Source organism: Liolophura sinensis, chromosome 9 (genome assembly GCF_032854445.1).
Source record: "Liolophura sinensis isolate JHLJ2023 chromosome 9, CUHK_Ljap_v2, whole genome shotgun sequence".
In the NCBI taxonomy this organism is placed as follows: Eukaryota; Metazoa; Mollusca; class Polyplacophora; order Chitonida; family Chitonidae; genus Liolophura; species Liolophura sinensis.
Window position 1 is genome coordinate 15994047 of NC_088303.1, and position 233826 is coordinate 16227872.

Sequence of the window (233826 nt, forward strand, 5' to 3'; positions counted from 1 at the left end):
GCCGCATGCAAACTTCCAATTTTATATGACAAACCGTTTAGAAAAAAATAAGTTCTAAAACAGGACAAAACTGGCCAATAATTTGTTGAAAAAGGAAGAAATGGAACAGAACTAAACAAGACTTACATTTTGTCACAGTGACGCCATGCAGAACATTTGAATATGAAGAACCATTTTGATAATAAATCTTGAAAACTTTTTCTTATCTGGGGAAGGAGAGACAAAATTGCTTAAGTGATTGATATCAAACGTCACATTGTACTAGCAGCACCCACATGATTTGAAATGCACACATGAAGAAAGTAAAAGATTACACTGTGATATGGGTTCAGAGAATCTAATCATCAACAATGAACATACTCAACAGAATCTGATACCTTGGAAACAATGGGCTGTTGAAAAACACAATCACAAGGTTTTGAAGAGCCTAGGTGTAACATACATTTGTCCCTCGTGATAATGACCCTGCTAAACTTTCATACTGTCAAGCTTTTCGCAAAAAAACAAAAAACATACAAGCCCATCAAAAACGATGAATAAAACATTACTTTCACAGCAGATGATAGCTGAAAAACAGCCAAGTTATTTCATTTCTCAGTTTGTCATGAGAGATTTCAGAGGATTCCGTATCAAATGTGATCATATCACACAAGCACATTTATAAAACTCCACACTGAAAATGCTGGATTCCCTGAAAGGTAATTGCTTGGAAATATGCCGATCGAACCAACCATCATTAAATCGCACAAGAACTGTACGCGAGTTATGATCTTGACACAGACTCTCTGATGTATCCGGGCGAGAAAATGAATTTCTGAAAGCCTCAACTAGGCTATTATTTTGTAGGAGTTGGTCTGATATTCACAGGAAATTGATCACAACCCCCGAGAACTATACTGCTGTTTATAGACAGTGTCGGTATTAACCCTGGGATTATTGTCAAAGGGAGGTTTGACAGCCTTCCTGAAAAATCAGCAATAATGGACCATGGGTGACAAGTTTGATCCCTATGAGGCAAACCCTTTTCTTTCTATCTCCTTTACTGGACATGGGGACATACAACCAGTAAAACAAGTCTGACCACCGAACGCTTTGTCCACAATATTCCACCCAAGGCTGTCCACAAGATATCAGAGAAATCAGATTCCATTTCAAAGAGACACAGTTGCCACATCCCACTTAAACAGTCTGAAGTATACAGAAATGAAAAGTATGTTTTTGTGATGTTCCGAAAGCTAATTTTAAGCTTTCATATTGGTTATTTGGAAAATTACGACCAAGCTGTAAATACTACACATACATGTATTCTTCCCTGACAAAGCAGCACAGCTGTCACATTTCAACGTTTTTACTTGAACAAACCTGTAATATCAATTAAGCTAAATTAAATTTCGACCATGATTATACTTTACCCTTTGCGTGTCGAATTTCAAAATGGCAATGTTTAAAAAAATTCAGATCACATTCTGTGCAAAGGTGGAAAATGCTAAAATGATCACAATCCAGACACATGTAACACAAGAGAATTCCAACCTGCTCCTGGTTTTTAGTTTCTTTAATTACAGTTAGCAAGAAAAATAAATTTTTATTATGCATTAGAAGCAATTGCTATATCGAAATCCATTTCAAGCTATTTTTTAGGATGATTTCACCGATTAACTGAGAAGGATCTAACCCATTATGCACATATGTACAATATATCACTTCATCTGAAAAGTTCATATATGTAACTGTCAACCACAGACCATCACAAAGCCCTGGTGAACATTCCTGGCCAAAACCCAAGGTGGATGCCAAGTAAAAGAACCCCATGGACCCAATTTCTACAGACAACAAGCCACAGTACTATCATTGTTGTCTGAAAGCCTGAACATAATCCATCAGTAGTCGGTAAATAGGAAATGCGCAGACATGAGTGTCTGCAGAGCCACCCTCCATGGTAAGTGTATCCCAGGACTCTCCAGAAAGTACAGTTACCAATTTCCAGCACAGAAACAAAAACCATTTAATTCTTACAGGCTCTGCATACGAGAAATCTAGATCACTATGAGCATGTTATAAATGGTGTAAAATTGAATATAGTTCCAATTCCTTTGCTTGGTGTTCTCACACATCCTTGAAATTTTTTTGTTATGTTTAACCCAAACATGTTATCTTTCAGTCTTTGATTTTTTTCCTTTTCTGCTTAATAAGAAATACAGATATTTCAAAGAAACAGACATTCGGAGAAAAATTTTTTAAAATATCAAAATGGCTTTAAAAAGTAATCTTGTTTGAACAGTACATGCCCAAACAAACATATTTTTAACGACAGCCTCAGGTAATTACAATATGACTCACAGGTAAATGGTTCACAGGTAAAGCAAAGATGAAACTGTGTCCGAATCAGCAACACCTGCATCCACTGAAACATGGGAGCCCAATGTTTAAGAAGAAGACGGCTTCCATGAGGACCATAAGATGCGTATAACCACAGGGAACTTTAGTTTTGAATCCCGAAATCTGATTTTTGCCATTTTTTAGATTCACATGTTTTGTTTTAAAGTAAAAAAATACTTTATTTTACATTGTTAAAGGTTTGATGGTTGCATCCCTTAAAACTTTTACATGCACTGAAGCCTTTCAAGCAGATGCTTTAAGGTACTGGATTTGGATTAATTTTAGTGGATTCTCGAAAGTAAATCTAGGGGAATCCTTTTAAATTCTGGTAAAAAATGATGAAAATAAAGACCTGACCCATAATCATGATAATAATTATGCACATAGTACTTCCATAGAGTAAGTTACAAGAAAGTCTACCCTAAAGTCAACGCTGAACTGACTTTAACTGAAGTAATAAAACAGTTACTTTACAAGACAAAAAGATATGGCAATAAAATTAAAATGTAACCACAAAAACCTAATACACCGGAAGCAATGCCTGTCACCGCAAAGTATAATGCCCAAGTTCAGAATGAAGGAACAAATGTTGAAAATTTCATCTGGACCCATCTTACATAAGGTTATCCCACAACGGTCTTGATCCACTATATTTAACCATATGGCGTTCCAAACACAGTATCTTGTAACTAAAACATAATTCCATTCAATGCACAAATCTTTCATTTTCAAGAATCACCTTTTAAAGATTAGAGGAGTGCAAACATATATATAATATATTCTGAACATCCAGGCAATTGACTAATTACTCTAGTGGTGTAAAATAAGATCATCAAGAAACAAAGTTCACTACAAACTTTCTGGAAACAATTAAAGCAGGGTTTCAAACAGGTTACCTGTGATGATTTTCCTCAGTTTGCTTTTTCCTGGGAGACGGAGAAAGGGGAAGGTTTAGTGGGTCACCTTCCTCCATGGTTCTCCAAGAACCCCTTGTGTCTGCGACAAAACTTGACGTAAACAGTTTCCGACAGACAAACGGTTCCTTTATAGGTAATAATGGAAAGTAGTAGATATTTCCAGTTCGGTAAATAGGCAGATATATAGATCTGGGAAATAAACGATGTCCAATAGAAAAGGGTTTTCCAGGAGACTGATCACCTGTAGCAAATTGGTCCGTGGCAAGCCAGCTATGAAGCCTAGCAACAGGACGATGTCAGGGGACAATACACGCCAGACAGTTTCCCTCCTGGAAGTTACTCAACAGTTAACGGCTTACAAAAAGCCCAAAATAGCAGGAGGTAATGAAGAGAGTGGTCACAGAGGTTGTATACGAGTGACAAGAGGTATTTCCTCCGCAGCCCGTCATGCAGCCACCTGCTTCAGACAACAGCCTCACCTTAGCACGACCCACGTCAGCTCTGGCTAACGATCAGCCCAAACTGGACCGCTGACTTTTTTTTTGGGGGGGCTTTTTCAAGGAGTTGCCATTAAAGTCACATGGGTTGAGCATGTGGGAAGGGTAGATCTAGGGTTTCCAGTGTTGTACTGGTCTGTGATGAAAATTGTCCTCTTATACCAACGCTATTACAGACCCTGGCAACCAAGGATACATGTGTATCAGGTCCTCACACAGGACATTTACATGTCAGGAACTACCTCAAGGCTACAACTGGCACAAACAATTTCCAAAAATGCTTCCATTCCATATCATCACACATACACCTCAAATAAGTTCAAAGCATCATTTTCATATTTAAATGACCACTGCACATCTGGGATACCATGTGTACCTCAAAATGTTACTTAGTTCTTTGGTGTTTTCAAATTTGAATTTAACACAAGACTATCCCTTACTCTATTGAAAATTGAAATTTATCCTGTTTACCACTGTATTAAAAATTCCTGCCAACACGGTCAACAAAATCCCCTGCTTTAAACAGATCCCTTTCACAGTCAACATCCATATGGACAAAATGCTTATAAAAAATTCTCCATAAGCTCAACATAATGAGGTGAATTGATAATTTATGGAATAATTCCTAAATAAATTATCATATACACGGTAATTCATCAAATTTTTGGAACACCTTGTCTGCTCGTTTTAGCCAGTGTACATGTAATTATAACATAGTTTCTCTTTTCTTCTGTGGTTAGTACATCTAATGAGCAACAGACTCGACAAAGGATTGTCATTTTTTTCATTCAGCACTATCAATATCTGTCCTAAAAAATTGGAAAAATATGAAGATTTGTTCTTTCTTGGACTGTGTGAATGTCAGCTGCACTCTACGTACAGATGTTAAACTTATGCCAAATCAAGGTCTACCCGTATTGAATGCCGGAGTTCAGAGCTGTAATAATTTACCAATGAGATTGATTTCTATTAAGTACCACCCTATAAGCTATGACCTTATCACAGTAGGTACCGGACAAGGTATTGGAGTATCCCCAAATGTAGACTCTGTCGCCCTGCTTTGCCTACGCACAAACCTGAATCACTGTCCAATAAACTAAACACTCTTTAAGTCGGGCGTAAAATACCAATCCAACAAATAACTGAATAAGCGCTTAAGGAAAGTTTCTTGTCAAGTCAGCACAATTCTTCACTTAACTGACATAACATATCCAGCGTGTATAAGACTGTATCATATACATTTAACAGGATATATTCAGGAAAGGATTCAAAACACAGCCCTTTAACAGAGTTTAACATACTCTGCTATATTTTCTTGTTAGTCTGCCAAATTAGAAACAGCCGTGTGCTTGCATGCTCACTGCGGCAAACTTAAGCACTTCACCTCTATAGGTTACGTCAGAAAAAAAATCAATACCACAGCAGAAAAAAGGCCCTTCCTGTTTTGTAATCTGGAAATAACATATTTTGGCCCACGGTGAAAAATTTGGATCACCAAGGGAGGAAATAGGCGAGATTTGGGGACCTAACCTGTTTTTTCCGGAGACATGAAAAATGAGAAACTGCTGGAGGGCTGGAGTTTGATGTGGAGTTATTACTATGAGAAAGGCCACGTATAGTTGAGATAAAGCGACCAAGATGTCACACGGAGGGCTTAGACTTTCTAATAAATATCTCAAACCTCTGCTGGAAACATGCGATAAGACCTTATAGAACAAGTCAATTACAGAATTACAGTCTGACGGACTGATTTTCCCCTCTCACATCTCGACTCATTTCCAAAAGAACAAATCCAATCTACAACAGAAATTAATGTAGCATGGAGGTCAATATTTCAACCCAATTCGCCTCGGCCTTTCCACCCTGCCTTAATATGGCCGCCCGCTGACCCTGTCCACGAAATGCAAGTTGGCCAATCGAATTATGTAAGCCTTACGCTTATTCAGGCGTAAGCCAAAATTCTGTTCATTACCAGCATCTTGTTATCGAAGCTATACAGGTCCCACTACAACAGGAAATTGCATGTTCATGAAACAGAACCTCTCCTCACCTCAGCTTTTCCTGACAAATCAGACACATAGCTGATGGAACATGTAGCCTAAAACCCTGATCAATCCATCCATCAGACTACATCAGAAATCTGATGGGAATCTGAAATTTATGGAATGCAGGCATTTTTACTAAATTTACATAAGTACCACTTCATGTACTAATTTACCCAAGAACATGCAATTATAGGTTCTCTCTGGGAAATTGTTTATTTCACTGTTGTTTTAGGCCAGTTAGGGATTTCTCTTTGGGAAATTGTTTACCCTGATTCTTCAACCATTTCAACCACCTCTGCAACCAAGACTTTCTGACAGAAGTATGGGGTGTGCAGAAACAATTTGCTCCCTTTTAAGCAACTTATATGTTTAGTGACACAAGTAAATCATTTCAGAGTTATTTTGATAATAATACTGTGCATAATTTCCAGTGAATAAAGTGCTACCCTTCCCCCTGGAAAGTATACTAAAAATGTACGAAAAGTCATTAAATTTTAAATTCTTTACCTAACTGTATTTTCAACAATCCAACCATTTCAAATAGCTTAGTCACAAAAGGCAGTTAAAGCAGGATGTAAAGGCTGATGTACTTTCTTGATTTAAGTCCATTAAACAACAACTTGACATCAGAGTTCCATAAACATACACAAAAAAATGCTGGACTTATAACCACAAATCATCAAAACATTTCTACACATGTACACCTTTCATTATTGTTTTCTTCTTTCTTTCTTTGCCTTTAGGTTATTTCCTTTAATCTGGTTTCCAGTTTTCTTTTTTCCTTTATATTTACTCATCAATTCTTTTATAGACCAATAAAAAATAAGACAGGAAGAAGTTTTCCCTAAACAACTTCCTTCATTTACACACACACAGCAGCATACTTTGAAGGCCTGACATAGAAAACCACATATAAGAACATGTTGACACTGTATGAGGGAGAGAATTTTACATATATCACTGACGGACTACGTATATTTATTAATCATTTGGACACTGTACTAATGGCATCCCCTTTTTTCAAACCAAAGTGCTTGGTGTAAATCCCGGCCCATCACACGGTGCCTAACCAAACAATCAACACCATGTGTTCAAAACAATTGAACACATTTAAGCCGCAGCTTATCAGAAATGCAATTTTAGCGTGTTTGGCTACAGACTGAGGGACTAATTAGCAAAAATCATACTTAAATCAAGGACCCAATGAGGGCACGTATTAAAATTAATGATGCAGGTGCTTGAAAATATATGCATAAGGCATGGTACAGGTGGAACTGTTTAACTTTACCTGTGAAATCGCATAAGTAACTAAAATGTTCAGGTATGATAACAGGGGAGGCTTTAGAGTGAATAGTAATCTCATTGTACAAAAAAGCTTCTGGGTCAACCAGTAGTATGTTTCTTAAAGATATGGTTAAGGGTCAAAACGAAACTCTTACATTTTCACGCTGGTACCCTGTACCAGCATTTGCTCTAAAATGTTTTGTATATACATCACCAAAGGATCAAATACTCCATTTACAAATATGGTCAATTGAAAAAACATTTTGACAGGTAAGGCCACACCTTATTTATTTATTTATCTTATTAGAGTTTTACAGTGTACTCAAGAATACTTCACTTATACAGCGGAGGGAGGATGCAGGGCACAGGCCTGAAAGGAAATCTCACCAATTTCAACTTATAATTATGTTTTACTGCCAGAACGAATCTTTTTTCAATATTCGGTGAAGGCGTAAAAATAAAACTGAAAAATCATCTAATTTATATCAAAATCTGGATCGGAAATTCCTGAAAAACAGTAAAATCTTAAATTCAGGATAAACTAAAAAGCTAGATTTTCGATATTATTTTTATTTAAGTTTTGGATTTTTTTTTTGAGTCGCCCAATCTGTGAAAACCAATATAAAATTGGTGTCACTTAAAAGATGAAAAAATAAATAACTAAAACTGCTGTTAGTCTTTAGGTTTCAGATCATTACGCATCTTGCAAACAAAATTTAATGCATATATTCATATATGTACAACAATAAACAATTATAATTGTGTAAGAGAAAGAGGTCATCACTGATGTCCAGAACTCTTCTTCATTGCATCCCTCCACATATATAATTCAACAGCACACAGCATACTAACCATACTACAAAAAAGATAGACAAGAGTTGTCTCCCATCTTCTGCACAGACAAAAGACTGTCATTACACAGGTAAGTATATTTAACATTGCCTGGAACTTGAAACCTGCAGAAACTGTACTGTCCAACGAAACATTATCCCATCATAATAATATCATAAATACATCTTATTCATCATAATTCGTGACCTTTAACCTGGCCATGTGTAGTGAAGAAAATAATTGATATTGCTAATAAGATATAGTGTGGTGACTTCATGGCCTTATATCTTTTTCATGCCTTTTTTTTTTTTTTTAACTTTTGCATGCTTTCTTAATCAAAATCCCCATCAAATGAAATGGTTCTATCATCCATCACGCTCAGTGTATGGCCACGCGACTAAAATTCTAACAATTTAAATTCAATTCCGTCTAAATGGAAAAATTGTTTCTACATGAAAAATGAACACCACTGATAGTAACTTTTGGCATTCTATTCGACTAAACTTCAATTTGAATCCACATTTTCACATTTTAACGTGATGGCGTAAAGCACTCAAGGATTGCTGGAGTCCCCTATTATCATGTTAGTTTGTCAAGTGCCTTGTCAAGGGCAGAGGTTCTCGTCAGGGTGTGCTCACTTTCCTCCACCATTAAACTTAACTTCACCTGTGCCAGTGAAAATTCTGGAGTGCATTTATTTACACTTATTTAGTTGACCAGCATTTTATGTCACTATAGATTTTTTCTCACTTTTAAGAAGGCATGTCACAGCTGGTTTAAGATTAAACTGGAGAGCTTGATGCAAGCCACCACCCATCGTTAAGTACCTCAAACACCTCCCGACTTCCGCTGATTCCTCAAGCTTTTCTCATCGATTTTGAAGACAAAGCTACACTGGTTGGATTCGCCAGATTCAGGGCTTCACAAAAAGTATAATTTTATCAGTGAACGCAGCATTATGTTTTCAGAATATGCTTGAATAAACACCTTGCAAACTGGCGAACAGGTTGAAGGATTACAGCTGCCAGGCCTGGATATTCCATGAACATACAATCTCACTGGTCATGAGAATGACATAAAAGAGCACCAGTAAATGAGGACAGGTAAATAATGAAATAAAATAATTAACTGGCATGCACTGCCAATGTTCAAAGCTTTTTATGATGCATAAAATCCATCACAAACAGATATACAAAAAACCGTCTCAGGGTTTAAAAACTGTAAAGCAAATCTCAACTACAGGTGCATGTACAGGTAAACTTCATGGCTGTATAATGGGTGGGTCCAGGGTCAGCGGTTTGTAAATGTTCCATTTATACATGAGGTTTTGTTTAATTCATGTTACAGCTGAACCTGTATAATGCACCAAATCACAGTTTGGTTAATTTTCCACTGCAGGTAGTGAAGCTTGAAACTGAGATGTGAGCTTATGACATAAAACACATTCCTGCAAATAATTAAAGAGACATATCTTAATGAGCAATTAATCAATTAGTTAACACACCCAGCCTATTTGTCAGTGCCAGGATAAATCATCAGCTAGTAATATGAATGACAACGCCAAAGAGCTCAGGGTAAACCACCAACCTTTGGCAAGTTACTGACAAGCTTTTCCCGCCCAGCTATGCACATGCACCATGCTGCTGGAAGACAAATAGTCTTCAACTGGTATGACTTCGCTCATGGCCGCATGTGTGTTGTGAACTGGTTACTGACCACCAAATCTCCATTAACAGCTAATGTGAGAGAATGCACCAATTTTTGTATCCATGACCAGGTTTGAATTTGCACCTTGTGTGTTTCGGCAAATGAAAGACAAGCACCTTCACGCACTCAACATTTTTCTATACAATTATCCTGAGAACAATAAATGCTGGTATTAAAAACGTAATCTTGTTCAAAAAAGTAAAGGAACGCGTAAGTTTTTAGAACGAAAGTTATGTGGTAAAGGATACATACATGTACCTTTGGAATCAACTTTTTTTTTTGTCTGTTATATATAGAACACTTAGGACTAATTGCAAATCTGATTTACATACTGCACGTTATTCTCACTATTCATGGAACAATGTAATCATGTTTAAAATTTTATTAGCAAACTCCTCCTGATTAATGTCTAATTAGTAGCCGGCATGAAGTCAAGATAACAGATCAACACCATACTAAAGTGTATGGAAATTCATATTGCTCCAGGTGTGATAATTATATTCTTTTCATGTCATACCTTTTATTTTTTCTTCTGATCTTATTGCCTGATCTCTTCTGAGCACATGAATGCATAATGTAAGAAGAACAATTCGAACAATGTAACATAAATAAGCACAAATTATCCAATGGCTACAACATCCCCGGGAGAGGACTTCACTGGCTACAACATCCCCGGGAGAGGATTTCACTGGCTACAACATCTCCTCGATAGGACTTCATTGGCTACAACATCCCCTGGAGAGGATTTCAGGCTGTGATGGGAATGGCCCATGTTATATGATGCCAAAAAGAGACTAAGCTATGGACAGAAAAACAGACTAAAAGAGCTGCTTAGTTGCAGCTAGACACTCCAGCTGGGAAAAACTGCCCCCCCCCCAAAAGTGCAGGTCCAAGCTGGTAATAAATTAATTAAGACTCCTGCAGGTAATGGGAATTGCATTTGAACACACGACAAGAGATGATAACATATCAAAAGGCCCCCGCAAATAACGGTTGTATGTACATGTACACAACAAGGTTATACACATCTTTTAGCACTATTTAATTTCTATGATGTCTCTCAAGTGTTAATTCTGGACTATATCAGTGAAACAAGTTGCTGGATTCAAATCAGAAGCCTCTTTGATGCAGGCTTGAAGACATGAAGAAGATGACTTTAGACCACTTTGCCAACTGCTGCCCCAGCAATGTTATAATTCCTGGCACATAGTTCAGAGTTCAGAGCTTGAAAAACCTGTATTACCTGTGTGTATATAGATGATATTTTATCTGTCAATATATAACATATAATATTTTCTCTATGCACAGGAATATTATCAACACTACATTTTTCCACAGTGATGCATCCCTTAAGAATTCTTTTTTCATGGCTATGATAACTGTTTAGAATGTTTTTAGCTTGCTTTTTTCTTCTCCAATAAAATATTAAAAACGAAAGGCATCATGGGGAGATCAATTAACTGTTTACTGATTCTTACCCTCCTTACCAAATACTGACATTATCTCCAGCCAATGAAGTCAGAAAGATGGTTTGTATCTTGTATGTATACGCATAATTTACATGTATGAGTACATACATGCATGTTCATTGTTAAATGGACGCTAGAAAAAATCCCTTTTACTCAAAACTTTGATTTTCTCCTATATTGGGCAATTGAAAAGGACGATTTCTAACACAGAGGGAGTATATATTTTATATCCCAATTCCTCAACCTTTTCGCATATGAAAAAGCAACTTTCAGTCCAAAATTGAACACATTTTCAAGTTGATTTTGGAGACAAAACTGCAGTGATTGGCCATAAAATAAGGAAGTACATATAAACATAGTCTACAAATCATTTTAATGGCCCTATACACTGCACATGTACTTCAACATTATTATCATGCATTCATGCCGAGTAACGTGTCAAATCAGATAAGCTACAAAAAATGAATATTTCCGCACAAAACCGCTCTCAAAAGAAAGACAAAAACACAATACATTTCTGAATCACCTGTGTATAACCAGTCCAGGTATGTTGAGCTGGATTCTTTCAGGAAAACAGAGGGATTTTTCACTGCTGGTTTGGGCCACCATGACAGGTGTCATTTACCAGCTATCAATCACCTGGTCAAATAACCGCAGTAAGATTTATCTCTGTAACATGCTCTTTTTTATCATGTGAAAACCACCATTTCACAGACCAAGTAACTTTCCCATTGGTTCACTACTTAAACTATACATGCTTTTCATTGCCTAGACGAAGCTGTTAAGGTCAGCCCAAATGTAACTGCCACTATCAACAACCTAGGACAACAAAGCTTAAAGTCAAGATCAAGTGATTTGAAGAATAAATTAGATCCATGCAATGTACAGGTATTCAAAAATGCCAATTAACAATATACCTTCGGTAATTTAGTTTAATTCTAAAATAACCAGGTAAAAACAGAGTAAGTGCAGATGATTTGGTTTTGATAATTGCATCCTGCTCAACAATACAGACAAAACAAATATAATGGGCAGAAATTAGCAGCTGACAGACAGCATGATAATCAAATCATAAAAAAGCTTGAAACTCAACAAAATGAAAAATAGTGATGCAAAACTTCTTTCATAAAGTTCAATTCTTTCTGACCTCATGTTTTATATGAAAAGGTGAATGGATTTATATCAACACTGTTGTACAAATGACTTAACTGCTGTAAATCTTTGATTTTTAAGACATCTAAAGCACTTATGCATACAATTACAATGAAAATGACTCCAAAATGATTTGTTTGTAAAGATGCAATCTTTGTACAACTGAGCAAATTATTACCGCAACTTAAAGTTCTATCACAATATTTCAAAATATCTTTTGCAAAGGGGGTTGAAAAGGTTGAAGGATTTGGGTGGACCACAATTAGCCATTATATGTGCCTACTTACATACTGAATACATCTACTTACCCCTTATCAAACGCCACCTCCCCACTCTCACTGGTCTGCAATTCCACATAGCGGGGTGGGGACTCAACAAAGTAATATGATTTAGGCATTCTCGACCTTTAAGAGTTTCCTTCACCCACACACAATTTACTCAAATTCCAAGCTCAGCACAGAATTTTTCCAGAAGTCGACTGAGTTCAAAATACATTTCCTGTTGCCCACGAAATTCACTGGTAGCAGCAATTATGACAACATGATCAGCATAAACATTGTCTGTTAAGACTGTTTTTTTTTTTTGCAGAACTACTGTGATTATGGCTTTATGCTTTTGTAACTTCTGACATCACTTTGCTGCCATCACCATGACAACATGCAACGAAATTTAAAGTATTAATGACTGTCACAGGTTTATAGTGACGACAGAAAATAACCAGTTCTTTACTGTGATAACGGTTGTCCTGTCTTCACCAGGTGGTCGGCTCAGCCTTTCACAGATAATTCCATTCGATCAGCAGAACATTCAAATAACCCGTCATTTCATCTTCAACCTCTGTCATTTGGTGAAAAGAAATTCTCAAGGATCATTCCATCTAAGAGTGTCAATCGATTTTCATCTGCAGATCAAAGATTTTTCCTAAGCTCCAAAACACAGCCAGATCAGTTCAAATTGAGAACACAAAATATCCATAATCACTTCAGCGAGAAAATACCATGGCAACCTGATGACAGCCAGCAACAACAACACACTACTGCTTTAATTCACCGCAGTCACTCAAGTTCAACATCATGATCCATGATCAGGTAAAGGCAAGGCTTCACAGAAAATGAAACCTGTGAAAGGTTTGATCTGCTGTAGGCAAGCTAGGGTCTGACTGTTAAGCATATACAGTATCGCACAACAAACCTCGTGTTCTAATTAACCCGGTCAACATCTGCTTTGCCTCAACTTCCCTGTTCCCTTTTGGAACCTGCAATTCCACGATAATTCCACTGCTCTCCAATTTCATCCCGGCAATAATGACAAACATAATCCATTCCACATGCCCTGCCGTTTTCCATAAATTATACAAAATACTTTCACCCTTTTTGTTAGTCTGTACTCCAACCACTCTTGGGACAATAATTAAATAAGTGTAGTTTCATAAAAATTGTAACACAAGGTGCAGTGAGTCATGCAAATGATTAAAACTCCTATGATCTAATGATACACCCTGCCTAATGCCGCCAACTGTATGAACAAAAATAACACCAATTTATCTGAACACAGATGATATAGTTCACACTTTTCTCTAATGTTTATAATCATCACTTCACACAGGACACGTCAGGCAATGAATCTATTACTGCAATTCCTGCCTGTTAGCAAACTTCAAACAGTCCGAGCACCCATGGGTTACAGGTAAATCCAAAAGAATGACATCTAACTTGATCACAGTGAGCAAAAACACCTAGAGCTTGTCTGCAAATGAACATCAGGTAGTCCATGTACACTATCTAGCGAACATGTAAGATTTTGAACAAATGGATTCAGGTGAGTGATTACATATTCACGTCCACAGTCGACTGATGTCACAGACAAGCTCATTGGCATAATTACAGGTAGGTCTGAATGCTCAGGGCTGCCACGCTTAAGCCTTACGATAACATTGGCTGCCGTTCACATAGCTGTACAGGTAAAACAATACATCCTGTCATGCCTGTATTGTCCACAGGTGAGATGACATACCTGACCACAGTAGCCCATAGGCCCTCAAGCTAGTAACATTATTCAAATCGATAGTCACCTGGAGGATGGGGGGGGGGGGAGCTACCCTATAATTAATGACCTAGGTCTCTTGAACTTGAACCTCTTTCTTAAATATGTTTAACATGGTTGCAAATTCATTTGACCAAGCACTGACTATAAAATAAGGTTTGGGAGAGGTGGTACCACAATGCTCATGTGATTTCATTGATATGCAACAATTTTAACAAGGCATCCATGCATGCAGGTCATTCGTTAACATAAAATTCTTCACATCAAAAAATGAAGGTATGCCAAGCCAGCTGTTTCATCACAAGTGTCAACATTATAGCCAATGTACAAAAAAGAATAGTTTTTTTTTTTTGTTTTTTGTTTTTGCAACAAGCAGCTCTATGTGAGTATGGAATTGTTATTATTGTTCTTGTTACTGAGGATGGTTTTCATGCTTTTGTCTGTAGAGTATATTATTTTGTTTTGATCAAGTTTTATCTAATGCGAATTATTTTAAGGGACAACTTTTGTTGGGAAAGTGTCACATTTCACACTAATAATAATGATATAAATGTGATGACATCGGGAGTATTCACTGATAGTTCTGTTTTCTGGCTGAGCATAATTACTTCACAAGTATTATGGCCTGGATTGTTCAGCCACGTTCAATGTGACAAACATTTACCTGTCACCTTTATCATGCTAATTACTGTACACCTGTGGACATTACAGGGCAAACCATTAAACACACCTTACTCACACCATTCAAATACCTGGAACACAGCCACATATAGTGTCATAGAAATGCATGTCTTCATCCTCAATTAAAAATCTTAAAAACATATTACGCATTTTTCACAACATGTTAACCAATAACAAGGCAATTTGAATTAAATAAGGTAACAATGTTTTTGCAATGACCGGCACAGTTTCTTGCCAATTTCCATAAAAGAAAAAAATAGTTGCTTATTTATTTGATTGGTGTTTTACACCATACTGAAGGATATTTCACTTATATGACAACGACCAGCATTATTAACACATATTGTGTTTCACCAACACAACAAACACTGCTCTATAAAATGATCATTTGCTGGCTGGCAGACTCAATACTCAGGAACTAAAATGTCATTTATTACATTATTTATACCATAACAAATCACAAAGGACATGACTTTAGTTGTTTCCTTCTCATTTTTATGGCAACCTGTTGAATAACTTGAGTTGTCTACGCTTTCAAAAACTGTTGAAATATACAGCAGTGTAAACTGTGAGTATAAATAATAGTCGCAAAACTATGTGTTTAACTGCATAGTATTCAACAGTCCTTGGTACATGTAGGCAGATACAGTGTGATATATTCCACTCCCAAAAAGCCTCAAGAAGACTTAATTCACAAATACCACCAAAGAGGTCAAACTGTTCTCAGAACAAAACATATTGTACCTCTAAAGGAAGGTCTCTTAAAAATTTGTTGTCTATATAAATCAATCATAAAGCTTTTAATACCGTACATTTGCATATTTGATTTACTCCTTAATGGCTGCATGCAAGCAGGAGCATCTTAATATTCATTAAGTACTTGAATTTTAGAAAGGTGGAGTGGACAGAATATAATCTGACAACCTGAGGGTATAAAAAAGAGTAAAAGTTGTATTACCAAGAGGGAAATCTGCTCTGAGAATAATACTTTACTTTCTGAGGGAGATGGCCCAGTGATTCAAATTCTTGACTAACTAATAATTGTTAAGTACTTTCAAATACAAGCATAATTCTGAATTCTTCCGCCATAAACTAGCATTACAAGAAGTTCAAACTTTTGTGGAATTGGTCCCCTCATCTTGGCTATCAACATGAACGAAAATATTTCCTATTCCTATGTTGCTGGCAAACCATTCCTTGTACAACCGTTCGAGCTATGAAAAAACAGCAACAAGTAATGTATAAGAAGCAATTTCTCAATTCTGTTCCCAGATATATCTCATCCGTTCACACATAAATGGACTTCTCCCAGAAGCCATTTGAATGCCAGATATGACTATATACAGCTGCATTATCTTTCAGAGTTCTGAACTTCAGAGAATAAAAATTCCTTTCTAGGTGAGGAGTTACAGTATAATATGAGCGATACATAAAACAAGGACTGCAAGTGGAAGATGAGATTCAATGCTGACCAGGTTATCCCTGTACTCTATCTTAAACATGCAAATAAGTGTAAATGGCGATTCTCCAGGTGACATTCACCACATGATGTCCTACAGGAACAGTGCAACAAGCAGTCACAGCCACAGTGATTGGTTGTTACAATCAGCTTTACACAGAACAGCTACAAAATTACCATAAACACTAAAGTTTCTTTTGGAGACAAAAACAACAATGAAATCAGGAAAGGCATAATTTTGCATAAATATATATATATATATATATATATATATATATATATATATATATAAATTCTTCAGCCACATTGTTTGTTCACACAATGTCCATTTTTGTCATAAACAATGTTGTATTTTGTCCACATCAATCATCAAATACACTACACTAAAGATACTGAGCAACAAAATTACATCTGCATGTACAAACATACTATATCATACGTTGTAATAACCACTTACCTGGGGTTCATAACAGTAGACACGTTCAGATTTGGGGAATAATTTTTTCTCGACCCCTGCAACATTTTCTTTTTGAAGCTCGAAACACCGTGGTATTCCTAGCTAAATTGGTGTACGTGGTATGTCCCAATTCTTTGTCGATACTGAGAAGTTGCAATATTAGTGAACAAAATTCTGCTCCCATGAAGCACTATGACAATTACTGCAAGGTGACAATGATAATGTTGTCAAACCAGTGTTGATCAGAATGTCATGAAGGCACAAATTCTACACCTGCTACAATGTTCATTTTCTGTCAGATTCGTTTCCGTAGTTGATATCAACGTGTGGTCCATAAACCATGCAATGAAATTACCCCTTGATTGCACTGACAACATTTATTGCTTTTAGACAATAAGTGGGCCTTATCTTAGACACACGTCCTCTTATACATGTAACCAACAAGGTCAAATCATGGCCGAACAGAGCTATTTTTGAACACCAGAAATGTTGCAATAATAACTTTATTATTTTATTAAATCCAAACTCACTACAAATGGCTTCTATTATGTTTAAAGGCCAAGTCATTAGTACAGCACTTTTGAGGTTTTTACCTCAGTGACATTTGAAAATAAGACTGTTGAATGCTCTACTCAATAACTAACAAGGCATATTGGTTTTTTCAAAAATATATGCAATACTTGTTCGGCATCAAATATTAATATTACAGACTCCATTACTTGTGAATGGCTGAAATACTGTTAAAGCAGAATTCTTGTGCAACAAAAGTTGTAGCTGGAAATAAAGTATATGTGAAATGTTTTACATTGATTTCTTCTAGGTTCATTAAGTACACAACCACCTAGGCTGCTAACACATTTAGGTATTTTCAGTCCCTTTTTCCACCCAGCAAACATGTTTATGGCAGAATTTTGTTAGATTTTATTGTTTATTTTCTGTTTTATTAATACTGTTTCAACAGAGCTCAAACAAGATGAAGTCCTATTAGTCACATGGCTATTCAGTGGAAAAATACAGAAATATATGTTGTCAGTAACTTTCATACTGGGCAAGCCATATGCCAATGAGGGTTACTGACACCATATGTGTCTGTATCCTATCATTGAAAATGATGAAACAAACTTATCCTGCAAAAGACCCATCAATTCAGCGCAGAAGACTATTGTATGTTGACAAATCACTCCAGTGATGGGACCATTGTTATTAACAACCCAACAAAGGGAGATAACCTAGTCAGTAGCCATATATAATGTTGGCTGCAGGATATGGGAATATACACGTCCCCCAGGTGACTGATGCTGTAGAATGAAAAGCAGAGTTTATTGTCTGATGAAGGATAAAACGCAAAACACTGCTTCTCATTCACTTATTATGACCACTGATCAAAAACATTATGTGTGAACAAGGAAACACTTTATTTATGACAGCATCACCATAAAAGCACAAACATGTACATGTAATTCTTCAGCTGCCTTGTTTACATGCTTTAAGTGTGTGCTTACTGATACGTAATTTTCATAAATCAGCCCTGACTAAAATCTGCGCATACAACTGTTCACTTTGCCACTACAACTGGCAACTATAACGTAGTTGTGCCATATTCAATTGCTCATAGCCCTTGTTTGCCTGGCAGTGTAAAAAACAAAATACTAAAACCGGCTAAGCCACTATTGGTAGTCTTTCAAACATGACTTTAACTTGCGATGATCAATCATTATCTAACCTTAATCAATCAATGTCATGTACAGGTAACTTTTTTAGCGAATTTTTTTTATTTGCTGAAAATGGGACCAGCATTTCAAATTAATCTGATTTTGACATAAATCAATTCCGTTGTCAGATAGAAGTTACCCTAAAGTTTAGTGTAATAAACCATGAAACAATTATATACATGCATATTCTCACACAGAACTTCATTCACATAATTACACTATCTTATGCAAAAAATTACTGTCATTCTTAGCAAAATAATGACAGAATACTATATTAATGTAACTTAATATACCTTGAGGAAAGCATGACAGACACACTTCATCTGTATATTAACAGCACCAACATTCCATAAGATAAACGCTCTCTTGTTCACCTAGATGATCAAGTTCAATGATTTCACAATTCTGAAGATGTACTCTTTGCCCTAAGCCATCTATATCACAATACATGTCTGACATATTTCTGGTTACCTATACATGACTATATAGCAGTTCCACAACATAAATTTCTCATTTACTTGTACAATTACCCAATTCATAATTAATCTATTAAAATTATTAATCATGCTGATGTCAAACCAGCAAAGACAAAAAGGCCGGTCGCTACTTACAGGCCTAATGTTCGTTATCATGTTATACAAGTTAGTCAATTTAGGGGAAGTACTGGTATTTATTCACAAGGGTGAAATCATGGGGATAGAAAACGACCCCATCATGCTAAGTCTGGAACAAGAGCAGATCTGTACATATTTGTAGGTATACTAAAGGTAATCAGAAGTCAATTATCATTTAACCTGTGTACATGTAGTTGTTTAGGTAGGTGGAAGAAAACAAATTTGTTTTTCTAAAACTAGTTTACTGGAAATAAAAACTAAAATAGTACACAAACATACATAATCTTTTATCATGAGTGCACAAGAGTTAAAACCTTTTCGTATGTTTGCAACGTGTTTATTTAAGCACATTCTGAAGGCAATACATGTATTCTGAGTAGATTAATAAAATTAGACTTATTGTGAAGCTCGGAGCTGGCCAATCCACCTATTTAGGATTGTCTCCAAAATCATATTATAAATGTGCATAAATTGCTCTGAAAGTTGCTCTTTCAAATGTGAAAGGGTTGAGGAATTAGGGTAGCACTTTTGATTGGGGTAATACAGTAAAACTTAGCACACTATCACCACATACATGTAGCTAAATGGCCTTGTCATCTAATTATACTTAAGGACAATGTGACGATAATGTGACTAGGTCGCATGTGCATGGTTCTGAAGTCAATCCTTTACCAGTTATGACCACATGAAAATCAAGATACTAATTAACATGTCAAATAATTAACACCAGAGGAATTAATTTCACAGATAAACCATACCTAACCCAAATTATTGTTCACGTTGTCTAGATACAAGTTGTCGAGATCTGCCACCTTTATGAAAGATGCCTGAACATAATACATGAATGACAATTCTAGAATTCACAATAAATAATCAAACCTACTGCAGTGTACTGCTCTGTCAACATTGGTGACAGCAATACTGTACATGGATAGCTCACAAATAAATATGTCACTCAAAATTCAGAACACTGGGTAAATAATATACATAACGATGGAGTCACAACTCAGCCAAAACTGTACAAAATAAATAAAACCTGAATCTACAAGGCAAAACCTATGGTGAATGTAAAAACGTTCAATGCATGAAGGTTGGTAAGCTTGCTATGCTACATAATTATGAAGGCTTACTACCCATAATGAGGTGTTAAAGGGTAGGCTGATATTAAGTTACCTGTGTCAAGAATGAACTGCACAGTATATCTATGATAAATGAACTTAGATTTCGCCCGTAACTGCCCCATTTCTTCTCAAATTTGGAACTTTTCCAAAAGGCTGGTAAAAAAATGTAATATTCTACTTTGAACACTACAAATATCTGTCCCAAATTTAAGAATTAGGGTATGCAAGTTGCACACATCTGGCAGTTCTATTGATTTTAGAAAGGTTTTTTTGAGGTTTGCCAGGAAGGCAGGACGATATCCTACTAGAAAATTTAAAATTTCCACACTACAACTAATGACTTATTACATTTATTTGTCTCTAGAAGTGTTATTATGGGGGTAAAGTTTTAGGTCCGTCCCCATAACAATCATCATAATTTTCATGTTTCTAGTGTGCATACTGCATAGATCTACATGTATCTTGTGATATAACCATGAGCAGCATTATAATAGCTGAATAGCATTATACCTGGGCTCCCTCAAGTCATGAATCTGGGTGTGGAATATATGAGCAAGATGTATTAATTGCTATAATATCTACATGTTGTATAATGGGATAAATAAAATAAAACTAACTCTCGCAGCTATTCATAACATAATTTTTGTTGCCGTAATTGTTTGTGGTAGACAAAGCATGACCAAAAAGCAACATATGTGGATAGTAACCAACTTCAAATTAACCTTCAGTTAGACAACTTGTCAATCATTATGTCGGACTGTCAATCATTATCTCATTATGGAGAATGCTGCCCGCCTAAACAAAGTCAGCACCCAGCTGTATATAGCCTCGTTCCCGTATAGCCGACGACCACCCACCTGTATGAGAAGATGCCCACCTGGGATGACTTGCCCAATGAGTATGATTTCTCACCAACATACCACTCAGGCTGCTGGTGAACACCAGTGAAACTTTCCTGATACATACGTATGCGTGTATGCTTGGGGTTTTACATCATACTTAACAGTGTTTCAGTCACCTGACCACAAAGAGTCATTAGGTGTGAGCACATATACTGTGTCTACTTGTGGCAGGGTGAGTCCATGCCACCAAAGTGCTGCCCCCACTGAAGTATCAGGTGCAGACACCTCACCCCACCCGTTCACATTATACTGACACTGGGCCAGTCAGTCTTGTTCTCTACCTTTAACCTCTCAGTGCTGAGCACAAAGCGAGGCAGCAACAAGTACCATTTATCAAGTCTAAGACCCAACCCTAGTTTCAATTCCAAAACTCCGACTTCGAGGCAGATACTCTGACCATTAGCTAGACCAATTTAGTGGTCAAAATTTTCCTGATCACTGCTGGTGAACACAACATTTTGAGAACACTTGAGTCTCATCACAGAAAAAAAAAAGGCCACTGGGCCAAAGGACCTTGCTGATTTTTTTTCTTTTTAAATATATATTTGGCTGCACTTATGTGATTTCAACTTTATTGTCTGCCTTTTATTTTGTTTCATGACTTGTTTAGAACTAATTAACAAGCTCATTTACTCATTATACCTCCTCTTCAGGAATAATTTCCTTTTTTAAAAATTTCTAAGAAAATGTGACAAAGAGAGTCATAAAGATGGCTTAGAGCCTACAGCAAAATCTTTCCCTTTTAACCCCAATACACACATTGCTGAAAATAGTTCAATTTACTACCCATGTAATTAATGCAATCACAGGTTCTTTGTTTTGTTTGTGACTTGGCATATGTCAGTTTTGTAGAGTGAAATAAATCCAAATTGCGGGTAATGTCTTCTGGTACTAGTTACGTCACAATAGCAATAAATTGTAACGGCAACTGCGTTCTGTATATAGACCTCAATCACCAGAGCTAAAACTGCACCATGCTACATGTTTGATATCAATAAAAAGATCTATGCGTTTAAAGCCCAATTCAATGCACCAACATATGTTGCAAAAAAAACTACCTGCCAGAACCTCAGTGATGTTTACTGTATCCATTGAAGTTTATTATATGTTTATTTTATGTTTTCATTAGGTAATCAAAATATGTTTTTCACGTGAAGTTTGGTATGTAAAACTGCACTTTCAGTATCATAAAATGATGTCCACACATAAGTTTTTGTGCTAAGAAATTAATCCAATTTCTCAAAAAAGCTCTTCCATGTAGTTGGTCCTACAAGGTGGATGAACCATTCAAAATCATTCAGAATCAAATAAAATGTGTCACTTGAAAAACACTAAACTTGGGGTGAAATACTCATCAAATTGGCTCCATTTCCAGATGAATTACTCAGGTGTAGAATTAGAAAGTCAAATTTACAAAAAGACTGCAAACTTTTTAGGTGCACTGGCTAAAAGGTGCAGCAATGCACCCTTAATTTTGAGCCCTGTTACTCATATTCCTTCAATAACATATTTGTATCAACTTGAGAAAAACCTGGCATGGGGATTAAATGTTGAGAGTAACTTCTGCATGGAGATCCTCAGAGGTTCTTTCAGAGCTTATAGCCCTTTGTTTACTATCTGACAAGATTACTGTAGAACCGACTGAGACAGAGAAGGGTACTCACGTATAGCACTTGAAGCACTCCGGGTGATAGATGGCGCCCTTGGCCGACACCCTGTCCTGCCCCATGGCAAACCCACACAGAGAACATTTCTCCCCGTGGAAGGTGTGGCGGAAGCGATTCCGGATGCTTTGTCGCAAAAGTTTTGGACTGCTACACAGTTTTGGGCTCCTTTTTGGGCTCTTTGGACTGAGCGGGTTTTTCAAGCTAAGTGGGCTCACTGGGCTTTTGGGACTGACAGGGCTTTGGGCACGTTTATCCAACACCACATCTGCAGGACAGGAGTCTGAGCGCTCCTTGAGCTTGGGCGGTCTCGTTATTGCTTTCCCGTCTTTTCGGGCTGACGGTGCATCTCCTGGAAGGCAAAATTTGAAGCAGACTTATTATTCACATTCAGGAAACATAAAATGCTAATACATTAACAGCAGCCTAACCACTTCACAAAGCCATAGCTGTCTTTTATGTGATTTTAGCACTTATTTTTAAGTTTATCAATATTAAAATTTTGACTACTTCATAAATGAAACCCGTGACCTAAGCACTTTCATTGCAGAGACATCCTACAGAAAAAGGGTCTCCATAAACAAATCGGCATCAAAAATGTAAATGTTCAAAGAAAAAAACGCCCAACCAACTTTTGCTTTGTCAACATGCTATTTCACCCACCTTTGTCTATCAAATTCAAAGATGTTGGTCTTTTCAAATGTCTTTCTTCACAAGATGCCATTTTAAAAATTGTCTAACTGAAAACTGCACCCAGTCATTCAATGTTCTCCTATTGAGTAACAGCATAGACTTGTATGTAAACAGGGTCAACAGGATATTCTGTTACCATGGCTACGGATAAGTGGTTAATTGTTATACAAATTCAAAATTTGAAGACATATCCCAAAAACCGAAGTGACATGATCAAGTTACTGTATTTTTCTCTCAATGTATCCATAAAGCAATAATGCTGAACGAAGGTTAAGGATTTGTTTAAACAATCTAATCCTTTCAATAAACATTTATATCATGTACAGTATATGTGTGTTTAAAATATCTGTTCTGTTAGAGTTAAGGGAAGTACAACAATAAATAGGTTAATTACACTTCAGTTAATATGGTAAAAATTACAGAACTTCATCAACTATTTTGATTATGGCTTTAAATTTCAGCATCACTGATTAGTTTTCAGGCACATAGATATGCATGCAATTCAGAGATTGCAGAGTGAAGAAGCAAATTACATGCATACGCTGGAAGGCGTGTCCCTTAATTCAACAACGACAGGACATCCTGAGTAGCCAGTTTTTTCCTGTCAGGTATCTGCACACAGCTGATAAATATATAACAACGTCAAGTTTACGCAAAGACTGAACAAAGACAGCATATATACATATGTATACTGTATGTATATTTTCTGAGTGTTAACGAAATCAAGACAGTACTTCTGATCAAAATTAAATGTTGAAAATGAACTAGTAGATAGAGGCAGCTGATGCACATCTTAGAGGAAAGAGTCCTGTGGACAAAATCCAGCAGGCAAAAGCTCCATGGGCTAAAACCTCATCCGTTAGAAAGGTTTAATTACCATACAGTGTCAACAGAATTCTTACTTTTACAGAAGTCATGGTGGATGAACTACATGTGAGTGCTTGCAACAGAGAGAACCCCTTCTAACACATAAGCAGAGGCACACACGTTTTTATCAGTTTTAGAAATGACAATTATTCCATGCTGTAATTATTTATACCAAATGCATCATTCAAACTCCATGTTGTCTAACATTTTTTAAGCAGCAATTTGTAAACATGGAGTTTTATGGCCAAGTATGGTTCAAAAGTACAGAAAGATCAATTGCCATTCTTGGCATGTCCAAAAGCTAAAGCAAAACTACACAAGATGTATGGCATATAAAGCAGATATTTCACAGCTTGTGTTAAACTTTCTTTCTTTTGGTTTGCTCTTATTCAAAGAACACATCATTTTCTCAATACTTTGTATCCCCCGAAACATTATAGTTTACATTTGATAACAGCGCAAAAGTAAAATTTGATGCTTCAAGTCCGCCATACTCACAAGTCCCAGCTAATCATAATTGCTTCTGCCTTTAAATACATAGGAAACAGTTAGAATTGTGGTAGACGCTTCAGGGAATGAACTTATATTTGGAATTAGATAACAGTTTGATATCAAACAAAGTCATTTTCTAGTACAGTGTTCAAACTAACTCACTTCCCCATGGAAGTAGTGCTAAATCTGACTGCCAGATTGGGATAGGCTTAAGTTAAACAGCCATGTTTTAGACAGTAGCAAAGTCATACCATGAAATTCCAATGAACAATAATTAAATATCACATTTTATAGGCTGTTTCTGGATACATTCTTCAGGTTAAATAAGAGGAGACAGTTAAATTCCAGCAGAGATAGTGGTCCATCTGGAGTTTTGATCCTGGGGCTTTTGTACATGGAGCTAATCTGTCCTGCCAGGCCGGGTTTACATCTGGCTTGGTTTATGTCCAGCAGGTTTTTTTTGTCCAACAGGGTCTTTTGTCCAGCACATTTGTGGGGATAAAAATTCCAGCCTGTGAAATTCCCCATTAAGTTTTACACAGATTTCAAGGACAATTCAGTTCTTATAGCTTAAAACCGTGGCCATTTTTTATGATTAATAATGGCTACTGAATTTATACCTGAGATGGAGCAAACAGAAACATTTCATCCAACCTTACCAGGATAAGAACAGTTGTAAGCCTTTTTAAGTAGAATTGTATTTTGATGGAATGCTAACAGGTTGGGAAGTAAAGAGATCCTACATAGTGCCTGTTACTGGCGATGGCGAGGATTAATTCAGGACCACCCCATGCATAATTAATGACTATGCTGGCAGAAGTAATGTATCAATCCCAAAATGAGCCATGGCTATCTCTTTTATTATGACTGTTAAAAACAACTGCAGTTCAAAATAACCTATTGCTGGATTGATAATACTAAAAGCTGAAGAGCATAGTTTTACTTGCTAATTTCTACAGTCTATACTCATCTTGAACATTTATCTTTTAATGTAGGGTGCATGATGCCTATTTAACTAGGAAAAAAACAACACAATTAACATTCAGCACACACTTTCACAGTTTTTTTGGAGTCACAAAATTGACATTTATGATAAGCAACAATGCGACTGTATTCAAACAAACAAACATCCTGACATGATGGAGTTAGATCCTATCAGGAACAGGGAAAAAATACTACAGTTTATAGCATATAATCTTGTCTAAATTTTTCAATATACATGTATGTATGTATATGCATAAATGGGGTTTTACATCGTACTTAGCCATTTTTTAGTCATAGGATGATGACGAGTCATTATGTGTGTGTACATAAATTGTCTTCTTGTGGCAGAGGGAGTCCATGACGCTGAAGTGCTGCCGCCACTGAAGTATCATGTCGAAGACACCAGACATGACACCCCACCCCGTCACATTATACAGACACCATGCCAACCAGTCTCATTTCCTTGTTCTAGCATGTCAGTGCTGAGCGCGAAGTGAAGTAAAAAAGTAACATTTTAAAGTCTTTGATATGACCTGTCTGGGTCTCATCCCAGGTCTTTTGACTTCGAGGTGGACGCTTCAGTGGTTTATGGTTCAAGCATTCACCTTGAACCATAAGCCACCGAGGCAGTAATTGTTCAAAAAGGTCTGCAAGTTAACAAATTTAGCCTGTGTACAAAGTCAATACAGGGGAGACTACTCTGGTTCCTATAATCCAAATGTACCTTACCACAACCATATGCATGTCTTGATGATCAATATACACAAACACATGAATGAAAAGCCACAGGAGATAGCAAGTGCTTACTTTCCTTTTCCAACTGTTTTAAAGTTAAAGAAAAGAAAACATAAAGTAAGTGGCATTGAAAAGGTAACTGAAAACTATAACCAAAGCTAGCCTTACTAATGTTTTGAAACACTGTCCAAGGATGAAGTAAAAAAAACATCAATAATTTTGTTTTAAATTGATCAATATACCAATAAATTTGGTTCTCCTTAAAAAACCTCAATTCATGCAGTAACGATAAAAATACCTCTGCCAAGCTTTTGTCATTAAATGTGATGCATGTGCGATAATACATTTTATATTACAGCAGACCCTAAAATTATAGGGCCTGATCGAGTGATCCATCTCACTCTCTACAGCTCATCTAAAACTAGCCTGATAAATTACATGTAAACTGGTCTACAATGTAATTTACATTAAGTAACATATTCTCTGTTAAATTCATGATACTGTCCAAAGGCCCCGTACATGTTCTGTGAGTTGTGCACAACCTCAAAGAATAATTGGGCCGTGAAATCAGGGTAAAAAAAAGCTTCAAATGACTGAACTTGATTAGCTTGTTAAATCTGGTGAATTGGCTGGACATTTCCCTCCCAAGATGTTTGGTGATGTATGTACGAAATCTGAGATTAATGCCACCAATAGTCTGGAATAAAATCACTTGATTTAACACACTTTTAATTCAATTACATTCCTCATTAATGTAATTAACATGCGACATATCCTCTTAATTTAAATTATCCCCCTCAGATGTTCTGCTTGGTGTATACTCAATGATTGGGACAGTGAAATTGGTTAAACTGGGACTTTATAACAAAGCAGAACTAAGTTAACCATGTCTCAAGGAGACACAGGCAAAAGGACTGATTATAAATGTGGTACATTCCCATCGCAAGGTTGAAAGGAAAATACAGCCCACATCAAATTGAGATGTCATCTACATAAAGCTGAGAGTTCCAGATGTCTACTGACACATATTGGAATGGAATGTTCAGTTTTATTCAGGTTTCCCTTCCACCATCAACTCACTCGAATTGCTGTATTTGGAAAGCCTGATTTGTTTTAGTTAGTTACCTCCATTTGTTGTCCAGACGACAGGAGATGTCCATCAAACTTGAAATGTCAGACACAGTATTCATTATGGTCCAATTATGCGGTCTACCATGTAACTCCAGTTCTGCCTTACTGGTCATTTGGAATTACGCTAAACATTATTGATAGAAAGGAAGATCATATTTGGTTTACCAGACTTCTTATTTACTTTCAATCTATTGCATTGTTTACTTATGTGATCCATGAGCCAACACTGAATCATGGGAATCTTTGACAGATTTTCCCTTATAATTCTCTTAACTGACATTTCCAAAAAATACGGGCAGAAAAGGTTTAGATAGGTGTTAAATTCAACTCATTTTTGTATGTAGCTGAACCAACTGAAAAATTTTGAATTTCTTTCAGCAGTATGTCCCTTTTAAAGATATCAAATTTCCAAGCTTTTCTGGGTCCAAAATACACATTTTCCAGGCTACTTAAAATAGATTTGGATACGATTTTCCCCAGATTCCAGCTTGCTTAATTCTGTAGTCTGTTTACAGATCAGGCCCCAGTACATGTGGCAAGCTGGTACTCAATTTCAAGGCTTTTCCAGGCCTGAACAGGAAAAAAAGCTGCTTTTCCAGTCTTTTCAAGGCCTGGATAAAGATGTTATAAATTTGTAGAATTTTCAAGGCGCTCTAAATTGACAACAAGATAAAAGCCTACAAAATGTTGAATTGTCATTACACTGTTGTACATATAATGTTACAAAAAAATAATTTACTTCTCATGCAATTCAGAAATAAAGGCAATTAAATCTAACTACCATTTAAAAGTTACTAGCCTGAGGATGACACTTGATATGACTAACTTTGCCTATATGATAATACCAATAATGCAGTCAATGGCTTGGGTGAAGTTACAGCTGACAAGCTATTAAAATCACTTTGACAGATAATTGCACCTCAAATGCCAGGCAGCACGACTCTGATGCCATTTTATTGCAGATGTTCAACTTTCTTTTCCAGAGTGACAGAACGATGTTGCTGTAGAAAGTTTCACTAGAAACCAATACATTATAACATGGTAGACGTTAAGCTGTAATCAATTTTTGACATAACAATGGATCAGGGTTCTGCTTTACACTAACGCCACCTCAAAGGATTCAAAAATATGGCGCCTTCCCATCAGTACCATTGGCAATCGTTCTTTTCTTACCCACCAAATGGGCTACTAGCTCGTCAAATCATGAATAACATATACATGTGTGTCACACGGAAAGAAACTGACACACAACTGATTTGTGTGTGTGTGTATGTCTACAGCTGAGGAGAATGAAACACAATACTCTGGGCTTGCTTTCGCATCACTGATCACCGTGAATTAACTCCAGCCAATGGTGTAATGAATAGTGCATTATTCAGAACTATTTCACAGAACTTTTAATTATGCAACAGAACCAAGGTTGCTTTAACTACTAAGGTCAAAAAAAGAAGAAAAAAAAGGCCACACCTGTAGAATGCGGCAGAACTCTTGACAACAACGACAACCTGAACTGCCATTGCTCATTCTGTTCCTGTTCCTCAGAGCTGGTTGAAATAAAACACCGAAAAAGTCGCTTCATTCTTCTGATTCCACACTGCGCAGTTTTTGTGATACAAAAAAATAAATCACAGCAGAAAGATTGTTACAGAAATGATCAGATGACAAAATCCAAGACAAAATCCTGTTGCTGGGATCTAAAGACAATGTTCTCAGCAACCACAATAGTCTTTCATCACTATGCACATCATGATAATAGCAATGTGAGGTAAATATTCACTGCAATGTCACCATGTCATTTCCCTGAATTTCTCAGGCCAGTACAGAATGGTGAATTCCTCAGGCCAGTACACGATGGTGAATTCCTCAGGCCTGTACAGAATGGTGAATTCCTCAGGCTGGTACAAAATGGTACTTCAGGATACTGGTCAATTCCCACAAAGAACTTGTAGTTGAATCTTAGACATGTGTACAACAGTTTGATGTATCTGTGGTGGTTGACAGATATGTGATGAGGCTGATACACATGTATATGTGGTGGTATACTACAGGAAATACGCCAATAGATTTTGTAAATGAATTATCACAGTAACTGAATTATCACAGTGCACGTAACATCCAACACATTATTACGTGTAGATATAAACACCCTAGAACTACAGGTTTGCAATCACAAACATCTGCCTGCACATGTGGCAGATTCCTCTTGGGCCTTGGAAGTCAAATGCGCTCTCTGCAGTTCATCTGACATACCCCATTCCCTGACTCGATATCATCTCATCCAATCTGATATGATAAGATAATCCAGGTCCACTGAGACCATGAATTAAGTTCTTCTAAACTGACACATCTTCCAATATCATTTGAATCCGTAATATGTTTGTGTAAAGCCTGAATCAGTGAAATCTTCCAGTGTCTTCATACAGTACATGCAGCTTCAAGAGTAAATCATATATCCTCCAGTGTCTCTATACCGTACAAGGGTAAATCACATATCCTTCAGTGTCTCTATACTGTAGCTTCAAGGGTAAATTATATATCATCCAGCATATCTATACTGTAGCTTCAATAGTAAATCATATATTCTTTAGTGTCTATATACTGTAGCTTCAAGGGTAAATCATATATCCTCCAGGGTCTCTATACTGTAGCTTCAATGGTAAATCATATATATCCTCCAGTGTCTCTATACTGTAGCTTCAATGGTAAATCATACACCCTCCAGCATCTCTATACTGTAGCTTCAATGGTAAATCATATATCCTCTAGGGTCTCTATACTGTAGCTTCAATGGTAAATCATATATATCCTCCAGTGTCTCTATACTGTAGCTTCAATGGTAAATCATATATTCTCCAGCATCTCTATAATGTAGCTTCAATGGTAAACCATATATCCTCCAGGGTCTCTATATTGTAGCTTCAATGGTAAATCACATATCCTCCAGTGTCTCTATACTGTAGCTTCAATGGTAAATCATATGTCCTCTAGCGTCTCTATACTGTAGCTTCAATGGTAAATCATACACCCTCCAGCATCTCTATACTGTAGCTTCAATGGTAAATCATATATCCTCCAGGGTCTCCATACTGTAGCTTCAATGGTAAATCATATATATCCTCCAGTGTCTCTATACTGTAGCTTCAATGGTAAATCATATATTCTCCAGCATCTCTATAATGTAGCTTCAATGGTAAACCATATATCTTCCAGGGTCTCTATATTGTAGCTTCAATGGTAAATCACATATCCTCCAGTGTCTCTATACTGTAGCTTCAATGGTAAATCATATGTCCTCTAGCGTCTCTATACTGTAGCTTCAATGGTAAATCATATATCCTCCAGTGTGTCTATACTGTAGCTTCAATGGTAAATCACATATCCTCCAGGGTCTCCATACTGTAGCTTCAAGGGTAAATCATATATCCTCTAGAACCACTTGAATCAGTTGTGTTCTATCATATCATATCTCACCTACTACCATGAAACACTGATGTTCACTGACACTCTTCAGTAGTGAGTGACAGCTTTCCACATACAAGAGACTCTCTGCATCCTTTAATACGTCATGAATCAATTTCCATCAGATTCACCCAGAGATGATGTCATCCAAAATTTCTTGACCCAGTGTTCTTCTCCAAAACTGAAATAATCACATACAGTGTGAACACGATATATCATCCCTAAATGCATATGTAGTTCAGGCCGTATGTGTGACACTAAAGTGGATATAGCACCTCACTTGTATAGCATGTGTCAATTTCTCCAGAGCAAACTCACTGTGTTATACGGACAGGTAATTCTTCAAGGACCTTTCATTGCCATTCATATAACACCCAGGTATCACTCATCTGTAGACATACACCTGGACACAGGTGGGCAATCACACTACAGGTACATGCGCTTTTATTTCATAGGCTGCTAATACTTCCATTATAGCCATAGGCTTTAATGGGTTAATTAATAATTCCTGTGATTACATAAGTTGCTGATGACATCACATTCCAAATGAACGCTGGGACAAAGGTGTCAATATATACAAAACTATGTGCATGCCATCGAATGATGCAAGTCCAATCGCAGCCAGTTTAAGTCTTGAGCCAATCAAATGCCAATATCCTCCTCCACAGAACATGCATATATATTAATCCGGATACAAGATTTCGCACAGGATTAGTCCAGCTCAAAAGCTGTACTATACCACCTGGTGTGCATAGATGTTATATCCCTGTGCACAACCATTGGTGCATTCGAGTGTCTGCCAGCTTTGATACCTAGCCTTACACACACTCGCATGTTAATCCTCCCTCAACATGCTGTTACAGCAGGTCAGGACAGCCAACTACCAGTACAAGTGTCCATGCAGCACTTGCAGCCGTCATGACATGCACAGCACAATTGGCTGCAGCGTACGTGTTAACTCACTCAATATCGGATATACACGGAATTAAACGATGTTTGGCCCGATTGCCCCATTTGCAAACCACTTGACTATGTTGTGCCTGTCAGGTTTGCCAATAAATCCCCTGATCAGTAATATTTCAGCTGACAAACACTGCTAGTATCATCACAGTTGTTACCGTAGATAGTCCAAAACTTATCAATCATACAATAACTAATGTGACAGAAATGTACGAATCCCAACAACTTGAGCTGTGGCATGGAGGATGACAATGACAGGTTGTTCCATGCAAAGTTCACTTCCTCTACAATTCGATTCCTATGTTCTTTCCACCTAGCAGTTAGTAACAAGCCATGTTTATGGAAATTTTGGGTCACATGACAACATTAGCCAGCTGTTATCTGACCTATAGGCTCATCCTGTAAACCACCTAAAAGTCCCCACCCCCTAGATTTAGTGTACATTGTGCCAGCCAAGTTCACCTGTCGATTTCCCAAACATATTTTATAAAACATGTTCAATTCACTGATGATACACATCACGATTTCATGAGAAAGCCTTCACACTATGTGGCAAGATTTCTAGAACCAAAATTCCAGAAATAATAATAATAATACAATAATATAAACAGAAGCTCAACAGATTCTTAACAGGCCTTTGCAGAATTTATTTTTTTCATCGACACTTAACACTAATAACAGAATTAGCCTTTCAAACAATTAAAAAAAGCGTTAATTATCACCTATATATCCCAGATATGTTTACTGTGACCATGATTAGAGCGACCAATTAAATCCCACTTCAGTAAGACATAACTGATACACTTCACTCTAGGCAGCACTGTTTTTTGTTTCCTTTTAAAGATTACTGTAGCATGCACTGAAGCTACACCCGTATCAACTGACAGATAATGTTAGGTTTTTGAAGAGGTTTTTTGGAGAGTTATTTTATTTTTGTTATTTATTTCAGTGGGATTTTTGGAGGTTCTACAGCAGTTCCAGGGACTATGTTAGCTTAATTGATGAGCAGGGTGGAATCCTCAATAGCTCAAAAGACATCATTAGGAGTGGAGGGCCATTCACATGGGCATGCGTCTTGCCAGCCAAACAAACCCAGGACGGTTAAAGGCTCAAACACATATCAAGCCTCCTCCACCTCAATACCCAACACAATACATATTATGATGTACCTGTATTAATTTCTCTATTTATTACCACACCTGGCATATGATACAAAACAGTACCCAACACATACATGTTATGGTGTACCTGTATTAATTCCTCTATTTATTACCACACCTGGCACATGATACAAAACATACCCAAACACATACATGTTATGATGTACCTGTATTAATTTCTCTATTTATTACCACACTTGGCCACATGATACAAAACATACCCAACACATACATGTTATGATGTACCTGTATTAATTTCTCTATTTATTACCACACTTGGCACATGATACAAAACAGTACCCAACACATACATGTTATAAATGTACCTGTATTAATTTCTCTATTTATTACCACACCTGGCATATGATACAAAACAGTACCCAACACATACATGTTATGGTGTACCTGTATTAATTCCTCTTTTTATTACCACACTTGGCACAGGATACAAAACAGTACCCAACACATACATGTTATAATGTACCTGTATTAATTTCTCTATTTATTACCACACATGGCTTATGATACAAAACATACTCAACAAATACATGTTATGATGTACCTGTATTAATTTCTCTATTTATTACCACACTTGGCACATGATACAAAACATACCCAACACATACATGTTATGATGTACCTGTATTAATTTCTCTATTTATTACCACACTTGGCACATGATACAAAACAGTACCCAACACATACATGTTATAATGTACCTGTATTAATTTCTCTATTTATTACCACACCTGGCATATGATACAAAACAGTACCCAACACATACATGTTATGGTGTACCTGTATTAATTCCTCTTTTTATTACCGCACTTGGCACAGGATACAAAACAGTACCCAACACATACATGTTATGATGTACCTGTATTAATTCCTCTTTTTATTACCACACATGGCTTATGATACAAAACATACCCAACAAATACATGTTATGATGTACCTGTATTAATTTCCTTTTTTATTAGTACACCTGACATACGATATAAAACATCAAATAAACCAGTATTGTTTTGGATCAATAATATCTTAATATCATAACATGTACGGGTTGGGTACTTTACTTGGAAGCATCCAGATACAAATTTTTTTACCCAATTGATATTGTAAATCAAACAGCTATGTTTTATAATTATAGTTCATTTAATTTGCAAGTTCACTTATTGTAACTGCTGTGTTACATGTATTTATGCATATAGTGCTCGATGAGAAAAAAAAAAATCATCCAGACAGTGTGCAGTTCTTCCTAGTTCCCCTTTACAGTTGGAACAGATTAAGTAGAAACCATTAAATAAAAGAAAAACTGAAGTAAAAAAGCACAACCACTGGACCAATCAATTAAAAATATGACCATTGTTCTAAGATATGACCATCATGTAGTGTATACGCCTTTGGACCCCATGAATAATCTATGCCACCTCAAAACAGATCCAGCCCTTCATCAGGTGTTGACATGCTGCAGGTGAGGATCTATATCCATGTATTATCTCCATGCACGCTCTTGGCACACACGGGACTTTTAACAGAGCTGAACTATTAATTCCTCTATTTATTTACCACCCCTGGCATATGATACCAAACAGTACCCAACAAATACATGTTAAGATGTACCTGTGTTAAATTCTCTATTTAAGGCAATGCATGGTTCCACTGTCATATCCAAATATGCCAAAATAAGCACCTTGGTTATTATGATTTGTTATGGGGAAACATGGTGATATATGCTTTCAGTGCAAAAATTGATTTAAAAAAATTGCACTCGCATCACAAATGATCAAAGCTGTAAGCAGTTTTTGTTTTAACTGATGACATGAAATCGAAATTGGTAAATAGTGACATAGCCGTCACAAAACAAGCATAGTTTCTCCATCTGTCCTAAGGTAGTTTTCTAATTACAATACATAAAGTACTTAAAATAAAGTCAATCAAATTAAACAAAAACAAGAAGAATGCACTGAGTGTAAAACCAATTTTCCAACAATACAGGTAGAAAATCATGGCACACAGCACTGTTCTCCAATTGGTTTGAACTATCACACTCACAATTCAAATCATGACACACAGCACTGTTCTCCAATTGGTTTGAACTATCACACTCAGATTTCAAATCATGACACACAGCACTGTTCCCCAATTGGTTTGAACTATCACACTCAGATTTCAAATCATGACACACAGCACTGTTCTCCAATTGGTTTGAACTATCACACTCAGATTTCAAATCATGACACACAGCACTGTTCTCCAATTGGTTTGAACTATCACACTCAGATTTCAAATCATGACACACAGCACTGTTCTCCAATTGGTTTGAACTATCACACTCAGATTTCAAATCATGACACACAGCACTGTTCCCCAATTGGTTTGAACTATCACACTCAGATTTCAAATCATGACACACAGCACTGTTCTCCAATTGGTTTGAACTATCACACTCAGATTTCAAATCATGACCCACAGCACTGTTCTCCAATTGGTTTGAACTATCACACTCAGATTTCAAATCATGACCCACAGCACTGTTCTCCAATTGGTTTGAACTATCACACTCAGATTTCAAATCATGACACACAGCACTGTCCCCCAATTGGTCTGAACTATTACACTCAGAGTTCAACTCACGTAACTGATACATACCAATAAATCCCAGGCTTCATTTGACTTAAGGTTTAGCATTTTTCAGATCAAACATTTTTGCTTGATTCTAATGGAGACATCATCCACCTCATACAGCTACGTACAATTTTATGAAGTCTGATGAATTTCTTATCCAGAAACTTTAAGTGTTTGTCTCAACAGTATCATTTTAAGGATAGCTCCACAAACTGAGGTCTTTGTGCTTCTGGATAGACAACTTTTACTAACGGAACTTTAGATATACAATGTATCAAAATATATATAAAGGGTATCATGAAGAAGATGCAAATCAGTTTATAGCTGAAACATTACCATTTCATGAACTACATAGTCTTAAGTAATAAAGATACACTGCAAGACAACTACCAGATTCAATTAGAAGAGTAGAGATCTTGTTTATCCCTTTAGTTTTCTTTCCAAAAATCAATACAGCACAGGACTGAACACCATGTGATACACCATGCATGAGCGCAAACACGCATCTGACCAACAAACATACAAATGATGTTATTACTGATCAATGTCAGAGTGACCTCTGTTAAGGTCTAATTATAACCATTATTTTACCTTCCTACATCACTCCTGAACTCTCACATTACTAGCTGAGTTATGTCCCTTTATGGTGTGAAGTTACTATTTCATTCATTTATTTATTTATTTTTAATGCCTTTCAGGTATTCAAGAATATTTCACTTGTAGGACAGCAGCCAGCTTTATGGTGAGAGGAAACCGCGCAGTGCTTGGGGAAGCCCTAGGATAACCCATGACCATCTGCAAGTTGCTTCCAGACCTTGAACTCACACCAATCGCACTGGTAATCATTTTTTTCATAATAAATGCCTGACTATCCTTTCATAATTGTCCCATTATAATATCTTAAGTAAACAAAATATTTCATTCAGGAATTTCATAGAATAGTGATTTTTTTTTTTTGGTTCTTTCCTTATTTTCTTATACTTTTTGCTACTGCAAATGTTAAACCATGAATGATACATCATTGTAAATGTAATTGCACAAAATGCTTTTTAAGATGACAATTGGAGGAGCATGCATCCCTTGCTTTGAATACTTTGTGACTGAAATGACAACTAATATTAACATACCAAACTTAATGATTGATTTACGATTACATTGCTAATGCTACTACATAAGTTTTAACAATATTTTATTCCAAATTTTGAAATCATTAATGACACAAGATCGCGAAAAGAAATATTGGGTTGAGATCAGAATAATGGCATGAACCATAATATGCCACCATTAAAACCTGCAGTACCCCTTAAAAACTGCATGAAGGTTTATTCACACTGGCATGTGGTTGAAAACTCAAGCAAATTCACCAAAGATTGGCTTTGTTTGGCACTACATTTTAATTTTTAATGACTTGAAAATTTTAGGCTTTTCAGTAACAAAACAATCTGAACAGTTAAACCTATTTCGTTTATTACCAAGTTGAACCACTGTAATGGGCCCTTCTTTCACATCAGTTTGTGTAGCCTAGTTCATGTAAATTACCCAGATATCATAACCTATTCACACTGTGCTATTTCTATAAAATAAACCCATGTTTTTTTCTCTCCTTGCAAATAACAGGTGAACATTACCTGTAACTAGTGTCCACTGCCAGTGTCCAGGCTAAGTGAAAATCCCCACAACAGTTCACTTCAACACAGGAAATAACTCTAATACTCTTCTGTGTGATGTGTGATATCCGCCATTTATCAGAATATGTGATTTAGCACACATTTCACCCTATGCCATTGGGATGCAGAGATTCCTCATTAAACAAGCCTTCTGTAAATACTGCCTTCACACAACAAATGTCCCCAACCGGTCTGAGCTGTCGCAATAATAGCTATGTCAAACTCCAATTTCATGAAAAAGTCATGTACCACATTTCAATTCAATGTGATGAAAAAGTCCAAAAGTGGACAAAAAGGACAAAATTTTGTCCAAAATGATGGAACAGTCAGACACTCAAACTTGATCAGTAACATTTGGCTAAATCTATGCTGGTCAAGAACCAATAACATTTATGCTTGATGAAACATTATTTTACCACCATCAAATAACAATGCTAACACAATGACCCACAAGCTTAGAAGGTTGAGAGGATGCACAAACATTTACTGACCACAATAACTGAATATGTTTACTTACTGTAATCTCTGAAACTAGTCCTGATATGGCTCTCTGTCCTTGGCATGACATTATCCAGCAGTTGTCTGCCCCTGAGTAGCTCCGGCTTGTTCCAAAAGTACATGGCACCATGACCGCAATCGTACAGACCAGAGTCGAATGAAGAGTCAAGAGTCTCCGGGGCCACAGCTTTAGAGCGGCGTCGTTTCTGGTTGGGCGTGGAGTAGCGAGGATTTGTCCTAGGGAAGGTACCCCCTGTGGATTGGTAGTATGACGCCGGCATCTTCTCAGATCATCCAGCTCTGAAAGGATACAACATGAAAGTAGATAAGAATGATCAGCCATCAGATGCATTATAAACTTTCAACACACGTTTATTTCATACGAACATTTTATTCAATATTGCCATTCCGTATACAAATTGCTTGTGGCGCTTGCTGGCACTGCTATAACTTTGCCCTTCGTCAGGTACATGTACTTATGGAAGGTCAGGCTGTGCCTGGTTTCCCACACACATAAACCTGATCAAAAAAGTAAAAGAAAAATATTACAAAAAATGCTGTAAATGAATTAAACAGACAGGATCATCACAATAACACTTTTCCTCAAGCAGATTTAACAGCCTTCAAATTGTCTGAAAATGCAAAACTTTGCTATCAGCAACAATTATGGCTGACAGAAATGTTTCAAAGACAGCAGGAACTTCCCACAGATAAAATGATACTCAATATAACCCTTAACTGATTTTTGTTTAAGCAAAGCTGTCTTCTTTGCCCATCTATTTTCCACATATTTCTTTCAAAGAAAAATTCATTGCATCCAAAATGGTTGATTATGAACTTTAGAGGACCTTCAAGTTTTCAATACTTTTCAATATTTGTAAGACAAAAGTAAGCTTGTTCCCACAATTCTGTCAAAGTTGAGAAATACCAGACAGTCCCTCTCTAATGATCATGAATTAGTTTCATTAAAAGCTTAAGGAGACACAAATTTCTGCATTTTTTGACAGTTATAATGAGTAGGGAAAAGCACTGCACAAACAATTGTTGCTTTTATTATGAACACGCCAATCCAACCCTGACAATGAAAGCACTCAAAGGCATCCTCAACATACAAAGGCTTAATTACCGACACAAACTAACCAGGCTGGAGTTCTCTAGTGACAGCTGTATGCAAATCAGATTTGGCCTCTGGTTTTAAGAGTGTTAAAAATGTCAAAAGCAAGTAACATGTGGCGCATGCATGGGATACCAGTTCGGATTTATTGTACTGTCTCAAGTTATCCGGCACAGCCAATCAAATTAAAATGCATATTTGTGAACATTCTAAATAATTCAGAAACACTAACAAAGTACTATTATGTGCCTGACTGACTCTGAGTATTGTAAGTGGTCATTCACGGGTTGCCTGTCCTTCACTCTTAATTCACCACCAGGTGGCACCACAATAATGGTCCAGAAAAACTACAAATTGGCCATTAAAAATAAACCTTTATCCTCATTTACCTGTCCCAGTTTCCAAAATTCTTGAGTACAGCGTAAAACATCAATCAAATAAATAAATCAATAAATCATTTACCTGTTGCTTTAAGCCCATCCTCATGAATGTGCACAATGGTGGTCTGTACCACAGAAATATAATCAATCATCTTACTTATTACTTGCACATACTTTTAACCTTAAACTGTTGTCATTCAGACCTCATTCCATAGTACATTTCCTTGTCTTTTGTATTTTTAGACTACAAAGTTAAAAGAACTGGGGGAAATGTGGAGGGGATGGAGTGGGGTAAGGGGGGTCTTGGTGGAATTACAGCATGGGAATTAAAGTCAATACATTCAGATGTTCACAGCAATCAAACAATTTATAACTACTAATACATAGTTGATTATCCATGACATGATGATCAGTGCAACTTTACATTACTACTGCAGTGTTTGAAACAGAAATACTGAAATAACTAGATGTTGACAGCTCATTAAGATCACATTTGTAAAGTCATTTAATTGATAAGTGTTTTACACCATACTCAAGAATATTTCAGTTATCCGCAGGTTGCTCTCAGACCTTCTCAGCATGAGCTGGACTTGAACTCACAGTGACTGCATTGGTGAGAGGCTCCTGGGTCATTACGCCCTGCTGGTGAGCGAACTCCCTCAGCCATGGAAGCCCTTAACTAACATCACAGGCAATCAGACCAGACAACAGAACGTTCACACAAACACATAACACCCTAAAGCTTACTCTCACAGGGTTACAAAGTAACTTTGACTGTTAGCTATTGTGTCAGCTTTTTGCTTTGTGATTTCTTTCACTTCCCATGAGAGAAAGCAACGCAGCTGGTCAAAATAAAGCCTACTGAGACAAACATGAACTGAGAAAAACCTTATGATCTAAATCAACAGTCTGATGACCTACTTTTCGTCATCTGAATAAACATGTAGGTCATGATCAAAGAAGCAGAATGGTATTATTCAGAACTATGAACTCCATTTGCAAAGATTTAATTTACATGATATTTAGTCAGTAGTATATATCCTAAATGACCATAAATTTCATCCATGACAAACTTGCCCATTTTTCCCGATTCTGAGAGTTCTATTGATTTTAGAAAGGTGTCTTACGATTGCTTGGGATATGAAATAATTACTGGAAAATTGTAATTTTCAGCACCAAAAATAATATTTTGTTAAATTTATTGGCCTCTAAGAAAGTAAGCCAAAAACTGCTATATCTTTCATTTCATTAGGCCAGAAAGCGATACTTGTTATCAAACAAATGAGTTTGTCAAATTTCACTGAAGTTCATTGTCTTACAGGTGTGGTGTTATCCAACATGGAATGAACTGTAAAGTGAGCAATGAACATTCTGAAACATTCTCTGTATGTGCCAGAGAAATGGTATTAAACCATACACCCAAGAAACATCCCTGCATAAAATCCTTGTAAATGGACTTGGGCAGGTTCATAGCAGGGAAGGCTTTTCCACAGTGTAGCCCTAACGCACTGGGCAGCGGCTATATGTAGTGCTCTCCAGCTTGAGTGAAGAGGAGTCAAAGATGAGTATATATAAGCTTGTTAGAGCTGTCTGAGTCCCATTCAGCCTGGATTGATGTGTTTACCTGGAGTCTCTAACATCATCTATCCTCATCCACACAACCCCCCCCCCCCCAATCCCTGGGACTGTTTTCATCATCTGTGTCAGCAAACCTTCACTTACAGGACACATGTACATATAAACATGTTTATCACAGGCTGCTCTGCAGGCCAAGAGCTATAAGTTCTATTTAGCATCTTTGAACCTGAAGAGAAATTACTAAGCTGGAAATAAAATGCTGTCCGTAAAATATACTCACTCAATGCTTATACCTACTATAGTTTTCTTATGTAATGTATACTTAAAAATAGAGTGCTCTTTTAAATAATTTTTTTATGAAAGTTTAATCAGCTTTAGCTAAGAACTGGTACCATATGAAATCTGACCCTTAAAATAACCTCTATAAATTACCTTATTAAGTTGTTCAAGTAACTTTATATATTGTATTACTTCACCATATTTGTTCACATATTTCATAATTTATGCATTTTTAATACTGTAGTTCATGTACGTTAACAACAAAAAAAGCACCTAAGCATTTCTAATAAATTTGAGGGCCGGCTGAGCATGCGTACATCAATCTTTCTTTTTTGTACAAGGGCTCTAGGGCTTGGAGCCACTTATCAATTTGGGCACACTAATGAGAATTACATGTAAGTGAATCTGTACATATAAATTTTGTACCCTCTATCGCTATCATGTGCCTGCAATTACAGGTTGCAGATAAATATATGCATATAGCATGCCAGTTACCATTGTACATGTACATAGCCTCAAGTGATCAATGAATGAGCTTTCATGCAGCTTGGAATCATGTTTTCACGAGCACCACAGAACTCCTTATCAACAGTAGTCCAACAGCCTTGCATAGGAACTATACAATCAATGAAGTCCAGTAGCCTAAAATACCCCATAACAAATGCTAGGAGTTAAACATCTAATTAAATAACTAGGAGTTAAGCCGAGAGGATGGATACATTCTCCATTAACATTCATGAGTACCTGCCCTCCATTACAGGTATGAGGAAATTACAGGAAATTTGAAGAATAAAGGAAAATACGTCCTGTAGATACCGAGAATCCATCAGCAAACTCAATTGTTACACATACACTGCAGTTTGAGTTATATTTTGCAAGATTTGTGCAACATTAAAGTACATTTATAATTCTTATTTCAATTCGAAATATGAACAGTCAAAATTCTTACAAGGACAAGTCTTTACAGAACACTACATGGGTGTGTTCAGAATTACTGGCTTGTTTATGCAATGCCTGTTGTTTGGAGAGAAGAGTTTTCACAACGTAAAATAAAAATCTTCTGAAACAGAAAATATCCTACAAAATCATAATTTTTAGGAGAAATTAGGACTGCAGATGGAACAATTGCCCTTTGCAATACTCAGTCTTGCCACAGATATCTCAAAACAAAAACTCTTGACTTTTCATGACCAAATCTGACAATAATTCAAGAATGACAAAATATGAGGACAAATATTTTACTATTAAATGCCTTAACATAGATATGATTCACCTTCCAAATCCACAAATGACAGTTCATGTTATAAAAGTTACAATTTAACACTAACAAAAAAATACGCAGATAAATTCACTGAGAAAAGAACACTCATGTCTTCTTCATGACAGTCTACAATATTATCAACATTAAGGACATTAGTCATGCCTATTCATGTTGTTTTCATCGCTGTGAAAGCCTTTTTCTAATCATAGTTGACACATTTGAGGTAAATGTGAATGTACAGGATAGCAAATTTGTTACAGTCATTGTTTTCAAAAGAATTCATGATTAGATAGATACTACAGTCCTAATGATCATACTTTAAAGGTATTAAAGCTGGATTTGTCCTAACTGGACAGCACTAGTCAAGTACTTTAACCAGATCAAACTGACACAAATCCTGAATTTCCACTGCCTTGCTAACACAATTTAGCAAATTTGCCTTGAATTAATATCTCTGATGATTAACGACCTAGGTGTTAATTTCATGACAGGTAGCTCGTCCGCCTGTCAGTTTCATGACAGGTAATGCAATATTCGTGTAACTTAAGCCGGCCCATCAAATCAGATGGAGACTCCGGCACTTCGAATGAAATAAATTATTAGTTGTCAGGTGATTCGGGTATTACCAACAAATGTTCCACTGGGGCAAAACATTGACCCTTTCGTGTGGAGTCACCGACACTGCCCACTGGAAACCATCTCGGCTCGCTGGCGTCAATTAACCACACAAAGCTGTTTATCTAGAGGCATTCTCATTTACAGCCGACATGCACGCTTTTCACAAATTACAGGTATAATGACAATTATGAAATGTTACAGTTAACTGCAGGTAATAAGTCAACTCAAAAGTTCCAATCATTCAGAATATTTTGTCAGTCACTTCCAGTACTTCTTCCTTAAAGTAAAAGAAAGCTAAAGTATAAAATAAGGTTCATCATACAGACAACTGAAAATTATGCCTAAAAACACTTTCATTTATTTTTCCAGATTTTTTTTTTGGAAATGTTTGAAAGGCATTCAAATATTTGAATGCTATGGTGGGCTGTATGTGCCATACTGATGGTATCTAGGAACTCTGACGTCACATCGCCTTTTTGTCCCGATGTTCACCAGAAGGAAAAAATTTTTGGGAACATTATTTCAGTAATCGTAAAATGAGTTATTCCAACAGTCAGTGTCGTGATTGGAGTTGGGAAAACTTCCTGTGACATCAGAGTTTCTAAACTCTGATAGTATGGTCCGTAAAGCCCACCTTAGAGGTCAAATGTTTGAATGCCTTTAACTCCTTTCATAAAGATCTAAAAAAAAAAAAAAAATGCATGAATGGATATATTTGCACAGTTTTAAGTGGTCTTTTTAGTGATACTTTCTTCAATTTTTAGAGGTCTTTACCTTTGAGCTATAACCAAGGGTAATTTTAATATGTGCATGACCTATTCCACTGAACTCAGCTTTATGTAGCCAAATGAGCTGATATACAAGTCAATCATAACACTTTATTTTAGAAGCCACTGGCTAATCATTAGGCAATTCAGACACAGGTTGTAACCACGTGAACCAAGAACAAGTCCTAAGAACAACAATCCATTCACTGAATGTTGTCAATTAAATAAAAAAACTATTTCGTTGCGTTTATTTTTAACCAAAATTTCTCATCCATTTTCATTAACCCACTATGAAATGAATTAATTTAATCGGTATTATTACAAACAGAGCAAATATGCTGTTTTTATTTTCACTCTTCACCATGTGAAATACGAATCTTGACAGGGATTCATAGACCAGGAATTTATAATTCACATTTAACAGTTGAAGGCAATTTACACGTATACGATTTGGTCAAACTGCCTCAATAGCCAGGAGTTACATCTTGATTTACATTCAGATTTCCTCTTGGGACCTTATAAAACATGTACTATTGTGAGGGGTAATTATTCCAAAGACCAGAGAAAACCACAGTCCCTCAGCAGTTTCCTAACAAACTTCCCAAGGCTGAAACAGTTAGAGCCCAACAGGAACTGAAATCAAACACCCTGTCTGCTTGGCCATTGCATGGCAGGACTTTGAGCCATCTGAACTGATGGGGTTTATGGGTCTACTCTTCCCCTGTCCAAACCTCAATTTCAATTTTATTGTGTATACATCCCGAAATATGATTCATGAGTGTTTGCTGGAGTTATTTACATCAGCGGGAACCATGAATCACTGTAAATACACCTACACGCCTCAAAATAGTACAGGAAATACCACATCACAAGTGTCAGAGTTAGCAGATGAAAACTCCCAGATGGCCTGATAGCATTGGTTATCCACACTATTTGGCACTCTTCACACATGTGGATCATGCCTTTAGACGCTCATATGGCACAGGTACCACAATCCCAGCTGACGCAGCACCAAAAACACCACCCAGAAGATCTGCATTATCTACTAAACCTGGCACATATAAATCTGTCCATTCCAAAAAGCCATTTTATAACTACATGTAATTACAGTAGAGCTTAAAACCCTGGTTAGTTTTGAGTTCCACGATGTGACAGATTTGTCTTTGCATAAATATCACTTATGAAGTAACCATTATTTTAAGCTGTGATATTAAAAAAAATGACAATAGTAACATTTAAAGACATATACTCCACCTGGTTTGTCAAGATGGCCCTAGATACACATGTATATCACACTTACTGCATGTGATCAAAAACAGCAAACCTTAATTTCACAACTTTCCTGTGATGTCTACTGTCAAGATTCTGGATCCAATCTTTCCAGCTGTACATGTAAATGAAGTGGTGTTTAAGATATAACTGTTATATTCCCTTATAATTGGAACATTCAAGGTTTTGAAATAGAAAAATTCAATGTTTCTTATACCCATTAACACAAACCATCTTTCTAAACGAAACATTTATTCAACACCAGTAATCAACATCAAATATTCCAACATGTTCGCATGAACTTAAGTGCTTTCATACCTGATCTAATCTCTTCAGATCACTGAAAATCTACAAGAATTGGCAAGGCTAAAAATTACTTCACAGGTAAATTTAAATATTTTATGAATATATTAAGTTTTTTTTTGTTTTGTTTTCTTTATCTGGTTTCCACAGTAATGTGCGTATGTAGCGATGCCAAATACCTTTAAAATACTGCTTACGCCATTTTCTAGTTAAACGAGTTATATCGTTTAACCACACACACAAAACATGTCAGCTAAGGAAAACTTGCTTAAAGACCTGAAGATACACAAGTGTTACATCCCTGGTAGAACCATCAGAGTGTAGATGATTCTCACAGCTGGAATATCAGTATGTTATCACTTACCACATCACTTTACCATTCCTGTGCCAGCCAACAGTCATCAATTTACTCCTTATCACAACACCTGGAAATTTAACACTGGTTTATACAGACTTACCACAAATAATCAACTCTGTACCCCGAAACTTTGCTTGAACTGGATACATTTTTTAGGCCTTATTATAAGCTTTAAAACAAAGTTTCCTGAAAGCTAAGTGCAGGGATAAGGCCAAGTAGAAATCATACTTATCACTACGTCTTTAATTTATGCCTGACAAATATATGGCTTCACGTTTCTGGTTTTCATTCATTTCTGTAACGGCTTATCACTGAACCGCTCTGGCATTATACAGGAGACCCTGGTTCAAAGAGGACAATTTGTCTTCTCGGCAAACCTGAGTTAGGCCATCTTACTAATCAAACCTGAGTTAAGGTCAACACCCTATCGTCAGCCTACAGGAAATGACCATTTACAGTACTGGATGTCCAGACAATCATCAACATTTAACACAAACTAACGACCTGTGTCGAAAGAGTGATCGAAGTACTATATTTGACCTACATGTAAAATACCAACCACGACACAGTTACACTCACTTTGCTGAATTCTGAGAAATCTATTCACCTTAGATAAATGACTTTCTCATCATTTAGAAAATACAGACAATGGGAAAAATGTTCAGCACCAACAGTATCATGTTATGGTTGTTAGTTGCCTGTAAAGGGCAATTTTCATGCAAGTCTTTAAGGCAAATACGGTATGTGGAGGTGTGAAGAAAACAGCAGCTCTCCTACAAGATGGAGTGGGTTGACCTCATGTCTGGTATGCCTGTACTGCTCGTAAACAATTGTTCGCAGACACTATGTCTTGCCAAACTTTCCACAAAAACAATCATTACTGCTGAACCTACCTAGTAGATGTTATACCATGGCCAAAACCCTCTGTTCCCAGAAAACATCACAAACACAAGCACCATTAGACCTCCAGCAACATGTATAAATAATATACGATACTTTCTGCATAATAATCAAGTTATTTTATTACTGACAAGCATGTATCACAGTTGAATACATTGTACTCAACTGTACGTTATTGAATAACTGCCCTGTTTAATAGTGTATAAGATATTTAGATTATATATGTTACTAAGTATAGTCCCACACAAAGCCTGAATATATTGTCATTTCTCAAAAGAACCATACAACAGATAGGTAAAAAATTACTACTCCATCTTTGAAAGATCACAAAAATATTTTCACCAAATCATATTGATTGTTTTTTGTCAGTAAAATTTTCTTAAATAAAGACAACATTAGTAAAACCTTTATATACCATACATTTACACTGTGTGTGTTTAAATCACGCTGAGGTCAATTAAAATACACCAAATCTCAGTATGCCTAAATCTGGGGCCTGATTTAGCATTTATTTTACAATGTATGTACATGTAACAATAGGCTCTCTACCAAAGGAAAAAAAAGTGTTTCAGAAAAAATTATAAAAACAAAAAATATCTTTTCTGAATAACAACAAATTCTGTCAATTCTGTACATGTACATTTGTACAACTTATCATACAGACATTTAAAACAATTTAACAGTGATAAGAATACACCAATGGCTCCTGTGAGACTCACTTCCAATAATGTGGCTGTCACTATAATGACAACTGAACATACTTGTCACTCCATTGTACACATTTCACAGCTAGAATATGGATGATATCACTTACTGTCAATGATTTTGTCTCCAAAAATATGGATGCCTGGGGGTGAATTATTGTCAATGATTTGCGGAGGAGATACAGTGAGAACCATGACCAGGACGAGTTGCTAGAACAAGAGGCTACATAGATACACAGCTGTAGAAATACATCTGATCAATATCTGCTGATATCTATACCTGATGACTGGACTTGAAGGCTCATTAATACTAAATAGCACCCTGAGAACCTTCAGTATTCCACTTCTATCACTCTTTGCCACTGCTTACCCCAGCATTAACCTGATAATGTCAAATTTATTATCACACATAAAACTGTTTAATACATCGTCCAGAAAATAACTAAAAATATCAAAGGTGTTGAGGTTTTCCATGACATTTATCAGATTATTGGAAGTGTTAAAAAAAATTACTGCTTTCTCTTCCCCTACAAAAAAATAAGTGGGCAAATGAATAAAATGCAAATTTATGAAATGCAGAAAATGCGCATATTAATATTACAAATTTCACAGAAACACTAAGAGAACAAAATGTACTCTAGTACACTAAGAGAACAAAATGTACTCTGGTACATAAAAAGTATAAAACAGAACTAATTCAGGGTGTTCATCATACTGGAAAAGAAATAGCACTAATTTACCCCCCACAAAAGCACTAATTCTACAAAAAAAATCCACCAATGTCAGACACATACAATATGTTACAAAAGTCTTTCCCCTGAATTGGTTTTGTTTTCAATAACTTGTTCAACTACAGGAGGTGAAAATCACATCACATACAGACATCTGTCGTCACATGGAGAAAACATCAGGTTGTAAGTCTTGACTTACCACCATTAAGAATGTCTGGTATTCTAAGAGAAAAAAATGCTATTTGCCAAAAAGTTGTTTTTCTAAGCACCCTGTCCGCACAACAACATGCCTCCAGTTGTATGAAAAGACGTAGCAATCTGCAATGCACCCAGAAAAAAACTTTGTCTTGACTTTAAGCTGCGGGTCAAGTGGAGCACCCTGTCTGAACTCTTAAACAAACTTAAACCAGCAGCCCACGAATGTGATTCTGGTAAAAACATTGGCTGTGTGCATAAACAACAAGTAGCATTAGGGAAGAGTGTGTGCAGACAGCTGGTCATTGTTGTCCCCCAGATGGCAGAGGGAGGATATTTAGAGGGGCAACCTTCAGGCAGATGGAGCACAGACGAGGCTCTACAGGGGCTAGCAAACAAGCCAAGGACTGAAGTAGAGGCACTTTACCAATACCTTGCTCACTATTATCAGCCTACCATAGGATAGGATTATCCAAGTCTGTTATACAGGTAGAAACATAAGAATATAAAATACTAAGTCATTTATTTCATACACAGAATATTTCACTTAAATATGACAGCCAGCGTTATGGTGGGAGGAAAACTGGGATGGCATGTTGCTGGCAGACCTTCCCATGTATAACCAAAGAGGAAGCAAGCATAAGGCGGACTTGAACTCACAGTGATCACACTGGTGAGAGGCTCTTGGGTCATTATGCTGTGCTAGCATGCTAAACGCTAGGCCATAGAGGTCCCCACTAAGTAACTTCATTTCAGACATACATTTATGTCTTTCTAGAATGTACATGTTTATGTATTCATAATCTGATATGTTATGCATTTGTAAGCTCACCACCAGATCTCAGAAAAGAAAATATGTTTGTCAAGTATCAAATTACAAACAATGCGTTCCACATATACAAATGAAGTAGTATGACAAAGAAAAGGCGATAACAGATGCCTATTAAAATTTCTTTGCTGATTTCTTTGCAAAAACAATTTGACTGAACTCAACATACTCTGTTATTTCACCATCCCAGTGAAGATCTTATCACACTTGCTGTGACTGGACAAAAAAGTCAGGTAAACTTGGTGTTGTCATTCAGATGAAATCCTTATCAATTGACCCTGTCAGAATGTCAATCTTTCATTATCAAAAGTACTTATTTCTAAATCAAGAAAAACGGAGTTCTACATAAACAGCAAATCATGTATAAAAGCATACCTATTTTGGATTAAGTGTTAAAGTATAAATATATGCTTTGAAATATAAGTATTTAAAACTTTATCAAATACAAATATGTTGATTTTATTCAGTCACAGTTCATCAAAAGAAGACTGCATAAGGCCACCATTTCTACATGGAGTATCTTTGTAACCTGATATAATTTCACTTTTACAACAAATAATTTCAACACCTCTTACCATAGAAATACAAAAACTGGTTTATGTATGTTTTTTTCTCCTTCCTGTCACATGCCAATACACCTACACAGGTGTGATAACAAGAGGTGTTCTTTAACAGCTTACAACATATCAGGCAGCTGAGACAAAGGATAGCACACCATTCCCGTTGTCATTACTTCATGTGCACGGGTATGTTTATGAACAGATAAAAACATATCACCTGAAGAAAAAGAATATATCACTGGTAACACCTTAACAAAAATAATCAATGGGAAAAATTCAATGAAAAAAAAAAACACTTTCATTCCACTACCAAAAGGTATCCCCCTACATCAACATCTTCGTGCTGACTTTTTAAATTCTTCTATATCTTACTACCTCAAAAAACTAACCTACATATCGCAGGCACCCAGTATCTTATCCACATCATATAGACAGTACATTTGCTTTCATGTCCTTTTTTTTTTCCTTTTCCTTGTCACTGTTTTGACTGAAAAATAAGTTGACTTTGCCAAAAAATCCTTTTAAAAAATGTAAAGTTTATTAGGCGGGACCATCTGTAAGGGATTATCAAACTGGCCAACTGCAAGTGTTGATATACATATTATAATTTCAAACACTAATGTACCCACAGGACTAACAGACAGTTTGTTTACTTTCCTTGGGAGCAGGCACATTACAAATACATGCACTCTAAGGACTCCTCCGTCATCATATATGACTGAAAAATATGCCGTTCAACCATAAGCACTAACTCACTCCTTCGCTCTTTCCTTGGGGTTTAAGGTAGCAAGTTGCTTCAACTATCTGTCCCACAGGCAATCCAGATGTCTAATTACTGCTCACATACACATGCCCTCGCTTTTTTCTGATTGTCGTTCAACATCATGCTCAACACTTTGTCACTCATACATGTATGGGGTGAAAAAAAACCTGGCTGCTCTTTCACACAACTGTTAGTTACCGAAGAACTTTCCTGTGTGTGACAAAAGACTTGCACGCCATATAAATGTATATATAGACTGAGGACAAGTGGTCTTTAACGAACCAAGATTGAGCAACCGGCTCCCCATTTAAAGTCAACGTCTTAGTGTTACCTCAGCCGGAGGAATAGTGAGCGACAGGGTTTTTTTTTTTTTCATTTAGAATAGGAGAAGATCAGAGTTCAACAGTACAGAGTGGGCTAATCTAGAAAATCCTTGTCCAAGGCTGGGATTGAGCCCACACCTTATGTCGCACATCTTACAACACCTGCACTTGGTGCACACATTTCTTTGCTATCAAAAGATCACCTGTCACCATAAATCGCACGTATTTTAACATAAAACACAGAATATATGTGATGGCACTAACATTAATCAAGCACTTCTCCATGCAAAAAAATCTAGTACCTTGCAAGCAAAAAATTAAGTTCTTCTTTTAACCTTTTTGCATGTCTGCACAATGAATAAATCGTCAGTAAAATGTTGAAATATTAAGGCAATTTACAAATAAAAAAGCTTTTATGAGATCGTAAGGTTTGAGTTTTCTAGTGTGCAAAATGGCCGAAAATACTCATAGTAATCTAATAGGGATGCTTTTTCTGGGCAATGGAGACTAGGCTCTGAGCCAGATTGACCTATGTTCTTTTGTGATACCTGATTAATACCTTACCAGTTTGTCCACACATTGTCCTCATTAAGGAACAACATATCAGACAGCTATGGCTCAAAATTCAAAGCCTGAATTGATTGAAAACTGAAAAACAGTCAATTAATGATGAGCAATTTTTATTCCATGCCTTTTTTCGGTCATTTTGATCCTGTCTGAATTCGACAATATTAAAATTCAGACCTAAAATTATGTACTATAATCATGTACTGCACCGAAGTAGTTTACCATGCAAAGCTACAGCTTCATCCATTACTACAAGAGCATTTCTTAAAAGCCACATCAAGGGTATCCATAAGAAAGTTGAGAGGCAGATAAGTACACCCCTAGGGGATACCTTAACACTCACACAGTAGGGTGAGGCATGGGCAATGGGGTAAGGTATGAGCAATGGTGTAACACAGTACCTATAACCAGACCAGAGTCTGGGACTGACCAAGGACATGACTGGCATTACAAGCCTGAAGAAGTGGCTCAACCCTCCCTGATTGGATCACAATGTCCCCTCCCCCCTTCCCCATGGGAGAGGGTCATTAGAGACAATTTTCCAAAGAGTCACAGTAAGTAGAAGGAAGTAGCTAAATTCCACTCTTTTTGTCCCTGAATGGAACATCTCTGGGGACAGGAGTACCTACAGGACAGGTCTAGACTCTAGCTTTGAAATGAGTTAGCTTAATGTCTGATGGAGATTGATGAAGTAAGGGGATTTGGCTCCATTCAAGGGTTTATGAAACCCAAAGGTGAAATAATGATTACAAAAGTTCAGTGTTTAAAATGTTATAAACACACAAATGAATTAAAAAAGGGGCAAATGTGTTATCTTATGTGATGCCAGTGTCATCACATGCATACTTTCAGCCGGTTTAAACATGAATTTCTGAGAGTGAATTGTCTACACCTGTGAGCCCACACGCAGGTTTCTAGTCAATGGAATTAATAACTATATATCCATTACACAATAAATCTATCACAATTAAGACATATCTCACTTTACGGCTGCCTAACCCATCACAGATCTGTATGTATGTAGGCCCTGTATATTACACCTGAATAATTTGAGTGAACATGTTTGACAACTAAAAAGCAATCAAATTATTAACAAAAATACTCACTAATATACATAAATCATACCTGATGTAGTTGAACACAGGGGCTCTACAGCACTGCTGAATGGACAGTCTGAACATTAGAGTTTGGAGAAATACACTGTGATTTTACAGATAGGGGTCTAGACTATGATGTGATGTCAGCATGCATATATATGAATTAGTACAAATAATTGAAGGATGTGTACAAAAGAAAAAAAGTCAAATTGTATCACACCTAAACTCAATATTAGTATATAATATGTACATGTATCACAGAGCACGGCTATAATCACGCAATCACATGTGATGAAGAAATGGTATGATGGATAAAGATGGATATTTACATAACAGATTTATACTAATCATCATAATTGATGAGCACTAATTAGCATTATACACAATGAACGAAATAATTACATGTACATTCATTTCAAAGCCATCATTATCCTGCTGATGTGTTAATTTAACCTGCAGTTCAACCAATACGTGACTGAACCTCCATAGCTTCACGATGACAGTCAACTCAATTTCCTAATCAGCAGTTAGCAAATATTACAAAGTATGTCTCAGACAACATCATTAACCTCAATCAATACATAATCAAGATGGTTAGAGCATCTCAGGCAACTACAATGGCTCACCTGTGCAATATTAATCAGCAGGTCATACAAACCTTAAGTACAGGTAATCCGTAGTGCTCCACCACGACCCTCTGAGCAGGAAATAAGACTGCACACCTGATGAATACCAAATTAATCTATAATCCGTGAAAAAGAGGCTGTAATCACAAACTTCTGGAGAGTGTTCAGTATCAAGTTATACACTTGTGCTTATTACACTGGCTCAAGTGGTATGTGTACAGATCTTTGGCATCCACTCCCTCTCTGAGCAACTCATCCAGCTCCAGCAGTGGCCACTGCACTTCAGAGAAATTACATTCAGTCTGAGAGAAAATATACAAAATCTCAAACTCTTGGGTCAAGGAATTCATAAGGCAAAGAATACAGATCTGTTGGTAGTCCAGTACTGTCAAACTTTCCTTCACATCTGTATGGTCAGCCCAGCTACCGATAAGATATAGGAGAGCTGGCTGCTGTGGGACTAATGAGAGGCCAGGCTGGCTGTTCTATAGGACTATATGAGGGAAGAGAAAAGTGAGGCCCATGCAGCCACTGACTGCCAGGCAGAACCACACAAAGCTGAGGCAGTTAGCTGAGAGAGAGACAAACCACAGAGAGAGCACAGCTGGTAGACAGACCCAGCGCAGACCATTTCCTGGTCTTAACTCAATCCACACACAAACTCACAGATACATATACAAGTAGACATACATTTATACATACAGGACATATACATTTGTCAATGTACAAGGACTAGCCTATCTAAAGTTATCATAAACAGAAATGCAAACACTGATCTATGTTAGAATTTTACACAGGGTATTTAAGGAAAAAGACGCACTAACTTTTTCAAAAGATTAGATAGAGATGTGGAAAGAGATAATCTGTAATGTACATCAACATCAGATAGACTGTATATCATACACACCCTACCCGAACGTATTATTTATAACAATAATCATAGTCTTGATGTATTTGGAGAAATTCACTTCAGACTTTCGTATGTATAACCAGTTTATTAATCACTGACATCTCTCATAAATGTAAATGATTACACAGCTTGTAGAATGTTAATTGAAATAGATGTATATCAAATGTATACTGAGCAGTGAAGACATGGGCTATTCACCTGAATAAGGGAATAAGTGAACTGACATCAACTAAAAAAGATCACATTCAAATGATGAGGGCTTTATAGGCACACTTTAAATAAACACAGCCAGAATCTGGAAGACATTAAGTGATTAATTGATTCAATCAAGTCATCTAACAAGAATTTGGAAAAACTACTTATCGTTAGACAAAAAAAAGCAAGGCACATTATTCAGTATGCTTTGGTCGTGCTTTGATCACAAATTCCCTTTTTGTCTTGAACTTAATCAACATTACAGACTGAACAAATTTAGGCTGTCTTAATATAAGACACAAATGATTTTAGATGTTTTCGGCAAAAAATTATTCCATGTATACAGTGCTTTTCAGCTCTTGCTTTCCCATTCAATTTCAGTCAGTAAGTATTATGTGTGTTAAAGTAATGTTTTCACTTTCATAATTCCTCAACCTTTTCGCATGTGAAAGACCAACTTTCAGTGCAATCTATGCACAATAATCATATGATTTTTTTGGACAAAACTACATGAGTTCGATTGGTCAGTTTCAGGGCTTCACAAAATGTGTAATTTTAACAGTCTATAAAGAAAAATGCCTTAGAAAACACTTACATAAACATTTTACTGGTAAATGTGTGAAAAGGTTGAAGAATTACAGTAACTATTTTCTTATGTCCAAACCAATATGTACATGTAAGAACAGCCAAATATTCTTTTCAGTTATTTTCAATTTTATTCAATATCTTCTCAAATTCAAATCAGCAATTGGTTTGACTTAGTCAAGTCAGAAGGTTTTGTACACTGACCTAGGTTAAAATGGAAGATTGGGAAGGTCTAGACTTGCTATATTATCTATGAAGCAAGAAATTCTTTCAACTTCAAGGACCATATATCCTCCTTTAATCTGTGCAATAAATCCTTGTCTATATGTGTTCTGTGCCTTGTGTACTAGTTGGCACCCAGCCTGATGGGCACAGGGTGTTACACCCAGAGGGAGCCAGGAACCAGACACTCCTGTAAACCTATCAATATTGTCAACACTCAATTACCTAGTTAAGCCAGACTGGATGGCTGCCACACTTCCTAATGAGAAGCATCTGTGATCTGAACGCCCCATTTAATAACATGGACATTCTGGGTCTGGACAAACAAGTCATGATGTAGGTACTACTAGTACTACTCTCCATCTGGATGAACCTGACCTAAAATTATCATCATTATACCTCATGAAGATGCCTTTGATTCCTGCTAATGTTGGAACATGCTACAAGTCTGTGAAATCACCAACTTTGTTTAAAAAATAAACCTCTTCCGCCTGGTCCCAGTTAGTACCACTGTGTATTCAAAACATCAGGCAAATATGCAGGCTTCTGTGCTCTGAATTTTTTTGCTCTAGACAAGTCCCATTTGCTGTGTAGAAATACTAGTTTAAGACTGGGCACAGGTGATTTCACTTCAGACAGCTCTTTGATCTTCATCTACACAGGTAAACAGAAGTAATTTGTCACTAAATCCAATTTTAAGTGCCCAGTTACCCAGCTGTGAGAGACTATCACCCACCCAGCTGTAAGTGAGCACTTGGGAACACCCAAGACCACTTAGATGTACCCCAAGGGCTAGGGGGTAACCCACAGAGGCTCTGTAGGGGTAGGAAATGCCAGATATAATGTGGTACTTGATGTATACAGCTCATAAAAAAGAATTCAGTCATTTTATATATATATATATATATCAGAATTTATATATCCCTCACTAAATATTCACAATTTATGCAAGGATCAGACTGTTTTTCAAACTATGATCTTAGGCTCCAAAATGTGAATCTGCACACAAAATTTTTGAAATTTGAAAAATTATGAAAATTGGACAATATTTAATACAGATATTTGCATGCCACCAAAGCATGACAGAAGGACAAACAGATCTAAATTAACAATGATTCCTGAAGAATGAAATAAAATATTAAGGATATGACAAAAAACATGAAGTAAAGGGGCAAGCTTTAACAACATAACAGAAGCAAGTCCATTTTAAATTGTACCAGAGCTTTATGATATTATGCTTCATTGTTTATAATTGGATTTGGGGGTACCCGCCCTGATAGCTCAGTCAGTATAGGGTTTGCTTTGGGGGCGGTAGATCTAGGGTCAATCCTGGGTCGGGTCATTCCTAAGACCTTAAAAGAGGAAGTTCCTAGTTTAGCGTTCAGCATTAAAGGGATAGTGCTATGACTGGTTGACCCGTATTAGTATAATGCCTCGGGCAGGGCAGATTACTTGCCTTCGGTAAGTCATATCAGTGAAGCAACACTAGATGAAGAGCAGTGGAAATCTGTCCTGCAACAATAAGGGACATTAAATGCACTCTAAGGACTCACTGCGACATTAAAAGCCAAGCACTCATTCACTCACTCAAAATCTGGGCAAACAATTTCAGGGAATACTTACAAACAACTCCACAAAACTAAGTGTAGCTAACTAAGCAAGTAGCTCTCTCAAGTCCTGTTTTCCTTTTGTTTTCTCCTACCATAATCCTGGCCGCCGTCAAATAGGTGAAATATTAGAGTACAGTGTAAAACACCAATCAAATAAATAAATAAATAAATATCTAGGAATATCAGAAATGCTCAATCGTGTTGTTTGTGACATCTGCTTTCAAGTGACTGACAAAAAGTCTATTGGTAAATAAACACACGCAGATGCAAGCTTCACTACGGTCAACAGTTTTGTCTTTTCTTAACACATTAACCATTTGCATAGCCACTTGCCTTATTCAGCACATATATCGCCCATGATTAAGATATCTAATATTGCATATATTGAACTTCGAATTGATTATATTCCCTTAAACTATCCCAACCAATTCTGTTTGATTCAAATTCTGTCAGAAGACACAATCATGGATAATAATCAAGAATACAATAACTCAATACTACCGTAAGTATATTTCCTAAAAAAAGCAAGATAAAGTCTACTTGTTAGCAATTTTCATTGTCACATAGGATGTCCTCTTCAATAAAATTTGCTATCACACAAAAAAAATTTTTAATAAACCTTAGTAAAGATATTTCAAAGCCACTAGTTACAAAACACACAGATTCTACAAATAAATTCACTGTTTCTGTCATGCCCTAATTTAAACCTGATTTGCTGACAGGATATGAGGAAATATTTGAGGAGGAAAAAAAAAAGAACATGACATGTACATGTATAGTACATGACATAAGTCAATGTAATAACCTGTTGTTCTGTTCTCAAAAATTTCTTTTTCAAAGATAAAAAAAACCTGCTTCAAAATGCCTCATGTCAAAGTGAACATGAAGTCGGTCACCATGATATGCATGTAGAAAAAACCTAAGAGTTTTGTAAGCCGAGAAAATGGAATTCAACATTCGGAATATGAAACTGACGTACAATTCTCTGATTAACCATGCTGTAGAAGCTTGTATGGCATGTTCAGCCACTAGAATTGAACGTGTGATATTTTGGCCTGAAGACAAACACTTGTCTGCTCTTAATTGTTAGGGTGGCTTCTTATGGTGGATAAACACAGATTCTTGCAATAAATCAGACTTTAAGGTTATTTCAAATAATAAAGTGAAAATAGTACAATGTTGGGCTGGAGAATGTATTAAGTATAGTCAGAGGTGGGGGGGGGGGGAAGAGAACTGATAATAAAAATGTCTTGGGATAGCCACGGTCTGAGAATAAGACTTTGCTGCATATTTTTTGTTTAGCAAAGCCCTTCTGAGATTTATTAAAGAATTGTCTACCCAACATCGGCTGAAACTCTTCACTGGGACACTGTGAGCGTTTGTTTTTAATTTCGCACAAAATCAAGTCCATTTAATTTTGTAGCTGCATATCATTGCTTGGAGATGTGGCATTAAGCCAGAATTATCCATTCATTCACTGTTTAGAGCTCATGGTACAGGAGAGCTCCTACATGTTCAAACTGATGTATCCAACCTGGATTCCACTGACGCACTTATAAACTGTGTCCACAACAAAACTGTGGAATTCAGCTTTTTAACTCCAGCAAATTGCAGATATCACAAGTGTAAGGGGAATTGTTTATGACTTGATCAGTGAACTTTGCCATTTATGACCTGAAACAAAAAGCTTTAATTTGACCAACACATAGTATTGTCCAGCAAGAAAACAATTTGTCAATGTGGTGTAAAAAAAAATAACAAATACATTAAAAAGCAATGAAGGCAATCTTGGTGAACAGAATTTATGACCTGAGACAATATTCCCTAATTTTTCCCAAAAGGAAAAAGCTTTTTACCAGATTTTTCTCCTTTTTCTAAAATGTCTTTTCACAAGTAGCTGTTAACAGAAATCAATCTGTTGCCAGAATAAAAAGAAAAATTTATAAAAAAGTAACACGGCTCTGACTGTTCGGTTATTTCTTTTTAAGAAAAAACTTGCAAGACACATTAACTTGGATATCTTTTCATCCAAGCCAAATTCTCCAACTTCATGAATCAATAAAAGCTGTACAATAAAATCTCTTGGCACAAAGTTCACTTTCATCAATATCAGGAAGATTCAGCCAAAAGTAGACGGTGCATGATACAATGGCCTGCATGGTGACAATAGTATGATAATAGTAAGAGACACATATATACACATACTCAAGGAAAATCATTGCCCTCTAATCATCCAGTAAGCAGAGATTTCCATATTCATTTTTCTTTAATTCTGTATTTATGTCATTTTTCAATAACTTTAAGGACAAAGGTGAAAGATGGCCTTTGGCTGAAATCATGCTTACCATATGTTTTCTTATCTGGCATTTTGTCAGTTTCCCTCCTCTGATTTTTCACCAGCTCTTAAAAGATTACATCGCCTGAATTTAAAGAGGCTACCCTGGAGATATCAGGTGAAAAATCATTCAATTTTTAATGCAATTCTATAATCATCCAACTAATTACCTTTCACAAAATATGGGTATAATCTGTGCAAGTTTTACCATTCCAATGTTACAATAATTTCCTAAAGTTTATAAACATGGAATACACTATAACTTTTGCAAACTTAAGAACTATTATAACACAATAAATAGTACTGGTGCAAGTCTAATATTTACTGAAAAGCAATAATCTGAAACTACAGAAATACTGAAAATTTGATTTGATCAGCAAATATGGATTTTTGGCGAAACAAAAACTCTGATACAGGCTCTATAAATAGAATACAAACCAATCTGAAGCATTATTGCACTAACCCAGGTCATACGTAACCTAAAACAATATGTTTGCAATACTCTGGTGACAATAAAACAGACTAACATAACTTGCCAGTAGATGTTAACTTCCATATCCACGTAAAAAGCACAATTTAGAGAAACCATTGCAAACCCGTGGAAACCCTACAAAAAAGTTATGCTATCTTGAATTTGGACCCCTGGTTCATTGAATGGTCTAAATATGATAAAGATGTTAAAAATTTGACTGAACAACTGACAGACATATAAACCTACTTGACCTGGCTAAATATACATGTATTAAAACAAGACATTGAGAAAATCCAGGAACAACTACTTGTGCCAAGCACTAATTGAAGGAATTTTCCAATCAGGAAAAAACTAAAACAAATGACAAACCGTTACCATGGCAGCAGCTAAAACACAGTATCTATCTATAGCACTGAATGGCATGCAAGCATGTAAAAACTAAAACAGTTTATTGTCAAATCAATAATGTACATTTAACTTAATGTATTGGTCACAGGTATGGCTAACTACTCGAATTGCCAGAGGACGATTCAACAAAGCCGTTTTTTTTTCAGCTTAGTCAATCTCTAGAATTTCATTACAGTGCTATGTTCATTTCAACAAACTTTCATATTGTGGCAGATTTGTCTTAGCACAATGCCTACTAGGCAGTCACTCATTTTAACAGTAGTACCCTAAATGACCTCAAATTTCGCTCACAATATAGAGGCAAGCAAATGTGACAAAATAATATTTTTGGTGCTGAAACGTACAACTTTCCAGCAGAATATCATTTAATGTTCCAAGTAAACCTCAGAACACCTTTCTAAAATGAATAGAGCTCTCGTAATCAGGAAAAATGGGCATGTTAGTCATGAACAAAATATGTGGTCGTTTAGGGCATATTAATTTCTTGCATGATTTTTAGTATTTACTGCATTATCTAACAAACAATGAAAAAACAACCGCTAACTTTAACAAAACAGGTTCTGTAAAAGAGTTTTACACATCTGAATACTGTTCAATCAATCAACTGCTGTCATCACTTTCATCAAGTCTCAATGCGATCAACAAATCAACAAAACTTTTCTCCTCTCATCATTAATATACATGTAACTTCAACACCAAACTTCAGCTGTCTTTCTTCTTTTAATACTCTGATGATGATTTCTCGGCAATGTAGTTTGCTATCCATCATTTAACTACATGTATGTTAGAAGTCACTGTGCCTGACTTATTGTCTTGTAACCCCCAACCCCTCCCACAAAGCCTTGGGATCAAGGCCCAGTTTCACAAAGTGGCATACGACATTTTTTTTATTGTACATTTGTCCTACGATATTTTACACGTTACTAGTACCTTACTAGTGTCCTATATGTGCGATTATGGTACATGTACAACATCTTTGTGAAACTGGCCCCCGGTTTTCAGAACATAATCACATGAGGTGAGCTAAAAGTGTGAAACATTTTCCCCATTAATCGATACTAATCGCTGAAACTTTACTAATTGATTGGTTTAATCAGCTTAACTGAATATATGTGTCAAACTTCCCGGACCCCAGTGATGAGGTTTTGGTTACTTAGAATATCCTCCTAGAATGACAACACCACAGATGTACAATGGTCTACTGGCCACTGGTCAGGCTGACGATTATCTGCGACATATACATGTGTAATATATGAAGGAGTTTGTTGGAATATAGAATAAAAACTACAACAACAAAAAAGAAGCAAAAGAACAAAACCATCAAACACATGCATGCAACATATATATGTTTTTTGAATCTGTATTTAAAAAGCCTTTAAAAACAATGCACTAACTTAAAACTACTTAAAATATTTTATGGTAGTAACCTGATAAAGGGTCTGTTTTTGTTTATGTGTTTTTTTTTTTGTTTTTTTCTTTAAGCCATCCTCAATGTAGGTACCTTTTGGCTTAAATCCCAAACCAAAACAGCGAGAGCTGCAATCAAACAGAAGCTTATTGCTCTAAGCTCCGACAGTGATTGCACGCCTGTGAGAGTTGCGCTCCAGTGTGACAAGTACATGTTACAATGCCTGAAATCAAATGCAAGACTAATACCCTTAACTATCAACAAAACCAATGGGCTATGAATATTTATAGCTCCATGTGAAATAAGTGAATAAAATGCTAATACACTTTACACAGCCACCATGCTGAAAACCTTTACGCAGTGTAAGAAAATGCGAAGTGTTAACACAAGAGATGTGTGCCCAAAAAGTTGGCAATTTAAAAGTCAGACAAAAAATTTGCATAATCAGATGTAGATTCTAGTCACTGGAACTGTGTCGACAAAAAGGTATCTTCAAGCTCGTTCCACATCACAAGACCTTCTAGTCGCATCTTAACAACACACCAGGCAGTCAACTCAAGTAAAGTAAAATTTGGACTACAACAAATTTATCTTCATAATCACTAATTAGAAACATATGCATCCTCACGTCAGGTCTCTCTACTGATGTACAGAATAAAAATTACACTTTTCTATAACCTCCTCGTCTGATAGGTTAACCTAACAAGACATCTGCTTAATCATTAATATACAAGATATCATTAGCATCTGGTATGTGTTTTTCCCTTCTTCTGATTACCAATTACTTACCATGATATGAGTTTTGGTTTTCATGGCTAAGATATTTTATTTCCAAAAAAATTAAACCAATGAATACAGTGTTAATTACATAAGTATTAAAATAAAAGGTCAACATCATTCCTGACATTCGTCCGAATTTAAAGTGATTAGCCCTGAGCTGAAAACTAACAGGTAGATTTTCAAAAAACAAATCCTCTTTAAAAAAGATGCTGATGCACAGATCAAAAAAGCAAACGAAAAAGAGGGGTATTTGTGATGAAACTAAGCAAATGTAGAGCAAAATCTGCTGATAAGTAAAGGTTAAATAAAAAAACATGTTCAGTTTTTCAGTATTTATTCAGACAAAGCCCCGGAAACATCTCAGGTATTAACCTGCAGGACAACGGTGCACACCTGCTTAACTCTTCTCCGGTGATCCTTTGTGTAGCCTGAAAGTTAAAGCAGGTAAATATATGCTAGGCGACAGAGCCAGAGTTGGATCATCCAATTAAACACAGTCTTACTCTTTCTACACACAGAAGGACGAAACACAGTAACAGACTGGGCGCTATGAGTAACTATAGCAATGATGATGCAGAGTAGGCCTACACCTACATGTAATGTTACAAGTACAGTAACTACAGCAGCCTCCAGAAACATCAGTGACAACACACAGAACACTAAACGTTATGAGTACAATGTCAGACCTACCGCTTCTCAGCACAGGTATATTTTAAGAAAACATCAAATGAATATGTTTTCGAAAAAATTTAAATTGTTCTTTTTTTGGCTAATAAATGAAATGAAAAAGTAGAAAATTAAAGATTACACAGTCCTACTGGCTTCACTTTCTTTTTTTTTCAAATAAAACAGCAACTAAATCCTTGACCAGTACAGCCTTGCTACAGTAGCAGCCTTGGGAAGCACCAGTTCGGTCCATGATACATGTGTACCACAACACACCTATGTAACCACACCAAAACAAACTTAAACATTTCCTACTCACGCAGATCATCTAAAACTTGTGTGACTCTCAAACATCAGCCCATTTTGAAGTGGACAACACACTTACACAAAAGCAACAGACTGTGGAAGATAGCTAACCTTTTCCGCAGCTTAATATTGACACAAAACTTTCAATTAAAAATTCTCATCTAGCACACTGAGTGTCTTACAAACATTGCCAACACAAAAAGCCCATCACATCAATGAGACGGCCAAGCCCACATCATTCCTCACACCATATAACTCCATAAAATTCATGTCTTAATTATAAAGTTGACATGACAACACATGGAGCCTGCGATGTCTATTCCTCTGTTCTCTGATCTATTCAACTCAGAGAATGGAGCGTGAAGCTCCACAAAAACACAAAGCCAGTGTATTATTAGAGTGTTGCCGTATTTCAAAAAATCTGGAAAATTCTGTAAATTTATGCTCTTAATGCAAGTAATCTTTCAAAGCTTGTTCACATTTGTTGATCTGAGAGAAACATTTCCTCTCGTTTGAGTTTCCTAGGCACATGACAAATACAACCTTGTTTGCTCTGAAATTACGTACAAATTCCACAGAGCAGACAAGAAACAGCAGAAGTGTCCTGCAATTTCTGGGATCAGTTGTCAAACAGTGAGCAGTCATACGATCACACAAAAACTATTTCTTCAGAAAAGACTGCTTTTGTTTTCCAAATATGGAATATACAGCTGGGGCATCGATGAAAAGAAAAATTTCATAACAAAAAGGCCTTGGCAGCAACTGTTGACTTTTGTTGCCTAGGAGTTGACTTAGATATACAATATATGGCTCACAACATCATCACAGATTGTGAATTTCATACCTAACAACTGAATATTCCTCACAGACTGACAGATGGAAGCAAACCTATAGTAGTATAGACACACAATCAAATCAACATAAACAATGAAGTTTGCAATCATTTTTCCAGCTATTTCGGATGCTTCTTAATATATATACTGTAGGCCTACACATTTCATCTTTCAACTATTATGCTGGATTCCTCTCCCTTTGTACGTGAGCAGGTCTGCCATCAGCCTACAAATGGTCATGGGTTTCCAGTTTCCTCCCACCATAATGCTAGCCGCTGTCCTATAAGTGAAAGTATCCTTGATTATGTAATAAACACTACTCAAATAAATAAGCAAATAAATCAGCCTTCAGTCAAGAATTACACGTCTTTAGTATAATGATCTAACAAATGAACCGTATAAAAGCAAACTGACAACATTTGAGGTCAAATACACTGGGTGTCTATGTAGACAGAATTCCAGTCTGACAACAGCTCTCTCTGATCTTTGGCTGCCACAAGCATGGACATGATGTTACATTACCCTGGCACCTGTGCTTTGGGAGACTGTAGCATGAACTGATGAGGAGCCGTCAACCAGGTATGCTCGGAAGACAGCCTTAACATAGGCAGGTTAACGACACAGTCACATTAGGCCAGTCCAAGTTAGTTCATTTATTTGATTGGTGTTTTACGGCAAACTCAAGAATTTTTCACTTATAAGATGACGGCCAGCATTACAGGTGGGAGGAAACCCTGTGGAGCCCAGAGTAAATATCCAACCATCTGCAAGTTGCCACCAGACCTTCCCACGAATGGCCAGAGAGGAAGCCAGAATGTTCAAGTTAATTAAATTATCATTTAAATGCAAAGTATAACACCCCAAAAGGATTACTCTCACTTTGTCAAAAATTTGTCAAAAAAGCTAATTTGTGGGCTTTTTTACCACTTTGGATTGATATTGTACTCAGTTTTATTTCATATCACAAAGGTGCCACCTGCAAGTTGATGAAGACACATATCAAGAGCTGTCTTACTGAAACAATATGATGACACTGGACATAGTGACAAACACTTTGTGGTTAATGGACTACCAACAATACGCCGGTGATCACTGGCCTGAACTGGTATGCTGCTTTCGATAATTCCAAGTGACATAAGGTGTGAATTCTTTCAAATTAAACACTCATTTTTACCAAGAAATGTACTTGACTAAAAACAACATAACCATGACATCGCACTTTAGGCAAGTACACAAAAATGCCCACTTAAGGAAAATCAAATGGGTCACCATCCTTTCAGTTTCAACCAATCAAGGGAAAGATATTTCTACCACCTGAGATGGCATCTGTTCCGCTATGACGTCACCCATTCCTAGTTCACCTTTAAATCAGCTGTTTTCCTTCTGATTATGAGACAATTCTGACAAAGATGTACTAATAAATGTATGCTGTCATTATTTGGTGAATTATATACCGTTATGCAATAGACAGATGATGATGATGAATTTCCTTACATGTTCCTTGGTCTGATTCATGTTTAACACTTGACTATGGACAAGTTACACAAGTCATTTTCTTTGCCATGGTGTGCCGCCTACAACACTGTATGGACATGATTGATCACATGATCGGTAATACCTGTAGTCGCTGGTGGAAAGGAAGTGGTTTCCATACATACAGCAATATCATCAATCATGCGCTATATGAGTCTGATACCTTCTGTCCCCATAAGCTTGTATAATACCTCCCTAGGGAACATACTGCGTGTGTGCCCTCAAAGTCAATAAAATAAAAGATGAATCTGCGATAACATGGACACACAACCTTCTTTAATGAATGTAACAGACACAAATGATAAACATAACGAATAATTAATAAATCATGGCCTTTGTCCTCTAAAAAACATCAGCTTTGAACTTGTAAGATATCATTGCTATAGTTACTCACCCTTTTACGCCATGCATCCTTCATCCTAATTTGGCCTCAGGTGTATGTACATAACATGAGAGCTTTCTGATGTAACTTGGCAATTTTTTTTTTTCATCGACTTCAGCGGACAAAAACGGACTTACTCCAAAGATATTTCCGACCAGGCGTAAATAATTCAGTCTACGTCCTGGTTGAGGTCCAGGACTGCTTGGAGCGACTTCAGGATTTGAGGGTAGGATCAATAATGAATGCATAAAATCTGCAGCTGGAACAATTAGACCTGATCAAGGAAACTGTATAAATGCCTACAAAACTATTACCTATAAATTATATGCAGTATATGGAATGGATTGTGTGGAACCACAAGTCAGGGAACCAGAAACATTACCTTCTCATATATAACAAAACAAAGGTGTGGTCTGGTTGATGGGAATATAAAGGGCATAGGTGGGTGAAGGGAGGGTTGGTTGGAGGTGGTGCAGTGTGATAATGAAACAAAACTCTTTAAATTTTAAATACATGTAATCTTAACTCAAAATCTTGTTGCACACAGTCAAAAATACAAAACTGGATAAAAATATTCTGGTTTTATGTCAGTGCTATAATGCTATTAAAAGAAAGACAAGACCAAATATATATGTATTAACAAAGAGTCATACTTAAAGTTCAAAAACAGTCACTTTTTATTTTTAAGATGTAGGATAACCATGACATCGCACTTTAGGAAAGTACACAAAAATGCCCACTTAAGGAAAATCAAATGGGTCACCATCCTTTCAGTTTCAACCAATCAAGGGAAAGATATTTCTACCACCTGAGATGGCATCTGTTCCGCTATGACGTCACCCATTCCTAGTTCACCTTTAAATCAGCTGTTTTCCTTCTGATTATGAGACAATTCTGACAAAGATGTACTTAAAACCCATTTTGAACATAAAGTGTCAGTGGAATACACCTGGCATTGTTCCCCAATGTCTCAACCAGGAGGCCACAATGCGTGGCCTTTGGTAATAATATTCAGGGGGACCGTAATTTGCATGACAAACGAGTGCCTCGCTTCTAATACTAAATAGCATAGGATATAGGTGACACAACATCATTTTTTCCGGTTTGTCAAAAATGGGGCATCCTACGGCCCCATAAGGATTCCAGATTAAAGTGATTTACTGAGTTACCAAGCATGTGATAAAAAATGCCTGTGCCTGTTTAGGTCTGCATGGACCCCTCTGTTTAGGTCTGCATGTACCCCTCTGTTTAGGTCCACATGGACCCCTCTGTTCAGGTCTGCATGGACCCCTCTGTTTGGGTCCTCATGGACATCTCTGTTTAGGTCCACATGGACCCCTCTGTTTAGGTCTGCATGTACCCCTCTCTTTAGGTCTGCAGGGACCCATCTTTTGAAGTAAATTTGGAGATATTTTTTTATAGGCTCAAAATTTCAATATGCAATCAAATACAGACACCCTGTATAATTAAATCTATGGTTATTTAATACCCACTTTGTATCCGAGAGACCCAAGAGATAATTTTGAAAATATTAGTGAAGGAGCCTTATTTGTGCATGTATGTATGTTCAGTGTCAACACATCCAGATGGGGTCAGATTCAATCTTCAAAAGACAAAAATCACAATATACTCTCATTAATATTTAACTACAAAGTAATTAGTATGTCCTATACGATTCAAAACTGATGAATACCGGGTTCGACTTGCAAAGCACACCTGAGCAGATATCTGCATGGCGGTAGTTAGAGGGCATCTAATTAACAAGACAAAAAAAAAAGACCCAACTAAGAAAGAATGATGGCGTATGTGATGTATGTATGAATAATGCAAGAAGAAGTCCATAGCTTGAGGGAGCGCGCTGTGTGCCAAACCTCACATACTTTACTATCTCTTTTAAATGTATAACAAAGAATGCATAGCTTAGATACAAATTAGAAAAATTTGCATCACAGTTCATCAATAATAAACAAAAATGTTCACTATCCTATCTAAGAACACACCAACAATGGCAGATGTAAAAGACCAATTATCACAGATCGCTCAACTTTCAATGATACCATGTTATACACAGGTAGATAATTACATTTATACCCTTAGGAAAACAATATTTGAATTTCTGCATGAATTATATTCTTCATACATCAGCAAAAAAAGTGCTTTCCTGAAACACGCCCTAACGGGCCTTGATGGCCACGCTATTTCATGGGTTATCCCATTATCTTTGACCACCAAGATCATATGTTCAAAGCCTGATCAGTCACATGAAATGACAATGTGTTGTTCTTTTTCTTTGACTGATTGGTGTCGCAAATAAACCTAATCGATCAGCATCATGTAACTGACCACAACATAATTAATAACAGCCTCAAAAGGCTCCAAATGGTTTTCTTTTACCAGTCTAGCATTGTTGGAGTCTTGATGGTTACAATGTTAATTTCGTACTCAAGGAAGGTCCAGGCCGATTTCTTACCGAACAAGTCTCGCGCAAATAAAGACACCAACCTAAAGACCTGCTTTCCCCACCCACTGCATCGCCACCATACATCCCTACTCAATTTAGAATAGATTTATTATAGCTACGAAGGGGGTATACACTCCTGGGCGAATGCCGCCATGTTTAGCAGCCACACACATGTCCTGCTTCACATTGGAGCAGTGGGAAGATGACGGCAGTCACCGAGGAGTGTATGCCGTGGGAGCCTTCATGGCTATAATAAATCTATTCTAAACTGAGTAGGGACGTATGGTGGCGATGCGGTGGGTGCCGAAAGTAGGTCTTTAGGCTGTTGTCTTTTATTTGTGCGAGACTTGTTCGCTAACAAGAGAGAATCGGCCTGGACCTTCGTTGAGTACGAAATTAACATTGTAAGCATCGAGACTCCAACGCTAGGCCAGTATAAGAAAAGGAGTTGGAGTCTTTCGAAGCTAAATTAATAAATGACAAACAGGAAAGATACCTATATCATCTCCATCAGTCAAAAGTCAGTTTTGTGTGTATAGTACCGGTTCTCTTCCAGCTACGTGCATTTTTAATTAACACTGAACACCATTTCTATTAAACTCAGTGTTTTTCTTTGACCACTAGTACACCTTTCAGCTAGAAGCATCTGTAAATTCTTCACTATGTCCTGCTTCACACATTATCCTGTTCTCTCCTCGTTCTTCTTACTTCTTCCTGCTACTGAGTTTTGTTACATGTATACTTGAAGAGTTAAACCTATCTTAATTACCTGGTCAGATTCTCAGCCATTTCTCATTTCCCAGTTGCAATCCACAGAAAGGTTTGAGAGAGCTGTTTTATTTCACTACCTGTCTTAAAGGCTTTTAATCCCAACTGTTGCCCTATCACACCTAGATTCAAATGTTGTGTACAGCTCCCTAATCCAAATGTACACTTAATTCCACTGGCTATTGTCGTTTTATATCGTTTTGTAATATTACATGTACCTGATATATGTACTGTTTTGCTCATACCTACATTCACCTGTGCTACACAGATCATTAACCCACAGGTACGTACACAATATTCCGATATCTCTTCTGCAATATTACTTGATACCATTTCCCACACACATAAAATAGACGTAGGTCTGTATTGTTCATCATGTATACTATGTCTTTATCATTACATGGCACATGTACTCAGGTAATACAGGTATTTAAAGGGTAGGCCAATGTGAGTCAGGCACATGAAACTATTTTATCAGTGGTCACTTCTGTACTTAAGCAGCACAAGATACAATATCAACCTCTACTTTAGGCTTGTAAGCTGAATGAGTTTAGGTACATACTAGAGTAATACCTAAGATATATACCATAATTATGCAGGACAAATTTTTTAAATTTTATTAATAAGGTATAGAGTGTTCACTAGATATTAGTGCTTAAAGCACAAAGCAGTGTTATTACACTCTGCTAGCACTTAGCCAGAAAAGGACATTGGTTTAGTAAACTGTATGTACTATGATTTTCACATTCATCTGTATCATACATTTCTGTAAAAACAGATTACCAGTATTACTTTACAAAGCACATTTTAAATATCTGCTAAACCACAGGTTGTAGAGTAAGTAGACGTTAAAACTGAACAATATTCACACCAGTTTGTCAACGTGAAAAATTTACACAATTTCAAACTTCATATGCCATTGTGATCAGAAATATGCTAATAAAACACTGCATTACATGTGTGTAACATAATAAAAATCAATACACAAATTGACACTCTGAGGTGAACTTAACTTACCTTGGGAGAGCTGTGAAATTGAAGCGATGCTGTTCACTTTATGTAATGTCACTTGTTAGCTGGGACAGGTGAAAACTTTCGAAAAACTCGTTAGCAGGTAAAATCCACCAGTTTCAAGTGCGACCAAAAAGCTGACACTTGTCATGAAATCCACCTGTAAAAGGTGCACAGCAAAACTGCAAGGCCGATGGGCACTTCTTATACAGGCCTTAATTCTCAACCTGAAATGTTACCAGCCAATCAGCTACATGTAGATAGCTACAGTAACACTAACACACATGTACGGGGATAAAGATCTACACAGATATATCAGCTTACAACCTCATCAGCAGCTGAATTCACTGCGGCTCAGTCCAAACTCCTGACACAACCACCTCGTCAGTAAGTCTGCAGGCCAAGGGACACGAGCTCCAGCAAACGTCCGCGGAAACAACGGCTCTGGATTTGACGATCCCAGCAGATGAGGCAAGCCGATAGTCTGCTTCACGCCAGCACGTGGCAAGGCTGATGCCCGGGATAAAAACAGTCATAACAAAAGCCCACTATAAACAATGCCCCAGGGAACTAATGGGGAGCCCTTTTGGATCCCTGCCCTAGGATCGTCTTAGTGAGTGTTGTAGGCAGACAATCACACCTGTGCTTTGCCATCAGTTGATTGCCCACCACACCTGACTGGCCTTAGTACCTCAAGTCAACATTATACACCTGGGATTTACCTAATGAACTCAGCCATCATCAGCCTGAAAGAAACAACAGATTGACAGTCTGTCTAATTTTAGCACACTGGATCTTTTAGACGAGACTGATTTAAATCAGTTTGCTTGCTGGTAAATTTAAGCCAATGGCAAAAAAGCATACAATGAGCTACATAATGATGCATGAAATAAATTATGGTCTGGAGCACTTTTGCACAGGTGTATGTATTCAAATTGTAGATGAAAATGTTTTTGTTTCATTATTGTTAGTTATTCATTGAAAAAAATGAATCACTTGTAGCAATGACATATATTGCTAAGGTGTATTAACTAGCCTAAGCTACGATTTTTCTTTAACAAAATCAAATTTAATGTACCAGATACTGACTGACAGGTAACATAATTGTTTCTTTGTGTTCTAACTCTAATTAATTTCATATAACTAAATTCACCTAAATAATCTTGTTATACACAGGGTCTTTCATTTTGGCTCATGAAAAGCACTCACTGCAAATGAATATAAATTTTTCATTATACCTACAAATTTAGTTCCAATATTTTACTCTCAACATGAGCTGTTCCTGAATAACTGAGATATTGTTGTTTTTCAGACTAAGTTTTGATCTGCCAGATTCTCACTGTATTCTTATAAAAATAGTCTGAGATCATGCTGACTGATGAGATGTCTTATTAATTAATAACAACATCCAATCTTTTTCTGAATCAAATAACTGATCAAATAACATGAAAGAACAAAATTTAAAAAAAGAAAAACCCAGTTATATATTAAATGTCACATGTACAATGTATATACATGTATGTATGTATGTGAACAGTACGATAAAAGTTTACACCTCTTAGTTTATCACGTAAAAAGAATCACCTGCATGCTTGAATACCTTTCCACACTCGCCACGACTAAATGTTTATTATGATTGTTAAGTCAATTTTCATCTGAATACTCACGAGAGGTCAAGTTCAAGAGAACAAGGAAATTAAACTGTTGTCGGTCAGCCAAGCATAAAATATACTTAACCTCACAAAAAAATACCCTGTGTTGCATTCTTTAGAGCACAAATGTTGAGGGTCACTACACTACAGACAGAAGCACAGTTACTGTATGTTAGTTACAAAAGCTCTACGAAATGCTTTCCACTCTTCAGCCTCATTATTCAACAAAAATGTCCAAATAAATCATTAATTTTCAAACTGTTTATATTCATGGTAACTTACATGTGCAAGAGAACTGAGGCTGAGAAAATTTATAATATAAAAGACTTATATCAGTCTTGAATCCCTCCCCGCCCATCCTAGGCCTCATCAGATAAAATTCTCCACCTACAAACTTATAATTACATATATTGCTGACAACAATGGAGACTAAAAACACAGGTGAGGCAGGAAGCATAGTCGAGATGAGAAAGTGAAAGTGGTAAAGTTCACAGGTATATCAGAAACAGAATAAAAATTCATACCTGACTATCACACAATGACATTCCACAAGAAATAGATACATGTAGTTTCACCCTTCTAATTACACGGTATAGTATGTGAGCCCGCCCTCTAGGTATTAGTGTGAGAAGGTACCACAACTCATGTCAATCATTCTTAGGAATCCAACACTTTGCCTACACAGACATTTCTTGAGAAAATAATCTGAAAACAATTTAACCAATGCAGCTGGATGACTGTTAAACGTACAGGTTCATTATTGTTAAAAAAAATTTTTTTTTTTCTGTATCACACTTGTGTTAAGTGAATGGTATATTCTATGGAATTGAAAACCTGGATGTGATGTTTTCAGAGTTCCATGTCTACGTGTGTAGATGTTGAGCTCATCACGCATACCGTTACACAAGCTGACAATGCGTGGGAACATGTTCCAGCTGTCTTCTGGCAGTACAGAAATTATTATTATTATCAATTATTATTAAACTAGCAGGTTTGTATTCATCACTTGGCTTGATACTGGAAGCTTAATACTTTTTAACGCAGAATATTCAGTATAAACGATCAAATCAAATTAGATTGCATGGAATAAGTACTGATTTACTGGGGCCGTGGATGGTGGTATGTTCACAGGTATTTTCACGACTGATTGATTATAATTTTTTTTCTCTCATTAGATGTTTAATTGCCATACTGAAGAATTTTTCACAACATTAAGGTTGCAGGAAACTGTGGTATCAATAGTAAATAACCTACCTTTGCATGTTAGACAGGCAAACTTTTCCACACATGGTAATTTGTACTGCTGGAAGACACGTGGCCTCCAGCAATCTTCCGGAATCAGGTGAATGATGAAAGTACTGTGCAGGAATGGTCCTGAACCCGTCATTCTATGATCTTGTATTTGAAGGTAAGAACTATTATTCGCTACCCTCTCATCAGCGTCAGACACAGGCAAATATCGCTGCATCTGCTCCAATGGTTACTTATGTTTGTACCATCATCGCAAATGTCACCCAGTTCAAAGGTGAAAGTTGACTACCATACCTTTCAGTTTAGCACAGGTGTTGCTACAGCTACACTACACGTTAAGTTAAACACGAATCAACTTCAAATCACATTATGACATGCACCAACGAAAAAAGCAACTTATGCTGGTTGAAACTATAGCCGAATAATATCAGACATAGTATGTAAACACTAACAGAGCTCCCATTTCAAACCACTGGATACTTTCCCATTTGCACACTGAACCTCGTTAGCGTTTCCTCAGGGGTTCACAGAAGTTATTTTTCCACATACCAACCACCACTTTCTGGGCAAAATTAAGTTTTTCGTTCAATTGAAATTAATTTTTGGGGGGGTTTTAACCGACAGTTTGAGATACTAAAACTGAATGCTTTTGAACCTTACCTATCGTTCAATGATTAAAGTAATTATTACTGCCCATATTTGAACTCAAGCTGGCCTTCTAGTTAATACTGCAAACTGTTAATCGGTGGACATTGCAGTCAGTGTTACAAGAATTTCAGAATACCAGCCCATTGAAGTGTGAGTTACCGTCAAGAACCTGAGAAGAGAAGCAGGTGAATCATGAAAGTTCTGCCGCCGGGTATGGTCCTGAACCCATTGTTCTGTAATCTTGCATTTCAAGGTACGAAGCATTATTCGTTACTCTGTCTCATCAGTGGGACGACAGACAGAAACACCTATCGCTGCATCTCCTTCGATGATTACTACTGTTTGTATCATCATCGCAAATGTTAACCAGTTCAAAGGTGAAAATTGAGTTCCACATCTTTCAGTTTTTTCATTCAATTAAAATTGATTTTTTTTTTGGGGGGGGGGGGAGGGGTTAACCAACAGTTTGAGATACTAAAACTGAATAGTTTTGTACTTTATTATCCTTCCCTGATTAAAGTAATTATTACTGCCTACATGTATATATAAACTCAAGCTGGCCTCCTAGTTGATACTGAATACTGATAATCGGTGCACAATGTACTTTGCAGTCACTGTTACATGTATTTCAGGATACCAGTCAGGTGAAGCGTGAAGACCTGCCTCACAGCCTAGAGCATCAGTCTAGACAGACTAAAGCTCACAACATGAGCAACTGGTCTTGACATCAATTTTAAAACTTTTAGAAATTATGAATTAAGATAGATTGGTCATGTATTAATGGCTTATGGAATATGTGGTTGTGGCTCTCAGTCTGTAAACAGACATGTCAAAAATGATCTGAAGAAAAAAAAAAAAAAAAAAAAAACACCTGAGGAAATCCAAAATCACGCAACACCTTACATGTATAGGCCTACTGGAATCTAATCTAATTAGTACGTCCAGATGAATGTTCTGTGCATGATCTAAATTCTCCTCAAACGTTATCCACACCTGTCAAAATGAACGATTTCAATCAACAAAAGCATATCAAAATGAAGTCCGATTTGGCTTATTGACAGGGTAGTAATCACATGAAATTTACCGCGAAGATCAGCCGCCAGTAATGAGAACATTAGGAGACCCACAAATAGTGAATTACCCAATGGAATATTAACTTTACGTATAATAATCTTTAAACAGAAAGTTAATGTATAAATAAACTGTCACTTTTTCCACAACAAATGAGGCTGGATCTCAATGGCCTTATGTCCTGTCTGTAACACACCTCCATGCTCAGTCTTTGAACAAAAAACACAATTTCATAGCGAATTGATGTTACTGGTAAATGTTCATATCTGGCAAAGAAGGTTTTAATTTCGCCGCTTTAAGCCATTTATCAAACTTCAGCCTCCCGAAAACGAAACCTAGCGGCAAATTGCGTGTTTTTCTTGAAAGCAGCTAAAGATATTAGCACCACCTCATGTCAGAGAAAGGAAACCAGTCAGACCATGTGCACTCACATGCAGTCACTCACGCTATGATAATGTCAAAAATGGAACGGTAAGAGGCTGAAGTGGGTCAAATTATTCGTGAGGACCGATTTGGCAGAGACCAAAGAAGCTTACCATGTGTCATTTCATAAGCCCGTCCGCTTCCACAAATTGCCACCTTAAATCTAATTAACGCAGAGAGTTATGAAGATTTCTATAAAGGGGAGATACCTTCAAGAAGCCAAACACTGTGTCATTTTCAAACTTTCACCATGTTTTCAGTCAACAAATGAATGGTTTGAACCCATTTTGTCCAACAAAAATGCGATCCCCTGGACTATGCATTACTGACTTAGAAAATGTCAGGCAGGAAATATTACACAGGCTCTAAGTTGATTTATTTATTTACTTGATTGGTGTTTTATGCAGTACTAAAGAATATTTAACTTCTACAACGGCAGCTAACATTGTGGTGGGAGGAAACCAGGCAGAGCTTGAGGAAGGAAGCTCTAGCGGGGGAAAGGAAAATGCCCAGTGTTTTGGGAAGAAATCTATGACTATCACCAGACGTAGTTATGTAGACACATCAACAGCATATTGTGGGTATTAAACATCTAAGTACCAAGCACCTAGTACTTAAATACATGAAGGTTTCCCAGCGTCAACTTGGTTTCCTCCCACTATAATACTGGCTGCTCTTGTATAAGTGAAATATTCTTGAGTACGGTGTAAAACACCAATGGAATAAATAAATTAATCATTTTTTAGACTCAGAGCACATAAAACAGAGCACAACTGCAATGTGTCTAGCTCTGTAGGGCTGTGAAAGTATATGTAATCACATAAGCTTACCTTAAACACCTCTGTACTTCCCCCGCTAACTTCAGTACACTACTGTTGGCTGCCAAATAATGTGTCTGTCCTTACTTATAGTCGTCTCAGCTATCGATTCCAGATAGGTGTCCCCGAGTGTCATCCCTAGTAAATCCTGACAAGCATGAAATTGGTGGAAACTGAATAAATTCGAACTCCAACCGTCATCTTTGAATGCCTACTCCTCACAATGAGGGCAATGCCACTACTACTAGAATAATTTGAACTTTTGAGACACATGGGCTAACTGTTTAGGAACAGTCACACCAGTAGTGACCTAGAGGGAACCCATAATCAACACTGACCACTAAAAAATTTCTCAAACAGTTAAAGTAAAGGTTAAACAAAGATGTACAAAATATGCTAATTCCTAGTAATGTCAGTAGTTATCTCCCTTGTCTGGGCTGTGAGGAGTATGCATTAAAACATGGCGGATGCAATTGGAATTTATCCAGCTTCCACCAGTTTCATGTTTGTGAGGATTTACTAGGGATGATACATGGGGACACCTAGCAGGAATCGACTATGAGAACGAAAAGACACATTTCCTGGTGGCCAACAGTAGCGTTTAAGCCAGCAAGGGAAATACAGAGGTGTTCAAGGTAAGCTTATGGATCAAGACAGGGCTGTGATGGTATGCGTAAATCAGTGCCCTGGGCTACAGAGCTACAATGTGTCTAGTGTTTGTTGATAACCTGTAAATAATTATGAATTCAAACAGTCTGTAAAGTTAGGTCATTTGCTGTCACGTGGTAGAGTGACGTCAAATCATTGAGGAGCCAGCTTTTACGAATGAGAAAGGGCTCGCTAACAAAACGGTCAACGTAACGTTTACAATTCCCGTAGTATATGTTGTTGTTGAAATGAAAGAATGTACATGTTTAGAGTCACTGTCAAGTCGGTAACTTAAAAAAATATATGAGTTAGTAAACACATACGCACCATTATCATTTTATACCACTTTGACTTCATTTCATTTATTAGCTCTTATTCCGTCCACTAAAATGATGGACCAGGCGGTTCCTTGAAGATACACGTGATGTCATCTTGCCCGGGGCACCACTCCGAGACTTTTGACATTTGCCGCGTAAAACCAGGGCTCACGTGACCAACAGCCAATCAAATGATTTCCCGGGAAGACCATCGATCCAATGAGATAAACAGATGTGCTGCTTTCGTAAATTACATTTTATTATACCAGTACTGGTGCTCATATGCTGGCCTATATGTTCAAATTCAAGTTCCTTCATTGGTGCCAACACCCTGAATACAAGACGGTTTTGAACAAGTTTAAGGTATATGTGCAACGAGACCAATATACATATATAAAAACAAATAAATATATGAACATGAAAACAATAGATAACAGCATGCAGCTTACAGTTAACTGAAGTGGACATTAGTTTCAGGGAACTAGAATTCACAAAAGTTTGTAAATAATCTGGTGTCTTAATAGGTTATAATTATGTTTAAAGATGTTATATGGGAGATTTTTGGTAAAAATTCGATCAGCACAAAACCATGTAATAGAATTTTTAATATTATTTTAGAACAGGCCGCATAATTACCTTTCTCGAAATTTATGCACGTTACCATTCAAAATCGGTAATAAAGTTTTTAAAATTTATAAAGCGGATCGCGTGCGTGGGAAAGTCTGCCTGCAACCTGCGGATGGTCGTGGGTTTCCCCCGGGCGCTGCCCGGTTTCCATCCACCATAATGCTGGTCGCCGTCGTATAAGTGAAATATTCTTGAGTACGGCGTAAAACACCAATCAAATAAATAAAAACACCAATCAAATAAATAAATAAATATAAAGCGGATCGCATTATAACTTTTTGCAACTTTAGAATCATTTAAACTTTATAAAAAGTGCAAGTACGAGCCTGATATTTATGGAAAAACAATAATTTATTGAACCATTCTTGGTAATTGCAGAAAATTCGATTTCATAATAGCTAATGTGGATTTTTGCCAAAAATATCGGACATCCGATAAATTCTTCCCATTATGTACATTGTCTGGGCTATTAAACCCTTATCCATCAAAGCTCTACTGGAATGGCAAATTCAGTAGGCCCGACATACAGACCACTTTCAGTTGAGTATGAATTTAACGTACACTATATAAGCGTCAAGATTCCATCAACGATATAATCAACGATACAGCCAGCTAGTATATATGAAAATGAGTGGGTCTAAGCGTGGAAACAAAACATGTGTTAAAAAGTATTTGAAATAGTAAATTTTACGATAGCCATTTCTGACCATATTACTGCGTGTGACCATCATGTTTTGTCATTTAATAATCAGGCTTCTAGACTTCCGCATTCAAGATTTCTCAACATATGTAGTTCCAAAGGGAAAATATGGAATAAATGACGCCATTGACATACCATGCACAGCGCGGGATCCCAGAAAACCACCATGGAATTGAAAAGAATCGATTTGTTAAAAATGTTTTTCTCTGTAAAAAAGTAAGTTGAACTATTTTCGTGGAGAATGTTTAGCGGGCAGTCGTACATGTATATACTTCATTGATTTCCCTTGCCTTTATAGCCTATACGACTTTCTGTTTTTTAACAAAGCGCACTACGGCAGCGTAATGACCCAGGAGCCTCTCACCAATGCGGTTGCTGTGAGTTCAAGTCCAGGTTATTCTGGCTCCATCTCCGGCCGTACGTGGGAGGGTCTTGCAGAAACCTGCGGATGGTTGTGCCCGGTTTCATCCCACCACAATGCTGGCCGCCGTCGTATGAGTGAAATATTCTTGAGTACAGCGTAAAATTTCACGTTTCTTCCACGATCAGAGTATTATATAAGCCAATTGCACGGACTGTTTTGTACGTCATATACAGGCCTATAGTTAAAATATATGTGCCGTCAGTTACATGTAAAAATCGATTATTATTCGTTTACTTCAACCGCCAAAATGTTTTTTTAGCAGAGTGACGCACTTAGGCTACAAGGATATTTGTCATTTTGTTAAAACTGATTAAACTTGCAATCAATCAGATTTTGTACAAGAAGATAAAATGCCTGTATTTAGCTTGATAAAGATGGGTTTATGCTGTCTAGTTTAATGGTTTATCACATGTATATATCCTGGAATAGTTATTATAGACTAAACATCATAAGACATATCTATCCTGTATGCAGTCCCATTGTTTATTTACAATGAAACGGATGCCGTATAACGCCCTTCTCTGCATGACTGTGACACAAACCACAGGCTGAGTTGTATAGTGGATGCAGACAGGGTAGGTTTATGTATGGATAGATAACCTGCAATGTCTTCGTGGTTTAAAACGCCCACCAGTATGGCGGAACCTTTGATTCACCGCGTTACATTCACGTAAACAGCTAAATACAACTGCATGCATACATTATGTATAAATACAGTCGGTATAGCGTGTTCCATCAATCAAGATGCAGAAGGACAAGAAATACAAACTAGAACCCATGGGTTTGAAAGGGGTCTGGTTATTGTGCAGTGCAATTGCAGGATTATAAGGTATTAGCCACACGAATGTGGTTCAGCTAATCTAACGATGTACTCAAATACTGAGCCTCACTGACCGTATCGTAGTATTAAACAGTAGGTCTAACGGATTTGGCCGTACGTGGGAAGGTCTGTCAGCAACCTGCGGATGGTCGTATAAGTGAATATTCTTGAGTAAGGCGTAAAACACCAATCAAACAAATAAATAAATAAATAACGGATGTGTGGTTATGGCATGGCTGCAAAACATTTGGTTATAAAACGATGCGATGTGAAAAATCAATGTTCTGTAACGTAGTATTTGCATGATATGAATAGTCTTCTCACTCCGGCGAGAGCAAACCTGTCCTACTGAACCTAATTTCGGTAAATCGCAGCAGTGCAGTGGTTTATGTCCGGCAATATTTGTCCCCCGAAGAAGGAAACTCTCACATTTCCCGAAAAAAATTGAGTCAGCTCGAATTTAGCGATTCGGTCACGTTACCCGCAAAAAACATTTTTTTTAATCATGATGTCATATCAACTAATGGCTGACAAATAGGAAAGTTTATCACAACATCTGCAAACACAAAATCCATTGATCTTTTAAATAAGTGACTGTTGCAAAGCAAATTATTTGGATTTTAACGTAAATGAATACGAACGTGTTAATTTATGGAGCTGTGAGATTTTGCCGACGGCGAAACTATTTTAGACGTCATCTACATCAAGTTTACTTTCGACCATCAACTCACTGAAGTCGCTGTATTTAAAAACATGACCGAACATGGCTTTTTTGACTGGGTTACCTCACACTATTGTGTAGACGACATAAACAATACAGCGAGCTTCAAATGTTACACTGGTCCACCCACGGTATTGTGTTGTAATTATGCGGCCTACCATGTTCTGCCGTACAGATGATTGAGAATTACGATTACTTTATCATACATTATCGATAAAAAGGAAATTCGTATTTGATTTAAAATTATAATTCGCTTTCAGTCATATTTTAATCATATTGTTTACATTTGCGATCCACGAGCGAACAGCGCATTTTGAGAATCTTTGCGCTACCTAATTTACTCGTTATATGTCGTCGGCCGGACCGTTTAGCCCACTGATGGATTTCCCTGTACAGTTCTCGTATTTGACATTTTACGAAAATATTGGCCCAAGTGGTTTAGTAAGGAGTCAAATGCAACTCATACTTGTTTTTAGCTGAATCATGTACTCAAAAATTGTTAGTTCCTTTCGGCGTTATGTAGCCTACCTTTAAGCTGGGATTAAGAGTGTATCTTAATACACATCCACATAATTTTGTGTACCAGCAGTACACAAATTGTGTAATTCATGTAACACATCCACAACGACTTGTGTATACACATGTGTGTACCACTGATACACATGCCATTGTCGATGTGCAAATTTGTACACAATCGTTTTTAGAGGGTAATTGAACAAATTTAGTGTCAGTTCCGGCAAATGGCTATGACCTAAACATTTACATTTCGGTTGAATAGTGTGATTTGCTATGTGGTATCCTTAATGGATTACATATGAAAACCCTCTTTCATAGGCACTATCCTACTGTGCATGTTAGTAGCATAACTATATAGACGAGGAGACACATTGCTGTGTTGTCGCGGTAGAGTTAATGCCCTTGGTGACACAAAATGAGAAAACCTTTTTCAGACTTGTTGAAATGTTAATGGTATCCATCATGTAGGTCTACATGTTGTTGTATAAAACTGATTTCCATCACTGACCTTATAAACTTCACCTTATTTCATTATAGACTAGGAAACCTGCGGGCAAATGTGAAATTAGAAATGTAGAGAACCTTCAAATACCGTAGTTATCATACGTTGTGTCCACGAAGAGTTTTTCATTAAAATCATTCACTCGACACTGTACAAGCGTCCATGGCTTCTCTTCCTGGAACAGTTACTGAGAAATACTGAGAAAACATCTCAATTATTGTCAAGTTGATACCAGAGGGTAACGGTGTCTTTGAACGACATTTACGATTTCCTTTCATTTTACGATTTCCTTTAATTGATTTTTTACTAGTGTTAACGCCGTGCTCAAGACTTTTACTACGGCGATCAGCAATATGGTAGTAGGAGACCCATGGCCATTCTCAAATGAGCATGCTAATCACTCGGCCACAGAATTCTGTGAATGCATCGATGTTTTCCTTAGACTCACGGGTATATAAGTATGCAGCTTTTATCTATGTCATACAAGATTGGGCATTGTGTTAGGCATGATAACAGTAAAATAATGTTGATGAAAGCGACGTTAAATACACCCAAACAAATAACTCGAGGAATGTTGATCCACGTTCATGAGGGATTCGAACCCAGTATATTTTCACTGTCACAGCTTATGTACTCTGATTCTTCAAGCCTTTCGTATATGTTTGCAAGGTGTTTATTCGAGCACATTTTGGAGGCATTATTCTGTGTAGACTTATCAAATTATACTTTTCTTCCGAAGCCTTCAACTTAGCCAATGCAGTCAATGTAGTGGCATAAATTTCATTGAAAGCTGCTCTTTCACATGTGAAAAAGTTGGGGATTTAGGACATATATGTACGATGAATATGTTTTGTACGATGCATTTAAATTTGTAGTGGCCGCTGTGAGTTCAAGTCCAGCTCATGCTGGCTTCCCCACCGACCTTAAGCGGGAAGGTCTGTCAGCAACCTGCGGATGGTCGTGGGTATCTTCTGGGCTCTGCCCGGTTTCCTCTCACCGTAATGTTGTCTGCCGTCGTATAAGTGAAATATTCTTGAGTTCGGCGTAAAACACTTACGATCAGATAAGGAAACCGGACAGAGGCAACTTGAGAAAAATGAAAAAGACTGTAGACGGTTACCGTTTGCGTGCCGACGCTGTGCCACTGCTAGGGAGAATTTACTTTGTAAATGCTGGGATATAGTATAGTGTGTACTATATATATGGTATATACTATACCCCAGTTAATTGTAAGGACATTACTGTTCTGCATAAGGAATGTGAAGCCTTTAAAGTAGGTACTGTTCGGCCTGGTCACGACTGACTGACTTGCCGACTGCATGCTGATCTATTTAGTTATGAAGAGGCTTCATGAGGTCTTGCTCCACTTTGGTGTACGTTACCGACGAACAACTTGCCGAGAGAAGGAACTTTTTCTCCAAGGAAGAAATAAATCGCCTCTGTGTAGCCTTTTTCCCAGTAAGTCCACCGTAAAAGTGGCCGCCAAGACCGGTTCTAAATTGCGTATAAAATTCATATGTTTGATTGATAGCTGACTTGGTCAGGTTGTTACAGTGATCTGAGAAAGCCCATGCTTTAAAACGATATTTTGTAATTTGTAATACTTCTCGATCAATTAAGAAAAATAAATTTCTTGTTACCCTAGATAACATATCAAGCCGTAAGACTGCTTACGTGAATTAGTGGCCGTGAGCATATTTTTAGACAAATTCTGTGTTTGAAAAGCCCATTTAATTAACATTAGAAAAACTGAGAAAATCGGAATATTGCCTCTCTTTGACAGTCATGACATATTTTCCGGTCAAATTTCAGAAAACAATATATATTCAGCGTTAATTGAGAGTTGGATTCCGAGTTACAGGAAGTCACTGGAAGAGGCTGTACCGGAGGTTTTGAAGGAAAGAATCCATATTTTCGCGAATGGAATCAAATTGTCCCTATTTACCAAACATTGCTCAATTCAATGCCTTTCAAAAAGTTTGAAATGTTATAATGTGTCACGCTTTATTAATGGACGAAACTTTATTACCGGTTTTGAACGGTATAACACACTTGTATACAGACGAAGCTGATGTTTTGTGACTTTTTTAAACACTTTTTGTTATTTTAAAATAACAGAAAAAATACTATTGGATCATCGTATCATTGTTAATTTTTTGCCACAAATCGCTGGGGTAGCCTCTTGAAGTGAAAATGATTATAACTTTTGCTATCCCAAACAACTTGCACATAGCGTGCAATTTGCTGCAAAGTTCCTAAAATCCATTTCTCTGCTAGGATGTTGAAAACAAAACTTTGTTTGACAGAGCGGAACAGGACAACTTCTTACTTTCAAGAGAAATAACTGAATGTATTAAGGGTTTGGAAATGGACAAATCAGAACGCTGTTCCAGATCATGTATTTTTCTCTAGACCATCGGTTGGATGTCGTAGCAAATGAAATGTCAAGCTGAGTTTGAGAAGGTTCAGCTTAAAAAGGAATCTGAGATCGCACAAGCCAAACTATTGACAATCTCGAAGGTATACCCGACGAAGATATCATCAGTGTATTTGAAATTCATGAAACGGACAAATTGTCACAATACATAAATCACGCAAGGAATCAAGTTGGTAATCTGCGGAACAGTTTTCCGATTACCAACCATCCCTATCTATTAACTATAGTCTTAATAGATTGTCTGCACTTCAACCCAGAGCCTTCTATGGGGATCCTCTTTCTTACCCGATTTAGCGAAGTGCCTTTGATATATTGGTCGAAAGAAGTGGGATTCCTTCGTCTGAGAAATTGTATTATTTGAAGCGGTTCCTTAATTGGCGGTCAAGCTAAAAAAAGCTACAGAGGGCTACTTCTTTCTGTGAATTGATAATGCATTCTATGAGGCGCAGCTCTCTTGGATGAACAATGCGGCGATCCCTTGGTACTTGCAAATGCGCTACGCGAGAAACTAGATTCAGGCTGGGATTTAGGGACTATTTTAATGCTAGGTTCTACGCTGGGGAAGGGCCGCCTCGGACGGGTTACTTACTTCATGGCAGGTGGTCACCTGACCGGCGTGCGCCGCTAAGAAAAGCGGTTATCAGTTGATGGTATTTTTTACTATAAACGAGTACGGGCAATGTTATTTGTACTACACTCCTAACTGAACGAACTTGAACGTGATGTATAAAGGATAACTGCTATCCTTTGTTAGATCACCAACGATAAACCATTTGAGATCATTCAGTGCTCAGTTTTAATTTGTATGTTTTTTACTATGTTACAGTTTCACAAAAATCAAAAGAGCTAATGTGGGTTTCATGAGAAATAAATGTGTGAAAAATGAGAAGCATTGTCATTACGGAACCACAGAATAAAGCTCCAATGTTAAAACCCATAAAAGAAATTAATTCTTGATGCTGACTTCATGTACGATACCCAGCGATGACAAAATGCGAGCAAATTTGCTTCTAACACCATACAAAGAATGATGGTGTGATCATCTGACCCGTTTCTGACCAGTTCGGTGTAAATAGTTAGTTGCACTTCGGTTCTCCGTCTATCAGCCTGCTTTATCTTACGGTTCACATGTATGTCACATGACTAAGCGTTCTATAGTTCATTCTGCACGAATATATTCCATGCCATTCGTCGCTAAATCAAGCTGGTTCGCAAACACCGTCCCATTCGTTCCTCAAATAGAAATTACCGTCCCGGAGACAAGTTTTCTCAAACAATTAGGCTATCCACATAGGCCTGTATCATTCATCATATGTATAATATTATTAAAGACGTACAGCATTGAGGGTAAAACCAGATCATCGACGGCAATGTGATAGCTGGCAAATAATCACACCTAACCGATGAAATGCGGCCTCTTATCAACTTACATCAATAATCAGGAACCCCCTTATTAGTAGGCCAGACACACCATGAATGAATGGCACATGAATGGCACGTCTAGTATAACTGATAGAAGAAATGAAATAAGGTTAGTAGGTCTGTACACATTAAGTCGATCTGAAGGGAAAATGCAGCATGCCATCTGAAATGAATGGTAAAAATGAAAGAAGCAGTATAATATTGTCTTTATAAGAAAGCTAACCCAGGCCTATTTAAAAATACATATCACCTTACATGTGACACAGCTTGAGCCAAATTGTTGGACCATTTAATGAGTGTGTGCTTGGAAACACGATTAAGGTCTAAAGGCGCATGCTCAGCGACAGACATGGTGGTTATTTTAAGGAAGATGAAATATTCAGGAAGTACACGTTCTACAATCAAAAGTTGGTCAGCTACTACCAGACATGACAAGAAGCACATCTAACCTTGAGCTAAAGTTGTGATGACATGGAGTCTTTATTAACTAAAGAGGAGGCAGTAAGGTTTATGGAGAATAATTTAGGGATCTCTAACTACCGATTTCTGCTACAGAATAATAAGTTCAAACTCTTGAGACTTCTAACGTCACGGCTGCATGAGAGTGTGCCCTTTCACAACTTCTTTTTGATGGCAGAGAGTCCACAGAAACGCAAGAGGCCAAGCTGGGAGATCGTAAAGGCTCGAATGTTTTCTGGAGCAGGAGGATTGTGCTACACGAAAAATATTTTCACCTTTTACCTATTAAGATCCCTGGGATACGATACGAAGATACTTATATCGACAGTGCAGTACTATTCTAATTCAACTCACCTTATTCTGCTTGTGAGGAACGTCAAAACCCAAGGTGATCAGTTCATGGTTGACGTCGGTTTGGCATTTCCTAACTTTGAACCACTAGACTTAAACTTCCAGTAAGAAGAGACTCTAACGTTCGACCAATCCTTTGCAACAGTGAAATACGCGAAAGAAGGAGACGTTTTCAAACTAAGTTCTTGAAATGCAAAATTGTATGATAAAGAACAATTAATACACGGACACTTAAAAAAAACATCAACAGAGGTTAAAAAATGGCATGCATGTAGGCCTATCACCGCAAACATTATGTTGTGGAAATACATCGGCATGCATGTAGTTGCAATAGACTGCTGATATTTCAGCATACGTGACTATCTGATATAACTTTCCCTAAGCATTGGTACACCGTATATGCATATATGTTTTCATTTGCATAGAAACTTTCACGGGCGAAATTCCGATTTTCGTATTTTGAGTCAATGCCGTTTAGCTTGAGCTGGTGAGTGTTTTCACTATAACCTCAACAGTGTCACAGACGGAAGATGTTACTTCATCCGCCGGGTTTATTCTAAAAATAGAGTAACGGGCGGTGGTTTTTATTTTGTAATCAGAGCGTATCTGTTAAATAAGGTTTGATGTTGCAGGGACGTCAAACTTATTCAGTTATAATGCACATACATGCACTGAAATGTACTGAGACGCTTGTGTGGACATTTTTTACGCTGAAAATACTACTTGTTAAATTTATTTTGAGGTTATTTTGTCAACGATTTTTTTTAACAAACGCTTTGTTAAAGCTAGCAAACCACTCTGTTACTGACCGTATTCTGGGAATAGGTAACAAAGTCAGCGTTAAACTCGAACCGACAGCGCCCTCTACAATGACGCGCCGTGATTCTGTAAACAAGCGATTGCCAGGAAAGGTGGGAGATAGAAGATTCTGCTATTCAGTCCTGGTATGCACACCTAATTTGAAGCAGTTTGAAGGGGAAACCTAGCTAACTTCTAGAAACTTCATGTAACAGTCAATCAAGTTGTTGGAAGCTATCGTTAAGTATGACTTTACAAATATCGAAGCGAAACAACAACAACGCCAGCACGAGGACTTGTATAGTCCCCGAAAGAATCCAACTCCTTTTCTTATATTGGACTAGCGTCGTTGGAGTCTCGTCGCTAACCGTATTAATTTTGTACTGAACGAAAGTCAAAGCCGATTTTGTTTCTTATCGAACAAGTCTCGTGCAAACAAAAGACCTGCTTTCCACACCCACCGCACCGCCACCAGACGTCCCTACTGGCTTTAGAATAGATTTATTATATGAAGGCTTCAATGGTACACGCTCCTCGACTGTAACAAAGTAGTTTTTCCAGTGTAGTTTTATGTTGTATTCAGGTCAAAGTAAAGCTAAACCAACAGCTTTAGTTTTCATATTTAATAAATAACTCTCTTCAGCTGTGTAGTTACGTCATGTTTTGTTTTTTCTTGTCTTTTTTTTTTTCTTTTTTTTTTTTTGCAACCTAAATCATGTTACGCTACAAACATCAGTCTGACTGACAAGATGTCGAGTTGCTGCGGCAACAGGCAATCACATCCTGTACATCCTATTTACTCTGAAAGACCTACATTTTTATCGTTGGATACATCTGTTCGAAGAAACATGTAAAGCATTCAAATTCCAGAAAGTTTTGTCACTTTAAATACTAAACCAAATTTGAATAGTTAGTCCAGAAATTAACGAATTGCTGTGACAGCACTAAAAGGATCTGCCAAAAGGGTAGACCTATTGAGTTGACGAAACCATTGGGTTAGAAGTCCTTGGGCGGCGAAAGGGTGACTGTATATTTCTGGTACTGTCACCTATCTGTTCGCTTGGTTGCAAACTAAAAGTGTGACATGGCTAAAAATATATTGATTCATTTTTATAGTCAAGGATTTTATCAGGAAATGATAACATACAACCTGCACTGTAGACTCTCTACCTCCAAATGATCCTGCTTACAACTATATATGAATGGACGATTTATTTGTTTATTTATTGGATTTTTTACGGTGTTTTACGCCGTACTTAAAAATATTTCACTTTATACGACGGCTGCCAGCATTATGGTGGGAGAAACCGGTCAGAACCCGGGGGAACCCACAACCATCAGTAGGTTTCCGGAAGACCTTCCCCCTTAAGGCCAGGGAGGAAGCCAGCATGAGCTAGACTTGAACTCACAGCGACCACATTTGTGAGAGGCTGCCGGGTTATTACACAGCGCTAGCGCGCTCACCAACTGAACCACAAAGCACTGTCGAAACTGCATATAGATATTTTGAGAAGTATGACAGAACAGCAACAATATTTTACGCCAACTGAAAGACTGGAAGTCTTGGAAAATCTGTGAAACACCGAAGAAAATTTTATTTATTTATTTATTTGATTGGTGTTTTATTAAAAAAAATTTCAATTTCACAGAAAATTTTTGGAACATATCACCAATATTCACCGAGAGGCAGAACAGCATAAATGAATTCAGCAGTATAGTTTCCGACTATTCCTCTAGTTAATATTTGTAACAATACACAAAAAAAGACAAGAAAAAACAAAACATGACGTAACTACACAGCTGAAGAGAGTTATTTATTAAAAATGAAAACTAAAGCTGTTGGTTTAGCTTTACTTTGACCTGAATACAACATAAAACTACAGGTGAAGAGTTCTGAATGCTGACAAACTCATTTGCAGATGCAGGTTCAGTCGATCTGTGGATTAGCCTAGTTAGGGCTATTCTGTAAGACGGGTTGGAAGTTGAGGATCACATGACCACTCTTTGGTATCTAAAACAAAATGACCTCCCAACGTTAAAGCATTGGACAAAAGATCACTTCTTGCCACAGTAAGCATAGTTGTACAAAATAACGTCACGAAAGCTTCGCAAACATTCAGACGATCTGGTAAGCTGAAAATTATACAAATCTAAAGAATACAAGATCGCTGAGAGCGATTCAAAAATAGGCATTTTCCGATGCAATAAAGTTGGGAGGACCGTTTTTTGCACCCACGTCGTTTGTTTAAGGGAGATCTAAGGTTTCTAAGCTTTATTCAAACTGCATCAAATTAGGTTTACATACGAGAAATGAAAAGCAGAATCTTCTCTTTTCCACCTTTCCCGGCAGTCGCTTGCTGCAGAATCGTGGGGCGCCATTGGAGGGTCCGCTTCGCGAGCGACGCAAACATTTGTGAAGTATTTACACGGTCTGTGAATTATGTGGCTGCATGGAGGAAACCAGGATATTCGGGCTAAACCACCGACTTTTTGCAAGTTAGTGACCGACTTTTCCATATTTGACCTTCAGATATGCATATACACCATAAACATATGGCATATATACCATATACATGTGGCATTCTCCTTACAGCGCATGTGTTGCTAGATGGGCAAATGTTGTCAGTAAAGAAAGGGCAGTTTTTCGTAGTTTCATACATCGTGGAAATATATTGTTTATGTTATTTGAATGGGGTTTAACGTTGTGCTTAAGAACGACGACCACCAGATATTTATGTGTGGAAGAAACCGGAATAAATCTCCGCCTATCGGTACTTATCTCACCTACCTTTTCTCTTGTGACATGTGATTTTTCTCCCACAGAGGGTGATTTACTTGACAGTTGTTTCACGCCATACTGAAGAATTTTTTATTTTTACGACGGCTGTCATGGAGGTCTATACCTGGTGGAAAACGTCGTGCAACTTTCCCACATCTCTAGCACATATTTTTCTTCACAGGTCAGTTTGTTCGATTCTGGCTTAGCGACATTTCAATTCAACATTATTTTCGCCCATAGCACGACGGTATCTCCATGAAGCAGGCCGGACCCAGTGCCAGCGAATTCATTGCGCTGCCTCACTGACGCTATACCAAAAATACAAGATAAGACGCCCCGCCGAGTCACATTATATACTGACATCGTGCTGAACAGTATGTGGGTTATTGCCTTACTACTGAGTGCCACAAATTAACAATATGGCCCATGTCATATTGGGGGAAGGAATGTAACCTCAAATGTACAATTGAGGTGCTTACGAGCGCCAGGGCCTTAATTGTTTATTTATTTGATTGGTGTTTTACGCCGTACTCAAAAATATTTCACTTATACGACGATGGCCACATTATGGCGGAAGGAAACTGGGAAGAGCCCGGATGAAATCAGGGCCTTGAGAGTAAGTGTCCAAAATATTAATACATACAAATTCTTTGAACGGGAAACAAGAAGAAGAAATAACATTGCCCAGGAAACACAGACACATGTTTATAAATAGTTCACGTTTTACTTATCACAAATCAACTCATTTTTGAACTCTGAACAATATAACCTTTTATCCCAAACGACAAAACAAAAGTACAAAAATTGTATATGAACATTGGTGTATCATGGGAAGCAACCCTCGCATGATACGTCATCCACCTCATCAAGTGACGTCGATCAATAGTGAATCTACATGATGTGTATCGCATCGATTTAACCGTAAATCACAGTTACATGTACGACATTAGTTCTTAGGACAAGCATACACGTCTACAATAGAAAAACTGAACTCTGGTCTTGCGCGCATTTATTTATTTGTTTGATTGGTGTTTTATGTCGTACTCATGAATATTTCACTTAAACGACGGCGACCAGCATTATGGTGGGCGCAGCCCGGGGGATACCCAGGTTGCTGTCAGACCTTCCCACAAAGACAGACTTTAGCACCCTTGGGCTTTCCAAGTACAATACAATTTTATACACTGAACGACTAACCTTTTCCAAATTTAATTTAATAAAGAAAAACCAAGTAAACCTTCAAGAGACACAGTCATAACCTTACAGCACATCAGTAATATTTACCATACCTGTAACACAGCGTTATACCGAGCGTTTCTTCCATAAAATACATCCATTGTATATTAATACTCCCCAGTTCTAGGTCATAGGTAAGTTTTGGGTGTGACATTAAACAAATCAATCTGTATGGTATACAAAACAAACCAACTCTGAAAACCCAAAAATCATAAACATGTATATTTAAGGACGGCATTCGTGAACTGTGCATGATCCAGCTAGCTGCAAGTACCGTGCATGATCCAGCTAGCTGCATGTACCGTGCATGATCCAGCTAGCTGCATGTACCGTGTAGGATCTAGCTAGCTGCATGTACCGTGCATGATCCAGCTAGCTGCATGTACCATGCATGATCCACCTAGCTGTATGAACCGTGCATGATCCACCTAGTTGCAGGCACCATGCATGATCCAGCTAGCTGCATGTACCGTGCATGATCCAGCTAGCTGTATGAACCGTGTAGGATCTAGCTAGCTGCATGTACCGTGCACGATCCAGCTAGCTGCATGTACCGTGCATGATCCACCTAGCTCTATGAACCGTGCATGATCCACCTAGTTGCAGGCACCGTGCATGATCCAGCTAGCTGTATGAACCGTGCAAGGTCCAGTGAGTGATCAGGATAACACTATGGGTATCAAGCAAAAGAAACAAAGAAAAATACCAAAGCCTACTAGAAAACAGACAAGCCAAATGATAATCTGCATCAATTTTCCATCGGATATGGGATATATGAACTGTATAAAGCCTCTCGTATGTCCTGACATCATTCATTGAGGTGGTGTAGGGTACACCCAAGTGTGTGCCACTACATGGGTAGGAGTAGAGATGAATGTACCAAGTTAAGTTTGCTGCATATTTCGTATTCTTTGAATAATGACTGATAATAATCAATAACAATCACCTTTCCTAGAATTCAATTTCCATACAGGCCTTTTAAAAATTCCTACCAAGAAAATAAAAAAGCAACCTGAAGAAAAAATGACGAAGGACTTCTTTGCTACATGGAAAATCGACCTTGATGAAACGCAACATTCAACCTGTAACATGTTGAAACAAATATACACAATCATGTTGCAACATGTTATTTTTTCATGCAACTTGCTTCAGAAACTTTATATGCCAACAGAAAGATATAATTACAGGATACAAAAAACACAACAATTTTCTATATATCACTACTCACACGACAGGAACTAAGAATTAATGAATGGGCGTACACAGTGACAAATTTAAACGCCATACGCTGGAGGACCTGCTTTCTTGTGTAATTTATAATTGCCCTGCATGGGAACAGACTACAGGTATGTAGTAACGAAGCCTGTGGTTTGGGGCAATTTTATATACTAAGTCACAAATGTCAGCAACTTTCCAGTTTCTTCGCAAAACCTCGAATAACGACCCAAACAAATGTGAAGCTTTTTATATATTTGCGCTACACAATACTTGAGCCTTTCACTCAACCGTTTCACACATAAATATTATTCACTAATTTATAACAGACGAAAAACTAAGTTGAAAATAAATTAATGACCTGCATTGACTTTTGCAAATGAAAATATGGAATACATATTAAAATAAAACTTGAACTCAAATTTCTTACTATAACATAAGAGGGTCAAATATACATCTGTCCAGTATTCATTAACTACTATTGAAATGGACACACTGGGAGAGAAAGTCTAAAGACATTTAAATAAAGAGAATCGGGACTGATTGTTGTAAGAGAAAACACAAGCATAGGCCAAGCTGAAATATTAGTAGATGCACGGTACAGAATCAGAGTACACCTCGTACGCAAGTATGGTTAAACCAAGAGCTTCCATGACAATATCTCCAATATCAGCCAATCAACAACGATTCTCTTCGCGTTTTTTTCGTCAATCTAACAATAAACCTTAGTCCAAGTGGATCTTTTAATCCCTGCAATGCATCATAATTATCCACATACCTGTTTGGTACTGCGCCATATATGACTAATATTGTACTATGTACAACGCCTGTAAGTTTTAATAAAGAAACCGAGCAATATCTGTGGCAAATAATCTTATGAATAACAGGCAGAAGGTATCCCAAACTGCAGAACATGATGTATAAGACAGAAACGGAATAACGAAGGAGAAGTCTGGCAACAGTGTTATGACGACTTTTTTTGCTCCGCTATACTGCAGATTAAATCATATCTTCTTAAAGTTATCTCGGTACAATATGAAAACGTGAAAAGAGAAATGTCCACAGCATTCAAATCTTTTGTCCTTTAGGTTTTGTAACATACTTGTATCATGTGCAAAGAAAATTCAGTTCATCTACTCACTACGGATTCAGAGCTACAGCTGTTTTCGCTTATACTTTCTTGTTTCTCCAAAGACGTTGAGTTAAATAGGTCTTCAACGTCCATAGGGTCCGGGCTCTGAAGAGCGTCGAGCATTTTGTGAATTTCCTCAAACGGAGGCGCTGAATCCGTTTTCTTGACTACAACAGCTTTATTTTTCTGTTTCGGTGTTTTCGTGGCAGAAAATAAGCTGGGTATTGTTGATTGTACTAGCGTTTTCGTTGTTTTACTTTCAGGATGATCTTGTGTTTTAGGGGGCATCGAATCCCCAGAGTTTATCACGAGTTTCAGTCCAGTTGCTCGCCGTTTTTTCTTTGCGTCGATACTCACCAGTTTAGCCAATACAGTGTTATCCTCATCGCTGGAGTTCGCGTCCTTATCGCAAATTTCAGTTTCAGAGATTTTTGGTTTGACACTGAGTGGATTATCGCAAATTTCAGTTTCAGAGACTTCTGGTTTGATACTGACTGGACTAGGACAGCGAGGCCCGATTGGTTTTTCCACTGCTGCAAGTCCAAGAGTTTCCGAGAAATCCGTGGTCAACTTAACACCATCAACTACGGGTTTTTCATCGAGATCCATTCCTGAAACATGTTCAGTCAATGTCGCTGATAAATCAAGTGGATCTGTCGCGCATCCGCCAGGTTTACCTTCTTCAGAACTGTCTTCCTTCATCTCATCATTTTCACATCTTTGTAAAGGTTTTACCGTAAGCCCCTCTTGGTAAAGACTATTTCTACACCTGTCAGTTAGTTTTCCCTTAGCTTCAGTGGTATCACATATTTTTACTGACTCTTTGGAATCAATGAGTGCAGACGAAGGTATGGGTATGGATTTGGACTTCTGAGCTTTCGTCGGTATACTACACGTATGTGGAATGGGTATAAAGTAAGTTTCCAAGGCCGTCCTGTCTTTGAGCTCAGTGTCATTCAGAGTGCGATTCTTTACTTTTGTGTCTAGAAGAGTTAATTTTCTCTTCTTGTTAAACAACTTGTTGGCATGTTTTTCGAAATGATCATTGCTGCGGGCGATTTTGCCTGACGGGCGCTCAGGAGCTCTCTCCCTGAAATGTTTATCCTTCTCTGCGTATTTCTCTTCAGCGATATTAGAATTGCTGGTATCAGAAAATTCTGGTGCCTCAACCTTCAAGTCTTTGAACGTATCCTCAAAATCTAGTCTACATGGCAAAACAGCTGATGAGGATAGACGTTCTCCCGGAAAAACTTTGCTGGGCCAGGCACTTCCTGGAGATGGAGACGATCCGTCCGAGGACTTCCGCTTCTTGATATAGGTCCAGCAGTGATTTTTGCGTCCTTTTTTACGTTTCATTCCTCGCGGCCAACCGCGTTTCACCCGCCCATCTTGACCGCCCCCTTCTCCATTGAGGGCCACCTCGCTAGACTCTCGTCGTTCCAGTTCGCGGTTCGCTGCCGAAAGAGCTGCTGCTTTGATCCGGTCCTCATCTTTGAAATCGTCGTCTGTAAGTGTCCCACAAGACAACTTTTCTTTTCTGATTCGGCAGAAGTCCCGATAGTGATTCACTAAGAATTTGAGGTAAGTGAACTGACGCGAGCAATAACGACAAGTAAGTTTAGAGTTGGGCGACATCTGGTCGCAGGCACTCCGTTTTAGAGGTTTCACGCTCCTTAGTTTTTCCTTTTCGTCACACTTCCGAATGTGCCTCTCTAACAGAGATATCGTCTGGAACTTACACCCGCAGCCATTGCACTGATGTCGCTCTAAAACTTCCGTCATTTCACGTCGTCTTACATGATTTCTTGGGTTGTACAATAGACCTCCACGTTGACGTCGTCGGATAGCTCCACGAGAAACGTCAGGCTCAGGTAACGTTGACACCATTCTCTTGCGACAGCCCTTAAACATCCTACTTTTCTCCCCATTGATTTCCCGACTGGCATCACTCTCAGACTTGGATTTTCGCTTCTTGTCACTAACTTGGAATCTATTCTTCACCACTGGACTTCTCTGGTTTGCAAACTGCCTTTTGGTTCTGCCGGCAGAGGTTTCACTTTCGGTTTAGGAGCACAGTTTATGATGTGAATGTACAGCCGCGTCACAGTACTAAAATGACTAAGACAACGCGTACACGTAAATGAATGGTTTTCCCTGGAATCCAAAGGCTTTTTCTTAGCCTCAGCAAGTTCGCCAATCTGTGTGGGCACTGGATAAAACAACGAGTCTATGGATGATTCGCCTTCAACCTCTAGAAAGGTACAGTCTATTGTTGGGTGTTTCTTGTACTGGTGAAACCCCAGGTCTAATGCATTTGGAAAATCCTTCTTGCACACACCACATATGAATTTCAAATCATCGTTTTTACCAAAGGCTATATCTTGATATTGGTGGAAAGGGCTATGACCTTCTGAACCACTACCCCTTGCTTCATCCTCTACACTGAGGACAAGACCCGCGTCACCTTCCCCCTGTGTTTCCCCCTTAACATGGTCACCACTGTTCTCTAGTTCAGCCAGACCGCTGTCTTCACATGCGTTATCATGCTTCTGCTGCATATGACTCTGGTAACTTTCTGAGTTAGAAAAGACACAGTTGCATACCGTGCAGCGATGGAACTCTGGGATTTTCAGCACATGTGGTGTTTGCGTGGGACTACTGGCTTCACTGCAGCCTTGATCTGTCTTTGTGTCATCCTTTGTCGGTTTACGAATGGGGACCACAGTTCCATCCTTCACCTCCTCATCTGTCATGATGGGTTCATAGCCAGAGGGAAAGTTGTAGCGAGTCCAGATTTTGTCTCTTAGTGCGAGTTCTGGTTTTTCATGTACTGCTGCCACAGATTTATAGTCTTGGATTTTGATGTGTGTTGAAAACTTCTCCAAAGCCAGCACGCCACCATCAATATGGTTGCATAGATTGTAAGCAATATTATCCGCTACTCCAGCAAAGAAAGTAGCGTCACATGGAAGCCACTCTGGTTCTTCTTCACTTTGTGGCTCCACTTTAATCTCATCAGTCTTAATCTCTTTTGTAACGGCTACCTTCTCCAGCTTGGCCAGTTCTGGATGTGCTAAACGCCTATGACGACACATATTCACGTAGTTGTGGAAGCGTTTCTTGCAAACTGTGCAAGAGAATTTAAAATGTCTGCGTTTATTTCTGGTTTGCTTAGCAAAAGGTTTTTTCTTCTTAGGTGACTTGGATTTACCTTTTCTGCTCACTGCTGCTTGTTTTTTAGGCACTTGAGATGGGGGTGGGTCGAAGGACACATCATCCTTGACATCGATGGGATCATCTTCATGAGTGGTCAAGTGTCGCTGGAAAGCCTTCCTTGCCAGAAAGCTCTTCCTGCAGTACGGGCAATGATGGAGATATTCAGGATGCAGCTTCTGCATGTGCCTTTTCAATTCCACCCTCCATGTGAATGACGACTTGCAGTGTTTGCATTTTGGAGCCTTCCCAGCATGGACTCTCTCATGTGTCTTCAGACTAGTTGAGGTAGGGAAGTTTCTGTCACATGTTTTGCACACATATGGCCGAACACCTACAAAAATTGAAATTTATGACAGTAACTTCTCATTCATATTATTAGCATACTTTACAATTATAAATGTGCTTGGAAAGAAGCTAATCCGACATATTTTGTGACAAGAAATTGATTGGTGCAAACCACATTACCCCCGTATTATATGGCCAATTGAACTGCTACAACAATAATGTACATATAATGAAAATAAAAAAATATAAAAATATAAAAAAAATCAATAAGCATCAATAAGGAGACAACTGAAAACTATATAAGAAACTGTTTTAGATTTTAAATACCATAGCAAGCCTGATCTGATACTTATTTCATTGGTGTTTAACTCCGTACTCAAGAACTTTTTACTCAAATGACAGCAATAAGTTGTATGGGTGGAAGAAACAAAGTGCCCAAAGTAAACCATCAACCTTGCCTGGTTACAAGACAAACTCTTTATTTTTAACCTCCAGAGGCGAAACCACAACCAAAGAAGTAGGAGCAGGATTTGAACACCTGACCTCTGTTCCAGTGAGTAAACACTCTAACAATCTGAGCCAGTAAGGGTTTTCTCCCATCATATATACAACATTTCACATAACCTGACCTTTATTTCTTCTATTTGATTGCGGTTTATCATCATACTCAATCTGTTTTATGGGAACAGGACACCAGGGTGCATTAAATAATCCACCAACCTTTGACAAGTTACTGACATTCCCGCATGAGACAAACACACATGGATACCATATTTGTGGAAGACAAGTGGTCTTCAATGGCCACTTATTGTCACAAAGGCTCCACAAACAGTAACCACAGGGGACCTTATCTTAAAATTGATGGCAAACAGCTCACATTTACAATAGAGTCTGTTCTTTTGAGTCAAAAGCATAACATAAAGCCCTGTAATGTTAAAGGGGAGATAACTTTTCACCCACCTGTGTGGACGGCCTGATGTCTCATGAGGTTCTGTTTGTAGGCAAACTTCATGTCACACTGGTTGCAGGCAAACATTTTTTGTGTGGGAACAGTTGGATGATCCTTGGTGTGGGACTTCAAATCTTCTATATAGTCAAACAGTTTGTTACAAACATTACAGCGATACAGTCCAGGAAACAGAACAGGATGAGGACGAGTTTGCAATGAAGGTCTAACCTGTGTTTCACTGGCCAATTCATCGCCAGATACATCAGTCTTAGCCAATGAGCTGTTTGCATCACTTTTCCGCGTGTCTTTCTCAGTCTGTTTTTCCTCCAAATATTTACCAGTCTTAGGTGGGAGGTTTTTGGGTTTGTTTTTAATCAGTCCCTCCTGCTGGCTGATAATGATCTTGCAGTTTGACACATCAGCCTCAGACAGGTAATAACAGTATATGTGATTGCGCAGGTAATGACGCTTTAAACTGAAGGCATGGCGATAAACACCAGAACAAATGTCACACTGGTACAGCTTCTTCCCCCATCTTCCCGGTGATGCTGTGATGAGTCAGAATCTCAAAGCTGTACTCACCTTCCTTGGCTGCAGAGTTCATCCCGAAACTAGTAGCTTTTACCAGAGACCACAGTTTATCAGCTACCTTTTTGTTATTGTCATCATTTACTGTCATCGAATCTTCCTTCAGCTTCTTCACCTTGACCACTGGGCTCATGGCTTTCCCTCTGCCACTTCCACGGCCTCGTCCTCGACCTTTACCCTCACCTTTTCCTTTCGTCTTATCTTCATCATTTAGTGCAGCTTTATAAAGATTCTTAGGGCTTTTCATGCCGGCGCCGGATACTGATGCCTTGCCACGGCCTCTACCTGTACCACGAGAGATCATGCTAGTGCCACAGTTACTTGCCTTCCTGGGGCTCTTCCCACCACGTCCGCCTTTAGACCCACGTACACTTTTACCACCAATATGACCTTCCGAAACCTTGCTGTGACCCTTAATAACCCCTTCCTTCACACCATCATCTATGGTTTGGTTACTGATATTAACCAGTTGTTCCAAGTTTGTACCTTCCACAAAATCATCACTCAATGCTTTCTTCCTCTTTCGTTTCTTGACGTTCCCTTCTTGTTGATTCTTTCCCTCATGACTTCTCTTGTATTTCTGGCTTGGTGAAACAGTGTCCACTTCAGTTTTCCCTTTTGATCCCTTCTCATGGACTTGAACTTTCTCCTTGGCTTTCACACTGTCCTTCATTCCCTGACTGTTTTCACCAGAGACATTATCAGCCACTGTGGTCTCAAGTCTTTCCTTCTTCGGCTTTGGACCAGGTTTCTTGCGAACCTTTGGTGGACTAGATGGTTCTTCATGAAAAAGCAAAAAAAAAAAGAATATCACATAAACTGAGGCATTAAAAATTGAGATAAAATTTAGGTGTCCATTTTACTGTAACATTTACAAGCAAATTCACATTAAAATGCATAGAGTGTGCTCTTGTACTATGACTTATCATACTGCAAGGTCTCCGTATGTGGGAAGGTATGCCAGCAGCTTGTGGATAGTCGTGGGTCTCCCTCGGGCTCTGCCCAGTTTCCTCTCACCATAATACTGGCTGCAGTTGTATAAGTGAAATATTCGTGAGTACGGCGTAAAACACAATTCAAATAAATAAATACTGCAAGGTGTCATAACACTTAAAGTTTCATACCAGCCACACTGAATCAATACATATATGTGGACAATTTATGACACTTAGTTTACAGTATGTGTGACAACAACAATTTTATGCACTTTTATTTCCCTCATTCTTAAATTAACTGCTCTATGTCTTAAACCTAAAACCAAAATGGTACAGAATTTGACAACAAGTTACACACCTGGCTGACTTTTCACACTATCTTTTCTCTTTCTCTTGGATAGGGTTTCTTCCTTCGAATACCACGTTAGAAGCTCTTCACCAGGTGAAATATCCTGAAAATAGCATAGTAGCACCACAGTATTAGTGCATTTATTCACTGCTGACCATAGCTCTTCTTGCAGTTCCTACCATTTATCAGTTCAAATCACCACACTTCATTCATATTTTTAACCAAATGATGAAGATACTACAAAACACTAATATATTTTTCCACTAAAATGTCAAATTTTTTTTTTGTACCCTTTGAATTATGTTTTTCCACTGTGTAATTATACTGTATAGTAAAAATTACTTCAATGACAAACAGGTTTTGAGCACTGTGTAATTATAGTATAATTACAGAGTGGAAAAACATAATTCAAAGAGTACAAACAAAATTTTGACATTTTACTTAGAAAAATTTTTTTGTGTTTTGTTGTATCTTTGTCATTTGAATAAAACATGAATGAGATGTGGTGATTTGAATTGAACTCCAACTCAAAGCAACTCGAGACATAATTTCTATGAATATCAGTCTGTTATTCATTTGAGCTTGTGTATTATATTTTATGAAATTTATTTGCCCCTGAAAATGCATCTTTTGGGAACAATTTTAGGTCTTTCACTCTTATGCTACATTATCCATTATGCACTTTAAGAAAGTTAATTCATACCCTGACATTCTTAAACTGGATCAACGCCATAAAAGTGGAACATTTTCAAGTGAATACAATTTAAATAAGGCAATGTTCCCATAATCAGATAGTTTTAAAAGTGACATTCTTCAGGGTAAAATGTTACTTTATAACTTAAAAGAAACATAACAAAAAAAAATTGTTTGTCATGGAAGTATTTTCAATTGCTACTGTGTCATCTTAAATGATCATGTAGCAACATATTGGCAGTAAAAATGTTCATTTCAACTTTTCTCAATGTCTGTATATCATTCATAACATTGGAAGGTAGTCCCATAATGAAGGCTGGAAAAACAATGAGGACAATGAAAGCAAGCCCCAACATAGTACCTGTTGTGGTGCTAACACACAGGGTATTCTTGCAAGTAACATTCAAGAGTCCAGACAAAATAATACCTACATTTATACAGATAATTTTCAATTTTGACTGCTGCATGTAGGTATGACAAAATCAACACAAAGCCTCTCTAACAGTAAGTAAGTATTGATGTAAGTAAAGTTTTGGAAATTTACTTTTTCCTGGTATTTCCCAAGACAGCACTCACCCTAATAGCTCTGTAGAAAATATGTGAGCCCTCCTGCACAGAAACCAGGTTCTGTTCCTCCAGGTAGCGGGCACAGTTCACATATCTCATCCAGTTACCATGCTGTGGGTCTGTGGCATCCACAATGTGAAGCAGCTTGTGCGTGTCAGGGTCATAAACCTTACAAACAAAACCAATACAAACTACACTGATTGGATTTGTTTATTTTTGTAAGACATCTCGAAATTATTTCATTTTACTGTGAGTTATATTTATTTATTTATTTGATTTGTGTTTTACGCCGTACTCAAGAATATTTCACTTATGTGACGGCGGCCAGCATTATGGTGGGAGGAAACTGGGCACAGCCCGGGGGTTACCCACGACCATCCGCAGCTTGCTGACAGACCTTCCAACGTACAGCCGGAGAGCTGTGAGTTATAAGATTTACTGCTGAGGAAACTAGCTCAAGTCTAGAGGAGACTAGCTCAAGTGTGCACGAAAACTTCTAAACTCTTGAGGAAACCAGCTCATGTCTGAAGGAAACCAGCTCCGGTCTGAAGACAATCAGCTCAAGTCTGAAAGAAATCAGATGGGAATCTGGCAGAATACTCCTCACACATTGTTGAACGTCCACAGAAACTTGCATCCCTGGAGGAAACCATGACATGTGCATCATAATATGGTTTCTAGTTTGTAAGGCTGACACCATAGGGAACTAGAAAACCATGGCAGTATTTACAGTAACTATTTTTAATGAACAGTTACTTCCTTGCAAAAGAACATCATAAAAGTCCATGTAAATAATCAACAACAACCTTAAGAATTCTGATATATTTCTTTGACAGCCAGTACTGTTTGACACTTTTCTTTTATAATACAAACACAAAAAGAAACACTGACATTGTCAAACATGAATCAACATTAAAAACAATTTGAAGAAATTTTCAAAAATCACAACACATAACTAACCTCCCAGGCATATCTGAAGTCAACCTTCTTCTCCTTCCCTTCCTGAAGAGTTCTCCCAATAAAGGGTCCAAATTTGCTGCCTCCTGCAAGCTTCTCTGTACACCATGCACCTGTCACAAAGCAAGGTTTGCTAAGTAAACTAGGCATACAGGAACTGCTGCTTAAGGCTTTGCTAACCCTGAAAACATTGAGCTTAAAGCAGCTCAAAGGAGGCCAAAAGTTATGCCTAAACAGTTTGTGTCTACTCTCGCCAATGAATAATCCTTATAAAATTTTTTCCAGCCCTTTTCATTTGGAATCATATGAAGTCTTTCACTGATTATTTCCATGTCTTGGTAGGCCATTGTTCACCAGCCTCTCAAATGTATTATTATTGTGGTGATGTACAAGAGAATTGTGAGGTCAGAGTTGTCTCCCCTTTCACTTTCACACACCTGTTTCATTGTCACACACCCCTGACTGCTTCAGCTCAACCCCCTGGGGAGGTACCACATGGGCGGGAACATCAGCCAGTGTGGTAACCATGGTGACAAGTTACAGGTCATCTGCCATTTTCAAAGGCCTGCAAATAAGAAAGAGTTATTAGCGTCATGTGTGTTTATGTAGTCACACTTACAAAGCTGTACCTGTAAAATAGGATCTGTGCATAGCATACCTATAGTTATGGATCACAGCAACGTTATCTAACAACAATCATTCTCAAAAGGCCTTCTACTGGAGAAAAAAATCAACACTCAACCAAAACTTATGAACAAAGATTAATTCATTCGCCAGATATTTTGGTCAAGAAATTCAACAAATGCAGTTCAAATGTATTCATTTCACAGTAATTCCAGAACAGCACTACAAATACAGAATGAAATGAGTTTTAAACAGGTGTCCAAATAACAATTGAGAACATTTTTCCATAACAGTACTATCCTGAATATTCATCTTACCTCCAAAACAGGACAGTAAAATGACATAAATTACATGAGCATTAAGACGTTCAGAAATTATGATTTGAATTCAATTCACATTATTCTAATTAGAGTGAGTGAGTGCATGGGGTTTAAAATTGTACTTAACAATTTTTAAGTCATATGATGACGAAGGAATCATTAGAGTGCATGTGATGTGCCTCCATGTTGCAGGACGGATTTCCACCACTCTTTTACATAGTGCTGCCTCCTTGAGACGCTTTACCGACAGCAAGTAAGCCGACAGGCCCTATTATACTGATACGGGTCAACCAGTCGTTGCACTATCCCCTTCATGCCGAACGCCAAGCAAGGAAGTTACAACTTCCTCTTTTAAAGTGCTAGGTGTGACTCGACCCTGGATTGACCTTGGATCTTCCACTCCTGAAGCTATTCTAATTAGAGGAAGTAAGGCTAAGCAAGAGCTTCACAACTTCATTTAAGATCTAGTACCTGTAATTTCAACAAAATAAATAAATAAATAAATATATAACTAAATAAAGAAATAAAAAACCACTTGGTTTTAGACTGACAAGTTAGATGTTACATGAAATGTAACAGCATAAGCACAGATGCTAGGTTCTACTTATTTACTTATTTGACTGTTCTTTGACACAATACTCAACAATTTTTTACTTATACAATGGCAGCCAGCTTTATCAATGAAAGAAACCAGAGTACCAGGGATAAACAACCGAATACTGGTCAGTCATAACAGTGTCTAACGGGGTGTCACTCCAAGAATTGCTGGCTTCAAGCTGCTAGTCTCATATTTCATGATGATAATGACGATCTGTAATTTATAGTGTACTGAATTCTAATTTGGAATCAGCAATAAATACCGAGTTGCTGCGGTACATCCAGATTACGTGTAGATGAGATGTAGTAGGAACATTTAGGTCTCATTGCTGACACATTTGTAGTGTTTCCTCACTGAAACACTAGCCACTGGACACTATAGCAACCCACCAACTCAACATGCCTGGCCTATCTCCCTACACTGCTCTTTCTTATCATACATTCGAGTACTGCATTCCTGTAAACAACTTCCTCATTACAGTAAATGTCTAGTGATATGTATTCATCATCAGTGTCAGAGCACATCTTATGTACTAACATCAGTAACATAGCCTAAACTTTTGTATGTTATAACACCTGAACCTTCGCACAATACAGACTTTTAATTCACTACTGTAAAAACTCATAATAACTCGTAATCTGTCTAATCTGAGATTCTAGCTACAACAGCACAACAGAATGACTCGAGCATTTCATCAATGTGGCCGCAGTGAGTTCCAGATCTGGCTTCTTCTCCAGCTGTATGTGGGAAGGTCTTCCAGCAACCTGTGAATGGTCATGGGTTTTCCCAAATATCTGTTCAGTTTCCTCCCACAATAATTTTGGTCACACAGTATACATGTAAGTGAAACATTCTTGAGTATGGGCTACAACACCAAACAACTAAATGATCTCTTCAAACTCAGGTGGTTTCCTTTTCCAAATGACAACGGCTACAGGGTGTATGAGAAACACAGGGTAATCAATTACTTAAGAGTTGTCATAAAACATATTGAACTAAAAACTTTAACAGGTCAGTTTGATGAACACAAAGGTATAATCCTGCCCTAAAGATACACCTGTTACTTTGAACATTACAATTACAATGAAGTGCGCCCTCCAGTTGTACGTGAGATAGTCTGCCAGCTACCTGCAAATTGTCTTGAGTTTCTTCCAATGTACATGTATAAGTGAAATATTAATGAGTACAGCATTAAACACCTATGAATTACATAAACAAATAAATAAAGAATAAAATGCACCATACACATCAAGGGTAGACTGTGCACACTCAAAAATGTCCACCGCAACACTACCCACAAGACTTTCCCCACATTATCTTACAATGTGTTAACAAGGATTATCTCCAAAACCCACAAAATTGCTATCTTTTTTACTTATTTTTACTTTACTTTTTTTTACTTCAATTATTTCAAATCTTACCTTGTTCTGTAAAGGTCATTATTTAGAGTATACAGAATCATGGATTTGGTGAATTTACAATGTACTACAGAAGTTTTCAACAAGAAGAGTACCATGGAACGATGAAGTACAAAAACTTGAACATTTCTGGTAACTTGGGTTACATGTATCAAAAGATGGCATATTTCAAACCTGATCAGGTGAACGTACATGTACACAAAATATATGTACATCTGTCTGAAAGTAACTTTTTTGTTAGTTTCAAGTAACTTCTTTGTTTACCAGCTTGGCTATACTCAACACACCTGAGTGATCATGAAGTGCTTATACAGACAGGTGAACACACAGGTAAAGCGTATACATGTAAGTAAGCCAGTTCATCACAAAGTCATCCCAGAGATCCCTGCCTGCATTAACCAGCCAGTCAGGTAAAAAGCTAACAGGCTATATGAGCTGAACTAAGACAGGCGACACCTGCCACTGAGAGCTGGGCCTTTGTCAAAATGTTTGCAAGCCCGTAACTCACCTGTAACCCTATGGGATAAGAGACAGCAGCATAGTGCATACATCAGCCAGATACCACTCATGCACGCAACAATCATTCACACATCCATACATGTACATCATTCAGGTATCACCATATACACACAGATCCCTCATACATCACCCATGTATCGCCATACACATATAAAAAGATCACTTACACATCCAGGCATCATCATACACCTAACACAAAGATCACTCAAACAATCATACATCACCCAGGCATCACCATACACCAACAAAGATCACTTGCACTTCCATACATCACCCAGACACTACCACATACACACACACAAAAAAATCCCTCACACACTCATACATCACACAGACATCACTATACACACACAAGATCTCATACATCACCCAGACATCACCATACACACAACATCTCATCCATCCATACTTCACCCAGACATCACCATACACACAACATCTCATCCATCCATACATCACCCATACATCACCATACACACAACATGTCATCCATCCATACATCACCCAGACATCACCATACACACAACATCCCATACATCCATACATCACCATACACACAACATCTCATCCATCCATACATCACCCAGACATCACCATACACACAACATCTCATCCATCCATACATCACCCAGACATCACCATGCACACAACATCTCATCCATCCATACATAACCCAGACATCACCATACACACAACATCTCATCCATCCATACATCACCCAGACATCACCATACACAGACAAGATCTCATTCATACACTGTAATCATAAAGTATTCAGTACTGTATTCTGCAGAAAATTTTGGCACAAAATAGGAAATCTAAAACCAGTTTTCCTCAAATATGATTGTTTGTGAAATTTGCTCTGGATTCTTTCTTTCACATAAATTTCTTCAAAGGAATACCATATACTGTATACGTAATCTTTTCTTAAATTCTACATGATAAAGGTTGTATTCCAACACTTTAGACCGAAAATACTGAAAATATTAACAGACAGAAATAGAAGAGCTAAGACAACATCTGCAGAACAAATTAACAATTGCAGAAACACCAAGGATAACTTGTGTACAGACTCTATATTCTGAATATTCATAAAATGAACCAGAATTTTTCTCAGCTGTTGCACAGCTAATAAAAAAAGATTCATATGTATACACAAAGACAGTATACAAACAGAATATTATACTGCCAGCCAGCTACACATACACAAGACAGTCAGCACTGGGACTTTATCCCAAGTACATGTATGATGATGAGTATCACAATTCATGTACTGTTCCTGGACTAATTTGGAAAGCACATATTTCCAAATAGACAGCATGTCTGCTACGCAACAAATTTCCATCTGTTGATGTGTGAACTCATGTTTGAATTTGTGAACTGGAAAGCAATACATCTAAAACAACAGTGATGTTAAGCAACAATTCAAAAAATAAATCCAAAACAGGAGGGAAGAGAATTCTAGCAGTATTATGATACATGTTATGTACATCTGCAGGACCTTTATTTATTGACTTACTTCGCTGACAGTACTTGCTGTGTTAAAGTTTATTCCATTAATGCTGTAATGGATGTCTGAACCCACACAGATGAGACAAAAGTAAACCTGATAAAACAATCTTGGTGACAGGTGTCTACGATATTGCCATGGTAACAGGGGTCTGGGCGGTTGCCAAAAGGTGCCTGCATGGAACACTGCTTTGGCAAAAAGGCTCCTGGGACACTGCTCTGGCAAAGGTGCTTGGGACAGTGATCTGGCAAAAGGAGCCTGCCTGGGACAGTGCTCTGGCAAATGTGCCTGCATGGGGAACTGCTCTGGCAAAGGTGCCTGGGACACTGGTCTGGCATAAAGGTGCCTGGAAAACTGCTCTGGCAAAGGTGCAGGAGACACTGCTCTGGTAAAAGGTGCCTGGGACACTGCTCTGACAAAAGGTGCCTGAGACACTTTCCTGGTAACAGCTGTGAGCCAGACAGCTGTATTTAACTACAGGTCAACAGTAATATCTCCACAAAACTTGGAGAAACTCCTCTTTGCCCTAAGGTTTGAGGTTTACAATCTGCAGTTTTATTCAGCCAGAATATCAAACATACCCGCAGGTATGGTTTGATAGCAATTACTTGTAACTGCAATAGTTACATGTAATAGCTTAACAGCAGCACATGCATGAACATGTCACGTTACAATCAATAAACTGACACAGAGCACAGTCTACCCTACATGGAGCAGATTATCTTTCTGCCATAAACTTGGACATTTCTAGTATTTAGATCTGTGACCAGTGCCCATAATACTGATTCTGAGATGCCAAATGCCATGGTCTAATTTTGTGTTCATATCCTTGTATAAATCACACACCACTTGTACAAAATGTTCAGGGCTCTTACACTTGACCCTATACATATGAAAGTATCTGGAACACTGTGAACTAAACTGCAATGCATTTTTCCCCCCCAACTGCATGGACAAAAGTCACACTATAAGCATACACTTCCTTTTCTCCACCACATACACGGCCATCTTCATACACACTTCACTACTATAAAACACACATGTATGCAAATGTGTATGACTAAAGATATGTCTGTAACAAGAAGCCCTGATCTTGTATGCATGTAGCCTCCCCAGTGTGTGTAGGTGGTACTACAATGTCCTATGTGCCCCTGGTACAGGTACATTCCAGGGATACTACAGCCACTACAGGGTTACCTGTGAGTCGCATTTTATACATATATATATCATCTACACATATTAGTCACTTTATAGGTACATGCAGTGCAGGCCATAGGACAGTAAATGTAGGTACACATCAGCATTTTTAAGGTCAGCGTTTCTGGATCCTCACTTCATCTGGGATGCTCATAATTAGAATTGTATTGTTTAAAGATCAACTGTACACTGTACTTGTACTTCATTTGTTTAACTGAAATTACACGTATCTGAACCGATTTTCATGTCTTTTGGCTTTTTGTGTATTGGTAGACCAACATTTAACTTGTCAATCTGAACACTTTGACAAACATGCATATATATATATATATATATATATATATATATATATATATATGCTCAGAAAAGGATACTTTCTACACAAACTTTGTGCCTGCAATGCTATCAAGCTGTACAGTGCAGGAAGTGCACTCTTACAGTGATGAAAGAATTATTTCACTGTAAACATCTTTTTTTAAGCAGTTCTTTAACATGCAAAACACAGCTGAGGGAAGATGAAGTTACAATACGACTTTTTAAAATATGTCTGAGTACAAAAAGGCAACTCTAAAAGTATTTTATACATTCCATGAGCTTTGATACTGGTCATGTAATTTGTATCAGTATGGCTGCCTAATTCTACAGTGGTTAATGTCTGGAAAACAGCCTTCCTTTCATGCTATGATACTCAGAACAGCAACCAAAATGTGAAAATTACTTTCAGTTAATTCTTAAATATTTGATGGATGTCATTAAGTAATTATCTCATTACAGGTATATCACACCCTATACACATCTACATGTAATTCTAATTGTACTGCCAAAAGAAAAATTCCTTAGCATAAAAAAAACTAGCAAAGGCATCCTGCATTGCTACTGTACATCAATATGCAGGACAATACAGTACCTGGTGATAAGAATAAAGCAAACAGGATCCAGGAGAGTACATGTAAAATATACAGTTTAGAGCTTAAAATATACATACATAAAAGCACACTAAAAATTACAACACACGTAAAATTTCATCAGGTTGACTGTGCAGTGCATAACCTGCGTAATTCCTGACTCGAATACACAGTGTACAGATCCTAGCTATTCCCATCAGTATGACAATCATGCTGGAACACAAATTAAGATTTGCATGTATACACTTACCAATTCTACTACATCAGATCTAGATAAAAATCTGTGTTAAATAGAGAATGATGACATGTAGCAGAAATAGTTACCCTCAGCCAACTCTACATGCATGTCTATATATAATCCACCGTTGATTTTGGGAGAGAAATACATTATGGCAATAATCAATATGTCATCTCACCATTATATCACATCACACTCTTTAGATGATAGAAAAATTGGCAAGGCCGGTCAATTGTTCCCCTAAATCAGCGGAAACGTACTGGGCGTCGGCAAATAACCTTGTCCTTTACCACTTTCACACTTCTCTTGACCAAGTGCTGTCATACCCAAAATGAGCAGATTTTGTTGAGTTTTATATCAGTTGGATCAAAAATTTCCTCTACTTAGAAAAAGTCTTGAACTTATTCTTATACTGTCAGCGTTTTTGTATAATTAGTTATACTTTGAAAGCTTTACACTTCTGTCTACAATAATGAGCTATAGTGCCTTAATTATTCTGTATGTTTGTCATACTATTTGTCAATCTTCATTTTTTGCTAAATATTACATCAAAAATGTGAAAAAGTTATTCACTCGTCTACTAATGGTATTTACCTTAAGAAATTGACAAAGATGTGCAGCAATTAATACCATGGCTTGTCTGACTTTCACTATTAAACATGAAGTATCACATATTGAAAATCCTACATGGCAAATCCAGATCAAATCAGCCAAACATTCAGTTGGTTTCAGTTAAATGTTTGCATTATTAATAAAGTCTGCCGACATGACCGTGTGGCCACATCAGTAAGGTAAATGTACAGGTACATCAGTAAAATAGCAGGCTAATGTCAGCAACACAGGTATTACATTCCACATACCCCAGGTCAACATATCTGACTCTGGACATGTCAATGTACATGTAATCTATGTATACACACTTTGTTTATAAATCATACAATACTAAAACCATCTTGATCACCAGGCTACCTCAAATGTACGCTAAGTTGTATAGCGTTTTAACAGGTCAACACGGACAGTTATCTTCCATGATATACAGTAAATGTACATATACACATTATGTATATGTGTAACTTCATACTGAAAAGAAACCTCTCCATTCAACTGTAAGGGACAAGAGAGACTAGATTAAATATCTAGACCATGAAGAATAAAGTGTTGTGTTAAAAACACACCTAGAGAAAATTATAACCTATTTCTGATGAGATCATAGTGTTTACAAATGTCCTGATTACCTGTAGAGAGGATTGTGTTCTGGTGCTAACATATCTACCTCACAGAACAATGTTCCTAGCTCCCAGAAAAGACCAGAGCTAAGGTCTGCTGGTGAGACCAGCCTTTACTGCAGGGAGGGAGGCAAGCTTCAGGCTACAGGCCCTTCCTATGGATTATCCAGTGCTAATGTATAGGGCTGGGACATAGGCCTGAACCAGTGCATGAGCACATCACAGCTTTCAGCTGTAGTTACCCTAAAAACTCTCCACATTCAGTAGGCATGTGTCATGACATGTGCTGCAAAGATAGCTAAAGACAGAGATTGCCAGGAATTGCCCTATATACCACAAAAGTCAGCTCAAAATAAGAAAAATAAGACAGCCTACCCAGTGCATGCATTCATTAGCACATAGGCATGTATTTCACTCACTGTGACTGTGTTAGAAGTATCATATCTGGGGCACCGTAGATATCCAAAAAAATCCTGATTGCTGAAATTTCAAGTAGTAATGTGCTTCCACTGATCAATTAGTCAGATTATGTAATTACTTATTAAGTAGTGTTTCAGATTGACAACTGTGTTGTCAGCAGTTATCCCAGTAGTTATTTTAACCATTTTTATGAATTTTAATGACCAAACACAGCTTGGGCTATGAGTCTGGGAATTTGTGTGTGCAATGCCATCTTCTCAAACTGGCTGTCACAGGGCCGACACCTTATAGTGTGCATTAACCAACATGATTTGTGACAAGCACCTAATGAACAAAGCCGAAGTGATCCCCTACACAAAAACATCCCACAAAATTTGACGCAGACAAGTTCACTTCCTATGAAAATTGTTTGCGTGCTTTAACATATACTCATCAGTGTATTAAGCAATTTCAAAGAGTCTTGAAACCAGATTTGACAAGAATGTCAGCATACTATCACGACTTTACACAGGAGCTCAGCTTGGTTTAGAAGTCTCAATGTCAAGGCTTTTCCAGGCCCAAGTACAAAAAAAAAAAAAAAAAAAAAAAAAAGATTCTCCAGGCTTTTCGCAGCTTTTTAATGTTTAAAGGAACCCAGCTAGTAAGACAAGCAGGATATGTATTTGAATACACAACATCATCCGTGACTGACGAGCTGACTAGCTGATCGAGAGAAACATTTTCATAAACAATTGAACGCACAAGCCAGGGTTGTTCATTGCTAAAACTATAACTTATCTTACATATGGGCACCAGAATTGTATGTTCCTGTACTTTTCTGAAGTTTAATGTTTTTAACACTCGGTTTGAAGAGAGAAAATAGGCAAGAAAATTGCTGTCCTGAGAAAAAACTTACACAAATGTGAATAGGACATACTTTTGATTACCATAACAAGACATAATATTTGCTAAAGATCTCAAATAACCTTATTTCCAGTCATACTGCTGGCCGCCATTATAAAAATGAAATATTCTTGCGTACCTGTACAGCATAAAACACCAATGAAATAAATAATTTCACCTATACAATGGTGGCCAGCATTATGGTGGGAGGAAACTGGGCAGAACCTAGGGGAAACCCACAACCATCCGCAGGTTGCTTCCCACGTACGGCCGGAGGGGAAGCCAGCATGAGCTGGACTTAAACTGACAAGGACCGCATTGGTGAGAGGCTCCTTGGTCATTACGCCGTTCTGGTGTGCTAAACACTTTGGCCATGGATCTCCCACGATCTCAAATAAGATCACAGGAAAAAGTCATTGCTGGGGTGCTTGCCCTTCAACTGCAATGTACATGACATGAAATGTGGGTTCAATCCCAGTTTTAGACAGAAAATTTTGCACCCTCCCCTACTTTTACTGCTCTTGAGGCATTCTTTGTATGGTTTTGCTGGAGAGAAATTGCCTATCGATATGGCTCACGTCTCATATTCAAAAGGAAAGTTGGTCAGTAACTCGTTAAAGGTTGATCACATATCTTAATTCCTGAAACACTGTTCTCTTTGCAAGTCCAAGTTACCTACTTTCCCAGCATTTGCAACTTTGTAACATCCTGCACCCTTCACTGCTCCAGCCAATTTCTTAAAGAGTTAACTACAGGTATGTTTAAATGCGAAGGCAACTTACAGTATAATAATCAAATATGCTGAATAAAACTCGAATGAGATCACCTAATTTTAAGAACTAACACATTTCGGTTTACTAAACAACAAGTTCCAAACATCACATGACTGAGAGAGGCATATTCTGTGAGTATAAATGGTGTTGGTTTTAGTCAGCTTTATTCTTTAAAAACTACTGACATCTATAACACACTTCAGTGTCATGTTATTTGTTCTAAAAAGACAGAAAGTCTTGTGCAAGCTCCAAAAACAAGACACCGACCTATTGGAATGTAGGACTACATTTGACTGAAATATCTCGCACAATCACTTCTGACAATCTCATACAGATACAGAAAACCATACATTCCATGAGATGTAGAATACATAGTTGTATAAATACAAATGGTAAAACGCAAACTCTGGCAATGTGAAATTGGTTACATGTATGCTTCTGTTTCCTTTTGCAAACAAAAAAAACAACAAAAATAATCAAACTCACTTCATGCAAATTTATACTTATAAAAAATGCTTGAAACAAGCTGTTGATAGAGTATACTGACTTCTTGTTTTTTCGTTTTGATGTATAAAAAAAGTAGTAGCTGACAAACTGTTCACTCCTTCCCTTTCAACATTTTCGTTCAAAATACAGAAACTTTCTTCCGTTAGAAACCAACTTAAAATTTACCTGATTATGTCAGTGCCAGTAAACCCCAGGCCTTAAAGTTCCACACCTGACTGTTTGCCTGACTGTTTATTTGATTGATGTTGTACGTCATTCTCATGTATATTTCACTTATATGGTGGGAGGAAACAGTGCAAAGCCATGGGGAAACCCATGACCATGCGCATGTTGATGACAAACCTTTCCAAGCACTATCGGAGAGGACTTCGCCTATGATCTCATGTTTAGAGGGCTTAATTATTAAGACAGTAAATAATATATGCAGCTCTACCCAACCCCCCACACAGAGTTGTCTCCCCTCTATTGTACAGAAAACACTTTTTCTCGCATGCTATTGATATACGCTAACCAGGTGGCATAGTCACAAAACAGTCAGGGATCAACCTATTAATCTCTGGTTCATTTTCATTAATCTCTGACCATTTTTTACAAAACTTCATTTTCTTTTCGAGACTTTTTTCTAGAAATAACCTTGTAAAACCTCAACAAGAAAAGTTACAAAACTAGATTGACTACGTCTTGTATGTATGTATGTTTGGGTGTTTACGGCATAGTTAGTGATCCTCAGTCTTCGCACTTCATGGAGGTCTCTGTAATCATTAGGCTACAGTAGCGCTTGAGTTAGACTTTAATGTGAAATTTCAACGGTGAAATATAACTTCTTAAAAACTTTTTTAAAAAAATAGGTAAAGTTGAGGGGTAAGCAACAATAAATGACACATTTTTAATGTGAAAGTAGTAAAAGTACAACATTTTTAAAATTTCCCTCTCGTCTGAATTTAGGCTTTTGTCATTGAGCTGCCATTATGAGTGTGACAAGTTACCTGCCTTTGAGTATTTGATCCTAATGCCTTTCGCTATTTCGCTATTTCATCTATGAATTGTACAACAAGTAAGATATGAAGTAAAATGTACATGTATGTCTCTGCACAGAACCTTGTCTACGTAGAGAATACACGCATATGTACTTAATTGTGTACATAATATTACACACACAAGCACAAGTTACTGCAGTCAAACTGTCAACAATAGAAAGTTCTATTTTGGCGTCTATTGTACATGCGCACATGTTTTGGTTAACTAAGGATTAAACCTTAAATATTCATTCGTAAAATACAGAACTGTGGTACACATAAACACTGACAGCTACACACATGTATGCATGAAGTTCACCATGTACGTAGGTTAAACCACCAAGAGACGTAGCCTGAGTGCACCCAGCACTGACTGCACCATAATTTACAAAACAGTTGCATGTACATGTCAAGGTCATCAGCAGCAAAGCTATACAAAAAGTGTGGGCAGTTATATCACACAGCATATTGCACCAATGTTAAAGATGCTACAGCAGCCTAGGTTTAACCAGGGCGGTGTCTCGGTGTCTTTGAGATGCCATATTCTGACAAAATTCACATAGAAGGAAGGTGAAAACAGGAGAAAATTGGAAATGAGACAGTCTGATTCCAAATTCTGGCTAAATCTATGTACAGCAGAAATCGCAACAGTGCTTTCAATGCTATTTATCTGAGCGCTTACATATGTCACATAATACAAGTGACCACTTATTTGTTGTGTATTTCAATGAAAATATTTGTCACTGAAATAAAGTTCTGAATTCTGTCTTGATCAATAATACTACATCTCTCTGCGTAGCGCTACTATCTTGTGCTAGCAGTAATGGACACCTCAGTTAACATGTGATATCGTTACTCAAATGGTGACATGTGGTCATATTTATTATATACATATATACAAGACATAGTAAATCTATTTTTGTAAGTTTTCTTGTCACATAGCCTTTTGAGGTTTTCACCTTGACAAGGTCATTTCTGGAAAAAAAAGTTTCAAAAACATTACCATGTACGAAGATAACGAATAATTTAAACTAATCACAAATTCACAACAAATGCCGTATTTGATTTAAATATTTCATCCATGACTTGGCTACTCATATTTCTAGATTCTGAGAACGCTACCAATCATAGAAAGGTGTTTTCTAGGGTTGCTGGGATGATTATCTGTGGCAAAGATGCCAGTTTCAGCAATGAAAAAAATACATGTACATAATTACAATTTTTAATACCTGCAAATATTTTGCGCAAAACTTTAGATCAAATATAGTGACCAGATGTTTTAATGCTCATGTCAAATTTTAATTTTACTATCTATATGTTGCGTGTACATTAATATAACTTTGGTGGTTCGCAAATTTCTGTATTAGCCCAGACTCCTGGTGAACCAGGGGCTATTATCTAACGACTGTTAGACAGCGCCTCTCCCAGTCAGAACCTATGCTGGAGGAGTAATTATTTACCCCACTTCGTCAGACACACTATCATCAGAGCCTAATCAATACACGCAGCCGCTTCCCCACAGTTGCGTCTCCATCTGCAGCCGCTCGCCATCCTGATGTGTTGGTACTTGTACTTCGGCTACCAAAGAACAACGAGCTCATTAATCCGATAGCAAGAAATCCATTTGATGACTACAGTAGATCCACATGTACACACATGGACTGTCTGAAGTTCTCCATCACCGACACTAATACTAGTATTTTATAGGTCAGTTAGGAGGAGCTACTGCGTAATACCCTTCCTTCTTAATCTTCTGGCCCAAGTCATCCTGCATGCATTATAAACCCACATTAACAATCCAGAAAGATCTCTGTTTGTAAACTGGACCATCTTATCAGACGTTAATATGACAGACTGAGCACAGACTTGCTTAACACCATTCCTGAGAATTTCTTACTTTTTCAATGGTAGTTTGTTTTATGGTAGGTGGAGGATACCAGTGCCTGTGGAAAACCTACTACCTTTGGCAAGTTACTAATAAGCTTTTCCACATGTGATGATCACACACAGATATGGCATAATGGTGGATTGTAAGACAACTAGAAGTATTCGTGTCAAAGGCCATGTTGCAATCTTAAGTAACTGGGTCAAAATCAACAGTCCACCTATGCCTAACACTTGTCTCAAAAAGTTGGACAAAACCTTGCGATCTTGAGCAACTCTGACCAGCCGGACATAAACATACGCAACTGGGTGCTTCGAGTCACAGAAAAGTAGAAAATGTTTAACGTGGTGATCACAAGCCCACGCAGATCAACTAAAACCAGCAGCTCAGTTTTATGCTCCCATCTGCTCCTAGTCTCCAAACACCCAGTTGCTCCCAGTTGCACAATTGCTTTACACCGAACTGGCATTTAAAAGACATGCACCTTTCACCGATAGACCAAGGTCTGCTCCCCTCGGGTGTTTTTGTCAAGGCAGTCATTGGTGTCATCCTAACATTCCTATCCAAGTCTTACTTCTTACTGGCTTCTCCATGCTAAGGTCTCACTGATGTCTGATCCTTACTGACAAGTCGACACCAAATGATCTTGCACCTGATATGTCAATTCAACAAAAGACTGCAAGGGCAAGGAAATGCGGACCTTACTACATCACAAACTTTCTTTTTGGACTTATAACATTTTGGCTTTGGCTTGCATATCGTCTACTTGTGTAAGCTGTTTTAAGATTTTTAGGTTCCCATAAAAAAAAAAACAACATTTTCTAATATGTATATCCTTATTTCACCAGGGAAATATTAGATACACTAATATCCTAGCTTCAGCAAACCTTATACTGCTTTTTGGAAAGTTGGGAGCCAGGTTTGAACTCCCATCTCTCTTGATAAAGGACACGGAGGTATGCATAGGTATAGGGCTAAAGCAATTATCCAGTCAGTGTGCCATGTGTGATGACATCAGCTGTAGCAGGCAGCGAAATTTGGCGCGAACGAAACCGTCGGTCGCGCAACGGTTACGTGCGGTTCAATTTGGCTAACCGGAAAATCGGTTAGGCCAACTGTCCAACGAGAACGTCCTTAGAGTCAGTGTACATTAGGTAACTACAGATAAACTGGACTGAACAGCTTTCATAATCACAACGCGGCCAGTATGCGGTCAGCCACAGCCAGCTGCCTGTGCTGGTCACATGGAAATGTAATCATTCATATATGCTTTACAGGCTTTGAGATAATACTCAAATTATTTATTTTGACTTATCTTTTCACATATAAGCCTGTATAACGGAATTTTACGTAAAAATGTGCCACAGGAGTCAAGTACCAACCAGGCAACACACAACGTTGAAACACCGTGTGAGTGTAAAATTTCTCTTTCATTTGTTCACCAACCTTACGGTATGAGCTGCTAGATATAGAAAAGAAAAACAAACATAACATTGAGCTGAATACTTTTATTAATGATCCAGAATGATGCCTGAAACATAAACCACGTAAACAATTAGCGTAACCGATCGGGTTGATAAACATACGTGGCGTAACCGAATGATCGGTTAGGCGAGGCGGAAAAGACGTAACCGATTTCTGGGTTTCGCCGGCAGGCCAAATTTCGCTGCCTGTGTAGTGCCATCATTAAAACATCTTTGTTCTGCATAACCTGACTATCAGCAAAAATGCTGTAGACTGATAGGAAATAAGCTTCTTTTTTCTTTATTCTGATTAATACCAAAGATAGGTATTTAAAGAAATTAACACCGTGAGAAAAATATTTATAAAAAATTATCAAAATCCCAGTAAAAAGCATGAGTAGGACCCCTTTTTGGAGGGCTGGTTGGGTTACGGCCAATGAACATATTTTTAATTGTCGCCCCGCAAAGTTAACCCATCTAAAGGCACATGTAACATGTAAAATCTTTTCCAGAAATGTGAAAGATTTATAACAACTTCTTGTACTTCATCGTAGCTCCTGTCTGTTCAAACAAAAACCACATTTACGACAGCAAATCTCCATGTTGGCAATGAAACAGGCTTAGCATTGATATTAGCTTGTTGTGTTCAACAGAATAGTCTAGGAAATCCGTAGATCCAGTGATAGGTGAAAACGGATACTGATTATGTCCTGTGCCAGGCAGTATGCTCAGATTACCAGTCTAGCAAGTTGTAAGCTATACCTCAGGTGTGTACAGGATCAATTATGCATTTTCCTGGCTGATATACAGGTAGAAATGAGCGCGATTCTGGTCTATAAAGCCATGGACAGCTAACTTATTAGCCAAAGCACATTACCATAGCCAAGCATTGTCGTGAAAATATTTCATTGCTGATGATGACAATTTAACTAATGAGGACATCATCAAATTCTTGTCTTCCCATTCAGACCTCCATCCAAGAGACATAAGTAAAACATGCTTTTCATAAATTATTTACATTATGCATATGTAATATATCCATCTCAATATTAATATTAATAATGTCCCAATGACACTTATAAAGCCACAATATCCTACAATCCATATCACACAAACTGCAGCCTCCAAGAACCTATCATGATGCTCGGGCTGTGATTATGTTAGTAACACAATGACATGTACACACTGCCAAAGATTCACAAATATAAAGCAGCATACATTTATTTATTTATTTGATTGGTGTTTTACGCCATACTCAAGAATATTACACTTATATGACAGCGGCCAGCATTATGGTGGGAGAAAACCAGGCAGAGCCCTGAAAGAAACCCACGACCATTCGCAGGTTGCTGCAGACCTTCCCACTTATGGAGCATACATTTAAAGCACAATACAACATGCAGCAAAGAGAACCTCACTAAAGGTGTTCTCTATATAACTATTCTTACTTTACCAATATTAAAGCAACAAAAATGGAAACATAGCACACATGTAAAAACTAAAAGATAAATTTCTACTAATCTGTTTGTCTTGTCATGAACACTGAACAAGTCACTGAGTGCCCTTGACAAACGAGTTCTTGACCTTGAATTATGCTGTGGTCATAGTCATGATAGTCCTGCTAAGCATTCTTACATATTCTAAAGATACACCTTCCCATATATACGTGGATTTAACGTTCTTGTAGTGTGCAGATACCTTTGAAGAACAGGGACACCTTGAGACATGCTGCTTTAATGTCTACATTTACTACAATCACTTTAAGTACTGCAAATAGTGTTTCTACCATCGCTTTTTTATGTGCCAAAAAGAAAGATTTAGAAAGCAGCATTGCATGCTTGGACATACCTGTAGTTGGACTATGGTGACACAAAAATGTGATAAAGATATCCCCACAATGTGATAAAGAATACACCATACATATGTATAATGTTTACTTTTCCAACAATCACAAATATCTTACCTTATTTGTCTCCTTTGGGTTTATTATGGATGATTACTTGACCCAGGTGCAGTGATGCAACATGGAAACCATGCGGGGATCAACTGCTAATAGATAAAAAAACATTTGTAAATTTAATCTATTTGTTGTTTTTTTTTTCAATAAATTCTACATCTAAAGTGAAGTCTGGCTATTACTGCCAGAGAAAAGTATAAAAAAAAACCCAGAAAAACAAAAAACACAGAAATCATAATTTGCTAAAACAATATATAAGGTAGAAAGTTAGTGAGTGCTACATAGAAGAACACCTCAAATCCAATAGATCGTAAGTGGGAAGGTCTGGCCGCAACCTGCGGATGGTCATGAATTTCCCCCGGGCTATGCCTGGTTTCCTCCCACCATAATGCTATCAAATAAATAAATAAATCAAATCTAAAAGACCATATCCTGCTATACCGTGCAAGACATGGATGTACCAGTGTGTATAAATCGTCCCCAGTTTAAACAACATGTAGTATCAGATATTACTAACAATACGATTAGCACATACATGTATCTGAAATGACCAAAAAATTTCGTCCCAAAAGTGCATTTTTAGAGGCAAATAAATGCCATAAAATATCATTTTTATGTTGAAACATACATTTTTCCAGCAGGATATCATAACACCTTCCAAACTAGAGCTTTTCTAGAATCATTAGAATTCTCAGAATACAGTAAATTGAGCAAGTTAATCATGGACGAAATTTTACATGATTCATAATCTGGATGTAGTAAATACAGCCACAGTCATGTTATTAACACGCAATTTCCATAAAACATTGTACATCTCCAATACCAACATATGTGACTTCTGTTTACTGCAACCACAGAAGATTGAGGAAACAACAGTGCCTCAATCAGTTAAACACCAAAAAAAAAATCTATGCACCTGGGTCAATATCAAGAAATGAACTGATTTTGCCTTAACAAATGTTTTCTTAAGAGTAATCCTTTGGCTACTTGCTGACACAAAAAATTATTCAAAAAACACAAGGTCAATGGCTAATCATTATTTAACACTGAGGTATATGCAGCCAAGCTTACACTACACAATATCTTTACCTATAACAGACACAAGTTTATAATTCTGTTATTTTACATGTTGCACTATGACAGATTAATGTTTTTCTTTCTCATTTTCATACATTTGACATTATGTCATGCATCACATCTTAACATACATTCTGTAACACATTACTATCAACTGCATCAGGACCCTCTTTGGCTCCTTACAACAAAGCTGTGTTTCCATAGCAAGGCGATAGCATTTCAGACAATTTGTGAGATAGATTGACCTATTCCCTATGTATAATATTTTCAGGTCTAATGCACTGACAAATGTTCACCTGCACAATTCTTGTACTCAGCAAATAAATCTTCATCCGCAGGGTCGTAAATGAGATACACTTCATTTCTTCTGCGTTAACATGTGATTAACAATTACGCATCCTTCACAGAGACACTCTGAAGTGTATTTATGTAATACCCAAGAACCACAGAGGCTTTTTTTTGGGGGGGGGGGTGATTGGTGGGGGGGGGGGGGGTTCTGCCAGGTTTCCACCACCCATAAAAATTGACCCCCTTTGTACAAGTGTTCAGTGATGTAGCTCAGGCATCTGCAGAAAACAGGACATGACAATCCACTAAATTACTAAAACAGTATGTTTTTCATAATTTTGAGTGCTGTAACCACAGACAGATAACTTGATTTTTCCTTCAGTTCATGAAAAGAAACCTGAAAATAGTCTCAAATCCAAAAATTTGCATCACTAAATATTCTTGAGCCAAATCCCGATTAAAATAAGATAGCTAATATCATCCTTTAATTTGAAATTTGAAAGAAGTTTATTCATAAACTAACATGCCAATGATACTTCTACTCTACCGGTAAACATCTTGAGACTACTGACTTTGTAGCAGTGCTTTCCTGTCTTGTTTGCAGGTTAATGAAAATAATTCTTAAAGCAAAAGACAACATGTAATACAAACCTGAGTTATTTAGGAAAGGGTGTAAAAACTGACCTAACCTGTGCTATTTTGCTTATTTTAAACTGCAATATCTCAGTTGTGTAACATGACAAAAGTTATGCTATTTAAACTTCCTGTGGGATATCAATGCGTATCTATATGCATTTAGTCTGGTGTTACCATTTCTTTTAGGATGTCTTTTTTTCTTGCACGTACATGATTTTGATTTAATTCACACTCTGAGAACACTTCTTCACCTTTAGAAACAGCCATGAAAGAAGGACAAATGCAGGGGAAAAGGACATAACATAAATCGACAAAAAAAAAGGCATCCAAAGGTGTATCTAAACACATCACCGCATGGATAGGTCAAAAGGTAATAGGCCTTTTATCACACATTAATCAAGACAAATTCACAGGTAACAGATTTGAACCCATGACAAAAGGATGTATAAATGTCCTCTCCCAATCACAGCACACATTGTATACTTACCTGCATGTGAATATCTGTAACTGTGTCATTGGTAAACAAATACCAAGCTTGGATTTGACCTTTGACACAACAACCTGTAGATGCTTCCTTAAGCGTACACATATTAGGCAGGCCTACATGAATACATGCAGGTTATCAATGTTACCATGTACATGTAGCTAGCATGAACTTAGGGAATGTATTCGCCTATCAAAATGCTGTATACATTATATACCACAAGGAGAACAGGAAGTAAAATGGGTGGTTTGTAACCTGGTGAATATATGCAGGTGTACAGAATTGTGTCTGATCAATGTTACAGAGGCAGCTGGCTGGTTAGACCGCTATATTTACTGTACAGGGTCACTTTATGCAAACTGTAAATCATGTTCCAAGAGGGAGTCAGCTAGATTTAAAAAAGCTCATACATATGCTGTACATGCATAAGTATGCATCCATGTTTCCTTGTTTCCCCCATTTACATTTAGATGTGTTATAAGGTCACTCAGCACAAAAATGCCATGGTTAGGCTAATTTTATACCTGAATACCATGGCTGTTTTATTATAAGGGGTCCACACAGATAGTCCTGCAGGACACCTATTGTGTTAGTTCAGGTTATTATTATTCCACAGATTTTGTGAGCAACATACAGCCTAGACTGCTTGACTTGAAATTTTGCAATAAAAGTTCCCAATACCTGAAGTTGTGCAGCACGGAGCCCGATTTTTTTTTTTATGTCATATGGATTGACGGCCATATTGGATTTTGTGTGAAATTGCTTAAACATCTTTTTCCCAAGAAGCAGTAAACAGATTATTCTGAAAGTTGATATGCAGGTAGCCCATTGGTAGCTACAATAAGTTTGAAAAAAACTCGCCATTGGTCAAAATTGTGACTTCACAACTAGCTTAGCTTTGAAATTTCAATTTTTTAAATCGTATTCTGGCGCATTTTGAGCCACTGATTCCGAATCTCCTTTTTCTTATCTTTGTAACTTTTAAGATACAGTCAAAAATCTCAAATTTAGTTACGTAATTTCAATGACCTGTAACTCTAGAACTATGGGAGCTAGAAAGGCGAAAGTTGCCCAAGGCATGCTCTTTGCGTAATGTGACAATGAATTTGTGCTACAGTTAATAATTTTCTCACTAGGAGCATTTAAATGACACCACCGTTTTATTTCATAAATTCATGTTTATCCTATTGCTTTAACATTGAGATCGACGGCATCTGGACAGATATACAATCTGTTGACCTGCTCGTTTCTGCTGCACTGTCAGTGATTGGTGCGTTAAAGGCTCGGTGCATTAAAGGTTTGTTGCGTTTAGATATAGTTCAGTTGTCTCCCATTTGACAGTGTACAGTGTTTTAACTACGAAAACAAACGATGTGGACCCCAGTCGAAACTGCTTTGCAGTTCTAGTTATTATGGTTTTTTGTTTTTTTTTTGAAGTATAGTTTTGCCATATTCTAACATAACATTTATAGTCTAATCTAGGCACCATTTCTGGGCATTAATTATGCTGGCGTGTTTAGAGCAGTTTAAGAAGATTCAGTGTTAATCTTTAGTCTACATGTCTACATGTAAACAAGTTTGCAGAAAAACACTGCCAATGACAACAGAATTTCTAAAATTAATATATTACACATACACCACTGTACAAGAAAAAACTGAAAAAGTAGTCGGTCTTTTCTTAATTTTGGAAAACAGACTTGGGCTTTTCTGGTACATTAACGTAATAAAATTTGCTGACAGGGATACACCACCCATATCTCGTGAATACATGTATTTGAATGCAGCGTTCTACTGGCAGCTGTCCAGTGTAGCTATCTATATTGATTACTAAACATGGCTTTCTTCAAATTACTCTACAAATAATTAAATATAACGCAGAACTTGTCGAAAACATTTTTCGTTTACCTCCATGAGGACTTTGTTTCAGTACTTGCATAACAGTGGCTTATTGCTGATACAAAACTAAACTACTAAACTACTATTTGTGAGTCTAGCTGCTGTTTCTCTACAGCATAATGGTGAGGACACTATACATGACACCAGACATAAGCATAGTGGCAGAACACCCAACAGGGCGCCTGACTTGAACAAGATGGTGAGAACATGAGACTTGAGCAAATTCCTGAGTACACCTGACACAACACCTTATCCAAGCATGATGTGAGGACACAAGACGTGAAACCTCACTCAAGCATCATGTGAGGACAACAGGCCTTACTCAAGCAGAGATGAGGACACATGACAGGACACCTCACCCAAAAATGATGTGAGGACCCCAGATAGGACACCTCAATCAAGCACAACATGAGGACACTAGACAGGTCATCTCATTCAAACATGAGATAAGGACACCTGACACAATATGTCACTCAAACATGATGTGAAGACACCAGACCAAATGCCTGACTCAATCATGATCTTGAACACACCAGACAATGTGTGAGTATACAATGTGTGCTGTGATTGGGAGAGGACATTTATACATCCTCACCCAAGAATTATGTTGAGGACACCAGACAGGACACCTCACTCAAGCATGGTGTGAGGACACTACACAGGACACCTCCCTCAAGTATGATGCAGAGAACATCAGTCAAGGCGTTACATTCCCTTCTGCTTGCAATCTTTGACAATGAACTATTCCTCACTGTGAAACGAACACTGCAGCCAAGTATTTTTGTTGACGTATCGTCTGCAGCAAACTGGTTAGTACATGTACATGTTCGATCGTTTGCCTTCACTGGGAATGAAATACTAAGTTGAAAATAATCCACCATATAATGATTACATATGGTTAGCCTTTATTGCTTTCACCTAGGAAGGAATGAAAGTAACAAAGTTGCGATACGTTGCCCTGTTACACCTTGCGTGTGATATCTATTCATTTTTGTCAGCGAAAACAACATCCTGTTTTATAGTAGGCTCATCCATTCTATTTACGTAATTAGGCCAGTGTTTTGCATGCATATCAAAGGGAGTAAAACATGAGATTTATAGTCTTTGATCGTCTTCTTTATATGTAAATCGGAAACAATCGACAGTTATAGAATAATACATATACTTTTTTTTGTATTTTACAATCATATGTGAGAGTATTTCGGCAAGGTTTATCCATGAGTAAACCAGATGCGCTACCTGGAGCAAGCAAAAGCGCTGCCTGGAGGAAATTAACATACCCTCTCAGTGGTAGGGTGTTGGTAAACCTACAGAAGCAGTATATCACTATTAATAATCCTTTCAACTGTTAATTCTCCAACATTTGCATTATTGTTACTTACTGTAATTCTCCAACACTTGCTTTATTGTTACTTACTGTAATTCTCTACACTTTCATTGCTACTTTTCTTCAAAAAATTCTTCACACGTTCGCAATATTGTTAACTTACACAGTGTAATTCTCCACACATTTACGCTGCTACTTAGTTCTAGTAATTCTCCACACATTTACACTGCTACTTAGTTCTAGTAATTCTCTAACATTTTCACGTTGTGTTCATATCGGTTTGTTTTGAAGATTTTTTTCCTTGTCGACTGATAAAAATACATTGTTTGTGTGAAGGCAAACCTAGCAAAGTTAATCTTATGTTGATAATCAACTAGATACTTGAAATTTAACCATGTTTAGAGTAAACGAAATTTTATTTATTTATTTATTTATTTGATTGATGTTTTATGCCGTACTCAAGAATATTTCACTTATACGACGGCCGCCAGCAAGCATTATGGCGGTTGGAAACCGGGCATAGCCCAGGGGAAACCCACGACCATACGCAGGTTGCTGACAGACCTTCCCACTTACGGCCAGAGAGGAAGCCAGCATGAGCTGGACTTGAACTCACAGCGACTGCATAAACGAAATTACCACAACTAATATATCCTTAAGTTAATTTGAAAGAGCTGTGGAAACAGACCTACATGTAAACAGCCACAGTCTTTTCTCAAAACTAACCTTGCAATGGTAGCTCTAAAAATATACTTTTAATTCACAATTCTTGTTATGTCATGGTATACGCCATGTTAAAGATATCGAAACCACAATGTCGCATCATCTGTACCGCACGTAGATATGGCCAAGAGATGAAACAGGGTTCATGTGATGTCAGCGGAAACAGCTGCTTTCTATGGTTATACAAATAAAGCATGTCCGATTGGCTAAAATTGATAACATGGTAGCGCTTTTGATTTTTCTCAACATGCATAATTATGTTTCCTTTGAACTTCCATATCTCAGTTTTTCATCATCACAAAAATAATAAGGTATGCTTTCTAAACTCAATGTGATACACTTCAACGATGCATATATATACATTTGGTTTAATGTTTTTTTCTTCAAATCAGTGATATTCTTCAGTGGATGATACACTTTAGACAGGTTCAGTTAAATGATACATGTAAATTCAGTTTTCATTTACAGAGCAGTTCACATTTCAATTAAAACACCATTTGGACAGTGAAAATACTCCTGGAAGTGAAACTGAAGGGTGAATTTCAAGATTTTGGGAGATGGAGAATTTAAACATGAAAATGATCAAATTCTGGACAGGAAATATTTTTCTTAATAATCTTGTCAAACCTTTCACCGCCATTAATGACTTTAAGTTTCAACCACAGTATATGTGGTTAAAGATGACTATAATAAAAACACAGGTGATTTGGCCAAGTTATTTGTTAGCTTGACCTTGAGGCTGCATGGCTCAAATAGTAAACCTGAACAGTATCAAAAGCTGAACAGAGTGAAGGAGACTGACACCAGGAGAAGGTCACAGACCTGTGAGTGAGTAAGGCCAGCACTTGAGCTGGGAGGGAACAGCTAGGCTGGTGACGTAGCCATATTGAACTGTGTGGGGCCTGCGCTAGCCCCACAGGCCCGTCACTGCGGCCTTAGCTGCAACTTGGGCAGCATGCAAGACCCGACAGTTGTGATCGCCAGTTGTGACAACTGCGGCCAGTCGGCTCTGAGCTGTGCCCTCAAACACTACAGCTGCATGAAAGCTGTTTAGCTTGACTGCATGAAGAGGCTGCACACTGTTTCACTGAAAACCTGGAGTTATGCATGCATGCCTATACCTACAGCATTTAACATAAACAGCCAGTCAACCTTATTTTATTAATGTATATTATCCTCGTCCGTAGACATACATGTATATATGCCCTATTAATCTGACACCATACTATCATGTCGGACATGTTTGTGCAAATCCTCAATATGAATAATAGACACATATAACCATACTGACTGACAGCCATTAATAGTGAACAATAAAAACATGTTTTAACAGAAGTTTTCATCTCCTAGTCGCAAATCCTTAATTACTACAAGCATGTATTTGCTCAATGTTTTCCCTTTGTAGGCTAAACATTTTCATATTTCCTTTTTCTCTGATTATATCCCATGTGGAAGACCAATATAACACATGTATTCCTATCTTGACATACACGTTAAATGTGGCACAGTAAATTCTATCTCTACTGTCCTTTATCTCTCTACCAACAGGCCAATGCTCAACTTGTTTATATCTATTTATAGCAGGGCTATGTGCCTCTGTTCAGACAACCAAAATGGTTTTTCTCAAAACTAACCTTATACCTAGAGAGAAAAAAGGAAACATATTGATTCCAGATCTAATGAACTACACAAGGCCAGAGCAATGGCGAGATGCTGCTTTACATAAAACAGCATTGTTCCTGAAAAAAAAGTCATTATTTTCGCTTTTTAATTTTCTTCCTATGCAACATGAAAACACAGTTCAACTTTATCTCATTATTTCTTATCGTTACTGTTATTAAACATTAAAAGAATGACTATTTCAACAACAGAAATGACTTTACCAAGAGAAGGAAATAAATTATACATGGCTGTATGTGTTCATATATGCTTACATATTGATCTCCATACTGTTGACGAAACATATAACATTTCTGTATAAATTTATACACATTTAGGGCACATACCCAGCAAAGGTGAACTGACCATTCAAGCCGTAGTTTAGATATACATACATATAATAATAAAGCAGATTCAAGATCATATTTGTTTCTACATTGTAGGCCTATGTTTCTAAATGACAATCTGACTTTCCTAGCTTCACCAGCCAGGATGCAAAAAGGAAAAGAATAACTTTTCTCAAAATGTTACTATCTCTTCACATCTGCATGTAATGGCTTTAAAGCATTAGCAGTTGGTGACAGTGATGGACTCATCAGAAAAACACCTATTTAATGACACATTTTGACAATCTTTAGTCTCTCTGTACATTTGAGATAGCCATTGGAGAACAGCCTACGTGCATGAGCTGTCAGCCATGTTTGAAGGCCGACTTCCTCGCTGGCGGAACACAAGGGGCCTTTGAAAGCTTGTACAAACCTTCCACATCAGCCATCCTTTCAAAAACCACAGTAAATTTCTACAAGAGTTTACTTACTAGTTGGTGATATGGGTTAATCCTGCGGTTTGTGAGCTAAAACAAGCGTTGATGGCTAAATGTCGGTGAAATTATGTACGTAACATCAGCTGTACATGGATAAAGCACCAGTCTTTCTTCCCAGTCTACGTGAGTCGAGATGGGCTGACTATGTATGTCGTCTCTGCATATAACCTTACAAAACCTCTCTCAATAAAATCGCATTCTCGCCTGATTTTTCGAAATGAATCTTGCCCAAATGGATACTGCCTAATGCTTAATTCTTCCGCTATTGAATCATACAATTGTTTGGTATTTTTCATTGAAAGTTTTCCCGTAAAGCCGAGCTTTAATGAGTGACCCACAAAAAGTACTGTTGTGTTTTCTGGCCGACTGCGGCAGATAACACCCATGTGCATGCACAAGGGCCTAGGATAGTATGTGCCTGTACAAGTCCTTTCTGGAAAAAAAATGGCAGACTAAAATATGCAATAGCATCAGCACGCTTTCGGCATGATTACCTGGAAATAAAGTCACCGACTTTTCAAAGCTTCTCTTTTCCAAAACTGATTCCATAAAAGAGGACTGAAAACGTCGTAAATTTTGACAACTTATCCTGTCCCGCAGCTATCCCCTGCCACACCACGTGGATTCTCCCGTCCACCAGGGGTGGATGTATTGTATAGCATTTGTCAGATTCTGCAATTTTGGCAGTTTTGGTGCGGAAAAGATGCTTTCAACCATATTGGTCTAATATTTATGTCACTGACATCGATACTGAAGACTTGAGTTCGAGTTTGAGGGAGGTAACGTTAAAAGATTCGGTGACACAGCTAAATTGGTTTCCCCATATGTAAGCATCGCACATGCAGGCTACAAACACGTGGTGCAGAATGCATGTAGGCGTTAAATACATTGAAACAGCCAAGAGCTGCGTTTTTCCCAAAATGTAATGAGGTGTTTTAACTGATAAGTACACCGGATATATCACGTAGACATACATATACCAAAATTAATACACATGTAAACCACCTAGTGATAATGAATGAAGCATTTGATATATCAATGAAGCATTTAATCACCATCATTGTTCTAGCTATGATGCGTGTTATACAAAGGGATTGAAAATGTGATTAAGGTTACTCGTAATTGATTACAGTTATTTAATTAAATATCACTTATTGGCAACACTGATCAACACCGATCTGTTTATGTTATACAATTGAATTTAAGCCCGATTTTCTTATGAGAACAACACTAGAGTACTGAAAAATTACGTCAGATATCACAGATTCGGGGGTGTTATACATTATATTCATTTCTTGTATAGAGAACATAATACTATTAAACAGTACGTGTATAGTTTAGAAGACTGGAGATATAATGATATGCGCGTGTATAGGCTAAATGGAGGATACATATACCTTATCGAAACCACGTCACGTGATTGCATATAAGGTGGGCAAAAGTCCTGTAAGCACGGAATAAAAGCTCAAATAGGTCAGAGGACGCAGATGGAGTTCTGTGGTCTCGCATTTGCGCAATGAAGTGTGATATGGTTGCCCCGAATGTTTAACTTCTCTTTAATTATACCGGCAATACAGTGTTACGTGCAGACCAGCTGCTAATATTCCTGCATATTGTATTTTAAATGCAAACAGTGTTGTTTCTGCTTGATAACTGTGGGGGCTCATATTAAATATGGCTGTCAATTTTTTCTCAGTTTTAGCTCGCATTTTGGAGATAGGCGTATTTATGAATTTAAGCTGTATACATCTATGTATGTTAGATGGCCGTGGGACAAGTTAGATACAAGTTATATGCGTCTGCACCTGTTAGTATAAAAGTCACCAAATACAGAGACTATAGGACGTGGATACCAGTAAACTTATCCCAAATCGAATAAATACCTATGTACATGTATCTGAACCAGGCCCACTGTAAATGTTTACCACATTCTATAAGACAGCTGTAGGGGTTTAACAAAGACTGAACAGCGCATACACACTTGGATCATGAGTATATAAATAGATAACGACGGAGTGAATCAGGGGCTTACACCTGTTAAATATTTATGCTCAAACGTATACATACATAGGAACTGTAGGAATATATATATATATATATATATATATATATATATATATATATATATATATATATATATATATATATATTAATGCCACAACTTTCAATTTTCCAATTCTACTAACCGACCCCGATGGCTCTGTCGATAGAGCGTCTGATTCAGGAGCGGTAGATCCAGGGTCAGTCTTTGATCGGGTCACACCTAAGACCTTAAAAGAGGAAGTTGTAATTTCCTTGCTTGGCATTGAGCATTAAAGGGGTAGTGCAACCCGTACCAGCATGATGCCTCGAGCGGGGCAACCTAGTTGCCTTTGCGAAGTTGTCTCAGTGAAGCACTATTAGATAAAGGAGCGGTGGAAATCCGCCCTGCAACAAGGAGGCACATTACATGCACTCCGAGGACTCCCTCGTCTTCATATGACTGAAAAATTGTTAAGTGCGACGTTAAGCCCCAAGCATTCACTCACTCACTCAAATTCTGCTTCACTGTAGGTTTTATTATCGGGTGTCGTGTCTGGTGTCTGCCTTAGTCTAACTCCAGGGAGGCAGTCATACACGTACCGTTAAGGCATTATTGGGTGTCATGTATGGTGTCTGTCTTATCCTATAGCTCCAATGAGACACAAGCCGTTAACGGCATTATGAGTGTCATGCCTGGTGTTTGCCTTATCCAAGCTCCAGGGAGGCGTGAGCCGTCAACGGCCTTATTGGGTGTTGTGTCTGGTGTCCGCCTTAACGGCATTATTGGGTGTCATGCCTGGTGTCTGTTTGATTCTAACTACAGGAGGCAGTTATATATACACGTACGGCATTATTGATGATATCAATTTGATCATGCTACATAAACTACGTCACTTTCACCAAGCATAAAAAAATGCCAAATGTATCAAATACATCGAATGTCAATCGCTGAACGAATCCAGACATCTGTATTACATAGTCTAACTCAAGTCCTTCATGCAAATAAACATTCATCTTTTGATTTATTATACCGATAAAATATATGCCAGTATGATTCATGAACTATTTTACGCTTAACATTTGAAGCTGATCGGATATTGATGCTGGTGTGTTGTGAACTGTTTCAAACACTAACTGTACCACGTTAAACAACAATACAATTTCAATTAAGGTATGATTATTTCCTTTTACATACCACCAATTGGAATCGTTTGATCGCTTCTTAGCGATACTGCAATAAATTCAGGAGTTGTTATCCATAAGTAATGCCTCTGTCAATCTATACCATCCCAATTCCTAAATGCCTCTGAAAGAAGCGATACTGCATGAGTGGAATGTGTCGAATCGTCAAATCAATCAACTCGCGACACGCCTTCTCTGTGTAATGAAAATATATAACAATTGCAGCATTTGTAACCTTGCCTGAGTTTGTAGAAACATTACCCAAATATGTAAAATGGTTGTTACTCCAAAAATGTAAAACATTTGACCGAATACAGAACCTGTTTAAACGAGCAAACCTATAAACAAAATTGTCAAAAAATATCATTCTTTTATGTACTAATCAAGGTAAAAACTCTGTATCCAGGTTAGGTACATGCATGTATATACTTTTGCACAATGTCATGGGTGTAGGCAAACCCTGCAGGGAAGAAGTTTTCCATTTGGACAGTAAAATTGGGCTCAGTGAGGATTTTTATATCAGAGAAGGAAGGAAGGATGCAAGAAAATTAGATCTGCTTGTGAGAACGGAATGGGTGGATGACAATGGAAGGGGTGCAACTGTCGCTCGGATAGGAGTGAATGAACGGAGGGTAACTATTGTGTGGGAGAGCAAAGTACGGAAGGCAACCGCTGTCATTTCTCAATAAGTAGACGACAACGTGCTTGGGAGAACTGAATTAATGGGTGAGAACTTTTACTTAGTAAAACTGAACGGATGGGTAGCAATTTCTCCTTGGGAGAAAGGAATGGATGCACGACAAGTTCTGTCTTGGAGAACTGAGTGGACAGAGGGCAGCTTTTGTCTAAAGAGGAGTTAATGGATGGGGGCTGACTATTGTGTGGGAGAATACAGGATGGGAGGCAATTATTGTCTGGGAGAACGATATGGATGAAAGACAATTTCTGCCAGGGAGGACTGAATGAGTAGAAAGCAACTTTTGTCTGGAGAGACAAGTAAACTGGTTGTTGTTTAAAGCCATACTGAAGAACTTTTAATATGTGGAAGACAGTGGAATTCCCCAGGTAAATTACGTATAGAGTTTGCTCGTCACACTGGTGGAAGACAAGGGATCTGCATGGAACACATTTAAGGTTGCACAAACTCAGTTTAAAGTTATTGTTGCCAATGCCTCACTAACATGGCCACTAGGCCACGGGCTTTAATATCCATTCATTCAGTTCCCGCTGAAATCCCTGGCCAAGTGGTCATGTTCGCGTCGCTTTGTAGGCTAGTTAATTGAGTAAACCAGAAATTCATGTCCATGTGCAGAGGTTGAAGATTTGAAGGAGCCATGTGTAAAAGGCGTGCCTGATCATAACCGTGGTACAGTAACAAATACGATATTTATCTACAAGAATTATTAGGAACGAGTTCTTATTATGATTTAATGACAACAACGTATACAACAACAACATCCAAGTTCTTCGCAATCGTCGTATATGCTGGATTTCATTTTATGCCTGTTTGAGGATTAACGCGCCGCTTTTAACACCATTTCGGACATGGTGTCCACTAACATATCAGTGCAGCCTGTTTGTTGAGGGTCACTTGTCTACCACCAATATTGTGTGCATATCTGTATGTCACATCTGGGAAAGTTCGTTAGTAACGCACCAAAGGTCAGTGGTTTCCTCAACACATAATACTGACCTTAATCGCAAAAGTGAAAAATCAATCAGTCAAGCAATAAAATAAAACAAACGGCACACGCGGAAATCATTTTAACGGAAGATAGTTACCTTGAAGTAGAAGGAGGCCTGTTGGTTGTCAATAGTTTCTAACAGTGACCCGACTCAATCGGACTTGATCTTGTGTCTCTCACTTTCCAGATAGTAGTATACACACTTGGATATTTGCATATACTTACATCAATGCACCGATTGTGGGAGCATTAATTGGCATGCATACGTTCCCAGACAAAAGCCGTTACATAACATTTTTGAAATGACGACCCACCAAGCGTTTTCTACTATTTGGATAAGTTTATGTTATGCAACCAGTCCTGTTTTCTCGTTCTAATCTCAAGGCAGCAACAAGTACCATTTTTAAGTCTTTGGTATGACTCGTCCCGGATTTGATCCCAAGTCCCTCGACTTGAGGGGGGCCACCTAAACATTAGGCCACCGAAGCGGTTCATTTGTCATTGTGTTTCTTGGTGATTTTCCCTAGCCTTGATCTAAACCCACATAATATAAAGCTGACGTTAGAACAATTCGTCCTTCGGATTTAAATGAACCAGTTCAGTTGGTGCTTCTCTTCTGAACCTGTATCCATTCTACTTTGGTCATTGGTCCTTCGAATTGCACATTAATATACTCACTGAGGTTATTCATTTGTAAAATATTTGTGTCGTCCAATAGCATTTGCTAGGATCTGGTTGCCATAGCATCTGTCAGCTACGCCACAGCCACTGGTTCAGAAACGAAACTTCATAAAGGCTACTCAATCCAACGCCTTCACTTTATAATGATATGGATCCTCTAACTGACAAGACTGTTTTGCTTGCTAATGGGTATAGATTGCCCTTCTTAAATTCGGAAACTCGAGAGGCTTCGCTTAGTGCTCAGCACTGAGAATTTAAAGAAAGGAAACAGAACTTTCTCACAGTGTGAATGGATGGAGGTTATACCTGGTGTCTTTGATACTATTTCAGTGGCGGCACAACTTTGACGGCATGTGCTCGCCCTTTCACAAGGAGACACGGTTGGCCAATATGTACGTACACCTAATGACTCGCCGTCATAAAGACAGAAAAATTGCTAAAACACAAGCATGCATATGTGCATACATCGCATTTACACCTTGCATCCATGTTGACCGTAAGCGGTCGATGGCACTCGTGTGACCGTTAGCGTATGAACATAAATGCTACATATAATATTCTTGCCTTCTACCTATATGACATGCTACGAGTGTGTACGTCCTGCGTGGGAAGGCCGGTCACTAACTTGCCAAAGGTCGATGGTTAATCCTGGTCACACCGGTCTTCTCCAGCCAAAAACTGATCGCCACTGTAAAGTGAAATACTCTTGAATATGAATGGCGTCAACCAACAATCAAATAAGTAAGTTAATTTTACACTAAGTACAATACATGTATATTCAGTCGTATGCCATCTATACATCTATTGGAAGATGTCTGGCGATCCAGTGTATAATGTATCTAAATGCAATTTAAAGCATGACCCAAGATTTGGACACTCATGATACAGTTTGCAACTTTGATATGCACGCAACTTTCCAACATCATTTACAACCCAGGAGCCTCTCACCAATGCGGTCGCTGTGAGTTCAAGTCGAGCTCATGCTGGCTTCCTCTCCGACCGTACGTGGAAGGGTCTGTCAGCAACCTGCGAATGGTCGTGGGTTTTCCCCGGACTCTGCCCTGTTTCCTTCCACCATAGTGTTGGCCGCCGTCGTATAAGTGAAATATTCTTGAGTACGGAGAAAGACACCAATCAAATAGATAAATAAATTCCAACATCATTGGAAAGTTCTGCAGGCTTCCAGGCTGGCTTATTTTGGCTTCTTTGGGATGTGTGTTGATACATTTCTAACCTGGTCATTGATCGTTTCTTTCATATGCATGACAGGTTATATACTAATGTTATATTATACACAGTGCCAAAATTTGTAGGAAAAAAAGGACCCCAGTTTTCTTTGCTGTGAGAATTTTGCATACGAAAGGTTACATATACGCCAGAAATTATCCCAGGTGAAGCAAACCATTTGGAGTGTAGTTCGTTTCAGAGAAACAGCTCTTATAAGAGATGATCCTGCTTTCAGACAGTTAATTTACAACTTGGTAATATTGTCACAGGCATCGGTCCTTGTTGTTGCTTTTGGAATCTGAAATGACGATTAACGGCTGGAAACCTTTTAACTGTATTGGCAATTTGTGGGCTGATCTCGCAGATGAAATCTACTCGCGAGACGAAATTCCCTGTACACCATACACGGCATAATGTACATGTACAGTATCATATTCATAGTGGCCTGACGAGAGAATTTATAGCAGCATTGATTATCTCCCTTGAATATTTTGAACAGGCGGTGCAGCGCTACATACACAGGCCTGTTTGATGTACATGTATACATACATAAAAGTTTTCAGTTTGAAAGAAAATAAATATTAATGTCTTCTGGCGCTATAGGATTTAATCTTTTCCCGTGTCATTATAGGCTAAATGAGTTATACGGCAATAAACGAGGTAGAGCCTCAAATGAAATGGCGAGATCGAACAGCTTTTCTTCCGTCATGCCAATCTTAAGACGAAGTGCTACGGTGAAAGGTGTAGGTGCCACAAAAGAATGTATAGCGGAAACCATGTGCAAATGAGAAAAACTTTGCCTCGGAGATGGTCAATGTCAGAAATTTTCATGTCCCACTTTTAGCCCTACCAGAACTCTAAAGTAGCCTTGTATAGCTGTGATTATCTCAATCCCAGGTCTTAGAAAACCGGCCTTATATTCATGTCAGGTCTAATGCAAAAGGCATGGAAACATATGTTCATCTCTTTAGCAAGTCTCAGTCTCCAAATAGTCAGTTATTGATGTGGGGGCCGAATTTTAAGTTTATATATGTGTACCTGAGTCTTTTGGTTATGTGCCATGGACCTCCATGAACATGTGTAGTATGGGTCCTTGCTACCGTACATGTATCTTTTTAAAGCTATCGCCTAATGTTATCTTTTCTTTCTTTTTTTTTAACGACTTTTCGTGGCAAAGAATGTCAGCGGGTGAAAGAATATGATAATCAGAATTAAGTTCCTTTCGGCAACAAACTAGGTATAAACCCAAGATCCCATATTTGACAGACACACTGTGACCAGTGCTCCTTCTTCAGGGACCTCTATTTATTTGCGTGCAAGGTTAGCCCTTTTACGGTTATCCCACATGCTACAAAATGGCGGCGGGTCCGATCGCCGAACGTAATCAAGGTTTGTATATTTCCTTTTCTAAATATTCAAGGGAGTTTTCATCCTTATGTGCTTGACAAGCCGATACTATACCCTGCCTAATGACACAGTTCCACAAAAATGATAACTTTGTGGTTTGCATATTTGTTAATAACATCATCCCCCGGTTAGCTTTTGTGATGTTGTTGTTGTTACAATGTCAAGGTATAATCTCATTCGTGTTTTGCTCTCATTGTCAGGCGCTTTTCCCCGCTATGGGGGGAGTTACATATTAATGCATAATATAAACAAGGTACGACGTTGGTTTTGTAATGGTCAATTTTAGTCCTAGACTGCTCTTGGTTTCGCTCAAATTTTGTTCGGCAAAGGAAACTACCACAGCAAAAAGACGTGATGTTACATTAAGTGCCAGCAGTGCCTTCGAGTTGAGAGACCGACGTGTTCAGTCTAGCAACTATTGGTAAATAACGTCTTTTACCTACGTTAGTTTGCGAGAGCTCTCACCTGTCTTGCTGATTTCTGAGTGAACTCTTGATACCCCTGAAACGATGATTGGGCTTATACCTGATGCAGATGCCATTGCATTATGTTATGACATTTGAGACAAAGTTGCATATCAAATGCGTTTCCACGGCCTGAAGTTTGCAGACACTTATATTCCTTACTTTTTGTCGCTTGATTCATCGCAAGTACAGTGTTTATTGGGTAGAGCGAAAGGGCAGGTCATTGTATTAGTTTTTTAAATGGAACAATCTCTTGACTAGATCAGTCTTATGAAAAAATAAAAACTAACTCAGCAATAACTGGGGTTACTGATCGCCAGGAAGTCACTAGTCAGCTTATTCCGAGATTGCTCTGTTTTATAGTTCTGTCTTAACATGGAGTGAAATTTCACATTCTCCTGTAGGTAGCTGAAGATTACTTTAATACTTCTTAACTACAACTGCATATGGCAGTTGTTTACAATTTTTGTAAAGGGTAAAGCTAGCGGAATGAATTAGCGGTTACTAAGAAATTCAATATGATGTCTAAGACAGGTCAAACTGCACATACATGTAGTGAATATTTTCATAAGTGTACTATATTTTTATTCTGGTGGTCCCTATTCCAGTTTGTTCAAGTGATATATACTATATATACTAAAACTGGCATACTTACGGCCCAAAAAGTAAAATGAAAATAACTCAGAATATATGTAAATAATTCTACATCTATGTCATGTGAAACCATGTGATTGATACATGTATTGTGTCCCAAAACATTTAGGTACTATTTTTCCATTGAAACATATTGCTTCTTTTAACTGCATTATTTTGTGGCAATTATTCAACCCCAATGGGATGCTTGTATTGGTAGATGAGACAAAACTTGTTACATGGTTGTGTTTGGCTATAGAATATGGAGAAAACAGCTTTTCACTATCTCCAAAGGGCAAAGGTCTGCGTGAACGAGTATTTACAATGGTTTCTATCTCTTCCAGAGTGGGACTTGCTCTCAGCTGGTTTCTGCAACCACACTCGACTACAGTGACATTGTGTGCATTGACCTTAAGGCACCAGAGAATGTGTTTTTAGTTTGTTTTTTTCTTAATTTTGATAGAATTTTTTTTGCAAAAATTAACATTGTGTTCATCATGAGTCAGGATTCTGATGAAGATGTTATCTTTGAGAACTCTGCATTACATCAACATCTGAAGTCTGCTGGTGTAGAGGATGTCAAGACTGAGACTTATCAAACTCAACAGCTGAGGGAAAATGAAGCTCTAACTGAAGCTTTTGGCAAAAACTGTTCAAAAATTGATAAGAATTGGAAAATGCTCATATCAGACTGGTTTGGCTTTCTTCATTTGAAAACCACATTGAGACATTTGGAGACTGTTGCAAGGAGCAAAATTTATTATGAGTTGAGACAAGGCACTACTCTTGAACCAGATGATGCAAGTTTTCTAGAGGAGTTCCTTGGACCATGTTTTGAAACCCAAAGTGATGCTTGCAGAAAAGTTGCAGGGCTCTTAGGATTTGCAGTGGTAATTGTTGCGGTTCTCTGCCAACGAATAATGACAACAAACTTAACTCTTAAACATGTCTTTTACTCTGATCCATTGGTTGTCATGGCAACATGTTGTCTTATGCTGTTGATTGGTTGTTATCTGTTTCTGTTTATCAAACAGAAAAGGCTTGAAGAGCAAATAACAGTGTTTGTAGAATTTTTGAAAACTTTGGAACAGTTTCAGTTGCTTTTGAAAAAGTCCATTCGACTCATTCAGGAGTCCGAGCTAGTGGCCCGTGGTTTTACTCTGATTGCTAACACAGGACCTTTACATGGAATGGAGCAAAGGTCTGGACGAAGTGCGGCTCGTCAGTGCCCAGAGCTGCGACATAGTGTCTTCCATGCCTCGCGGGATAGCATGATGTACATCAGAAATGCTACACGTCGTCTTCTTCAAACGTTGTACCCTCTCTACCCAGAGTCAGGAACCTCTCACTACCTGGCCTTTATGGATCTTGAAGACTTTGGACCCTGTGTACATGTGACAGGAAACTCAGAGGAGTCTAGAGCACAACTGCTGGAAGCTACAGATAGTTTTTCTGTTGCAGCTTTAAAAGGAATGAGTAACTTGTGGATTTTACAACAGTCAGAGTTTATTCGTTGTTTGGCCATTTGTTTTCAGTCTTTGTCTCAGTGGCCAGCCACCAAGGCTCAATCACTATCTATTCATAGGCTACTTCATGAAGTTATGAAGACACCAGTCTCTATGTTAGAAGACAGTTTAACTACGTTGCAACGATGCTATGACTTTCACTATGCCAGTACAGTTGTAGACAACACATCTGAACCTGTTCCAGATAGGGCTGGAAACTCTCAACTGAAGGGATTGTATGTAGCCATTCATAGCCTTGACCTTCACCTTCAGTCCGCTCTGAAAATATCACAGTCTTTGGCCTCAGACATACAGAAACAAATAGACAACTCTGATGCAGAACCTTCTGATGAACCCAATAATGAATGGATGCAAAAGTTGCTTAGAATCAAGACAGAGTTGGCAGCTTGCCATGACTGCATGTCTGAAGGTCAAAGTCAAGGTGACAGGTTATTCAGAAGACAGCCAGAGAGTGCTGAAGGTGAAACGCATGGAAAGGTGTCCTTATCTATGAAAAAGCAACCAGCTACGAAAGCGACTGTGCAAATCCTGGGTGAGCCAGTCATTGAGGATGAAGTATTTGAGACGTATGTCGATGATGAAGCTGAGGACATGCAGGCATCTGCATGGGATGAGTTCCTAAGCCCGGAAGAGAAGGCCAAGAAGAAAAAGGAGAAGGAAGAAGCTGTCCGACTTCTGTCTGAACTAAGGACAGTGATCTCAGGTCTGGCTGAAGAACGGAAGAAAAAAGAGGAAAGAATTTTACTTGCCAAATATGGCTTTGTTCAGAGTGAGTGTCATTCAGGAGATAATGTGCAGTCAGTCAGTTTGGAGTCCAGAGTTGATGTCCAGAGTACGCCAGGAACAGTTAGTGCAGGTGTTAACATCCAAAGTGATAATGTGAAGGAGGAATCATTGATGAATTCTGGTCAGAACTTGCCCAAAGTGACAATTAAGCCGGCAGCTGAAGAAGATGAGTTGTCTCCCCTCAGTGTCAAACCGCCAGCTCTTCTCCAGGATTTACCTGTTTCATCAGGAAGCACAGAGACATTTGTTGATGCTGGTGAACAAGCTAGTGTGTCAAGTCGACTAGAACGTCTCGCAGGTCCTAATTTGTCCTTCACAGCTTCTTTGGCTGCCCAAGCTGTTGCCAAGTATCGCCTTCTCGGTTTAGAATCTCAAACATTTGGTGATGATAATGACATTTACGGAGACTCTGAAAATGATAGTGATTCTTTTGAAGACTCAAAGACCTCGAAATGAAATTACAAAATACCGTTTTGCACCCGATTTTTATCCCTCGCTCACAAGTTTGTCCTGTGCCTGATCCACAGGTTGTTTATAGTGATTATTCTAAAAAAGCAAATGCAGGGTGACATGAAACGAGGTGACATTCTGGGACTTGTTTTCTCAAATTTTCTTTCTCGAAGAAACGAACTCATTCTTATGAAGTAATCTTAGCATTAGCAGACATACTTTACCACCTGTGCAGCTGCTGGTATATCCCAGTTTCTAGTACTGCCTATTTAATGGTTAACCTGAATAGCCTTTGCTGTATTACATGCAATACCATGCTGAAAATCTCCCTGAAGTCTGTCTTTAAGTACACAAACTACTCCCCTGGTCAGTGCAGTTCCTCTTTTTCCTTGTCCAGTGCAGATGACTACAACAGTCAGGGCTGTTGTTGGCCAGATGCTGTGGTCTAGGTGTTAAAAGTGCTTGTCTTTCCATCACTAGGACTAGGATGGGGTGCAGGTTAAAACCTAGACTGATAACATGTGGAGCCTATATAGTCATTCTTTACTCGATACTCACTGATATAGCTTTCTTGTCTGTTATAAGCCAACTAGGGGAATTCCCCATGACATGTTGTGTCAGCCATTGAATTGCAGCTACACATTAGCTGTCACATAAGGAATGTTTGGCAAGACTGTGGCAGTTATGTCCCAGATGAAATTTGCCTTCACATTCACCATTAAGCTGGAAACCCACTGGTACTTTATCCACCAGCTGATTGATAAGGGTATCATACAACAATAAAATTGCTGAACATTTCAGACGAACTGGTTGATGGACTGCTGTTGCTGTTGTCTTGACTTCAAGTCGGTCAGCAGTGCCAAAAGCACAGTGACTTTCCACGGCCAGTTCGCACACATAAAAGCCTATTTTTTTTTCAAATCTGTTGTAGTCCAGCTCTCACATGGAGTCAGTCGTGTTGTTAGAACTTTCAATCAGATGCAGTTGTCTGGATTTTCCTGTTTCCCGGGCATTTCAGCCATTTGATTGTCTCTCTAATAAAGCCAATCATAAAGGGTCATAACATGGAGAGTGCTATATTTATCGGTGGGTGATTGAGTAAAGAATGACGAAATGGGCCACTGATATTATGCAGGGTTCACACAGATCAGGGAAAATCTGGAATATCAGGGAAAACAGAACTGCCTGTTCCAGACACAGGAATGTCAGGGAATTTAAGATTTTAATGGTTTTATCCTGGAATATCTGCTGCTGTCTGCTGTAGCAATTTTCAAAAGTCAGACAGCTCTAATTTCCTTGATGTTTGCGGTTATAAAATAGAAAATACAAATGTACCAGCACACAACATTTGTTCTGTGTTTTTAATGAAGTGGTTTCAAGTGCAGTTAAAACCAGACCTTGATTAGGGAATTTGTAGATTCCCCAACTTCCACCGCTTGTTTTGTCTAGGTGTACATTTGTGAATTGTTAACTTTGTTGAAGACCACTCGTATCCCACCAATATGATATGCAAATTAGCACGTCACATGTGGAAAGTTTGTCAGTGACTTGCTGAAGGTGAATCACTCAATCAATCAGTCAATCTGTGGATGATTTAACAGTAGATCAATGACTGGTCATATCAAACACTTTAAAAATACTTTGTGTCACTTTGTGTGGTATTTCAATTTTTTAAGGAGGAACATGTGAGTCCTATGTGAATTCAGCATAAATAATATGTGACCTTGTATTGTGTCTTTGACATAGTGCTTCACTGAGACAGCACCATTCATGTGATGGCATTGGAACTGTTCTTCTGGAAATTATTGATCATTTTGACATGGCCAGGAAGATAACTCCTTGAGGAAGATTGGTTACATGTATTCGAGTGTTCATTTTCCAGTTGGTCTAGTGCTTTGTTACTTTGTACAGTGGAATGGCTTCCTCGGGATTCCGTACTTCCTGGTTTCCTGTTGCATCTTACATTTACAATAATGTCCTGTTTAGTATGGCTCAGTTGAAATGGCAGTCAAATAAAAACATGTGAATTATGATTATTTGGACGGTTTGTATAGCAATTTGGGGTGTTTACCTGTTTTATGTGACTAAAATGAAAATGGGACAATTGATATAACAAGAATACATGAAATTTCATGTCAAATTCACAGACTAAGAGGAAAGCTAATGCCTTTGATGAGATCTGTACAATTTCTCCATGCTACTAAATACTCAATCCAAAAGTGCTTACATATATCTACAATGTCAGTTCAGCGCACTGTCACAAACTACGATGACATAGTGAGTACAGCATTTGCCTCGACCTTTTCAACCTCCACTGCAACCAATAATTTGAAACATTCTGAGAGAGTTATGTGATGTAGAGAAATAATCTGCACAGTTTTATGAAGCTTGCATCTTTATTGACATAAACAAATAATTTTTGATGTCATTTTCATAATATTTGTATGCCTAAATTCCACTGAAGTTGAAGATTTATAGTGTACGAAGTTCAATCCTAAATTGAGCCTTAAAGTCAACAACCCAGCTAATATATCTTGTCACCCAGCCATAAGAGGAATAGGCCAAGTACTGGTTGGACTGATATCGATGGGTAATGTGACAGGGTGGGTGTCATGTCTGGTGTCTTCGGCATGACGTAACATTGAAGTGAGGCAGCAGCTGCAGCACTTAAGTGTTGATTCTGGGTCCAGTCTGCTTTGGGAACATGGATGAATTGCTAGTTTGTTTAATTCAACATGAAACCCAGGATCATACAAAAAATAAAAAAAAAATTCTCCAAAAAAACTACTGCCTACCACACTGCAGTGGATAGTAGGATTGAACATGTTCGAGCCTTGTGATATTATTATTGGTCCTATCAGTACCAAATTGGTTTTCCAAACGACACTATACCCCAGGCAAACAAATCAGTTTGATGGTTGACAATGTCAATGGTTCCCATTTCTTTGTAAGATTAACATGGCTTACTCGAAATATGAAAGACTTTTCACAGTCAGTTTATATGAAAAACATCTTGAAAACATTAACCCAACTGTCATAACTTGTACATGTATGTACAAATTCCTGTGCTACTCTTTTGCTTGACAGTCCACACATCAAAGCTATTTGCAAGGTTTCCTGGAGTTGGAACCTACCAGAAAGCACTGTATTCTACATATGTGTGCAGCAGTGCAGAAGAATTTTAAACCAGTGGGAGATAACTGCTAGCCTTAAACACCTGCATGCACATATACATGCCTATGTTCTCTGTATTCATTTAATGAGAATTCTCCTTGCTATTGCAGATGCCACAGTCTATGTGGGAGGACTGGATGAGAAGGTCTCTGAAGCCATTCTGTGGGAGCTGTTTCTACAGGCTGGCCCGGTGGGTAAGTGGTAGGGATGCTTTGGGGTGGCAGGATCAATGCTGTTACTAGTGAGTAACAGATTCTTTTCAGATTTTCCACTATCAGATTCATATTGTTGGTTGCAGTCGAGTGCATATCATATATGGCACATGTAGGCCACCGTACATTTGGTATAATACCACAGAGTGTGTTAAGAGTATCCCGATCTAGTTATTGACAGAAAATGTGCATGTCTGTATTTGACCGTACCTTTGTCTGTATGTTACATAGCACAACAATGAATCCATCAAAATAATCATCAGAACGCAGGGTATACAGACCATATCAAGATACCACTAAGAGCGTGTGGAGTGCCCTACATAAACACACCATTGTTGTTTTACATGATAGTTTATGCATGTATCTGAGAAATACAAAGACATATGCATGTTTTAGTGCATGACAGCGTCTTCGAACATAATTAGATTAATCTTAATTACTGGTGGTTTTATATATGTTGTATATTTGATAACGATTATTTTTGGCCTTTTATTGTTGTGCTACGTTTAGTATAAATTAAATAGTGGAAAACAAATTTGTTGATATTTTACATCAGGAGACCCATAAGTGACAGGTGCAGGCTCAGTGCCAGCCTTTGATGGGGAATTTGTGGAGATCTCTCATCTCTCACTGCTTGTAGAGGCCTTGGTGATTATAACTGGTCAGCAGCCCTTGTAGGGTCAAATGCCCAGTCTATTGTTGGAGACCTCTCTTGTCTTCTACCAATATGATGTGTAAATGCGGGAAAGTAATTTGCCAAATGTCAGTGGTTTACTCCAGGCCCTCTGGTTTTCTCAAAGTTTAAAAATGACCGCCATTGTTTCAGTGAAAATCTGTTGAGAACAGCTCGTTAAACAACAAACAGTCAATCCTGGCTGAGCTATCCACCTTTATGGTTCCTGTTGTTTACAGTCAATGTTCACATGCCCAAGGACAGAGTGACCCAGTCTCATCAGGGCTATGGCTTTGTCGAGTTCATGGGAGAAGAAGATGCGGATTACGCCATCAAGATAATGAACATGATCAAACTGTACGGCAAACCTATACGGGTGAATAAGGTGAGTGCTGTGACTTAACAAACACAAAGATTGGAATGATGATTTTGCAGGTTTGCATCCATGTCATGTTTGAAACTTAACTTTACTTGTCACGGAGTGCAGTTTTACCTTCTCACTGAGTGCAGTTTTACCTTCTCACTGAGTGCAGTTTTACCTTCTCACTGAGTGCAGTTTTACGTCAGGGGCCACTTTAGCAGAACTGTTAACCTCGCAAGACATATTTCTTTTAACTTGTTTTCAGTTTTGTAGGTCGTGTTTCCATAAACTGTGTGATTTTCAAGAAAGTTTTCCAAAATAGAAAAAGAATAAATTGTAAAGATTTGTGAAGGTGATTTGTATTTCACCAGATATACTATTGAACTGTTACAATATTAAACCTCAAACCAAGATTTCTGTTTTAGTTGTTCACCTTTAAGGCCCAGGAATCACTAGGCGATTTTAGAATTAAGTCAAAATTTCATATAATTTTTAAAAAAAATTTTTCTTACGTAATATTTCAAAATACAGCTTGACAGCGTAAATTCAGGTTATGTAATCTAAAACAAATTTCAGCAAAAATAATAGAAAGGAACATACCAAATTTAATTACTGAAATTTTGACTTATGTTTACAACGTAAAGCACCAGTCAGATTGAATAAATGAATATTGCATGTTAGTTCACTGTTCACTGTTTATGTTGCATCTATTTTTGTTTTGGTGTCACAGATACCCTGTTTACAGCATTTGCCTTTGGATATCACATATTATCTGTGTATATCACTAGAATTGGATATCACATATTATCTGTGTATATCAGTAGAATTTGGATATCACAAATTATCTATGCATATCACTAGAATTTGGATATCACATATTATCTGTGCCTATCACTAGAATTTGTATATCACAAATTATCTGTGCATATCACTAGAATTTGTATATCACAAATTATCTGTGCATATCACTAGAATTTGTATATCACAAATTATCTGTGCATATCACTAGAATTTGGATTTCACATTATCTGTGTATATCACTAGAATTTGGATATCACATATTACATATTCTTCTGTTCTCTGCTTTTATCACTTTTATTTTAATACCATATCCTCTCTGTTTATATCATGTGTATTTTGCGTATCACATATTCTCTGTGTATGTCAAATGTATTTCGATATGATCTTTTCTCTGTTTATATCACTTGTATTTTGTGTATCACATATTCTCTGTGTGTGTCAAATGTGTTTAGATATGATATCTTCTGTGTTTATATCACTTGTATTTTGCATATCACATATTCTCTGTGTGTGTCAAATGTGTTTAGATATGATCTCATCTGTTTATATAACTTGTATTTTGCATATCACATATTCTCTGTGTATATCAAATGTATTTAGATATGATCTCATCTGTTTATATCACTTGTATTTTGCATATCACATATTCCCCGTGCATATCAGATGTATGTAGATATGATCTGTTCTCTGTTTATATCACGTGTATCTAAGATGTCAAATGTTCTCTGTTATCCAGGCTTCAGCCCATCAGAAAAATTTGGATGTTGGAGCAAATATATTTATTGGAAATTTAGATCCAGAAGTGGATGAAAAACTTTTATATGACACATTCAGTGCTTTTGGTGTCATTTTACAAACTCCCAAAGTAAGTTTTTGTTTATTGTTATGATTATATATATAAAAAAATTATATTAAAAAATACCTGTATATATAAAGCCCAGATTGTTTACATGTGATTTTGGTAAAAAAAAATGTGAAACTTGGGTTTCCTTGTTCTCTGCTTGTTTTTTCCTGCCATAATGCTGACTGCCATTGTATAAGTCAAATATTGTTGAGTACATTGTGAAACAACAATGTAATAATTTAAATAAATAAGATAAAAGAGAATGTGTAAAAAAGGCAAAATGAAAGTGTACGTATTATATAATGAATTGTAAAATGCCTTGCGAGGTACATTTGTGCTCCCTTGTTGTACTTATTAAATACTTATTCTAAATTAAGGTAATTAAGAAACAACTGATTTAACAAAACGTTTGTGTTCCTTAAAATCTGATTTGGAAATAAGGGGTATGCCAAATCCAAGCTTTATTGCTAAGAGAAGCACTTGGGGAAAATGTGGTGTTGTGAAATAAGGGAATATGTTGTTGCCTGATGATATTGTTTTTGTACCCCTTAATGTTTGATGTGAAATTGTGTGGTTTTATTCCACCAGATTATGAGGGATCCAGACACCGGCAACTCCAAAGGATTTGCATTCATCAACTTTGCCAGTTTTGAGGCATCTGATGCGGCCATTGAAGCCATGAATGGGCAGTATTTATGTAACCGGCCTATTTCTATATCATACGCTTTCAAGAAAGATGCCAAAGGAGAGCGACATGGCTCAGCTGCAGGTTTGTCACACTGTCAGCATTTTATCACTCCCCTCCTCCTGCTAAAGTTGTCTTGTCAAAGTGGAAATCCCAAACAGCAATACTACTTACTAGATGACCTTCATAAATCTGGTATTTTCATACGTGAGCTGGATGGCCTCAGTGGCTGAGGTGGTTAGCAATGACACAGGAGCCTCTCACCAGTGTGGTTACTATGAGTTCAAGTCCAGCTCATGCTGGTTCACACTCCGCCCGTACCTGGGAAGGTCTGCCAGGGTTTCCCCCGGGCTCTGTTCGGTTTTCCCCCACCACAATGCTGGCCACCATGCTGTAAGTGAAGTATTTTTGAGTACGGCGTAAAACACCCATCAAATAAATAAATATATATGGGAGTTGTGTCAATTCTTAACAACAGAGGTGTATTACAACTGCTTTGTATTTTTGTGAAATTCCTGTTGGCGGAATGGTCTAGATTGTTGACACATGTTGATGATGAATACATGCTAGATTGTGAATTTTCAGCACTATAATCTGTGCTACATCCAGAAAGTGTAAATCCCCAAATAGTGATATTTATTTTGGAAATGTACAGTATCACAGAAAGATAAAGCTGCATGTGAAGTGGAATATTATTTTGGATGTTGTTAAATACATCTTTGAATTAGATTGTTTCCATTCTTGTTTGCAGAGCGGTTGTTAGCAGCACAGAATCCTTTGTCCCTGACAGACAGGCCTCATCAACTGTTTGCGGATGCTCCTCCCCCTCCCCAGCAACCTCCTGCCCCCTCCCAGTCCACACTTATCCCTCCCCCTCCTCCACCCTCCAGCGCTATCCCCACACAGATGCCAAACATGCCAGGTATAACCCAAAAATATTTGAGACTGCAAACATCAGGGTATTTTCCATTTACTTGGGCTAGCACTCTTTACTTGCGCAGACAAGATGCTGAAGACATTGTCTAAAGAAGATGGGAGTGAATACAAAACTCTGCTTCACGGCTTCATAACTTGACAAGCAGTATTCTTGACATTCACAATATGCATATACTGTGTAGATTGTTCTGTTGTCGAACAATAATTTGGTGTATTATCAGCTGTAGCACGTAGGAAATTGTCCAGTGTTGTTCATGACCATGTACCTTTCCGTGTTATCATTCACCTCGTTGTCTGCTTGCCGCTGCCTCTTGCAAGTGAAGTGCCCGGATGTATGTGGTCTCGAATAATCTTCATTGAAAAGTGATAAGCTTTTTCAAGACCGTGTTTCTTAGCTTTTCTTAACAGATGTATATCTGGTGTGTGTCACTCGCTCTCATCAGGCAAAAGTTTTTCCACTTCCACCAATCTCGGAGGCAAAAGCATTCATTTATACCATTTGTCACCATGGTAATTGTATCCATCTCGGTTGGTGATTGTATCATCTCGGTTTTCTTATTGATGATTGTATAATTTAGACTAACTGTGAGTTCAAGTCCAGCTCATGCTGGCTTCCTCTCTGGCCATAAGTGGGAAGGTCTGCCAGCAACCTGCAGATGGTCATGGGTATCCCCGGGGCTCTGCCCGGTTTCCACCTACCATAATGCTGGCCGCCGTTGTATAAGTGATATATTCTTGAGTACGGCATAAAACACCAATCAAATAAACAAATATAATTTAGACATGTTTTCTTTAAGACATACTTTGTAGTACTAGCATTCATTGATATCGTATTAAAAACACGTACTAACTTCTTTTTTTTTTCCGTCCAGAGTTTTATAGGTATAGGTGTGATATAACCCTGTGTATCCATCATACACTGCTTAATATCTGATGTATTGTTTTACCTTTATTATCATCAGGGATGATGTCGATGCAGACACCGCTGCCTCCTCCGCCCGTCCCTCCCCCAGCAGGGAATATTGGCCCCTCCCCCACCCACTGGGATGCCACCTCCCCCACTCCCACCCTCTGGGCCAGGCTCATTCATGCCCCTGGTGGTAAAGTACTTTTATTATAGCTGTACAGTGATAACGTAGGAGGACATGCTTTTTGCTCTTTTGCATTTTTTGGTATTAAAATGTTTTACCTTTCCAAACAGCTTGTCTAGGCCAATTCATTGATGTGTTTAGCGAAATCTAAAGAGTGATAAGTGAAAGTGATAATACATACGGGTGTACATGTATGATAATGCAATGTTTTTTGGTTGACCAATGGAATTGCTTATTTTTCAAGCCACACCCATGAAAGAATGAAATCGTTACTGAAAATGGTTTAAAGAAACAGGAATATTAATCTTGCATCACCTTGCATCCTTGTTGGAGTTACCACTATACTGTCTACATTTATACACAAAAATACAGAATGGTGTTTAAGGGAAATGACAAATACTTTTTCATCCAGTGTTTGTGGTTCCGATGCAACTTTCACGTCTTCACATTGTATTATACTTCAGGTCAGCCGCCTCACATGCCCTTCCCCCCTCCCCCCATGGGGCGACCCCCTCTACCGCCCAATCCTGGGAACATGCCGCCCCCTGCACCACCCACAAGCTCAGCCGGAGGAATGAACCAAGGTACAGTCAGTAATTCTCCAGCAGCACTTGTCGTGTTATATGAGGATACCTGTATTTATATCTTAATGTTATCGTGTAAAATAATTTTTGAATGTATGAATAATTGTGTATACAACACATTGGCATTTACATGTTTTTCTGCCCATTTACATATTTAAACCATATTTTTATTGGGAGATAATTTTACTAGTCACTAGAGGGCACTGAAGTTTGAATAATTTAACTTATCAAAAGAATCATTTTAAGACCTTTATGCACCTGTCCATTTTTTCATGGTTTGTGTTTTTACTTCAGGAGCACCGCCACATTCGAGTGGACACCCAAACATGCCACCTCATCCTGGGCCCCCAGGGGGTCACCCAAATATGCCCCCTCCTCCAGGGATGAGACCCCCTCCTCCTGGCTGGAGGGGACCTCCACCACGAGGTCCACCACCATTTGGTAAGACCTTAGCCAGCCTCTTGTTTCTTAGAACAGTACTCTCGTTAAGTCGTAGAGCGTTCAAGCGATTTTTGGCAAGGATGAAAGCTCAACAACCAAATGAAAAATTGAAATTTTGTTTTCTTTGTGTCTTGTTTATTAAATAGTGACAACCCTTTATACTATTTAAAATATGCCAGATCTTGCTTGCTGGTTTTAAAGAAAACAATAAATAAAAGCAAAATTTCTACAATGTGTTCTATCAGTGTTTAATACATATATAAAGTACTGTAGTATGTGTACTTAAGGTAGTAGAGCATGATCCTACTAATTTATGCATAATAACAGTTCAATAATATAGTTATAGATTATGATATTCTTCCAACTGCATTCTTCCCTTTCTTTTTTGTAACAGGTATGCGGGGTCCATTCCATGGGATGAGGGGACCTCCTCCACCTCCTCATCGGGGTATGAGACCCCCACCCAGAATGAGGGGCCCACCTCCTCCAGGCATGAGGGGTCCAGGAGGACCGCCGCCTCCACGCTACTGAGCGTCATATATCTGTGGAAACTCACATGTGCTGATACCATATTTCCAGGGATGAAATGCATAGAAACATGCATTATTTTCCTTGTGTGGACACCAGGAAAATTTGGTGACAGAAGTGAACAGAATTTGTGTCATGTCTTTTTAAATGGAAGTCGTCCATGAGATCAACTGATACGGCAACACTAGCCAGTGATGAATGTGTAGAAGAATGGTGGTGTTTTTTCTGGATTTGGAAATGTAAAAACGTTAAATGTGACAGTTAGTGTTGACTGAGGGTAGAAAAGACGTGTTAAAGTTGCACTGGAGGCTAAAACAAATTTGATGTTTTTCAGACACTTGGGCGAGCGAGGCAGCTTATTTTTCTGTTATTTTTGTCGTATTAATGATACAGGTGTTGACTTTGTGGCAGGAATCAGTCCTTTCCAAGAAGTGTTGTGATGCTTAGTGGTATGCTACTGTGCAAGAAGTCACTGTGAATGGCAGCATGACTAAGTAGGAAGTTTTTACCAGGACTGGTTTGTGAGGCCACTAAAAATCTTGTTGAAAAGGGTGGTAGTATTTTTACGCATGATGTCTCCGTGATCATCTGTCATCTGAGTTACAAGGAGACACAAATCGTCATGACGACCCATTGAGTTTTCATAATGTGTATATGTATCTTTCAAATTTTTGTTGATTAAAACTTTTCAATGAGTTGTTTTTGCTTCAGATAAATGCACATCTGAAGAATGACGTAATTCATGCATTTATGGTATTTTGGATTTTTTTTCTGGAAGGCATGCAGCAGCCAGTGACAAAGAATTGAAATTCATTTAAGCCTTCATCTTTGAAACAACAATGTGTAAAGCATCTTTGTTGTTCTGTGGTTGGATGCTAATTTTTGTTTGGCACCTGTCAGAAATTGAATACAGGTATGTGTTAGCATTTCCAAAATTAAGTGGAAGCGAAAAATAAAATAGTAAGGAAGTGTTTATCTTGTAGATTTTCATCTCTCATAAATAAATGTCATCTTGAATGATGTGACTGGTTACTTTTTATGTTCAAATGTTAGCCATTCAACATTTTTTGCGTGAAATTTGTTAGAAGAACACCTTGTTGGAAGAACAAAATGGCAAACACCTGGAGCTCGCTGTATGGGTGACAAACTGTGCAGGTGTTACATGTGGGTCAGATAGTGAGTTTAAACAGACCAAAGGGTGAAGTTAGCTCTCAGCCACATTTTCTCCGCCTATACAAACTGGCCGAGTCTTGAGTAAAACCAGTCAAGTCAATGAATACATTCTTACCGTGATGAAATGTGGCATCATAGCCTTTTTTAGCTCGCTGGAGATCAGATGCTGTCGATGGCGGTGTCAAGTTTGGTAAAGATCTTCACACTAATTGGAGAATAATATCTGTGAATGACAGTGACAATTATTCTACTTTATTTTGGTTTGGACGTCACAAACCACATGACCTGAACATTATGCAGCTTGATGAGCTGCTCAATCAGGTGAGCTGCCAGTGTTCTCTGAATGCCTTGGTTTTTTGTGTTTTATGTCTTGACTGAAGTAAATACCAAAAAAAAAAAACAGTGTACTTACGGAAACCATAAGATTATCTGGAAAAAGAGTATTTGGAAACCACTTTTTACAACACCCTTCTGTTCACAAATCAGAAATTATTCTGAAGGTAAGAACTGAGCCTCAATGCACTGGTACAGTCCTAGCATACAGCCACAGTTACAGAATACAATCCAGTGCCAGATAAAACATCCATTGCCTGTGTCATATATTGCCTGTGATTGGTAAAAGGATGTAGGGAAAAGTGCTATAAAATAGTATGGTTGTAAAGAGCATGAAGATAGATATGCCAAAGCAAATTACAAAATGTTGTTTACTTTTGAGGCATATTTTATATTTCTCAACCCATCTGCATTATGCATTTTCGTCAATGATGAACGTCAATCACCAATCAAATATAACGTATAATGAGTGATTGTTGTTCAATGTCATACTCAAGATGGTGGGCAGCTTTATGAGTACTGAAAAGTGAACGGATAAACCACCTCCCTTTGGCAAGTTATTAAAGAACTTTCCCACCTGTGACTAGAATTAAATACATGTACCCAAATTCTTCAACCTTTATAACAGCCTCTGCAACACTGTTTTGAACATTCTAAGGAAACTATGGGTTGTAAAGAAACACTTGGCACAGTTTTATAATACTTGTATCTATTAGTGATACAAACAGATCATTTTAGCATCATTTTCATAAGGACTGTATGCAGAAATTCCAGTGAAAAAAGTGCATTCAAGGTCCACACAGTTGAAGATTTACAGTAGGCTTATAGCATATAGCTTAGGCCACTGGAAAATGTAACACAAGGAGAGATGAAACAACAAAAGCTCACCATTGATTCAGTTTGATAAGAAATATATTTATGATCCATAGTATGACACAGGATACTGTCCCCTATACATCTCTTAATAGCAGGATGGCAAGTCCTTGGTATACTCAACATGAATTGGTGTAGAAATCGATGATACTCGCTCTGACAATTGTGAATTCTTAAATGAAGCCAATGAAATGAACAACACTAATAACATGAAAGAAACAAAAAAAGATCTTGTTACAATATGTACAGTACATTAAGGGAAAATAATGTTACGTAGTTTACCCCTACCACATGAACGCCAGAGGCGTCTTACACCCGATTAAATCAAGACCTAAGATACATGTTGCAGGAACTTGATGTGATGAAAATAAATATATTCATGTTCAGTGCAATAATTAAAGGTAAGAAAAAGAAGCAAATTTTCATTTGAAAATTACAGACTGCTGCATGTTTGAGAGAAAATTGCAGAGAATTTTACATGTCAGATACTTTGCTCGTACATGTACTTAGATCACATTGCGTATACTTTTGATTCCTTCTTACTGCTCAGATAAAATCTTCTGATTGGCTGGTGTGGTTGATAAGCATGTCCAAGCTCTGCCTAGCCTAGGCTAAATTTCAGGTATGGCAGATTTATACTAGCTTGACAAAGGCTGCCTATCTCTACTGTCAGCCAATATGTGCTGAGTCTGTGTCCCTTTAACACACAAACATGACATGGGTGAATGATACAAACATTTTTGCTGGTTGGTTGTCTATCACTGTTAATAGCAGACTACAAAATTAGAGGGGAGAGAAAAAAGCCTTACTCCCTGCAATTCACATAACATTAGTCTAATGAAGACAAAAGTCAGCATATAAGGGTAAAAAGAATCAAAATGTGATTGGACTGAATGACCATGTTCAGTTAATTAATATGCAACAAATCGCTAATTTTGCAATAGCCTTCTCCACTGATGTTTGCCAATGTTTGTACCAAGTTTGAGATTAATTCCACCAATATATCAGAATAAAATGCCCTGAACACAACTCTTATAACCTTCCTTGTTAAGGTAATTGCTGTGTTGGATCTACGGAATTATTTATCAATATTCCCCTTGTTGGATTTTATGTTTTGACCATGTGTAAAGTTGGGAGAGTTAACCAGACACATGGAAAAGGTGTAAGATCAGCAAGAGGGGATAACAAGAATGAAACTGTTACCAAACACAACACATGCAAGCTTTGCTGGAGTTAGCTGGCCAGTTTTCTATGCTCCGTTAACAGCAATGATTAAATATAGTCAAGAGTATTGGGATAAAAATGTACATATTGTTGACAACATCCCTGATTTGAAGAAATTGCGTATTTTGATGATTTTTATGATATTCTGTATTTAATGAAGTATTTCTGGGACATGTATCTTGGGACGGTCTGTAGAGTTTGATGTTTAGGTTCAGTTCTTAGAACATGTTGTTAGAACTAACTAATCTAACCTAATCCACGAATTGTGGGCCCATATTTATAAACCAATACTGTTGTCATTTACATCAGATTGCGAGTGTTACATTTGACAGGCCTAGTAAAACAAAAAACAGTAAGACAAAGACCACTTCTGTAAAAACTAATACTGGGTGGGAGACCCCCTTCTATAAATAACAACTCTCATGGAACTACATTGTACATGGCAGTTGCTCATCAACACCACAGACTGTATTCGGAGGGATTATGGCCCCTTGATCCCAGATGTCCTCATGCTGACAACAGCTACATTTGACTGTCAAACCAGCTTTGTACTTGTCAGATTACACCTAGACTAGTTAATACTTCATACTAGAACTCAAGCCTTGGCCAACATGCTTTGTGACCAGTATTAGCCAATAACTTATTGAACAACTTGCTTCAGCACCATTGACATGTAGAATTCATTTTAGGATTCCTGAGCATGCCATGGAGCAGGAATAAAAATCTTTGAACTGGCATTTGAACAGAGAACAAAAGGCAAATAAAATTCAAAATGTCTACTAAGACAGAGGTTAACTGACCTATTTTGCCCATCGCTGAACACATTTGAACTACTTAAAAAATGCAACAGAACTTAACACACTTCACACAATAAACACAAATTAAACGCAAATAAGATTGCCATGGGACAAGGAAACATAAACTATACACAGGTTCAAATTTGTAGATTTTGAAATAGAAACCATGTTAACATATGCATCACTAGAAAAGGAAAATTAATACAATTGAGATTGAAAGCAAGCAGAATTACTAACACATGTACAGCTGTACACACAATGGGTGTGCATCAGAGGAAGGAAACTGGTGAACTGTCCCCAAGTCTTGACTCGGTAAACAGTCTACATGCCTGTCTTCATTAAGCCACCCTAAAGCTTCCAGGACCAAATTGCTTGGGTGACTTTTTATTTACACACTAATAGTTATTACAAATACACAAATTACGATGCTTTCAATAGCTGATTATATCCTCAGGTACTTGTAATTACATTCCTTACACTATCTCCATGTTTCAAGGCTTACAATGTCGTTATAAAGTTATTCATTTTCAGTTGTTTTGTTTTTTTTTTTCCATCTGGACCTTCCTTTTATAACCGAACAATAAACCACTTTTATTGATATTTTTAATGTTAAATACACAACATTTTAACAAGAGTTTATGTTCAGGTTTACAATGCAGATTTCATTCATCAAACAAGTTCTTGTTCACAGTTTTTTCCAATAATCCCAGCACTGGAGAATTCTGAAGACAAATAAAGAATTCAAAACTGAATTCCATGTACATGTATTGGTCAATTTTAAACCAAAGAAATTTGAACTCCAGCCACAAATGCTGAAAACTTGAATGGTGTGGCAACAGATGTGCAAATTTTATCCCTACCAGTTTTGAGACATGCTGTAGAAAATACTTACAACCTCAGCCATATATGGACTCCAGAACTCTGCATGTATGATGGATACTAATATGCTGTGAAATGGCCACACCTATATTCATTCTTTGATGTGAAACATTCCAAAAGGTGTTGGAAGTGATGTCAGAAGTGTTTGGGGTGGTCACATGATCCTTAGCACTTTCCGTCAGCAAGTTTGGACACGTCTTTCAGCACAATTTCCTGTATTCTTTCTTCGGTCACTTCGGTGAATTGGCTTCACAGTTGTTATCAGTTGTTTCTCTAAATATCCTTAGTCTTCATTACAGAATCAAGACTTACACAATATGTCATAACAGCTTGCATCGAATTTCTGTTTTCATCTGAGCATATAACAACATTTTGTATGTTGTTCTGAGAAACTCAGATTGGCCACACTGTGATTCTGTCTCATTTACAACCATTGTCTAACCACCGTACTTTAGCCAAGAACAACGCTGGCATGTTTTGTAAATTTTGATACCATGAAGCAGGTCTTTTACTGGCCTCTTTGAGCACCCCTTCCTGAGCCACCTCTGTATCGAGGACTTCTGTAATCTCCCCGTCCCCTGGAGCCACGTCCTCTCCCCCTGGACTGACCATAGCTGGGCCGCTGGCTGTGGCCTGAATACTGATCTCCAAACTCTGTGGGTGAGTCGTGTCGGCCATACTTTGGGCCGTGGCTGTCAATGTGATCTGAGTGCTGGCCAGACCCGTGATGCCCTCGGTATGACCCGGATCCACCCCTTGACAGGTTTGATGTGGAATTTCCGCGGCCCCTGCCTGGACCCTCCTCATACGTCCTCTTTCTCATGCCATCTGGTTGGCTGTACTGTGAGGGGCCACGCTGATGGGGCGACTGTTCCCGGTTACTACGCTCATCACGGTCACCTGAGCTGAAGGCATCAAATCCCCCCTCCTGATGGAAGCCTCGCATGTTTTTGGGTAGGCCACGACCTTGGTCACCATCCCAGTTCTCTGCAGAGGGATCAAAACCAGCTGTCTGTTGAGAAAAGCGATAATCTGTGTCCTGCCTTGCTCCCATCCCTCCTCCTCCCCTTCCTGGCACATCTCCACCCTGACCCCTACCCCTGCGCTCATCAAAGTCTCTGTACTCCTCATTCCACCCATCCCTCCCTCCCCTTCCACTGCTTTGCCGGCCTGCCTGACCCCCAAACCTCATGTCCTCATCACCACGGTGAAAATCGCTCTCAGGCCTACTGCGAAAGTCCTTGTCCTGAGGTACAGTGCTGAAATGATTCCCACCTCCAAATGTGTCCTGCGGGTTTTGCTGCCAGCGATCTTGGTTTGGAGGTTGACGGAAATCTTGATCCCGTCTCCGCAGGTCTTCATCCTCCGAGCCCCTCTGTCCAGGGGCCATGTTTGGACCTCTCATCTGTCCAGGCCCACCAGGGCCAGGTTGTTGGTGCATTGGAGGAGGGCCTCCTGAATGATGGGGCGGGCCTCTTGGTCCCCCTGGACCCATCTGACTTAGGCCTCCACGATCCATCGGTCCTCCAGGGCCGATTAGACCTCTGCCACCTGGACCCATCTGACCTTGACCTCCAGGTCCCATCTGACTTTGGCCTCCTGGTCCCATCTGGCCTTGACCTCCCAGTCCCATCTGGCCATGACCTCTTGGGTCCATTTGACCTTGGCCTCCTGGACCCATTCTCTGGTCACCTAAAATATATCAACACAAATAATAGCTGTGCACTGCTGGAATTTTGTCTAGTATTGTCTAGTATTCCAACCACATTCAATGGACGAACAGGTGTTACTTAAAAATACACTGAACTGTTGCTTTGTGCTCAGTTCTTGATCAAAAATTACTTCTCAATTATTTCATTCCTAATGTACACCTATAATGTTGGGAGTGTAAAAAGTGAAAACTATATTTGTAGATACATGTATAGTGGAAACACCCAAAAACTCACAGCTCAGACAAGCAGGGAGTAAAAATAATATTAAAATATTATATTACTAAATATGTATAGAGGTACAAGTGTAAGTACCTCTGCGTTCATCGTGGTCCTGAGACATCTGTTGTGGGAGACCACCTGGTAGAAACAGACAAACGGCAAAAACATAAATATCACAGTATCAAAGCTGTGTAAGGCATTTGGCGACTTGCAACTTGATAATGAAATATCCCTAGTTTTCAGCTTACTCAGTATAATCTACTTATTTGATTGGTGCTTCATGGTGTGCTCAAGTCCGGCAGTGTACAGAGTAAAGCACTGACCATTATCAAGTACCAGACAAACCCAACGTCACAGCTGAAGCAGCAAAAAGCTGGATTCAAATGCATGACCTCAATGGTCAAGGTCGTCATCATATGACTGAAAATTTTTTACGTATGACGTTAAACCCCAAGCACGCATGCACTCACTCACTCACTCAATGGTAAAGGGCAGGATGGCTGTGCTTTAATCATCTGAGCTAGTGAGGTCCCCTCAATTTAATTAATTCTTTTTGACTGAGATAACAGTGGTTAAAATCATTTTGAATCAATATCATTTACAGGTGAAATGAGACATTTCAATTCATTTATTTTTCGCTAAAGACTCACCTGGTGGACCTGGCCTTTGTCCCCCTTCAGGTCCTGCAACAACAACACAAATATGTCCAGTGTTAGAAAAATCAATTTGGGAGTTCACTGAAAATAAATTTACTGAACTTCTTTGCTCATCTTAAAGACTGTCAATGTATTTGGAAATGAGACTAAAATATTTAAATGCCAATGAATGATGCTTTGTGTTTCAACTCTTTAACCAATAACAGCATATTTGTTTCTTTATTTATTAATTTGATTGATGTTTTACGTCATACTCAAGAATATTTCATTTATACGACGGTGGCCAGCATTATGGTGGGTTAAACCGGGCACAGCCCAAGGGAACCATCCGCAAGGGAACCACGACCATCTGCAGGTTGCTGAAGACCTTCCCACGTACGGCCGGAGAGGAAGCCAGCATGAGCTGGACTTGAAATCACAGCGACCGCATTGGTGAGAGGCTTCTAACCATTTTAGTGGAAAGACAGGTGTCCATTAAAAAAGTCCCCTCAAATTTAAAGGCACAACTCTCCTGTATTTCTCACTTACATTAATAGAAATTTAGAACTGGTAGCTATGCTACCCACCAGCTCGCCTGTATCAGACACATGAATGGAAAACTTCAGCTCAATGCATAAAGAACTGAAACTGTGAATTTGATAATTTACTGTAATTAATATGCTCACAGAGCATCAGCGATGAAACAGCCCCCTTGCGTCAGTGTACTTTATATGCATGTAAAACTTCAGGTCAGTACATACAATACTTTTTAAGATACCAGCCCTAACATTTTGCTAAACAGTAATTCTATTACACAATACACTAAGTCAAGAATTCAGTAATTTACGGTTCTTAATATGTACACACCGAATCAATGATGGAATAACCGAATCAAGGATGGAATATCCCCCTCACACTATTCTGTTCTACATGAGTGTAAACCCTGAGCTGACTACATGCACTACTTTTTCAGATACTACCCCTAACAGTTAGTTTCACATTGATTCTTATACACCACACACTAAGTCAGGAGTTCACTAATTTACTGTATTTAATATGTGCACACCGAATCAACGATGGAATGACCTCTCCTGCTATTATTCTCTACATCTGTTCAAACCTTAAGCTCAATACCTGCGGTGCTTTTTAAGATACCACCCCTAACATTTTATTTAACATTGCTTTCTCTATTATTGGACAGCGGCCTCGACACACAGGGTACAACATAAGTTACGCCTGTACTCTATACAGGAGAGCTAAAAATTCTCACAGTTTGTTCCTTTAAAATGAGCTCGCACATGTATTAGTTTGGACACTGCCTGACGTGGCGAGAACAACATTTGATGAAGAGCATGAAAGAGGAGAAGCCACAAACCTCAAGCTTGTCAAAATAAGCTACCCTTACCTGGACCTTGGAACTGAGGGTTAGGACCTTTAAACATCCCTGGTCTTGGGCCTGGGCCTGGTCCAGGGCCCATCATACCCTCTAACCCATGGGGAGGAGCACCCCTGTTTTGAGGATTACCATGGTTATTGGGGTTGCCATGATTGGGGTGTGGTGGAGGTGGTTGGTTTCGCCCAGGCCGATGGTCCTCTTTGGGTGGAGGATTCGCCATTTTGGGTGGGAGCCGGTTTTCCTTCCAGGCCATTTCAAACGACCTTGGTACAGGACGAGAGAAAGGAATCTTCTTTTTGGGCATGTTTGCCAGCTCCTGTTGTTTGTAGAAAGTTTCATCCTCACTCCAGTTTAGCCCAGGAATTGACGGTAGATTATCCTCAGCTTCCTCTGCGTATGCAAAATACAGTCAGTTGACGGGATGCGATATACAGACAGCTTTAAGAGTGCAAAATAGTCAATTCATAGTCATTAGTCAAAGAAAAGAAAATACTGTCACTTGGAAGAGTGCAAAATGATCAGTTGAAAAGCAGCAAAATACAGTCAGTTGACGGGATGCGATATACAGACAGCTTTAAGAGTGCAAAATAGGCAATTCATAGTCATTAGTCAAGAAAAGAAAATACTGTCACTTGAAGAGTGCAAAATGATCAGTTGAAAAGCAGCAAAATACAGTCAGTTGACGGGATGCGATATACAGACAGCTTTAGAGTGCAAAATAGTCAATTCATAGTCATTAGTCAAAGAAAGAAAATACTGTCACTTGGAAGAGTGCAAAATGATCAGTTTGAAAAGCAGCAAAATACAGTCACTTGAAGAAAGAAAAATACTGTCACTTGGTAGAAAGAAAAATACTGTCACTTGGAAGGGTGCAAAATACAGTCAGTTAGAAGAGCGCAAATATGGGGAGTTGGAATAAACCAAAGTCAGCTGGATGAGCACTAAATACAGTCCATGGGAAATGTTGAAACTGCTTCCTGTCTTTGACAAAGGCATCCAAAGCCATTTGTACTCTTTTTGTTCTTTCCTGCAGTGTATCGCACGCACTTGCTGGAATGCATGTGCTCATAAAACATCTAAGCAGTACACAAGCAGAGAAGTGTAGAAAGAAAACCAGAAGTTCTTACTGCAATTTCTCATTTATTAATTGTCACTAACAGAAAGAGTAACAAATACATCACTCAGTACAAAATATATGCAGTGACAGCTGTATTCAGCCAATGTGTACAACAGTCCACATTAACAGTCAGGGGAAAACATTACAAAATACAGCCAAGTGGATAAAATGATCAGTTGTGTCAAAATGCAAAAGAATGGAACAACACAAGGACAGATAAGTTGTATGACTTATTTACAAAAAAAGCTTTGACTGTAAACATCATGAAATGGACAGCTGGAAAACGTGTTACACACAGTGTTCTGAACCATAATATAATGATATTCATTTATATATGTGATTGTTTACTTCATCAGTAAGAGCTTTAAAAGGTTATTAGAAGACAAAACCAGACGTTACCTTTTGGCTTCAAGTGTTCCGGTAAGCCATGCTCCAGTCCCATACCTGGAATAGCTGGTACATTTTGAGGCTCCAGATCTAAAACATTACACAAATAACCAACAATAAGTTATTTTCACAACTATTTGTTCAATTTATCATAGACAGGCTATGAATGGCAACTTCCTTCAGATGTCCATTAGATCACAATGACAATGTTTAACTCGGTCAGAGGTTTTGGATGGTCAATATCATGACAAAGAAAGATCAATGTGTCTTTTCACGATATCCCAATTCTTCTAATTTTGGGACACCTGGTCTGCCCTTTTTTAGCCAATATACATGTAATTGTAGCCAAAAAATTAAATTTCTTTCTTAGCACAGTCAGTATACCTGTAATTTTAGGAGGAATATTTAGTTTCTTTTTTCACCTGGTTAGTCCATCTAATGCATAACATATTCACATCTTTACGTTTCCAAAAAACTGGGAGAGAAATGTAATTCTTTGCTTTCAGCACTTCTAATATCTGTCCTAAAAATTAGAAGAATTAGGGAAAGCACAGAGGGTTCACAGCAAAGAAGAATGGCCTACAAACTGATCAGGTACTGATCAGGTACGTAATGAGGAGACAGACTTATGAGCTGACCATATTCCAGCAGTTCCTGTTCTGTCCCTGCAGGCAATGTATTCAGGTTGTACTTATCCCTCATCATATCCCCAGGGCGATTTCGGGTCCAGAATTTACTGCAATAAACAAATCTTGAAATGATTTATATGCATTTTAAAGATCATGCACTAACTTCGCTTTTATTATCATTGCGATAATCATTTCGGCTTTTACTCTCTAGGACAGATGAGCAAATGACCGAAGTGTTTAGCTGTAGTAATGAGAAGTTCTATTGGAACACAGCACTGTTGTTGTTTTTGTTGGGCATGTTCTTGTTCTTGATGCTAGTCTGTGCTAAAGTGCAATTTTGAAACACGCATGTGTGGCAGCTTTCTGCTTTGGTCATTTTTTTCTTCTTTTAATTTTTTTTCCACATGAGGAGACAAAGTTTATCTTGTGTTTTACACAAAAACCAACACTAAAACAACTGGAATAAACAATAAAAATGAAAATCTACCCTTTTATTAGGTCTGATCTTGATGTTTTTATAATTTTTCTTTTCCAATGCTTTCCTTTCCTATCATGTAAATATGTTTTCAGCAAGAAAAATTACTGTTATAATCCATGTTTCACACACATATTGATGACTATACCCACCTTTGACAAGGAAAAAAGATTTATTCAGCCCGCAAAACAACAATTTAAACTGGTCTGGCCTGAATTCATTTTATATCATGAGCAGTGTAGAGAAGAGTAACTTACGTGGAATGGTCATTAGAGCCAGAGGCGAGGATATGGCCGAGAGGGTGCCAGGCCAGTGTCCAGACCATCCCCTCATGAGCCTCCTCCATACCGCCCACCTCTTTGTCAGTCCTGTAACAACAGTACACAGTACTTGAACAAGTCATTCCCAATATTGGCAGAAATTTATGTGCACTTTCTACTTGAACAATACAATTATGTTTATGATTAAACCCTTAACGCGGAATGTGTTTATCCTCAAACTGAGTGTTTCCTTCAACGAGAGTAAATGTAGATCTCACTGATCATATGGCCTTATTCACAATAAGTGGCTGACAATGCTCTCATTTTCAACCAGGTTCGCATGTATATCAGAACATTACACATGGGGAAAAGTTTGTCAATAACTTGTTAATGGTCGGTGGTTCATGCCAAACTATCCAATTTCATTACCGCCATCATATCAACAAAAAGTTAATATTCTTGAGAATAAACAGCAGTAATAGTTGAGAATCCTTCAGTAAGAAATATTGGGCTAGTATCTTAGAATCTTACCCAACCAGCCAGAACATGATGGCTCCATCAGAACCTCCGCTGGCAAACAGACTCTCGTGGATTGGGTGCCAGGCCGCAGCTGAAGCAAGCCACAAACACAAAATCAGGGATGGAAAATCTGCATCTACATACATTGTAAACAAGCAGTTTTTTTTGGATAAAATTCTGTTTTTTTTTCTGGCTAGCTGTTTACACTCTTATCTGCCTACATCTTCAACAGGGTGAAAAAATAAGCACCCAGCCCTATTTGGATATTAAAATAATGTCAACATTGTAAAATTAATTCTGAAATTTTCAAAACTACTGCAAATAAATATTGCAAACAAAGCTTACAAGACAGAGAGAGCTAAAACATTAAGAGTCTTCCATTCTCTTAATGTGCAGAACATTAGGTAATCTAATTTTCTGCCAGTCTGAAGAACTATGACATTCTTACCGGTCGCCTCTTTTTTGTGACCTTTGAATGTCTGCATCTCCTCCTTCATGTTTCGGATGTCAAATAGCTTCAGAAGGTGGTCACGAGAGGCTGTCAGCAGCCAGTTACCATTACGATTCCACTTCAGCGACATTACTGTACTTTTATGGCCGTGGCTGCAATACCAGAACAACTCAGCTTTCATCTATGTGGTATACACAATATAGTCAACTCTGATTGGCTCGCTACAGAAATAGAAGATCTTGCGTATAATCTGTTAACCTTGTCAGACTTGCGTGAACACTGATTTATTGCACAGAATCAGAAACTTATCTCACTTTGAAGATGAAGAGCAAACATTTTCCTTTACAACAGGTAAGCTTTTTTGGACTGATGGAATGAGACAACATACTTTGTCATGGAATCCTGGAATTTTTCAGAATTTCATCTTATGGAGGCAAAGGAGTAAGGTTTCCTGTACTTACATGGTGGCAAGGCTGTTGCCCGATTTAGGGTCCCAAAGCTTCACCGGCTGCTGGCTGTCCTTGCTGCCTGAGGCAATGATGCCCTTAAGAGGATGCCAGTCCACACATTTCACATCAGATCCATGACCTTGTACAAATAGAAAGAAAAAGTGTTGTTGATCCAAGAATTAATTCCATACTAAATAAATTCCAAGTGTCAAGTTTACGGGTAGAGACCTCTGAGTACTTTGAAAGAGTAACTTTGTAAATATTAAAGAGAAAAATGTGCGTGTGTAAGAATAGACCATAGGGATTTCACAGAAGAAGCAGCAGTACTTTAGTTGAGTGAACAAAATTGTGTCTACTGACAGACTGGATGATCACAGTATACCCATTTCTTTGTTATGGGCGTGTAATAAATATGATACATGCACACAGAGTGAATTTACATAAGAAATTTAAGACTACACATCTACACGTACTTGTGTGTTCAGAAGATGAATATTTTGACAAAAAGTGCCAAAGGTTTACCTTTTAACACCTGTCCCCAATTACTCCTCTGAGAGTTCGAAACGTTGCCCACACAGGGTACTGATACTGAGACCTTTATGTACATGTAAGCTGTATAAAAGTACACGGCAGTCTTGACCATTGCCCAGTGACCCGCAAAGATTTTGATTTATGTTCTATGGTAAAATCTGTGTCTACACCAATGGTTTAGAGATATAAAATGGCCCCCTTTCTCAAAGCACACGTAGTGTTATGTTCATGTAACTAATATGGTGACTTAATACCTACAGTACTGGTTGCCATGGAAGATACGCGCATGTACTGCAATTCTTCAACCATTTCTTGTTTGCAATGTAGAACCAATCCACATGACTTTTTCCGCATGTGGATGTATCATCTCCCTTCTGCATATTCCACTTCAAGGAGACATTAATTTCGTAAGGAAAGAATGGCCTGTATGAATTACATCCTTCAGCTATCATTGCTCTAAAATTTAAGCTGTGACATTTAGGAATCAGTGATTAAACCAGGCTATATCACTGATCAGTAATGTGTTTTTCATACAAATGGTATGTAGGTACCACAACAACGTTACAGTCCTTTTACAACAATGTATACATGTTTACAGTGCTGCCTCAATGGAATACGAAGGGGAGACATCAGACACCATACCCCACAACACTGCACCTTTTTCTCAAATAGTGTCTGACGGTGTGATCTCTTTGACCAAATGACAGGCCACCTACCAATCTTCTAGTGTTTATTTTTGATTTGATTGTTGTCTAATGTCTTACTATATAATTTCTTACTTACACAAGGCTCATTTTTTTTAGATGGAAGAAACCATACATTCTGGGGTAAACCACCAATATTCTTTATTATTTGGCAAATATCATATTTGGCAAATTACTGTGGAAATGAAGCACATGTGACATACAGATATGCACACCATACTGATGAAAGGCAAGTGGTCTTCAGCAAACACTGGCTACACTAGCATCTGTGACTCTTTACTGTAACAAAGGTCCCCATCCACAGCCAGGACTGAAGCCACATCACGTGCCTCTTGGTTATGAATCGTCCAACTTACAGTTACTTGATTTGTATTACTTGGGTGTTCTTTGGAAACACACCACCACACAAAGTAACAAGCTTGCTGACAAGGATACCTTTGATCCACCAAGAGTTGATCCATCCAGAGTTAGACATTGCCATCAACCATCATCACTGACCAAGAGATGTGAGTGTAGCCCTCTACAGTGATCGGCCGGCACGTGATGTGATCTGGCAGAAACACTGTCACTAGAACGATCAGTGATTGGCCGGCATGTGATGTGATCTGGCAGAAACACTGTCACTAGAACGATCAGTGATCAGCCGGCCATGATGTGATCTGGCAGAAACACTATCACTAGAATGATCAGTGATTGGCCGGCCGTGATGTGATCTGGTAGAAACACTGTCACTAGAACGATCAGTGATTGGCCGGCACGTGATGTGATCTGGCAGAAACACTGCCACTAGAACAATCAGTGATTGGCCGGCACGTGATGTGATCTGGTAGAAACACTGCCACTAGAACGATCAATGATCGGCCGGCCGTGATGTGATCTGGCAGAAACACTGTCACTAGAACGATCAGTGATTGGCCGGCATGTGATGTGATCTGGCAGAAACACTGTCACTAGAACGATCAGTGATTGGCCGGCCGTGATGTGATCTGGCAGAAACACTGTCACTAGAACGATCAGTGATCGGCTGGCCGTGATGTGATCTGGCAGAATCACTGTCACTAGAACAATCAGTGATTGGCCGGCATGTGATGTGATCTGGCAGAAACACTGTCACTAGAATGATCAGTGATTGGCCGGCACGTGATGTGATCTGGCAGAAACACTGTCACTAGAACAATCAGTGATCGGCCGGCATGTGATGTGATCTGGCAGAAACACTGCCACTAGAACGATCAATGATCGGCCGGCCGTGATGTGATCTGGCAGAAACACTGCCACTAGAACGATCAGTGATCGGCTGGCACGTGATGTGATCTGGTAGAAACACTGTCACTAGAACAATCAGTGATTGGCCGGCACGTGATGTGATCTGGTAGAAACACTGTCACAAGAACGATCAGTGATTAGCCGGCCGTGATGTGATCTGGCACAAACACTGCCACTAGAATGATCAGTGATTGGCCGGCCGTGATGTGATCTGGCAGAAACACTGCCACTAGAACAATCAGTGATTGGCCGCCACGTGATGTGATCTGGTAGTAACACTGCCACTAGAACGATCAGTGATCGGCCGGCACGTGATGTGATCTGGCACAAACACTGCCACTAGAACGATCAGTGATCGGCCGGCATGTGATGTGATCTGGCAGAAACACTGTCACTAGAACGATCAGTGATTGGCCGGCACGTGATGTGATCTGGCAGAAGCACTGCCACTAGAACAAAGTGGCGGAAGCCAAAACAAACATACCTCTTAAAATTCTTTCTTCGTGACATCGCATGAAATCCCACACTCTTACAGTACCATCATCCGAGCACGTGGAAAATTTACTGTCCGTGGGGCAAAAACTGCACAGGTGAAAATAAAACAAAACAGGGTTGCTAGGCTGGGAAAAATATTTATTGCAAACATTATATTACATATAAAATATAAACAAATCTATAAAATGTAAATATGGACATTCTTTTAATCTTTATTTCTTTGTGTATTAGAGAAAATTTTAGTAATTTCAAATTATCAACATTTTATTACAAATATCAGTCAATGACGTTATAATAAATTAATTCAAAGTTTTATTCAACTATGAAAAATAAATACATAATATTTACAACATTTTCTTGCTGCCACACAGTATCTGAACGCGACATGAGTAAACATTGTTAACTACCTCGTGAATAAACTTTATTGACAGCCCTGATGAGAAAACTTTATTAAAATACCTTGTGAATAAACTTTATTGAAGTCCTCATCAAAATCTTTATTGAATAATATTTAAAAGTATACCATGAAACAATAAACAGGTGGCAGGATACTGAAAACATGGCTATCATCAACAATCGCAACAGCCACATTTCAAATGAATCAAAACAAGGCCTTCCCCAAATTCACTGACTTGGGTAACAGCTTTACAACCATACCACAATATCATTCATACCAAACACTCAAATTATACCGATTCTAATGTTTGTAGGTGCTCAACAACCACAAAACCACTGACCTCAAAGTCACTGTTTTTTCGTATATCACCACAAACATATTTTCATAAGCATTTTTGATCAGAAATTCTTGCTATGTTACCTAGGTAGTGAACCAATACGTGTTTTTGGTGGGCAGATAATATCACATCCATCTTCATATGAAGTGTGAGGCAGCTATAGCTGGGAACAAAATCACCGCTATATTTATCCCAGGCTGCGGTCAATTCCTAACATTCTAGCACACTGTATGAGCTATGGGCAGACACACCGGTTTAAAACAGCTTGAATAGTATTCATTCAATGACTTTATGACGTGGAAAAGGTTTCCTTTTCTTTGACGTACACTACAAAAATGAAAGCAAACATTAAATTTGGGGAAATTCATGCAATTTTGTAGCTAAAGTTGCTGGGTAAATAGCATTATCAGGTTTAAACTCAATTACCTCCCAAATCATTTTGCTGGTAGCAAAACCAGAACATTCATGAATATTATGTCAAGAATCAGTGAAAGCGATCTTTCACTGAAAGCTTGAAAATAGCTATTCAATAAACTTGAACCAAATGGTGTCTATATCCCTAAATAAATCACCTGCCAAGCCAAATCATACCACAGAGAGACAAATGAAAGTGTTCCTTGAGAATTTATGCCATTAGAGCAAATTACTTGCAAAAAAAAAAAAAAATTCTCTGAATTATATCCTACACTAGATCTGCAAACCTTCTTGACTTGAGGGAGCCACAAAATGAATCTGTACGAAAAAATTGTGAACTGAAGCATGAAACCAACAACCAATAAAAATCTCAGATCTGGCTGGTTTGCAAACTTGAAGCGAGGTTTCATGAAATGAACCCGAGTGTACCCAAAATTTATCAAAATCAGACCAACCAGAAACTAATGCCCAATTAGAATCGCAGAATACATATTTACTACGTGAGCAAATGTTAGGCACAGATCAGGGTGATTAACATAGTTGCTTTTTTGTTTCATAGCATGGTGCCATAAAATTTGAAAATGTTAACCTTTGCAACAATGTCACTTAACAGTGTGTTAATGCAACTCTCCATAGACATGCCACGGAACAGCACTATACATGGTTTCACTGCAAATCCAAGAAGGTCACCATGCAGACCGACCGACCGACCTATATTCAGACAGCCATAGCTCAGTGCCTGAAAATACTGCCTGATGACTGCAGCAATTCAACATCCCAACTAAGACTTTCAAAATCCAAGCTGGCTGAAATATGTCAACTGAAGATGCCAACAGCCCCAATTTCATTGAAGAACTAGATAATAATCCACATCACTGTCTCTAGGAACTTGAAACGGAGTCGATGTCAAAACTGAGAGCCTGAGAATCAGGTTTAAGCAAAGAACAGATATCACTGCTATCAAAACCTCAAAGGTAAACACAACCACACAGTTTGGTACATTTTACCTGTCATTACAACCACAAAACTTGGTACATTTTTCCAGTCTTTACAACCGCAATCTGGTTAATTTTTGCCAGTCTTTACAACCGCAGTCTGGTTAATTTTTGCCAGTCTTTACAACCATGCAACTTGGTACATGTATGCCAGTCTTGGAGATCACTGGATTAGACCTAAAATTTTGTCCATGACTAAGTTTCTAATTTTGTCAGATTCTTCGAGTTCCAATGATCATAGGTTTTGAGGTTCATTTGGTAGATAAAATGATGTCCGACAAAACAAATGTAAGTTTCAGCACCAACAGCAATACTTTGATCTTTATTTGCCTCTACAAATGGGATGAATTTCTAGACCAAATATAGTATTAGATGTATTGTAGTATGATGAAAGTTTAACCTTATGGTCACATTGTATTTTGTGGCTATGTTTTATTCGGGTTTAGCTTGTTAAACTCTGGGCATACAGAATCCAAACTAGCAGAATGCTTTACACTTGCAACAAGATAGGATATTGTCCATGTGATAATGTGTGTGTCTCATTAGACACCTTACATAATGATTATTTAATATTTAGTAACCATCAAAACTTGCACCGAACTGCAGTGAATGTTCTTATTGCACATTAACAATGTCTTTTGTATTAACCACACCTACTATTACATGAGAAAGGAAACAGTATTTATCCTTCAAAACCTAATTTCAAGCTTTGACCACATCAAATTTACAGAAAAAGTGTCTTTTTTCCGACAAATTTCCACTCAATTATAACTTGAAATTTTATTTTTATTTATTTATATGACTGGTGTTTAATGTGGTACTCATTACTGTTGGAGGAAACCAGGCTCTGGGGAACCCACAACCATCAGCAGGCTGCTGGAAGATGTTTTAGTTATGCTTAAATACATGTGCACTGTGCAACTGTAATTCAAGAATAATAATTCTTACAAGATAACAAAAATTCAAAAGGCCCATATTTATATGTCTGCATATTTGCTTATGTATATTGGAGGCCAAGACTCTGTTAGATACTCTTGATATTGTTTTACTGGTTTTGATTATTTGAAGAGATTTAAATGAGAATCAGAAGCATCTAAGAATCCTTTCCACTTTTTTCTCTATCAAGAAAATGTTATTGCAAAATGTGAATTCATTTCCATATATTAAGGAAACAATAATATTATTGGGCGATTTTGAACAAGTCTACCATTCCAATGCTTAACTGCCATTTTCCAAACTTTTTGAGAGTTAAAAGCTTCATCCTACAGCACATGAAAACCTTGAATGGGAATACCTGGTTATCAGTGATTAACAAACACAAACCCTTCCCTAGATTCAAACCTTTAACTATAAATACAACCTGGTAACTGCATGAAACTCCAACCTGGAACTTTGAACTAGACTGTGGACATTAGGCTCTCAGCCAACCATTGACAGCGTAGGTTTGCTACCCAATATAATCAACACACAGTATATTTTATCAAGACATTTTGTAAGTGTAAGCTGAAGGACTTTTTAAGGTCTCTTGAGGCTAATATTATAATAATATTCAAACAATTTTTTCACAGCCTACATAGCTCATCATTTCTCACCTACAAAGTAGAAAGTGAAACTGACATCTTGGTTATACACTTCTCCAGGGCTAGAAACTTAGCAACAAAGTTTGTCACTTTTTCCATGCAGGCATAAACTTAACCAACAACTGGCAAAATTAGAATAGAACATTACTGCAGGAGCACAACTCATACTGAAGAGTACGAAAACATTACTTTGGAATTGCGCTCAGTCTGTCACTTTCAAGTGCTTTTGAAGGATCCGGTTAATTTTTCAAAGATTTACTGTGCCTGGAATTTTAATTTTAATTTTCGAAGGTTTTCAAGGTTTTTCAGGTCACATACTACATGTAACCTTGTGTGCTGTAGAATACATTAAAGCTTTGAATGTAAAAAGTCACTGTCTGAACTTTTCAAGGTTACTGTTTTCTCGTAGATATTAAAGCCATATATACCTGACAAGCACAAAACATCCATGGTAACTATCATCAAAACAGGGTTCATAAAGATTTTATGGCCTGGTAAAGTCGCTTTCAAATTTCAGCTTTTTTCACAGTTTTTAAGGTCCTTTACAAACAATGTCAAAATGCTCTATCACACAAACTCTTTATTTCCCCAAATTACGAACCAACTACATGTCAATAACGCAAATCATTACGCACATTCTTCGAAAGCCTTCAGCTTTCATACCCACTGTTTCTAGCATCATTAAATATTCTTCATTCAGCACCTTCTTCACGGAGTCTGTCTGACCACCTTGAATTTGGTTTTCAAGAACTTTCATGGTTCATGCATCTTTATTCATGACCCTCAATTTTATTGCATGCATTCAAGTTTATTGAGCACCTTCAAACCCAATGATATCTTCAACTTTATTCAGACCCTTGAACTTTATTAATAGCCTTTATTATGATACCAATATGGTACATGTACACCTTTATTTCTCTACCATGTCCTTTTTTATTTTATGGCACACAGATATGGAAACATAAAATTTCCCAATTCAATAACCAGACAACACAACAAGTGTTAGCGCAACTGTTGACAGAATCTCAGCACCACCAACACTGCAGAAATACTCCTGATTCAAAATTTAGAATTGATCTTACTTTTGAATTACTTTTATTATTGTGCAGTAGAAATGTAAAAAATTTTAAGATTATAAATTTCAACATGATAAATACTACAAAAATTAACATTGTAACAGAAACTGATGCCCCAACATTTGTCAACATCTACGAAAACACCCGAGCTATTGGTCCTCAACAAGAACTGCACAGGCCTACAGCGTGGTGATTTTGAGGTTGGGAGACCAGAGTTGTGTCTCTTTGCCCACCTTATCCCGCGAACTGCTTCCTTGTGGCCCTGGTACATCTTCACGTTATTCATGTTAGTCTGCCAGTACTTTATAAAGCCTGCGTGATCTGCTGTCACCATCCACATGTCATTGTGGCTCCACTGCATTGCTCGCACTGAAGTGTCATGGGCCTGAAACAAAGGCATACAAATACTGTCAAGTACTGTGCTAAAGGCCATACAATCACAGTCGACCATTAGTATTTGTTTGAAAGGAGCATGATTTTTAGCTCTCGAGATTGATGTGTTCATAGGAATGCACAGGAGGAGAAAGTTTTGGACAGGTACACAACTTGCACCTCATCCTGGAATAGTAAATATCCATTTATTTATTTGTTTTACATGTGTTTTACGCCATACTTAAGAATATTTCCCTTACAGGATGGCGGCCATCATTATGGTAGGAAAACCAGGCAGAGCTCGGGGGAAACCCATGGGCATCCACAGGTAAATATCCATTTACGATAATTCGTTGAGCTTTTTGACCAGCTAAGCAGCACTCATGATCGAAATGCTTGAAGGGAAAGTTGACAATGCCAGGATAGTTGATGGTTCTCACCCATATAACTACAGACAATATAGAAAGTTGGCAGTTTCATCTGGCTTGCGATGTGCATGGATACACTCTCGCCAGTGAAGGGGTGGAGCAGACTTTAAGGGGTCGGTCTAAGTAATACACACAGGGCAAAAATGTAGGCCCCTTCGCTCAGGTGATTTCCCGAGCCACATTGTCTATTGTGTACTATCATTGTTCAATACGGGCAACGACAAACTGTGAAACACTATGATATCCTACTACACAACACCATTTATTACAGAAGTTCATCTGTAAGAGTTTGAGCAGCAAAACCAACAAACTTCGTGTAGGCACAGTGGACATGGTAATGAGACACTAAATTTCTACTCAGACCTTCCTTGTTCTTGATATCATGTGAGCCGATGCAATGTGAGGTAAAATTAGTGGTCGGTTGCGAGTAACCTGATCGACCCGCTATATCTGATCAGACTTAAGCTCTTATTTTGGGAGGTTTGGAAGAATTTTGTTTTTTTTTTGTCATTTCATTATGCAACGTGCAACATTGTTAAAAATGACCCACTGTGCTGCTCTGACTTACAGAAATTACTCAGCATTACATATGGGTTTCTCATAAGAAAACCCACTTTGTTTACATATGTCTTGATCTTCACAATCCAGCAATACCATTCTTGGAGTGGAAATTTTGGAGAGAAAGGGTCAATCTAAAACTGACTGAGTGCATTCAAATATAAACAGTCGAGCTGTACTGATATGCAAATCGCAACTTCACTCAGCTCTGGGTGTAGCCTTTGTAGTTTCAACAATGTTAAAATCACAGCAGAGACCCGATCTGACCAGCTGTTTTTTTGGTAATTGGTTTGAATTCTACCCGCGGTAAACAGATTACATGTAAGTGTTGTGGATAACATTGTTATACATCTATACTGGCACATGACTTAATAATGGCTTTTCTTGAATGGTTTAGTAACAAACCCAAATTAAAGTGCAAAGACGCTTCACTAGGCACATGACGCCTGACAGTATGAAAATTTGGAGCCACCATCTGCTAGTCTAGATTTGGAAGGAGATTTCACAATTGTCTTGACTGTTTTTTTTTTCCAAGGTGCAGTTCAATGAAAATAAGTTCGTCTAATTGGCCAATGTGGAATTCTGTAAGCTGTCAATTACCTGTAAGACTTACACACACGTGACTGAGTTCCCACAAAATGTGAGTAGGAACAGATTTAGCCTTTTGTTAACACAATGTTTACAATTGTTGCAATATGAAACTGGTATAAATGGGTATCAATTTCCACATAGTTTATGATCGTCATTTTATGAAATCGGGAATGTCTGGAGATTGTACTTGTCTAACACTTCTAACCATGTCTAGCATGACAAAACACCACATGCATGAGGCTTGGAAAACTTGCCCCTGCAGTTTATGGGAGCTTAAGGACAGATACTTGTCAAAAAGGGCTTTGCAAGTTTGCATATATTTGCAAGTTGATTTGTTACATTTATTCATGGACCGTGAACAGACAACACTGTTCCCTGTATTATGCATTCACCGATGCAGTGTGTAGCTTACTGTCAGACAGGAGTCATCTATGTTTTCCTTATGTCAACAATGACACTTGATAAGTATTTAACAGCTTTATGAATGAATACAAAACCACACGAAAACTGTATCTGGTGGAAAAGGAGAGTACCTGATCAGGGAAATCGTGTGAATTACTATGCAAATGCCCCACTTGACCACAGCATTCTTCACATACATGTAAATGCCAAGGGAAAGCATGAAATTCTTACCACATAATTAAAGAGCTACACCAGAGTAAAAAGTTTTGTGTCTTAAACAATAAGGATTAAGATAGTATGAACTGCTTTCCAAAATTAGATCTTGTTTTTGAGGGCTTCAGTTATATGGGTTAAATAGTGTAGACAATCAAATCCATTTCAAGCTTGGTATTATACGGTATACTCAAAAATACTTCACTTCTATGTCAAGAGACCAACATATTGGTGGGAGGAAACCATCTTGTAATAAAGAGAATGCTTAACTACACAATGAGGTTTGAATATCACAAGTACTGTTCTTGTGAGAACTAAAAACAATATTTTCGGCCATTTGTAATATCTTCCTACCATTAAACCAAAGAATTTGTGACTGCATCTTTATTTGATTTATTTATCTGGTGTTTTACGCCAAACTCCAGAATATTTCACTTGTACGACATCAGCCAGCATTATGGTGGTAGAAAACCGAGCACAGCCCAGGTAAGTCGTTATTTGAAAATATGAATCTAGTTTGTTCACAGAATCTTTAGGTTTCGTGTTTTTCAGTTGCACTTTTGGAAAAGCATTTGATTAATTGTTCAGGAAAGATGTCCTCTTCACAAATGATGTTACATGTTTATCCTAGATTTAACACAGCTCTTTAGATAACAATCAGGGAATGTTGTAGGAAAATTGCAATTTATATGGATTACAGAAATTACCTGTAAGATTGTTTCAAAGTTAAAGGTGAGACCATTCCAGAGAGTGAATTCACCACTAGAAGCCCCTGTGACTAATCTACGTCCTTCCGGTGTCCACTGGAAACAAAAAAAAAAAAAAACTTCAGTAAATACACCAATCTATACTGTGATCTGCTTTGTTATCAGTGTCTTAATTTTGTCTCAAGGCCTGTGGAAGTCCACAGTGAAGGTCTTGAAATGCAACAGAGCCCATTGAATTTCTTCCACTGAGGTCACTCTCTCACAAATGCCACATAACTGTGTTATATAAACACATTTTTACAATGCACTCCCTAATTATGAAAACACTATGCCTTGCTTTGCATGAGGCTTTCTGAAACCGAGACCTTTTGATCGATATTAAAATTCTGTTCTAGGGAAAACTAGTATTAAAATTAGCAACTTTTAGTTTTGTAAACTGATTTGGGAAGACCAGGTATCACCTATATAGACAGGAAATTCATTGAAAGACCTAATGAAATACAACAACCAGTTTGGGCCAGCTCTGTGGAATGGGTACATTATAATTTAGCTGAGTAGTTCAAAACCACTGACCTGTCAACATTTAATAACTCTAAACGGCTATGTCATCAGTTTACTACATTCTCTTGTCACAACATAACTTATGAATAGAATCTTCAGCAGACAAGGTCACACCTCCTAGTACATCATAAATACTGTTGTATGACAAGAGTGGTAATTCTGGGGAAGCCCACAATAAACTAGTTTGTTTTTTTTTAATCAGGCTACAGGTTCTGCGGGTATTTCTGGCACTGAAAGCAATTTTCATAAATCCGGATTTTGAAACAACACATGCAATAAATATTTATTCCATCAATATACTTACATCCACTTTGGTTCTGTATTCATTAAAATTTTGTAATTTTAAGTGTCTTAATCTCAATGGAATTGGGTTGCTAACAAAATCACTGCATAATGTGTCATTGAACCTACCGTGAGCACAAAGATTGGACACCGGAATTTATTTGTTGAAGTTCTGACAAATTTAGTTGTCACAGCATTCATCGGGTTACTTAACATACATGACGGCGGAACGAGCTGAAAGAGGACATGAAATTGTAAAACGGAATTAACACTGTGACAGATTAACACTGTTTAGCAGATGATGAACATTGACACCGAAGTATCATGCTGAAGACCACAAACATGACACCCCACCCGGTCACCTTATACTGACACAGGGCCGACTAGTATTGTTTCCTTGCTCTAGCCTCCCAGCACTGAGCGCCAAGTGAGGCAACAACAATTACGATCCTCCCCATGGATTGACCCCAGATCTCCTGACTTCGAGGTGGACACTCAACTACTAGGCCACCCAAGTGTTCTGAACATTAAATTAATAGCCATGTGAAATAAAATTGCATGCAGCCCATGGACACAAGTTTACTGTGGCTTTCAGATTATATTATGTCAGACACCCAGGATAAATACCTAGCAACATCACTCACAGTGAGAGCTACACGTGCCACTCATACCATCATTTATATATATATATCTATTTATTTGGTTGCTGTTTAATACCGTACTCGAGAATATTTCACCTACACAATGGTGGCCTATCATTTATAAGATAAAATCCAATTTATCTGAAGGGTTGATACCTATATACCCGTTTGAGAGTTAACAATCCTAGGTACCATCTCATTTCATGTCTATGGAATTGTGTACAGTACTACTCGTATTCAGGACCTGGGGCATCCAAAGCATCACCAAGGTAAAAATACAAGTGCTAAGGTTTAACGAAGTAGAACAGTCACTGCTTGTTACAACTGACTTGCAAAGTGTCTAACTGTGAGGACTTCTCACTCACCTCTAATGTATAAAGTCGGTCTGGCTGGATTTGTCTTGCGTCTCGAAAATCTCTTTGCCATACACGATTCTACGAAGACACAAAATCAGACAAAAGATAGTTAACCATAAATACTTCAACATCCCCTAATTTATTTTATTCTCACAGTGAAGTTTAGTCACATTGTCACTGGCTGGTCATTTCACCCCATAACCAAGAACATGTTGGACAACATAACAATGGTATTAATGTTAAACTATATTTATACAAAGTACAATGAAATAAATGAACTTTAAAAGAACAGTAATTTCACACTTACCTCTAAGTATTTTATCACAGATGAGTTATAATCTACAGTTTTCCTGTGGACAGCTTTTCGCATTCTCTTGCCATCAAACATCAGGTTTTGGCTGGCTTCCATTCTTTGACGATAACCGTAATTTCCTGGCGCCCTGTTCTGTTGCTGGAGAGGCATTCTGGGATTGTAGTAGGACCGTGGCCCTTGTCCCATCTGTCCCGGGGAGCCACGTGGGCCTGCCACCATGGGACCCCGGGGTGGGGGTCCTCGAGGGCCCGGTGGAGGCCCTCTCATCATGTTCATCATCTGTACAGCCTGCATCATGACACACTGCACACTGTGAACTATGGCGAGGGCCAAACGTCAGTTCTGAAATGTTCACAACAATATCATATATTAAACTATGCACAGTAATTCTTTCATCTCTTTTTTTTTTCACATGGAGGCCCACTTCACAGGCATTCTCAGCTTTATTGTCGCAATAATTGCAGACCCATGAGATGTGAAAATCCCTGGAGCTTGAGCCAGTCAACAGTCAGAAACAATCCTTTGTTCCACTCAACTACACTTAGGATCTTTAGTTTAAAAAAATAATCATAGGAACATATGTGAACATATTTCAAGGACTTTCAACACAGCCTAAATTACATAACTTGTGTTAAAATGCAGGACCTGAATTGTGACATGAATTTACAAATCGATTTGCCTACAAATTCACAATTTACAAGAATCTAACTTGATTCTCGTGTCAGTCAGTATTCAAAATCTTATAAATTCCTAACATAAACACTCCTGAAAGACTATTCAATGGTCTTTAACTCTGCCAAGGGTACCTGTAACTGTTATGTGATGTCTTCCCTAGCGTACTGTTGTACAATAACGACATATATGTTACCACATTTGGCTCTGTTGCCATTTTGATATGTTGTGTCATTGCAGTGTGAATTCTGATCACTGACTGGTAACAATGCTAAGCTTCCAATTGCAACTTGCCAATCCACTGAGTTCACAGGTACGAAGTATGGCCATTATATGTGGGAGCAAAACTTGACAGAAGGCTTTGATTTTGTTCAAGATCAGTCAGATGAAACATACACTATCTGAAATATGCATTTCCCCAGGCTCTGAAACTGGATTCTCTGCATTCCCATAACTCAATTTAGATTCTTCTAACTACTTGCAAAATTCAGGCCCTTAAATGTAACAGGGCAATGACTGATTGACTGATGTTTAATATCACACTCAAGAATTTTTCATTTATATGATAGCAGTCAACTTTACAGGTAGAGTAAATGTCAGTGATGTAGGTAACCCAACAATCACATATGTACATATATGCATGCCATTTTAGTAGAAGATAAGGGATCTTCCTGCTTAATATCAACATGATCTCATACTAAATGAAAGCTGGTGAACATGCAAATTCCCTGTCTAAGGCTGGCTTTGAACCAGCAGTTCCTGTGTCCTTGTGACTGAAAAAGGTTATCATTTTAATTTTTTTTTTTTTTTCATTCTATATGTAACTTGCTAAACTATGATTTAACCATAATGACTTATTTCCACCAAAGATTTTCCCTCCTGAAGTCAGTTCAAATCAACTTGGAAGTAAATCAATGCCAAAAACTAGCACCGGTTGTAAAGACACTGTTGATGACCTTTTTGCAGGCCCGCTTTATAGATTTTCCTCGTCCTTCAGAAACGAATTGACACCACTCTACAACGTGACATCATCTTTACAAATCAAAAACATAGCAGTAGTTAGAAAAATCTTGATCTAGCAAATGATCTTGACCGAGTGTACGCAAACACGCCATGATGGATGAAAAGCGAAGTGTTCAGAGAATTCTACTGCTCATGATTCTCTGCGCTGAAAACTGAAGATCTTTTTACCACTAAAAAAATGCACAAGGTACTCGATCTTGAAAATTTGGATTAATTTTCCATGCCAAGAGAATAAATGTGTCGTTGTTGTACTAATACTACACTGAACGACTCCTTGCAAAATACCCGCAAGCTGTCTTCAACTCTTGCATGTAGCACCACTTCATTTGTGAACAAAATAATAATGTAATCATTTACCATTTGATCTAAAGAGCAATATTTTTCGATCATCGCGAAAGACTGGATTTCATTTCACGATCTTTTCGCGGCATAAGTCACAAACACATGCGATGCGTTATCAACATCGAGTCAAAATGGCTCCGGTTGTGGATACATACAAAAAGCGAACTCGTTTACTGGTGAAAGATTAACGAAAAACTATCTTGGCTATCAAAAGAATAAATGAATTTGGAAAACACGTGTCTTATTTTGAAAACATATATTTAACTTTTACAGTAATTAATATTAATTCCCTGAACTCTAATCTACACGAAGCCTGCTGTTCTATTTTTCCTTTTTTTTTTGATTTTCACACTTCCGTAGTTCACATCAATCCTGGTTTACAAATTCTCATTGAGATGGCCTTGTCCACCTGGTTTCCTGTGTTGAGAAGATGTTTTATAAAACGATACACTTATAGGAAGACAATCCGACTGATTTAAATGATCGGACAGTCCATCCTTTTATAGTTTTTCTCTCACTCTACCCCATAAAACTTCCTTAATTTCTTCTTAAGCTATTTTACGCTCCTTTTACTTCTTATTTTGTTTCTCCGCCAAAATGCAGAACGACTTGAGGTTAGCCGTAGTATGTTCCAGTAATCAAAACAGAAGTATGGAAGCGCATAGCTGTCTTAGGTGGGTTATTGTCTTAAGTAATTGTTATCACTAAGCATAGTGCCCTTTATGTACAACTCTTCGTACCAAGGCTTGAGTCCTAGGGGTGCAAAACGTTCTGTCACACTCGGTAGGACAATATGTCCCGAGTGTGAAATGTTTGGATGATAATTAATGACAGTCACATATTTATTCATTTGCCAGTGGGATGTTTAAGTCACCCTTCTGAGTATAAATTAAAAAAAAAGAGAGAAGTGGAAGGAAAAAAAACAGGAAGATTTAATTGTTATAGAAATTCATGGAATTTGTATTACATTCTACAGGTACAGGTACCAATACCAGAATTTGTATTACATTCTCCATGTACTGGTACCAGTACCAGAATTGGTATTACATTCTACAAGTACTGGTACCAGTACCAGAATTTTTATTACATTCTACAGGTACTGGTACCAGTACTAGAATTCGTATTACATTCCACAGGTACTGGTACCAGTACCAGAATTTGTATTACATTCTCCAGGTACTGATACCAGTATCAGAATTGGTATTACATTCTACAAGTACTGGTACCAGTACCAGAATTCGTATTACATTCTACACGTACTGGTACCAGTACCAGAATTCGTATTACATTCCACAGGTACTGGTACCAGTACCAGAATTTGTATTACATTCTCCAGGTACTGGTACCAGTACCAGAATTGGTATTACATTCTACAAGTACTGGTACCAGTACCAGAATTGGTATTACATTCTACAGGTACTGGTACCAGTACCAGAATTCGTATTACATTCACTCAACACTGACGTCCCATTCGGGCACACTGATGTAATGTGGTAGTCTTTGACGAAGGATTTGAATCAGGCTGTCCCTGGTCTGCTTATCAGTTGTGACTAGACAGATAGGCCTACATATTTCCACTGGGCTCTACCTGCATAGTTTTCTCCATGAGTAAGACTGACTGCCACCATGTGGCATTTACCAGCAGTTAATTGAAGATGTTATATATGACAACTGTTGTCTGCATATGATTTTTAGGATGTAGAATCAGTCCTTAATTGCATGGCTCAGTTGTGTAAAGCATTAATAACCTCTTAACCAGAGTAAAACTTGTGGGATTGTGTAAACTATCCAAACTCTGCTTGCCCTTGATCCATGTATTGTGGCGTTAATTGTTCATAGGTGTTTTGCTGAAAAAAAAAAAGACAAAACAAATGGTTTGATATTGAATTAAGTTTTTTGCTTGATCCCCATTCATGATTGTTAATAGTTATTTAAGTTTTCAAGGCTTTTTATATATTCTCAATGATTTTTTCTTATGTCTCAATCTGTCAATCAATGTCACAACTGTAGTTCTCATTTTGAATCAGAAAGCAATTTGTCCAAACTTAGTTTTCCCATGCATTTTAATATGTTACTGAAAAGGAGAATTATTGCTTAATACATCTTTTTCTTGTTTCAGTAAAAAGGGGTTCAAAGTACGATCATTTGGAACTGGTAGCCAAGTGAAGTTACCAGGGCCTTCACCAGACAAACCAAACGTCTACGATTTCAATACAACATACGATGAGATGTACAAAGATCTGCTGAGGCGAGACAGGGAACTGTATCCTCTGTTAAAATAACCCTTACTTCTTTATTTTGATCTTGTAGAAAGGTTATGTCAGTCAAATTTCATGATGTAATGCTGGTCGCATAAAATATTCTTGAGTAAGGCGTAAACTCCTATCAAATAAATAAATAAATCAAAGTTAATGGTGTTATTAAATTGCGCTGTGTTTACAGTTTCAGAGTAGATTTGTGACGTTATATTTAGAGAAGAATATGTTTACAGTTTTAAAGTAGATTACATGTATGATTTAGAATCACCTGTTTACAGGTATTAACTAGATTGATATGTACATGTAGTGTTGATTTCACTTCTAAAGTAGACTGATATATAATGTTTAAAACCACATGTTCACAGTGGCAGACTAGATTGGTATATAGAGTTTGAAAGTACCTATTTAAGGTTTCTATTTTAAAAAAAAAGACATAGGTTCAAAGAACCTTTTATTGGTTCTTAAGTGAATCAATTTTGTTGCGCTTGAAAGCACCCTAAGTGACCTAAAATTTCGTCCACAAAAATGCATTTGCAGAGGCAAATAAATGTCAAAAAAATATAATTTTTGGAGCCAAAATGTTCAATTTTCCAGTAGAATATCATTCCATATTCCAAGCAAACCTCAAAACGCCTTTCTAAAATTAATAGAACTCTCAGAATAAGGAGAAATTGTCATGATCATTTACTGTATTTAATTTTTAGGGTTCCAAATTGGATAAGTGTACATCTGCATATGTTTGATCTGGCCCTACGTGGGGAGGTCTGGCAGTAACCTGCGGATGGTCGTGGGTTTCCACTGGGCTCTGCTCAGTTTCCTCCCACCATAATGCTGGTCGCTGTTCTATATGTGAACTATTCTTGAGTACGGCGTAAAACACCAATCAAATAAATAAATAAATAATATGTTTGGACCTAACAGTAATGGTCTAATCTAATAGATTTGTAAGGAAGATGAGCTTGCAGTGTTTGAAAGCACCTGTTTATATTGCCCTTGAATCCAGTTGCTCAGATATACTCAAAATGGGATACTTCACATGCTGGATCGAAATCGAAGAATTAAACAAAGACCTGAGCGATACCAAAACAATAGAGATCGCTTTGATGTGATTTTTACCTGTGAAGAAAGGGTTTTTGATCAAGTTGTAGAAGGTAAGAATTCAGAGGTTTGTTGAAATCATCATTTATTTTTTTATTAAATAAGTCCTTTCCATGACCTCACCTTGTTCTTGCCTGAAAGTCAAATTTAGGCAATTAACCTGCTACTGGACATTAAAAAAAGTGATTTGTATACTATTGTACAGCATATTAAATCGTTTGCCAGCTAGCACGCCAGATATTACTGGACATTAAAAAAGTGATTTGTATACTATTGTACAGCATATTAAATCGTTTGCCAGCTAGCACGCCAGATATTTACTCACCTGAAGAAGGCATTTTTCATTGATACTTGGAAGGACGTCATCCTGGCACTCAACTTCGAATTAATCCAGTGTAAGCCTCAAATACACAGAAAGCCCTGAAGTTTAATTTCCATTGTCCACTCGAATATGGACAAGGTTAACATGATACCGTGATTTAATCTGATCTTGTACTTGAAAGCTTCTCTGTGTGCCTACTCATGGTTTCAGAACTCTATAATATGTAAGGAAGAAATCTGCAGTGAACTTTTAATATTGGGTAAGGTCTGGGTCACAGCTGAGAGGATAGAAAACTCCCTGAATTGTAATAAAACCTTCCAGTGAGCAAGTTGGCGGAACGAAAATTCCAGCCAAAACTCATACTGAAGATCAGGTGAATTACATTTGCAGATAACTTCGCAGTATTTCACACAATTTTATCTCACAACCTGCTCAAAACCTAACAGGGGACATTTTACACATGAAGGCATGGATTTCGCACACTGCGCATGTGCACCCATCTTTGACCTATCGTGTCAAGGCACATCAACTCGCTGTCAATTTCATCTCATTTTGTAAGCCTCTCCTACTTATACTTTTACTTAACTCCAGGATAAGCTTTCAAAACAAACATTGTTGTCCACCTTTGCAAGTTGATTGTTCTGTAGCTTGTAATACTCAAGTAAGGTTATGACATATTTTTAGATTTCACAACATGAATGAGGTATTAACCTGGTAGCTCTAAACAGACTTTATGTCCAAGTTTGACTCAGATTTTCCTACAATTGTCGGTGCCAGTGGTTGCAAAAGGTGCACAGATGTCTCATCCTAGAGACTGGCCATGGACTTAAAGGATTTAAGCATTTTGTATCCTATGTGCAGTGAACTTTGCTAAATACTGCTACAATGTGATAATCCACTGCTACAATGTGATAATCCACTGCTACAATGTGATTATCAAGTGCACAAGTCGTCTGGCCCGAAAGTCTCTGTGCAACAGTACATGTAACAATAACCTATCCCTAGATATGTTGGACTGGGTAAGTCTTTAAATATGCTGTTACGTTGTGTTATTGAATAGTGCTGTTATCAGTGTAGTAAAGCTATTTTATTATTTATACATCAGTGAAATCCCAGTATTTCCTTTGCTGATAAAAATGATATCTTCACCAGTTAGATATCACTTTTTCTATTACATTTTGCTATTACACTGCTGAAGACCTTGATACCATCACAAGGCCGTGCACTTCTGCGCAATATATAGTTTGCCAAAAAAAAAAAAGAGGTAGAAATTCTTCATGTGCTTAATTTACGTAAATAATTATATTGCATTAGCATTAAGCACCTTTGTAGAATGTGAAATTACTTACAGACTGCGTTTAAAACTGTAAAAAGGTTTTGTGAGCGCAGACCTGATTGAAATTGCAGCGCGTATGAATAGAATCAGAAATACGATGAAGATGGCACATTTCTTATTTTTTTCACGGATGCAAAAGATAAACTGATACGAATTTATATACATGTAGAGAAAATATCAGGATATAAATAATAAATAGAATATTGCACAGTGAAGGTTGAATACCTAAATATTGTTCTCACAAAAGGTAGACATGATAATCCACTCGACACTTCGCAGCTCATGGGTTGTCATTTCCACCTCTCACTCGAACAATATTTATGGTATTCAGCCTTCACTGTGCAGTATGCTGTGTCTATAAAGGAATTTATTTAAGACTGATTAATCGGCGTATAGATGTGTAGATTCATGAAAATCATTGGTTTCACTGGTTTGTCAAAGCTGAGGGCCATATTGGGTTTGTGCTTTGTATCAGATGTGTACATTCATTAATCATGTAATCAGCTGCCCTGAATGGATTTTTCTTTGCAGATATGGAGAAACGATTGAAGGAAGAAAATCAATCTGTCCACATCATTAACATTGAAATACAAGATAACCATGAAGATGCCACCTTAGGCGCTTTTATTATCCTTGATATATGCTCTTTGGTAAGCTGTTTCAGTGTGTACACATACTTCATATCTTACAAATTTGATTCACTACAATCCATTTAACAGGCACAAAAATGTGAATTTTTGTACTTAAAGCCAGTTGATTTTTATTGCAAAACATGGAGTACTTGAAGAAAGTAAGGAATTAGTGGCACTATACATATGTATATAGCCCTAGAAACTCCACTTATCCGTGGCTTAACTCTCTTTAGTCATTGACACAATATGATTGACTAATTTGAAACAATGGCTGACAGGTCCTTCATATAGGATTTCGTGTTGTGATATTCTCAGGTCCCTAGTTATTAAAAGCAATACTGTTCATCTGTATTGACTACAGCACTGTATTCAGTAATATTTTGTATTCAACAGCTGTTTTGTATTGAGTACTGTCCTGTGTTCAGTCATATTGTTATTTTGTATTCAGCACAGCAGTGTATTCAGTATTGTTATTTTTTAATCAGCCCTCTTTCTATATAAAGTTATGTTGCTTTGTCTGTATTCAGTAACGTTACTCTGTTTTCAGTTGGCAGCCTGTGATGATATAGACAATGATATAGATGACATCCTGCAAGAGTTTGAAGGCCGGTCCCACAGGCCCATCCTACACACTGTGGTGTTTTACTGACTGTCCACTGGTGGACACTTCCACTTAATCTATCATCTCGGGGATATGGTTTGAAAAGAGACACATTTTCTCACATCAGCAAGGCTGTGCTTCTGTATGCTGACGGAGGGATACTGTGCAGATAGCTTTGACTTTAGGGGAGGACTGAGATGTGTGTGATTTGGGACAGGGCATGATGTCATGTTGTTTGATCAGGCAAGACAGAACATACCCCAAGGGGCTACATGTACATATGGATTACACGGGATGATGGTTGTATGACCTATGATCTAATGGTACATGCGGTCTTAAACGGGTTGTAGGTACACAGTACTGCTGAATAGAATTGTTACACTTGAGTGGGAGAACCCCTGAGGCTATGTAAAGAGAGATTGCCAAACGGTAGAAAATTTGAGGTTCCAGCACATTTTTGTCACTGAGTGCCTGTGATTTCATATTATACACAGGCTACCACCGATAATTAGGACTAAGGAATCCTGCGAGAATGGAGGAGTCAGGTTAGGTGTGACTGCAGGCATTTTTCTGGGTTTGAGATCTATTTCTGAAAACCTGGTTGAGACCTGGATTTAAGATCTGTTTCACTCTTCCCAGCTCTGCAGTTTACTAACCTGAAACTCTTTCGAGAGTGTTGTCCTCATTAAATCAAAACTGTGCATTACAAAAACAGTTTCCTTCCGTCCTGCGGTAATTCTGACTTCGTATCATTTACTTAACCTTGGATACTATAGACCATAACATCACAATTACCTGGCCGATTATCTGCAAGCCAAACTTTGCTTGAGGCCACTTTCCATTTCAATCTGACAAGAAAGATAAATTCATATAACGTTTGCATTGAAACTAAGAAGATGTACACAATAAAAAGGGTGATTGACAGCTTGTGTGGAGTCTGAATAATAATATGTGGTTTTACAATGCACCTAAGGAAAATGTAACTATTTTGAAAAAAATTGATTTTAATTTTCAAAAAGTAGCTGAATCCACCCTAGCAATGATGTCGCATGATCTGAAAATGCCAGTTTTCAATGTTATGCTGCTGTCTGAGTGAATAAGTCGGTTACGTTTATGTGAATTGCGACATTTATTATTTCCGCATGCTGAGGTCATATGAAGTAAGAATGATTTGAAGATCACAGAAAAACTTGATTTCGTGGCGTACAGCCTTGACCCTTAGAGGACAAGCCAGGTGACAGGGCCGAGTTCCAGGTTAGTGAACGTAAGGATTCAGCACAGTTATATTAAATATGGAATCCAAGCTGGAGCATGTTCGAATGATCTCAGAGATAACCTAGACCTTGTGCATTGCTGTGACTTCACTGTTGCTCTATACTTCACTGTTGCTCTATACTTCACTGTTGCTCTATACTTCACTGTTGCTCTATACTTCACTGTTAGCCACAAAGGCTAGTGAAGGTATTAAGCTCAGCCAAAGGGATGCGCAGCATCTAGTCACGCCAATGCCTGTCGGATTTTGTTGCAAACTGGATACGTCATACTTGCAACTTCTCACAACCATCCATATTGGCAAGTAAACTATGTTTGCGCCAAATGTTGCTTAATATTGACTATTATTTCAAAGTGCTGGCACACAGCATTTCGCGTATTTCATGAGGACTTTTATAGGCGATACGAATACAACAGACATACATAATTCCCCACTAGCCAGAGGTCTGTTAAACATTATTAGTTGTTGCCCACAAAAGCCCACTCGTGCCATGGTGAGAAAAAAAAAAAAAAATGGGGGAAACAGTCAAAATTCTGACATTTTCACCCATAAATTTTGTTTTTCACTGTAACACAAACGGGCTTTCGTAATTGCCTGTGGTTTATTTTTTGCATATTTTGTTGGTCATGAGACTTTAGTTTAAAGAGGAATGGACATCTTATACAACTATTAATGGGATGCTCACTTCTTCATCTCACTGTCTGGGCTCCAGTTGGCTCAGTGGTTAAAGACATTCTACAGGGTACACCCCAAGCTCTTGAGCAATCTCCTTACCAGTGTCATAAACCTAGTCATGCTCAGAGGTTTCACCGTTTGTCAGCTGCCTCAGCGTGGGAAGGTACCAAAATTTGCCAGGGGTCAGTTCCCTCGGCTGTTACGCCCCTGAAAATTTGGTCATCTTCTCGTGTTGTTTGAAGTCCATACTAAGTCAGTGAATACATCATTTGGAATGGTTACAGGTTTGTATGGTAACAAATTTCAACTTGCCATTTAACTGGAGCACTAACTGTCAAGAAATTTGTTTGCATGAATCAAAGTCTCAACCTTTATGCTTTCATCATGTGCGTACCGGACAGGTGGAATTTTCATGGATTACCAGGTTTTTGTCCAGTTTTCTCAGACTGGTACTATTACATGATTTGACAAGAAAACAGTGAAAATCATTGAATCATGTTCTGCATTTATGAAATGTACAAAATTAATAGAAATTTTGGTAGTTATTTTTCAGCAATGTAGTGTAAGAAATGAGTTGTTTTCCTTTTTTCAGTGTTCCTGTCATCAACATAAAATAACAGAACTGTCAGTTTGATTTACTGATTGGAAGCTTGTTCTAATCCCATTTTGTTGTACAGTAGTTATAACTGGAACTATTTATTATGCTTTTGTCTGGGGATATTTATTTAAATACATGTACTGTGTGCAAACATTCTCAGTGTATGATATCATTAAATCATTATTTTTCATTTTCTTTTTTGTTTTGAAAAATAAACCTGAAGTAAAGGGATGTTTTATTATTGTAAATGCTGTGATTTTGTTTTGTATTGATGTCCCCACCTCCCCACCTGAATAAAAAATTGCAATGCTTTTGAAATATAACCCATGCTCCTCACATCAGTCCCAATAGATTCACCCCATATTCCACATAGTTCCAGTACGCTCACCCATGCTCCACAGCAGCCCCAATAGATTCACCCCATGCTCCACAGTTTCATTACGCTCCACTCGGCAGTCCCAGTAGATTCGCCCCATGCTCCACACAGCAGTCCCAGTAGATTCACCCCATGCTCCACACAGCAGTCCCAGTAGATTCACCCCCATGCTCCACACAGCAGTCCCAGCAGATTCACCCCATGCTCCACACAGCAGTCCCAGTAGATTCACCCCCATGCTCCACACAGCAGTCCCAGTAGATTCACCCCATGCTCCACACAGCAGTCCCAGTAGATTCACCCCCATGCTCCACACAGCAGTCCCAGTAGATTCACCCCATGCTCCACACAGCAGTCCCAGTAGATTCACCCCATGCTCCACACAGCAGTCCCAGCAGATTCACCCCATGCTCTACACAGCAGTCCCAGTAGATTCACCCCCATGCTCCACACAGCAGTCCCAGTAGATTCACCCCATGCTCCACACAGCAGTTCCACTAGATTCACCCCTTGCTCCACACAGCAGCCCCAATAGATTCACCCCATGCTCCACACAGCAGTCCCAGCAGATTCACCCCATGCTCCACATAGCAGTCCCAGTAGATTCACCCCACACTCCACACAGTTCCAGTAAGCTCACCAATGCTCCACTCAGCAGTTCTAACATGCTCATCCCCTCCTCCACATCCCCAATAGATGACACTTGTGTCCCACCCAGTCGCATTAGAGCCAACAGGACCAAACCAGTCGCATAACTGGCACAATGCCCCAACCACAGTATAGCTGACATCATATTCCAACCAGTCAGAGTTTACTCATACCATGCCTCAGCAACTCAGTGTAGCTGACACCATACCCCAACCAGTCACAGTAAAGCACCATACCCCAACCAGTCAAAGTATAGCTGATATATTCCAACCAGTCAGTATTCTGATACCATGCCTCAACCAGTCACGGTAAAGCGGACACCATACCCCAACCATTCACAGTATAGCTGACACCATACCCCAACCAGTGTGCTGATATCATGCCTCAACCAGTCACATAGCTGACAACAGATCAACCAGTTCCCTGAAACTTGGTTCACATGGTGTGATTTGTCGATGCGAAATTGGACAAACCTGTTTCAAAAAATGTTTGTTGATTGATACTAGCGCATGACGTAGCAGATGTCCTGTTTTCATTTGACTAGTCGACAGTTTTAGCGCATGCGCGCAGATGTATGCTGAGCACAAATCCAGTGATCTACGCAGATTACAAATAATAAAGTTGAAGGTATGACAGAACTGGGAAAGTCTCCGTTACAAGAGAAATCCATGAACACCAGGCCATCACAGTGAGGTTGGTTTGTGCTAACTACATGTATAACAAATCATTGAAGATTTAAGACTTGTTCACTTGAAACCAATTTCACTAACTTAAACCAGTCAAACTATATAACTGGCATCCAATCAACCAGTCATACTGAAGGGATTATAAGATGTATTGCTTCAGATATAGGTTTGAAATGTAATTACATTTCTCTTGAGTTTTATTTTATTTTTTTTGTGGCAGGAAAGTAAAGATATGTATATTCTATTTACTAGACAGACTCACCATGTGAGAAGAGGGAATCTGTATTCCCATTACAGTTAAATGTATTTTGACAAAAAAGAGCGGGAGAGACAGGGTACACCCTTTAAACTGTGCTCTACTTCTTTCATTCTTCAAGCCAAGACAAGAAAACAATTCCACACAATGCTGCTGGTATCATTTTTATTGTTTACAATACGACACATGAGAACATCAGCGGGTAACGAAAGACGCATGGCAAATGGTCAAATCAAGGCGCAGGATTTCTATATATATAGGTGAAAATGAAGAGATACATCTCCTTAACTCATTACACCATACAGCACTAAGATCATAATATCGCAACTGTCACTGGGTGACAAAATGCTGTTTAGAAATAGGCTAGAATGAAAGATTAAATGCACTCTACAGGATCAGTGACTCAAAAATACAAAACAATATGAGTCTGATATGCCATGTGAAATAAACGTCCTTAATCCTAACAAAGCCATTGAGGCCGGCAGCCAAATGTAGAAACAAACACTGGAGCAAAATATACAAGATGACCTAATTACCATGGGCTAGCCATCAGAGTGCACTTCCACAAAGTCTGCAAGAGGTTGACATGTTACTGATATGGTGATCTTATGCTTTCTATGTTGGTAGTCAGGGTAGTTAAGAGGACATACCATGATGCTACAAGGGCTTCATGCATGTGGGCTTCAGCAAAGGAAATGAAAATATGGGATTAAAGACATTTCTCAGCTGAAACAAGACAAAGTGCACAGGACACGATGAGAGGAATTGCAAAAGTTTGAAGTGGTCATAGTAATGGAATGAGTGAGCGTGGCAAAGGAAAAGTCTGAAGGGTAATGAAGCCAAGGTCAAAGTGTGCAGGTTACTGGCACTAAGGTCAAAGTGTGCAGGTAATGGAGTGAAGGTCAAAGTATGCACAATAACAGGGCACAGTGTGCATGGTAACATTGCAAAGTGTGCCATGCAACAGGACAAACTGTGCATTGCAATGGGCAAGGGACAGAGAAGCTAGGGTAATACTTCAAACTGTGCATTGCAATGGGCAAAGGACAGAGAAGCTAGGGTAATACTTCAAACTGTGCATTGCAATGGGCAAGGGACAGAGAAGCTAGGGTAATACTTCAAAATGTGCATTGCAATGGGCAAAGGACAGAGAAGCTAGGGTAATACTTCAATAATGGGAAAGCAACAGTGTTCCATACACGTATTAGTTTTCACAAATTATTTTTTAAATGTAACACCTTTGTAACTCTGGAAGTACTTCCACAAAACTTTGTACGAAGAATTTTGTAATGGAGTTCCACACACGCAGTCACTTACTCAGCAAAGCATTAAAATCAGTACCCAGTTAGCTGCTATATATGCAATCTTAGTGAACCTTCATCGCACTGATGGTGGTTTTGTGGATCCACGAACCAGGAACATTGCAGGACAGAATTTAACCCGATTGCACTCATTCTGCAAATGCTTGGACCAAACTATACTCAGGTGAACACAAGAACTCAATGAAACGTGCACCAATCTTGATCTTCAACCCCCAACCTCTACTCCATGAATGGTTATTCAGCAAAACTACCACAACAACAACACTGTTGCAAAGATTATTGTTGTAGTTAAAATCAACAGGGCCCAATAATTTATTAGGACACAGCATGCACAAAATGAAGAAGATATACTGCAAAAGGCAACGTCATATGGTGAATTTTCTGCAAAATGCTCAGCCTCAAAATGACATGTGAAACACACGTCTATCTGAACCTTGCCAATCTGTTAGTCATAATTTTGACTTTTAGATGAATTACAAAAACATTCAAGAAATAATGGCACATTTATGTGGAGCAATATACAGGGCTCCTACAGTCACATGAGCTAGAAAGCACACACAAAAATTTCCATTGAAATGGAACTCCTAATACATTTCAGGCTTGAAAAAGTATATGCCATAGTAAACCACATGAACAGTTCACAACAGTATACATTTAATATCCATAAAGATACTCAGAAATAAACACTTCAAAAACAGTGATTCATAAAATTTGACTATCACGTGTAACAATAACCAGTAAACAGTAAATTAAGTCTTTATGATAATAACTTGTCAACAAACAGCATGTTCTGTTGTGCGCAGAGCTCCTGTCTACATCAATTACCAATTGTCACCATCTTGTCACTATTCAGGTATTAATGCGATTCTTGAAAAGTCTGTCCCAAAAACGAATTTGTAATACTTACATATACAATGTACTGAAAACTAGAGAGAACACAAGTGTCGGTGATTAAAAGTGAGCAGCTTAAGAATGTTTTCTGTGCAAGTCCAGCAAGATGATGGAGTCGTATACCGAAATTCAGTGGCCACCTTCACAAAGATGTCGTACTTGCACAATATTGTACATACAGGACAATGATGCATTAATATTAACGTACAAAACATGGTTCAACAAATGTACGATAAAAAATGTCGTATGCCGCTTTGTGAAAGTGGCCCCTGGCCTTGTCATAGACAAAATGTAAAAAGTTTTAGCGAATGCTAGACAAAACAGCACCAGTTACGGAAGCGCCAAGAACACTGCATCTGTCACTACAAAATATTTACATAAACATTTCACACAAACATATCAGCCCTTGACAGAACATGGTGTATTTTTTAATACGCAAGTATGTATCAATTTGGTGGCAGCCGTGGGATCTTGTGCCTCGTTGATTTTTCGGACATCTAATGACCTCCACAGTGATGTTTTTTTGTCGTATCATGGGGAATCAATTATGATAAACTTATCATGACCTATTGTTTTCAAAGTTACAGGTTTGCTTGGGATGGGATTGGCAGTCGTAGGACGCACTGGCACTGGAATGGTTGCCACAGGATGCGTTGTCACAGGAAATGTTGCCACACTATGAGACGTCGTGGGAATTATCACAGGATGTGTAGCCATCCTCACTGGAATAACATTCCTCAAAACTAGTCCTGTTACAATGAAAAAGCAATACAAATTATTTGTTGAAATTCATGTTTATGTCTTTTCGTGGTCCTTCCATACCATGGCTGACTGAGTCGACACGTCTTAATGCTATACAAGGGAACTATTTTAATTCAACATTTTTCAGAAAATTTCTTGCCTTAGTATTATACATAATGAATTACTGATTGGAATTCAGAAATTTGCATAAAATGTTCACAAGTTAAGACTTGGATTTTCAAAACAGGTTGCTGCAATATGGCTGAAGTAATGCCAAAGTGGTATTAACCCGCATTCAAATTTGTGACTACCTAAAAATTATACACGTAAGTCTTCTCCCAACACTTGGAACAAAACAACACTTTAGGAGATATAAATTTCCAGAAAGTATCTGTGTTAACAGCATCACAATAAATTTACCTCAATATGATTCAAAGGCAATATATCTATAAATGCTCGCCCAACATGCTACATGTATAGATAACATACAACTGGTACAAAATATCTCTCCTTCACAACTGAAACCACCAATACTTAAACACACAAACATCCTTATTCTGAATACTGATGAAGAGGCGGTACTAAATCCTTATTCTGAATGAGGATCTGAAAGGTGACATTTTTCAGGATTTTAATGGGCAGATTTGATCCATAATCAGACTGTAATTTGTATTACCTTGCACACTATTGAATGTATAATTACATCCATGTTAAAAATTCTACCACCAGAGACGGACATTCACAACAGAAACCACCACCAAGTCATCTACTCGCTGACAAGACAAATACATGCAAATCTGGACAACACATCATGTCATGCAAATTTCTAATGTAAAAGAAAAACAAACACGAAAAATACACCAGTCAGTGTCTTGGTGTAAAGATGCCATCTTTTTATCATATCGAAATATTTCTTCATTAAATAAGCCTGATTACACAAGTAACAAAGTTAAAAATTAATGATTTTTAATGCAAAAAGCATGTTTGGCAAAAGTAATTTCCTGTTTGTAATATTGATACTTAAACCAAAAATCAGTAATCTAGTAAACTATGTACATGTAACTGTTTGACTCATACGCCTGGTACCTGTTTGATTAAAAGAATATCAGCATGGCAGGTGTTGCCAGTGATTCAATACTATACTGATCTCAAAACATACACATTGAATCACCACTTAAACAAGAACACACAAACAATATACTATGACAAGTAGTCAAAATGAGTTTATATTACTTTATTATACAACATACAAATCAGAGCCAAGTGACTGGTCATACAACACAAAATACCTCCAAATGTTGCCTGGGCATCGGGTCAGGCTTAGGTTGCCACGGAAATGGCTCGCCAGGTGGTAAGAATGCCGGAGGCTGGTCGAAGAGCGCTGTGTGCCAAGAGAAAGAGCCGAGACCATAGCCATGAGAGGTGACGCTGGCTGGCGGAGGGAGGCTTAGGGCAGAAGTAAGCGCCCCAGCCAGGGAGCCCGAGGGCAGGGCCAGTGAGACGATGGGGTCTGAGCCCCCTGGGGGCTGTACGGGGAGGGAGGGGGCTGCAGCAGGGGTGAGACGGTCAGTCGGTGGTGGGGGGCTCAGCAGGGACATGTTAGAGGCCAGGGATGAAGCAACTGAGGTGACACAGGACTGCGAGGCTGCCACGGCGACCTGCTCTCCACACCCACTCTCCTCAGCACCTAGGAATCGGGATGGAACAAGCACAACGCCACTGGTGAGATGCCCAAGTGATTGATGGGGAGGGACCACAAGCAAACACAGCCGTCACGTAGCTCAGGAGCCGCCAGTGACACTGCACACGGAACCACTGTTAGTCAAGCTAGCCAACAGGTGCTGCTCACGTCCAACTGGTAGCCATTACAATATCATGCAGCAAAAAGCAGATACAATCATGCTTTATTAAGCCAGTTTAAAGCAGAGATGGCTCTTCCATGACAAGGGGTAAAATTTAAGCAAAACTATGCACCATCATATTGCAAATGCCAACACCTTAGCAATACAAAAGCAGAACTTTCGCAAGCTTCCACTTACATAGATAAAAAATGGAGAGTGTATTGAATGATAAATTTGCAAAAATGGACAATTAAATGACAATGCCCTCAATTAATTTATGGTACATAAGATCGAGACGTGGTGTACATAAGTTGTTATATAGAAAAGCACATGCTTCCCACCACCTTCAAAAATCAGTTCAAAGCAGCTGTTCCCCAGACTTGCCTCCATTATTTCAGTCCAATTCCAGGTAGTTCCATCTCTTCTCCTAGCTACACTGATTGGTTGGTTCTTATCACATGACATACATGTTAATGCCTGTACTCTCCTGGATAACATCTTCTAATGCATGACGCTTTGCTACAAGTTGGCAGCAAAAGATTTGCAGCTTCAGAAAACCAAATCCAAATATAAGGAGGAAACCCAATGACTGTCCCAATACATGATCTAAAATGTTATAATATTTCTTAAATACTTGCATTCCTCAACTCTTTCAAACATGAAAAAGCAACTTACATTTGGACAATGAGATTTATGTACCCATTTCATTTGCTTTTAGAGACAAATCTGCATTGGTTGAGTTGGCCAATTTCAAATACTTTCACCAATTCACACAGAATAAACCCAATCTGCAAAATAAACCAAATCTGCATTTCCTGAGTTTCGTATGTTCATGAGCAGATGCACCCGGCATAATAAACATGTATAATCAATCTAACCATTACTGTAAAACCATGCCCTTCAGCCATATTAGTTGGCCAGAGCCATCTTGTCTGAATCTGCATGAACTAGCAAGACTCCTTAAATGCTGATTCGGCTGGTAACGCCATCAGAATACATGTATGCTTGAATAAAAATCCTTAAAATATGTCACAAGATTGAATCACACATTATTCAAATATGCAATAAATCATCTGTAATTTTTTTTCCGACTAATCATCAAGTTCTACTATAAAGCTGGTGAAATCAACAAATATCATGTAATCACCATCTATATTAACGTTTGAACAGCAAAGGTGATTAGTCCGTGAAAAATCCCCTGAAATTATAGATGAATTATTTCATATGCAATAGGAAACAACCCAAACTACTTCTTAGAGCTATCTTAAATTGTTCTCAAAAAGTGTCAGAGTAGAGCAGGTAATGGGGAAAATCTTGGCGTCAAAACAGACATTCTTAACACCAGCGGTATACCATAACAGATGTACGGGGTCAATAATTGCAACGCGTTTTAGTCATGCACCTTCAGCATCTGATGATGATGCTGTCTTAAGCAGCTAGCATCAGAAATTCAGGCTTCTACTGCAGTACTTGACAGGTGTCAGTTCTAACAACTTAGGTGTACATGTACCTCTGAACAACCAATATAAAAGGCTAGTGATGTTTATCCCACTCTTTGGGTCGGTTTATCCCACTCTCTGGGTCGTGGTGTTACTTTGATGATAGTGAAATATCTTTCAGTTTGACCTCTCAATGTTCTACTCATCACAAACTTGAGAAGCGTAGCATGGAAACTATTTCTAGTCTGTCCTGTTTTTATACAAATTTAGAATTTTGTTGCTCTGTTCAAAATACACCATTACTTTACATGATACTCCATGCTATTTTTCTCTCAAATCTGAATCCAGTAGAAAAAGAAAAGATGATGAAATAACGATGACACAAAAATATATGATATGTTCTCTTTTTATTCTTATAAATAAGGAACAGTACAAAGGTGAAGGTAATGACTGTGTATCATTTATATCCCAGGTGCTCTGGGGTCACATGAGCAGTCACAGATTGCATGTAAGGTTGGACAAATTCCATAATTAACCAGATTAAATGCAAATTTTGACTGGAGGGTTGCAAGTTCCTCACAGTAGACATAGAATGAAAACTACCTCTGATATCATAAATGAGTATGAAATACATGCCAGAGAACATGTAAGGTGTTCTAAAATATCATTTCAACAGGCTTAGTAAGCTAACTTTTTTGACATGAAAGTATCATTCTACCGTGAAGTCACATGAAAAAGTGTAATAAAGTTAACAGATAATCACATAAGAAATGCCCTCTAAACATTACATAAAAGGCACCAAGAAATATATTTATTGTCTAGGAAGACCTTATTCTGATTAAAAGAAATATCTGTAACAGTTTAAAAATTGCAAGGTTTTTCAGAAGAATGAAGTTTTGCTTTATACTATGTACATGATGGCTGGGTGCATTTAACTTAATGATGAATGATGGAACAGTAGCCACAACTTGTCAACACTACAAACAGCTGGACTTTCTACATCCACAGACTCGATAAAACAGCAAAATTTTCACACAATCAAAACAACACAGAACTATTTACAGCCCTCTGATACTAGGCAGACCAACACTACAGCCAAGGGAAATAACACATGGTATGGTAGGTGAAAAATGAGAACAAAACAATGAAGAGAAATTCTTTTTCTTTACCACTGAACCTTCATGACCTAACAATAATTCATTAACAACAAATTCTAAAAAAAAACAAAAAAACAGTTCATAAAGCACATATTAATATTATACCAATGTTTAACTTGTTAAAAGCTCTTCATGAAAGCATTTTTTTAAAGAATGGATTTAAAAATATTGAAAAGATTTGCGTCTTGCTGAGTTTTTTCATAGATGATAAAAATATTAATGAAGTGGTAGAGATATTAATATCTTCACTGAACTGAGCGATGACTTATGATATACACAGTGAGTGTCCATAAATATATTAACTGGGTTATATGTCAGAGGTCAACATTTGCCTTCAGTCTCTGACCTACCTGATGTGGGTGGGACTGACTTATGACTGACACCTGGCTGTGGAGAATTAGTGGATGGCAATCGGCTGGGCATCCCTGGGATCGGAGGCTGAGCTGTAAATCAATCACAACAGGATATTTTAAATTACATAATACACTACAGTTATCACAGAGACAGAGGGGCAAGTGCACTTTTCAAACAGTAGGGACAAATCATAAATTTAGTGAACATTTTTTTATAAATTAAAATTCAGAGCATGTAACATGATATCTCATAATAATTAACACCTCCAAAGAGTTTCATAACTAGAAACTCAAAGATTACTTAAAATTTTCATAAAAAATAAATGATTTCTTCCCCGCACAGAAAATTCACACCCTGGAACATGGCGAATGGTGAAGAACCAAACTACAGTAAATCAGCTATGATTTCACGTATTGATCACCTTGCTACATGGAAGAGTAATTTGCTGGTGAAAAATCATGTGAATTTATAGGTGATTTACTGTATATCACATAATCTGACATGACTTGTCACCAACCTAGTATAGAAGACTGACGACTGAATCAAATGTTTTCCTTCAGTCTTCCAGCTTACCCATTGTGACGTTTGGTGCAAAGTGTGGGGGACCTCTGAAGCTGGGAACGTTGGCAGCATAGGACCCCTGATTAGCTGCTGATGACATCACCGATGCTCCACCCTGTTGTTGTTGTTGGAGGGCTGGAGGCGTGTTGGTTCCTGTTGGTGTCGTGGCCTGACCAGGATTTACCAGACGATTCAGGATGCTGCGTTCAGCCATCTGTAGTCTCTGCGTGACAGGTGGGATCCTGGCTAGGGTGGCCGGCAGCCGACTCACATCCTGCTTCATGTCACTTAACAACTCCTCCAGCTGGTTCAACACTGAAAATGAAAATGGAACTCCGTAACAACAATTTCACTGTACAGCTAATATAAAATTATTAACTCTTTTGATAACAGGACAACAAGTTTTTCAGCCAGTATACCAGTTTTAATGAGGAAAACATAAAAAAATTTTCCATCTCTTCATACAGTTTAAAGGTTAAAACATTAATAAATCAAAAACTTCATTAAAGCCAACTCAACTATTGAAACAATTCCTTGAGTCCTGAAAGAGAGCAGTTAACACAAAAATTGAGCAATTCAGTGCAGACTAAATGTACGGATTAAATGCAAATTTTTCAAGAAAGCTACTCTGGTGACTTAAAATTCCCCACCTTAAAAATTCACATGTAAATTAAAACTGTGATACAACGTGTGTCAAAGTTCTTCTGTTTTTCATAAATAAAACACTGTCTTTGTGCAAATTCACACTGTAAACTGTCATACACATTGTCAAAATATGACACACATATGGTGGGGAAAACCACAGGAAATGCAGGGGTAATGTGCATACCTTTATGAAGCACAGCATTGGCAGGCTTATTCCCTGCCAGAGACTCCTTGGACAGGTGCTGGTGGCTTTCTGCCAGACACTCCAGCTCAGCAAACCTGAAAACAGCCAAACACAACATTCGTATAATTGTCAAATAACATTTCACATTTGTTCCCCAATGCAGCAGTAATGGACTAGTTAGCCAAAGTTAACAGATACAGGAACTTGTTCTCGAATATCATCAAATCACACTTTTGTATATGATCATGACAATACTGGCTAAGGTATAAAGAATGAATCCTGGGTCTTTCAGAACAGAGAAATCTTGAGGAATGAGAGTTGAACTTCTGCCATCATCGCTCAAGTCCTTGTATTACACAACAATTAGCCAGATCAGTTACCAAGCTTAAAGGTGCTAGGCCATAGCCATTTCGGCTTACTCCTTTTATGTTTTACCTACTTTCCTCAATGAATTATTTTGTATCGTGAACTTCCTTCAAAATTATGATTTAGTCAGACTTTGACTTTCACAGAAGATCAGCTATTTCCATAAGCTGATGGAAACATTTCAGTTACCAATTTTATGTGACAGGCAAATTATGTTAACTTTCTGAAGATTCTGTCATAACAACAAAATTTAACCTAGAACTGAAAAAGAACACGTTTGCTAAATTTACTGACACTTCTGCATCTGCACAAACTTCTGAAAGCAGTATATCGATGCAGTACTGTTTCACAGGTAATGTACTGTATATCGCGCTACACCAAATCAGGGCTCAATCCATCATCGTTCACTTCTAACACATCAACAGTGCAGCACAATGACCCACCCACTCCCACCAATGCGGTCACTGTTCGTTCAAATTCAGCTCATGCTGGCTTCCACGTGCGACGATCTGCCAGCAACCTGCAGATGGTCGTGAGTTTCCACAGGGCTCTGCCCAGTTCCTCTCACCATAATGCTGGTCGCCGTAGAATAAGTGAAATATTCTTGAGTACGGCGTAAAACACCAATCATCAATAAATAAATACATGTTACACGAGTACCATTTGCCCATAAATCACCCACAGACTACACAACGTAGGCTAGAATAACGAGAAGGAGGAAACATTCCCCATTAGCTTGAGACGCTTTACGTAGCGCCTAATTAGTGAGCGAGTCTGGTGTGTTATAGCGTACCTGGCGTTTAGAGCCATAGCAGGGTGGGTGGGGTCCTGGGTCAGGTTCAGGTAGGCTGCTCTCCTCAGCTGTTCCTCAATCACCAAGGCTTGCTCCAGTAACTGAAACAGGTACACAAGCGAAAACAGTTGACTGACAGCTATATGGAAACAGTTACATGAACTGACAGTCAGAATACAATATCTAAGGCATACTACATCTTCAACAATGACATTTTTAAACAAGACATATCACCCAAAACAAGATACCGCTGTCCATAATATACATGAAAGTGGACCCAAAAATATAAAATAAAAATATTTTAAAAATCACTTTTACTTCAATATTAAGTATTTCTTCAAAAGAGGAAGCCACAATTTTTATCATTAGGTAGAATTTCCCCACTATAATTCTGTCACTGTTATAAATGTCAACTGGAATGAGTATGTGACATTTTTATGTCCACAATACACCAACCTTGAATCTCCTCGCCAGGAATTTGTTCTTGATTTCCAGGAAATTTCCTTTGCCTTGTTCACTTTGGAATGGTTCATTAATGACCTGGAACCGATGATCATTCTGGATATCCTGCCATCTGCCATAGCCATGACTAAAGTTTGCAGGTCAAAGATCATAACGGACTTAAAAGGCAATGGGGTAATCCTACTTTACAAGCCTTCACAGAAGGATGAATGAATGTTCCGGGTTTAACGTCGTATTTAACAATTTTTCAGTCATCAGACGAAATGTGTTTATGTAGACTGTTTCTACTAGAGCCAGGGCCAAAGTGCCGCCACCACTAAAGCATCATGCCAAAGACACCAGACAAGAAACCCCACCCAGTCACATTATACTGACACCAGGCCAACCAGTTCTGTTTCATTGCTCTAACCTCTCAGTGATGAGGGCCAAGCAAGGCAGAAACAAGTACCATTTCTAACATCTTTGGTATGACCCACAGATTGATCACCCGTCTCCCGACTTCAGGGCGGACACTCTAACCATTAGACCACCGAAGGGATTTTAAAAGAATAAAAGTGAGTAGATCCACTGATTATTTTGACAGCAAACAGGAAGAAGGTCATTCTAAAAATATTAGTCAATAACATCTTGACACCTTCAGCTATAAGGTGTAAAATCCCAAAAGGAATAGTGCTAATCTCATGAGCTGGTGTTGTTCAGATAACTGCATTGAGCTATTTATACACATATCATTCTAGTACAGTCCCTATTGCTGATTGGCTGACAAAAAAAAAATTGTACATGTGATATATAAACTCAATACAATTTCTTGTGGTACCATTCCTGACAAGGACATAAATAGAGTTTCCAAATATAATTCACGATCTCACCAACATTTTTGGAGTACCCCTGTTCCTGTATTTACAGAACTACTGATGTTTAATTGTGCGGCACTACTGCCTGTTAGGAAAGGATACGTGACAATTCCAGCCAGGAGCCAGTAGTCATGACGACGGTGCCAGACTTCGTGTTCACGACCAGATACCAGTGCCCTCTCTTCATTCCTCCACAGGGTGTGAAGCTCTGTGAATCCACCGTCTGCGATGTTAAACATAAACTTCTGTTTGGAGTCCTCAGGCTTGCCTTCTTCCTTCTTCTTGGGCTCATCTGACTCTGACGACGTCTTCTCAGCTACAGGTAGCAAACAAAAACCCTTACATTTACGTAGATAATGATTTCAGAAATGCAAGTATTACCAGTCAGGTATTTCCCTTTTCCTTCACATAATTTATCCAAGCAAATGCTTTCAACTGAAAATCACTGCGACACACCCACTAATACAGCCCAAACTGCTTTAATAATAACGAACGCAAAACGAATATCGACACTCACTTGCAACACAAGTCTCTTAAATTAATGCAAATTACATGTACCTCAGTTACTGTTTCAAACTTATGTAATCATAACACTATCATAAGATTAACACAATATCAGTCTACAGTACAGCCATCGAAGCTTTAAGCTCTCAGGTGCAGTGGCTTTGGCATTTACTCTGTACCATGCACTTTAGTTCTTTCGCTTGTTTTCTGTCATGGCTTTTTACACCCAAAGTTGAGATTGTTTTATCCTCCACTAAATGTGATAATTGCTAATAGTGCTTCCCCACAATAAAATTCAGTTTAATACATTGGTTTAGCGAGTGTTTTCACATGTAGTAAAACCACACTTCCATCTGAAACAAGTAAATATGACTAGGTTAGTGAAAAGGTTGGCTCATGCACAAAGCATAAACAAGTTCCTGCCCCAAACTGAACTGACACATGCTGACATGATGCACGAAACTTCTGCTACATACTAAAGGCCCACACCTTACACCTGGCACAACCACTTTGCCTGGGCTTGAGATATACAAGGCTAACACAACAAGGTTAATTAGGAGGGGGGAGGGGTAGATTTAACAGAGACGGTAATATAACACTGTTAAGCGGACTTAGGTGTCAGGTGCTCGATCAGCTCCTTAACCACCTGATCAATCTGATAACCAACAACACACAGCTCTATTCACAACTTATTACCCTTTTCTGTCTTCTCTGTCTTGTCATCACCATTTTTCTCCTTTTCATCCTTTTCTTTATCCTCGGTTTTCTCCTGTGCTGTTTTGTCAGCTTCCTCTCCTTTCTCAGGCTCCTCTCCCTTCCCAGTGTCCTCTTTTTTCTCCTTGGCTTCTGCTTTGTCTTCTGGAGTACCCTCTGTCACAGCTGCTGTCGCTGCGACCTCTGTTCAGACAATCACCCAGCCAATCAGAACTCAATTTCTCACCCAGCCAATCAGAACTCAATTTCTCACCCAACCAATCTCCCCTTGTCACTTCAGGGCAAGCAACAGTGTCATTTTACTTCAATTTTTCTTAATTTTTCGACTTTCTCATTTCTCAATATCCACACAAAGGCACAAGATTTTTGACAAGTCATAAAGAAAACTGGTCTAATTTTCGGGAAAAAGATACGTTTGCTGAAGACCTAACATTAGCATATTGCACACTATTCCAGAAATAGCTCTGAACAAGCACGAGCATTATCTACTGCCTGCTGCGCATGAAGCCATTTGTCAGTTATCCCAGCCAACGGCCTGCTATTAGTAGCTCCAAAACATGCAAGCAATTTCAAACAGCCAAAATATCTTGTGGTGAACTTGTGAGAACTGAATTATTAAATTTAATGTGAATAAATACAAAGATAGAACAAACAGGACTGTACAGCTGTTAGAACCAGATCAAATAAATGTAAGTAAAAACTGTTAACTTTCTATAACAAATGAACTTTGATAACAAACAAAATTTACCATCTTTAGGCTCTGCTTTCATTTCTTCATCCCCTGTTTTTTCCGCCTTCTTTTCTGCATCAGTTTCCATGGCAACTTCATCTTCCCCATTCTTCTTTTCTTCTGTGGCTTCTTTCTTCTCACTTTCTGCCTCATCCTTCTCCCCCTTTTCAGACTCCTTGGACTCTTCTGTTTCCATGGCTTCAGGCTTCTCTTTGACCTGTACACAAACATATAGCTTACATCAATCTGGAGGATATAGATCTACAAACTGGGTTCAAGATCAAGTCGAACCTAAACTGAACAAGAGATGAGCCAAATGTGTCAACCTTCAAGTAACATTTGCCCAATAACACACTGACAACTGCACCAAATACAGATGTGTGGTCCTGTTTTACACAGTATTCTTAACTAAAATATATTCAGAGAGTTTTCATCAAAAAATATGAAATATAGTTAGCTTTGAACAAGAATAAGCACAAATTCACAATAGCTAAGGCATGACTCAAACAGGCAAATGTAAATGGCCCATATTAAGACAGGATATCAAAAATGTGACCGCTAACTGACAGCGTGGCTTGTATCCGCTAGAACATGTCTAATATTTGGCTGTATAAGGAGTTTGACATAATGCTGACAGGAGATTGTGTTTATTTGATGAGGTCTTCAAAGCACACCAATTGTCCCCATCAAGTATCAGCAAAATGGTGTAAAAATTGTTGCAACAGCTGACCCATACAAAAAACCTTACCCTTGCCTACCATAGTACTAGATATAATAATTAAGTCCAAAATCTGATTTTTGAATAAAAATGCACACATCTCTCATTTCTAATCAAAATGAGTAAAAGTCCAAATCATTTTCATCATTCCCACCAAGCTTCATAAAGGTGATGCGAAAACCGTGAGATTAGCAGGCTCAAACAAAAAAGCTTACTCAAACACCAAATGTTACATTAAATGTTTGACAATTGCTGTCATGGGCTTCTTGCTTTCACACAATTACTGAGCACAGAACAATGCTCATGTAACCGAAATTCTCTAACAGTCAGGCTGGCAATTAGACCCAATTATATAAGCAATATGTCCATAAAATCAAATCTGACCTCTTCACTTTCAGCCTTTTCATCATTTTCTTTTTCAGCAGCCTTTTCCTCACTTGCACTTTCTTTGTCCTCAGCTTTCTCTTTTTCATCTTCTTTGATTTTCTCTTCTTCCTTGATACCATTTTCCTTCACTGTGTCCCCTGTCTTTTCTCCACCCTCAGCAGCACTCTGCTCCGTCTCCATTTTTTCTTCACCTGCCTGACCGTCATCCTTCACCATAACTGTTTCTTCCTTCTCTTCACCTTCTTCACTCTTCACCTTCTTCTCACTCGTTTCCTTATCTTCACTAGCTTCTTTTACCTGTTTAGAATCCCCAGATTTGTCTTCCTCTGCATTGCCCTTTTCATCCTTGACCTCAGTTTTCACCTTGGTAGCCTCGGCTTCTTTTTCCTTTAATTTCTCCTCCTTAGCACTTGTAAGAGCTGCCACGTTTCCTTCTTTCATTTTCTTCAGTCTCTCCATGGCTTCATCTACATTCAAGTATGGCATACTGTGGGATCCATTAATGGCTTCAAATTCTTGTACCTAAATCAGATGTCAGCAAATATTAGTTAATGACAGCAAATACACCTGCTGTATCATTCAAAAAGCTTCAGTTGCACAAATCTGGCAACTTCAGATTCTGGCCCTGATTTCAAGGCTTTTGAGACGATCCATCCACCCATCTGCCACCTGCCCAAGAAGCTTCATTTTATGGATATCAGAAATAGGACCCATTTTATCTTGTAAATCGCTTTTTCTGAACATACCTGCAAAGAGCGCTGCCTTGTGGCTTTAGAACCTACCAACATCATCATTTAAGTAAACTTCATGAGAAATCTTACATACAAAGCTTGTGAAAGTATTTTCTGTGCTCTCTATTTGTGGTCTCTCTCACCTTCTTGCGGACAAGGGACATAATTCCTATCCTGGTGAGAACATGTTGTCTGGAGAGCCCTTCACGGGGAACACCATCAGCGAACGTCTCTGCATTATCTGCCCCTGGCTCGCACAAGTGTCGCATAAACAATGACACATAAGCCTTGAAGACTTTCTCCGATTTTCCTCGGAGATCTCGCACCAACCTGGGGAATGAAACACTATTGGGTTAATAAAGCCTTTCTGTCCAGCACACCAAGAAATTTGTTCAGGACAGTGTGATTATGCATATCAATATCAATGCTGGTCGATGTGTATAACATAAGTCCGCAAGACTAAATCTAGGCATAAATAGGTACATCGCTTTCATTATAATTTCAGTCCTTTAACAGCCTTGCCCACCTGGTGTCAGGCCTTAATGTCAAAATACAGCCTGTGCTGCTTAAACACACCACCCAGCTGAAGATACCACATGCAAACACACTCTACCTACCCAAATGGCCAATCTTATTTTGCTGAATTTTAAAGTACATTGCTGGACAAGGTGTAAACTGATCCAGTCACCTGCTTCCTGAGACCAATGCTGAAGTGAATATTATCAACCATATCTACACATGAACAAATAAACCTGGACACAGCTCATACAAAGAAAGGGTCTGATCAAGGTTCCACATGATTGCATGTTCCTGCTGACAAGCCGAGGATTTCACCTACCACTGAGAGTTGAACGCATCCTGAGGGGGCATACCATATCTCATGACTGCATTGAGGAAAGCCTTTCTTTGTCGCGCATTAAAACCCAGCACCTGTCCAAACAAAAACACAATTACACATGAAGATCTACAGTAAAGATGTTCAAGTAGATCAATGGCATCTTTCTGTTTTCAATGCTGTACCAAATTCAATACAATGTAAATCTTCAACTTCAAAAACATTTTTTTTCAGAGATTTTTATACAAACAATTATACAAAAAATGATGATAAAATGAATTTGTTTAGGTTACCAAAGATGCAAGTTTCCTAAAACTGTGAAAATTTCTCTACACCCCATAGTTCTCTCAGAATGCTACAAAATATTTGCTGCAGAGACAGTTGAAAAGGTTAAAGAATTAGGGTAACAACAACAACTACCAAGTAAAACTGTAAGGGTAATGCCACTGAATATAACTTCTCTAACGCATGAATAGCCTCAAACTGTGTTAAATGGTGAACAATGTACTGCTGTGCCTTATAGAGACTGGCTGTCGCTTTGTCCAGCCTCCCCAAAATACAGCAGCGCTTATCTAGCCTCCAGTGAAAAGATACCTGATGAGCTCTCCATCTAGGCACCCATCAAAAGAAAGGCAAGACCCAGAATGAATTCACTGTACATGTATAACTGCTTTAAATTTAAACAGAATGAATCAAAACCCTCTACCTACTGTTTGTATCAAAGATAAATGATCAGATAATATCTTTCTTTTTTTTTAAAAACCATTAATCTTCATACAGATTGAAACATGACAATCATCTAGCCACAATGCAAAACTAAATACCAGCAGTAATTACATACTGACCTCAATTTGTCCGTTGACTCTTGCCAACAGCGGGGGCAAAGGTCGATCCCTCTCACTTAATCCAGATCTGCGCTTGCGGCCTGAAGGCAAACATGTCACTGGTTAAATTACATTTATTCATTTATTTATTTTATTTGAGTGGTGTTTTAAACTTTTCTCAAGAATATTTCGTCAGCATTATCACAGGAGGAAACAGGGCAGATCCCACCACCATCTGCAGGTCACTGAAAGACCTTCTCATGTGTGATCATGTCAGTAAGAGAGCATGCGGAGAAATTGAGCTCGCAGTGCCCGCATTGGTGAAAAGTTCGTTTAGGTTACACTTCTGACTCAAAGCCTGGAACACTTTCTTAGAGGATCTGCATACAACTACTGTGTGATCTATGTCATTTAAGACTATGGAAAGAAGTCTTGAAATTTCACATCAAATATGAATATATGAAAATATGGGAAAGAGAATCTTTTCCATCAAAATTAGTTGAAATTTCTTGTACTAGCAGACTCCAGGAGTAAAATGATTGGATTTGGAAAACTTATCCTATATACTTATCCTCATTTTCCTTTACAATCAGCTGATCAATTGAAAATTTCCATCCTTGAATATATGCCTTCACCAAAACTCAAATCAGTGACAGGAATAGCCTATTCAACCACACTGCATAATGAACTTTTTCCCTCGAAAGTAAAAAAAACATTAACCTTGAAAGGGTACATAAGAAACAGCAAACACTACACTGCCGATGCTAAGTCTTACCTTCCTGTTTGTCCTCAAAATCATCGTCATCATCTTCATAATCTGTAACAATTATTCAGTCACCTTCCATTAGTTCAACCAGTTCATCGGGCACATTTATTACGCTGCCATATGCCATCATATTATCTATAATAATATTTCCAAAGTTAGCTATATTTTAGGCATATCTGCAAAGCAGACAAAAAACCATACTTTTTGTTTCCACTACTTGCATGTTCATCATCTACTATGCTGTTTGGACTTCCTGTTTTCTGTACCTGTTGTACACTTCTCAAGAGTAAGACTGACAGCACGTTTCCCACTCAAAAGCCCAGAAAGATAAACTAGGGCACACCCCTCTATCATAATCATGTAATAAGTTACCACCTCCATCTACAATCAATGATAAGCAGTCCGATAGAAAATAGCCACCCTTTTTATAGCCATTTGCTAGGGCCACTCTGCCTCACTTGTGTGATAATATATCTAAAAAATTCTGCTAAAGCCTAAAATGTGGACAAAACTCACCACTATAGTCCGAGTCAAATTCTGACATAGTCTCCTTCCAGGCCTCAGCATCCTGCCCGCTCATAGCATCGTTGTAATTGACCTGTTTGCGGACACGCTTTCCTTTACCCAGAGTCCTGGCCAGGTCCTCTTGCTGCTGCTCGTAGTGATGACGCAGCAGTTTCTCCCAGTAGGCTGGGTCCGCATGCTCAGCCTCTTGTTTCAGGATTTCTGTCTCGGGCTCCTGTAACAAGAAAGTAGCTCAGTTGTAACCTAATAAGATATTCATCCTTTTTCTGCCAAATATTGTGCCAGAGTCAATACTTAGCAGAAAATAGTTTCACAGAAATAACAAATTGAAAAAAAATTCAATACCTCACTTGGCTCTACAGTTGAAATTTTGGGAAAAGACACTTATCATAAATTCAAGTGTATATATTCTTTACGAGCAGAAATAATCTATTTAACGATTTTGCTGGACTCTGAAATGCAAGCATCCGAACCACTCAGCCACATCCCACTCCAAAGAAATCAATTAAAAGAAAAATTATTTTATAAACTCTGTCAAGCTATATTATTTCGCAAAGTCCAAAAGGAGTCCCTGTCACCATGGCAATAGCTGGTAACAGTCCAGCTCACCTCCTCTTCCCCTTCTTTGATCTGGTAGCTGGCCACTTTGAATGAGCTCAGGTACTCATTCATGGCCATCTCTTTCTCCTCGTGTCCGATCTGACTTCGGTCCAGTAATTTGGACACTGCCTCGTCATCATACACAATACGATTTTCTTGGTTCTCAGCATTCTCTGCATTTTCGGCTAAAATAAAAAAAATATGTTAACACTCAGTATAAAAACTCCTTTCTTTTATAACCCATTTCACTGGTTGATTTTTTTTTCTGTTCAAGCAGATTAATGCTCACAAAGGAAATAATTTTGAATCATTCATGTTTCTGCCCAAACTACAAAGAATTGTCCTTATAAATTACAAGAATCCCTTATTATCCTTAACAGTCAAGCAATAAATTGTTGTATAATTGTATGTGTCATTACATTCTTGACCCAATGCTCACCCTCTTCATCTTTGAAGAGCTCTTCTGTACCAAACTTGAGGATGTCATCCAATTCCTGTTTGGACATGTTGGCACTCTTACTGCCTAACCCTGGCCTTACAACCAGGTGAGTCAACATCATCTTCTTCTTAGCCACCTGTGTAATCCTCTCCTCCACGGAGGCTCGCGTCACGTAGCGGTAAATCATCACCTTGTTGGCCTGGCCAATACGGTGAGCACGGCTGAACGCCTGACAAGTACAGAATCAGCTGAATACAACTAAAGCACTAAAGTAGTTCAGACGGACGAGAATCCAACAATAGAAAATCTGTACATACTTTATATTAGTTTGGTTGATGGCAGCAATGAATGATTACAATACCACAAAGCGATCATATTCATACTACTGTCTGACTCGAAATATTGTACTGTATGGTACAAAATTAAGAGTGCATGGGAGACTACATATCCACCCACCTTTAAGCCAGCATACACTACAAAGTTCACCTGTGCAGCCAATTAAATGCCTCTTTTTTCATGGTTCGAAAGAATTAACAAATTCTGACAAATTTCAAAATGACTGAAGTTTTTGATCAGGTAACTACAACTCACCTGAATATCGTTGTGAGGGTTCCAGTCTGAGTCGTAGATAACGACTGTATCGGCAGTAGCTAAGTTGATCCCAAGACCTCCAGCCCGCGTAGACAACAGGAAACAAAACTGAGGGGCATTGGGAGCTGTAAACAAGATAAGGCAATGATGTTATTTGTGAGGTCAGGTGTCCTCTCTGAGCATTGCATATCTGAATGTGCCATAATTCATCCATTCCGTAGCTTAGGCCAGACTCGCCACAGGCCACTCACAATGAATGCATACACATCAGTTTGCCAGACTACAAGATGCATCCTAAATGAGCCAAGCCCAGTGCAAGGCTAATCCTTACTGTTACTGTTCTAGGAAAATGCTGAAGTATTTTATGTCGGATATGATAAAATTCATAATTGTCAGTAAAAAGTCGCGTAGACATCATCTGAACCTACACGAAGGCGGCGTGAATGGGTATAAAAATGTGCTCTCCACTATGCAATTTGCTCTAGGCGGAAAACTTCGTCTCTCTCATAATGAATAGCATACACAAACATATGAACTTCACAACACAAGTGATTATGACCGATACTGACTGTGAACTTCACGGCTTTACAGAGGTGATTATGACAGATGCTGACTGTGAACTTCACAACTTTACAGAGGTGATTATGACCGATACTGACTGTGAACTTCACGGCTTTACACAGGTGATTATGACAGATGCTGACTGTGAACTTCACAACTTTACACAGGTGATTATGACAGATGCTGACTGTGAACTTCACAACTTTACACAGGTGATTATGACAGATGCTGACTGTGAACTTCACAACTACAGAGGTGATTATGACAGATACTGACTGTGAACTTCACGGCTTTACAGAGGTGATTATGACAGATGCTGACTGTGAACTTCACAACTTTACACAGGTGATTATGACAGATACTGACTGTGAACTTCACGGCTTTACAGAGGTGATTATGACAGATGCTGACTGTGAACTTCACAACTTTACACAGGTGATTATGACAGATGCTGACTGTGAACTTCACAACTTTACAGAGGTGATTATGACAGATGCTGACTGTGAACTTCACAACTTTACACAGGTGATTATGACCGATACTGACTGTGTACTTCACGACTTTACAGAGGTGATTATGACCGATACAGACTGTGAACTTCACAACTTTACACAGGTGATTATGACCGATACAGACTGTGAACTTCACGGCTTTACACAGGTGATTATGACCGATACAGACTGTGAACTTCACAGCTTTACAGAGGTGATTATGACCGATACTGACTGTGAACTTCACAACTTTACACAGGTGATTATGACCAATACTGACTGTGAAGTTCACGGCTTTACAGAGGTGATTATGACAGATACTGACTGTGAACTTCACAGCTTTACACAGGTGATTATGACAGATACTGACTGTGAACTTCACAACTTTACAGAGGTGATTAGGACCGATACTGACTGTGAACTTCACAACTTTACAGAGGTGATTATGACCGATACTGACTGTGAACTTCACAACTTTACAGAGGTGATTATGACCGATACTGACTGTGAACTTCACAGCTTTACACAGGGGATTATGACCGATACTGACTGTGAACTTCACGGCTTTACACAGGGGATTATGACAGATACTGACTGTGAACTTCACAGCTTTACACCGGTGATTATGACCGATACAGACTGTGAACTTCACAGCTTTACACAGGTGATTATGACAGATACCGACTGTGAACTTCACAGCTTTACAGAGGTGATTATGACCGATACTGACTGTGAACTTCACAGCTTTACACAGGGGATTATGACCGATACTGACTGTGAACTTCACGACTTTACACAGGTGATTATGACCGATACTGACTGTGAACTTCAAAACTTTACACAGGTAATTATGACCGATACTGACTGTGAACTTCAAAACTTTACACAGGTAATTATAACCGATACTGACTGTGAACTTCACAGCTTTACACAGGGGATTATGACCGATACTGACTGTGAACTTCACAGCTTTACACAGGTGATTATGACCGATACTGACTGTGAACTTCACGGCTCTACACAGGGGATTATGACAGATACTGACTGTGAACTTCACAGCTTTACACCGGTGATTATGACCGATACAGACTGTGAACTTCACAGCTTTACACAGGTGATTATGACAGATACTGACTGTGAACTTCACAGCTTTACAGAGGTGATTATGACTGATACTGACTGTGAACTTCACAGCTTTACACAGGGGATTATGACCGATACTGACTGTGAACTTCACAACTTTACACAGGTGATTATGACCGATACAGACTGTGAACTTCACGACTTTACAGAGGTGATTATGACAGATACTGACTGTGAACTTCACAACTTTACACAGGTGATTATGACAGATACTGACTGTGAACTTCACAACTTTACACAGGTGATTATGACAGATACTGACTGTGAACTTCACAGCTTTACACAGGTGATTAGGACCGATACTGACTGTGAACTTCACAGCTTTACACAGGTGATTAGGACCGACACTGACTGTGAACTTCACGACTTTACAGAGGTGATTATGACAGATACTGACTGTGAACTTCACAGCTTTACACAGGTGATTATGACCGATACTGACTGTGAACTTCACAGCTTTACACAGGTGATTATGACTGATACTGACTGTGAACTTCACAACTTTACACAGGTGATTAGGACCGATACTGACTGTGAACTTCACAACTTTACACAGGTGATTATGACCGATACAGACTGTGAACTCCACAACTTTACACAGGTGATTATGACGGATACTGACTGTGAACTTCACGACTTTACACAGGTGATTATGACCGATACTGACTGTGAACTTCACAGCTTTACACAGGTGATTAGGACTGATACTGACCGTTAAACCTGTCAATAGCATCCTGCCTCATTGATCCGGTGATACCACCGTCTATCCTCTCATACTTGTAGCCTTCATACTCCAGGAAGTCCTCCAGGATATCCAACATCTTTGTCATCTGTAATGCCAAACCATAACAGGCTAGCTCCTTCATGAATAACTGAACATTTCAAAGACAGTGTTGAAAAGAAGCTAGAGCACTGATTCATGGGAATAATGCACAACTGGAGAATTGTGTTTTTGGAACAAATTTCTTGAAAAGCATCACCCCAATACAACAAAAATATAAATTTTCTGGATGGGATTTTTTACGTAAAATTCCCATTTTTCCAAAAGAACTGTCTGTGGTTCATCATATACAAGATATGGAATTGCCGCACAATCTTTTCATTTATAACAGGAAATACTGCAGCCTAACAAACCTGTGAGAAGATCAGCACTCTGTGACCGGACTCCTTTAACTGCTTCAACATTTTGGACAGCAGGTCCAGTTTACCACAGTTCTTCACCAAAGCTGTACCTTCATATGCTCCGTTTGGTAGCTTTGGGGCTTCCTTAAAAAGAATGGATTCAAGAAATAAGGATAACTATGGATTCTCAGGCCAACATTGTTACATAGCTGTTTGTGGGCTTGCTCTAAATATATAAACGAGCATTTGTATAACTTGAAAAGTATAAAACCTCCTAAGCCTGTCATAATCTGGCTTTAGCATATGTCACAAAACACTTCTGATTTTAGCTTTGCTGATTCCAAGATGCATGTATTCTTTCACTAGGGCCTTTTTCATTTGACCAGAACAATAACTTAGGTCATCATCATAAATTTCTCATGCACACTTTTTTATCAAATAGTAACACAATGTGTGAGTATATCGCATATTTTTGGACAACAAGGTTAAAACAGTGATGTTAATGAACACTTGGGGTCTAACGTCTTACTTAACAATTTTTCAGTCATGCCACAACGAGTCATAAGGTGTGTGTACACATACTGTGTTTTCTTGAGGCAGGGTGAGTCCATGTAGCCAAAGTCCTGCCGCTAAGGTATCATGCCAAAAACACCACACATGAAACTCCACCCGGTCACATTATACTGAGACCGGACCAACCAGTCCTGATTAATTGTTCTAATCTCTCAGTGCTCAGTGCTAAGAGAGGCAGCAACTAGTATAATTTTTTATGTCTTTGGTATGACCTGACCCGCATTTGATCCCAGGTCTCCCAACTTTGAGACGGATGCTCTGACCATTAGGCCACCGAAGAAGTCATGATGTACAAACTATCTGCTGTAATAAAGCGGATGTTTGTGTACTCACATTGGCAGCTGAGGGGAAGAGATACGGGTGATTGCAGCACTTTTTCAGGTCCATCATGATGTTCAGCAGAGACATCTGGTGGCCACCTTTAGTTGAATTCAGAGCCTCGAAATTTCGAGTCAGAATATACTTGTAATATTTCCTGAAGGCAAATTGAGATAACATGGCATTGTGGTTTTTCAGGGCAGCATTTTTATTTATGGCTTCAGGTTACTTTTATACAATAGAGTTCATGAACAAAAATGTTGAAACAGTACATAAATATATTGCTAAATCAAACAAGCTAAGAATAAATGTGAGGGTATGGAGAAGTTACATGTTTGTCATTGTTTCTGAATCCTAACAATTCTATTTTCTTGACCAACCAAAAAAATCGGAAATCGGAATCCATGCATAATCATGTGGAAAAGACAGTACTTACTTCTGCATGGGACTGAGCTCAACTCTGACAATGAACTCGCTCTTGGATGGGATGCCCTGTAAGACGTCAGCCTTGAGACGACGTAGCAAGTGAGGCCCCAGCAAGTCATGTAGCATCTTCACCTGCTCTTCTTTAGACAAGTCCGCAAACTCGTCCAGGAAGCCTTGGAGATCACTATAAGTGAAAGAGTAAGAGTGAAAATCAGGATAATTTTTATCATTTAATGGAAATAATGCCGGACCCTTTGCACCGAAACCTCACACTAAGCTTTGTTTGAGATGTTTACTGTATGAAACTGCCGTACGCCAAAAACATTACTGATAATCACAGCAATAAGCTTCTCTATAAAACAATTCTCAGCAACCAGCCAACATACCAAAAGTATTTGTAATCTGTTAAAATACTTCTGCCTAGTTTACACTGCTTTTTAATCAAACAACAATCCCAGTTTTAAAATAATTCCCCACCAGCACCAAATCAGTTCTAAGCTAAAAACACTATCCTGAACACTGCGGTGTACAGCAAAAATTTATCGCACACATAATTAACAAACGAAAAAATCCCCATACTGCTTGTTTCGAAGATACTCACTTGAAGTTGTCAGGAGCCAAGAAATTAAGTAAATGGAATAATTCTTCCAGGTTATTTTGCAGAGGAGTTCCAGTCAACAGAAGCTTGTAACCAATCTTGTAAGAACTCAAAATTCGGAAAAACTGCAAAAGGTATAGATAATACAAATATTTGATAACTTCTACTGACTTCAAAGATTAATTTTTAGCATTCGGTTTATGAGTGGAGATATTCAACCTATGCACTTTGTAGGTTAACCTAAGACAGGCAATTTTCTTAAGATGGGTCAAACAATTTTTAGGTCTGCCTTACCATGTTTTCCTTTGATGACTACATGTTCAGCTAGCTTCTTAAGGAAGTATGCTGGTCAAATTACTAAAAGTTTTTCAAGCCGACAAAATCCCATCTCAAGGCAGCCTGGCCATACAATATCAGCCAATTAGAAAAAAAAAAATACAAATTACCTTGATGATGGCAAAATAAAGTGCCAAAATATTAAGTCAAAATGAGCCTTTTGTTTTACTGAGTTACACTACTCATCTATTATGTTAAACTAATCAGTGGAGCCCAGGGTTTACAAATTATCCAATCTTTAAATTATTTCAATCGTTTCGATATGCTACCATTATCTGGGTTACATAAAATTACAAATGAAAGCAGTACAGAATTTACACACAAAACAGAAGTATCTGAACAGGTTTACAACACCACACAGCTTACCTTTGATTGGTTGTTTTTGAGACGATGAGCCTCATCTACTACAAGAACCGCCCAATCAACTGAGCCAAGACAAGCATGGTCAATACTGATCAACTCATATGATGTCAACAAAACATGAAACTTCACAGAGCAGCCTTGCTTCATTCGGCAGGCCTTACTGCCACCTCTGATAGCACCTTCTTCAAAAGAAAACTCATGCTCTCTGGAAAAAAAAAATTGTCACACTGCATAACTTTAAAAGTATCACATTAACAAGAAAAACTTCTCTATGCAATAGCTCAATCATGTTACACATACCTGTATCACATTTATTTTGAGGGATATGGAAAAGGGAAAGTGTCCCAATAGAATCCATGAACTTCATTAACACTTAATTAAAAAGATGCATAGGCACTATTTCCATAATAACTCATAACACTTCATTGAAAATTCTCAGATCTGGATAAATTAAATTGAACTAGTAAAGCTTCAACGCATTACCTTGTTTCACAAGTTACAGCATTATTTCTACTCTCATCTAGTCTGTTTTGTGAGCCTGATTACTTAGTGTGAGAAGCACACACCTGATAACAGTCCTGCTGTCTTTATCACCCACATAGGTGACCACATACAGCTCTGGTGCCCAGAACTCAAACTCTCTTTCCCAGTTGATGATCGTGGATAGAGGGGCACTGACTAAGAAGGGGCCACGGCAATGACCCTGGGGAAGAACACAAACGATATACATACATTTAGCAGAAAAGTCTCTAGTTCATACATAAATGTCTGACCATTTTCAGCCTCACTCAAAGTAGACATGTACACACCTTATACAATATCAAAATAACAGCATTTCCTCCTTCGTTTTGTGGAATACCTATGCATCAAACAAATTTGTTTCATATAAAGCAGGGATTCATACACGACGATTTTAAACCCTGGTATTCGGTGGTAAAATTCACTTAAAAACTGAAAATGAATGAAAAAAACTTAATTCTCTGTTTTCCTGGTATAAATACTCAAATTTTTGGATAAAAACTAAATTGCATTTGAAAATATATGCGTAGCGATGAGCGGTCAACTTCAATCGTAGGTGCAAATGTCATCTTCTTACGTAGCCATAATAAATCGCCCATTGCTTTATCTCCAACCAGATTACGTGGATTAGCAACACCGCAAGAAACAAAAGAAGATTAAAGCCACTCTTGGTAATTCCTGCGAATACATCTTTGTAGTAAATTCACAAAAATAAATTCCGGCGAATAATACTTTCCAGTGTATACCTCTGAACAGAATAAACCCTGTCTTTAGTGTTATGTTTATTTTTTATGTAATATTTGTATGTATATTCCTTTCTTTCTTGTAATATTTTTAACAACCAACAACTGAACATGCATGGTTTATAACCATTTCATTATATACCTGTGAACAGGATAAGCCTTATCTTTTGTGGTTATAGGTCTATATATGTTTTTATGTAATCTTTGTTAGTTCCTTTCTTTCTTCTTATATCTAGAACAACCAACAACTGAACATGCATGATTCATAACTGTTTTATTATACACGTCTGATCAGGATAAGTCTCATCTCTGTATTTTGCACATGTTTATTTTTGATATAATGTTTGTTAGTGCCTTTCTTTCCTTTAATATAACAGCCAACAACTGAATATTCATCATTATGTTTTCTAACAAACAGTTTTTCAGTCATATGACGACAAACTTAATTTTGAATGTCCAGTTGTAAAAATTTGGACTTCTATGAATCCGAGCTGAAGTCTAGTATGCAAAAATGCACTTTCAGAAGCACATAAGATGTTAAAACAATGACAAGGCTTTAGTTTTTCTGGTAAGAAATTAATCAAACTTCACAAAAAAAAATAATGCATAAGTGGTCCTGTAATATGAATGAATTCATCAGATTCAAGCAAACTTGACAGTTAACAGAAAAATTCTAAACTTCTGGTGAAATAAAATACATACATTTATGTATCTGATAACGTATAATAATACTAGCTTGTAAATCTTTGAAGGCAACTGAACAAGGAAATGTTTACCCCCCTTCCCCAAAAAGCGCCCTCTTGAAGGCAAATAAATGTTCTACAATACTACTTTTGGTGCTGAAACTTACATTTTTCCATTAGGATATCATCCTAATTTACATACAAACCCCAAAATATGTTTGTAAGATCACTTAGAACTTTCAGAATCAGGCAAAGTGTTCAATTTAATCATGCAATTTATAGATCATTTACCATAAATCACAGTCAGTCATTAATGCTTAAGTGTTCATGAACTAGGCAGACTGCTTGACCTACATTTATTGACATTATCTCTACCGCATTCCCATGGTGTCTCCCACCAGTTATACTATACCTGCACTTATACACCATTTGAATGCCAAAAAAAAAAAAAAAAAAAAAAAAAAAAAAAAAAAACAGGGAAAAAATCACAGAGCAAGTGTACCATATTGGCAGATCACCTTACCTCCTTATAGAGTGAGTAGAGGAACGTAATGGTCTGAATAGTTTTGCCCAGTCCCATCTCATCAGCCAGGATAGTGTCTGTACCATTAGACCAGGAGTACCTCAGCCAGTTTAGACCTTCTAGTTGGTAGGGGTGCAAGGTGCCCCCTGTCTCGTCAATGTACTCAGGCTGCTTGTCCATCTTCTTACGCAACTGTCAAAATCCCATATAGCATACACTAAATCACCTAGAATATCATGGAACCTTCTCATGACTAATCAATCTGCTGTACTGATTAGCTGAAAAATTGCATGACACGTTGACGTTTACAGTAACTCACATACAACACACATATTACTTAACTAATTACCTTCCTGTGCCCTTCTTCAAGGAGTTAAATATAATCCTGGTGACTGGAAAACTATTTGGAACATATGTGTTTAACCCTAGTAAGCAAAATGTGTTTAATAGATAGAACTGCCTTTCAGTATAAAAAGGGCCTAGCCTGACAGAATCCACACAACTGTGACACAAAACGGATGTATAGGAGAAAAGCACATTCAATGTCAGGTCCAATCATGCTACAAAGGAAACTTGAAGGGTTTGGGTTGTAAGTTTTCCCTATATACATGACTGCACAAGTTACACCTTTGTTAAAATCAAACCTGAAAATCACACACATCCAGAAATGACAATGTGACAATATATGGGCTTACATCAGCTGTGGGGACAAGTGGTGGCCCCTTGTAACTCTCTTCCTTCTCTCCTTTCTTCTCTTTGCTCTTTTTCTTTGATTTCTTCGAGGATTTCTTGGAACTTGTGTCCGATGACCCATACATAAGTTGTCTGAAAGAGGGAAAGGAAAAGGAAAGCAATGATTAAAGGGACTAATAATTCCTTCAAAGCTTTGCTTGACTATGGTGATAATTTGTGTTTTGGTGGATTTTGCCTACATCAGGGCTGCACAGAAAATACAATTGAATATATTATATAATAATATAATAGATTACCTGAGACTCTCATACTGCTCGATGGATTTTTTCAGGGAGACCAGCTCGGAGTCCTCATTTTCCCAGGTGGCCTGATCGTAAGGAAGGTCACGCCATTTAACCAGGTACCATGTCACACCAGCACGTGTACATCTGCCACAAAGACAACATTAGTTATTCGCTAATTATCTCCAAGACAGAATTCTCTTTTATGGCACTTCTGTCCATAACCTGAGGAAACTTGGCCTAGCCCAGGTAAGTCAATTGATTTATGTTCAAACAAATCACAGAAATTTGCCAATATATCTTTCACACTAAGCCCACAATGCATATCAGCCATGAAATTCATACTGGCTACAGTGTGCTTAAATTCATGTAACAAACTTTGTCTGCAAATACAAAATTCCCAGTATCGTCTGGACTGAAAGTTATTTAATGCCATATCTGTTTTTCTTTCTTCACAAACAGTTCATGTTATGGGCAGAGGAAACAAGACAGCCCAGAATAAACAAAAGTGCCCAGAGGAAACAAGAGAGCCCAGAATAAACAAGAGTGCCAAGAGGAAACAAGAGTGCCCAGAGGAAACAAAGAGTGCCCAGAGGAAACAAGAGAGCCCAGAGGAAACAAGAGAGCCCAGAATAAACAAGAATGCCCAGAGAAAAAAAAAGAGCCCAGTCATCTGCTTATTGTGACTGAGTCACTAATACCCCTTGTGTTAAGAGTCGATCACTTTTCTCAATACATTCTGACTTAATACATTATGAAAATTTGGTACCTGTGGTTGATAATTCTGTGGATTTCTAGCCACTCTGGCCTCACTCCATAACGATAGAAGCGCTCCTCTAGGTTCTGAGATGTGTCCTCACTTTTGTAGCCACGCCCCTTGTCCTTCCCACCATAGCTACTGCCATCCTCTAATGGCGGGGGTTCGTCCATGTCATTTTTACGAATGTAGTTCCTGTACATTGCTGGGTGATACACATCCAGCTAGCACAAACACATAACCACAATTATCATTCAAAACAACGCATGTTTTCTCACTGTGATAAGTTTACATAAGTGGCTTACTCCTGATTTAATGAGTCAAATAAAGCCAGAAAGAAAAAAAATAACAGCAGTATTTGGCTTTTTAGAAACAGATATGTACATGAAGTAATTTTCACCCCTGTCCACAGATTTGGCCGTCTAATGTGCACACTTTCTCAAATTTTCCCTATCCCTCCCACTCTAATTTTGTCAGAATAGGCAGTCTTGATGTCTGAAATCCGTGTTCATATTCTCACACTTTCTCTTGGGGTTACATACAGGTTCCTTATTATTATTTTATTAAATCTCATTTTTCTGTATTAAATGCAGTGCCCTAGCTTTACACAGTAATGATTTAGAAATTAACCTGCAATTCAGATATCCAGCTACAGTGCCAGTAAGACATGTCCAGCCATTTGATAAAGAACTCTCGGGTTGGCTTGTGGTCAAACTGTAGAAAAAAAAAAAAATGAATATAAAAGTAAACAACAATCTGTATTCCGAGATATTTTGATTATAAGAAACTAATTAAATTTACACATCAATTACATTAACGAATACATTAGCTACAGATATCAATTCACGAGAAAAATAATTTTCTCAGAAATGAAGTAAACAGAAGAAGTCAAATAATACACTTGACCAAAATGTTGGTTGGGAATTAAATTCAAAAACTGAGCGTACTGTTTTCTTGGTGGGACTGTGCGTGTGATCAAGTTCATCCTCCTGTTTGGGAGGCTCTGTCCAGCGCCAAGTCAGGATTTTTGACACCTTACCCTTCAGCTGTTCACACTGAAATGATAATCAGAAATCAACACATAAAAGGACTTCACAAAGCAAAACAATGACAGGACATCAGAAACCAGGACATGGACACCACATGGACACTACTGATAATATGGATATAGGCCTAAAAAGTGCAGCTTTATGCGAATCTTTCATATCTTTACATATGCTCTGTTCCAAATATGTGACAATTTGCAGTTCCATTGATGACTCACTTGAAATTTTCTTTCTTTTTAAAGGCACTTCAAAGTTTCACAGCAAAGGGTAAAACAAATGCTGCATTTGCAAAGCACACAAAATTCCACAGCATGAAAAGAACAAACATCCCAAAACATACACATGTAAAAGCATGTCATACATGCAGTTTTATTTTCCAGTTTAAGGATTAACACAATGGCATTCAACAACAGACTGGCACTCAAGTCTACAAGGCTGTCAATTTGGTTTACAGTAATGCTAAAAACCCTGAATAGAACAACTAGGAAATTGCTTAAAACTTACTGAACAGCGGGGGCAGCTCCAGTCTCCGTCTGGAATGATGGTCATGGGTGGGTTCAGACAGTGGGTGTGGTACGCTGACGGGCATGTATCACAACACAACAGCTCACCACCATCTTTGCACACACGACAAAACTCCATGTGTTCGTCCTCCTCCTGCTCGTGAATTCCCTCCCCTTCCTGGAGAAGAAAGACAACAACGATGAGGGGCTAATAAGTTCACCTAGGCTGGTACTTCAACATTCTCTATGTACTACACTACATATGGCTCCACAATAAGGTACTGTAATTTCCAAAAAGAGATACAGATGACACCTCTGGTTCAAGCTGAACTGACCACTGTTTTTTTGTTGTACAGGAGTAATATGTCCTCAGGATGTCCACAAAATGTGATTGCAAAGTCAAGAATGACTACAACACTTATGCCCAAGTGACTTGGGGTGGGAAAGCTTCCTCATTGGTCCCAACTGTATTAATACTAATAAACTCCCAATTACTACTGCACTCTGAAAATATGAAAGTGTGAATTGTGGGAATGCTCTACTCACACAGTGTGGGCAGCTCCACTTGCCCTCTGGAGCCTCCTCAAGCTCTGGGTCCAGACACACCAAGTGGTAGGCCCTGGTGCATGTATCACACAGGATTATCTCCCCTCCCTGCTGACAGACTTCACAGTAGTCCTGATGATCAGTCTGCAAGACACAAAAAAAAATCAAATCAATACAATATCTTTACCAGAAGTATTGGATGTCAACATGTTTTAGAAACATACACATTTCATACTATCCATTTCAAACAAAATTCATCATTCTGGAGCAGATAAATGCCATTAAAGAATCTGATTTTACTCACAAAAGGATATTATCAAAGACAGTGAAAACTTCTCAACAGATATCCAGAAGTTAACATTCAACAAAACAGGAAAACTTTTCTGAAGAAGGGTGTTACGCATCAATCAAATAATAATAAAAAAAAAAAAATCAAGAGATAATGCCGCTGGCACTGTGATCATAAAAATGTTTTTTCATTTCAACTTACTGTCTTTACCTCATATCCTTCAGCGTCCGGGTCATCAGGATATTTGTTTGTTGTCTTGGTTTTCTTTTTCTTCTTCTGTCCCGTTCTCTTCGTTTTGGGTTTCTTCACCTCAGCCTTGGATTCATTTAGAACAGCAGCCTCCTCCAGTTGCCTCTCAAATTCCTCATCACTCGTGTTGTAGGCATTTTCATCCTCATCCTGCAAGACAAAGACAAATGTTTTAAACTCCAAGTAACACTTGCTCTACTACACATTGACAATTGTATCAAATACAGTTGTGCTGTCCTGTTTAATACAATGTTCTTATCCAAAATATATTAAGAGTATTTTCATAAAACAAAATATGAAATACAGTTAACTTTGAACAAGAATAAGCACAAGTTCACAATAGCTACGGCATGACTTAAACAGGCAAATGTGAATGGCCCATATTAAGACAGGATATCAAAAATGTGACTGCTAACTGACAGCGTGGCTTACAGAGCTCCTTGTCTCGGCTAGATCATGTCTAATATTCGGATATAACAGGAGTTGACATGATGCTTACAGGAGATTGTATTTTCAATCGGTTTCTTGCTCTATTACAGCAAAGCCAATACACATATAAAAATATTGGCTGCTTAGAACAGAATTTAATAATGAAGATAATTCATTTAGAAAGTTTGCAAGTTTTCATCAAAAGCAAAGAGGTGTAAGAATGCATCTCGCATCTTTATACACCTAATTTTGTTATTATGCAAAAACTACTACATGAGATAACACAAAAAATAAACAAATACCGTGTAAAAATTGAACGAGTAAAACATGTATCAGCGCCAGAGAAGAAATTAATACAAAACCACTTACAGAGCTGTTTTTCTTCTTCTTTTTCTTCTTAGTTATTTTGATTTTCAGAGGAGCCACAGATTTCTTGCTTTTGGACTTCTTCTTTCCAGATGGAGTGTTCTTATCCGATTCTTCTTCTTCTGGGATGAAATCTTCACTCGGGTCATCCACTGTGAAAAAAATCACTGGTATGAAAAAACTGTCACTTCTGTGCAACTCAACTGCTTCATTTAAATGTACCCGACACACAACTCCAGCAACCTGGAGGCTGTTGGTATTGCCGGGCCAAAAATAGTATACAATATGAAAGATATGCAAAATTCAAATCAAATTTAGCTGACCAAGCAAACATGGCACCTACCAGGTTCAGGATCCACTTCTACTGCAGCTTCCGTTATTGACATGTCCTTCGTAGATTCAGAATCATCTAGTTTGGAGGACTTTGATGGAAGAGTGGCAGAGAACTCCCTCCACTTGGCTCCCATTAACATCACAATTTTTGGCATTGGGACTTTGGGATTTTCAGCCACCACCAGAGGGCGTATGTGTTGGCAATAGACTTTGTAATTTGTCAAATTCACGTAGTCCTCTTCATCGTAGATTAAGTCCACATCGTTCAACCCGAGCTCACGACAAACTTCCTCTGATGTTCTCTGTTGCTCCTACAACCATAAATGGGTTACGTAAGTTATATCATACACATACCTAAGTCATTAACCGGAAATCCCTTATATTTTTATGATCGTTATTATTAAATCATTATGTCCAATCTCACAATCTCCATGACGCAAGGCATGCAACTCGTCACATTTCAGACGAATTTTAGCAATATGAAAATATATGACGAGACTTCACTGAATTTAGAAGTTTCAGTCCCATTCCAATACAGATATTTTCGCTACAAATGGCATTTACCGATAGCCTTCTTATTTACAACAGACATATGGTTATGCCACTTTGCCCTGCCTCTTCTAAGTAAATTTTCAACATATGTATGACACATTTTTATGAAATGTTTTAAGAGAATAAATTTCAATCATTTCAGTACCAAGTCTGGAGTGACGGCTGATTCGGACTCATCTAGCTTGGAGGACTTTGATGGAAGTGTTGCAGAGAACTCCCTCCACTTGGCCCCCATTAACATCACAATTTTTGGCATTGGGACTTTGGGATTTTCAGCCACCACCAGAGGGCGTATGTGTTGGCAATAGACTTTGTAATTTGTCAAATTCACGTAGTCCTCTTCATCGTAAATTAAGTCCACATCGTTCAACCCGAGCTCACGACAAACCTCCTCTGATGTTCTCTGTTGCTCCTACAACCATATTGGTGTGTTTTAAGATACGTCCTACACATGACTAAGCAAGTGACACCTAACTCCCCAGTCTTGTGACCATTGCCCTCCATTCAATATTTATGTAAAATCTTACAACCTGAATGACAAAATGCATGCAACTTGTCACACTTTCTGATAAAGAGTACACCAGAAATGGCATTTACCTATAGCCCTTTTTTATACATTTGAAAACAGACATATGGTTATGCCACCTTGTGATACCTCCATTCAGTAAGTCTTCAAACTACATGTATTTATCACACAATTTCCATCCCCTGAGTAACAAATTTGGTGAGTGTACAGTACCCTCATCCTCTCAGCTTTAGTCTTCTTCTTCTTAGTCGGGCTTGGTGCGACAGGCTCCGGCTCCGCAGACGTATTTGCCTCTTCGGCCTGTCCTAGCTCCTCGCCCTCCGCCGTTGTGTCATTGGGTGCAGACTCTTCTTGTTCTGGAGGATCAGCCTGGAACAGTTCCACAAGAATTCTTAAAATATATTCTTTTCCACATCAGCAGCAATCAAGCCAGTTTTATAGTGCTTTGGACACCTGTTACTAATTTATTTGATTGGAGAGGAGACCATCTCATAAAAAAAATTTAAAAAAGGGCCTTGCTCTTTTTTTTTTGTTAAAATTTTTATTTTGATAGAACTTTTTTTATATTTCTCTGAATGTGAAGTCGTATAAAATCTAATATATATTTAAAAAAATCGAAACATAAAATTCCAAACCAAAACAATTTGGTTTGAAATCAGTGCGGCTATCTCTGCTAATAACATACAAAAATATGACCAACCTCAGCATAGTCGCCATCAGCAAAATGTGCACTCTCAGATTTGCTTTTCTTTTTCTTCTTTGATTTTTTCTTCTTCTCGCTGCCATCTTTTATTTTTCTTTTCTTTCCACGCTTCTCTTGAACATAGGTTTCTTCTGCAAAGAAAATTAGAACAGGAAAGATTAGCCAAACTGATATAAGACAATTATGCAACATTTATTCATTTCTTTTCCGAAGAAGTCTTCCAGGAACAATAATCCCACACAGAAAGGATCGGTTAAACCTTTAAAACATTCATGGAAATTCTACAACCACGCTGATGTTGTAAGACATAATATCCAGGCCTATAATTTACGTCACAAACAAGTTTTGAGAGGCCTGTAAACTTTGAAACATCTGTTCCTGTAACAGTATATCAGTCATTATCAGATGAAAAACAGAAAGAAGTTAAATGTAAACAGAGCTAAAATAGCCTACAATGGCTTCCATACAAATCAAGCTGGCGTCTCCTGCATGCAAACCCAAATTCTAATGATATGAGGAAGCGGGATGCAACTGAAGTAAATTGCACAATAAGAAGGTCAAGGTGGCATGTGTATACATTTCAGCCTATCTGCTGACAAGATAGCTCAAAGACCAGGAGATTGTTGTTACTGATCTCTGGACAATCAAGACTGTTGACAGTAAGCAGAATATAAGTCTATTCCATAATAATCCATAAGTATAGTCCATAATTTCATGGAATTATTTCAATTTCAGTGAAATTATAGGTGATAATGTAGTTGAGATCTGAGTCAACTATCTGGGTGAAGTTTGTTGGGAAGACATATCGGTAACATGAACAACACACTTTCACAGAAACCACATAGAACTTTTTCTCTGCGTTTCAAGTATATACATGTACATAGAACCTGTGTGAGAGGTTCACCTGCCATGACATTGAATCAGACATTACTTTTGCATGAATCTTTGTAAAAGTGGGTTTTGTTGTACTAAAAAAATAGACCTTCAGATTCTGTAGCACAACAAGTGCAAAAAATCTCTCTGTTGTTGGTTTCTCCACAAACAGTCAACTAATCGTTTGTTCAACTCTTACTTAAACAGTTTTGCCCACTGTACGTAAGACTTCCACTTTATTATGCCTTATAAATCTTACAGAATATTTGATATCTTGTATTTTTCACCAAAAATTAAGTTGGAGTTAAGCAGTCAGTAGTATAAGTTTGAATGGGAAACATATTTAGTGAGCACAATTACCACTGGTGAGTGACAATCAGTGAATTTCAAGTATTCTACAGTTCTTCAAATGTGATCAATGATGCAAGCTTTAACACAGGGAATCGATCTTCAATGCAAGCCAATCAGCATCGGTTCTGTACTCCCTTGACTGTAAATTTATGACTTATTCTGTGCACCAATACAAGTCTTCAGAATTTCTACGTGAGATCCAGTTAACACTTTCACATGATCCTGTTTCCTTAACTTTACTCTGCATGACATAACTTACCATGGCAACACACACTGTACATAAATAACATGTTGCCAAGGCAGTTCAGAAATCATTTGTTCAACGAAAAAAAAAGGTTTTCATAAAACCTCATGAAACCTCTTTGCTATAGACTGAAAGAATTTCAGCATCTTCATATCACAAAAGCTAGATCCTTGCATTCCTTTGAACATAAATTCAAGGAGATTATGAAAATTCAGAAAACCTCTGAAAATTTCAAACGACAAAATGAGACACATGCTGTAATAGTGCCTGCTATACATAATGCGCATTACAACTTAGCCTGGCTAGCCATTTATATACATGTACACTGCAACGTCAACACCAAGCTTCTTAATCATGTGGTGATCAACTACACTGTAACATGCAATACTGAAAGAAACATATCTGACAAGAGTGTATAGTATATACCAAGCCATAAAGCCCAATGCGTATACATTTATACTAAACAGTGTAGCTACATGTAGGACTCTGCAAACACGCTATTCCACAGGACATAACAACGACGATATCACAAACAGGAGTAGCAGCCCAGTATTGCTACACAAAGAAAGCCATTTCAATAACAAAAAACTGCTATATCCATAGTGTTTCACATGTCTTAACCAAGTTGAAAATGAACACAAGTGCTCATGAACTACATGTAGGTGCACATACCATTCCCAGAAAACATCTTAACATAAAATTACTCCTAATGCACAGTAGCCGAAGTGTGCTGTTTTCAGACAGACTTCCACTTCCATTATCATTAAATTATGAGCTTTACCTGCCATTGCAAAAGGGGAAATTGTTGGTCTTATTTGAACAACATACAGACAACCTAATATATTAAGAAAATCTTCACCTCAGTGAACCCGGAAACGTTTTGAAAATCCTTTAAAAAGATATATGACTGGTATATGGACAAGCAGATTTGTTTTTAACTTCATATTCTTCATGGTTATCTTAGACAGCCATGGAGAATTTGTACTGAACAGATATAGATGTTTACCAGCATCCTAAGACTATTAACATGATCAAAAATGAAATGTACAGAATTTTACTGCACCATGGGTGGGAAAAAAACAGAAAGAAAAAAAACACATACATACATATATTAATACAATCTAACACAAAAATCGGAGATAGCATGATGACAGACATAAGCAAGCAGCCAGGGTGAGAATTAAGGGGGGACAACTTGCGTTACTTACGGGCCACTCCACTTTCACCGTCCCCCTGTTCCACTGATGGGGTGTACACAGGGGAGTCGGGCGGCAGAAAGCTTGTGGGAGGAGGGTCGTATATTAGCTCTGAAATTTTTCAAATAATATACGAGAACCTTTGACGAACTTTGACCACAAATTTGTCACCATTATATCCTTGTACTCAATCTTTCATGATAATCTTTGTCAACCTAAGCCAGGCAGTGATACAAAATCACAATTCAGAAGAATGTGCAATACTTTGTTTAAACATTTAAAATAAGTTTCTTAAATATTAAGTATTTCACTTTCAGATACATGATGGGATATCGCCATTTTTGCAATATCAAGAGCATTTCCTGAGGTTTTTACATATTTTAGATTTGTCCCAATGACAAATTTATATTGCAGTCCATTGAAGACACTTGAGATCAGAGTTATGAAACAAAACACCACCATTAACAGCATTGAACGTTATAGGCAATGCAAAATCACTTAAGAAACAAATGCAGTTTCCATTTAAAAGAAAAAAAAAGGGTGTAGCTTCCACTTATAATATGTGGATGGCTCTGCATGGGGTGACAGTACCAGTTAAACAAGATTTTGTACCACCTGTATGGAACGAGGGGGAGAGGGGAGCATACCAGGGTCTTGTCTGGGATAATGTAAAAGCCAACCCACAGACACTGTTTTCTTAGTTAATTACTGCATAGAATTCATTGACCTTAAAACTTTCCCCACCCTAAAGATTCTATAAAATCATCGCTTTGTTTCAAAATCTTTGCAATGACCATAGTATGACTATGACTCTGCAATTGGCAGTTAGAATTTCATCTGAAGTAAATGTACCAAATAAGGCAATTTCTTAAGGATAGCCATTTTTAGTATCGGCATTCCAATTTCACATTAAATAAATAAGATGTTATTACTTGGTGATACTAGTGGATCTACTGAAACGTCCTGTAACTTAAATAGGAGCTTGTTCAGAATTTTTTTCATGCTGGGCCCCTTTTTGGGGTTTTTGAGCAACATGTATCTTCGAAAACTTGTTGTACTGTTTGCCTTGACATCTGGACATGCAACAATTTTAAACTTACTGCGATCAGGTAGGCCTACTGCATTACAGGGAAATGGCGTGAGATGAAAGATGTATGGTAAAGGTCCTACACTCTCATCTTCTTAAGCTTAGTGTGCAATATTATGATTAAAACTACATGTTGCCATTTATAACCCAACCATAAACAAATATAAACAAAGTAATTTAAAAGAAACATAGATGTAAGTCATATATTGTTACAGTACTGTTGAAAATATCACCGAAGACTTGCACCGGTAATCAGTTTCTTCCGATCACAAGTTATGTATTCAGGTTTCCAGACAATTCATAATCAAGAAAACTGCAAATCTGACCCTACACAGATTTCACACAATAGGTTTGACGATCGCAAATTTTATTCAGAATCAGTTGGAATTCTCATGCTCTATTCGCGACTAATCTACTTCCTTAACCCGTTAACGTGACCTCATGTCAAACCAACTGCGCAGGCGCAAGTGTGCCAGTTAGCACTCCAGATATTTATCCCGATATATATCCCCCCAAGTTTCCATCGACATTTTTAAAAAAATATTACTAATAACCTCACAGTACAATAATTTCCATACAGACTACACTCTTAATAAACAAATGAATGTCCCAAAAACGGGATGTAGGACGGGAAAATCCCCTCAACACGTGTTCTTCGGTGTATTTACAAGCCATATGCAAATGAACAAAGACGTAGGCAGAGGGGATTCCTTGAGCGGCGAATTCGCCGAGATAACCGGGAAACTCTTAAAACTAGCCACCGTCAACAAGGGTTAAGAGATAAGTTTGACAACAGAACCGATAACTCCAGTGAAACCAACAGTCTCAGGACCGAGTTAGCCAACCATCTAGTTATTTTTTATCCCGAAGGACAGGGGTAATTATTTGGGCTAGCCCCGGGTAGACAATGTACCTTCACCCGCCGAGTCGCCTGCCGCATCGTCCATTTCCAAGTCTCCAGAGGCATCGTCGTCCCTCTCGATGGACGCCATGGCTTCTGACTTCTCCGGCCTCTATCCTTCCCAAATACTCAGTAACTGTTTGTCTAAGTGAAAAAATGTCGCCCTAATTTGACATGTTTCTTTGGGGGTAGTTCGCCAGTCTAGTCCCTGCCCCCAGAAAAGTGGTTAGTGCCCTAATTGATCATGCGCGGGATGACGTCACTGATTGACTAGTACATCCCATAATTTCGACAATTTAGTTAATAAACTAGTCACGTGATACTGGCTTAACTAACCGTGGGTGTGAACAGGCTATCATATAGCTGTCTGAATGGGATTAGAGGCAATACCTGTGATGCGACACTAATTCTTAAATCACACATTACCTATGTCACGGCTGGGGAGAAAATATTCTCACATGGAATAAATATTGTCTATTTATAGCTTGCCACTGACGCAACACAAAAATCACACGAAACAAAAATACAGAACCAACCCATACATATACAAGCTATATAAAGCCTATACCGGTATGGCTATTTTTCTTCCGAATACAGCAAAGGGTTCCTGTGCTACATGTTTATATGTATGTGTGCAATAAAGCTGTAGGCCTAGACACATATGTGTGATCCCGCCGTGTCTTTTTATATACTATAAAATTAACGACATTTTGTCATGCCAGAATTGTCTGCCAGAATTGTACGTATCATTTTGTCCACATGTACATTTGAATATTCATATATATATATATATATTTTTTTTTTATTTTAAGGTTTTAATATTTTAAGGTTTTTCATTTCGACCTGTAAGTCTAAGAATAGATATTTTGAGATACCTGTATACATATACATTCGCTTATGAATATATGGCAAATGATTACCATAGCAAATGGAAACATTTTATTTGGTTTGTAACGATTGCCCTAGAGGAGATTTAGCAAAAGTATATATTATACAGTGTATAGAAATATGCATATGCATGTACACACTCATTTATAGAAATAATTACGGGACATATATGAATGGCTGATGTACGTTTCAGTGGTCTTTACAAACAGAAGCAGTGGTCTGTGAGGGAAGGGGCTAATCAAAAAAAAAAAAAAAAAAATGGCGTGGGTCCAAGGGCCGCCGAAAAAGACTGACTGATCTTCAACAAACAAAAAAGTGACCCACCCTCCGCGCTCAGCCCCCCCTCACCCTACCCCAAAACCAGCTGCTCTACTGGATCTTGATGTGTGTTCCTTCACAAAATAAATTAGCAAAAACATTTATAAAGGAAAAAGCTCATTGCAATTTCATCTTTTGTCATTATAAAGTTGGATAATTTTACTTTATGAAATTCAGTTTCTCCTCAAGAGCTTCATAAGAACTTATACATTTTACAATTTGTTTTTTTTTTCTTATATATATATAATACTGCAATCCTGTCAGTCTAACATATATATGCTTTGTGTCTCTTACAGTTTGTTTGTTCGTATCAAAAAATGGAATCCATGGCTACAATACGATATGTGTATGTCCTTTAATTCACGTCTACAACTGGGCTGATTTCACGTCCATTAAATATTTATACAGGTTAATATCAAAACTGCACACTTATTCTCTGTACTGGGAGATGGGTTAGCTAGGTCTATATGTATAATGACGGCTGAACCTTATGATGAAATTAAATGTAGAGCGTATGTCCGTTTAATTCTCCCATTAAACACTTTGACAAGTTGCATTGAAGATAGTAAAGGACTGTTTCTATAGGATCGTATATATGCTCGTGCCAGGTAGAACCTGGATTCATTTGCTTCACATGTTTGCCATTATTGAGAGTGTTTACATTCTCAAATATACCTACACGAATACAGTTGTTGTATCGGTCAATGTAACCATTAGTGTTGTATTAATGTTGTTATGTATCTCGGTGTATTTTATTTCCCTGTAAATTTACATGTCTGTTACTCTGATTTGATTGCCGATCTGACAATCATCACACCAAACTTTCGAAAAACAGGGAAACATCATTTATTTAACAGTTAATTGTAGATCTTTGAAGACACATACAGTCATTTCCAGAGGTTTTCTCTTCTATAGTATTTCAAAGCACCGATGGACAGGCAGTAAATCTAGTATAGTTAACGCAGTTCAATCTTGGAAAAACAACGTGTGTCTTCTTGATGAAACGTGTAGGCTACATTGTGGGATATTTGTGAAATGAAGTTTTCTTGCCATATTTTAGATCCAGGAGTTTATTACTTATTAAAGAGTAATCTTCATCAAGCTCGATCTTTCTCATGCGCTAAACGCTACATTAATGGTCTTCCACCTTTAAACAACCGACAAATACAACAAACGCTGTCAAAGATACACTTTTTCATTGGATTTAAACGAAACTACAGGCTCCCACATGGTGCACCTTATTGGGACTTACAAAGTATTTGTGCAAAGACTAAAGCAGTTCCCTGTCATGCCAACTTCAAGACAATAGGGGTAGTTCAATTTAGACACTGTAAATTATCCTGGCTATTGCACATGGGTTTGTTGAATTTGTTATATCTTGAGTGTTATGTGACCATTCAACCAATTTCACAAGTAATTATTATACTGATGCATGCAAGTGTCAAGGTTATTCCATGCATCAAATGAGTTCAATGAATAAAGTTTCTTAAGTTTTACAATGAGTAGAATTCTACTGCATAATTGTGGACAGGTTGTTCAGAATTTCTGGCACTATGCCCCATAACTGTGTCCAGTTCATTTTAACTCAGGGCTATGGAAATCAAAGGGCACGACACATATTTTAATCATTGCCAAGTTATAAACGATCATGGTATTTACGATTTTAATGCTGATGGCAGTTATTCACTAAGAATATTCCAACATCATTGAAATCTGCTTCTCTTTGTATGAATCCGTGTTCATTTTCGTACTTTATTTACTTCCTTAGTTATTTGGTGGTTTGTTTTCTGAATTGGCTTTGCGGCTGGTAACCTAGAATTTTCATTTTGGTTGACTGATGGCATACGAATGCCTGTTAGGACGTCTAGATTTGAAAGGATTCATGTGCCTTTATTATGGACATGCATGAGGCCTCGATGGATCAGATGGTAAAGGATGAGAGAAATAAATGTCACAAAACATTATTTTTGGAGCCGGACCTTGCAATTATTAAGCAGAAAACCACCTTTGTACTTCCCAAGCGATCTTAAAGACATCTTTCAAAACTCAACAGAACTCTCAGTAAGGCTGCATCTAGTCTTGATCATGCAACTTGGTCAAGGGCGAAATTTGAGTTCATTTACCGCAAGTATATATCATGCAAAACGGATATATGACATATACAGATGCGGAAGAAAAATATGTGCTATGTTGC

General features: G+C 38.1%; 7 protein-coding genes across 16 annotated transcripts in view; 3 read left to right on the forward strand and 4 right to left on the reverse strand.

Moving 5' to 3' along the window:
* LOC135475487 (rap1 GTPase-activating protein 1-like) overlaps positions 1–77254 on the reverse strand; it is a 193720-nt gene extending 116466 nt beyond the window's left edge. For 3 of the 6 annotated variants that reach the window (XM_064755407.1, XM_064755405.1, XM_064755403.1), the window contains exons 1-3: positions 77154–77254; positions 38228–38508; positions 22935–23286 (exon numbers count right to left, since the gene is read on the reverse strand). In XM_064755407.1, the coding sequence (XP_064611477.1) occupies positions 22935–23286; positions 38228–38489 (614 nt within the window). In that variant the 5' untranslated portion in view covers positions 38490–38508; positions 77154–77254. Of the gene's footprint in view, positions 1–3275; positions 3368–12589; positions 13243–22934; positions 23287–38227; positions 38509–53462; positions 53602–77153 lie in introns of those variants that run through there. The other 3 variants (XM_064755404.1, XM_064755408.1, XM_064755409.1) reach the window with 3 other exon arrangements.
* A 14091-nt stretch (positions 77255–91345) lies between these two features.
* LOC135475646 (uncharacterized) lies at positions 91346–128778 on the reverse strand. The gene is given in 10 exon segments (XM_064755578.1): positions 91346–95250; positions 95283–96829; positions 97744–98272; positions 98274–99100; positions 99614–99707; positions 100874–101032; positions 101825–101934; positions 102259–102386; positions 119286–119371; positions 128687–128778. Coding segments are annotated over 8 exon segments (5328 nt in total). The 5' UTR covers positions 102350–102386; positions 119286–119371; positions 128687–128778; the 3' UTR covers positions 91346–93279.
* Positions 128779–136344: 7566 nt separating this feature from the next.
* Positions 136345–150760, forward strand: LOC135475354 (splicing factor 3B subunit 4-like). Its single transcript, XM_064755213.1, has 10 exons — positions 136345–136378; positions 143540–143623; positions 144554–144699; positions 146213–146341; positions 146909–147089; positions 147757–147927; positions 148904–148966; positions 149497–149616; positions 149911–150057; positions 150452–150760. Exons 1-10 carry the CDS (start codon positions 136345–136347, stop codon positions 150586–150588), a joined length of 1212 nt encoding a protein of 403 aa, XP_064611283.1. The 3' UTR covers positions 150589–150760.
* Positions 137889–141745, forward strand: LOC135475249 (vezatin-like). The gene has a single exon (XM_064755075.1). It carries the CDS (start codon positions 137991–137993, stop codon positions 140259–140261), a length of 2271 nt encoding a protein of 756 aa, XP_064611145.1. The 5' UTR covers positions 137889–137990; the 3' UTR covers positions 140262–141745.
* Positions 150761–153528: 2768 nt separating the features above from the next.
* LOC135475647 (pre-mRNA 3' end processing protein WDR33-like) lies at positions 153529–179500 on the reverse strand. The gene is made up of 18 exons (XM_064755579.1): positions 179385–179500; positions 177327–177674; positions 177029–177097; positions 176152–176256; positions 175180–175275; positions 172142–172293; positions 167099–167196; positions 164126–164252; positions 163662–163816; positions 163226–163304; positions 162692–162802; positions 161969–162066; positions 161343–161420; positions 159836–160216; positions 158446–158478; positions 157889–157933; positions 155878–157556; positions 153529–155707 (listed from the first exon to the last, which is right to left on the reverse strand). The coding sequence occupies exons 2-17, from the start codon at positions 177627–177629 to the stop codon at positions 156373–156375; spliced, it is 3114 nt and encodes a 1037-aa protein (XP_064611649.1). The 5' UTR covers positions 177630–177674; positions 179385–179500; the 3' UTR covers positions 153529–155707; positions 155878–156372.
* A 272-nt stretch (positions 179501–179772) lies between these two features.
* Positions 179773–186404, forward strand: LOC135474982 (RNA polymerase II subunit A C-terminal domain phosphatase SSU72-like). The gene is made up of 5 exons (XM_064754698.1): positions 179773–180043; positions 181489–181632; positions 182639–182778; positions 184915–185033; positions 185563–186404. Exons 1-5 carry the CDS (start codon positions 179967–179969, stop codon positions 185662–185664), a joined length of 582 nt encoding a protein of 193 aa, XP_064610768.1. The 5' UTR covers positions 179773–179966; the 3' UTR covers positions 185665–186404.
* A 5466-nt stretch (positions 186405–191870) lies between these two features.
* Positions 191871–230628, reverse strand: LOC135474673 (chromodomain-helicase-DNA-binding protein 4-like). 5 transcript variants are annotated; one of them, XM_064754223.1, is made up of 41 exons: positions 230439–230628; positions 228451–228549; positions 225772–225905; positions 225285–225440; positions 224691–224957; positions 224004–224304; positions 223664–223812; positions 222827–223015; positions 222328–222471; positions 221783–221959; positions 221180–221287; positions 220863–220946; positions 220245–220456; positions 219491–219622; positions 219197–219326; positions 218502–218693; positions 216600–216736; positions 216037–216238; positions 215338–215459; positions 214747–214920; positions 214326–214467; positions 213432–213563; positions 213010–213127; positions 210103–210227; positions 209512–209740; positions 209082–209257; positions 208464–208686; positions 207957–207998; positions 207203–207282; positions 206361–206452; positions 205666–205852; positions 204789–205313; positions 203705–203903; positions 202939–203139; positions 201841–202054; positions 200879–201011; positions 200423–200523; positions 199264–199358; positions 198447–198749; positions 197870–197962; positions 191871–193090 (listed from the first exon to the last, which is right to left on the reverse strand). In XM_064754223.1, exons 1-41 carry the CDS (start codon positions 230515–230517, stop codon positions 192873–192875), a joined length of 6816 nt encoding a protein of 2271 aa, XP_064610293.1. In that variant the 5' UTR covers positions 230518–230628; the 3' UTR covers positions 191871–192872. The 5 variants fall into 5 exon arrangements, with proteins under 5 accessions (XP_064610293.1, XP_064610292.1, XP_064610294.1 ...); XM_064754222.1 differs by having other exon boundaries at positions 205666–205867; XM_064754224.1 differs by lacking the exon at positions 228451–228549 and having other exon boundaries at positions 205666–205867.
* Positions 230629–233826: the final 3198 nt, after the last annotated feature.

Excerpts from the sequence above, each read along its gene's own strand:
- LOC135475354 (XM_064755213.1), top strand. The coding sequence starts at position 136,345 with ATGGCGGCGGGTCCGATCGCCGAACGTAATCAAG. Across the intron at positions 144,700-146,212 it reads AACCTATACGGGTGAATAAG|GCTTCAGCCCATCAGAAAAA; the intron begins GTGAGTGCTGTG and ends TCTGTTATCCAG. Across the intron at positions 147,928-148,903 it reads ACAGATGCCAAACATGCCAG|GGATGATGTCGATGCAGACA; the intron begins GTATAACCCAAA and ends TATTATCATCAG.
- LOC135475249 (XM_064755075.1), top strand. The coding sequence starts at position 137,991 with ATGAGTCAGGATTCTGATGAAGATGTTATCTTTGAGAACTCTGCATTA.
- LOC135475647 (XM_064755579.1), bottom strand. The coding sequence starts at position 177,629 with ATGATGCAGGCTGTACAGATGATGAACATGATGAGAGGGCCTCCACCG. Across the intron at positions 167,197-172,141 it reads GAAGCAGTTCGCGGGATAAG|TTTTTGCCCCACGGACAGTA; the intron begins GTGGGCAAAGAG and ends TCACCTGTGCAG. Across the intron at positions 157,557-157,888 it reads GGACCACGATGAACGCAGAG|GTGACCAGAGAATGGGTCCA; the intron begins GTACTTACACTT and ends GATATATTTTAG.
- LOC135474982 (XM_064754698.1), top strand. The coding sequence starts at position 179,967 with ATGCAGAACGACTTGAGGTTAGCCGTAGTATGTTCCAGTAATCAAAAC. Across the intron at positions 182,779-184,914 it reads TTTTGATCAAGTTGTAGAAG|ATATGGAGAAACGATTGAAG; the intron begins GTAAGAATTCAG and ends TTTTCTTTGCAG. Across the intron at positions 185,034-185,562 it reads TCCTTGATATATGCTCTTTG|TTGGCAGCCTGTGATGATAT; the intron begins GTAAGCTGTTTC and ends CTCTGTTTTCAG.
- LOC135474673 (XM_064754222.1), bottom strand. The coding sequence starts at position 230,517 with ATGGCGTCCATCGAGAGGGACGACGATGCCTCTGGAGACTTGGAAATG. Across the intron at positions 208,687-209,081 it reads TCAAAGAAGGGGAAGAGGAG|GAGCCCGAGACAGAAATCCT; the intron begins GTGAGCTGGACT and ends TTCTTGTTACAG. Across the intron at positions 207,283-207,956 it reads TTTTGAGGACAAACAGGAAG|GCCGCAAGCGCAGATCTGGA; the intron begins GTAAGACTTAGC and ends GTTTGCCTTCAG.